General features: G+C 42.7%; 2 protein-coding genes across 5 annotated transcripts in view; both read left to right on the top strand.

The window, feature by feature from the left end:
• The first annotated feature begins 102,801 nt into the window (after positions 1-102,801).
• Positions 102,802-271,982, top strand: g2e3 (G2/M-phase specific E3 ubiquitin protein ligase). Of its 4 annotated transcripts, none has more exons than XM_068039369.1 (15): positions 102,802-102,947; positions 112,366-112,442; positions 118,415-118,485; positions 143,243-143,344; positions 158,510-158,634; positions 171,290-171,455; positions 172,403-172,509; positions 173,233-173,349; positions 196,577-196,701; positions 203,257-203,389; positions 222,198-222,514; positions 225,231-225,412; positions 243,209-243,381; positions 261,054-261,265; positions 269,415-271,982. In XM_068039369.1, exons 1-15 carry the CDS (start codon positions 102,928-102,930, stop codon positions 269,663-269,665), a joined length of 2,178 nt encoding a protein of 725 aa, XP_067895470.1. In that variant the 5' UTR covers positions 102,802-102,927; the 3' UTR covers positions 269,666-271,982. The 4 variants fall into 4 exon arrangements, with proteins under 4 accessions (XP_067895470.1, XP_067895469.1, XP_067895471.1 ...); XM_068039368.1 differs by having other exon boundaries at positions 118,415-118,509; XM_068039370.1 differs by lacking the exon at positions 158,510-158,634.
• Positions 271,983-287,723: 15,741 nt separating this feature from the next.
• Positions 287,724-288,358, top strand: part of scfd1 (sec1 family domain containing 1) — a 209,582-nt gene continuing 208,947 nt past the window's right edge. The window contains exon 1 of the mRNA XM_068038345.1: positions 287,724-287,794. Within this exon, the coding sequence (XP_067894446.1) occupies positions 287,764-287,794 (31 nt within the window). The 5' untranslated portion in view covers positions 287,724-287,763. The remainder of the gene's footprint in view (positions 287,795-288,358) is intronic.

Here is a 288,358-nt window from a genome sequence, read left to right as displayed (position 1 = left end):
CTTAAACTTACTCAATGTCGCGGCAACCACCACACTCTGGGGTAGTGAATTCCACAGACTCAAGACCCTTTGAGAGAAGTAATTTATCCTCATCTCTGTTTTAAATAAGCTACCCGTTATCCTAAGACTATGATCTTTCGTTCTAGATTGCCCCACAAGAGGAAACATCCTCTCTACGTCTACTTTGTCAATCCCCTTAATCATCTTATATACCTCAATTAGATCTCCTCTCATTCTTCTAAACTCTAGAGAATAAAGGCTTAAACTGCTCAATCTCTCTTAAGACAAACTCCTCATCTCTGGAATCAATCTAGTGAACCTCCTCTGAACTGCTTCCAATGCAACTACATCCCTCCTCAAGTAAGGGGACCAAAACTGTACACAATACTCCAGGTGCGATCTCACTATTGCCTTGTACAGTTGCAGCAACAGTTCCCTACTTTTATACTTTATTCCTTTAGCAATAAAGGCCAAAATTCCATTTGCCTTCCTTATTACCTGCTGCACCTGCACACTAGTTTTCTGCGATTCATGCACGAGGACACCCAGATCCCTCTGCACCGAAGCACTCTGAAGTTTCTCTCCATTTAGATAATAATTTGCCTTTCTATCCTTCCAACCAAAATGGATAACCTCACACTTATCCACGTTAAACTCCAACTGCCAAACTTCGGCTCATTCACCTAATCTATCCATATCCATTTGTAAATTTTTTATTTCTTTATTGCAACTTACTATCCCACCTATTTTAATGTCATCTGCAAATTTGGCGATAGTACCTTCTATCCCTGCATCCAAGTCATTAATATAGATTGTAAATAGTTGGGGCCCGAGGACCGAACCCTGTGGCACCCCACTAGTTACATCTTGCTGACCAGAAAAGGACCCATTTATCCCGACTTTCTGTTTTCTGTGGTTAGCCAATCCTCTATCCAAGCCAATAAATTGCCCCAATCCCTGATCTTACCCTGTGTATTAACGTTTTGTGTGGAACCTTATCAAATGCATTCCGGAAGTCCAGATATACTACATCTACAGGATCCCCATTATCCACTTTACTTGTTACATCCTCGAAGAACTCTAGCAAATTAGTCAAACACAATTTACACTTCATAAAACCATGCTGACTTTGATGGATTGCGTTTTGACTTTCTAAATATCCTGTTATTACTTCCTTAATAATGGATTCTAACAATTTCCCAATGACAGATGTTAAACTGACTGGTCTATAGTTTCCTACTTACTGCCTCCCTCCCTTTTTGAATAAGGGCATTATATTAGCATTTTTCCAATCCACTGGAACCTTTCCTGTATCCATGGAATTTTGGAATATTATAACCAATAGATCCCACTATCTCTGCTGCTACTTTCTTTAAGGCCCGAGGATGTAGGCCATCAGGCCCTGGGGACTTGTCTGCCTTCAATACCAATAGTTTGCTCAGTACTTTTTACCTGGTGATGATGATTGTTCTAAGTTCCTCCCTTTCTATAACCTCTGCATTACCTATTACTATTGGAATGGTACTAGTGTCTTCCACCATGAAAACTGAGGCAAAATACTGATTTAGTGTCTCCACCATTTCTGTGTTCCCCACTATTAACTCCCCCGTCTCATCCTTCAAGGGACTAACATTCACTTTAGCTACTCTCTTCCCTTTTATATACTTATAGAAGCTTTTGCTATCCGTTTTTATATTTTGCGCCAGTTTTCTTTCATAATTTCCTTTTGCTCTTTTTATTACTTTTTTAGTAACCCTTTGTTGATCCTTAAAAGTTTCCCAATCTTCCAGCCTGCCACTGCCCTTTGTAATATGGTATGCCTTAGTTTTTGTCTTTATGTTATCCTTAACTTCCTTGCTTAGCCATGGATGTTTTTTTCCCCCTCTTACAATCATTCTTCCTGTCTGGAATATATTTTAGTTGGAGGAATTGAATATCTCCTTAAACATCTTCCACTGCTCATCAACTGTCCTACCTCTTAGTCTAGAAGTTGCGCATAACAGTATCCAAGCTTTAGTATGTTCACACCTTCCCTACCTGTCGTGCAATGTCTAACCAGTACCTAGTTCATTCAGCTTAGTCTTGAGAAGTTACCATGAGTGCACTATAATCCAACAAATGTTTGATTTTTTGTAGTGCCAATATGGTGTGCCACACAATTGTCTATTGTTCCTTGCTGTTAAACAGCGCCTTACATGTATATAGCACTTTTAACAGAAAGAAATAGCCCAAGGTGGTTCACTAATAGCTGCAGGAGAAACAGAATCTGGGTTAGAAGGGGAGGGATTGGGAGCAGTGACCGAAGGCTTGGTCAAAGTGATGGACCTTGAGGAAGTTTTTAAAAGCGGAAAGAGAGATGGAGAGGTTTAAGGAGGTAGATCCAAACAATAGAACCAAGGTGGCTGAAAGCTGTGTCACCAATAGTAGGGTAAAAGGAAGGGGAGACCAAGTGGATGTAGTATATTTAGATTTTCAGAAAACATTCGATAAAGTACCACACAGGAGGTTAGTACATAAAATTATGTATAATGGGATGGGGGGAGATATATTAACATGCATTGAGTATTGGTTAACAGGCAGAAATCAGTGTAGGAATAAACGGGTCATTTTCAAGTTGGCAGGTTATAACTAGGATCAGTGCTTGGGCCTCAGCTATTTACAATCTATATCAATGACTTAGATGAGGGGACTGAGTGTAATGTATCCAAGTTTGCTGATGATACAAAATTGGGTGGGATAATAAGTTGTGAGGAGGACGCAAAGAGGTGGCAAAGGTTGAGTGGGCAAACAAGTTGCAGATGGAATATAACATGGCGAAGTATGAAGTTACATACTTAAGTAAGAAAAATAGAAAGGCAGAATTTTTTTTTAAATGGTGGTATTGGGAAATGTTGGTATTCAGAAGGAGCCTTGTACACAAATCGGAGAAAGTTAACATGCAGGTACAGCAGCAATTACAAAAGCAAATGTTATGTTAGCCTTTATTACAAAGGGATCAGAGTATAAGAGTAAAGAGGTCTTACTGCAATTTTATAAGGCCTTGGTGAAACCACATCCAGAGTACTGTGTACAGTTTTGGTCTCTGTATTGAAGGAAGGATATACTTGCCCTAGATGGAGTGCAATAAAGGTTTACAAGGGGATTGTCCTATGAGGAATGAATGAGTAAACTAGGCCTATATTGCTGAAAGATTAGAAGAATGAGAGGTGATCTCATTGAAACATGTAAAATTCTTAGAGGGCCAATTGATGCTGGCTGGGGAGTCTAGATCTAGGGACCATAGTCTCAGGATAAGGGGTTGGCCATTAAGGACTGAGATGAGGAGAAATTTCTTTACTCAAAGGGTTGTAAATCTTTTGAATTCTCTACCCTAGAAATCCATGAATATGTAGCCATTGATTTAAATAAAGACACAAATCAATAGATTTTTGGATACTAAGGGAATCAAGGGATAAGAGGACAGTGCAGGAAGGTGGAGTTGAGGAAGAAGATCATCCATTCCTAGTGAATGGCACAGCAGGCCCAAAAGGCAGAATGGCCATAATCTTACTGTATCGTGGAGCAGGCTCAAAGGGGTGAATGGCCTATGTCTGCTCTTTTTCTTAATGTTCTTACGTTAGAACAGGAAAGTGTTTGGAAGCACATATGAGGTTGAAGGAGAATGCAGACAACATGGGGTAAGACATGGAGGAATTTACAAATTCGTTCGGAGAATGAGGGCTTTGCTGGCTAGGATAGCATTTATTGCCCATCCCTGATTGTCCTTGAGAAGGTGGTGGTGAGCTGCCTTCTTGAACCACTGCAGTCCTTGGGATGTAGGTACACCAACAGTGCTGTTAGGAAGGGAGTTCCAGCATTTTGGCCCAGCGACAGCGAAGGAACGGTGATATAGTTCCAAGTCAGGGTGGTGTGTGGCTTGGAGGGGAACTTGCTGGTGTGGTGTTCCCATGCATCTGCTGCCCTTGTCCTTCTAGGCGGTAGAGGTCGCGAGTTTGGAAGGTGCTGTCGATGGAGGCTGGGTGAGTTGCTGCAGTGCATCTTTTAGATGGTGCACACTGCAGCCACTGTACATCGGTGGTGAAGGCAGTGAATGTTTAAGTTGGTGGATGGGGTGCCAATCATGTGGGCTGCTTTGTCCTGGATGGTGTCGAACTTCTTGAGTGTTGTTGGATAGGCACCCATCCAGGCAATGAGGACAAAGATTTTGAATTTAATATATCGGGGGAAATGGGAAGACAGTGTAGAACCACAAAAGTGGGATATGAGCAAATGATATTTAGAATAGGATAGGATCCACATAGCAGAGTTTTGGGCAAGTTGGAGTTTATTTTGAGCCACGGATGGAGAGAGTGTTAATCAAGTCTGGAGATGACAAAGACTTGTGAAATGGTTTCAGCTGTGAAGGAGCTAAGCTGCTAAGAGAGGTGAAGATAAGCAGTCTTGGCATTGGATAGTGTGTGGTCGAACAGTACAGTCAGATTGTGAAAGGTCCAGCTCAGCCTGGGGCAGTACTGGTGAGGGGTTGGAATCAGTGGCAAGGAAACAGCATTTGTGGCGGGCACTGAAGGTGATGGTTTCAGTCTTCATGATGTTGAATAGCAAAAATCATATTCAGCTGTTTTGAGCCTTTGTCAATTTTATTTCCTGAAGTTTCAACTGCAACCACAACTCTGCAGAAAGCTTTAAATTTTCCTATATTTCATGATTCCTGCACTTCAACAGTGACTACACATCAAAATCACTTCTGTTTGCTTCAGGCCAAAAGCAAGTCCAAAGGCATTGGCTGCCTCAGAGAAACAGTTTACAATGAGTTGCATTGCCTCCGCCATGTGTGCCAGAAGGGCAACGTCGTCAGCAAACAGAGGCTCCATGGTAAGCTCTTCTGTGGTTTTGGTATGTACCAGTAGTTGTTACAGGTTGAAGAGACTGCTGTCTGTTTGGAAGTGGATGTATACGCCCTCTGTCAAGCCTGCCTTTGCTTCTTGAAGTATCATACTGAAGAAAAAAGGGAAAAGAGTCGATGCCAGAACACACCCTTGCTCAACACCATTGGAGATAAGGAATCTGTCTGAGAGGGCTCCATTCCGCTTGACCTAACCTTTCTGGCCTTTGTGCAGTTGACGGAGAATGATGAGGAACCTTGAAGGACACCCCAATCTAGATAGTATCTACAAAGTCTGTCCCGGCTGACTGTATCAAATGCCTTGATGAGATCTACAAAAAGTAGTATAAAGGCCTTTGTTTTGTTCTCTACACTTCTCCTGGATCTATCTCAGCACATACGTCATGTCTGTAGTTCCCTATTGAGTTTGAATTGCACTTACTTTTAGGGAGGCTTTCTTCAGCTATTGTTGGAACAAGTGTATTTAGAAGCAGTCTTGCCAAGATTTTGCTTGCAATAGAGCATAAGGTGATCCATCTGTAGTTTGAACAGTCAAACTTTGGCCCTAAGGAAATTACAATCCATCACAGACCAGCGTTGACAGCAGCATCCTCAATGCAGTAGAACAGTTTACCTATCTAGGCAGCATTATCTCAAATGATACCACTGTCAACAAGGACATAAACAATTGACTGTCCAAGGCCGACAGCTCCTTTGGCTGCCTCTCAAAGTGTGTCTGGCGAAATCATTCACGATGCATCTCTACCAAAAATCAAGTCTGCAGAATGGTTGTCATCACCACTCTCTTGTATGGGTCAGAATCATGAGTTTTGTGCAGAAAACATATGTGACTGCTGGAGCACTTCCATCAGCATTGTCTTCAGTCAATCATGAACATCAAATGGCAGGACTACATCACAAACAATGAAATCCTAAACAGAGCCAATCTGCCCAGCATTGAATGCATTCTTTTACAATGCCAATTCTGCTGGGCAGGACATGTGTCACACATGGAGGATTCCAGAATTTCCAAAAGTCATGCTTTATGGTGAACTATGGTCCAGTAAGCGAAATCGAGGTGCACCTCGCAAACACTTTTAAGACCAGCTGAAAAGACAGCTCTCTCTGGCTGACTTTTACCAACATATGTGGGAGCAGGAGGCTGCCAACAGAGACAGCTGACACATAACAACCAGGAAAGCACCTTACTAGCTCAAAACAGATGCAAGACTGCCGAAGAAAGGCGCAGACAACAGAAGGACTCTGCTTATTCTAGAGCCCCTCCAAACCAGGAGTTCTTGTGCTGCCACTGCTCAAAAGCCTGCAGATCAAAAATTGGCCTCTTCAGTCATCAACGATTATGCCAGCTGCCGCAGAGATAAGCCTTCCCATGATCTTTGCCCGCAAAGAATTTGCCATCACTTCAAAAGTACTTAATTGTCTGATTGCAGGCAGGGAAGAAAGTAAGCTTGGGAGGGCCGAAAGGAGGAGCAGGAGCCCTTTAATTACCTCATTTGCCAAGTGGAGTAGACTTTGAGATTTTTAAAATTTTTGCATCTTACCTGACCCAAACCCACCTGTATTGGGGGGGTTAAAATTCCCCGCAGATGGTGTCAGTGTTGATTGCAACTTGCATTGACTTAGTTAAAATATTTTCTTTCTAAAGTTTCATTAATTAATGTATGTGATGCAGATAATAAGTTGTTTTGAGAATTTGTATATAGTCCAATGTTTTCTAATAATTAACTCTGTTTATGTCTACTTACATGGAGCTCTAATATATCCTAGTTATATCCAAGTTTTTATTCTCCATGTCCCAATTCCTTTGCATTACAATATAAATTTTCCTGCCTGTGTGGAATTCTGATGTGTTTAAATGGCATTTGCATCCAGCAAATTCTCCCCAGAAGTGAAAGACATTAATAGGACTTGAATGCCATTAAATTTCATTATTATCAATGGAGCAGTTGCTTTGTTTGTCTGCGTTTGAAGCTGTAGCCAATTGACAGCTCTGCTCTTCCTGATTACTCTCCTCAAAGTAACACAGTATCCCATTAGTACACTGACTATTGTTAAGAAAGCTGCAACCACTGACCTGTATTAAAACAGTCTTGCAATACTGTACTGCATAGGAAAAGAGGAACTCTGAATGTATTATTAAAGCATAAAGAGCTTTTCTAAATTTTAACTCTACTAGCAAAATCTGATCATTTGGCATTTCTACCCAATTTCAGAATTTCCATTTTGTTCATCAAAATGGTTATCATTAGATGGAGATGATAAGAATTTCGTAATTCCAATACACATCCTAGAGTGGATCTCTTGTGGCATTGCTCACAGCTCACCATTCCCTAGCTACTGACTCCATCCCTCTCCCTGGGAATAGTATAAGATTAAGCCAGTCTGTTCTAACGGCTTGCTGGGGTCTGCAAATGAAACCCGACCCGAGCCCGACAGAACCCCATCCGAGCCCGAGCCCAACCCGGCCCAAGTCCTTCCATTTTTTTCCCGCGCGCGACCCGACCTGACCCGACCCGACCCGATCAGACCATCAGTTAACTTACCTTCCGTTTTTCACTTTGTTCTTTACCTGCACAAGCTTAAAATAACTGTAACAAAGCCACCTTTAATGTCCAAAAAGTAAATTAACATTAGAGTCGCTTACCTGAGGTTGTGAGAGAGTGTGTCCGATCCGGCCCAACCCGACCCAACCCAACCCGAGCCCGAATGCCGGGCCCGGAAGTGTGACCCAACCCGAACCCAACACATGTCGTTGGGTCCTGTCAGATTTGGGTCGGGTAGCAGGCCTTTAGTCTGTTCGCAACCTTGATGTCACATTTGAACCCAGGATGAGCTTCCGAACTCATATTCACACCATCACTAAGACTGTCTATTTCCACTTCTGTAACAAGGCCCGACTTTGCCCCGTCTCAGCTCATCTGCTGCTGAAACCCTCATTCATGCCTTCATTACCTCTAGACTTAACTATTCCAATGCGTTCCTTCCTGGCTGGTCTCCCACATTCTACTCTCTGTAAACTTGAGGTCATCCAAAACTCTGTTGCCCATGTCTTAACTCGCACCAAGTGCCATTTCCCTACAACCCCTGTGCTCGCTGACCGATACTGGCTCCTGGTCAAACAACATCTTAATTTTAAAATTCTCATCCTTGTTTGCAAATCCCTCCAGGGCCTGGCCCTTCCCTATCTCTGTAATCTCCTCCAGCCCCACAACTTTTGGAGATCTCTGCGCTCCTCTAAATCTGGCCTCTTTGAGCCTCTCCAATTTTAATTGCTCCACCATTGGTGGCCACACCTTCAGCTGCCTCGGTCCTAAGCTCTGGAATTCCATCTGTACACCTCTCTGCCTCTCTACCTTGCCTTCCTCCTTTAAGACACTCCTTCAAACCTACCTCTTGGACCAAGCTTTTGGTCATCTGACCTAATATCTCCTTATGTGGCTTTGTTTTATCATGCTCCTGTGAAGTGCCTTGGGTCTTTTTATGTCAAAGGTGCTATATAAAGATAAGTTGTTGTTGTAAGTCACAGGATATGGTGGGATGAATTGGTGAAGTAAGGATTTGAGACTCTGGCAGAGAAGAATAGGATTTGATGTGGGATGAGACTGTTTTTAGACTATTAATAGATGGACGTAATAGATTGTATTAAGTGGATCTGTCATGATGTCCCTCATGATAAGTTGGAGGACATGCCTTCGATCTTATAATCTTCATGTTGCTGTTTCTTGCACTCTTTCCCTTTCTAGTTCTCCATTTGTTTTTATGTTATGTTTTGTTTCTCCCTTTCTTCATCGTTTGTGGTCCATTTTCTGAACCCAGAGAGATAATGAGAGCCTACAGAAACTGATCCTATCTTGATCCTATGTACTTGCTACCTGCAAGAATAAGGATAAATACTGTCAGAAGGACAACCAGAATGCGGACCATGGCACCTTGGAACAGGGTGTTGTCCAAAGGGGGGAAGCAAGAGAAGGAGGAGGAAGGGAAGCTTAAATTGGTAGTTGTACGGGATCCAATAATTAGGGAGATAGATCGAGAGACCCGTGTGAGATTGTTGCCTACCTGGTGCCAGGGTAAAGGACATCTCAAACCAGCTTGAAAGGATATTGGAAAGGGAGGGTGAGGATCTAATCATTGTGGTCCATGTTGGGGCCAACTACATAGGAAAGAGTAGATAAAAGGTACTGTTTGGAGAGTACCAGGAACTAAGAACTAAATTAAAGCACTAAACCTCCAGGATTATAATCTCTGGATGTTTAACTGAGCCACGTACTAACTGACATAGGGGTAAGCAGATTAGGGAGGTAAACATGTGGCTGAAGAAGTGGTGTGGGAGAGAGGGGTTCCACTTCATGGGACACTGACACTAGCACTGTAACAGGAAGGAATTGGACCATTGGAATGGGCTCCACCTGAACGGGGCTGGAACCAGGGTCCTAGTGGAAAGGATAAATAGGGCAGTCACAAGGACTTTAAGCTAGTTAAGTGGGAAGGGGAGGGCTCAGGTGGAAAATGTAGGATAGATAATAGAGGAAAAATAAACAAAAGGAAAAAATGTAGAATAACAGTCAGAAATTGTGCTTTGGGCACTGCAGATAAAGGGAAAGCTAAAGGATGTGAAGTTATTAAATCAGGAGAGAGAAATACAAAATGTACACAGAGTATAAAAAAAACAAATTGAATCAATTGCAGCCACAAATGCAACTTGGAGGGTATGACATGGTAGCCATTATGGAGGCATGGTTGCAAGATGGTCAGGACTGGGAACTAAATATAGGTTGTAATGTCCACATATATAGAGAAAATGGTAGAGGAGGAGGAGTAGCCTCAATGCAGTGTTCAATGGGTTAATTAATCAGTGTTTGATTGTATCAGTCTGTTCATTGATCAATGTTCACTGTGCTTAATTGCTTAAGCCTGTGGGCATTTGAGAGTTAATGAATGGAAACCATTGAGAAGGTTCCAGATAAAGAGATCTGAGTTCTGTAGAGACAATGTGCTGAAATCTTTCAAGTGCTGAGATATTTTAAAGTTCTGTAAATAAACCTGTTGTTGATTTTGAACTAGTGTCATCTGTGCATTGCTCTGAGATAAATCAGATATATAAAATATCCAGCAAACTGACGAATACATAGTACTTAATGTTTAAATCACTTCAATGATGAAAGGGTATAACGAGAAGCTAGCAGACAGTGGAGACTTTATGCTAGAATTAAAAATTAGAAAAGGATTCAAGACTGCTGTGGGAGTTGTGTATAGGCCTTCCTGATAGTCACTGTGAAGTGGTAGGTTGTATAAATGCTGAGAGTCGACAAGCATGTAGCAATCACCGAATGGTTTTAATGGAGAATTTCATATAAATTGGGATAAGCAGACTAACATATGTCAGAAACGTAGTGAATTTCTTGAGTGTGTCCGGGTTAGTTTTCTGCAACAATATGTCCTAGATCCAACAAGGGGGTATGCCGTGTTAGATTTAGTAATGAGAAATGAGCCAAATTTAGTTAGCAGCCTAACAGTGTGTGAACATTTATCAAATAACGACCATGATATGATCAAGTTCAATGTAGTGTTTGAAAGGGAGAAAGGTGAAACAGCTACTAAGATTCCAGATTTAGATAAGGCTGACTTCAATGGAATGAGACAGAGACTGTCCACAGGAAACTGAGCAAATCTGTTAATGGGTAAAACAACAGACGATCAGTGCTAGGTGCTCAAGAAAAAAAATTAATCTGATGCAGAACCAGAGTTCTAATTGCCAAAAAAGACAGTCATGGACAACTAAAGAGGTAAAAGACAACATAAAACTAAAAGAAAAAGCATACAATAATGCAAAGAAAGCATAAATTAGGAAACATGTATACATGCAAAGGGTTGTAGAAGTCTGGAATTCTCTTTCGCAAATGGCAATTGTTGCTAGATCCATTGTTAATTTTAAAACTGAGATTGTTCGATTTTTTTTAAACTACAGATATTAAGGGATATGGGCAAAGGTGGGTATGGAGTAAGTCATAGATCAGCCATGACCTCACTGAATGGCAGAACAGGCTTGAGGGGCTAAGTGGCCTACTCCTGTTCCTATGAATATAAACTTTGCCTGGGAAAAACTTTTGAAATTTGCTCTCTATCTTTTCTTGAAATAATTTGAACAGACCCAAAAGGATAAAGTGAGAGACTGAATGAAACAGTTTTCCACATAGTCTGGCAAAATATTATTGATACATCCTGGAAAACTGTGCACAGAACACATGCTTGGATTGCAGGATCCACCTTCAACTAACAGGGTCATAGATCTCAAGAATTACAAGTCTAAGACTGAGGTTTTGATATAAACTGAAGCCTTCAAATAAAAAGATAGATGAAGGTATTTAAAGATGCAAAAGATAACTTTCCAGTAGATTCAACTTGATATATGTAATTTTTAGACTGTCCATTTATATTACAAACTTTATTTTTCAGATTAGAAATGTCAGGTGTCCAAAGTAAATAACATTGAAAAAACTCTTTAAAATTACATATTTTGCAATGACATGATTACACTTAATTATAAAGTTCCATTTTATGTCATTGAGTGCCTGGGGAAAAATACTGGATACGTTTTTATTCAAGAAATATTTTGAATGATTTGATTTTGGTTCCCTCCTTGTTTGTTTCATTGTAAGATTCTCCTGGTGAGTCGTTCAGGATTATTGGTCCAGGGGTGGATCGTCAACTCAGGTGCTAGCTGCCCCTCTATTTAAGGCCTGAAATCACAGTTTACGTGAATCTTGACACATCTGCCAAACCCATCACTAGACCAGGAAAAAAATTACAGAACAAACAATCCCATAAGGTAAACTTCATGGGCTAACAAAGGCCTTCTAACTGAAGAAGTGTAGTCTTCTTATACTTTCAAAGATATGGCCTTGTAGATTTGATTTTCAGCTAACAGTTCTGCAATACAGTAATTCCTTGTTTAACACGGTAGATGCATTCTTGAAAAGTACTGCCCCATGCAAAAACGCATTAAGTGAAACAATTTCCCCATAAGAAATAATGGAAAAGGTGTTGGTTGAGAGAGGATAGAGATATTACATGTAACAATTATTGATTTTTTTAATAAAAATTATTAATGCAACAAAATTTAACTTAGCTGAGATGGTGGTGGTGGTTGCTTGCTGTTGTGTTGGGTGGGGTGGAGGGGCATGTGGTGGAGTTATTGGAGGGGTCGAAGGCTTAGGGTCATCAGGATCATCAAGTAAAGATGATGATAAAGATGGAGATGGAGACATATGGGACTGCCCATCTTCTCCTTTGGCAGCCAAAGGCCTAGGAACATCAAGATCATCACTTGAGGATGTCTTTTTAGTAGATTTTATAAAATTGTCAAGCGACAGTTGTGTTGCTGGTCTCATTTTTTCTTTATAAAGCTCACAATAGCAACCCATGGCATCATTCATTAGTCTGGCTACTTTAAAGCTGTGTTCTCTATCTGCATCAGCTTCATTAAAGATTTCCAGTGCTTTCTCAACATGATGGAAAGCTTTTAACTATCTCTTGGTAGTCAATATGCGAGCAGCAGGTACAACTTCAGCAACCTCCTGTTCCTTCCCTCGTTACTCATTGAGTATAATTGTGTCTACCCATAATTAAAAGTTGTGCTTCAGGAATTAATTCAAACCATGAACTTACAAATTAATAGCTAAATATATGGTTTGCAAATTAGTTGTACAGTAAGGCAAAGTTTAGGTATATCTACAAACATTTGTTTCTGTGCAGCAAATATAAGTTTGTTACTGCACTAATATGTGATTGTACTTAACCATTATAATGAATTCACACATCTCCTATATCCCAATGAAGCTGGAAAGATGAATGGACTGGCGAGTAGCTATGCTATCTGTCATGAACGTGCTATGCTGAATGATGATTTTTAATTCATTGGTTGGAAACCTAAATTCAACTTTTAAAAAGAAAGCAGCTGAGGTGGCCACTGCAATTTGCATTCAAATACCTCACATTCCAATGTATCAAGGTGGAGATGCATGTCTGAATAGCCCTCATCCAGAAAAATGGCTTGAGCAGTTTGAATGAGCTACCTGGTATCGCCTTCATTAGCAAGACATTCAAAGCCATCTTGGAACATGAACACTAGTGAAGCCAAACCTCAAAGAGTAAACACTGAAACAATGAGACCTGAAAGAGATGAGAATTCTTAGGCTTGGATATCATTAAAGTGCAAAAGAGAATACACTGGGAGAATCATGTAATATGATCAGGTGAGGAGGGGTACAAGGCTCCCCTCTTGTCCCTCTCTTTGTTTGACTGCAACAGAGTTTGTGAGCTGAATTTTATTGGCATTCGCGGCGGCGTGCTGTGAAGTCGGCGGCCGTCTGACATGGAAGCACCACTGCAGAGCCCCCACGACATTACAGGCGGGGGCTCATTTAAATGGAGGGAGCGGAGCAGCCACCCCCCATGACATAGAGGGAGCAGCCGCCACGTCCCCAGCAACGGCGTCCGGCGCCACCACACAGGCGCCTGCGCCATTTATAAAGGGTTTCAAGCCCTTCAGGTTAATATAAATTTTTAAAGTATTGCAACAACACATCATTAAAATAAAACATTAAAAGGTGTTTTTACTGTCCGATCTGATGGAAATGTATTTTGGTCCGAGCATGAACTTGCCCAACTTCACCACATTTGCCCATCAACCCCTTCCCACCAACCCCACAGCCAATAAAAAAGTGTTTGCCCCGCTCCCCCCCACGACCTGAAAATACAACACCCGCCCCCCCCCCCACAACCAGTGTCCCGCCTCGGAACTCTGTACGGCGTTCCGCAGGTGCATGAGTTGTAGCTGGCAGCTGTAAAATCAACGTGGGTTGCCACCGGAGCTGGTAAGGAGATTTCCATTTATTTTACATAATTTCAATATTGAAATGAAGGCCTGGCCACTTGGCGACAGGGGGATGGGAGGTGGGGGGGGTCCTCAACAAGGCCTCGTCCCCGCCGCTAATATGCAGTGGGGCCTTCTCGGCGTTTTGGTTCAAAGAACAAAGAACAATACAGCAAAGGAACAGGCCATTCGGCCCTCCAAGCCTGCGCCGATCTTGATACCTGCCGAAACTAACACCTTCTGCACTTGCGGGGCCCATATCCCTCTATTCCCATCCTATTCATGTATTTGTCAAGATGTCTCTTAAACGTCGCTATCGTATCTGCTTCCACCACCTCCCCTGGCAGCAAGTTCCAGGCACTCACCACCCTCTGTGTAAAGAACTTGCCTCGCACATCCCCTCTAAACTTTGCCCCTCGCACCTTAAACCTATGTCCCCTAGTAACTGACTCTTCCACCCTGGGAAAAAGCTTCTGACTATCCACTCTGTCCATGCCACTCATAACTTTGTAAACCTCTATCATGTCGCCCCTCCACCTCCGTCGTTCCAGTGAAAACAATTCAAGTTTTTCCAACCTCTCCTCATAGCTGATGCCCTCCAGACCAGGCAACATCCTGGTAAACCTCCTCTGTACCCTCTCCAAAGCCTCCACGTCCTTCTGGTAGTGTGGCAGCCAGAATTGCACGTAATATTCTAAGTGTGGCCTAACTAAGGTTCTGTACAGCTGCAACATGACTTGCCAATTTTTATACTCTATTCCCTGACCGATGAAGGCAAGCATGCTGTATGCCTTCTTGACTACCTTATCCACCTGTGTTGCCACTTTCAGTGACCTGTGGACCTGTACGCCCAGATCTCTCTGCCTGTCAATACTCCTAAGGGTTCTGCCATTTACTGTATACCTCCCACCTGCATTAGACCTTCCAAAATGTATTACCTCACATTTGTCCGGATTAAACTCCATCTTCCACTTCTCTGCCCAAGTCTCCAACCGATCTATATCCTTCTGTATCCTCTGACAATCCTCATCATTATCCGCAACTCCAACCTTTGAGTCATCCGTAAACTTACTAATCAGACCAGCTACATTTTCCTCCAAATCATTTATATATACTACAAACAGCAAAGGTCCCAGCACTGATCCCTGCGGAACACCACTAGTCACATCCCTCCATTCAGAAAACCACCCATCCACTGATACCCTCTGTCTTCTATGACCGAGCCAGTTCTGTATCCATCTTGTCAGCTCACCTCTGATCCCGTGTGACTTCACCTTTTGTACCAGTCTGCCATGCGGGACCTTGTCAAAGGCTTTACTAAAGTCCATATAGATAACATCCACTGCCCTTCCTTCATCAATCATCTTCGTCACTTCCTCAAAAAACTCAATCAAATTAGTAAGACACAACCTCCCCTTCACAAAACCATGCTGTCTCTCGCTAATAAGTTTGTTTGTTTCCAAATGGGAGTAAATCCTGTCCCGAATAATCCTCTCTAATAGTTTCCCTACCACTGACGTAAGGCTCACCGGCCTATAATTTCCTGGATTATCCTTGCCACCCTTCTTAAACAAAGGAACAACATTGGCTATTCTCCAGTCCTCTGGAACCTCATCTGTCGCCAATGAGGATGCAAAGATTTCTGTCAAGGCCCCAGCAATTTCCTCCCTTGCCTCCCTCAGTATTCTAGGGTAGATCCCATCAGGCCCTGGGGACGTATCTACCTTAATGCTTTGCAAGACACCCAACACCTCCTGCTTTTTGATAATGAGATGACTGAGACTATCTGCACTCCCTTCCCTAGGCTCATCATCCACCAAGTCCTTCTCTTTGGCGAATACTGATGCAAAGTACTCATTTAGCACCTCGCCCATTTCCTCTGGCTCCACACATAGATTCCCATCTCTGTCCTTGAGTGGGCCAACCCTTTCCCTGGTTACCCTCTTGCTCTTTATATATGTATAAAAAGCCTTGGGATTTTCCTTAATCCTGTTTGCCAATGACTTTTCATGACCCCTTTCAGCCCTCCTAACTCCTTGCTTAAGTTCCTTCCTACTGTCTTTATATTCCTCAAGTGCTTCGTCTGTTCCTAGCCTTCCAGCCCTTACAAATGCTACCTTTTTCTTTCTGACTAGGCTCACAATATCCCGCGTTATCCAAGCTTCCCGAAACTTGCCAAACTTGTCTTTCTTCCTCACAGGAACATGCTGGTCCTGGATTCTAATCAGCTGACGTTTGAAAGACTCCCACATGTCAGATGTTGATTTACCCTCAAACAGACGCCCCCAATCTAAATTCTTCAGTTCCTGCCTAATATTGTTATAATTAGCCTTCCCCCAATTTAGCACCTTCACCCGAGGACTACTCTTATCCTTATCCACAAGTACCTTAAGACTTATGGAATTATGGTCACTGCTCCCGAAATGCTCCCCCACTGAAACTTCGACCACCTGGCCGGGCTCATTCCCCAATACCAGGTCCAGAATGGCCCCATCCCTAGTTGGACTATTTACATCCTGTTGCAAGAAGCCCTCCTGGATGCTCCTCACAAATTCTGCCCCATCCAAACCCCTAGCACTAAGTGAGTCCCAGTCAATTTAGGGGAAGTTAAAATCACCCACCACCACAACCCTGTTACCTTTACATCTTTCCAAAATTCGTGGTGGGCTGCTCCCTCAAGCATTTTATGGGCCTCCCCGCCACGATCCATGCACCGAGGGGCTGGTAAAATCTAGCCCGATATCTTTTTTACAATGGATGTGCTTACCAATTCAGTGAGTATTTAAACCTTGTCATGCAGGCCCCCACCTGCCAAGAATGAGGCACATTAATTTCACCACATCAACATTAAACTTCAAGTTGTTGCTGGGAAAAAAAGAGGGCCTATTACAAGGAATTGCCAGGCCCCTAGCCAGAAAGACATTTTTGCTTTCTAACAGACAGTGTTGAAACAAAAGAACCAGTCCCTGCTCCCAATACACAGAACGGGCGTGGTCAGACCAGTTTAGTCACATGACTAACTGGCTGTTGCAGAGTTTTGAACTGAGAGTTTTATATTGGAGAAATATTGTCTGAAGTCAGAAAGCTCTTGGCTGCTGGATTGAAAAGAACCCCTCCTGTCTGCTCCCATCTCTTTCTCACCAGCTTCGGAATCCATTAACGACACACGAACTCCAAGAGAGAAAAGTCTCCTACAGTGAACAAGGTTTAGAAGAATACTGGGCCCCAACGAAAAGCAAGAATTACATACAAGCAAGGGCTCTACAGTGAACTCGAAGAACCGTAACGACTCTTCAGATATTGCCTCAAACCTTTCCACTTGTTTTTTTCTTCTGCTCTTTTCTGTCCATATCTGCATATGTGTATCGTGTATGCATGCTAGCATGGGCGCATCATGTATCCATAGGTGTTAACCGAATTGGTGAATCTTTGTTCATAGCTTTCCAATTATAAGGCAAAGAAATGAACATAAACAGGCTTCCTTAGGATTAAAGAAAGAAAGTGAAATTTATTAAAACTTAAACTTAAGCTTGAATACACTTCATGCCTATGGATATACAAAACGCCCACGCTAGCATGCACACACTATACACATATGCAAATAGGGACAGAAAAGAGCAGAAGAAAAATAAAATGGAGAGGTTTGAGGTAGTCTCTAAAGGGAGGTTTCTTATTACTGTTTCTGTATTTCCAGCTTGCTGTAGAGTCCTTGATTGTAGACAGCTCTTACTTTTCTTTGGGGCCCAGTATTCTTCTTACACCTCGTTCATTGTAGTAGACTTTTCTCTCTTGGGGTTCATATGTCTTCAATGATTTCCGAAGCTGGTGAGAGCGAGATGAGAGCAGACAGGAGAGAGGTCTTCTTAGTCCAGGAGAAAAGTGCTTTCTTGATTTCAAATCCCTTGTTGGAAGTTCAAATTCAAAACTCCAACAGTCAGTCAGTCATGTGACTAAAACTGGTCTGACCACTTCTGTGTTTGTGGGTTCTGCCACCTTAGCAGTCAACCTGGAATGCAAGCTCCCCCACCTTCAATGTCTGGTAATCAAAAGTACACTGTTGGTTGAATGTGTCAGGGAATGGTCCTTTGTCCCTTGATCCAACACTGTTTATTGCTATGCAAATGTCTTTCCAGTCAGGGGCTTGCAATTTTAAGTTTTAAAATTCATGTGGCAAAATCATGTGTGCCTCAGTCTTGGCAGGTGGAGTGGCGGGGGGGAGGGGGGCATTGCAGGGGGGAGGTGTGTTGCCTGACAACAGTGTGTTTAAAAATAAAACCCTGTTAGAGTAAGAACAGATGAAGGCTGAGAGTGATCCCTAGACACCTTTCTCATCTGTCGTAACACTATTTTATGTTCAATGATCATAAAAGAACCAATCGGACAGGTATTCTTGAATTTAAACTGAAAGAGGTTAGTTTATTGTACTTAAAAATCTAAACCCAATCTGAGTAAAATATTAAAACTACGCTCCCAATTTCACACTCACACACAAATAGATTACAGAGTGATGAGGAATAGTTTGGGTTGGATTAGAATGCAGAACAGGTCTGGTAATTCAGTTGTCTTCCAGCTGAAGTTGTGATCCTAGCATCTCTGGCTGGTAGAAGTGCACTTTGCAACTGGCCCACCTGGTTCAGGATTTTTCTTGGAGACAGTGATGTAGGTGACTTTCTTCCCTGGGATCTCTGTCTATAGCGATGATAGACTTGGACAGGATTCAAAGCTTGCAGTATATCTGGAGAAAGAGAGAGAGACAGCTCCACTGGGGTCTTGCATGGTTAGCTCTCGAAGCTTGTCTGCTGTGTGTAATAAAACTCCAAGTTTTACACAGACTGGAGAGACTGTCACATGGTTCTCTCAATACCTTTTTTAATGAGGTCCAAAGTCTAAAACACAAATCTCTCTCAGGTTGTATTGTGTCAGTGTTTACCCCTTGGAGGTACGTCTCCATTCGTGAATGCTCCAAGATGGCTTTGAATGTCTCACTAATGAGGGTATTACTGGATAATCTACTCAGCTATCTAAGCCATTGTCCTGGCTGTAAGCCTTGTTAGACATGCATCTCCAATTCGAGGTCCTGGGATGTGAGGTATTTTAATGCAAATTGTGGTGGCCATCTTGGCTGCCAACTTTTTAAAAGTTAAATGGAGGATCCCAGCTTTCCTTTTTAAACATTTAATGTAGGTTTCCAACCAATGAATTAAAAAGTCCTCATTCATTACAATATGTTTTCTTGACACATGTGACAGTCTTTCCATCTGTGTGAAAACTTGGAATTTCTTTTGGATACCCAGACAAGCTTCTGAGTTTTAACCAGTTCAGGATCCAAGTGGGGTCTGTCTCTCTCTCTTCCTCTCTCTCTCCAGGCAACGCCGTAAGGTTGAACCCTGTCTGCGGGCTGCAAAACATCCAAGTCTATCATTGCTGCAGACAGAGACTCTGGGGAGAAAACCATCTACATCACTGTCTCCAAGAAAACCCTGAACCAGGTGGCCATCTCTAACAGCCAGAAACTTCAGGACTGCAAGCTCAGCCAGAAGACCACTGAATTACCAGACTCCACAGACTGTATATTTTTTATTTGTTCGGGACTCTAATCCAACCAATCTATTCTTCATCACTCTGTAACCTATGTGTGTGTGTGTTGTTCTCGTGTGTGTGTTGGAGTGTAGTTTATTATTTTTATTTAGATCGGGTTTGGATTTTAAGTGCAATAAATTAACCTCTTTCTTGTTCAAACTCAAGAAAACCTGTCCGATTGGTTCTTTTATGATCATAGCACCTGTAAGGGTTAAACACTCACTGAATTGGTAGGTACATTCACTGTTTGAAAGAAATGAACCCTGTTGCGGTCAAACAAGGAGAGGGACAAGAGGGAGCCTTTCGACTCATCCTCACCTCATCGTAACATGTCCCACATACACTCAGGTCCTGGATGCTCCAAAGGCCTTTTAGGACTGTTAGAGAATTGTTAACACCACATGGGTAATGGAACTACTGGTGCTGCAAGGTCACAAATTTCAATGGCTTGCATGATATTTTCAATTCAGAATCTAATAGCCTTTATTTTAAACAGACCCATATGTAATACAAAGCATATTTATGCTGTGACTAAAATTTGACTTTATAATCTCATTTACTAACAGCTGTTACAAATTAGTGACCAGATGAACAATGGAACATCTGTTCAAATGCCACCTACTGAAAGCACCATGAATAAATACATAGGGTAAGCATGGACACTTTCACATTGAAATTATAATAGAAAATGTTTACATAGCAGTCATCCACATAAAAATGGCAATGTATTATGTAGATCAATATATAGAGAAATATATATTATAATATACTTGTTTGCCAAAATAGTTAATTTTTCCACATGCAATTTCTAGAAAACAAACCATAGCTTTTTTTTCTTTGTTTAAAAATTGAAGTACACAGGTTTTGCCACCAGTTTCAATGCTTCAAATTTGGCCATTCCAGTGCAGATCCTTTTCTATTTATTCCTTCCAGATGACTTTCTTTTGCATGCAACACAATAACACCTTTTTCATAAGTTAATGTAACATAAATGAGGCTTGGTTATATTCGCATGCAGTAAAATATGAATAATATATCATGAATGACTGACTTTGTTTTGCCTACCCTCACACTCTGCTACCCAGATGCAATGATGTCAGTGTAGATGTAATGCTTTTATTCCTTAAAGCAATGAGATCAGATTGACAGAGAGGGCTGTCTACCTCCCATTTGTTTTATGGTTCTTCACTTAACACTGTCGGTGGATGTGATCACAGCTGATCAGATCCTAGTCATTTAGACTTGGGTAACATTCTTTTGGAGGCAAAATGCTGCCATGTCCTCATCTATTTCATCACTGTTCGGACGAGATCCTGGTGAGGGAAAATTCAAAAAATGTTACTGATATTACATCAAACTTTATTTGCTCTTTCAAGCATTTAGTAAAATGAGCTGGTTTAGTTAGGTTAAGCATATCCCTCATTCAAAATGCATATTATATGTATTAGTCCAATTAGGGAAACGATGGACCAGTGCTTAAAATGTGTTGAAGTGGAGTGACTAAAAAACAAATACAAAGCATACCAACCACTGGTCACATTTTAGTTGCAAATTCCTTGTTTAGGAAACCTTTTGCACAAGGGCAAATGATGGTTCAAATGCTTATTTATATCTAATTAAATTTTGAATTCGGTAAAATATGTGTATTCTGTACACAGAATAATGATGATAAATAATGGTACAAATTGGGATGCAGTGTAGCCAAGGAGTGTTATTGCCATCCAACTAAATGTATTTGTTTTAATTTTTATCAACTATCACATACAAGAGGCTATGTTTCTGTCTTCCACCAATTAAAAAGAATCAATGAGACACAGGTTAAAGAAATTGAACTACTGGTAGAGGAAGGGGGTAAGTCATATTCTATACATACGTTTGAGTATAGATGTGAGGGGCTCAGCTGCATCTCGCCTCCTTTCCGATGTATAAATTAATAACTGGATAATCTCTGCTTGCACCAGTGCACAAGTGGTGCCAATATTGGGCCAAAGAACCCAATTTAAAAATAGCATAACTAACATTAAGATAAAAGTTAGCATATTGATAAAGCACCACGAAAATTATATAGGTTTCATGAACTGCAATCTGCTTTGAGTAGTACATACATCACCTGGATGTGTTACATTGATGATTAACAAATACATTTTTGTCACTTTGCAAAAACTAATTTTCTTTTACTAAGGCGGCTGTATGAAACAGACCAAGAATCACTCAGGAAGAATGGGACTATATTGAATAGAGCAGAAGGTTTGATAATTGGAGATTACACTTCTCTGCCATTCCTAAGGGCTAGAGGGAAGAATGTATTTAGTTTTGCTGGCAGTAATTTCCCCAAGCCAATGGAGGTGAATAATCTCATGCTGTTCCAACTGCATGCAATAGAAGCACAAAGCACTGGTCCTCGTTAGGGACAAAAATATCTTTTGAAAGTAGTTTCTAACGAGGGTCTGATCACTTAAATTGGTTCTTGTGAAAAGCTGCATGTTCTTTAAAATGTAATAGGTTTGATCTCAACTCATCCACTACCTAATAGCAGAATGTGATTTCTAAGCTAAGTTTTATACAGCAAGTGAGTTCTTTGGCTGATACCCATAAAAATGGAAAACTGATGTAAATGCTGTATTGGAAATACCTTGGAAAAAACATTTGGGGAATTGAATCACAGCCTCAAATATAGTAATGGCCATTATTACTTAAGTTTCATAATTTTCATGGACCCCAGCAATTTAAAACTAGTTTTCAATGATTTTTATTCATTTTATCAGGTATATTAGGGCAAAAGACATTCTCAGTGTTTAAATCCCCTGATGAGCTGAATTAGGTCAGACTAACACATTAGAAACTTCTTGATGTGGTAAAAGTCCATTTTCTCTGTGTTGCCTGCTTAATTTTGTTTTTTGTTATTCTTTCATGGGCCAGACCAGGTAAGGACAGCAGATTTCCTTCACTAATGGACATTAGTGAACCAGATGGGTTTTTACAAAAATTGGCAATGATTTCATGGCCATCATTAGACTAGCTTTTTAATTCCAGATTTATTAATTGAATTCAAATTCCACCTTCTGCTGTGGTGGGATTTGAACCCGTGTTCCCAGAGCAATAACCTGGGTCTCTGGGTTACTAGTCCAGTGACAATACCATTATGCCACCACCTCCCCTTAGTATTTTGGAATTGGGTTCCACATACAGCAGCTGGATGACTAAAATGCACAATTCTGCTGCACACCTGAACTCAATTGAATAGACAGATGATTAACAAAATTCTGCAATGGTGACTGGATGGTGCAGTGAATTAGGATTAGGATTTTTAAGCAAGTAGTTGTGCTCACAAGCAACATTAGTCAGGAAATTGTAGTCCCACAGTCCTTTTTTCATACATTAATTGAAATGGACGGGATATTATGGGCTGTGGATCTGTGATTGCCCAACAAGTGCTCCTTGTGAGCACTGCACCACTGTACACAATTGGGAAATTAGTCCTACTGTCCATGACTTGGATTTGAATCCAGCTCAGACTGATTGAAAGTCTCCTCTATCTGTTGCCTGTAACAGTGCTCTGTGGAAAAAAATGTGGTGAGTCACAATTCCAGTGTACATGAATAAAAGGCCACCATCCACAATAAGAAATGTGCTTACAGGTTGTGCTTAATTGTGCTAATTGTGTTTAATTGTATGCAAGTGGTGGGCATTAACTAGGGATTCACTTGTTCTCCTATAACTAGGAAGAAACTGAAACTGTGCTTGTTGGAGTAGGAGGTTCATGTTTGCAATGTTTAAACATTGTTTAAAAAAAGCATATAAAAGTGTGGAAAGATTGGCTCCAGTTCTTTACTTTGCCACCTGGCTTTCTGGATTAGAACAACAGGAAGCAGACAGAAAATCAGAGCAACAATGTTGTTGTTTGGACCCAGGCTTCCAATAAGTGTAGCTTCCCTGCTGGCAGCACAAAATAGCTTCTTATATTGCAATGATGAAGCAGATGACCTGGGAGTGTAAATAACTGAAAAACTGTATTTTTTTTTTAATAGAGATACAGCACTGAAACAGGCCCTTCAGCCCACCGAGTCTGTGCTGACCATCAATCACCCATTTATACCAATCCTACACTAATCCCATATTCCTACCACATCCCCACCTGTCCCTATATTTCCCTACCACCTACCGATACTAAGGGCAATTTATAATGGCCAATTTACCTATCAACCTGCAAGTCTTTTGGCATGTAGGAGGAAACCAGAGCACCCGGAGGAAACCCACGCAGACACAGGGAGAACTTGCAAACTCCACACAGGCAGTAACCGGAATTGAACCCGGGTCGCTGGAGCTGTGAGGCTGCAGTGCTAACCACGGCGCTGCCCCTATGGCTCGTAGCAGCTACTACTCCAGTTAGTGGATGCAATGGAACACCGAGGGCATGACAGAGGAGAAGTACATTTGGCTCAAGCTCACCAGGTGTGCCTAAGTCTTCATCAACAAAGACTTGCAGGGACAGTCAGATAGTAAAGGTCAGTTTGTATGTCATAGAGTTTTCCAGGCAACCACAGATGACATTTCAGAAGTCAGACATTTTGGGGTTATAATTGTTCTTCACCAGTAGCACGAAATAGGCTCACAGTAAATCACAGCAATTTTACACCACATCAATGGAAAAGAAAATTGAGTCTGTTTCATACTACTGTGCAAAAACAAATTTCACCCCCTTTCTTTGCCTTTTGAATGGCTGATGAACTTTGTTGTGCACAATGAAATAAGCAAACTATAATTGAAGTGAATTCATTTTATTGAATTATGCAGTGGGAGTTGAATACATGCTTCAGGGGCTAGATTTCTGAACTCACCACCAGAACAGTAATCTGCTAGAGTGGATCCCTCACACTTTATGGAACCCGCCCGCCTCAATTCCATTCCATTGGATTTAATAGAATGTAAATCAATTGAGTTATGTAAAGGGCATCATATCCACCCAAGCAAATGTGTTTTATTGGTTCAATTGTTTCTTCTGCATCATGCATTTTTCCATAGTAGTTGTGCATCTGCCCTGTGACCAAGTGCTCTGCTTATTGAAAGAGACGTATTAATGGATAGTTGTAAACTAATAAGATGTAGGGGATTCATAAGGTGCACTAGTCGTACCCATGACTAAGTCTGTTGCACCTATATCAATGTCAGTGGTCTCTGTCGCTCTGTCACAGTTTCTATGAGCTCACTGCTTTCAGAGACAATGTTGCTGTTACTTGTACAAGGCTACATGGCAGCACAGAACTCCAACAGGGCTTTGGTGAACAGAAATCAGCTTTTCCTCTCATCTTTCACGACCTCTCATTTTCAAAGTGTGGAGGATAGCCCATTAGTGTTTTTTTTTAAACTGACATTATACCTCTTTGTATTTGTGTCTATGATTTCCTTAAAATTATGATCTGTAGATGTCTCAACTCTCTGTGACAGCTTCAGTGGCAGTATGTGTGGCATTTGGAATAGTGGTGTGGAACCATTAACAGATTCTCTCAAAGAATGCTGTTTATCTGTTGAACTATAAATGCATCATTACAATCTACACAAAAGTTCCTCCTTCAAAAGTCAATTTTTAGCAGCTCAGTTTCATCAAATCTTGTAGAATTCACTGAGCCCTGAATCAAGTTTAAAAGTTGAAGAAAATGCATATATATTGCATGGAGGTTCACTTCAGGCACGAATACAATCCTGATGATTGATAGACCTCTTACACTGCATGCTCGATCCTTGTCTGACCTGGATTTCTTTTAAACTGAACAGACGAAATTCAGTTGTGTCAGACAAAATGGCCTAATTTAATCAGTGCACACAACTACCTTTTACTGGTAGAATCCTTTTCCTGGTGTTACAGCCCTTTTTCTGCTGAAACAGCTCTGAATGCTGCTTAGATGGCTTGCAATATTTCTCTATAGCAACTGTTCCTTAATGGACTGAGTATGAGAAAAACACAAATCAAAACCTAGGTACATACATACAAAGCAACTGAAAACCTGGGTGCACACATGTGGAGCTATTCACCTTGCCTTTCTCTACCAGTGACAGCTGTGCTAATTAGCACTATAGATGCAGGGACTAATCACAATGTTACTATATTTTTCTGTTTCTCCGTGGCTAAGTATTTATTGAAGGAAATACAGGCAGTAACTTAGAGCTTTACATTTTTTACTGCCTTGTGTATTCCCTCCTTTCATTTCTAATTGATAGTTACTGTTTGAATAACAATCTTCGGAAGAAATTCATTTGTATAAGTATAAATTAGCACAATCTACCAAGTTTGCAATCAGAATATAAAATCATTGAAACCTAACTTGGTGATGATTAACTATTTGGCTGCAAGATTGGGCTCCTCTGCGCCCACAGTTTTGGCGCTACGAGTGCTGCTTTGGTACCAGAATGGCATCCGCACCATGTGCGCACATTTCAGGTGCAGCATATGCCATACGCCGTCTTAATGACAGCATTGGTGTGGGCATTAGGAATGTGCGCTGGAATTATGCGGAGTATGCAGATCATGGCATCAGTCAGCATGTAACGCTGGTTTGACACCAGCGCTGCCATTTTGGACCTCGCTGCTCTAGCTAATGCCCTGTCTTAGCCTCACACAGCTGAAAGTTCATTCGGCAGCAGGAAGGATCACACACCAGTGCTATTTTCAAGGATCATCAACAACTTGCAGGATCATTTTGAGTTTTTGGAAGTACTGGGTGTTTTGAGGAGTTGATTAAAGTTGGTAAAGTCTGCAGGGAATGGTGCAATGTTTGTTGTGACTGATAGGACTCTGGGCAGACCACTTGCTCCCAGTCATGGGTGCTTTGGTAAAAATTTCCCTTGGGCTACAGCATGAGAGTGAGATGGAGCAGTGGCAGCAAAGAAGAGGACAAGCTGCTCATAGTGTGAGAAGGAGGAGGAGGAAGGACTCTCAGCAGGAGGCCGCATTCACCTAGGGTCTTCAGGTAACACTCCTCTTACCTCCAGCTAAGCAGGAACAGCGTGTGTATCTGTGCTCACAGAACTCTGCCACCTCTTGCAACGACACCTGCAGCTTCAGAGCAGGGCAAGGACAGTGCTGCCAATGGATGTGAAGGTGACCATGACCATGAATTTCTTTGTGTCGGGATCCTTCCAGGCTGGAGCAGGCATCAGCAGCTCTTCATGCTGGAAAATGCCCGCTCTCTTGGCAGCAGTCATGATAAAAAGAAAAGAAAGACTTGCATTTATATAGCACCTTTCATGACCACAGAATGTCCCAAAGCCCTTTACAGCCATGAAGTGCAGTCACTGCTGTAATGTAGGAAACGTGGCAGCCAATTTGCACACAGCAAAGTTCCACAAACAGCAATGTGATAATGACCAGATAATCTGTTTTTGTGATGTTGATTGAGAGATGAATATTGGCCAGGACACCAGAGATACTTCTGATACTTCTGATGAAGGGTCACTGACCTGAAACGTTAACTCTGTTTCTCTCTCCACAGATGCTACTAGACCTGCTGAGTATTTCCAGCATTTCTTGTTTTTATTTAAGATTTCCAGCATCTGCAGTATTTTGCATTTATTACTCCAGAGATACTTCCCTGCTCCTCTTCAAAATAATGCCATGGGATCATTTACATCCACCTGAGAGGGCAAATGGAGCCCTGGTTTAACATCTCATTCAAAAGATGCACCTCAGACATGCACTAGAGTGTCAACTGTAATGTTCTAATGTTCTAACTTTGATTTTTGCACTCAAGTCCTGAAATGGGAAGTAAACCCACAACCTTCTCACTCAAAGGCAAGAGTGCTACCACTGAGCCACAGCTGACACTTAAATTCTTTCATATTGCTTTCATTCTGCAGCAGTCCACTTTTCCCTCAATCTTTCAGCCATTCAGTCAAGTCAGAAGTTGGTTGCTGGGTGAGCCCTATTTATGGTGGTCTGCTGCATCTTCCACAACCTGGCTATCCTGAGGGCACAGCCCTTGCCACCAGGGATTCAGTGAGTACCTCAGGCGTAAGTTGAAGAGGAGTAGGAGGAAGAGAGGGGAAAGTCAGCGCATCCAAGTTCCAGCCAGGCTGTCAGTAAATGCCTCATTTGACTCCAGTTCCACCAAACACAACCTCAGATCCTCATTCACCAACAGTCCTACACCTTAACTTCCCTCTGTAATGGTCCTCTTGGCCACAGTGCTGAAATAAAAGCCACCACAAAACAAATATTCCAAAGCAACTTTATAAATCAATATAACCAATATTCCATATAAAAATCAACTAATCACCCTTGTGTAATCCCTTACTGCCTGCCTTGCAGGTGTCTTGCTCCTGGTGCTCCTATACAGAGCTACCTCAGTGGCTGCAGAATGGCTTGTGAAGGCTGCTGACATTCACCGCAAATGCCCTTACAGGATGCCCTGAAGCGGCTCTGGGCCTAGAAAGCCCAGCTTCAGACTGCACCACATCAGCATGGGCAGCAGCAGTCTGAGCCCCTCTGAGCTCTGACATACGGATCAATGATGGCATCTGTCTGAGCCTGCATGGCAACAAGCTGAGATTTCATGACCTCAGTCTGAACTTCCTCTGCAGCACTCACATATTAGGTGACTTCTGATTGTGCTACAATGTAAGCTGAGACTGTGGCTATCATGCATCCCATGGGTCCACAAGTGTTCTCACGGAGTTGGCCAGCAATGTAATGCTGGACAGGATGGGCTCCAAGCTCTGCACAAAGCCCTGTGCTGAGTTCGAGCCAGATTCCTCCATGCTCCTTGACAGTGACAGCAGGCTTTCTGGCAGACCCGTAGATTGCACCAAGCATTTCATTGCATGTGCCCATCATCCTTTTACTTTACGCTGCCACATTGAAGTCCCCTGTCCTCTGCAGCAGAACCCATTGCATGGCTTCACCCTCCAGCAGGCTGGCACCTGTGCTATCCCTTTCACCCTGCCCTAACTGCATGCCACTCGTCCCCAGTGACTCACCACGTGCAGATCCCGACTCTATGCTACCCTCTAAAGTACACGCAGTCCCAGTATCAGAGCTGGTGCCTGCAAGTGTGAGATTGAGTGATGGTGTTTCTTCATGATCAATGTCCTGTTCTTCTTGGCCTTCCCACTCCCGCACCACTGCCTTGCCAGGGGGCAGTTCTTGAGTATCTGAAAGGATAAAGGCAGAAGGTAGAGTTGTAGTTAGGGGAGGGGGAGAAAGCAAGAGTTGCATGCTGACACCATGTGCAGCTTGTAAATCAGAAGAGAATGAGGGATGAAGGAGAAGTGGGATGTGAGAAGGTAGATTAGGCAGGAACGTGCTTCTTCTATGTCTCAGCCCCGCCGTTGGCCATGGCCTCAATGATGGCCTCTCCAAGTATGACAACCATCGTCTCCTCCATGGGGATGAGGACATACAGCTGTGTCTGTCACCCACCAGTTAGCTGTTGCTGCCTCTGTTTGGGCACCAACTTGTCCTGCAAGGAAGATGTAAGTGTGTCAGTGAGAGTGGTGATGTGGCTGTCATAGTTGAATAGCTAGCAGTATGCAAGCTGTGAGATGCGAGTGTGAGCCTTGCAGCAGTTGTGAAGTGTATGAAAGTGAGGTGCAGCTATCAATGTTAGGTTGTCATGGTTGATAGAGATTGTTGGCAGGTGAGTGGTGAGATGGGTTTGTGGTGAATGGAGCAGTGTGTGAGGTTAATAGTTCAGTTGTAAGGACATGGCGTGTAAAAATAAATTCACTGACCTTGACCACTCACATGAGGGTATTAAACTTCTTTTGGCACTGTATCCAAGTCCTTGAGGTGACACTGTTCATGTTGACCTCCATGGCTATCTTCTCCATTCCGTTCTAAGTGCTTCTCTGGAGGGCCTCCTGGCCCCCTGTGCGAAGAGCACATATCTCCTCCTGTCCATCTCCTGTACCAGGGCTGAGTGCTGCAGCAGAAAATCTGGGAGCTTGCTTTCTGCCATGCTGTGCCATCTTTACTGTTCTGTAGGTCAGACACCCTTCTTCAATGACTTCCAGTACCTGCTGCGGCCAGAATCCACCTAACCTTTAAAAGGTGCGGCCTGGCTTTAGGTAGCGCAGGCTAGCTTTAAGTGTTGCTAGTCTTGCATCAACTTGGATCCCCTGCTGAGCTGTGCAGCCATTCAACAGCACGTTTAGTGCCAGGCTGTGCAACACTATAATTGAAATGAGCAGGCAGCGCTAAGTTTTCCTGCATTGCCATCCCAATGCCCAGTTTTGGGGGTCGAGGTTTTAGCCCTTTATCTTTAGATATAATGAAGCTACTATACAGCAGGACAAAATAAATTAGAAATTTCCAGTGATTTTGCCTTGTGACTTTCCTCAGGGATGAAGGTGGGAATAAAAACTAGCCGTGAATGAAATAGTTTACTTCTCAAGGGCAATTAGGAATGGGCAACAAATGCTGGTCTTGCCAGCGACGCCCACATCCATGAAAAAAAACTTTTGAAACTGGAGGTATGTGAATACAATTTACAGATTGTCACGCCTCTATAGCCCACACCATATAGCACATCTAAAAAATGACAGTTTGTAGGATGCAATTTAAATATTCATTTTCATCAAATTCCTGTAAATAGTAACACAGTGGAGGCTACTTGTCATTATACATCCTTTTACACTTAGTTAACTATTATCATAAAATTTTCAGCTATTTCTTCATATCAATATATTCTAGCTTGCTCCTTGTCACAATAAATGCTGCTTTATCTCACCATTTTTCTCAGCTTCACTGCCTCTCCAAATCATATGGCCCACGTGTAATTTTTTTAAATGCTTCCTTATTCTACATGACAAGTTTATTCATGTTCTTTGCTTTTCTGCCTTTGGTTCAATAGCACTGTGTCTATTACTATTAACCTACAGAAAATATACTCCAAGGCTAAAATGCTGCCTTTCACTCCAGTGTTGTTTTGGTATTGGTCCAAATTTCAGTCTTGAGAAAAATCTGATTCTAAAGCACTGGCCAGATGATCATAGTGTTGTTTTTATCTGCCTGTTCTGAATACATAAAGCACAAGATCCAGTAAAGAAGAAACAGACGTCCATTGTAATCTGAAATATTATATGCCCTTCAGTATCTCCAGCATAAGATTCAAACACCCCCTTTGTATATTGTTACGAGTGCTCCCTTTTTTTGTTAAATTATGAGGATTGGTGTTTTAAAACTGAAAAGATTCCATAGATGCTGGAACAGAAGGTCATTTGGACTGAGCTTGTAAGCAACTGTTACTGGAAGAATCAGGGAATGCTAAAAACAAATGCTTACTGGAAGGCACCTGTCTTCTGTCCATGGTTTATTTTTGACTTGGGCAAAGATGTTTACAAAGAAGTGACAGGTCACGATGTATAGGGATCAGGAGGCTTGATTCCTGAGATGTTTTTGGTTTCACTTTGGACAGGCAGTTGGGATATGGTCAATGGTTTGAAAAGACAGTTGGAAAAAACTTGCCACGGGAGCGAACCCCAACTCCGTCTGTTCCAGCTCTTTGAAAAGCCTGCCAGTTTTCCATCTCTTTGAGAAGCAAGTGTAAGAAACAGACTGAAACTGTTGCTGCATTTTTCCTGGGAAGCCTACCCAAACTGATCTTCAACATCACCTGACAAGAAATATTCTAGGAAGATCCCAGTAACAGCCATCTATGCATATTTGGGACGCCAAACCAAAACAAAGGACATCTGACATCTTTCCATATTTTTTTTCAAGAATTGGGGCGGCACAGTGGCGCAGTGGTTAGCACCGCAGCCTCACAGCTCCAGGGACCCGGGTTCGATTCTGGGTACTGCCTGTGTGGAGTTTGCAAGTTCTCCCTGTGTCTGCGTGGGTTTTCTCCGGGTGCTCCGGTTTCCTCCCACAAGCCAAAAGACTTGCAGGTTGGTAGGTAAATTGGCCATGATAAATTGTCACTAGTATAGGTAGGTGGTAGGGAAATACAGGGGCAGGTGGGGATGTTTGGTAGGAATATGGGATTAGTGTAGGATTAGTATAAAGGGGTGGTTGATGGTCAGCACAGACTCGGTGGGCCGAAGGGCCTGTTTCAGTGCTGTATCTCTAATCTAATCTAATCTAATTAGCAAGTATTTGACCAAAGTATTCTTTTTTGCCTTTTTTTTGTAATAGAGCTATAAAGAGTAAATCTCTATTTTTTCGGGTAACTGGTGTGTGTGTGTGTGTGTGTGTGTGTGTGTGTGTGTGTGTGTGTGTGTGTGTGTGTGTGAGGGGATAAGGTAAAAAAGGAACCCATATTTCAATCAGTGTGTTACCGCTTTGCTTCATAACTGGTTATGTCTTGTTTATTAATAAACTGATAATTTTGTTGTTTAATGAAGAAACCTGGTTGGTGTATTTTACTCTGGGATAAAAATAGAGGCTATTATTGACTGTATCGGTAAATGGAAAAAAACTAAATATATGTTGTGATCTGTGGAGAAATGGAACTAGAAGAACAGTACACTCCTCCCGCCTCGGTCATAACTATAATTGGGGGTTCTTTGCGGGATAACACAACTCCAACGAAGTACAATTTTAAGTGGGGTAATAATAATTGAAAAGAGGAATAGTAAAAAAAATGGTTTCTTGTGCAGTAGATTAAAGTTTACTCTACTGGAATGTCTTTATCAGTTTCTGTGGCCTTTCTACGGAAGGAGGATGTTTCCCTGAGTGATTTGAGAAACTTTATCAAGGTTAAACTAAAGGATTTGGCAGAACTGTTGGTGTTAGAGTTAAAACCAAGAGCTAAGAAAGCAGACATAACTGAAGTAATAGCATACCATTTGAAATTGGAAGAAGAAGGCGGCAAACCAGAGGGTAGCGCAGTTGAATTAGCTAAAATTCAGTTACAGATGAAGCAGCTTGAGCAGGAACAGGAAATGGAAAAACTTAAGCTTGACAAAGAAAAAGAAATAGAAATGTGAAAACTTGAGCGGGAAAAAAAATTGACAAGGAAAATACTTGAACTAGAATTTCAAAGAGAAAGTGCAAGAGAAGGAAGGGAATTCAAATTTTAAAAGATGGAACTATGAAAAAGTGGTGGGCTTGACTCCAATGAAAATTTTGGTGGGGTAAGATCTGACTCCAGCTCAGGACCCAGTGGAGAGCTGTTTAAATTTGTGCAAGCCCTCCCTAAGTTGGAAGAAAGGGATGTAGAGGCATTTTTCATTTCTTTTGAAATGAGAAATAGCTAAAGGAAAGCTGGACACTGTTTATGCAAAGCAGGTTGATGGGCAGAGTTCATGAAGTTAATGCCATGCTTTATGAGGAGGCCTCTGCAGATTATGAGATGGCAAAAAAGGCTATTCTCGCTGCGTATGAGTTGGTCCCTGAAGCTTACCGGCAGAAATTTTGGAACCTCCGGAGATAGCTTGGGCAGACTTATGTAGAATTTGAGGGGGTAAAGAAAATTAATTTTCATCATTGGATGCGGGCACTAAAGGTAGAGGCCACTTATGAGAACCTTAGGGAATTAATTTTACTGGAAGAATTTAAAAAGTCACTCCCTCTGTTCATAAGGACTCATGTAGAGAATCGGAAGGTTTCAACAGCCAGACAGGCAGCAGAAATTGCTGATGATTCTGAGCTTGTTTATAAGCCCAAACCCTTTGTCTGTCACCCCCACAAACCTGAGTAGCCAGGAACTTTAAGGGATAATTGGGAACACCCCGGGATCTGCTCCTCAGACCAGAAAGAAGTTGAGGGTGGAAATGAGGTCCGCAAGCCTAAGTGTTACCATTGTCACAAGGTGGGACACCTTCATGCAGAATGCTGGAAGTTGTGGGATAAACCCATGGGACTTATTGGGGCACACAAAGCCAATTCAGAGAAAAGGACCCTGACCGAGAGTACAGCAGATCAGGCTGTAGCTCTGACTGCAGCTGTAAGGCCAAATACCAAAACCATTGTGAGTGCAGGCATTGTGAGTAAGATACCTGAGTGTTATAGGGATTTCTTGTCAAAAGGAAAAGTAATTCCTTATCCTTCAAGTGAGGCAGGTAAACCTATAGTTATACTGAGGGATACAGGAGCCACCCAAACTCTTTTGCTGGGAAAGGCATAACTTTTCCATCACAGAGTGCACTGAATGCCAAGGTTTTAGTGAATGGTATTGGCGCGGAGTATATACATGCCTTTATATCAGGTGCGCCTGGAGTGTGACCTAATGTCAGGCATGGTAACCATAGGAGTTGTCCATTGTTTGCCAGCAGATGGAGTTGACCTACTCCTGGGAAATGATTTGGCTGGAGTAGAGGTAGCAGCTTCTCCAGTAGTCACGGAAAAACCACGTGAAGTTACAGAGACAGAATAGTTGCAGGAAAAGGTTCCAGGAATTTTTCCTTCATGAGTAGTACCCCGAGCAATGGCTAAACAAGTTCCATTGTCAGAGGTAAAATTGGCACCACAGTCAGACTGTTGAATATCTGAAACTTCTTTTGGAGATTTGGATAATTCAAAGAAAATGTTCAGTAAGTCTTCTCTGATCAAGGCTCAGCAAGCCGATCCAGAGTTACATAAAATGGCACAATCAGCTCTAACTGAAGCTGAGGCAAAGGGAGTTCCAGAAGGATACTATATTAAAGATGGGGTTCTGATGAGAAAATGGAGACCACCTCACAGACCTGCGGATGAAGAATGGATGGTTGTTCACCAGATAGTGGTACCACCCAATATTGCCAGGAACCATTAAGGATAGCACATGAAATTCCTATAGCGGGACGTGAGGATCCAGAAGACCCGATCACATATAGGTTGACATTTTCACTGGCCAGGTCTTTCCAAGGATGTGGTGCAGTTTTGTAAAATATGCCATAAATGTCAGATTGTAGGAAAACCACAGTCTGCCATAAACAGGCACCCTAAATTCCCATACCAGTTTTTGGGGAACCATTTAGTAGGGTGTTGGTAGACTGTGTAGGACCTTTACCAAAAACAAAAGCGGGACACCAATATATACTCACTATCATGGATATGGCTATTCGGTTCCCAGAGGCCATTCCCTTGAGGACAATTACTGCTAAGGTAGTGGTAGAGAAGTTAACCCAATTCTTTACGAAATATGGATTACCAATTGAAGTTCAATCGGATCAAGGTTCCAAATTTATGCCCAAAATATTTCAGGATGTTATGCATAATTTGGGTATAACACAGTTAAAGTCTTCAGCATACCACCCACAGAAATAGGGAGCTTTTGAAAGGTACCATCAGACCCTCAATGCGATGATCAGGGCATACTGTCATGAATATCCCCATGTTTGGGATAAAGGGCTAGAATTTTTTTTATTTGCCACTAGAGATTCACCGAATGTATCTACCAGTTTTAGAACTTTTGAATTAGTTTATGGACATGAGATAAGATGTCCTCTAAAACTAATTAAAGAAAGGTTTTTAGAACAGGGGGACGAATCTGCTGTGCTAGATTATATATCCGGGTTTGGGAATGGCTCACGAGAGCTTGCAAAGTGGCTCAGGAATACCTTAAAGCTTCCCAAACAACCATGAAGAAATGGGGAAATAAGCATGCCAAGACCCAAACATTTCAACCAGGGGATGAGATGTTAGTATTACTGCCTTTACAGGATGAACTGCTGAAAGCATGGTTCAGTGGTCCATATAAAGTGGTCAAGAGAATTGGTAAAGTAAATTATTTGACTGACACCCGGATCGCCAGAAAAAGAATCAGCTGTGTCATATCAATACGTTAAAACAATATCACCACCGGGAGGAGGATAAGCAAGCACAGGTATGTCAGGGAGTAGGGACAGTGAAAGATGAAAGGGATAGTGAAGATGAAGCAGAAGGAGGCCTAGACAATTCTCAAATTGAACCTCCTACTATCTAATTAGCTAATTCTGAATTGTTAGGGAGATTGGACACTATGCTTTCATATTTAGATGCAGAACAACAAGAAGACATAACAAGGCTACTCATAACATTTGAAAGAGTCTGTAGGGACAAACCAGGATGTACAACCTTAGACACACATGATGTGTACGTAGTGGAATCCTTTCCTATAAAACAGCATCCTTATCACTTAAGGGATATGGACAATGGTTTGAAAAGACAGTCGGAGAAAACTTGCAAGGGAGCAAACCCTAACTCCATCTGTTCCAGCTCTTTGAAAAGCCTGCCAATTTTCCATCTCTTTGAGAAGCTCTGAGAAGCAAGTGTAAGAAACAAATTGAAACTGTTGTTGCATTTTTCCTGGAAAGCCTGCCCAAACTGATCTTCAATGTTGGCTGACAAGATCTGTTCTAGGAAGATCCCAGTGACAGCCATCTACGCATATTTGGGACGCCAAATCAAAACAAAGGACAAAAGAACAAAAGAACAAAAGAACAAAGAACAGTACAGCAAAGGAACAGGCCATTCGGCCCTCCAAGCCTGCGCCGATCTTGATGCCTGCCGAAACCAACACCTTCTGCACTTCCGGGGCCCATATCCCTCTATTCCCTTCCTATTCATGTATTTGTCAAGATGTCTCTTAAACGTCGCTATCGTATCTGCTTCCACCACCTCCCCTGGCAGCAAGTTCCAGGCACTCACCACCCTCTGTGTAAAAAACTTGCCTCGCACATCCCCTCTAAACTTTGCCCCTCGCACTTTAAACCTATGTCCCCTAGTAACTGACTCTTCCACCCTGGGAAAAAGCTTCTGACTATCCACTCTGTCTATGCCGCTCATAACTTTGTAAACCTCTATCATGTCACCCCTCCACCTCCGTCGTTCCAGTGAAAACAATCTGAGTTTTTCCAACCTCTCCTCATAGCTAATGCCCTCCAGACCAGGCAACATCCTGGTAAACCTCCTCTGTACCCGCTCCAAAGCCTCCACGTCCTTCTGGTAGTGTGGCGACCAGAATTGCACGCAATATTCTAAGTGTGGCCTAACTAAGGTTCTGTACAGCTGCAACATGACTTGCCAATTTTTATATTCTATGCCCCGACCGATGAAGACATCTTTCCATATCTTCTCTTTTTTTTTTCAAAAATGAACAAGTATTTGACCAAAGTATTTTTTTTGCCTGTTTTTTTTATTAAAGAATTCTAAAGAGTAAATCTCTTTTTTTTTGGTTAACTGGTGTATGTGTGTGTGTTTTATTAGTATATTAAGGGCAAGAGGATAAGCAGAGAAAGAGTAGGGCCCATTAGGGACCAAAGTGGCAATCTGTGTGTGGAGCCGGAGGACATAGGTGAGGTTTTAAATGATTACTTTTCATCTGTGTTCACTATGGAGAAGGATGATGTAGGTGTAGAGATCAGGGAAGGGGATTGTGATATACTTGAACATATTAGCATTGAAAGGGAGGAAATATTAGCTGTTTTAGCAAGCTTAAAAGTGGATAAATCCCCAGGCCCAGATGAGATGTATCCCGGGCTGTTATGTGAGGCAAGAGAGGAGATAGCAGAGGCTCTGACACAAATTTTCAAATCCTCTCTGGCCACAGGAGAGGTACCAGAGGACTGGAGGACAGTGAATGTGGTGCCATTATTGATTAACCAGGTAATTACAGGCCAGTGAGTCTAACATCAGTGGTAGGGAAACTATTGGAAAAAATTCTGAGGGACAGGATTAATCGCCACTTGGAGAGGCAGGGATTAATCAGGGATAGTCAGCATGGCTTTGTCAGGGGGGAGATCATGTCTAACAAACTTGATTGAATTTTTCGAGGAGCTAACCAGATGTGTAGATGAGGGTAAAGCAGTTGATGTAGTCTACATGGACTTCAGTACAGCTTTTGATAAGGTCCCACATGGGAGATTGGTCAAGAAGGTAAGAGCCCATGGGATCCAGGGCAATTTGGATCCAAAATTGGCTTAGTGGCAGGAGGCAGAGGGTGATGGTCGAGGGTTGTTTTTGCGATTGGAAGCCTGTGACCAGTGGTGTACCGTAGGGATCGGTGCTAGGACCCTTGCTGTTTGTAGTGTACATTAATGAGTTAAACGGAGGTAGGAGGTAGGTTGGCAGATGACATGAAAATTGGTGGTGTTGTAAATAGTGAGGAGGAAAGCCTTAGAATACAGGATGATATAGATGGGCTGGTAAGATAGGCAGAGCAGTGGCAAATGGAAATTAATCCTGAGAAGTGTAAGGTGATGCACTTTGGGAGGACTAACAAGGCAAGGGAATATACAATGGATGGTAGGACCCCAAGAAGTACAGACGGTCAGAGGGACCTTGATGTACTTGTCCATAGATCACTGAAGGCAGCAGCACAGGTAGATAAGGTGGTTAGGAAGGCATATGGGATATTTGCCTTTATTAGCTGAGGCATAGAATATAAGAACAGGGATGTTATGATGGAGCTGTATAAAGTGTTGTTTAGGCCACAACTGGAGTACTGTGTACAGTTCTGGTTGCCACACTATAGGAAGGATGTGATTGCACTGGAGAGGGTGCAGAGGAGATTCACCAGGATGTTGCCTGGGTTGGAGCATTTCAGCTATGAAGGGAGACTGGATAGGCTGGGGTTGTTTTCATTGGAACGGAGAAGGCTGAGGGGGAACCTGATTGAGGTATACAAAATTATGAAGGGCATTGATAAGATAGATAGGAAGAAACTTTTTCCCTCAGCAGAGAGGTCAATAACTAGGGGGAATCTTTCTTTCTTTCTTCTTTCTTTTCACCCAGAGGGTGGTTGGAATCTGGAATACACTGCCTGAAGGGGTCGTAGAGGCAGGAACACTCACGACATTTAAGAAGTATTTAGATGAGCACTTGAAATGTAATAGCATACAAGGCTACAGGCCAAGTGTGGGGAAATGGGATTAGTTTGGACGGGGGCTTGATGGTCAGCGCAGGCGCATTGAGCCAAAGGGCCTGTTTCTGTGCTTTAAAACTCTATGACTCTAAAAGTATAAAGGGGAAAAGTTTGAGGCAATAGACGGGCTTCTATTTTACTGTCCTTTTTGAGTTTGCTGTGGAGTCTTTGGTTGCTGGTATGTCCTGAAATTCATTGGGGCCCAGTGCACACTTCAATTTGTTTCGAGTCGGAGTCTTTTCTCTCTTGAGGTTTACAAGTCTTCCGTGGGTCCAGTGGCTTGGGAGAAAGTGAGAGAGAGCGGCTTCCTTGTTCCAGCTTCAGTTGCAAACTGCCTTCTGAATTCAAAATGTCCTGTGGCTAGTTCAAAAAACCTGGACCAGCCAGTTAGTCATGTGACCAGCTGGTTTAACCAGTCCTGGTTTTGTGGATTGTATCATCTTAGCAGGCCCTGGAATGTGCTTCCTTACACCTTCAATGTCTGCTGATTAAAATCCATTTGGGTTAATTGGAGCAGGGAATAGTCCTTTGTTTCTACAAGCAGCGTCTGAATATGCAAATGTCCTTCCAGCCCAATGTCTGCTGATCTTCAAGCAAGTCATTTCTTCACTGTAGCAACAGTTTAAAATCAATGTTCATATGACAAAATTAATATGCCTCATTCTTGGCAGGTGGGGGTCTGCATAATACCTTCTATATGGTTTATGGAACAGTTTTAACATATCTCTTTATAATCCACTAACAAAAAACAGCATCACGGACATTTTCACTATCTTGTTTTAAAGTCACTAAATGGTTAGATCAACAATTTGTTTGTACCGTGTGTTCATTTCTTTCTGTAAGCTAGTGTATTGATTGCATTCATTATCCCACAATGACTGGGAATATCATAAGATTTTATTGCTCGTCTTTATCAAAAAATGTATTTTTTTTGATTACAGCTGGCACATGGATGATGCACAGCAGGTAACTAAATGAGATGGAGAATATTGAAGCTATAAATGTTTTCAAATGTGGGTGAGGTATGCAACAACACCATCTGAAACCTAAACATGGTAGTGGGTGCACGAAAATCTACTCAAAACTGAATATCATGGTCAAATAGTTAGCTAAATAAAGCCACTCCCCAATTGACAACACACTTCAAATCCAAATCCAAATGTTTGGTTCCCTAGAGTCAGCATTAGCATGTTCCAGGATATAGTCACTAAGGTTTAGGCACAATAAAAGGAACCCAAATATAAAGTAATTAGTTGAATATTAACATTTTGCTGTAAAATGTTCCAGTAAAATTATGCCTGATCTGCTGTTGCGTGGAGCTGTCTCTTTCAGTGACAGCCTTTCTTTTTCTTTTATTCATATGTTAAACATATTGTAATAAAGGCAAATTGAATACCTGCTGGGACTGTGCTGTGTATTTCATTATGCAAAACAAATGTAACATTTGTTCAACAAAGGATAATGGCGGTTTGAGACTTGTGGCAATCACAAAAGCAAACTGGAAAAAAATTACTGTTTATACAGTTACATCTGATGTCTGTATCAGCGTTACTATGGAATTAGGTTTCCATGGGAGACAAACACATTCCCATAACCCTTTGTCTGCACCTGCTGCACCTAGTCATTCAATCCGACGTGGCTTTCATATTCCACATTGTTTACAACTGGAAATAGACCAAATTGAATGTGACTGGTTCGTTTTCTGTCCTCTATACAATAGCAAATGGTTGTGCATAACATTTTCTTAGAACTATGGCATGAACAAGAATTAACTTTCTTTAGTATTCAATGACTTTGGCTGTTGTAAATTTTAGATGTTATTCCCATTTTCAAATTGTACAGCAGTGCCATCATCTGGTAGAGTTTATGTTAATACTAGCATTTAGAATTGATTTTTGCAATTACTCTGATGCCTAATTACTGAGCCCTATATAAAGTTGAAAATAAGTGACCTCTTTAAAATGTTGGTAGCCAAAGCTGACAATGTGCAGTGTGTCACTTTTCCCAATATGAGTTCTAACATTCACAGTTCCCAATATCAGAAGCAGGGTATCAAGGAAGGTGGAGGAAGAGAAAATTGAAAGGCAAGCACAGTTACAGAACATTTGCTTACCTCCTTGTAACTGGCCATGGAGCATTTTTAACAGAAGTCAGAATTCACTGGCCTCACTCTTTTGGTGAGGGTGTTGTGCATGATCTGAAGAATTTTCAAAAGTAGAACAATTTCATTTCAATGAAACATGGAAATCAGTGGGATTCAGATACAAAATTCAGCAAATTAAAAATTGCAGGATCATAACCAACATCTTCCACATTTGTTCCTTGTGCATAAATATACTTAGTCAATGAGATACGAACTATAAATTATATATTTATGCAGTATGCCATACATTACAAGGAAAGGTAACGTTCTGTGATTTTAAATTGCATGGATCTATAATGTACATGTCGTACAGCAAACAACATATTTTAATCCAGGGCAGGTCAGACAGCACCTGACGACAAAGGAACAGAGTTAACATTTCAGGTCGATGACCTTTCATCAGAACAGATCTACAGCATCTGCAGTATCTTGATTTTTAAAAAATATTTTACTGCATGTTCATGAAGAAAATGCAATTAATCAAGGTTTAAATAATTAAATAATGTGGGAAACAATTTTTCAAAGTTATCGTCAGTTAAATTGTGTTTAGAAACAGATGGATGTACCTATCTTCTTTAAAAATGACATCCTGGAAGTAGTGACTTCATACACAGCTTCACTTGTCACATGTTCTTTGACGTCCATGTTTTATTAGCCCGAGAAAATCCTGCAGAACTGCTCTTAGCTACTGCAATATCCATGTCACTGCCACCCGAACCGATGTGCACTCATGTCACTACAAGTTCTCAGTAGAAATCAAAAAGTGCAGATTCAGGATTGCTCAGTGTTAACAGCCAAAATGGAAGAGTGAAAGGATTATCGTCCACAGCATGTGTGGACAAAGCAGTCGTTTTCCAGATCAGTGGGAGCTGACAAGTTCCTTACACATATGCCTGCAAATTAACTTCTGGATAATGAACTAAAACCATAGAAGTTTTGATGTTAGTATTATCCACTGTTTGGATAAACTATAGGTTTATGAATTCATTTTTTCCTTCATCCTTTAAAGCCCAAAAGTCACAGCATCTTTTCAGCCAAATCTGCATACTACCTATTTACCCAGTTTCATGACAATCATAAGATCACCCATGAATAATGCTGTTACAATGTTATTGTTTATAAGAAAAGTTCACTGTGAAAATTGAAAGCTATTATCTTATATTTATTTCACCTTTTGCAGCAACATGTTACATCAAGCAGCAACACAAGGGGATCCGATTAACAAAATTCAAAATTGTTCATTTCAAATAAAAGTATTCTCGTCAAACACATCTCTCCTGCATGTATTTCTGGTCTATTTATTTTTTAACAGTTAGATTACATTTTGTTTCAAAATCTGTGCTTCCAGCTATGTATATTACTGGACATTTTTCAGAAATTAACACATGGAATTTGAAATAGAGTAAGTATTTATTTTCTGCATTTGCTAATTTTGGCTGGGTTTGGGGGAATGTGAGCGTTGATAAGATTTTGGCATGCATTCAGGGTAGAGCCTTCTAACCTGATGCCAGATGTATGAATATATAAGCTAATGAAGTCATGTGTGTGGGAGTTGGCATCATGCCTTGTTAGAGAAGGGTGACATCTTGCCTGGTATTGTGTCTGCGATCATGAAAGTATGGTTGCTGTGGCTGTAGGCTATCTTTACATATGGTGTGTGGGTGGTGCTGGTGGTGTAACAGTGTCACTGTCTCAGCCTGGTCTCATTGCAGTGGGAGAGTGGTCATATTCATTTAGAATTTTGCTCCTACACTGATTTGAGTGGAGTTGTGTTCACCAATGCTACGCTACCTATATACCATCACTTACATGAGCTTTGCATAAGAAAAAAAAAGCTCTTTAACTTAATTTGGCAAAATTTGTGGAACACAGCAATCTGTTCCTTTTTTACATTTGTAAAAATTAATTGGTGAGCCGATACTTTGATTGGGGCAGTTCCCTTGGCTTCCTCATCATATACCTAGATGCTCTAGTGTGTGTGTGTGTGTGTGTGATCTACATCTACTTAAAATGTGGATATTCAGTGAACAATGACCACATATCTTCATGCAATTAGTTTGTCTGTAAGTCTATCAGATGCTCATTTTAAAGAGTTCAAAGGAAGGTTTAGAGATGGCTCACAGTCACAGGTAGACATAGAATCATAGTTTCATAGAATAGATACAGAAGGAGGCCATTCAGCCAACCTTGCCTGTGCCAGCTCTTTGAAGCAGCTTTTCAGCTACTCCCACTTCCCTGCTCTCGAAAAAAGCCCTGAAAATTTTTCCTCTTCAAGTATTTATCCTATTCCATTTTGAAAGTTACTACTGAACCTGCTTCCACCACTGTTTCAGCGAATGCATTCTAGATCTTAAAAACTCGCTGCATTAAAAAAAATTCTCATGTAATCTCTGTTTCTTTTTGCCCATCACCTTAAATCTGTTTCACCTAGTTGATAACCCTTCTGCTATTGGAAACAGGTCTCCGTATTTATTGTATCAAAACCCTTCATGTTTTTGAACACCTCTATCAAATCTCCCTTTAACCATCTCTACTCTAAGAAGAACAAATCCAGCAACTCTAGTCTTTCCATATAATTTAAGTCCTTCATCCCTGATACCATTCCAGTAAAGCTCCACTGCACCCTCTCCAAAGCTTTGACATTTTTCCTAAAGTGTAGTGCTCAAAACTAGCCACAGCACTCCAGTTGGGGCCTAACCACTGTTTTATAAAAGTTTAGTATAACTTCCTTGCTTTTGTACACTATACCTGTTGATATAAAGCCAAGGATCCCATATGCCAAAAATTTGTGAACACCCAGCTCCAGCTGCACCCCCCTTAAAATTGTACCATTTTGTTCATATTGCCTTTCTCATTCTTGCTACCAAAATGGATTTCTTAGACAGTAATGGGTCTTAAAAGATCACTAATTTGATATTTGAGTACAGGAGCAAAGATGTCTTATTGCAGTTATACAGGGTCTTGGTGAGACCACATCTGGAGTATTGTGTGCAGTTTTGGTCTCCTTATCTGAGGAAGTATGTTCTTACCTTGGAGGGAGTGCAAAGAAGATTTACTAGGCTGATTCCTGGGATGGCAGAATTGATGTATGAGGAGAGATTGGGTCAACTAGGCCTATATTCACTAGAGTTTAGAAGAATGAGAGGGGATCTCATAGAAACTTATAAAATTCTAACAGGACTAGGCTAGATGCAGGGAGGATGGTCCTGATGGCTGGGGAGTCCAGAACCAGGGGTCACAGTCTCAGGATACGGGGTATGTCATTTAGAACCGAGATGAAGAGATATTTCTTCACTCAGAGGGTGGTGAACCTGTGGAATTCTCTACTGCAGAAGGCAGTGGAAGCAAGTCATTAAATATATTCAAGAAGGAGATAGATATATTTCTTAATGCCAAAGGGATCAAGGGATATGGGGAGAAAGCGGGAACAGGGTACTGAATTAGACGATCAGCCATTATCTTTTTTGAATGGCGGAGAAGGCCCGAATGGCCTACTCCTGCTTTCCTATTTTTAATATGTGGTGGAGCCCACTTAAGTATATATCAGTTGAATTTTTAAACTTTTTTATTTAGTCATTCAACGACAAGGCCAGCATTTACTGCCAATCACCAGTTGCCATTCAGAAGGTAGTGTTAAGATACCTTCTTGAATCACTGCAGTCTACAAGTTGAAGGTACTCCCACAATACTGTTAGGTAAGGAGCGCCAGGATTTTAACCCAACAATGATGAAGGAACAAGTGAGAATGGTGTGTGACTTGGCCGGGAACATGGAGGTGGTGGTGTTCCCATCTGCCTGCTGCCCTTGTCCTTCTAGGTGGCAGAGGTTACAGATTTGGAAGGTGCTGCCAAAGACACCTTGGTGAATGGTTGCAGTGCATCTTTGTAAATAGTACACGCTGCAGCCACATTGCACCAGTGGTGGAGGGAGTGAATGTTTAAGGTGGTGAGTCAATCAAGCAGACTACTTTAAACTGAATGGTGTTGAGTTTCTTGAGTGTTGTTGGAGCTGCACTCATCCAGGCAAGTGGAGAGTATTCCATCACACTCCTGACTTGTGCCTTGTTTATGTGGTGGAAAAGCTTTGGGGAACCAGGAGATTTCACTTGCTGCAGAACACCCAGCTTCTGGCCTGCCCTTGGCAACAGAAGGCTCCAGTTAAGTTTCTGGTCAATGGTGACCCACCGGATTTTGATTATGGAGGATTTGATGATGGTAAATCCATTGAATGTCATAGGAACACAGGATCAGGAGAAGGCTACATAGCCCCTCAAGGCAGTTCTGCCATTCAATGAGATCATAGCTGATCTTCAACCTAACTCCATAAACCTGCCTTTGCCCCACGTCCCTTAACAAAAATCTATCAATCCCAGATTTAAAATTAGCAACTGATCATTCCACAGCAGGTCCTTAGATTCTCTCATGTTGGTGATGGTCATTGCCTGGCACTTGTGTGAATGTTGCTTGTCACTTATCACCCGAAGGCTGGATGCTGTCCCGGGCCTGCTGCATGCCACCTTGGACTGCTTCATTATCTGAGGAGTTGTAAATGGAACTGAATACTGTGCAATTATCAGCAAGCATCCCACTTCTGACAGCTCATGTCAGAGGTGTGCCCTGTGGTGCAATCATAGGGGAGGTGGCCAATTAACAAGCCAATTAAGGATGGTGGGCCGAACATGAACACTGGAGGCTGAATAGGAGGGCCTGCAAGACTGGTTGGCCATCAGCCTCTCTGGGAGAGGTGAGCGCTGATGGGGCAGAGAACACCTCAAATTGGTGGCGCTGTGGAAAGGCTTCAGAGGGATTAATAAAAATGAAGTCCCAGAGCTGTTAGGGCCATCAGTCTGGAGGCGGAGAATGTGTTTGGTCACAGCTGTGCCTATTTCAGCCTTGCGCCTCCGTGATAGCAGCATGGACAGCAGCCTCTAACGCTCCCGAGACTTTCTGCTGTGAGGTCATCTCTGATGCATTGCTGGGCTCCTGACACAGCATGGGACCCATGCGCCTTCCATAAGATTGCATTGCTGTACCCAATTAAGGGCTAATTTTCCTTTTAAATACCTTGATTGGCTACCTGCTGCAGGCAGACGGGCAGCCGCTGTCGGAGCCCACTTACATGAAAATCTTCTGGGTGCAAGAACATGTCGGGGAGCAGACCCAACACGCCTTGGTCCAAATTTTCCATGCCCCCCTCCCCCAAAGCCACCTCCACAGGGTCAGGAAGATTCTGCCCTCTTTCCCCTTTACATACACATTCAGTCACCCTCAGTGATTGCAGGACTTCCCGGCTCTTGCCAGTTCAGCAGCTCTTTGTTTAGCTTTTGCAGATTGAAATGCAGTCTCTCTGACTCCATAGTGATACCTAGTATTTGTGTGATATTATGTAATAATACTTGTAAGCAGTTGTTATTTTAGTTTCTACATTTAAGGTACACAGTTTTAGTGCTGTTCAGTTTTTGGCATTACATTATCCTCCAATGTAAAAAATATTTGTTCTATTTTACCTGGTTTTGAATCACAGCTGCTGCTTCTGGCTTCCCAAAATCTCATGCTTTCTTGTCCGGCACTTCAACATGTAAGGATGGCTGATGTAAAACTTTTACCTTTTAAACAAACACGAAAGAAAATACATTGACAATGAAAACTAATGATTTGCACAACTTTTTTTATGAAGTACGTAGATCATTTTTTTGATATCCAACAAAACTTGACATTTAGCTACTGTTATGATAGTGCTTCCATATTTTTGTTAGTTTTTTTTAGGACTCGTATTTTAGAATTATGGGCATTGTTTTATTTGGGAAAACTGAAAAGATTCCATGGATGTATTTGGTCACTGAAGTCATCGGAAGGTCTTTTGGACTTGGTTTGTGAACAGCCCTTACTGGAAGCCTTACTTGGGCGGCAGAGTGGCGCAGTGGTTAGCACCGCAGCCACACAGCTCCAGCAACCCGGGTTCAATTCTGGGTACTGCCTGTGCAGAGTTTGCAAGTTCTCCCTGTGACCGTGTGGGTTTTCGCCGGGTGCTCCGGTTTCCTCCCACAGCCAAAGGTTTGCAGGTTGATCAGTAAATTGGCCATTATAAATTGCCCCTAGTATGGGAATGTGGGGTTAGTATAAATGGGTGGTTGATGGTCAGCACAGACTCAGTGGGCCGAAGGACCTGTTTCAGTGCTGTATCTCTAAATAAATAAGTCCCCTGTCTTCAGATAAATACGCAGCAGGGTTTTTTTGACTTGGGGAGATGTTTACAGAGAAATGACAGGTCAAGATTTATGGGGGTCAAGAGGCTTGACCCTTGAGATTGTTTTTGGTTTTGCTTTGGATAATCAGTTGGGGTTCGGACAGTGTTTTGAAAGATGTTTAAAAGAATTAACCTGCCAAGGATAAAACCCCAGCTCAGCCATTTTCCATCTCTTTGAACAGCATGCCATCTTTTCCATCTCTTTGAGAATCTCTCAGAAGCAAGTGTAAGAAATAGTGAAATTAATGCTGCATTCTTCCTAAAAGGCTTGCCAGAAACCCCTGTTGCCGCATTACGCCTGGAAAACATGCCAAACTGATCTTCAATGTCGCCTGAAAAGAATTGTTCTAGAAAGATCCCAGTGACAGCCATCTATGCATATTTGGGATGCCAAACCAAAGAGGGACAACTGGCATCTTTCCATATCTTCTATTTTTTCTTCAAGAATTGGCAAGTATTTGACCAAAGTATTCTTTTTTGATTTTTTTTGTAACAGAGCTCTAAGGAGAAAGTCTGTATTTTTCGGTTAACTGGCGTGTCTGTGTTTGTGTGTGTGTGAGGGACTAAGGTAAAAAGGAAACTTACATATTTTAATCTGTGTGTTAATGCTTTGCTTCATTACTGGTTAAGTCTGGTTTTATAATAAACTGGTAATTTTGTTGTTTATTGAAGAAATCTGGTTGTTGCATTTTATTCTGGGATTAAAAAGAGTGGCGCAGTGGTTAGCACCACAGCCTCACACCTCCAGCGATCTGGGTTTGGTTCTGGGTACTGTCTGTGCGGAGTGGGTTTCCGCTGGTTGCTCTGGTTTCCTCCCACAGCCTAAGATAGTTTGATAGGTAAATTGGACATTGTAAATTGCCCCAGTGTAGGTAGGTGGTAGGAGAATTGTGGGGATGTGGTAGGGAATATGGGATTCATGTAAGATTAGTGTAAAGGGGTGGTTGATGGTCAGCACAGACTCAGTGGGCCGAAGGGCCTGTTTCAGTGCTGTATCCCTCTCTAGGACTCTAAAAATAGAATTTATGATTGACTGTATCGGTAACTGGGTAAACATTTAAATATATGTTGTGACCTGTGGAGAACTGGAACTAGAAAAAAAAAGTGCATTCCTCCTGCCTCGGTCATAACACTAGTTTCTCTGATTTTTAACCTTTTCAAAAAGTCCAAAATAAATCCAGAAAATTTGGAAGAAATTGTTTTCAAAAATAAAAGCTGAAAGTGATTAGTTCAGTAATTTTTGTTGTTACACTCATTTTGATACTGTCTCTCCAGTTCTTGCCAGCTCTGATTCCAACTGACCAAGGGAGTTGGATAAATATTTTTTGCGCCGAGAACTACATACTGGCTCTATAATGGCTACAAACTGTACCGGCCACACTATCATTGAATGTACTCTTGACTGTGGCCAGTTTTCATTTCACCAGCTCATTGCATTTCTCCTTGAAGCAGCACGTGACTTCTATTCAGCTAGTCAATGTTGTACTTCATCCATAGCCTTTCACTGTACAACATCAATTATTTCACTATTACTTCTTAGGACTGGCTTCTTCCTCCCGTGTTGGCAGCACTGAAATTCACTTAGGGGCCCTGGTGTTTTTCGTGAACGTAGTAAGGATTCAAATTCATCTGGTTTTGATATTTCATAATTCCATAATAACTAATACTAGATTAAATAAAAATCTGGTTACAAAAAGACAAAATCTGGTAAACTGGGCATTTATAAAATAAAGGAGAAAGAGCTTCCGAAAAAAAGACAATCCAGCTGCAAACAAGATGGTTGACAATTCCTATCTATGTTAGGGAAGGGAAAATAAGCCATGATTACCACTCTTGATCGCAATCCTGTCACCTCTGCTGGAAATGCAGCTGTGAGTCCAGATGAGGGCAGCATCAGGCTTGCCTGTGATTCTCCCATGGTTGAATAAGCTGTCACCACTGCTGTAATTGCTTGTGCATGAAGAAAAGCCATTTGTGCAATAGCATCTTAGCCCTGTGGAACCATATCTTAGCAAGGAGGCAAAGGGACGATAGGAGGACACAGATGCAAATTTAAAGAAATCCAAATAATTTTGCCTTTAACTCAATGTTAAATATTTTAATTAAGTGCAAACTGATTTATGGCACATCCCATTTAAGGGCTTAGATTTTTACAGTTTCCAATAGTACATTCACTCATTTAAGTGCGCAATTCTCAATTCATCAGTACATTATCCATGCAGATGTGACTACCATGAGGTGGAATAATATTACATCAGTCAATTATTTTTTTGTATGATCCATCTGAACAGGTGACTAGTGAATGGATACGATCCTCAATATAACCAGTGCTGGGTCATTGTCAACATTCCTGTAAAAATGAAACTCTCAAATTGCAACTGTAATGTGTAGAAACTAGACAGACTAGGGACTGGATTTTAAGCAGGAGGCGAAGCTCCCAATGTTATGCCAAAAAGGTGGGGGGAGCCCCGCCTCTACATTTTCTCAGCCCCCCAGTACAATCCTTTGGTCTTTATGTGTCTAAGTTTTAAGAGGTGGGATTCCCATCCCTTTAAATATTTTAAAGCAATTGGGATCCTGCCTCCAAGAGCTGCTGGCCATCAGAGGGCCGACAGCTCAGCAGTATTGGCAGCGCCACTGGGAGTGGTGGCCAATTCTGGTACTGCAGAGGCCTCGGACTCAGGCCCAGCGCTGGAACCTTGGAACAGAGGTCAGTGAGGCGGGGTTGCCAGAGCCAGTCTAGAAGGTCCTGACGAGGGTGGGGTGGGCTGGGGGGAGGTCTTGCAGTCCAGGGGGATGGGGTCCCGGGGGGGGAGGCAAATTGGTTCCTGGTGGGAGTCCTCCACGGGCCACAAATTGCCCATGGAGGAGGAACACCCACCCCCCACACCCCAGGCTCACAAGGAGGGTGCCTCATTTTACAAGGCGTCCCCCCCACGCGGTGAAGACCCCCTCCCCACACTGCCCCTGCCACTGGTATGATCCCGGCAGTGGTGGGAAGAGGCCCTTAATTGGCCATTAATAGGCCACTTAAGGGCCTCAATTGGCCTCTGGGCAGGAAGGCTGTCATTGGCCTAATCTGCCCCTGGGAAGATGATTGGGCAATGGGGAGGCAATGGGCACTCCGCCCCGTCCCCCCGATACCTGTCACAATACTCTGTGTCCCTCCAACTTCGGGGGAGCCCGTAAAATCCAGCCCAATATATCACTGATGGAAATGTCTTGCTACTTTATTGCTATATCATTTTTTTAATATTAGGTCTGTTGAGGCTGAGAAAAGAAAGAATTTGAAAAGCCTTACCAGTTTATAGTACAAGAATAGAAATGGAGAGAGAAAAACATGGAAGTGATGGATGGGAAGATTGAGAAGAAAAGTGAAGATATTTCATTACTTTCATCCATTATTGAAGCAAGTCTGCAAACTAAATGGACAAGACCGTGTTACGCTTTAACAGTAATATAAAGCATTGTCCAATCTGACCCTCCTTAAATAGAATGTGAAACAGATGATTTATATTAACAAGATAAGGTACAGCCAGACCACTTCTGCTTGTAAATATCCATTCACTGAAGTGGCACCCATCAGTCCAATTGGTAGCTATGCCTTCAGCTGCCTAGAATCTAAGCTCTGGAGTTCTCTCCCTAAAGCTCTCTGGCTCTCTATCTCTCTTTTTTCCTTTAAGATGCTTCTTAAAACCAGCTCTTTGACCACGGTTTTAGCTATCCACCCTAAAATCGCTTTGTGTGGCTCGGTGCCTAATTTTGCTCTACAATGCTCCTGCGAAGCACCTTGGGATGTTTTATTATGTCAAAGGCACTATATAAATACAAGTTGTTGTTGTAAATGCACAGCTTCTTTTAGAACACATGCACGTTTTTAACTGAAAAACAATGATAAGACTGCAAATGACCTTCACTTGCTTGTCATATTTTTATTTTTGTTTGCAGGAGTGAAGTAAATTGCACTTTAAACTATGCAATTTATCTACTAGTACAGATTTTCTTCAAGATCATTTCTATTTTTACAGTTTTATCAGATGACATGTAATAAGTTAATAAACAAACAATGTCCCTTGTGAAATCTCTGTGAACACAAATAAAGCTTTTAAACTTACTAAAGCACTAAAGTTTTTAATTTAAGGTAAGGGGCCTCACTTACCTTCAGGAGCAGAGAGCAGTCAGACCTGTGTGGAAACGCCGAGAACCAGGAGCGGATAAATTCAGTACGAGGCTCGGGGCCTTCACTTACCTTCAGGAGTGGAGAGCAGTTGGACCTGTGTGGAAACGCCGAGAACCGGGAGCAGATAAATTCAGCACGAGGCTTGGGGCCTTCACTTACCTTCAGGAGCGGAGAGCAGTCGGACCTGTGTGGAAACGCCGAGAACTGGAAGCAGATAAATTCAGCACGAGGCTTGGGGCCTTCACTTACCTTCAGGAGCGGAGAGCAGTCGGACCTCTTCAAACGCACCAGAGTTTTGGAAAACAAAAAGCCAACAGTGACATCACAGGAAAGCTGCAGTGATTGGTTGGTGAGTCACTGCAGTTAGGGAATAACTCTAAACAGCTGGGTAAGTAACTAAAGTAAAGGGAAAGGTCTACAGTTTTTTTAATATGGTAGGTAGTGGGTTTTTTTAGGGAATCAAGGTCCCTAGTGTAAATAATCTAATTGTTGGGTAATTTAAGGGGATAAATTAAGGGTAAGTCATGGCAGGGCAGCTCAGCAATGTGGAGTGTTCCTCCTGTGCAATGTGGGAAGTCAGGGACACTTCCAGTGTCCAGGGCGAACATGTGTGCAGGAAGTGGCTCCAGCTGCAGCTACTCGAAATCCGTGTTTCAGATCTGGAGTGGCAGCTGGAGACATTGTGGAGCTTCCGCAAGTCTGAGAACATCGTGGATAGCACATACAGGGACGTGGTCACGCCACAGGTAAAGACTGCTCAGACAGAAAAGGAATGGGTGACCGCCAGGCAGAGTAGAAGAACTAGGCAGGTAGTGCAGGAGTTCCCTGGGTCCATCTTCCTTTCTAACAGATTTTCCACTTTGGATACTGTTGGGGGAGATAGCTTCTCAGGGGAATGCAGCAAAAGCCAAGTCTGTGGCACCATGGGTAGCTCAGCTGCACAGGAGGGGAGGAAAAGGAGTGGGAGAACTATAGTGATAAGGGATTCTATTGTAAGGGGTGCAGATAGGCGTTTCTGTGGCCACAAACATGACTCCAGGATGGTATGTTGCCTCCCTGGTGCTAGGGTCAAGGATGTCACGGAGCAGCTGCAGGACATTCTGAAGGGGGAGGATGAACAGTCAGAGGTCGTGGTACATATGGTACCAACGACATAGGTAGAAAGAGGGATCAGGTCCCGCAACAGAATTTAGGGAGCGAGGTAGCAGATTAAAAAGCAGGATCTCAAAGGTTGTAATCTCCGGATTACTCCCGGTGCCACGTGCTAGTGAGTATAGGAATAGGAGGATAGAGCAGATGAATACGTGGCTGAGGAGATGGTGCAGGAGGGAGGACTTTAGTATTCTGGATCACTGGGTCTGTTTCTGGCAATGGTGGGACCTGTACAAGTTGGACGGGTTGCACCTGAACCGGAACAGGACCAACATCCTTGCTGGGAGGTTTGATAGTGCTGTTGTGGGGGGATTTAAACTAATTTGGCAGGTGGATGTGATACAGAGTGGAGGTACAGTATGGGGTGATGTACAGTCAAATATAGAAGAGAAACAGAGTCAGTCTGGAAGGCAGAGCAAATATCGACCTGTTAAGGGACAAGTGAAAAATGCAAGGCTGGATTGCATCTATTTTAATGCAAGGAGTCTTACTAGTAAGACAGATGAATTGAGGGCATTGATTGGCACACGGGATTATGATTTAATTGCTATCACAGAGACATGGTTGAGGGAGGGGCAGGACTGGCAGCTCAATATTCCAGGGTACAGAATCTTCAGGCGTGACAGGGGAGGGGATAAAAGAGGAGGTGGTATTGCACTGTTGATCAAGGAGTCAATTACTGCAGTAAGGAGGGATGATATCTTAGAAAGTTCTTCAAATGAGGCCATATGGGTAGAACTTAAAAACAAAAAGGGGGCAATCACTTGGCTGGGAGAGTACTACAGGCCTCCAAATAGTCAGGGAGAGATAGAGGAGCAGATATATAGGCAAATTTCAGAGAGATGTAAAAATAATAGGGTAATAATAATAGGGGATTTCAACTTCCCCAATATCAACTGGGATAGTCTTAGTGCAAAAGGCTTAAAGAGGGCAGAATTCTTAAAATGCATACAGGAGAGCTTTTTGATCCTAGGGAATGAAGCTGGACAAGGGTAGAGGTGTCAGTGGGGGAGCATTTCGGAGATAGTGACCATAACTCTGTAAGATTTAAGGTAGTTATGAATAAGGACAAAGACAGACTGGAAATAAAGGTACTGAATTGGGGGAAGGCCAATTTTAGTATGATAAAACAGGATCTGGCCAAAGTGGACTGGGAGCAGCTACTTGTAGGAAAGTCTACATCAGACCAGTGGGAGTCATTCAAAGAGGAAATAGTGAGAGTTCAGAGCCAACGTGTTCCCATTAAGGTGAAAGGTAGGACCAACAAGTTCAGGGGACCCTGGATGTCAAGGGGTATAGAGAATTGGATCAGGAAAAAAAGGTGTACGGCAGATTCAGAGCGCTGAAAACAGCAGAGGCCCTAGAGGAGTATAGAAAGTGTAGTGGGGTACTTAAAAAAGTAACTAGGAGAATGAAGAGGGGGCATGAAAAAACACTGGTGGGCAAGATAAAGGAAAATCCTAAGGCATTTTATTAGTATATTAAGGGCAAGAGGATAAGCAGAGAAAGAGTAGGGCCCATTAGGGACCAAAGTGGCAATCTGTGTGTGGAGCCGGAGGATCCAGGTGAGGTTTTAAATGATTACTTTTCATCTGTGTTCACTATGGAGCAGGACGATGTAGGTGTAGAGATCAGGGAGGGGGATTGTGATATACTTGAACATATTAGCATTGAAAGGGAGGAAGTATTAGCTGTTTTAGCAAGCTTAAAAGTGGATAAATCCCCAGGCCCAGATGAGATGTATCCCAGGCTGTTATGTGAGGCAAGGGAGGAGATAGAGGCCCTGACACAAATTTTCAAGTCCTCTCTGGCCACAGGAGAGGTACCAGAGGACTGGAGGACAGCGAATGTGGTGCCATTATTCAAGAAGGGTAGCAAGGATTAACCAGGTAATTACAGGCCGGTGAGTTTAACATCAGTGGTTGGGAAACTATTGGAAAAAATTCTGAGGGACAGGATTAATCTCCACTTGGAGAGGCAGGGATTAATCAGGAATAGTCAGCATGGCTTTGTCAGGGGGAGATCGTGTCTAACTAACTTGATTGAATTTTTCGAGGAGGTGACTGGATGTGTAGATGAAGGTAAAGCAATTGATGTAATCTACATGGACTTCAGTACGGCTTTTGATAAGGTCCAGCATGGGAGATTGGTCAAGAAGGTAAGAGCCCATGGGATCCAGGGCAATTTGGCAAATTGGATCCAAAATTGGCTTAGTGGCAGGAAGCAGAGGATGATGGTCGAGGGTTGTTTCTACGAGTGGAAGCCTGTGACCAGTAGTGTACCGTAGGGATCAATGCTGGAACCTTTGCTGTTTGTAGTATACATTAATGATTTAGACGTGAATATAGGAGGTATGATCTGTAAGTTCGCAGATGACACGAAAATTGGTGGTGTCGTAAATAGTGAGGAGGAAAGCCTTAGAATACAGGACAATATAGATGGGCTGGTAAGATGGGCAGAGCAGTGGCAAATGGAATTTAATCCTGAGAAGTGTGAGGTTTTGCATTTTGGGAGGACGAACAAGGCAAGAGAATGGTAGGACCCTAGGAAGTACAGGAGGTCAGAGGGACCTTGGTGTACTTGTCCATAGATCACTGAAGGCAGCAGCACAGGTAGATAAGGTGGTTAGGAAGGCATATGGGATATTTGCCTTTATTAGCCGAGGCATAGAATATAAGAGCAGGGATGTTATGATGGAGCTGTATAAAACGCGAGTTAGGCCACAGCTGGAGTACTGTGTACAGTTCTGGGCACCACACTATAGGAAGGATGTGATTGCACTGGAGAGGGTGCAGAGGAGATTCACCAGGATGTTGCCTGGGCTGGAGCGTTTCAGCTGTGAAGAGAGACTGGAAAGGCTAGGGTTGTTTTCCTTAGAGCAGAGAAGGCTGCGGGGGGCATGATTGAGGTGTACAAAATTATGAAGGGCATTGATAGATTAGATAGGAAGAAACTTTTGTCCTTAGCGGAGGGGTCAATAACCAGGGATCATAGATTTAAGGTAAGGGGCAGGAGGTTTAGAGAGGATTTGAGGAAAATCTTTTTCACCCAGAAGGTGGTTGGAATCTGGAGCGCACTGCCTGAAGAGGTGGTAGAGGCAGGAACCATCACAACATTTAAGAAGTATTTCGATGAACACTTGAAACACCATCGCATACAAGGCTACGGGCCAAGTGCTGGAAAACGGGATTAGAATAGGTAGGTGCTTGATGGCTGGCACAGACACGATGGGCCGAAGGGCCTGTTTCTGTGCTGTATGACTCTATGACTCTAAGGTAAAACAAATTGACTGAGCATGAGCATTTAAAACAGAACAGCTTTAGCTTATCCCTAAATAAAATTGCTGTGATTCAATATAAACCAGGTGTCTTCGCAAAGCTCATAATACATAGATCTAAATATTGACAAAATGGATTTGCTGTTGAGGAAGCAGAAGAGTGGTAATTATCACCTTTACTTGTTAAGTGCATTGAGATCTAAATGCTACAAATGTATCAATACAGATTAATTTTCTTCCATCAGTATCAGTGTCATTATCACTTTAGTAATGTGTATTTAACTGATTTTTAGTTCCTTTGCCTTTACCTACTATGATCACAGAATTGTTACAGCACAGAAGGAGGCCATTTGGCCCATTGAGTCTGTGCCAGCTCTCTGAGTGAACAATTTACTCAGTGCCATTCCCCCACTTTCTCCCCATAACCCTGTACATTCTTTCTTTTCAGGTAACTATCTAATTCCCTTTTGAATGCCTCGATTGAACCTGTGAAGAAAAAATAGTTGCTGTAGAAAACATTGTGCAAAGATCAGATTAACAGTCTTCTCAATGTTTTCGAAAACTGTGCAAGCACTGAGAATCAAAGAGAAAATAATATTCCCACTTTAATTTATTTCAATCAATTTTTCTCCCTTCACTCTTCAGAAGCTGGTGATACAGTGAAGTATAAATCTATGGATAGCAGCTGACCCTCAAACTAAATGGCAAAACTTTATGGTGAGCCTGGACTGTCCGTGTTGATGGGTTAATTTATCACAAACACGATCACAGCCCAGGTCATTCTTGTCCTCACCCAATATCCAGACACACAGCAATCACTGTGTAGTGACTGGAAGTAGAAACCCATGTTCATATTTCCAATTCACATTTCAATTAGCATCTTCCATTATAAATAGAAAATGTTGACAGGAAGTGTGTGCAGGCAGAAAGTTTTTAATCTATTGTATGTTGTTAGGCAAGTGGGTGGGAAAATGGAGACAGGAGAGGAGGGAGGGTGAAAGAGGAGAATAATGTGGAGGAAGCACCTGGTTGTCAATCAGACCCCCAGGCCCAAAACAAAACATGCTCAGCAGGAGGGGAGAAGTGTTGATGATCGGCTTATGGGGCCTAAAACATGCACAGTTTTCAATCTGGATGAATGGTAGCAGTATACTTAGTAGCCAAGCATGGTACATCGGACTCTCAGGATGATCACATTGGGAGAGGTTGGGGGGCGTTTCTGAGAAGTACCTGAGGGGGTTGAAGAATCACACCTGTAAAGTCCCATACGTGGTGAGGGGGAGAGGAAGGATTTTGCAAAATTAAGAAGAGTGAGCAAGCAGTGAGGTTGCCAGGGAATCCATAGCATAGGGGAAGGTAGACTGACACCTGAAACGCCAGAGCAGGGCTGCAAGCCTCAGGTAGAAGATAGATTCCAAGGAGGAGCAAAGAGCTCAAAAGTAAACAGTCCAAATAGAAGGCTCCGGGTGACTAGATTATTATTGCAGTTTGTGGTTACATAAATTAGCTGTGGGGAAAAATGTGTTCACATAGCGCCACTTCAAGTGGCACTACGCAGATTTTCATTGATTCCCCAGAGACAGACAGTACAGCAGGCTGTTACCTGTGCAGCCTGAAAGGTATTCCTTATTGATATCAATGAAGAAAACTGCGTGGGCTGCACAGGTAGTGGCCCCACAGTACTGTCTGCCCCCAGGGAATCAAGACATAAGTCTTAAAGCAGCATGACACAAACAACGTTTTCCCCCTAAAACTTTACACTGAAAACCATTAATACAGTGCCACCCACAGGCATCACAGACACTTCAGCCACAAGGACAATTGGCATTGAGGTTTTCAATTAATTTTGAAATCAAATTGTGACCCACCCTCTATTTTTTTTTCTATAATAGGTAGATGTTGATATTAGAGCTTTAAATATTTGAGGCCCAACCAGTCCAAAGTCAGCAATATATACAGAAAGATTTAGCTTCTCAGGTACTGGTAAATCACATTTATAGGAGAACTGGAAACAATGGCCAAGATTTTGTCTTGGTGAAGGGGGTCTCGACCACCAGCAAAAGTGCCGGCGAGAGCCCCACGTCGCCTCCTCTGGGGAAGATCCGCCAGATCAAGTGCCAATTAGGCACTTTAGTGGACAGTGGCAGGCCTTCCCCGTGATCAAGGACCCTGAAAGCAGAAGTCCTGCCTGCTGAGAGCTGCCAGCCAATCAGAGGCTGGCAGCTCTGGAACTGAATAGCGCCACAGTGGAGGCATGGCTGCTGCTGGTAGAGCACTTACCTGAGGCCCTGGACCCAGGCCACGGGTAAGTCTCAGTGGGAGGGGTTTCGCAGGCCGGGGTCACAGGGGAGGGATGTGTAGGAAGGGGGTCGGCAGCAAGGGGAGAGGGGTGGCTCTCAGTGGGCCCCCTTCCTGGTGCCGGGTCACTCGTTCAGGTACTAAATGCCTTTTAATGAGGGAATCCCCCTTCCCCCCGGCCCCTGGAGCTGTCAAGCAACCCGCACAGGTTTGGTTGGCATGCTCCTCATGCGGCGACAGGCCTGCCCCCGCTGGGCTAATTCTGGCAGCGGAGGGATGAGGCCCTTAATTGGGCATTAATTGCCCACCTAAGGGTCACAATTGGCAGACTTAATTTGGGTGGAGGCAGGAAGATGGCACCTCCAAACCCGACGTGGGGGAGAGGATAAAATTTCCCCCAATAGGGGAGAAATAAGGTTGTCTAGTGCCCGGTTTTTAGACACTGATTGTCCTCCTAAAGGTCAAAAAATGGATCCTGGATGCCCACGCACACTTCTGACAGGAAGTGTGCCAGATGTCATCTTGGTACAGTATTTGCACGCACACACCTAACAACTGCTAGTACCATGCAGAGCAGGTATCAATCAATGTACAATGCTGATTTGATGCCAGTGCTGCCATGTCTAATGCCACACTCCAGCCTGTGCCCTCTCTTAATTCTCTCATGGCTGAACATGCAATCAACAGCATGAAGGACCTCCACCAGCTCTATTTCCAGGTTAGCTGCTGGATTTTCTTATGGTTGCTGGTGCAATTCTATGTGCTTTTGGAGCTTTCAAATACTTCTCTAAAGTTTCATTATTCTACAGGGAGTGGGCTGGCTTGTGCTGAAGTGCATTTTAGAGGTTTAAAATCTTGTGCTGAAACAAGTTGCTTCCAGACATGGAGGGCCTAGTAGGCCCTCCTCTTGGAATTGAGCATGACTGGAAGAATGGAGAGCTGCCACATAATGCAAACCCTGTGCCTATTTTCAGGTATTACTCAACTTCCCACCCCTTATTTTCTAGTTTTCTCAATTTTGAACATTTCATCATTTCTCAATTTTAACAGCAGAGTCTTTCTTCATTAATCTAACATTTCAAAACAAAATTTTGCCTATAAATCCCTGGACATGTCTATTCATTTTGGACCAAAGCCAAGAGCACAGATGTAGACAAATAATGCATGCATCCCCACCCCCACATTAATAAATAAACAGTACACGGTATAAAATATCACAACTCATACATTATTGAAAAATAATCTAACCACTTAACATGAACAAAAAAAATTACCGTTCAAAAGCATTTTCTGCTAAATGTTCTCCAATCTCTTTTTAAGTAAAATATGTAATGATACACTGAATGTCACCAAAACTAATTTTATGAGTTGTTTGATACTTTTATTATGTACTATATTAATTGCTAGAAAAAACCTCAAATGAGAAAACTGTGCATATACTGAATTATTCATTTCAAAATTTCTCAGTTTTGTTTATTGATGTTTTTCCAGCGAGGGAAAGAAGTTTCACAAATCCATCTGTTTAGCTGGATATAAACATGCATTACAAACTGGAGGACCACGGACCTTGTAATTAGAGCATGTGGTTTGTATGCCTATGGCCCTAAAGTAATAACTGATTAGCAGAAAATGAATGTAGAGCCGGCAGGATAATTGCACCCTGGACAAAGCTTGGCCAAACGTAATTAGCTGCATTTAGATAAGTTCCCAACTTGCTATTCAGGAGATTGAATGGAAAAATCATATACTTCATTGACCATGAATAAGGTTGTAAATGAACATTTGGATTATCGTTGAATATCTTGAAAAGAATAACAGCCAAGAGATTTCAGACAGGCTGATATAACATTGAGAGTATTCAGCTCCTTTGTCAATTTTTTTAAAATTCAATTTTGCAATTTTTATACAGCTTTTATCTGCCAATTTTTCATACAAATCCAAGAGAGACTCAATTTGAGTTTGCTATTCACTTTCACTTCGAGTTTTTAAAAAACCAAAATGTATAATCTTTCTCTCACTTCATTACAGGAGAATAGTCTTGAACATGTATTAAAATCACAAAAAAATAGATTATCCATTTTATGCTATTTTTACTACAGTATATAAGACTGGGGGTCAAAGGGTTAGGAAGGACCAGAATGGTGAAGAGAGTTTAAATGCTCTTCATGCACAAGAAGTCATGGTCAGTGCCTCAAACAGCCACTCCTAAATAAACTCCTACTGCCCAGATTCATGTGCCGAACCCTGTTTAGAACTATAGGCACAGGTGTGAAGGTGAGTGTCTGCCACCTCTAAACCGGATGGCACTGGGTAGGTGGGGCTCGTCAGCCTTATTTGGCAGCCCACCAAAGAGAAGTTAAACTCTGATTTTGAACGCCCAGCTATGGGCCAAATAGTAAAGTCTTCATCAGCTGACAGTGCAGAAGAACACAAACAGTGCCAATGGATGTAAAAAGGACAGGCGAGTCTCTCCAGCTTGCTTAGCAGCTCATCTAGGAGAAGACAATTCCAAAATTAAAACCTGTGTTATGACCAGGTGAGAAAGGGGTCTAGGGGTTCCCTCTCAGTCCTTACCTGGTTTGACAGTAACAGTGTTTAATTCCTCAGTGAATCCTTGTTCAACTGTTCAACTGAATCCTGCTCTCCAACTGTAAGGCAAATAAATCAACCAGACAAGTTTTCTTAGATTTAAACAAGAAAAGTGAAAGTTTATTAACCTTAAAACTCTAATTCGGTTAAAACTACCACGAATTCATGCCGCGACCACGCTAGCATGCATACACAATAAACACACATGCAGATAGAGACAGAAAAGTAGAAAGAATAAAGGGGAAAATTTTGAAGCAATAGCTGGGGTTTATTTACTGTCCTTTGAGTTTGATGTAGAGTCTTTGATCACAGGTAACTCTTGCCATTTCATTGGGGCCCAGTGCACGCTTTCAAACTTGTTTCAATGTAGGAATCTTCTCTCTTGAGGTTTATGTGAGTTCAGTGGATCTGGAAATTCGTGAGAGAGAGAGCCAGGCAGGAGAGAGGCTCTTTCTTCAAGTTCAGTTGCAGTCTGACCTAAACTGTTCTGTGAGCAATTCAAAACCAAACCTGGGCCAACAGGTTAGTCATGTAACTATTTTCTTTTTAAAAAAACTCCCCTGCATTTTTGTGGATGCCTTTAATCTTAGTAGACACCTGCAGTTGGTGGGGGCAGGGGTGGAAATGGAATGCTGGCTTGTTCCACATTCAATGTCTGGTGATCCAAATCCATTTGGGTTAATTGGATCAGGGAGCCATTCTATTGTCTCTCCAGGGAACTGTCGCTTAGAATGCAATTTTTTCCAGCCACTGCTGATCTCTTTAAACAATTCATATCTTCAGTTCAGCAACAGTTTAAAATTAATGTTTCATATGACAAAATTAATATACCTCATTCTTGGCAGGTGGGGTCCTTTCACCTGCTGCACTTGTAGTACACGTTGCACTAGTGCAGCATTAGCTTCCTCGGACAAGAGAGTGAGAGCGGCTCTGAACCATCGAGAACAAAGCAGCCCCTTGATTGGCATCCCGTCCACCACCTTAAACATTCACTCCCTTCACCACTGATGCACAGTAGCAGCAGTGTATATCATTGACAGCACCTTGGGCAGCACCTTCCAAACCCACGACCTCTACCTAGAAGGACAAGGGCAGCAGATGCATGGGAACACCACCACCTGCAAGTTCCTTTCCAAGCCACACGCCATCCTGACTTGGAACTATAACACCATTCCTTCATTGTCGCTGCGTCAAAATCCTGGAACTCTCTTCCTAACAGTACTGTGGGTGTACCCGCACCAGATAGACTGCAGCGGTTCAAGAATGCACCTGACCACCACCTTTTCAAGGGCAATTAGGGATGGGCAATAAATGCTGACCTTGCCAGCAACGTCCACATCCCATGAACAAATAAAAAAAACAAACCTCACCCACTTAAATATAATGTGCATGTTGTTGAGCAATCAAATTAGCCAACATATCAGAGTACCAAGCCCTGTGGCGAAGGGGAAGTGGCAACGGGAATAAGCAGAGGATGTTACTGGCTATCTTCAGTCATAACCCTGCACACAGGTGGCCTCAGGGTGATGGTCACTCGTCACATATGTGGAGCTCACATCCTCCTAAGGAAACAGAATAGACCTTTTTAGATACAACATTGCTCTCCCCAATCCAGGGAAGGGGAAGAAAAGGCACCCTAAACACAGCCTGCCCTTCTTGCAACTGCCAGGTCACCAGTCCTGGCTGGCCACCAATCACTGCAATCGAAACATAAAGAAAACTCTAATTCAAAGGACAACTAACTATCAGAAGACATGAAGGGGCACCCTGGCAGCATTGGCCATCCTTGTGGCAACGGTGCTGCCAGTGCCACACGACCCCCCCACCCCCCACACCACACCACTGATTGCCAGGGCTTAGCTGCCAGGGCACAGCTTTCCCCAACCCAACTCACTTTGAGGGCACCTGCCATTGTGGCACTCTCTTCCTAGAGCTGTGGCCTTAGCACTGGCCTCTGCTAGCTGTGCCACTGCTGAGGCTGCCAACCTGCTGGCTCTCTGATTGCACTGGTAGCTCTGGAGGGAAGGCCACCATCTTTACTTGGATAGCAGGCCCGGCAACAGCCTCTTAATTGGCTGCCGCCGGCAATGTGCTGCCCCGGGTCCCACTGCCTGCCAAAGTGGCATTGCCTCCCGCATCCGGCCCTGACGGCGGATTTCCAGATAAGTGGCAATGTTCAGCCCATAAGCTTTACCTTATTCCAGGGCAGACATTTCCTCATAAAGTATCATGATGTCACCCAAGATCTGGACATTGGCACCAACTAGACCTAGACATCATGATGAGACGCGATCTGCCCAGTGTTCTTCACACCGCACCTACCATAATGCAGATTGCGACACTGACCACTCTCTTAGCAGCAGAATGAAGGTGCACCCCTGAAAGTTCCACAGCTCCAAACACGACAGCCTTCCACGCATCTACATCCCTTGCATAAGCAATGATGCCAAATACCAGCACTTCATACTGTCGCTGGTACCCTTGCTACCCACCAAAGCCTTAATGGGAAGCACAATGCTGGCATCAATGAAGCTTGGATGTCACAAAGCTCAATCATCTATGAATCTATGAAGCAGCAGAAGCACCATTTGGTAAAGGCGGAACCCGCAACAGAGGCTGGTCTGAGACCTACTTAGCTGAGATGATATTTGTCATTGATGCAAAAAACAAAGCCTATATGATGCACAACATAAACCCAACGGCTCAGACACTGCTCAACCTGAAAGTAGCCAAGAGAGCCATGCAAAGACAAAGGAGATACTGCACAAACAAACACTGGATCAACTTATGTCAAGAAATCTAAACTGCATGTGACAAATGTCATGCAGGCCCCCACCTGCCAAGAATGAGAGACATTAATTTCGCTACACGGATATTAAATTTCAAATTGTTGCTGGGAAGAAGAGAAGGCCTGTGACAAGCGGTTGCCAGGCACCTGGCTGGAAAGACATTTTTGCATATTACAGGTTTTGTTTGGAACAAAGGAGCTATCCCCTGTTCCAATACAATCCACAAACAGACATGGTCAAACCAGTTTGTCATATGACTAACCTGCTTGGCAGTCTGGATTTTTTTCTCAATTGTACAGTTTGAACTGAGAGTCTGCAGAAAGCAGAATGCTCTTGGACTGAAGAAGACTTCCTGTCTGTCTGTCTGCTCCCATCTCTTTCTCACAAGCCTCTAAATCCACTGAAGACACATGAATACCAAGAGAGAAAAGTCTCCTACTGCGAACAAGGTTTAAGAAGAATACTGGGCCCCAATGAAAAGCAAGATCTACCTACAATCAAGGACTCTACAGTGAGCTCGAAGAACCATAACAAAAACTCTTCAGATATTGCCTCAGACTTTTCCACTTTATTTTTCTTCTGCTCTTTTCAAGCTCGAGAAGGCAATAGACCACCTAGAAAACAGAAGAGCACCCAGCAAGGACGGAATCCCAGCTGAACTGCTTAAGCACAGAAAGTCCCATCCATTGCCACATCTTTGTGACCTTCTCCTTCTCTGCTAGAAAGTGGGCTCTGTTCCACAGGAGATGCATGATGTCAAAATCATCACACCATACAAAAACAAAAGTGACAGAAGAGACTGCAACAACTACAGGGGCATTTCACTCCTTAGTGTCACAGGGAAGGTCTTTGCTAGGATCATACTTAAAAGACTTCAGTTACTTTCAGACTGAGTGTACCTGGAAGCACAGTGCAGTTTCCATGCCGGCAGATCTACTGTGGACATGGTCTTCTCGATATGCCAGCTACAAGAGAAGTGTAGGGAACAGGGTATACCCCTTTACTTTACTTTCATAGATCTCATTAAGGCATTCGATACCGTCAGCAGAGCAGGGTTCTACAAGATTTTGGGAAAAAGTGGCTGTCCACCGAAGCTCCTCTGTCTCATCAGCTCCTTCCATGACAATATGTACCGCACCGTACAGTTTTATGGCTCCACTTCCAACTGTTTTGGAGTGAAGAATGGAGTGAAACAGGGTTGTGTCCTAGCCCCCACTCTGTTTGGCATCTTCTTCTCCATGCTCCTGCAGATATGGAAGGAGGCTACTTGCACACTAGGTCAGATGGTAAGCTCTACAATCTATCAAGGCTAAAAGCGAAAACAAAAACATTTCATATCCTGATCAGAGAACTCCTCTACACTGATGATGCTGCACTAGTTGCTAACATGGAAACTCAGCTACAAAGATTCATGGACTGTCTCTCTCATGCCTGTAACTTGTTCTCCTTGACTATGAACTTCAAGAAAAATATGGTCATGGGACAATGTGTTGCATCTCCTTCCCTGATCACCCCACTGGATGTGGTTAGCAAATTCGGCTATCTTGGGTCCACGATGACAGACAATCTGTCCCTTGGTGCAGAGCTCAATACATTGCATAGGGAAAGCAGTTACCACCTTTGGCCAACTCACAAAGCGTGCATAGGATAACACCAAGCTGACCCTTAGGACCAAGCTGATGGTTTATAAGGCCTTTGTTCTCAGCACCTTACTGTATGCTGTGAAACATAAGAACACAAGAGCACAAGAAATAGGAGCAGAAGTGGACCAAATGGCCCATCGAGCCTGCTCCACCATTCAATACAATTACAGCTGATCTTGGGCTTCAATTCCACTTTCCTGCCCACTCCCCATGTCCCTTGATTCCCTACGAGACCAAAAATCTATCTATCCCAGCCTTAACTGTATTCAACAATGGAGCATCCACAACCCTCTGGGGTAGAGAATTCCAAAGATTCACAACCCTTTGAGTGAAGTAGTTTCTCCTCATCTCAGTCCTGAATGATCGGCCCCTTATCCTGAAACTGTGCTCCCTCGTTCTAGATTCCCCGACCATTGGAAACAATCTCTCAGCTTCTATCCTAGCAAGTCTTTTCAGAATCTTGTATGTCTCAATTAGATCACCTCTCATTCTTCTAAACTCCAGAGAATATAGGCCCAATTTATGCAGCCTCTCAGCATTGGACGACCCCTTCATTCCAGGGACCAATTTAGTAAATCTTGGCTGCACTGCCTCCAGTGCAAGTATATCCATCCTTAAATGTGGAGACCAAAACTGCACACAGTATTCCAGGTGCAGTCTCACCAAAGCCCTGTACAATTTTAGTAAGACTTCTTTATTCCTGTACTCCAATCCTCTTGCAATAAATGTCAACATGCCATTTGCCTTCCGAATAACCTGCATGTTAACTTTGTGTGTTCCTTGTACAAGTATCCCCTAGTCTCTCTGAACATCAACACTTACCAGTTTCACACCTTTTAAAAAATATTCTGCTTTTCTATTTTTACGACCAAAATGAACAACTTCACAATTCCCTACATTATACTCCATTTGCCATCTTGTTGCCCACTCACTTAACCTGTCTATATCTCTTTGCAGCCTCTCTACATCCTCCCCACAGCTTACCTTTCCACTAAGCTTTGTATCATAAGCAAACTTAGATACATTACTCTCTGTCTCTTTATCCAAGTCATTCATATAGAGTGTAAATAGCTGAGGCCCCAGCACTGATCCTTGCAGCACCCCATTATTCACTGCCTGCCAACATGAAAATGCCCCATTTATGCCCACTCTCTGCTTCCTGTCTGTCAACCAATCCTCTATCTACGCTAATATATTACCCCCAAAACCATAAGCCCTTATCTTGTCTATTAATCTTTTATGTGACACCTTATTGAATGCCTTTTGGAAATCCGGGTATACTACATCTACTGGTTCCCCTACTAGTTACATCCTCAAAAAACTCTAATAAATTTGTCAAACAGGATTTCCCTTGAAAAAAAGCATGCTGCCTTGTTCTAATCATACCATGCTTTTCCAAGTGCATTGTTAAGACTTCTTTAATAATAGTTTCCAGCATCTTCTCAACAACTGATGTTAGACTCACTGGCCTGTAGTTCCTTGTTTTCTCTCTGCCTCCTTTCTTGAAAAGCGGTGTACAATTTGCCAACTTCCAATCTGACGGGACCATTCCTGAATCTAAGGAATTCGGAAAATCATAGCCAGTGCATCCACTATCTCTGCAGCTATCTCTTTTAGAACCCTAGGGTGTAAGCCATCTGGTCCTGGGGCCTTGTCAGATTTTAGTCCCTCAAGTTGCTCCAATACTTTTTCTCAGCTGATATGAATTTCCTTAATTTCCTCACTCTTTTTAGCCCCTAGGTTACTGCCCATTTCTGGTATGGAACTTTCTCTTCTACTATGAAAACAGGCACAAAATATTTGTTCAATGCCACTGCCATTTCCTCATTCCCCATGATTTTTCCTGTCTCTGTCTCTAAGGGACCAATGTCTACATAGAAAATAAGAGCAGGAGTAGGCCATTCGGCCCTTCGAGCTGCTCCGCCATTCATTATGATCATGGCTGATCATCCAACTCAGTAACCTGTTCCTGCTTTCTTCCTTACCCTTTGATCCCTTTAGCTACTCTCTTTCTTTTTATGTGCTTATAAAAGCTCTTAAAATCTGTTTTTATATTGCTGGCTAGTTTACTCTCATATTCTATTTTTTCCCTTTTTATCAACTTGTTGGTGGCCCTTTTCTGGTTTCTAAAACAATCCCAATCCTCAGACTTGCTACTATTTTTTGCAACATTGTAAGCCTCTTGTTACAGTCTAATATTCTCCTTAACTTCCTGAGGAGCCATGGATGGGTCCTTCTTGATGATGTTTTGTCTTTGAACGGAATGTACTTTTGTTGAATCCTTTGAATTGTTTCTTTAAATATTTCCCACTGTTCATACCTTCCAGTCTATTTACCCAATTAACCTTAGCCAGTTCTCCCCTCTTGCCATCATAATTTGCTTTGTTTAAGTTTACGTTTCTTGTTTGTGATTGAAATGTGTCACTTTCAAACTTAACATGACATTCAATGGTATTAAGATCACTATTTCCCAGTGGATCTTTTACTATGACATTGCTAATTAACCCTGTTTCATTACACAATATGAGATCTAAGATAGCTTTATCCCTAGTTGGTTCTCCAATGTATTGCTCCAAGAAACATGGGCGACTGACAGCTACCAGGAAAAGAAGCTCAATAATTTCCATCTTCGCTATCTGTGGCGCATTATGGATATATCCTGGCAGAGCCAAATCACAAATATGACAGTCCTCACAAAGGTAGAGTTCCCAAGTGTTTTGGAACTAATCAAACAAAGGTGGCTTCAGTGGATCAGACACATCCGCAGGATGGAAGACTGGCGCATACCCAAGGACCTTCTGTATGGTGAGGTAGCCGGGGCCAGACGACCAGTGGGCTCCCCAAAGCTCCGCATCAAGGATGCTTGCAAGCAGAACATGAAGACCCTAAATGTCGACTATCACACCTGGAAGTCATTAGCTGGTGAAAGTGGCGACACAACATCTGGACTGGTGTGCACTACCATGATGACCAGTTGTCACAGCAACTTGGCAATAGACGCCAAAGCCAAAAACAACAAGTCATAGCGTCACATAGCAGCTTCACGTGCGGCACTTGTGGCAGAACCTGCCTCTCAAGGATTGGCCTTTACAGCTGTCAGAAAAGGTGCACCAAGGGAAGACACTCCACTTAAATGGATTGTTTGCTGCGTGTCCATCATCTTTTGTAGATAGAAGGATGCCAACCAGTCATGCTTTATTTAATAATATTATTCCTAATTAAAGCTGACAAATTCTGAGGGAACAAATAGTTTAGAATTTGTGCACTTGATAATGATGTTGGAATATATTGGTTTGACACGAAGCCAGTTGGTATATGGATCATCATTTATGTTGTACCAGTTGTTCTTTACAAAACACAATCAATTTACACATGAGGCTGATTGATGTTCAGCTCACTCAACAAGGTTATTATTATCCTTTTACTTTTTTGACAAACCGTTCAATCGCAATCTTTTTCTCTAGTCCTTTACTTTGATATTGATATTTCTTTTCTCATATCCTTACATTTTACATTTGTATGATACAGAAATGTACAGAGGATCTCCAAAAGCATCAGCATGTAAATTCAACCCTATGGAGCTATACATATCACAAGGCTTTGTGGGTTTGATTTCTGCTGTGTACTGAATTATTTGGACTCAGTTGACGTGTCAGTAGGGGCCCTACAGTTACCTTTAGAATTCATGGGAAAGGGAAGGGAAAAATAGGCTGGAGATTCTGCTTCAAATTGTTTTCCCACACCCCCTGTTTCAAAGCGTATGTAGATAGGTTAAGTGAGTGGGCAAAAATTTGGCAGATGGAGTATAATGTGAGAAAATGTGAACTTGTCCACTTTAGCAGGAAGAATAAAAAAGCAGTCTTCTTCTTTGGCCTCCCTGTCTCGAGAGACAATGGGTAAGAGCCTGGAGGTGGTCAGTGGTTTGTGAAGCAGCTCCTGGAGTGGCTATAAAGGGCAATTCTAGAGTGACAGACTCTTCCACAGGTGCTGCAGATAAAATTGGTTGTCGGGGCTGTTACACAGTTGGCTCTCCCCTTGCGCTTCTGTCTTTTTTCCTGCCAACTGCTAAGTCTCTTCGACTCGCCACACTCTAGCCCCGCCTTTATGGTTGTCTGCCAGCTCTGGCGATCACTGGCAACTGACTCCCACGACTTGTGATCAATGTCACAGGACATCATGTCGCGTTTGCAGACGTCGTTAAAGAGGAGACATGGATGGCCGGTGGGTCTGATACCAGTGATGGGCTTGCTGTACAATGTGTCCTTGGGGATCCTGCCATCTTCCATGCGGCTCACATGGCCAAGCCATCTCAAGCGCCGCTGACTCAGTAGGGTGTATATGCTGGGGATGTTGGCCGCCTCGAGGACTTCTGTGTTGGAGATACAGTCCTGCCACCTGATGCCAAGTATTCTCCGGAGGCAGCAAAGATGGAATGAATTGAGACGTCGCTCTTGGCTGACATACGTTGTCCAGACCTCACTGCCATAGAGCAAGGTACTGAGGACATGGGCTTGATACACTCGGACTTTTGTGTTCCGTGTCAGTGCGCCATTTTCCCACACTCTCTTGGCCAGTCTGGACATAGCAGTGGAAGCCTTTCCCATGCGCTTGTTGATTTCTGCATCGAGAGACAGGTTACTGGTGATACAAAAACAAGAAATGCTGGATTCACTCAGCAGGTCTGGCAGCATCTGTGGAAAGAGAAGCAGAGTTAACGTTTCGGGTCAGTGACCCTTCTTCGGAACTGACAAATATTAGAAAAGTCACAGATTATAAACAAGTGAGGTGGGGGTTGGGCAAGAGATAACAAAGGAGAAGGTGCAGATTGGACCAGGCCACATAGCTGACCAAAAGGTCACGGAGCAAAGGCAAACAATATGTTAATGGTGTTTTGAAAGACAAAGCATTAGTACAGATTAGGTGTGAATATACTGAATATAGAACATCAGCAAGTGCAAACCTGAAGAAAAACAACCTGGTTACTGGTGATAGTTGAGCCTAGGTAGGTGAACTCTTGAACCAGTTCCAGAGCGTGGTCACCGATATTGATGGATGGAGCATTTCTGACGTCCTGTCCCATGATGTTCGTTTTCTTGAGGCTGATGATTAGGCCAAATAAAAAAGCAGTATATTGTTTAAATAGAGAGAGACTGCAGAACTCTACGATACAGAGGGATCTGGGTGTCCTGGTACATGAATCACAGAAATTTAATATGCAGATACAGCAAGTGACTAGGAAGACAAATGAAATGTTGGTGTCTATTGCAAGGCGTATCGAGTATAAAAGTAGGGAAGTGTTGCTACAGCTGTACAGGGCCTCAGTGAGACCGCATCTGGAGCACTGTGTACAATTTTGGTCTCCTTAGTTAAGAAAGGATAGAATTGCATTAGAAGCAGTTCAGAGAAGGCTCACTCAACTGATTCCTGGGATGAAGAGACTATCTTATGAGGAAAAGTTGAACAAATTGGGCCTATACCCATTGGAGTTTAGAAGAATGAGAGGTGATTTTATTGAAACATATAAGATCCTGAGGGAACCTGGCATGGTGGATGCTGAGAGGATAGTTCCCCTAGCTGGGGACTCTAGAACTAGGGGACTCAGTTTAAAAATTAGGGCACTCCCATTTAAGACTGAGGTAAGGACATATTTTTTCTCTCAATCGTTAGTCTGTGTAATTCTCTTCCCCAGAGAGCAGTGAGTGCTGGATCATTGAATATATTCAAGATTTTGATTGACTGGGGAATGGCAGACAGGAATGTGGAGTTGATGCCACAATCAGATCAGCGATGATCTTATCGAATGGTAAAGTAGGCTTAAGGGGCCAAATGGCCTACTCCTGCTCCTAGTTCTTGTGCATTTAAGCATTTGCTAAGAATAAGATCACAATCACTTTATGATGTCTCCCATTTTTAATAAGATGGTGTAATATAAGCCAAAACATGAATAATGGCCATTTGGATGGGATGCCAGAGGTCTGCTGATACCCCTACAAATGTACCTCAACACAAATTACTACCTGCAGGAGAGCAGGGTTGAAGGAAAGAAACTTTAAAATGAACACTATAGAGAGACATTTGGTTTCACCTAAGAAGCAAAATTGTAGCATGCAGATTGCTTCTGTAGCAGAACTGTCTGCTCTCTGTTTGTCTTCAGGTTTCTTCATATTCTGGTATTTCTCAGTCTCTCATAAGGTAATGAATAAGTGGCATTATTTGGAAGACTAAAAATTCAGAAAGCACAAGTAACAATTGGTCACAAAATGATGTTATGTGAAGTTAAGGGAATATTACAAGATATATCTGGTGACAATGGGCACCTAAATCCTGGGATGTTCCACGAGAGTGGTGGGGCAAATGTTTTCCACTAAGATTTGTTATGTGGTGCGCTGTCAATGTCAGTCAAGCTATCTGACAAGACACAGAGTGGCAAGAGATAAAATTAGGGAACATGCTGTTACGCTCATATAAGGGGCAGCAATTGAAATTGCAAGAACTCAACCTGATAAAATGGACTTTTCTTGAAAGAAAATGGACAATGTCCTTAAAAATGGCCACTGAAGGTCAAAAGATCTGGCCTTGTATATTCAAACTGTCTACTATTTGGCAAAGACAGAAGGATACATTCCAAAGCTAAGAGGTGTCAATTACACCCATCCTAAACCCATCAAGAGACATTTTTGAATTGAATGGGTTCTTCTGAAACAAAGAAGATGTGAGGTAGCCACATCCTGGGCCATTGTTGGTCACCACAGGGATGAAGAACTCTGCCTCCCAAGAGAAATGAGATGTGAGAGACTTTTAACTAAAAAGGTATCTCACAGGAGAGAGAGAGAGAGAGAGAGAGAGACCAAGGAAAAAGTATCACCAAAGCTTGTCCAGCTGAGAGCTGGGAGAAAATTCAGAAAGCCAAAAGGAAAGTGCCCTGCTGTGAATTCTACATTTTAATTTGTGCAGCAGAGAACTGGAAGTGATCCTCTGTCTTCAAACTGAACTTTCAACCAACAGAGAAATCTATAAATACCTCAGGCCTGCAACTAAAGAGAAATTGACCTCCGAGAAAATTCAACAAGTTTACCGTGAACCCTAAAACCCTGCCTCACTTCAAATGACTTACCCTATTTCTCTCTATCTGCCTCTTCTTGAATGTGTACATGTGTGAGGGGGTGTGCATGTGTGTGCACGAGCGTATGTGCGAGTGAATGTGTGAGTGAGTGTGGTTGTGACAATTTCGGGATAAGGCATATTGCTCAATAAATAAGTAACCTTCTGTTTTAAACCTACAAGATAAACTGTCACTGTCTGTTTATTTTACAAATAAAACACAAAGGGGTTAAACCCTAATCGCAAAAACACTTGTTGCAGTCAGGTGGGAATTGAACAGTGGGAACCACCCACACCTCGCACCACATGGCCGTAACAATGTCAACTTATAAAGAGGTTGGCTAAAGATCATGACAAAACAGAAGGAATGGGCTTGTTGGCACATGTGATCTTTTAATGCTTGGTGCTTTCTATTTTCTTTACCAGTACTCATATACTTCCTACAAACCATTTAATAGCAATACTGGCAAAGACTAGGTAGATGAGAAAGCAATCAGCTCACATTTGGTTACACTCATTATTCTCCTGACCGCTTGATATCCCCTTATTTTAAGGATAAAACAAGATATTCATAGTAATAATTATTTGAACAGTTAAGTAAGATGATCTCATTAATGAATGTCGCATCATTTAAAATGTACTTAGTTGTTTTACTGAATGGATAATTCATCAAATATAAAAGTATGTTAATCAACAACCATCTTACTGACACATCATAACATACCAACTAAAGCCAACACTAGAGATGGAAGGTATGGTCTTCTTAGGATTATAAATGGAAACATATTGTAAATGGCACTGTTGTACTGAGTGCAACTCGGTAGTACCACTACTGACCGAGCTGGCTGAGTCCTGAAGGACATAGCTGCCAGAGTAGGCTTGCGGCAGGTGGTGAGACAACGAAAAAAAGGGAAAAATCTATGTGACCTCTAACCTGTTACTGAAGCATCTCTCCATAACAGTATTGGTAGGAATGGCCATCACACAATCCTTGTGGAGTCTAAGTCCTGTTTTCACACGGAGGACACCCTTCATCGTGTTGTGTGGCACTACCACCATGTTAAATGGGATAGGTTCTGAACAGAACTAGCAGCTCAAAACAGAGCATGCATGAAGCACTGTAGATCATCAGCAGCAGCAGAATTGTAAACCACCATAATTTGTATCCTCTACCATTTGTTATGATCCTAGTGGAAACCACAAAGAAACCAAAAAAAAATTTGAATTCACCGACTGACTCCAATTTAGGAAACCAAAAACTAACAGACAAGATTTCATTTGTATAAATTTTACTTTAACAGTCAAACCAAAACCAAAGTAAATAAGACATCAACTAACAGTTAACTCACGGTTGATATGTATATCTTCAGGGTTACACGTTAACAATCAGATGCAACAAACATAGTCTTTATAAGTACTTTGGCAGTTTTAGCAGCAAGGCAGCTTCAAACAGTCCCAAAGTCCTTCACGTCTTTGAATGTTTCAAGTAGATCTTCAGATCCCATCTCCCCAAGATGCAAGCATGGTTTTCACTCAACGGCAGTTTCTCTACAATCCCAAACTCCACCAATATCATCCCCAACAAAACTACACACCCTCCCATAACTTCTGTGCTTTTTCTCACAACAGTCCTGGTGGTGGAGCTTCATGGCTAACTCTTTTAGTCGCCAAAAACAATGGTAGCAACTTGTATGTTACAAGAGTCAGCCACCAGAAAACAGATTCCAATTCAAAAAACTTGTCCTTTTAAAACCAACAACCCCTAACTTTTTTCCAGTTCAACAGCCCTGGGAGACTCTTTTAAAACCAACAACATCCAGTTCTGCAGCTGGTTTCAATTTGTGTAGCGTTTCCTTGAACCAGAAACTTAACCTCCCAGTTATATATCCTTGGTTGAAAAAAAAACTTTTTTTCAGTTACAGGTCTGGTTGTTTATCCATCCTGTGATTGACTCCCCAGAAATTGGAAACCCCCAGCCTCAAATCAGGGACCATCTCAAAAACACAAACACAAGCTGTACTGCATCACATTTCCCTGCCATCCACCCCACCACCACCCCCCCCCCCCCCACCCACCCCCACCACTACCACCACCACTACCTTTGGAAAATGAAGGCCTCACTGTAGTAAGGTCCTCTTTAAAACAGTTCAAAAAAACCCAGAAATTCATAATATCATAAACATTTCTACTGTGCAGGTAACATTTTCCTATGATACATTTACACATAATATATTTACAGAATTATAAGGCTTAACCAATAACAAAATTAAGATCAATTTGATACTGACATGGTAAAACATTGCAGAGCTTTCCTTCACTCTTACCCCTTCTCTTAAACTCTGGGCAGAGCATCAGCAATTAAATTACTGTTCCCTGAAGCATGTACAATTTTCAATGTAAATGGCTGTAACATTCAACTCCAGCGGAACAACCTGAGGTTCTTTGTTCTGAACATTTCCAGAAACACAAATGGATCGTGATCTGTATAAACCAATATTTCTCTCTCTATTGGTTACATATACCTCAAACTGTTGTAAAGCCAGTACAAGACTTAAAGCTTCTTTTTCAATGGTTGAGTACTTTGATGTATATTAAGTTTGCCAGAGAAGTAGCTAACAGGCTGTTCCATAGTACCATCATCATGTTGGAGCAGTACCGCTCTGTAATATTTGACAAGATAGGGGTGTTATATCCCCTTCTAAGGTGGGAACAGACTTGGCAGAACAACAGCTTGTTGTGAATTGACTATATTGAGATAAAGGTAAGGATAAGTTTGTTAAGTTTTCAGATAAACCATAGTCACAAACTCAGGCAGTAATTAACAGTCTAACACAGAAACTACCATATTAGACATTGGACAGCAGAGCGCATGACTCTTTCTCTTGCAGCTTTGGACCCTCAAGCTTTTGGATCTCTCTCTCTCATAGTTTCTCTTGTCTCTTGTTGTTTTTGTTGTTCTCTGCTGCACAATAGGAAAGAATGGACTTCCTTTATCCTGACAGCTTTACAGTTACCCCTCCCCTCTCTCAATCATTGATTCTTCTTCTTCTTTGGGCCTCCTTATCTCGAGAGACAATGGATATGCGCCTGGAGGTGGTCAGTGGTTTGTGAAGCAGCGCCTGGAGTGGCTATAAAGGCCAATTCTGGAGTGACAGGCTCTTCCACAGGTGCTGCAGAGAAATTTGTTTGTCGGGGCTGTTGCACAGTTGACTCTCCCCTTGCGCCTCTGTCTTTTTTCCTGCCAACTACTAAGTCTCTTCGACTCGCCACAATTTAGCCCTGTCTTTATGGCTGCCCGCCAGCTCTGGCGAATGCTGGCAACTGACTCCCACGACTTGTGATCAATGTCACACGATTTCATGTCGCGTTTGCAGACGTCTTTATAGCGGAGACATGGACGGCCGGTGGGTCTGATACCAGTGGCGAGCTCGCTGTACAATGTGTCTTTGGGGATCCTGCCATCTTCCATGCGGCTCACATGGCCAAGCCATCTCAAGCGCCGCTGATTCAGTAGTGTGTATAAGCTGGGGGTGTTGGCCGCTTCGAGGACTTCTGTGTTGGAGATATAGTCCTGCCACCTGATGCCAAGTATTCTCCGAAGGCAGCGAAGATGGAATGAATTGAGACGTCGCTCTTGGCTGGCATACGTTGTCCAGGCCTCGCTGCCGTAGAGCAAGGTACTGAGGACACAGGCCTGATACACTCGGACTTCTGTGTTCCGTGTCAGTGCGCCATTTTCCCACACTCTCTTGGCCAGTCTGGACATAGCAGTGGAAGCCTTACCCATGCGCTTGTTGATTTCTGCATCTAGAGACAGGTTACTGGTGATAGTTGGGCCTAGGTAGGTGAACTCTTGAACCACTTCCAGAGCGTGGTCGCCAATATTGATGGATGGAGCATTTCTGATGTCCTGCCCCATGATGTTCGTTTTCTTGAGGCTGATGGTTAGGCCAAATTCATTGCAGGCAGACGCAAACCTGTCGATGAGACTCTGCAGGCACTCTTCAGTGTGAGATGTTAAAGCAGCATCGTCAGCAAAGAGGAGTTCTCTGATGAGGACTTTCCGTACTTTGGACTTCGCTCTTAGACGGGCAAGGTTGAACAACCTGCCCCCTGATCTTGTGTGGAGGAAAATTCCTTCTTCAGAGGATTTGAACGCATGTGAAAGCAGCAGGGAGAAGAAAATCCCAAAAAGTGTGGGTGCGAGAACACAGCCCTGTTTCACACCACTCAGGATAGGAAAGGGCTCTGATGAGGAGCCACCATGTTGAATTGTGCCTTTCATATTGTCATGGAATGAGGTGATGATACTTAGTAGCTTTGGTGGACATCCGATCTTTTCTAGTAGTCTGAAGAGACCACGTCTGCTGACGAGGTCAAAGGCTTTGGTGAGATCAATGAAAGCAATGTAGAGGGGCATCTGTTGTTCATGGCATTTCTCCTGTATCTGACGAAGGGAGAACAGCATGTCAATGGTCGATCTCTCTGCACGAAAGCCACACTGTGCCTCAGGGTAGACGCGCTCGGCCAGCTTCAGGAGCCTGTTCAGAGCGACTCGAGCAAAGACTTTCCCCACTATGCTGAGCAGGGAGATTCCACGGTAGTTGTTGCAGTCACCGCAGTCACCTTTGTTTTTATAGAGGGTGATGATGTTGGCATCGCGCATGTCCTGGGGTACTGCTCCCTCGTCCCAGCACAGGCATAGCAGTTCATGTAGTGCTGAGAGTATAGCAGGCTTGGCACTCCTGATTATTTCAGGGGTAATGCTGTCCTTCCCAGGGGCTATTCCGCTGGCTAGAGAATCAATGGCATCACTGAGTTCCGATTTGGTTGGCTGTATGTCCAGCTCATCCATGACTGGTAGAGGCTGGGCTGCATTGAGGGCAGTCTCAGTGACAGCATTCTCCCTGGAGTACAGTTCTAGGTAGTGCTCAACCCAGCGGTCCATCTGTTTGCGTTGGTCAGTGATTATGTCCCCCGATTTAGATTTGAGAGGGGTGATCTTCTTGATGGTTGGCCCAAGAGCTCTCTTCATGCCATCATACATTCCTCTGATGTTTCCGGTGTCTGAGGCCAGCTGAATATGGCTGCATAGGTGTTGCCAGTAGTCGTTTGCGCAACGCCTAGCTGTTCTTTGTGCAGTACTTCTGGTTGCTTTAAGTGCTGCGGATGTTAAATCGCTGGGGGCTTTCTTGTAGTTCAACAGTGCAATGCGCTTAGCGGCTATGACAGGTTCCAGCTCTTCATTATGAGATTGAAACCAGTCTGCATTTCTCTTCGCACTTTTGCCGTAGGTGGTCAAAGCTGACTCATAGATGGCGTCTCTGATGTGGGCCCACTTGGTCTCAGCATCCCCTGTGGGAGTGTTTTGAAGGGCTGTTACAAGTGAATTTAGAAATTTTTGTAACAGCTGTGGGTGAGAAATTCTGCTCGTGTTGATGCGCGGGTGGCCCTTCTGCTTGGAATGATGCAACTTCTTTGGTCTGAGTCTAACCTTGTTGCACACCAGGGAGTGGCCGGTGTCGCAGTCCGCACTGTGGAAGCTGCGTGTGATTTGAACACTGTTTAAGGCGGCTCGCCTTGTGACAATGAGGTCTAGCTGGTGCCAACGACGTGATCTTGGGCGCCTCCATGAAACCTGGTGACAGGGTTTAGTGTGAAAGAACGAGTTCGTGATGCAGAGGTTATGATAGGTACACAACTCAAGCAGTCTCTGCCCGTTCTCATTCATCCTTCCAACGCCATAGCACCCAAGGCAGGAGGGCCATGAGTCATGGTCGGCCCCAACCCTGGCATTAAAGTCCCCCAGCAGGAATAGGTGTTCGGTGTTGGGGATGCTGCTAATGATGTTATGGAGTTGTTCATAGAACTGGTCTTTAGCTCCAGGTGGGGAGCAGAGTGTTGGAGCATAGATGCTGAGTATGTGTACTGGACCAGAGGTGGTGAGCAGTCGGATGGACAGTATGCGTTCCGAGCCATTTGAGGGAGGCTCTATCATGCTGAGCAAGGAGTTTCTGATGGCGAAGCCCACTCCATGCTGTCTTGGTTCTTCAGGATCCCTGCCCTGCCAGAAGGAGGTGTAGTCTTGCTCTGCTAGAGAGCCACTCGCGGGAGGCGAGTCTCCTGAAGTGCTGCAATGTCCACATTGAATCTACTGAGCTCGTTGTTGATGATGGCGGTCTTCCGAGAATCGTTGATTTGTGTAAGGTCTTCCGACAGGCCAGGACACATAGTTCTGACGTTCCAGCTTGCAAAGCGAAGGGCTGGTACCTTCTTTCCTTTTTTCATGTTGTTTGGTGCGGTGTATCAGTCCACCTTTCGGGCAATGACCCTGAGCTCCAAGCACCCATTGAGCAGGCAGACTGTGGCGGGACAGAACCTTATTGACCGGGGGCTGCCCGGTTTGAGGCGGGCGGTAGCTGTCCAGTGAGGTGCAATGACCTCTCCCACCGACAAAGGCAACCCGTGGCGCCCAGTTTCTACGCCAATTTATCTGGACTTATAACCCGTAACTGCTGCCTTCCGTGTTGTTTTAGTCGCTGTGAGGCAACTATGGAGTGACCTCTCCATGGCGCATGCCTGGGCAAATTTATGGAGGTTGAGAGTTGCCCAGTCGTCAAAACCCCCCTCTCGGCCTTTCTGGTGGGGTCCAAAGGAGTGCAGGACACGACGTTTGGCACCAGTATGGCTGCAGGAACTGCCGGAAACATGCCAAAGGTGACACATGACCGCCTACGGGGTTCCGCTCCGGATTTTCTGTTAGGGTTTACTCCCTTAGCCTTGGTCTCTCCCGAGATGCCCACAAGGCAGTGGGGTTGTTGGGGCTCCTACACAGGTGTAGGATGGTGCCGGTGGGAGGAGGGGATGCAAGGGGGAGAGGTAGAAGGAGGGGGTGGGGGGGGTGCAGGGGAAGGGGGTGCGGGGTGAAGATGGTGCGGGGGGGGGGGGCGGGCTGGGACGGGGTTGTGAGGGGGTGAGCTGAGAGGGTGGAGCAGGGAAGGGGACGGGGGTGGTTGGGGGGGGGGGGTGGAAGGGGGAATCATTGATTCGTCTTGTATTAAAGGATGCCTTTCTTAAACAACCAAGGATCGTTTTGTGATTGTTGCTAACCTTTCGGATTTGCACTAGTACACAAAGGGGTTTTGTGTTGACTCCTTTATCTCAATGCTTTTACTTTTACTTTTCGAGGATGCCTTATCTCACTGCGAAACAAATGTATGCAGAAGCTGTTTTCACTGTCTGCTCTCACAGTCTCACACTTTGCTGCAAGTAAGCATTTTAAAACTTGACATAATCTCCCAAAATCCCTCTGCATTGACATCTTGTCTATACTGTGCCCTATTTCCTAGGTTTTTCCACTTTATCATACTACAAAGAAGGGTTCTAACAAAGCTAAATGTTAGTTTATGATAATAAGTCATTTGTTAGTTTATAATAGCTAGATTTTAACAATTAGTCTGCTGGTTAGTAACTTTTAGCAACCTAATAATCTTACAGCTCCTATCCCTACATCACTTTGAATGGTTTATGAAAACCTATGGCTGCAAGAACTGGTTCTTTTATTAAAATGGCCTTTAGCTTCTCATGCTTTTTAGCATGACTCTGACCATTCAACCTTCACATTCTTCTTTAACAGATTCATCAATGGGGTGACTACTCTGCTGAAGATCGGGACAAATTTCCTGTAGAACCCATATTACCTAGAAACCGTAACACTTCTTTCTTTGTCTTGGGTGCAAGAAAATCTATTATTGCCCCAAACTTGGCCTCTCGTGGTAACACTTGACCTTGACCCACGATATGTCCTAAATAAGTGACCTTGGCCTTGGCAAATTCGCTCCAGGATTTTTTCAAGGTTAGCTTTGGCCAGCCTGTCAAATGGAGCTGTCAAATATCTGACATCATTACTCAATGTGTCGCTATATTCCAAAAGCTCGTCAATGTACGCAACACAATTACTCAATTCAGCAATTACTTAACTGGTCAATCTTGCATTTTTCATGCCAAATAATATAACTTTACACAGGAACAGACCGTCTGGAGTCACAAAAGCAGAATTTTTTTTTAGCTTGGTCAGACAAGGGGACTTGCCAATATCCTTTAAGTAAATCAATATTTTTTTTTTAGAACATTAGAACATTACAGCAGAGTACAGGCCCTTCGGCCCTCGATGTTGCGCCGACCTGTGAAACCATCTGACCTACACTATTCCATTTTCATCCATATGTCTATCCTTTCTTTTGGGCCTCCTTATCTCGAGAGACAATGGATACGCGCCTGGAGGTGGTCAGTGGTTTGTGAAGCAGCGCCTGGAGTGGCTATAAAGGCCAATTCTGGAGTGACAGGCTCTTCCACAGGTGCTGCAGAGAAATTTGTTTGTTGGGGCTGTTGCACAGTTGGCTCTCCCCTTGCGCCTCTGTCTTTTTTCCTGCCAACTACTAATTCTCTTCGACTCGCCACAATTTAGCCCTGTCTTTATGGCTGCCCGCCAGCTCTGGCGAATGCTGGCAACTGACTCCCACGACTTGTGATCAATGTCACACGATTTCATGTCGCGTTTGCAGACGTCTTGAAAACGGAGACATGGACGGCCGGTGGGTCTGATACCAGTGGCGAGCTCGCTGTACAATGTGTCTTTGGGGATCCTGCCATCTTCCATGCGGCTCACATGGCCAAGCCATCTCAAGCGCCGCTGACTCAGTAGTGTGTATAAGCTGGGGATGTTGGCCGCTTCAAGGACTTCTGTGTTGGAGATATAGTCCTGCCACCTGATGCCAAGTATTCTCCGAAGGCAGCGAAGATGGAATGAATTGAGACGTCGCTCTTGGCTGGCATACGTTGTCCAGGCCTCGCTGCCGTAGAGCAAGGTACTGAGGACACAGGCCTGATACACTCGGACTTTTGTGTTCCGTGTCAGTGCGCCATTTTCCCACACTCTCTTGGCCAGTCTGAACATAGCAGTGGAAGCCTTACCCATGCGCTTGTTGATTTCTGCATCTAGAGACAGGTTACTGGTGATAGTTGAGCCTAGGTAGGTGAACTCTTGAACCACTTCCAGAGCGTGGTCGCCAATATTGATGGATGGAGCATTTCTGACATCCTGCCCCATGATGTTCGTTTTCTTGAGGCTGATGGTTAGGCCAAATTCATTGCAAGCAGACGCAAACCTGTCGATGAGACTCTGCAGGCATTCTTCAGTGTGAGATGTTAAAGCAGCATCGTCAGCAAAGAGGAGTTCTCTGATGAGGACTTTCCGTACTTTGGACTTCGCTCTTAGACGGGCAAGGTTGAACAACCTGCCCCCTGATCTTGTGTGGAGGAAAATTCCTTCTTCAGAGGATTTGAACGCATGTGAAAGCAGCAGGGAGAAGAAAATCCCAAAAAGTGTGGGTGCGAGAACACAGCCCTGTTTCACACCACTCAGGATAGGAAAGGGCTCTGATGAGGAGCCACCATGTTGAATTGTGCCTTTCATATTGTCATGGAATGAGGTGATGATACTTAGTAGCTTTGGTGGACATCCGATCTTTTCTAGTAGTCTGAAGAGACCACGTCTGCTGACGAGGTCAAAGGCTTTGGTGAGATCAATGAAAGCAATGTAGAGGGGCATCTGTTGTTCACGGCATTTCTCCTGTATCTGACGAAGGGAGAACAGCATGTCAATAGTCGATCTCTCTGCACGAAAGCCACACTGTGCCTCAGGGTAGACGCGCTCGGCCAGCTTCTGGAGCCTGTTCAGAGCGACTCGAGCAAAGACTTTCCCCACTATGCTGAGCAGGGAGATTCCACGGTAGTTGTTGCAGTCACCGCGGTCACCTTTGTTTTTATAAAGGGTGATGATGTTGGCATCGCGCATGTCCTGGGGTACTGCTCCCTCGTCCCAGCACAGGCATAGCAGTTCATGTAGTGCTGAGAGTATAGCAGGCTTGGCACTCTTGATTATTTCAGGGGTAATGCTGTCCTTCCCAGGGGCTTTTCCGCTGGCTAGGGAATCAATGGCATCACTGAGTTCCGATTTGGTTGGCTGTATGTCCAGCTCATCCATGACTGGTAGAGGCTGGGCTGCATTGAGGGCAGTCTCAGTGACAGCATTCTCCCTGGATATATATGGATATAGACATCCATATGTCTATCCAATGACCACTTAAATGCCCTTAAAGTTGGTGAGTCTACTACTGTTGCAGGCAGGGCGTTCCACGCCCCTACTACTCTCTGAGTAAAGAAACTACCTCTAACATCTGTCCTATATCTATCTCCCCTCAACTTAAAGCTATGTCCCCTCGTGTTTGCCATCACCATCCGAGGAAAAAGACTCTCACTATCCACCCTATCTAACCCTCTGATTATCTTATATGTCTCTATTAAGTCACCTCTCCTCCTCCTTCTCTCCAACGAAAACAACCTCAAATCCCTCAGCCTTTCCTCGTAAGACCTTCCCTCCATACCAGGCAACATCCTAGTAAATCTCCTCTGCACCCTTTCCAAAGCTTCCACATCCTTCCTATAATGCGGTGACCAGAACTGCACGCAAAACTCCAGGTGCGGCCTCACCAGAGTTTTGTAGAGCTGCAGCATGACCTCGTGGCTCCGAAACTCGATCCCCCTACTAATAAAAGCTAACACACCATATGCCTTCTTAACAGCCCTATTAACCTGGGTAGCAACCTTCAGGGATTTATGTACCTGGACACCAAGATCTCTCTGTTCATCTACACTACCAAGAATCTTCCCATTAGCCCAGTACTCTGCATTCCTGTTACTCCTTCCAAAGTGAATCACCTCACACTTTTCCGCATTAAACTCCATTTGCCATCTCTCAGCCCAGCTCTGCAGCCTATCTATGTCCCTCTGTACCCTACAACATCCTTCGGCACTATCCACAACTCCACCGACCTTCGTGTCATCCGCAAATTTACTAACCCACCCTTCTACACCCTCTTCCAGGTCATTTATAAAAATGACAAACAGCAGTGGGCCCAAAACAGATCCTTGCGGTACACCACTAGTAACTAAACTCCAGGATGAACATTTGCCATCAACCACCACCCTCTGTCTTCTTTCAGCTAGCCAATTTCTGATCCAAAGCTCTAAATCACCTTCAACCCCATACTTCCGTAGTTTCTGCAATAGCCTACCGTGGGGAACCTTATCAAACGCCTTACTGAAATCCATATACACCACATCCACTGCTTTACCCTCATCCACCTGTTTGGTCACCTTCTCGAAAAACTCAATAAGGTTTGTGAGGCACGACCTACCCTTCACAAAACCGTGCTGACTATCGCTAATGAACTTATTCTTTTCAAGATGATTATAAATCCTGTCTCTTATAACCTTTTCCAACATTTTACCCACAACCGAAGTAAGGCTCACAGGTCTATAATTACCAGGGCTGTCTCTACTCCCCTTCTTGAACAAGGGGACAACATTTGCTATCCTCCAGTCTTCCGGCACTATTCCTGTCGACAATGACGACATAAAGATCAAGGACAAAGGCTCTGCAATCTCCTCCCTGGCTTCCCAGAGAATCCTAGGATAAATCCCATCTGGCCCAGGGGACTTATCTATTTTCACACTTTCCAAAATTGCTAACACCTCCTCCTTGTGAACCTCAATCCCATCTAGCCTAGTAGTCTGAATCTCAGTATTCTCCTCGACAACATTTTCTTTCTCTACTGTAAATACTGATGAAAAATATTCATTTAACGCTTCCCCTATCTCCTCTGATTCCACACACAACTTCCCACTACTATCCTTGATTGGCCCTAATCTAACTCTAGTCATTCTTTTATTCCTGATATACCTATAGAAAGCCTTAGGGTTTTCCTTGATCCTATCCACCAATGACTTCTCGTGTCCTCTCCTTGCTCTTCTTAGCTCTCCCTTTAGATCCTTCCTGGCTAGCTTGTAACTCTCAAGCGCCCTAACTGAGCCTTCACATCTCATCCTAACATAAGCCTTCTTCTTCCTCTTGACAAGCGCTTCAACTTCTTTAGTAAACCACGGCTCCCTCGCTGGACAACTTCCTCCCTGCCTGACAGGTACATACTTATCAAGGACACGCAGTAGCTGCTCCTTGAATAAGCTCCACATTTCGATTGTGCCCATCCCCTGCAGTTTCCTTCCCCATCCTACGCATCCTAAATCTTGCCTAATCGCATCATAATTTCCTTTCCTCCAGCTATAATTCTTGCCCTGCGGTATATACCTGTCCCTGCCCATCGCTAAGGTAAACCTAACCGAATTGTGATCATTATCACCAAAGTGCTCACCTACATCTAAATCTAACACCTGGCCGGGTTCATTACCCAGTACCAAATCCAATGTGGCATCGCCCCTGGTTGGCCTGTCTACATACTGTGTCAGAAAACCCTCCTGCACACACTGGACAAAAACTGACCCATCTAAAGTACTCGAACTATAGTATTTCCAGTCAATATTTGGAAAGTTAAATTCCCCTATAACAACTACCCTGTTACTCTCGCTCCTGTCGAGAATCATCTTCGCTATCCTTTCCTCTCCATCTCTGGAACTATTCGGAGGTCTATAGAAGACTCCCAACAGGGTGACCTCTCCTCTCCTGTTTCTAACCTCGGCCCATACTACCTCAGTAGACGAGTCCTCAAACGTCCTTTCTAACAAAGGCTGAGTTCCCCACTCTATCAGTACAATCCTCAAGCCTTGGGATTGGATAGGAGTCTATCTTAGATATCGCATTAGCCTTTCAGTAATATATACAGAATCTTTGAGAACCATCTGGTTTTGGTACAAAAACAACAGGAGAACTCCAACTACTTTGACTAGGTTCAATTATATCATTACTTAACAAGTACTGAACCTCCTCTCTGACTTTGGCCAATTTACTGGGATTGAGTCTGCAGGGATTTTGTTTAATTGGTTTAACTTCCCCTACATCAACCTCCTGAATCACCAAAGAAGCACAACCTGGCTTATATACACATACTGGTTTATATTCCCTCAATAAGTCAATTATGTCTTTCCTCTGTTGTTTAGATAAATGTTGTAGCATCTCATCCAGACCCTCCAACACCTCTGTGTTCGCCAGCTTCACTGCAGGGGGCTCAATCTGGGAACACTCAGTCTCAGACTCATCCTCTGGTTTATCATGTGCACCAGTATCAGCATTTACATTCTCTGCCACCTTGGCAACACCTACTGGCTGACTATGGTCACGGTCAGAGGACCTCTTCAGCATATTCACCCTTTGACTTTTCCTTCTGTCTGAGGTACCAACCAAATAGTTCACCTCACTGAGTTTCCTTTTGATGCAGTAAGGTCTACTAAACCTAGCTTCCAATGGTTCACCACGCAAAGGCAACAAATCTAGCACCTTATCTTCAGGTTGAAAACTATGTGCCTTAGCTGTTCTATTCGCTTGGGCTTTTATCATCTGCTGAAAAACATTGCGATGTTCTCTGGCCATCTCACAAGATTTTGAGAGTCTCTCCCGAAACTCTGACATAGAGGGGGGACTTTAATACTCTTCCCTGTGGCAGGTTTGGAGGCGGGGACAGCATAAAATCAGATGGGATGGTGGCAGGAGGATGTTTCCTCCACCTTCCCGCCTCTGCCAAAATTTAGTCCGGGGCAGAAAGGCCTGTGAACAGCCTTCCCTCCCCACTGCCAACTGAGGCTCTTAACTGGGCAATTAATTCCTAACTAAGTGCCTCATCCTGCCACCGCCGCAATTAGTCATACGGTGGGTGGTCCTGTCACTGCACGGAAAGCACGGCACGAAAAACCATGTGAGCTGCTTTCTGGCTCCGGGGTGGGGAAGTCCCTCGTTAAAATGCACTCAGTGCCTGAACAAGGACCCCGACATCGGGAAGGGGGGACCCACTGAGAGCTACCCCCCTGCCCTTACTAGCGACCCCCTCTCCCCCCTCCCCCATGACCCCTACTCTGCGAGACCCCTCCAGCGCTGATGTACCTGTGGCCTGGGCCTCCGATAGGTTCTCCCCCTTAGCAGCCACTGCCTCCACAGTGGCGCTGCTCAGTGGCAGAGCTGCTGGTCTCTGATTGACCAGCAGCTCTCCGAGGGCAGGACTTCTGGCGACCGGATCCTTGATCCTGTAGAAGGCCTGCCGCTATCCACTTAAGTGCCAGTTTGGCACTAGATTCGGCAGGCCAACCAGAGAAGAGGTGATGCGGGGTTCTCGGTGTTGCTTTTTCCAGATGTCGATACCCCCATCGCAAGTATAAAATCACAGCCTAGACTAAGAGGGTAGTTTCCTCCTTCTGTGCCAAAAATCTCTCTTTAATGAGTTTAAGTGAACTCGTAGCATCATGCCCATAGATCAATTCAAATGGACTGAAACCATTGGACTCATTTGGTGTCACCCTGCTTGCAAATAACAGAAATGATATCCCTTTATCCCAATCAGGCTTTACTCAAGCTCTTTAGGGTTTGGTGATATCTTTCCAAAGCGCCCTGTAACTGCAGGTGTTAAGCAGATGTTTTGAGCTGCTTCACTCCCAAAATATACACTACCTTTTGGAATACACCTGACATGAAATTTGACCCCAGGTCAGACTGAAATTCATTTAGCAACCCATATCGGGTGAAAATCTGGATTGAGCCCTCAATCACAACTTTCGCTGTGATTTTCTTCAAGGGTATTGGCTCTGGAAATCGGGTGGACAAATCCATGATAGTTAGGAGATACTTGTGACCTGACTTAGTCGTGGGGAATGGTCCAACACAATCCACAAATACCCTACTAAACCGTTCGTCAAATGCAGGTATCGGTATTAATGGGGCTGGCGTAATCGAAGGCCATGGCTTCCCAATCATCTGATATGTGTGACATGTCTTACAGAAGTCAACCACAGGAATCTCATGGGCATTTCTCAAAATTTCACGATGGTAGCAAGGTGCGACAACAATTTGATGAACTACAGCCCAATCCTCATTAGCGAGCCTCTGGGGAGGTCTCCACTTCATCATCAAAATGTCATTCTTAACATAATAACACTCAAGGACCTTTTCAGTTTCTGCCTCAGAACACGCTGTCTGAGATAAGTTCCTCAAATCAGGGTCTGCCTGTTGTGCCACAACCAAGGAAGATCTGCTAAACAATTCCCCATTGTTAGCCTAGGAGTCTTTATCACCAAAATCTCCATCCAAATCCTTGAAAAAGTCTCAGCAAACCGAATACCCGAATTGTCCTCCACAACAATTGAATCCTTCTCGTCTTGTTTAACCTATGAATCTGGTATCTAATCACATATTCTGGGAAATTCTTCCTGTAAAACCTCAGTTTCAGCAACCTCAGCTGGCTTTTCTGAAAATACTGGAGACACCACTACATTATCGCCAGCCAAGTCAGTTCCTAGCAGAAAAACTATCCCCTCAATGGGCAAACTAGGAACAACACCATTGGTAACAGAAACAGCGACAAAGTCACATTTTAAATTAACTCTATATAAAGGAATGGACAAATAGGTTCTATCTATCCCTTGGACTGACCACCTCCAGGCACTTACCCAATGTCTCTCGAGACTAGGAGGCCAAAGAGAGAGAGAAAGAGAGATCCCCTGGACTAACACCTTTGCATTCTGCGAACTACCGGGGAAGAAATTCATGTCACCTGCCAACATTAGTGACTGTGCCACCCCAGTATCTCTAAGAATAACAATAGACTTGCCTGCCTCACTAGACAAACATGGGGATACTTCACCCTCAAACAGAAAGCTTCCACAGCTTTCTGCAACCTGATTCACTCTATCAGTGAATTGGGAGTAACTACCTGCTTGAAGTGAAAGCCACCCGCTAGGACAGTATCTCCTGTGGAAATGCCCATTGACTGTACACATGTGATAGGCTTGTTTTTCCACTTCCACCACTCAGCTGTCACATGGCCTTTCTTATGACAGAAATAGCATGTCGGTCCTCTCAAACAAAACTTTTCGTCCTGGCTTTCTCTTTTACTAACCTGAGGTGTGTCTGTCTCTTTACTTTTGCCATCTTCTCAATAGAACCAGATCTCTTTTCATTATCAAATTTCCTATCTCTCCAACTTCTCTGAAAGTTTTCAGCCCGGGGCTTGTAACTACTTTTTTTGTGGATCAATTTGTAAACATCTGCCATTACTGTGGCATCCCTATTTTAACCACTTTATGTTCTTCCAGGTGGGACTTTATTCCTGACGAGACACTATTTTTGAATTCTTCCATCAGAAATACTTCCCTAAGGCTCTGAAAGGCTTGCAAAATCTTCATCGATCTATACCACCTATCAAACACCATTTTCTTCTTTCTAGCAAATTCCATATATGTCTGGCCCTGTTTCTTTTTTAAATTCCTGAATTTCTGTCTGTAGGCATATTGTGCCGACTCATAGGTATTAAGAACAGCAGTCTTTACTCTGTCATAGTCTTATGAGTGTTCATCTGAAAGAGAGGAGCAGACCTCCAAAGTTTTCCCTATGAAAACACTCTGTAGGAGTATTGTCCAAGATGATTTAGGCCACTTCAGATTCATGGAAATTTTCTCAAATGATACAAAGTACATTTCCACTCGTTCGTCGCTAGGTTCAGGTACCAAGAGTGTATTCTTTGCAAAATCAATACTACAAGGAGTTTCATCAATTTTCACTCCCGATGCACACCCACTGTCTTTGAGCCTTTCCATTTTCACTTTGTGGTCTAATGGCAATTTTTGCACTTCTTGTTCTCTTTGTTTTTCTTTTTCTTCCCTTTCCAGTTTCATCCTCTGTAGTTCAAATTCAAGTTTTCTCATTTCAAAATGTCTTTGCCTTTCTCCTTCCTTTTCCCTTTCCTCTCTCTTTTTTCTCTTACTTCTCTTGCTCTTTCTCTTTCTTTTCCTTCTCTTTCCAATCTTACCTTCTTGAACTCAATTTTGGCTAGTTCTATTTGAACACTTGCAGAAACATCCTTTTCTTTCACCAACTTCAGGCAAGGAGCCAATTCTTGGATTATCTCCACTTTCCTAGCCCCTGGGCTTACACTACCTGCATGTGCACTGATATTGTGACCAAATTTCCATTTTTCAACTGCTGCAATACACTGAGTCAAATCTTCACTCTTAACAAATTCTTGTACATTGATGGTATTCATGTTGATTTCCCACAGAAGCCAGCCAAAGCAAATGTGAAATCTTGTTTTCTTGAACTCTGGAAAATTCCAGCAAACCTGTTTTACAGCCAAATCCCGGACGGGACCCCAGTTTTGTTATGATCCCCATGGAGACCACCAACAAACCGAAAAAAGATTGAATCCACTGACTGACCCCAATTTAGGAAACTAAAAACCAAACGGTCAAGATTTTATTTTATAAATTTTACTTTAACACTCAAACCAAAACCAACATAAATTAAACATGAACTAACAGTCAACTCACGGTTGATGAATGTAGGTTATAAGGGTTAGATGTTAACAATCAGATGCAACAAAGGTAGTACTTATAATTCCTTTGGCAGTTCTATCAGAGCGGTAGCTTCAAACAGTCCCAAAGTCCTTCACGTCTTTGAATGTTTCAAATGGATCTCCAGATCCCGTCTCCCCAAGATGCAAGCGCGGTTTTCACTCGATGGCAGTTTCTCTGTAATCCAAACCCCATTGATGTCATCCCCACCAAAACTGTGCACCCTTCTGGAACTTATGTGTTTTTTCTCACAACAGTCCTGTTGGTGTAGCTTCATGGATAACTCTTTCAGTCACCGAAGACAATGGTAGCAATTTGCATCTTACAAGGGTCAGCTACTAGAAAACAGGTTCCAATTCTTGTCCTTTTAAAACCAACAATTCCTAACTTTTTCCAGTTCAGCAGTCTTGGGAGACTCTTTTAAAACCAACAACACCCAGCTCTGCAGCTTGCTTCCACCTCTGTAGCATTTTCTTGAAACTGAAACGTAACCTTCCAGTCACATGTCTTTGTTAAGAGAAACAATTATTTGTTTCAATCACAGGACTGTTTGTTTGACTCACCTGGGTTTGACTCCCCAGAACTTGGAAACCCCCAGCTTCAAATCAGGGAGCGTATTTTTTTCAGACTTTCATGGGATGTAGGCATTGCTAACAAGGCCAGCATTTGTCGCCATCCCTAATTGCCCCTGATAATTGAATGGTTTGCTAGGCCATTTCAGAGGGTAGTTAAGAGTCAACCACATTGCTGGAGTCACATATAGGCCAGACCAGGTAAGGATAGCAGATTTCCTTCCCTAGAGGGCATTAGTGAACCAAATGGTTTTTTACAGCAATCAATGATAGTTTCGGCACCATTACTGAGACTTGCTTTCAAATCCAGTTTTTTAAAATATTAATTAATTGAATTTAAATTCCACCACCTGCCATGGTGGGATTGGAACCCATATCCCCAGGGCATTAGCCTGGACCTCTGGATTACTAACTCAGTGACATTACCACTACTCCACCATCTCCCTGTTTAAAAGCACAAGCTGTACTGCATCACACAGTACCACCAATCCAGGCGATCAGCCCTGGTACAATGAGGAATATAGAAGAGTATGCCAAGAGAAGCACCAGGCACACCTAAAAATTAGGTGTCAACTTGCTGAAGCTACATCACAGGCCTTCATGCATGCTAAACCATCCTCTGCTATTTACATTCTTATTGTGTTAGCTGTGGCTCAATTGGTAGTCCTCTCACCTCTGAATTATAAAGTTCTGGGTTCAAGTCCCACTCTAGGACCTGAGCACAAAAATCAAGGCTAACACTCTGGTGCAGCACTGAAAAAGCGCTGCATTGTTGGAGGTGCTGCCTCTTGGATGAGACGTTAAGCTGAAGACCTGTCTGCTCTCTCAGGTGAATGTAAAAGATCGCATAGCACTATTTTGAAGAAGAGCAGGGGAGTTATCCACAGTGTCCTGCCAATATTTATCCCTCAGTCAACATCACAAAAACAGATTATCTGGTTCTTATCACATTGCTGTTTGTGGGAGCTTGCTGTGCACAAATTGGCTGCCGTGTTTCATTACATGGTACACTACAACAGTGACTACACTTCAAAAGTACATCATTGGCTGTAAAATGCTTTGAGACATCCAGGGGTTTATCTTTCTTTCTAAACAGTGGAAGCAGTATGCTACAGACAGAGCTAAATGATTGCACAATGAGCAGATCAAAGCTCTGTAGTCCTGCCACATCCAGTTGTGAATGGTGATGGATAATCAAACTACTAACAGGAAGAGGAGACTCCATGAACATTCTCAATGATGGCAGAGACTAGCACGTGAGTGCAAAAGACAAGGCTGATGCATTTACATCCATCTTCAGCCAGAAGTGTTCAGTGGATGATCTATCTCAGCCTCCTTCTGAGGTTCCCACCATCACAGAAGCCATTCTTTAGCCAATTTGATTCACTGTATGTGCTATCAAGAAATGGCTGAACGCACAGGATAGAACAAAGGCGATGGGCCTCGACAACATTCTGGTTGCAGTGCTGAAGACATGTGTTCTAGAACTAGCTGTGCCTCTAAGCAAGCTGGTCCAGTACAGCTACAACACTGGCATCCGCCCGATAAAGTGAAAAATTGCTTAGATATGTCCTGCCCACAAAATACAGGACAAATCCAATCTGGTGAATTACTATCCCATCAGCCTATTCTCAATCATCAGCAAAGTAATGGAAGGTGTCAACGGTGCTATCCAGAGGCACTTACTCACCGATAACCTTTTTGCCAGTGCCTAGGTTGGGTTCTGCTAGGACCACTCAGCTCCAAACCTAGTTACAGCCTTGGTCCAAACATTGACGAACGAGCTCAATTCCAGTAAAGTGAGAGTGACTGCCCTTGACATAAAGGCAGCATTTGACTGAATATGGCATCAAGGAGCCCTAGTAAAATTGAAATCAATGGGAATCAGGGGGAAAACTCACCACTGGTTGGAGTCATATCTAGCACAAAGGAAGATGGTTGTGATTGTTGGAGGCCTAACATCTCAGCCCCAGGATATCACTGCAGGAGTTCATCAGGGTAGTGCCCTAGGTCCAACCATCTTCAGCTGCTTCATCATTGGCCTTCCCTCATAAGGTCAGAAGTGGGGGTGCACCATTTTCAGTTCCATTCGCAACTCTGCAGATAATGAATTAGTCTGTGCCAGCATGCAGCAAGACCTGAACATTCAGGCCTAGGCTGACAAGTGGCAGGTAACATTTGTGCCACACAAGTACCATCTCCAACAAGAGACAGTCTAACCACTTCCCCTTGTTATTCAAAGGCATTACCATCGCTGAATCCCCTACCATCAACATTTTGGGGTCACCATTGACCAGAAACTTAACTGGCATTATGACAAGGTGAGAAGGGGTCTAGGGGTTCCCTCTCAGCCTTTGCCTGGTTTAACTGTAACAGGGGTTAATTTTTTAAAAAGTGTTTTAGCTCCCCCTTAGTGAATCCTTGTTCACTGCTTTCCAATTGTAAAGCAAAGAAATCAATTCAGACAGGCTTTCTTTGATTTTAAACAAGAAAGGTGGAAGTTTATTAAGCTTAAACTGTAACCCGGTTAACAACTACGGATATGCAATGCGACCACACTAGCATGCATATGCGATAAACACACACGCAAATAGAGACAGAAAAGTAGAAAAGAATAAAGGGGAAAGTTTGAGGCAATAGTTGGGTTACTATTTTACTGTCCTTTGAGTTTGCTGTGAAGTCTCTGGTTGCCGGTCAGACTTGCAATTCACTGGGGCCCAGTGCACACTTCAACTTGTTTCGAGGTTGGGGTCTTTTCTCTCTTGAGGTTTACGTGTCATCCGTGGGTCTGGTGGCTTGGGAGAAAGCCAGAGAGAGAGAAAGAGAGAGAAATAACCTTCCAGAAAGAATGCAAAGAAAGAGAGCTGAGACGACGTGAGTTAACTAGGGGGCGACAGAATAACCCCAGTGAAAACATAGCCAAAATAGAGGAGCGTATCAGGGCTGGGTACAGAATTGTTAAAACTTTCCCAACTGATCCCAAAATTCAATGAGGGAGACGTGGAAGTGTTCTTTGTGTCTTTTGAAAAACTGGTAAGGCTGTTTAAGTGGCCAGCTGAGGCTTGGACTCTGCTGTTACAGAGTAAATTAACCGGAAAACCCCATGAGGTATATTCCATGTTGCCAGATGAGAGTTCATCAAATTATGAACTGACAACAAATGCTATCCTCGAGGCATATGAATTAGTACTGGAAGCCTATCACTAAAAGTTTAGAACCCTCAAGAAGCAAACTAATCAAATTTACCTGGAGTTTGAGAGAAATAAGCAGCTGAAATTTGATCAGTGGCTGAGGGCTGTTAAAGTACAGCTCAGCTATGAAAATCTCAGAGAAATAATTTTGCTAAAGGACTTTAAAAACTCTCCCCACTCTCCATAAAGACACTGTAGAGGAACAGAAGGTAAATAGAGCCCGGCAAGCCGCAGTTATGACCAATGAGTCTGTTTTCCAGGGGAAAACCTTTCCTATTCACCCCTATAAATCCGAAAAGGACAAAGGGTGGGAAGGTGATAGTAGCCCAAGCAGTCATGGGAGCGAAGGAAAAGCAGGAGACACAGGGGCCCTCCTCCAGCCAAAAGGGAAGGTGCTGTGAGTAGGACTGAGACTCGAAGACCTGTGTGCTTCCATTGTAACAAAACAGGGCATTTAAGAGCTGACTGCTGGAAACTAAAGGGAAAACCTGTAGCGTTAATCAGGGTACACCCACTCAGTGAAGACATGACCCTGATGGAAAGCACAGCAGAACAAGCTGTGGCTTTAACTGTAGTGAGCGTGAAACCCAGGAAGCTTATGGCTGCAAGTGCAGGAAAATTTAATAGGATTGCTGAAGGTTATCAGGGTTTTGTGTCTGAAGGGAGAGTAACACTATACCCCTTGAATGGGGCAAGCAAGCCCATAGTAATCCTCATGGACACAGGGGCCACTAGATCCCTTTTACTGTGAAAAGGCCTGACCTTTTCCCCAGAGAGAGCAGTAAACTCCAGAATGGTGGTGAATGGTATTGGAGGGCAGCTTTTGCCTGTACCTTTACACTGGCTGCACTTGGAGTGTGACCTAGTTTCGGGACTGGTGGCCTTAGGGATTGTCCCTAGTTTGCCTGTGGACGGGGTTGACCTGCTCCTAGTTAATGATTTGGCAGGGATGAAGGTGGTAGCTTCCCCAGTAGAGAAAGAGAGACCGCAGGAGGTCAGAGAGACAGGGCAGTGGCAGGAGATTGACCCGTGCAGTTTCCCTAAGTGTATAATGAATCAGGCCATGAGCAAACCAGCCCCCAGAGGAGACTGAATTGGTACTGCAGGCAGATGACCATGAGATCTGTCTGTCCGAGACTTTCTTTGGAAAGTTAGAGGACCCAGGGAATGAGTTAAATAAAACTTGCCTAGCTAAGGCGCAGAGGGAAACCCTGATTGCTAATATTTTTATTTATTTTATTTAGAGATACAGCACTGAAACAGGCCCTTCAGCTCACCGAGTCTGTGCCGACCAACAACCACCCATTTATACTAACCCTACAGTAATCCCATATTCCCTACTACCTACCTACACTAGGGGCAATTTACAATGGCCAATTTAGATATCACCTGCAAGTCTTTGGCTGTGGGAGGAAACCGGAGCACCCAGCGAAAACCCACGCTGTCACAGGGAGAACTTGCAAACTCCGCACAGGCAGTACCCAGAATTGAACCCGGGTCCCTGGAGCTGTGAGGCTGCGGTGCTAACCACTGCGCTAACCACTGCGCCACTGTGCCGCCCCACTCATTTAAAGAATGAGGTACCGATGAAGAAATGGAGTTCTCCTCACAGACCTGAGAACAAGGAGTGGACCAGCTAGTAGTGCTGCAGAGATACCGGAGAATGGCCCATGAGATTGCAGTGGCTGTACATATCGGTATACAAAAAGCCAAAGCCCGCAAAAGGCAGCAGTTTGACTGGCCAAAATTCCACAAAGGTGTAGTGATGTACTGTAGGAGTTGCCACATGTACCAGGTTGAGGGGAAACCCCAACCTACAGTGAAATCTGCACCCCTAAGTCCTCTATTGGTGTTTGGAGGACCCTCCAGCAGAGGGCTAGTGAACTGTAAGAGATCCCTGCCAAGAACAAAAGGGGACAGGCAGGCACAAGGCTGGCAACAGGTTAGAAAGGAAAGGGGAAAAAGGGACAAAAAAGGCAGATTAAAGGAAGTCCAGAAGGAATCCCAGATGAAAACCCCTACTGTCTGGTCATCCAACCTGGAAATGTTTGAGCGGTCGGGGCTGTGAGCGAGCAGGCGGGCGGCGGGGGTCGGGAGCGCACCCGCCACCAGCAAGGTCTTTGTCAGCGCTCTCCCTGCTCTCTCCCCGCTCCCCCCACCCCCGCTCTCTCCCCACTCCCCAGATCCCCCCCTCCCCTGCTCTCTCTGGCCCGGATCCCCCACCATCTGCCCGCGTTACGCGATGACGTCATCTGCGCATGCACCAACCAATCCTGGCACTGCGGAATGCAGCGCATGCGTAGAGGGTAGGAACCAATTTGCGCATGTGTGCATATTGGCACAGTCGGATGACGTCAGCTGCCGGCTGCGTTGTCAGTAATCATTGTGGTGGCTATAACAACAGGTCAGAGGTTGTGTATTCTGCAGTGAGTGACTCACCTCCTGATTGCCCAGAGCCCTTTCACCATCTGCAAGGAACAAGTCATAAATGTGATGGAATACTCTCCATTTGCCTGGATGAATGAGCTCCAACAACACTCAAGAAGCTCCAGGACGTAGCGGCATGCTTGATTGGCACCACATTCACCACCTTAAACATTCACTCCCTGCACCACCAGCGCACAGTGGCGGTTGTTTGTACCATCTACAAGATGCACTGCAGCAACTCACCAAGGCTTCTTCAACAGCACCTTCCAAACCTGCAACCTCTACCATCTAGAAAGGCAAGGGCAGCTGATGCATGGGAACACTACCACCTGCAAGTTCCACTCCAAGTCATGAACCATCCTGAAATGGAAATGTATCACCATTCCTTCACTCTCACTCGGTCAAGATCCTGGAATTATCTCCCTAACAGCACTGTGCTATTACCATGACCACACAGATTGCAACCGTTCGAGAAGGCAGCTCACCACCACCTTCTCAAGGGCAGTTAGGTATGAAGATTAAATGCTGGTCTTGCCAGCGACGCCCACATCCCATGAATGAATAAAAAAACGTTATGGTCCAAAATAATAGGAAAAGGTAAGATGTTTGTGTCTAAGTATCATCTTATGATAGATTAACAAGTGAGAGTGTAAAAAGTGGTAATGATTACAACAAAATTAATATCACACTATCACAAAAATAAAAAGCAGTATAGTTGAGGTTACTTCTTTGGCAGTGTCTTTGAATAAAGTGAGATAATTATAGAGAGAATGCACTTTATAGTTGTCTATCTGCTGCCTTGAACACACAATCTTAGTTAGAATGTGCATCTCTATAGTTTCTGCTTTGTCTGTCAAAGAACCAGAGGAATAAAAATAGTATTAGTAGTAAGGAATGAAAAGAGAGGAAAGACTGAACTGGTAACAATTTGTAATCCTGTAGCCAGATTAATTGTGAATAATCTACCAACAGAGTAAGTCATTTGAACAATCTCCAACTGCCAGAATTTTGCTTGATAATACAAGTAGTTATTCTCAATTTAAGTTGCAATGATTTCATGGCAAGATACAAGGAGCAACCCCACTGTCATGTTTCTAGCTTATAAATACTGTGTTACATATTGAGATGTTTTCATATTTCTGATCAATATGGTATTTCAATACTTTTTTTATTCAGAGCTAACAACTATTTGTGAGCTTTTATTTTCCTAAATCTTAACACTTGTGAAATATTGTATTTAAAACCATAACTCATTTTTGTAGAAAATGTCCATTAAAGATGATGTCATAGATCCATCTTTATTTGAAAGGAAGTATATAACTGCTCAAAAATAGCACTGCATTAAATAGCACATATCATAAAACACTATAAATCAGAAATCACAGCTGAAGATCTTCCTTATCACAATTTCTTTTGGCATGTGAGTTTAGATGTCATCTAATACGCCACCTGTCTAACTTACACAATGGTAGTGGGATTTATTCATTAATTACAGTAGGTGACAGGGTTGATACAACAGAGAAACCCAATAATGTGGTTATACATTGTTGCTGTTCTACTGTGCACACGTGTATACGAAATGGTAATTAAAAGCTGATTTACACTAATTGCTGCTAATATTTTCTTAAATGTTAATGCCTCTGTCCATTGCTATAATATATATATATATCAATCAATCTCTACAGTTTAATTTTAGAAGGAAAAATACTTTTTTTAGATGTCCTTTAGCACGAACATTTTCCAGCTGGTTGTCGTTATTATAACTTATTACTTGGCTGCCTCCCAAGTTCTGCTTTATAATCCAAGTCTATGCTAATTAGCTATTTAAAGTTAATGGGCAATTACTCAAATTTGATGTTCTGATTTTGTCTTTGGACGTGATAGTGCACACATGCGGTTCTTCAATTGTCCTTTTCCAAGATACACAAATCTGTCCAACTATATGCAAATATCCCTTTGACATGCAGTGTCAATGCCACCTACTCTACATCAACTGGCAACAACACATCACAAATTATACCATCTTTCCAAATAATACCATCCTTCAACAGACTAATGCTGATCCCATCCAAGCCAATTGATCCTTTTCTGTTTTGTTCTTGTTGCTTTATAGCATCCTGAGTAACTCATTAACCACATCTTTTTTTAACTAAACTGCATCTCAAGAGTGGGAGGAACAATGGGGGTTGGGGGGAGGGGAGTGGATTTTAATCCCATACATCCAGCACTCAAGAAGCTCACACCATCCAGGAAAAAGCAACCCGCTTGATCAACACTTTAAATATTCACGGCACTCCACCACCAGCACACAGTGGCAGCAGTGTGTACCATCTACAATATGCAATGCAGTAATTCACCAAGACTCCTTCGACAGCACCTTCCAAACCTGTGACCTCTACCACCCAGAAGAACAAGGGCAGCAGGCATATGGGAATGCTAACACCTGCAAGTTCCCCTCCAAGTCACACACCATCCTGCCTTGGAACTATATCATCATCCTTTCAATGTCACTGGGTCAAATTTCTGGAACTCCCTCTCTGACCGCACTGTGGGTGTACCTATACCACATGGACAGCAGCGAAGAGCAATTAGAGATGGGCAATAAATGCTGGCCTTGCCAGTGACACTCACATCCCATGAACGAATAGAACAAAAATGGGCCGGTTGGGCAATTAAAAGTAACCCTGGATTACTTAATTTACAGAAGCCCACCTGCAACCTGCCATTTAAAATTTTAACCTGCTTTTCCGAAGCTGGAGGGGGTCCTTCTTTAAATATGGTAATAGCACCTGACGTTAATTGGACCCCTATAGAATTTTAACTCAGTATTGAGTGGAGAAGCCACTGAGGCTTTACTGTCAGCCTGAATCAAGTCAGAAGACTATGGGGGTATGAGGAGATCCTGAAAACTAAGTATTTTTACTTTTCTTTATGCAGCCAGAAGTAGGAGTGCATCTCCGGGCTCCATAAGAAATGTTTAGGCATCCTCTTCCCATTCCCTCCTATGTGACTCACCTGTAATCACCAAACAATGGAAAATAAATTAAAGGTGAAATATGTAAGCAAATCTATTAAATGAGTTATAAAAAAGGGGGGGGAAATGAAAGGGAAGAATGTGATGGAGTTTTTACAGTGTGTCCAAAACTCCTTTTGACCCAATATGGAGGAAGTGCTGCTAGATCTAGTGAGGGGAAATGAACCAAAACAGATCAGAGAATTAAGTGTAAGAGAACATCTAAAGATCACAATATAATACTGTTTGAGATAATTGAAAGAGAGATAGATTGTACAAATGGGCGGCGCAGTGGTTAGCACCGCAGCCTCACAGCTCCAGCGACCCGGGTTCAATTCTGGGTACTGCCTGTGTGGGGTTTGCAAGTTCTCCCTGTGTCTGCATGGGTTTCCTCCAGGTGCTCCGGTTTCCTCCCACATGCCAAAAAACTTGCAGGTTGATAGGTAAATTGGCCATTAGCAATTGCCCCTAGTATAGGTAGGTGGTAGGGAAATATAGGGACAGGTGGGGATGTGGTAGGAATATGGAATTAGTGTAGGATTAGTATAAATGGTTGATGGTCGGCACAGACTCGGTGGGCCGAAGGGCCTGTTTCAGTGCTGTATCTCTAAAACTAAAACTAAAAACTAATCCTTTTTTCCCACATCTGCTGTATTTTGGCAGATGATTGCCACCTTCTACCCACCAATTACAGTTGGGTGGACCAGTGACATGGTAATGAGGCTCTCCAGTTAAAATTGTCGTAGCCTCGTGCTGTCTTGGGTGGCTGGGCAACTAACTGACTCCCGCAGTTTGCTGCCGGAGTTAAAATCAACCCATTACAGAGTGGTAGCTACCCAGGTTTCAATCGGAATAGTTATCTTCCCTTTCTAATGACAGTTTTATTGTTATATATCATAATGCCTCTCAGTTTTTGTCTCTTTATCGTGTGATTTCCCTGCAAATCCCTCTGCTCCTGCAGGTGGTGATTCATGAGGGGGTAAGCTTCTGTTGCAATTGGTATTCCACTCTCACACTCTCACAACAACAGAAGTTTAACCCCTCATGAATCACTAGAGGTACGAGTGCCTCACTCAAATGACCATTTTTCATGTCTGCAGCTCGATTATGTTGTTTCATTATAGGGATCATCACAACTGAAGCTGATCCAATGCTCACCTGATATCCATAAACATGCATCACCAGCAGAGGTTGTTGGACAGTAATAAGGGCTCGCAACTCAAGTCAATTTTCCTTTTCATAGACGACATATAGTGGTGCAAGTTGTAACCCCCAGGCTACTGCCCAACTGTGATAAGATAACTCACCCAGACCTGTGATCCAATTTTTAAAATGCTCAGAATAATGTCTAAATTATTCCACATGTTGTTGCTTATTAGATTGATTTCTAAACATATAAAACAGAATTGGAAAAAATAGGACCACATGTAGATTTCCTGCATTGAAGTAATTGAAACTTTCTTTGAGGTCACATAACAAATTTGACCTTGTTGCAAACGCAATGGTAAAATAGAAGCCAGACATTGTTATTAGCTGCCCATTTTACAGTTACCCTAGGTTATCTAATAGTTCTATTTATGAGTATTTCCTTAGTTATTCACACATTTTGACGCTTTCTACCTTGTAGGTGATTGTATGGCCACATGGTGAGGGCAGCGGGTGGTTCCCACTGTTCAACTCCCACCTGACCGCAGCAAGTGTTTTTGTTATTAGAGTTTAACCCCTTTGTGTTTTATTTGTCAAATAAACAGACAGTGACAGGTTTTCTTGTAGAGTTTAAAACAGAAGATTAATTATTTATTGAGCAATATGCTTGATCCCAAAATTGTCGCAACCGCACCCATTCACGCATTCACTCGCACATGCAAAAGCACACACAAGAGACAGATGGAGAGGAAATGGGGTACGTTATTTGAAGTGAGGTAGGGTTTAGGGTTCACGGTAAACCTGTTGAATTCTCTTGGAGGTTAAGTTCTCTTTAGTTGCAGGCCTGAGGTAATTGTAGATTTCTCTGTTGGTTGAAAGTTCAGTTTGAAGACAGGGGACCACTTCCAATTCTCTGCTGTACAGGTTGAAATGTAAAATTCACAACATGGCGCCTTCCTTCTTGGCTTGCTGGATTTTCTCCCAGCTCTCATCTAGACAAGCTTTGGTGATGCTTTTTCCTGGGTCTCTCTCTCTCTCTGTCTGTCTCTTCAGAGCCAGCTAAGAATCTCTCACATCTCACCTCTGTTGGGAGACAGAGATTTTCCTCCCTGAGGTGACCAACAATGACCCAGGATGTGGCTACTTCACACCTTCTTTTTTTCAGAAGAACCCATTCAATTAAAAAATGTCTCTTGATAGGTTCAGGATGGGTATATTTGACACCTCTTAGCTTTGAATGTATTCTTATGTCCTTACCAGTCAGCTTGAATATACAAAGGCCTTTGGACCTACGGTTGCTATTTTTCTAAGCACATTGTCCACTTTTAAAAAAAAGAAAAGCCAATTTTTATAACTCGTCACATTGAGTTCTTGTAGTTTCAATCGCTGCACTTTACGTGAGCGTCACAATGATCATTTCTCATAGTAGCAATTGAATATGCTGAGACAGAAGATGAACTGAGAGGATTCCATATTGCTGGGTCTAACAATGAGCCCAAGGCATTTCAGTGACTAATCATTTAAATAAAATGCCAGCTACAAGCCATAATCCTCACCAATGTGAGCACCTTAGACCCTATCTCATCGTAACAACTCTTTTCTCCATCCTCCTCGCTGCCATTTTGCACCTCACCTCCAGCAAGCTCCTCACAGGAGTGGAGATGATCTATTGGACTGATGGGAAATTATTCAACCTCCAGTGCCTCCTCGCCAAAACAAAGGTCACTCCAACCTCAGTCATTAAGTTTCAGTACACGGACAACTCCTGTGTAAGTACTCACTTGGGAGACTGACCTCCAAGTCATTGGTGCCTCCTTTACTGAAGCATCTGAGAGGATGGGCCTTATTTTAAATATCTCGAAAACTAAGGTCCTCTTCCAACCCACGCCCACAACACAACATCATACTCCGTTGATTAGGAACCACGGCGAGACCCTGGAAAATGTAAACCATTTTCCATATCTCTGGAGTCTCCTCTCATTGAAGGCAAACATAGATGATAAAATCCACCAACACCTTCAATGTGTCAGCTCTGCCTTTGGCCGACTGAGGAAGAGAGTATTCAAGGACCAGGACCTTAAACCTGTGACTAAGATCATGGTGTATCAAGCAGCAGTGATCTCTGCACTCCTACATGCCTTGGAGACTTGGGCAATCTATAGCAGGCAGGAAATACCACCAACTCTGTCTGCAAAATCCTTCACATTCATTGGCAGGGTAGGCAGTCTAATGTCAGCATCCTCTCGCAAGCTAACATTCCCAGCATTGAGGTGCTAATCACCCAAAACCAGCTTTGCTGGGCGGGCCACATCACCCACATGCTTGACACCACGCTCCCAAAGCAACTATTCTACTCTAAGCTTCACCGTGGCAAAAGACCCCTCGGAGGACAGAGGAAATGCTTTAGGGATGTTCTCAAAGCATCCCTGAATCCAACATACCAACCGACTCATGGGAGTCCCTGTCCCTCAACCGCTCAAAGTGGAGAAGGTGCATTTGGAAAGGTACCGAGCACCTCGTGAGATTTCGATGGGAGCACGCGGAAGTTGAGTCCAGACAGTGGAGGAAGCGCACAGCGCCCCCAAGTAACTTGCCTATTCAAACACCATCTGCCCCACTTGTAGTAGAGTCTACGGTTCATGCATCGGACTCGTTAGCGCCATGTTAGAATGCACTGAACCATAATGGAAGCAAGGCATCCTCGGTCCCGAGGGACTGCCTAAGAAGATTGAGGTATGTTTTGTGAAAGTGATAGTCCGGTTATTTGTTGAAAATTCCTTACTTTTAGATTGACAGTTGCAAAATATAACAGTGCCTGTAATTAAACATAAGACATAGATTATTTGTGTAAAAATCCAAAGTTTTCGAGGGGAGCATGCCTTCAGAACCCTGTGGGAATGTACCAAAAATTTTGTATACTCATTATTTATACTTCCCGCTTCATGTTTTGATGTAGTTATGTCATTTTCCCCTCAATTTGTGGAGAAATATTGGATATACTTACAACTTAAGATACAATATCCACGTAACTACTTGTTTTCTCACACTATAGGTTTACATTCAACATGTGATTGAGCTGTCAGCTTTTGCTTGTTTTCTAGGTTGCCATGTATGTTACAATTTTTCAGAAACATGGATCAGTGTCATTCAATAAGATATTCAATAAGACTGATGATATTACCTTATTTATTGTGACATGGTAAACAGTGTACTAATTTCAAAATAAACAAGTAGAGCTCCAGATGAGCTACGCCCAGCCCCTGGGCTGTCTGACATACTGCCGCCTGCAGTCCCGCCCCCGTTTGCAACCCCGCCCTCCTCGCCTGGAACCCCGCCCCCTCTTGCAGCCCCGCCCTCCTCGCCTGCAGCCCCGCCCCCGCTTGCAACCCCCGCCCCCCTCGCCTGGAACTCCGCCCCCTCTTGCAGCCCCGCCCTCCTCGTCTGCAGTCCCGCCCCCGGTTACAGCTCAGCCTCTCCTCGCCTGCCTGCAGCCCCTTCGTCGGGATACGGTGCAGCAGATCACTTCCGGGGTGAGGGCGCCTACGCGCCGGAAGCTGTGAATTTGAATCTAAGCGCCGTTACACAGTAACAAAGAGGGAGAGAGAAGGGCCGGCCGTTCTGCGACGCCGACGCAGGGGATGAGGAAACCGGGTCGACGGTGAGTTAGCTGATAAGAGTCTGGAAGGCGTTTAAGGTCGTGAGTTAGACTCGGGGCTACACAGCCGAGCGAGTGAGGTAAACCGGCGGAAGGCCCGGGGCCTAGAGCTCAGTTCCCTGAGAATACAGGGCTCGGCTCCAGGATCACACGGAGTCCGGTGTGATGGTGCCCGAAGTCCATTTGTCTAAAGGATGAGTCTTGATACAGCTTCGTTGATGTTTTCCCGGTGGTTCTATTGAGGCAGTCAAAATCTGAAAAAGGAACGGGGGGCGGGATTCAGCTCACAAAATATCTCTCCGACTGTCAACAGGAGGAGATTTAAAGAGGCGACTTTTAAATAGTGCGTGGTTGTGAATGGATAGCAGGTTCATCACATGAATAAACCATTTTGAGCTTTGTTGTAGTCGTGACATCTGAACTCTGTTGGGTTTGTCTTTGTGATTCATTGCCACATTTCTAATATCTATTTGATAAGGTGCCACATCTAAGATTATTGCAGAAAATAAAAGCTCCTGGTGTAGGGGGTAACATTGGCATGGATCGAAGATTGGTTAGCGAACAGGAAACAGTGGGCATAGTTGGGTCATTTTCTGGTAGGTAAGATGTAACGTGTAGTGTGCCATAGGGATCTGTGCTGGGGCCTCAACTTTTTACAATTTATGTAAATGACTTAGAAGAAGGGACTGAAGGTATGGTTGCTAAATTTGCTGATGACACAAAGTTAGGTAGGAAAGTAACTTGTGAAGAGGACATAAGGAGGCTTACAAAGGAATATAGATACACTAAGTGAGTGGGCAAAGTCCTGGTAAATTGAGTATAATGTGGGAAAGTGTGAAATAGTCCACTTTGGCAGAAAGAATAAAAAAGAAGCATATTTTCTAAATGGTGAGAAATTGCAGAGCTCTGAGATGCAGAGGGATCTGGATGTCCTAGTGCATGAATCACAAAAGGTTAGTATGCAGGTCCAGCACGTAATTAGGAAAGCTAATAGAATGTTATTGTTTATCAGGAGGGGAATTTAATACAAAAGTAGGGAGGCTATGCTTCAGCTATACAGGGTATTGGTGAGACCACATCTGGAGTACTGTGCACAGTACTGGTCTCCTTATTTAAGGAAGGATGTAAATGCATTGGAGGCAGTACAGAGAAGGTTTACTAGACTAATACCTGGAATGGGTGGACTGTCTTATGAGGAAAGATTGGACAGGCTAGGCATGTATCTGCTGGAATTTAGAAGAGTAATAGGCGACTTGATTGAAACATATGAGATCCTGAGGGGTCTTGACAGGGTGGATGTGGAAAGGATGTTTCCCCTTATGGGAGAATCTCGAACTAGGGGTCACTGTTTAAAAATAAGGGGTCGCCCATTTAAGACAGAGATGAGAAATTTTTTTTCTGAGGGTTGTGAGTCTTTGGCATTCTCTTCCTTAAAAGGCATTGGAAGCAGAGTCTTTGAATTATTTAAAGGCGGGGTAGATAGATTCTAGCAAGGGGTGGAAGGTTATCGGGGGTAGGTGGAAATGTGGAATAATCAGTTCAGCCATGAACTTACTGAATGGCAGAGCAGGCTCAAGGGGTCGCGTGGCCTACTCTTGCTGCTGCTCCTAATTCGTATGTTCGTATTGCATCTTTCTGTATCTCAGCCATTTTTCATCTGCATTTGAAAATAAGTAAATGCTTCACACCTGGACCATCAGGACTGTAGTCTGAAACATTCGGAGCTATTCGTATTCCTGCTCTTAACTTCTGTTGTTTTGTTATTAGAAAAATGTCTTTGTTCACCTCTAGAGGTGCACCTTCTAGTCTCTCGTTGAAACTGTGTCTTGCGACATCTGCTAATACTCCTTAGCATCCATCTGAACTGCTAGAGCTGTAAAAGAGAAATAAAAACAGAAAGTGCTGGAAGTACTTGGGTCAGGCAGCATCTGTGGAGAGAGAAGCAGAGTTAACGTTTCAGGTCCGTGACCTTTCATTAACACTTGCAGCCCAGCCTCTCTGATGAAAGGTCACAGACCTGAAACGTTACCTCTGCTTTTCTTTCCACAGATGCTGCCTGACCTGCTGAGTATTTCCAGCACTTTGTTTTTATTTCAGATTTCCAGCATCTGCAGTATTTTTCTTTTATTTTACTGTAAAAGAGAAAGTTTGCTCATTTTCTCTAATGCAAGTTTTTATGCTTTGTAAAGATCCTCCATCCAGCCTGTAGTACTGTTAAGTTGGAAAACAAGTTTTATCCTGGGAAGATCTGTTAATTTCTTTGTTCTATGGATTCTACACGAGACTAGAGGGTCTGGTGTGTTTTCCATTGCACTCGATATGTGCTGAGTTTGCCCTGGCTTATAAAGTCTCTTGAACCTCTTTCAGTCTAAATCAATCTTTTGCTGATATTTTCTACTGTTCATAATGCCACTAACATTACTGCCCGTTAACTTTAATTTGGGTACTCAAAGGTTTATGGAGGCTGTTGCTCGCACAGAAATGTACATTGCCTTAAAATTTCTAGTCTAATCTATGATTCAGTCCCACTGATGATCTTGCAGCCTCTAGTTTGCATCTCCTGGTGCTTTTCCCTTTAACATCTTGCATTTTGACATGGTTTGGCTCTGCCTGCCTCTAAACAAGTTATTGTGAAATGGTCTGCCATGAAAGTTTCATTGGAAATCAATGTTCATGGCTCATTCTGTTCCACTGCCCTCACACCCCAGCTTCACCATCACTATTAACTTGGGTTCTCCTGGGTCTTTTCTGCAACTCTGGTTCTTCATATCAGTGGCCTCTCACTTAAAATTCAACTTTTTCTTTATAAAAAAAACTGGTTCCATTATACATTCCATCAGGTTGCACACCAGTTAAAACTATTAGAAAGAAACAACTAAAAAAAATTAACAGGGCTAAAAATAGAAAAGTCACTGAGTTCAGATGGTTATACATCTTAGTAGTGAAGATGTTGAGGAGAAAGTAGTCAAAACATTAACAGTAATTTCCAAAAATCTTGAACAAACTATACACTCTACTCTTTGACACAATCAACCACACTATCTTCCTCCATTGCATTTCTTCTATTTTCCAGCGTGGTGGGACTATCCTTGCTTGGTTCTATTTTTACCTATCCACTTGCAGCAAGAGAATATCTGGCATTCGCTTCTCATCTCAGCTTCACACTGTCAACTTTCATGTCCAAGATCCATCCATGGCCCCCTCTTGTTCTTCATCTACATGCTGCCCCTTGGTGACGAGATCCACAGATATGGGGTCAGTTTTCATATGTATGCTAATTACACTAAGGGTTACCTCTCTGACACCTTACTGGATCTGTTCTGTCAGAATGCTTGGCTAATGTCCAGTCTTGGATGAGTCACAGTTTCCTCCAACTAATCATTATGAAGACTGATGCGATGGGCCTTGGCCCCTGCCACAAACATCATATCCTCTCTCCCTTTGGCCACTGTCTTGGGTTGAACCAGACTGTTTGCAATCTCAGAATCTTCATCACAAAGACTGAATACTTTGGGATCCATAAACCAACCCCCCCCCACCCCACCTCTACCTCAGCTCATGTACTGCTGCGACACTCATTCATATCTTTATCACCTCCAGACATGACTTCTTCAGTGTGCTGCTAGCTGACTTCCAATTTTCAACTCTAAACTTTAGGGCATCCAAAATTCTGCTGCAGTATCCTATCCTGTTCATACTTCACCCTGGCCTTGCTGCCCTACCTTAACTCCTGGGCTCCCATCAATACAAATTGCAACTTCTCATTCATGATTTTGAATCTCTTCATACCATTGTAAACTCTTACAGCAACCCGACTTTTACTTTTGAATGTGACTTCATGCATTCTTAAGCTCGCCACCCCTCCTTCCCGCTTCACCATTGGCAGTTAGGCTGCACACTGTGGAATTCACTTTGAAGCTCTCTGCTTTTCCATTTCAAGCCCTTCCTTAAAACCCACCTTTTTAACCAAGTTTTTGGTCAACCCACCCCGCCTTACATTTTTTTCTCCTTTGGCTGGTCCATTCATTTATTTCCCTGTGTCTTTGCGAAGCACTTTGGGACACTTTTCTATGCTGAAAGTGCCATATAAGTGCAAGTTATGGTTGTTGAAATACCCTACCACACATGACTATTGAAGTAGAAGATTTTGTGATAAAAATTTTACATAAAGGGATATCAGAAAAAATCTGTGAAATGAGATTTGTGTTCAATGGCTTCAAGTTCAGAAGAGTGAGGGGGCTCTCATAGAAACCTATAAAATTCTAACCGGACTTGACAGGGTAGATGTAGGAAGGATGTTCCTGATGGTGGGGGAGTCCAGAACCAGGGGTCATAGTCTAAGGATACGGGGTAAACCTTTCAGGACTGAGATGAGAAATTTCTTCTCCCAAAGAGTGGTAAGCCTGTGGAATTCGCTACCACAGAAAGCAGTTGAGGCCAAAATGTTGTATGTTTTCAAGAAGGGGTTAGATGTAGCTCTTGGATCTAAAGGGATCAAAGGATATGGGGCGAAAGCGGGAACAGGTTACTGAGTTGGATGATCAGCCATGATCATAATGAATGGCGGAGCAGGCTCGAAGGGCCGAATGGCCTACTGCTTCTATTTTCTATGTTTCTAAATGAACCAAGTACATGTACTTTGGGTTAAATGACTTCCTTTGAGCTGTCATTTCTACACTCGTCGCAGTAACTTTACTATAAAATGGTTTAATAAAAGTCTGGTTAGTTGTATTTAGTAAGCCTAACTGACGGCTATCACATTTTTATCTGTGACTCCATCCATAATTCACCTTCAGCTATTAACTTTTTTTGTCCTCTATCTGGTTTCAAATAAATCTCCCATCTTCCATTGTTAAAGATGCCTCAAAGAAACCCTGTTCCCTCTTTCATATCAAACGCTTTTCCTTTCAAATATTCTTAACTTTTGATAAAACCCAATCTCAAATATTTTTAACTTTTGATAAAACCCAATACTGGATGATTGCTTCTGTATCTAACGTATCTTATTCCTGAGAGAATACACAAAGAATTAGTACGCAATCCCTTTTTGACTTCTAGCTTCATGGTGGTTCTTGGGCCTTCAACTTGGTTTCTTAATACATTGTAACTGTGATCTGTAATATTGCAATAACTTCCTGAACTTTAATGTTCCAGCATCAGTACTTAGAACAAACATAGTATTCATTTTATTGAGGCTTTGTTGTATCTTGTGTCATTTGAACTTCAGAATAAATTACAGTCTTAATACTCACTCCCAATATTCTAATTCAAAACATAATTTAATGGAGGGATTTAGATGGGTTCATGAATTATAAAAGTTGTCATAATTTATAGAAATACTCTTTACTACAATAATTTACAATTTTCTGCTTGCTGTCATTATGTGTGACTTGATTTTCTATGGCATTTTATCTCTATGGGGCGTCAAAACCAAGTGCAGTGTTCAGGTGACGCTTGTTTGAGTGCAGGAATAATTGAACCAGAGTGAAGATGTAATTCCTTTTCCACTTTAAAATCACACATCAATATCAGGACAGAATGTAATACTTTGTGATTTGCTATTTAACTCAAATAATAAAAAACATATAGCAGTTTGGGAAACAGAAAAATAGAATTGGTTGGTTTCTCAGCCTGAGCATAACTAAGGCACTGCAGTGCCACCAAAAGCAGGAGGGCTTAAATGCATCTTGCAAGTTTACATTGGCAGTTTCCATTATAAAAATTGACACAGGTATTTATTATGGAGGAAGTTGCGAAATGTGACAACTCAATAACAGAACTAAATCTGTGATCAGGAAGTGTCAAAGTGCAACTGCCTGGATTGAGGCTATTTAATAGAGAACTTGGATTTATATAGCATATTTTTACAACTCTGGATGTACCAAAACCCTTCATCTACAATTAATTATTTAAAGTACAAACATAAATACTGTGCATTTATTCAGTAATTCTAGAGTTCACATCCTTTTATGGCTATTGTATTTCTTAGCACTGCCATAAATAACTTGATTTCTGTGCAGCTGTCCCATAACTGGCATTTCTTTCTTTGGGGAGTCATTCTAGTGTAAAATATACATTTCCACGAAGGATTTATGTTAAATGCATGTTTCTGGAAGTGATTTGCTCTCAAGGTGAGATGAGGTCAGCACAGTGAAACTATAGTAATTGTTTGATGCAATGGAATTAATTTGGCTCCTATTTTTTCTTGATTTGAATCTGTTCCCTTTCCCAAGCCCGATCAGATTGGAAATAAACAATAAACAGAACATTGATCTCTACTTTGTTGGCATAGCTAATACAGTTATGTTCCTGTGGAGGAGAAAGGAATAGAAATTAGCCAGGATTCCCACTTCTGATCATTATCTTGTGACCTTCATTGAAAAGTACAGATGTGGAGGGCTATTTAACCGTGATTTGTACTTCTAGGTTTAGCGAAAGGCTGTGTTTTCTGACAGCGCAACCCCTAAGTGGCGTAGTACTTGCAAATGCAGCCTCATGCACTGAAATGTCACTGTTGACCACGTTTTTGGCAGCTACCAGTAGCAAAGATGGCGCTGCTCAATTTATCACAAAAACAGATGAAACCCAAATCCCCACAGTGGCTGCGATCGCTGCCTCCAGCCCACCCCTAACAGTATCCCGCTCCCTCCTGCCTACACCGGTGCCTCCTGTGCCCGTCTGCTCACCGCCCACTCCCAGCTTCGCCATTTCTAACCCCTTGGCCACTTGCTCCCCGTTCCCTCCCACTTCTGCTCCCTGCTGCCTTCTGCTCACAGTCTCCCTCCCCACCGCTGCTTATCTTGTCACTGTATCTCACCCCCGCTTCCCCCGTGCGGGAGGAGAGGCGGCGATCGCGGGAGCAAGGAGGGAAGGGGGAGAAGTGGCGAGGTGCGGAGCGAGTCGGTGGGGGGAGGGGTGGTGTGATGTGATCTATGTGTAGATGAAGCGATTTAATTTCTGAGGAGGGACCATATCACAGAATTACAGGATTGTTACAGTGCAGAAGGAGGCCATTCGGCCCATCGTGTCTGCACCGGCTCTCCGAATGAGCAATTCACCTAGTGCCACTCCTCTGCCTTCTCCCCGTAACCCTGCGCATTCTTCCTTTTCATATAACTGTCTAATTCCCTTTTGAATGCTTCAATTGAACCTGCATCCACCATACACTCAGGCAGTGCATTTCAGATCTTAACCACTCGCTGCATGAAATTTTTTTTTCTCATTTCGCTTTTGCTTTTAACAATTACTTTAAATCAGTGCCCTCTCGTTCTCGATCCTTTCACGAGTGGGAACAGTTTCTCCCTATTTACTCTGTCTAGACCCCTCATGATTTTGAATACCTCTATTAAATCACCTCTCAGCCTTCTCTTCGCCAAGGAAAACAGTCCCGACTTCTCCAGTCTATCTTCATAACTGAAGTTCCTCATCTCTGGAACCATTCTCCTGAATCTTTTCTGCACCCTCTCTAATGCCTTCACATCCTTCCTGAAGTGCGGTGCCCGGAACTGGACGCAATGCTCCAGCTGAGGCCGAACTAGTGTCTTATACGAGTTCAACATAACCTCCTTGCTCTTATACTCTATATCCCTATTAATAAAGCCCAGGATACTCTATGCTTTATTAACCGCGCTCTCAACATGCCCTGCCACCTTCAGTGACCATAAAAACCCTGGTGTCTCTGCTTTGCACTCTTTAGAATTGTACCCTTTTATTTTATATTGTCTTTCATGTTCTTCCTACCAAAATGCATCACTTCACATTTCTCCTCTTTGAACTTCATCTGCCACCTGTCTGCTCATTCCACCATGTCCTTTTGCAGTTCTACGCTATCCTCCTCACAATGCTTCCAAGTTTCATATCATCCACAAACTTTGAAATTATACCAGAAGATAAGGGCATAAGAGCGAAATAAATGAATTGATGGTCAGTGCAAAGAGCATTGGAGACATCGGACACATTGTCTAGGATCACTGAACAGCTCAAAATTGGGAGACGTGCCCCATTGGAGACCACTGACAATTGAGGGTGAAAGTAAATGAGATAATCTACTTTTCTCCAAAATGCCTATTGTCTCCACTATTATGCTTAAGAGTAATCACTTGATCTGTCGACAGCCTAATTCATGAAGGGACCAAGCAAGGACATCTTTCAAAGGATGATGTAGGGAATATTTAAATGTAAAAGATTTACATTATCATTGTTCCATAATTAAATGTTTTCCAATTGGACCACCCTAATTTGATACAATCTATTCAAATGGTGAACTAGAATTTTGCTAAGTATCATTGCATACAATTAGAGGAAATGGGCATTTAGGAATTTATTTTCTGATGTTTTCCCCCCAGCGGCACCCAATAGATAAGGGAAGTATTAGTAATCAATCTAGAATTATCATTGTGAAGCTTTTGTTTAAAAAACACATCCATTCTGGGGCTAGGGTTAACCTTTTATAACTGGGAGGCTATCAGGCCAAGTGCCTTGCCAGTTCATAAGGAGGCAGTGATCTGGAACAATTGCACCATGGGCACAGGTTCAACCAGAGCAGCCTGATTCTCCTCCAACAGGTAACTGCAAATGGCTTTAGGAACAATCCTACATTGTGACCTTAGCAAAAAGGTAAAGTTTACATTTAATTACAAACTAAATATCCAGTTGGCCATTCCTCGAGTCCGCCACAGGAATTATGGTGGTTTATGCAATTTTTTGGGAAGCATGGCCTTCTGAAGGAGTTAAGCACTTATCCCGATTTTGCCCCTCCTTGACTATACAGTTGATTCATAGAACTGAGCATCTGTGAATCAAAATTTTACACAAGATCAATAGGGAAGATAATTCCCTTTGTGCTTTCTGTTAGTACAGCAGGATCTCTGGTGCTTGACCTGCTTTGTGAGCAGATTTAAGATGAAAAATCAATTTTTTTCCCCAGTTTCTTCTGGAAGTTGAGCTTCCCCTTTCCAACTGGAGGATGATGCAATGATGTTGGCACATAATATATTTGCAGCGATAGAACCTTGCCTGCAGATTCAATATCTCCAGATTCAATATTATGTGAAGTTTTTCTTTTCTGGACCTCAGTGATCAGAGAGTTGAGCTGAGTGGTATAATTTTGCAAAATGAGGAAGAGATAGTTTGGTATGAAGCAGATCTATCACTGAGTGTCCTAAAGGGAGTCATCTTCAAAATAGGCATGCCTGTTTCTCAAGTTCCTCGCATGAATTAAGTAGTTGGTGATCAATAAACTTGGTATGTGACATTGAACTCGGGCATTTAGAATGTCAACGATGAGGTAGATCTTGATTTGTTACCAGTGGCACTTAAAAGGAGACTTGATGCGTCTAACCTTGAGAGAATTTTGTTTTCAGGTAGTTGAGCAATTTATTCTCTGCATATACTTTCATCTTTTTTTTGTACTTTTATCTAGAAAGTTGCCAAAGTCAGGTGCTGCAATTAACTTTGCCACAAATGAAAAACAGAAGCTGCAGCAGAGACAGAATCCTCGTGAGTACTGCTGATATTTTATCTGCTTTCTTCATTTTGAATTTATTTACCTGAAAGACGGTGCCAGTGGAGTAGATTGAATAGTGCGCTCAAACGGTATTTCATCTCATCTGCACAGTGCATCATTTGGCTTAAGTGGTAGGGAAACTATTGGAAAAATTCTGAGGGACAGGATTAATATCCACTTGGCGAGGCAGGGATTAATCAGGGATAGTCAGCATGGCTTTGTCAGGGGGAGATCATGTCAAACAAACTTGATTGAATTTTTCGAGGAGGTGACTGGATGTGTAGATGAGGGTAAAGCAGGTGATGTAGTCTACATGGATTTCAGTAAGGCTTTTGATAAGGTCCAGCATGGGAGATTGGTTCAGAAGGTAAGAGCCCATGGGATGCAGGGCAATTTGGTAAATTGGATCTAAAATTTGCTTAGTGGCAGGAGGCAGAGGGTGATGGTCGAGTGTTGTTTTTGCGATTGGAAGCCTGTGACCAGTGGTGTACCGTAGGGATCAGTGCTAGGACCCTTGCTGTTTGTAGTGTACATTAATGATTTAGACGTGAATATAGGAGGTATGACCAGTAAGTTTGCAGATGACATGAAAATTGGTGGTGTAAATAGTGAGGAGGAAAGCCTTAGAATACAGGATGATATAGATGGGCTGGTAAGATAGGCAGGGCAGTGGCAAATGGAATTTAATCCTGAGAAGTGTGAGGTTTTGCATTTTGGGAGGACTAACAAGACAAGGGAATATACAATGGATGGTAGGACCCTAGGAAGTACAGAGGGACCTTGGTATACTTGTCCATAGATCACTGAAGGCAGCAGCACAGGTAAGGTGGTTAGGAAGGCATATGGGATACTTGCCTTTATTAGCCAAGGCATAGAATATAAGAGCAGGGAGGTTATGATGGAGCTGTATAAAACGCTAGTTAGGCCACAGCTAGAGTACTGTGTACAGTTCTGGACACCACACTATTGCACTGGAGAGGATGCAGAGGAGATTCACCAGGATGCTGCCTGGGCAGGAGCATTTCAGCTATGAAGAGAGACTGGATAGGCTAGGGTTGTTTTCCTTAGAGCAGAGAAGGCTGAGGGGGACATGATTGAGGTATACAAAATTATGAGGGGCATAGATAGGAAGAAACTTTTTCCGTTAGCGCAGGTGTCAATAACCAGGAGGCATAGATTTAAGGTAAGGGGCAGGAGGTTTAGAGGGGATTTGAGGAAAAAGATTTTCACCTAGAAGGTGGTTGGAATCTGGAACACACTGAAGGGGTGGTAGAGGCAGGAACCCTCACAACATTTAAGAAGTATTTAGATGAGCATTTTAAACGCCTTAGCATACAAGGCTATGGGCCAAGTGCTGGAAAATGGGATTTGAATAGATAGGTGCTTGATGGCCGGCATGAACAGGATGGGCTGAAGGGCCTGTTTCTGTGCTGTATATCACTATGACTATGCTAGCTGATGATTAGCAAAAATGCAGCATCTTGGTTGTTTGTATAAATTGTGTACAATCATCATAATTTTGATGTTTCCTTTCTTACAAAATTGTTTTTCATTTTAACCCAATTACGCAACCTAATGCGTATCCATTTAAAGGAATACAAAAGATGTTGGTATCAACCACATCTAAATTATTGCTTTCATGTACAACACTCAAATTACCAAGTCATTATTAGAACTGGCCTAGTGCCACTTGAATATGCCTTCCATACTCTGCCCCCACCTGTTTACCTTGATGTTTAGCAGTAGATTGCAACATGCACACGTGAACCAGCCACAATTTGTGTGAACTCAACATTCAAATATCACAGTGCCGTTATTCATATGACTTGAGTGCAGCTTGCGCTTAAGAATCATTCAACCTGCACTGAATACATACTTGTTTCTAATGATGTCTCTAAAATAGCCATGTTTATAGTTAACCTAGCTCACAAAGATATTTTTTTAGATTTTAGATTTAGAGATACAGCACTGAAACAGGCCCTTCGGCCCACCGAGTCTGTGCCGACCATTAACCACCCATTTATACTAATCCTACACTGATCCCATATTCCTACCACATCCTCACCTGTCCCTATATTCCCCTACCACCTACCGATACTAGGGGCAATTTATAATGGCCAATTCACCTATCAACCTGCAAGTCTTTTGTCTGTGGGAGGAAACCGGAGCACCCGGAGGAAACCCACGCAGACACAGGGAGAACTTGCAAACTCCACACAGGCAGTACCCAGAATTGAACCCAGGTTGCTGGAGCTGTGAGGCTGCGGTGCTAACCACTGCGCCACTGTGCCGCCCAATATTGTATATTGAAGTTGGTTGTGGTTGTTGGAGATCAGTCATCTCAGTCCCCGGACATAACTGCAGGCGTTCCTCATGGCAGTGTCCTAGGCCCAACCATCTTCAGCTGCTTCATCAATGACCATCCCTCCATCATAAGATTAGAAATGGGGATGTTCACTGATGATTGCACAATGTTCACCATTCGCGATTCCTCAGATACTGAAGCAGCCCATGTTCTTCTTGCAACAAGACCTGGACAACATCCAGGCTTGGGCTGATAAGTGGCAAGTAACATTCATGCCACACAAGTGCCAGGCAATGACCATCTCAAACAAGAGAGAATCTAACCATCGCTGCTTGACGTTCAGTGGCATTACGATTGCTGAATCCCGCACTTTCAACATGTTGGGGGATCACCATTGTCTAGAAACTGAACTGGACCAGCCACATAAATGCTGTGGCTACAAGAGAAGGTCAGAGGCTGGGAATTCTGCAGCAAGTAACTCATCTTCTGTCTTCCCAAAACCTGTCCACCATCTACAAGGCACAAGTCAGGAGTGTGATGGAATACTCTCCACTTGCCTCGATGGGTGCAGCCCCAACAACACTCAAGATCCTTGACATCATCCAGGACAAAGCAGCCCACTTGATTTGCACCCCATCCAGCACCTTCAGTATTCAGTCCCTCCACCACTGATGCACAGTAGCAGTCGTGTGTACCATAAGCAAGATGCACTGCAGCAACACACCGAGGCTCCTTCGACAGCCCCTTCTAAACCCGCACCCTCTACCACCTAGAAGGACAACGGCAGCTGATGCATGGGAACACCACCATCTGCAAGTTCAACTCTAAGCCACACACCATCCTGAATTGGAACTATATTGGCATTCCTTCACTGTCACCGGGTCAAAATCCTGGAATTAGAGGCCTGCTCAGATCGGGAAAAAATAGGCGGACCCGACCCGACCATCCCTTTACTTACCTTCCGACTGGGAAGCTTCACGGAGCTGCAGCGCATGCGTGATGACGTCATCGTGACGTCACTCGCTCACTGCGCAGACTCAGTTTCGTCCCGGACTCCCAGCTCATGTAAGTTTTTTTTTAAAAATTTCAATACTTACCAGCATAGCACTAACCATGTGTGTCCGACTCGACCTGGGCTTGGCCCGACCTGACGCGAGCCCAAAAGCTGGACCCTGAAGATGGGCCCGACCCGAGCCGAACCCAACACGTGTTGTCAGGTCCCTTCGGGTCGGGTAGCAGGCCTCTACCTGGAATTCCCTTCCTAACAGCACGGTTGGTGTACCTACACCCCAAGGACTGCAGCAGTTCAAGAAGGCAACTCACCACGACCTACTCGAAGGCAATTAGGGATGGGCAATAATTACAGGCCTAGCCAGTGACACCCACATCCCACAGATGAATAAATTAAAAAAAATTATGGTGGGGAAAGAACTTGCCAGAATGGACCTTGCTGCCTTCGGCCGTGCAACTGGAAACCGCTAACTCGGAACGTGATCTGGTCTTGGCAATTGTAACTGCAACAGATTTAGAGCAACAGCTTGCATTTTTATAGCCCTATCAATGTAGGAAAAGATCCCAAGATGAATTAGCAGGTTCTGGTGCTTAATAAAATAACAGAAGAGTTTTTGGTGAAGTGGTTTATAGAGAGTGTAAGATGGGAGATCAGTCATGAGAGCATTGGAATTGTCAAAAATGGAAGTGCCTAAGACGTGGATGAGGGTTTCGATAGTCGAAGGGCTCAGGCCGGGTGTTGATGGGCGATGTTAGAGGTGGACTTAGGTGGGTTTTGTGATGAAGCATGTATGGGATCAGGAGCTCATCTTGGTGTGAGGAAATATCTTTGAAAATAACTATCAAAGTTACAAATTACATGTTCTATGCCTGTGACCATTGGACACAGAGGTCTGAACAGTCTGATTCAAACTGTGACAATGAATTAGAAGGGGAATGGGATCGATGGCAAGGTGGTTGTGGTGGAGGACAGTGCTTAATTGGAGGAAATTGAGGCTTAGAAATAATGGTGTGAGAACGGGAAATACTGTGGCTGCAATTGAATATGTAAAATGAAGTAAGAGCTGTCCCACTGAATTGGGCATTGGCGGAGGATGGTGTGGTCGACCATGTCAGAGGCTGCAGAAATGTTGAGAGGGATCTGACTGGATAGTGCACCATGGTCATAAGTAGGAGGATGTAATTTGTAACTTCGATAGAGCAGTTTAAAGTATTTTTCAAGGATGTTTTCTTTTTTTCTTGTTGCAAAATATCTACTTTTTGGCTATGGCTTAAGGGAAATTTGGTATTTTTGCTGCTCTAGCCACGAGGAAGTACATGAGCGCTGCTCAGAGCTAGTTCCCTTAAATACTGTTCTGCAGGGTTGCTCACACAAGGTGCCAGTGAACCTTCAGTACCTCACCCAACTGATCATTATTCATGTGCAGGTCTTTACTGAATGCAAATTATTTGAATATCCTGGATGTCACAGGCCAGCCCAATCTAACCCAAACAAAATACTGCAGCTGCTTAAATAGAAAATGCTAGAAACCCTCAGCAAGTCAGGCACAGCACTTATGGAGGGAAGCGATAGGTTGATGAGGCATTTTTTCTTTTTTGGTTCTGGTGAAGAGAAATGCTTCAAATGTTGACTTCTCTCTAGCCCAAGCCTGACGTCCATGAATGATTACGTCTAGTAGTATTGCCGGAGAGTGTTCAGGAGCAAGGTGCATGCTGATTTTCCCTTTCTTAACCCGGAGGTGCTGAGGTCACAATAGTGCCACTACTGCCGCTGTGGGTCACATCAGTTAGTGCAGCAAAGACCAGGGATTGAATGTGGGATCTTTCCAATCTGTGTTATTCAATGTCTGAAACTTCAGGGAGCTCTTGTGATGTTCACTCCATTCCTGTGTTAACATGCTTTAATTTTTATATTTATTTACAGATTTCTGGTCTTGGCTGATTTTTTTATTTTGCTTATGAAAAACCGAGAAAATTGAGGGTAAATTTGTGTTTACTCTGAGCTAGCCACAAGGAAGTACACAAGCAAATGCATCCTTTTTACTTTGTTCCTTTTCCCATAGGGACACTTGCATATCAGAGTTGAATGCATGTGTCCCACTTGTCTTTCCAATTATGCCTGTAGAATGAAATGGGTAGTCTTGGTTCTGCTTACGTGCATTCTTTGTGGCAAGTAATACATTGCCCAGTTACTTCTATGCTTATGAAGTGCATCAGATCCAGCAAATTCTAGTGACCGTTGCACGTGGCCTGTTGTACACCGATAATACTTTTGTTTTCTGCTACCACTACAGGTTGAGAGAGAGGCCCTTGTAATATATAAGTAAACTTTCTAATACTGCTTCCCCATAGAACTCCCCTCGTTGCAAGTAAAGCTGCCCTAAATTTTAGTGATTCAAGACTGGCCCTGTCAGAAAGATTACTGCTCTCTTTAACACTCAGGCAGAAAAACAAAGCCAGAAAGAAGAAAATCTTCCATGTAGACATTACTATTAGTGCACCTGATCACTGTTTGCCACTTCCTTTCTGATTATGCAACCTTTTCAGGTAGCCAGTACTGAAGTTTTTTGTGTAATTATTCAGAATCCAAAAGTAGTCACTCACATTTTAGTTCAAGATGATCAATGTGAATTTTGTTTGTTCCTGTAGCTTGTGCATTTTGTCGACGGAATGACGACTGCCCTGAAAAATATGGCGAAAAGAAAACCTACGATAGTGGGGTAACTCTTCATTACTATTGTTTAGTAAGTTGAAACCACTTTTACCTCACTGTGCTTGCTTGCTTTTTGTTTGCATGAATCAATGAGTAAAATTAATTCACCCAACATCTCCCGGTGGCTCAGTTGCTAAAAGAATTGAGGAATTGGAAGGTTCAGAACAAAGATCCTAGGTTTGATTGCCAGTCGCTGGTGAGTTAGCTGCTCTGAACCACTAACGCTTGATGTGCTATAGTTAGCTTCAACACCCTTCTATAGCGACCTATATGCTTTCTGGAAAGTGTTAGGTAAGGCAAGGAAAGGGACAGGCTGACTGTGATGTCCTCTATGCTTCAATAACCTGCAACGTTCATAGTTTATGCTCATATAAGAAAAATAGCTACTTTGGCAAGTTACCTGAGCAGGACTGGCATCCATGGAATTTGACCCCAGCATGAACTGGATACTTTGGGAGAGGAGGGAATATTTATTTTAAATTTATTGTAAAGCCATGAGTAAGGTAGACTAGCCCTTCAGTATCATGAAAAATATATAGTAGATTGATAGTAAAAACTATGTGCACTTTCTGTCAGCATTTTTTATTATAAATTCTTATGTCCCTATGTAAAACCTGTGCTGCAAATACATTTTGGGTTTTATAAGTCCTTTCATTTTTGGCCTCCTTGTCTTGAGAGAAATGGGTAAGCGCCTGGAGGTGGTCAGTGGTTTGTGAAGCAGCGCCTGGAGTGGCTATAAAGGCCAATTCTAGAGTGACAGGCTCTTCCACAGGTGCTGCAGAGAAATTTGTTTGTTGGGGCTGTTGCACAGTTGGCTCTCCCCTTGCGCCTCTGTCTTTTTTCCTGCCAACTACTAAGTCTCTTCGACTCGCCACATTTTAATCCCCGTCTTTATGGCTGCCCGCCAGCTCTGGCGAACGCTGGCAACTGGCTCCCACGACTTGTGATCAATGTCACAGGATTTCATGTCGCGTTTGCAGACGTCTTTATAGCGGAGACATGGACGGCCGGTGGGTCTGATAGCAGTGGCGAGCTCGCTGTACAATGTGTCTTTGGGGATCCTGCCATCTTCCATGCGGCTCACATGGCCAAGCCATCTCAAGCGCCGCTGGCTCAGTAGTGTGCACAAGCTGGGGATGTTGGCCGCCTCGAGGGCTTCTGTGTTGAAGATACGGTCCTGCCACCTGATGCCAAGTATTCTCCGGAGGCAGCGAAGATGGAATGAATTGAGACGTCGCTCTTGGCTGACATACATTGTCCAGGCCTCGCTGCCATAGAGCAAGGTACTGAGGACACAGGCCTGATACACTCGGACTTTTGTGTTCCGTGTCAGTACGCCATTTTCCCACACTCTCTTGGCCAGTCTGGGCATAGCAGTGGAAGCCTTTCCCATGCGCTTGTTGATTTCTGCATCTAGAGACAGGTTACTGGTGATGGTTGAGCCTAGGTAGGTGAACTCTTGAACCACTTCCAGAGCGTGGTCGCCAATATTGATGGATGGAGCATTTCTGACGTCCTGCCCCATGATGTTCGTTTTCTTGAGACTGATGGTTAGGCCGAATTCATTGCAGGCAGCAGCAAACCTGTCGATGAGACTCTGCAGGCACTCTTCAGTGTGAGATGTTAAAGCAGCATCGTCAGCAAAGAGGAGTTCCCTGATGAGGACTTTCCGTACTTTGGTCTTCGCTCTTAGACGGGCAAGGTTGAACAACCTGCCCCCTGATCTTGTGTGGAGGAAAATTCCTTCTTCAGAGGACTTGAACGCATGTGAAAGCAGCAGGGAGAAGAAAATCCCAAAAAGTGTGGGTGCGAGAACACAGCCCTGTTTCACGCCACTCAGGATAGGAAAGGGCTCTGAGGAGGAGCCACCATGTTGAATTGTGCCTTTCATATTGTCATGGAATGAGGTGATGATACTTAGTAGCTTTGGTGGGCATCCAATCTTTTCTAGTAGTCTGAAGAGACCACGTCTGCTGACGAGGTCAAAGGCTTTGGTGAGATCAATGAAAGCAATGTAGAGGGGCATCTGTTGTTCACGGCATTTCTCCTATATCTGACTAAGGGAGAACAGCATGTCAACGGTCGATCTCTCTGCACGAAAGCCACACTGTGCCTCAGGGTAGACGCGCTCGGCCAGCTTCTGGAGCCTGTTCAGAGCGACTTGAGCAAAGACTTTCCCCACTATGCTGAGCAGGGAGATTCCACGGTAGTTGTTGCAGTCACCGCTGTCACCTTTGTTTTTATAGAGGGTGATGATATTGGCATCGCGCATGTCCTGGGGTACTGCTCCCTCATCCCAGCACAGGCATAGCAGTTCATGTAGTGCTGAGAGTATAGCAGGCTTGGCACTCTTGATTATTTCAGGGGTAATGCTGTCCTTCCCAGGGGCTTTTCCGCTGGCTAGAGAATCAATGGCATCACTGAGTTCTGATTTGGTTGGCTGTATGTCCAGCTCATCCATGACTGGTAGAGGCTGGGCTGCATTGAGGGCAATGCCTTTTGAAAATCCAGGTATACTACATCTGCTGGTTGCCCTTTATCTACCCTACTAGTTACATCCTCAAAGAACTCTAATAAATTTTTCAAACAGGATCTCCCTTTAGTAACACCATGTTGATTTGTTCTAATCATACTATGCTTTTCCAAGTGCAATGTTAAGACTTCTTTAATAATAGCTTCCAGTATCTTCCCAACGACTGTTGTTTGGCCTGTAGTTCCCTACTTTCTCTCTACCTCCTCTCTTGAAAAGCAGAGTAACATTTGCCAACTTACAATCTGATGGGACCATTCCTAAATCTAAGGAATTCTGGAAAATCATAGCCAGCACATCCACTATCTCTGCAGCTATCTCTTTTAGAACACTAGAAGGTAAGCCATGTGGCCTCGGTGACTTGTCAGATTTTAGTTCCTCAAGTTTCTCCAATACATTTTCTCGGCTGATATCGATATCATTAATTTCCTCACTCATTTTAGCCCCTCAGCTACTGCCTATTTCTGGTATGGAACTTGTGTCTTCTACTGTGAAGAAAGACACAAAATATTTGTCCAGTGCCTCTGCCATTTCCTCGTTCCCCATGATGATTTTTCCTGTCACTGCCTCCAAGGGGCCAACGTCTACTTTTGCTACTCTCTTCCTTTTTATGTGCTTATGAAAGCTTTTACAATCTGTTTTTATAATGCTGGCTAGTTTACTCTCATTCTATTTCCCTTATCAACTTTTTGGTGGCCCTTTTCTGGTTTCTAAAACACTCCCAATCCTCAGACTTACTACTGTTTTTTGCAACATTTTAAGCTGCTTCTTTTAGTCTGATACTCTCCTTAACTTCCTGAGTGAGCCACGGATGTGTCTTTCTGGACAAGTTTTTGAACGGAATGTACTTTTGTTGAACCCTTTGAATTGTTTCTTTAAATGTTTCCCACTGTTCATTTACCGCCAGACCTTCCAGTCTCTTTACCCAATTAACCTTAGCCAGTTCTCCCCTCATACCTTCGTAATTGGCTTTAAGTTTAAGATTCTGGTTTGTGATTGAAATGTGCCACTTTCAAACTTAACGTGAAATTCAATGGTATTATGATTGCTATTTCCCCAGTGGATCTTTTACTTTGACATTGCTTATTAACCCTGCTTCATTACACAATATGAGATCTAAGATAGCTTTATTCCTAGTCAGTTCTACAACATTATGCTCCAAGAAAGTGTCACGAAAGCATTCCTCAAATTTATCTTCTAGATCTGTGCTGTATGGCCACTGTTGCCAATTTGATTGTCCCAGTCTATATGCAGATTTACGTCCTCCAGAATTAATACATTACCTTTGTTACTTGTTCCAATAATTTCCTGTTTAATGTTCTGTCCAATAATATAACTACTGTTAGGGGGTCTGTAAACTACTCCCACCAATGTTTTCTGATTCCCGCTGTTCCTAATTTCCACACAAACTGATTCTACTTCATGATCTTCTGAGGCCAGATCCCTTCTTATTAATGTCCTAATGCCATCCTTTACTATCGGCGCTACCCCTCCTCCTTTGCCATTCTGTCTGTCTCTCCGAAATATTGTGCTCCCTGGAATATTCATTTCCCAACCTTGATCTCTTTGTAACCATGTCTCGGTAGTGGCAATTAGATCTAGATCATTTACTTCTATCGTGTCACTGGTTCATCTATCTTATTACAGATGCTTTGTGAATTCAGATAAAGAAACTGTAATTTCATTTTTTAACCTCTATTCCCTGCAATTGCCTTATTTGCCAATTGTACAATTTTTGTGAAACACTGTGTCCCATCCTGTTGGGAGTTACCCACATCACTATCCTGCTCCGATGCCCTGACCCGTCTCTTTGGATTACTAAATTTCCCTTTACCCAAACCCTCCCACAAACACCCCCTTCCATTAGTTTAAAGCCCTGTCCACAGCCCTGTTTATGCAACTGGCCAGGACATTGGTTCCAACCCGGTTCAAGTGAACCCCATCCCAACGGAATTGCTTCCTCTTCCCTGAGTACTGATGCCAGTGCCTCCAGAATCAAAACCCCTTCTTCCCACACCACTGTTCGAACCACACATTAAGTTCTCTAATCTGCTTGACCCTGTGCCAATTTGTGCGTGGCTCAGATAACAATCCGGAAATGATTACCTTTGATGATCTGCGTTTTAGTTTGGACCCTAACTATTCAAATTCTCTAAGCAGAACATCATTTCTGGTTCTACCTATGTCATTGGTTCCCACATGGACCGTGACAGCTGGATCCTGCCATTCCAGGTACCTCTCCAGCTGTGAGGAGATGTCCTTAACCCTGGCATTTGGCAGGCAACACAGCCATCAGAGCTCCCAGTCACGGCTACAGAGAACCGTATCTATCCCCCTGACGATACTGTCTCCTATCACTACCACATTCCTCTTCACTCCCCCCACTGAACTGGCATCTTTTACCATGGTGCCATGGTCAGTCCGCGCATCCACCTTGCAGTTCTTCTCATCCACATAGGTAACAAGGACCTCGTACCTGTTGGACAAAGTCAGGGGCTGAGGCTCCTCCATCACTACCTGCTGATTTTCCCCCTACCTGCCTCACTTGCAGTCACACCCTCCTGTCCCTGACCATTGGCCATCTCTAATGTTCTCACTCTACGGGGTGTGACTGCCTCCTGGAGCAAAGTGTCCAAGTAACTCTTCCCCCTCCCTGATGCTCTGCACTCGCCTACCTTGGAGTCAAAAGAAGACGACTCACCAACTGCTGGAGGCTCAAAAAGATAGGAAAAGGAGCCCCTTTTTCCCCCTGTACAGAACTTGCCACGTGCACCAAATTTCCAAATTCAATCTGGCAACTGTCTCTTTTCAATTGCGTCCCATCACTGTCTTGGTGTTGATTTTTGTGTCTATGTTTCTGTGAAATGCCTTGGGAAATTTTTCTCTATTAAAAGTGCTATGTCAGTGCAAGGTGTTGTTGAGTTGCCAGTTTGCAAGCACCTTTCATCACCAACCTTTAAACTCTAATTGATGACTGAATTGTACTTAGTTGCCACTCAGAGTTTATGGCCTTAAAGAGACTTTAAGCACAGCTCCATCTGAGTGGCATGATTATAATCATATTATAAAAGTGTGTCATCCAACTTGCCATATTATGAAGGGTAGATTATAGTTTATTTGGATGTTTCAAAATGAGTTATTTTTTATTCGTTCATGGGATGTGGGTGTCACTGGCTGGGCCAGCATTTATTGCCCATTCCTAATTGCCTTTGAAGTGAGTGGCTTGTGAGGGCATTTCAGAGTCAACCACATTGCTGTGGGTCTGGAGTCACATATAGGCCAGACCAGATGAGGACGGCAGATTTCCTCCCCTAAAGGACATTAGTGAACCTTGGGTACTTGAGTATGGAAGTGATGGGAAAGCAAGTGATTTTTGGTTTCTAGAGAATAATTCATTTTTCTTCCCTACTGCAACTGCTTTTGCAAACTAGCATTTATTTTTTGGAGAAAAAAACACAAGTATTGTATTCTACCTCTTTGAGCTAATTTCTCTTGCTTATTTATAGTTTATATATGAAACTTTATCTGAAGATTCTGAAGTTTATTTCCCAAGTTGTCTTTGAAGCATCTGGAAAAGCAGGCTCAAATACTCTAGCCTGACAGAAACCACATTGAGTTTTGCAATGAAAAATCTTTGAACAATTATTGTTTTCAGCTTCAGTGTAAACATAATAAAGCACAGGCAGTGTAATCATTCTGTGTGTATGCACATATAAACCTTTTTTTAAGTAAGCACTTGAAGGTTTCAGAGGAAAACTTTACCTCAATTTTAAAATTCATGCTTTAATTTGTTTTGAAATCATTTGGAAAACATACTTATGGATGTTATAGCTTGAGCAAAGATACTTTACCAGTTGTTGTACTGAAGATTGTACTGATGCATACTGGGATTTCTCAACACTGCACATGCTTAGACTTTGGCTTGCTGTGAATTTCAAGCATAGGTTTAGCTAGCAAAGTCTGAGAAAGTATCATCTCCAACCCCAAGCTTTTGAGAGGGTTTGAGCCATTGAGTTTAAAAAAAAATGAAAGTGACTAAAATGCTTGGCAGTTTTTCAGCTGTTTCATTTTTTATGTTTACGATTTTAGAAAATTTGGTTTGCACCCACTTATGAGTCTATAAAAAAAGAAAAATGGCAGATTCAAGATTTCTACAAAAAGCATTATGGTTCAGTTTCACTCCTTGGTAGATTTTCCTTGATTATGGTTTGGATGTGTCACTCTCGGTAATAAGAAGTTGCAGGAGGAAGAAGTGGCGTAGTGATAATGTAACTGAACTAGTAATCCAGGGGCTCTGGATAATGCCCTTGGAACATTGGTTCAAATCCCACCAAGGCAGCTGGTGGAAATTAAATCCAATTAATAAAAATCTGGAATTGAAAGCTAGTCTCGGTAATGGTGCCATGAAACTATCATCGATTATCATAAAAACCCATCTGGTTCACTAATGTCCTTTAGGGAAGGACATTTGCCATCCTTACCTGGTCTGGCCTAATGTGACTCCAGACCTACACAATGTGCCCTCTAACTGCCCTCTGAAATGTCCCAGCAAGCTGCTGTTATCAAGGGCAATTAGGGCTGGGCAACAAATGTTGGCTTTGCCAGTGATGCTCACATCCCATGGAAGAATTAAAAAATATTCAGTCTGATGAGAAATGTACAATACACTTGTGATGCCTTAAGTATTACTGAGGAAGTCTGAACATATGTATTCTGTTTATAACAGCAAATGTCTCATTGCTTATGGCAAGTCAGTTGGTGTTGCTATATCATAAGGAGATGTAGATTCTTCTTTCGCTAAGGTGAAACTGTATCCTTTTAAGGCCAAAAGGTCAACTAGTAAATATAGCGTGAGGCCAGAGTTTAATTGCCTTAAGGCTATAGATCGCAAGTTTGGCTTTTTTCCTCTTTCTTCAATTAGAATTATTGTTAAGGCCACGCAAAGGTTATGGTTATTTTGATTTCTTTGTCCAATGGAAAATTTTATTTAAGTGTGATACTTGAAGTGTGACAGATAAGAAATATGTTTAGTTTAGTTTAGAGATACAGCACTGAAACAGGCCCTTCAGCCCACCGAGTCTGTGCCGACCATCAACCACCCATTTATACTAATCCTGCACTAATCCCATATTCCTACCACATCCCCACCTGTTCCTATATTTCCCTACCACCTACCTATACTAGGGGCAATTTATAATGGCCAATTAACCTATTAACCTGCAAGTCTTTGGCTTTGGCTGTGGGAGGAAACCGGAGCACCCGGGGAAAACCCACGCAGACACAGGGAGAACTTGCAAACTCCACACAGGCAGTACCCAGAATTGAACCCAGGTCGCTGGAGCTGTGAGGCTGCGGTGCTAACCACTGCGTGCCCACTGTGCTGGGGATGCCATTTTATAATATGCTAGCATATTTTCTCATGGACCAATACACAATAAGCTGTTTTATAAGGACAGGAAAATTATATTGTGCATGTTCTAATGGAGAGTGTATGTGTATTCCTTTTTAGGTTACCAAATCTCATTGCAGTTGAGATAATGTTAGTTGGGTTAATAAGTTGATACACAGGTACTTTGTATTATAAAAACAGAAAGTGCTGGAAAGACTCAGCAGGTCTGGCAGCATCTGTGGTGAGAGAAGCAGAGTTAATGTTTCAGGTCAGTGACCCTTCGTCAGAATTGGCAGATATAAGAAATGGAGAAGATTTTAAGCAAGTTAAGCAGGGGTGGGACAGGAGATAACAAAAGGGAAGGTATTGATAGGACAAGGTCACAGAATAGCTCACCAGAAGGTCATGGAGCAAAGGCAAATATGTTAATGGAGTGCTGAAAGACAAAGCATTAGTACAGATCGGGTGTTAATGGACTGAAAACTGAACAGCTGCAAGCACAAATATGAAAAAAAACCAGTGGGTAGGCACAGTAGAAACAAACTAAAATAAAATAAACACAAAAAATGAAAGAAAAAATAACTAAAGATAAAAGTAAAATTGGAGACCCATCATGCTCTGAAATGATTGAACTCAATGTTCAGTCCAGCAGGCTGTAACATGCCTAATCGGTAAATGAGATTCTGTTCCTCGAGTTTGCGTTGATGTCCACTGGAACACTGCAGCAATCCCAGGACAGAGATGTGAGCATGAGAGCAGGGGTGTGTGTTGAAATGACCAGCAACCGGAAGCTCGGGGTCCTGCTTACGGACTGAGCGGAGGTGTTCGGCAAAGCGATCACCCAGTCTCCGTTTGGTCTCCCAATATAGAGGAGACCACATTGTGAGCAGCGAATACTGTATACTACATTGAAAGAAGCAAAAGTAAATCGCTGCTTCACCTGAAAGCAGTGTTTGGGGCCTTGGATAGTGAGGAGAGACGAGGTAAATGGGCAGGTATTACACCTCCTGCGCTTGTAGGGGAAGGTGCTGTGGGAAGCGGACGAGGTGGTGGGGGTAATGGAGGAGTGGACCAGGGTGTCGCGGAGGGAACAATCCCTTCGGAATGCTGACTGGGAGGGAGAGGAAGATGCCTTTGGTAGTGGCGTCACACTAGAGGTGGCGGAAATGGCAGGGGATGATCCTTTGGATATGGAGGCTGATGGGGTGGAAAGTGAGGACAAGGGGAACCCTGTCGCGGTTCTGGGAGGGAGGGGAAGTGGTGAGGGTAGAGGTGTGGGAAATGGACCAGTTATGGTTGAGGGCCCTGTCAACCACAGTGGGGGGGTGCGGGTGGGGCGAATCCTCAGTTGAGGCAAAAGGAAGACATATCAGAAGCGTTGTCATGGAAGGTAGCATCATCAGAGGAGATGTGCCTTTGCTCCATAACCTTCTAGTCATCTATTCTGTGACCTTGTCCTATCACTACCTTCTCTTTTGTTATCTCTTGCCCCACCCCTGCTTTACTTAAAATCTTTTACATTTCTTATATCTGCCAGGTCTGAAGAAGGGTCACTGACCTGAAATGGTAACTCTGTTTCTCTCTCCACAGATGCTGCCAGACCTGCTGAGTTTTTCCAGCATTTTCTGTTTTTATTTCAGATTTCCAGCATCCCGCAGTATTTTGCTTTTATTTTAGGTACTTTGTGTTTCTGTGCTTTTCTTAGTTCCTTGAAATAGAAGACAAAAATTTGGGCATGGCACTTGTGGAAGAACAATGTGACAGCAAATTCAGTCATGGGTATGAGTCTACATTGGGCTGGATTTTATGGGGCGCTTCGGAGGAGTGGGGGACCCGTAGAATCGCGATGGGGGGATGGAGGAAGATGGTGGGAAACATTCTCAGATTGGAGGTCGGCATATGGGGTTTAGCAGTAGTCAAGGGAAACTAGACACTGGTAGGATTGGGAGAGATTTTGAGTGTGGCCAGAGAATGGATTATTTCTACTTTGGTTGCGCAGGATTTGGAATGTAAGATTTGATTTACTAGATGCTCCTTGGGGTTTGGAACTCTCAGATTAGGGTTGGATCCTGGGAGTATAAGGGAAGGTATCTGGGTTCATCGGCGCTGGAGGTGGACGGTGACAGGACAGAAGAGGAGAATACTGGGGGTGCTGCTGGCGTTTAAAGGAATTGTCTATTTGTTGGTGATGTCAACTGATTTTGGTAGTCCTGGGGGAGAATGCTAGCTATGTCAGTAAGCACTGGGAGAGAGGTGATCTTAGAGTGTAAATTTGGATGTCTGTCCTTGAGTGTGGGAGCACTGGGCAAGTAGGTACCAGGGTCTGAAAGTTTTGGGGGATGATTCTGAAATCCAGTGGAATTGGGGGGGGGCTCCTCCAGTATTTGGGACTAGTGGAACAAAGGGATTGGAATTGATGAGAATTGGGTTGTGGAAGCTTTAGAGAGAATTGGGTTGTGGAAGCTTTAGAGAGAGTTGGCCTGTGGGTCCAGCAGGACGGGTCAGAGGCATTGAAGGTGGAGTGGGTCTATAAATGTTGTGAAGGTGGTGGTATATTAGCATTGTGTATGTGGTGGGGGAGGAGAGTTGAGGTATGCTGGTACTGTGGCAGAGAACATACAATATCATGTGCTCGGAGCTGGTTGAGGCTGTCTGGCTCCTTAGATGGCAATTGTTCTTCCTATTTCTTGTATCTCCTCTCACCACCCATCACATTTCAAAAAAATATTTCCTGCCTTCAACCAGTCTACTTCATATTTAGGTCATTGAGGCCCCCTATTGAGTTCCATGATCATCAGTCTGCAGTATCTGTCTTATTTTCTTCAAAGTGTCAAGTGTGCTGTTGGAACGAAGGCATCTTTTTCTTGCCCACCTAATGGTGCTCCATATTGTTCTGATCAATGGGAATAGATAGTTATTTTTAATTAATGTTTAACTAGAACTACATCAACTAGTTATTTAGAATTATAATGTATTACTCAAAGCTACATCTCTTTCTCTCTCTCTTTGGCTTCCTTGTCTTGAGAGACAATGGGTAAGCGCCAAGAGGTGGTTGGTGGTTTGTGAAGCAGCGCCTGGAGTGGCTATAGAGGCCAATTCTAGAGTGACACTCTTCCACAGGTGCTGCAGATAAAATTAGTTGTCGGGGCTGTTGCACAGTTGGCTCTCCCCTTGCGCTTCTGTCTTTTTTTCCTGCCAACTGCTAAGTCTCTTCAACTCGCCACTCTTCAGCACCGCCTTTATGGCTGTCTGCCAGCTCTGACGATCACTGGCAACTGACTTCCACGACTTGTGATCATTGTCACAGGACTTCATATCGTGTTTTCAGACGTCTTTAAAGCAGAGACATGGACGGCTGGTGGGTCTGGCACCAGTGACTAGCTCGCTGTACAATGTGTCCTTGGGGATCCTGCCATCTTCCTGCGGCTCACATGGCCAAGCCATCTCAAGCGCTGCTGGCTCAGTAGAGTGTACATGCTGGGGATGTTGGCCACCTCAAGGACTTCTGCGTTGGAGATACAGTCCTGCCACCTGATGCCAAGGATTCTCTGGAGGCAGCAAAGATGGAATGAATTGAGACGTCGCTCTTGGCTGATATACGTTGTCCAGGCCTCGCTGCCGTAGAGCAAGATACTGAGGACACAGGCTTGATACACTCAGACTTTTGTGTTTTGTGGCAGTGCGCCATTTTCCCACACTCTTGGCCAGTCTGGACATAGCCTTTCCCATGCGCTTGTTGATCTCTGCATCGCGAGACAGGTTACTGGTGATAGTTGAGCCTAGGTAGGTGAATTCTTGAACCATTTCCAGAGCGTGGTCGCCGATATTGATGGAGCATTTCTGACGTCCTGTCCCATGATGTTCGTTTTGTTGAGGCTGATGGTTAGGCCAAATTCGTTGCAGGCAGCTGCAATCCTGTCGATGAGTCTCTGCAGACACTCTTCCGTGTGGGATGTTATTGCAGCATCGTCAGCAAAGAGGAGTTCCCTGATGAGGACTTTCTGTACTTTGGTCTTCGCTCCAAGACGGACAAGGTTGAACAACCTGCCATCTGATCTTGTGTGGAGGAAAATTCCTTCTTCTGAGGACTTGAATGCTACATCACATCTGAGTATATAATCTATACCCTCATTTTAGCCCAGAAGAAAATAATCAGGCAATTTAATATTTTTTGCTTGTGCATTTTGAACCCTTAGGCACTTGATTGTCAAGGCTGTTTATTTTTATTCTGTGTTAAAGTAGATAGTAGAAATACTTATTTACCGAACACATTTTGTTGTTCAACTCCCTGAATGAGGGAAAAGAGTTGCGTTCTCATGCTGAGGTATTTTAATGTATGCACATTACTTTTCTGTAATTGATTTTTTTTTTTCCAAATATATACTTTATTCATAAAAATCTGTATATATAAAAAAAAATGCATTACAAAACCATTCAAAACGGCACCAAGTTGACATTCCAAAAAGTGCAAAGGAAACACAGTTTCCGGGTACTGCCTGTGTGGAGTTTGCAAGTTCTCCCTGTGTCTGCGTGGGTTTTCTCCGGGTGCTCCGGTTTCCTCCCACAAGCCAAAAGACTTGCAGGTTGATAGGTAAATTGGCCATTATAAATTGTCACGAGTATAGGTAGGTGGTAGGGAAATATAGGGACAGGTGGGGATGTTTGGTAAGAATAGGGGATTAGTATAAATGGGTGGTTGATGTTCGGCACAGACTCGGTGGGCCGAAGGGCCTGTTTCAGTGCTGTATCTCTAATCTAAAATCCATTTTTTTCAAGACCAGAGTGAGTTGCCTCACAACCCTTCCATTCCATTTTACATGCTATGTACATTTTACAGCAAACCCATATTTGGGTTTCCCATGGGTCCCGCCCCTCAGTTCACTTTGGTAGGAGGACCTTACACAGTGGTCTTTCCCCATTGAGCATTTGAAGAGGCAGCCCCAAGCTTTAGTGCGTCCCTCAGCAAGTAGTCCTGGAGCTTGGAATGTGCCAGTCTGCAACACCTTTTCTGTATCCTATCATTGGCCTTGAAGGTTTCAATGCTTTATTGACCTTGTAAACTTGGGTTAGTGAACACATCTGTTACTTGTATATCAAGGTCACTTTAGGTTAACATGAAACACAGGATCTTGTTCTGTTCAGGGCATTTAGTTTAGTTTTTAGTTTTAGTTTTAGAGATACAGCACTGAAACAGGCCCTTCGGCCCACCGAGTCTGTGCCGACCATCAACCACCCAATTATACTGATCCTACACTAATCCCATATTCCTACCACATCCCCACCTGTCCCTATAATTTCCCTACCACCTACCTATACGAGGGGCAATTTATAATGGCCAATTAACCTATCAACCTGCAAGTCTTTGGCATGTGGGAGGAAACCCACGCAGACACAGGGAGAACTTGCAAACTCCACACAGGCAGTACCCAGAATTGAACCCGGGTCGCTGGAGCTGTGAGGCTGCGGTGCTAACCACTGCGCCACTGTGCCGCCACTGTTCTGGTTGTGACATACGCTCTCCAAAGTGTCAAATAAATAGTTTCAATCAATTTCTACAGTTTGTATGGATTCTTATAATTGACAGATTCAAAAATTGATGAGTATCACGTGTAATTGAACAAAGTACAGTCTGTGCTTGTAAGTAGCTTGGTTCCACTCGATTGCAGTCAAAAACTCATCTGATTCCATCATAAAACATATGTGTTAAATTTGACTGGTTTAGTTTCTTTTACTGCAGCTTCCTTTTGACTTGTGTTGGATGGCTGGATTTAGAGGAACACTGACTAAACCAAAATTAGACAGACAAGTGTTAGTATTTTTCAGTGTTGTCAATTTTGGATGACCATATACGCATGTGAATAAATGCCTTAATTTTTGTTATGTCTGTGTGATTGGTGCACAGTTCAACTGAAGCAGTTGAAGGGAAAGTCATTCAAAGACCACTCTTCAGGTGCCAGCACAAAATGCCATATGCCAAATGGTCCAAGTTGAAATGTCACAATCACATTTTTGGGTTTGACTTGGACAGTTCTCCTTAACCTGAAAATTCATAGAAACATAGAAAATAGGAGCAGGAGTAGGCCATTTGGCCCTTCGAGCCTGCTCTGCCATTCATTATGATCATGGCTGATCGTCCAACTCAGTAACCTGTTCCTGCTTTCACCCCATATCCTTTGATCCCTTTAAACCCAAGAGCTATGTCTAACTTCTTCTTGAAAACATACAATGTTTTGGCCTCATCTGCTTTCTGTGGTAGAGAATTCCACAGGTTCACCACTCTGTGGGTGAAGTCATTTCTCCTCCTCTCAGTCCTGAATGGCTTACCCCGTATCCTTAGACTATGACCCCTGGTTCTGGACTCCCCCACCATCGGGAACATCCTTCCTACATCTACCCTGTCAAGTCCTGTTAGAATTTTATAGGTTTCTATGAGATTCCCACTCACTGTTCTGAACTCCAGTGAATATAATCCTAACCGACTCAATCTCTCCTCATACGTCAGTCCCGCCATCCCAGGAAACAGTCTGGTAAACCTTCGCTGCACTCCCTCTATAGAAAGAACATCCTTCCTCAGTTAGAGATCAAAACTGCACACAATATTCCAGGTGTGATCTCACCAAGGCCCTGTATAATTGCAGGAAGACATCCCTGCTCCTGTACTCGAATCCTCTCGCTATGAAGGCCAGTATATCATTTACAATTTTTGCCGCCTGTTGGACCTGCGTGCTTACCTTCAGCGACTGGTGTACGACAACACCCAGGTCTCGTTGCATATTCCCCTCTCTCAGTTTATAGCTGTTCAGATAATCCGCCTTCCTGTTTTTGCTACCAAAGTGGATAACCTCACATTTATCCACATTATACTGAATCTGCCATGCATTAGCCCACTCACTCAACTTGTCCAAATCACCCTGAAGCCTCTCTGCCTCCTCTTCACAACTCACCCTCCCACCCAGTTTTGTGTCATCTGCAAATTTGGAGATATTACATTTAGTTCCCTCATCTAAATTATTAATATATATTGTGAATAGCTGGGGTCCAAGCACCAATCCCTGCGGTACCCCACTAGTCACTGACGGCCATTTGGAAAAAGACCAATTTATCCCTACTCTTTGTTTCCTGTCTGTCAACCAATTTTCTATCCATCGCAATACGCTACCCCCAATCCCACGCGCTTTAATTTTACATGCTAATCTCTTATGTAGGACTTTGTCGAAAGCCTTCTGAAAGTTCAAATAAACCACATCCACTGGCTCCCCCTCATTAACTCTACTAGTTACATCCTTGAAGAATGCTAGTAGATTTGCCAAGCATGATTTCCCTTTCGTAAATCCATGCTGACTCTGTCCGATTTTACCACTGTTCTCTAAGTGCTCTGCTATAAAATCTTTGATAATGGACTCTAGAATTTTCCCCACTACCAACGTCAGGCCGACTGGTCTATAATTCCCTCCTTTCTCTATACCTCCCTTTTTAAATAGTGAGGTTACATTAGCTACTCTTCAATCTCTAGGAACTGTTCCAGAGTCTATAGAATCTTGGACGATGACCACATATGCATCCACTGTTTCTAGGGCCACTTCCTTAAGTACTCAGGGATGTAGACCATCAGGTCCTGGGGATTTATCGGCCTTCAATCCCATCAATTTCCCCAACACCATTTCTCTACTCGTACTGATTTCCTTCAGTTCCTCTCTCTCACTAAACCCTGTGTTCCCCAACATTTTTGGTATGATATTTATGTCCTCCTTTGTGAAGACAGAACCAAAGTATGCATTTAGTTGTTCAGCCATTTCTTTGTTCCCCATAATAAATTCCCCTGTTTCTGACTGTAAGGGACCTACATTTGTCTTCGCTAATCTTTTTCTCTTCACATACCTATAGAAACTTGTACAGTCAGTTTGGTCCCTTTGTCTTGACCCAAGAGAATGAGGATGTAGATATGGAACTTAGAGAGAGAGACTGTGAGGTTCTTGAGCAAATTGTCATAGGGAGTGACAAGGTATTGGAGGTTTTGGAAGGCTTAAAAGTGGACAAATCTCCAGGTCCGGACGATTTGTGTCCCAGGATGCTGTGGGAGGTGAGGGTGGAGATTGCAGGGGTTCTGACCTTAATTTGTAATTCCTCTCTGGCCACGGGGGAGGTGCCAGAGGACTGGAGAACAGCTAATGCGGTCCCACTATTTAAGAAAGGTTGTAGAGATAAGCCAGGGAACGACAGACCAGTGAGTCTCACGTCAGTGGTAGGGAAACTATTGGAAAAAATTCTGAAGGAGAGAATCTATCTCCACTTGGAGAGGCAAAATTTGATTATAAATAGTCAGCATGGCTTTGTCAGAGGGAGGTCATGCCTAACAAATTTGATTGAATTTTTTGAGCATGTGACCAGGTGTGTAGATGAGGGTAGTGCAGTTGATGTAGTTTACATGGATTTCAGCAAAGCCTTTGACAAGGTCCCACATGGGAGACTTATCAAGAAAGCAAATGCACATGGGATACAAGGTAACTTGATAAGGTGGATTCAAAATTGGCTTAGCTGTCGGAGACAGAGTAATGACAGACGGCTGTTTTAGCGACTGGAAGCCAGTGTCCAATGGTGATCCGCAGGGATCTGTGCTGGGTCCTCTATTGTATGTCATTTATATAAACGACATAGATGACTATGTGGGGGGTAGGATCAGTAAGTTCATGGATGACACAAAGGTTGGCCGAGTGGTTAACAGTGAGGTTGAGTATCTTAGGTTACAGGAAGATACAGACGGGATGGTCAAATGTGCAGAAAAGTGGCAGATGGAATTTAACCCTGAAAAGTGTGAGGTGATACACTTTGGAAGGAGTAATGTGACACGGAAGTATTCAATGAATGGCCTGACACTGGGAAGTTCCGAGGAACAAAGGAACCTTGGCGTGTTTGTCCATAGATCTCTGAAGGCAGAAGAGCAAGTTAATAGGGTGGTGAAAAAGGCATATGGGACACTTGCCCTTATCAATCGAGGCATAGATTACAAAAGCAGGGAGGTCATGTTGGAGGTGTACAGAACTTTGGTAAGGCCACAGCTGGAGTACTGTGTGCAATTCTGGTCACCACATTATAGGAAGGATGTGATTGCACTGGAGGGGGTGCAGAGGCAATTCACCAGGATGTTGCCTGGGATGGAACATTTAAGCTATGAAGAGAGGTTGGATAGGCTTGGGTTGTTTTCGCTGAAGTAGAGAAGACTGAGGGGTGACCTGATGGAGGTGTACAAGATTATGAGGGGCGTGGATAGGGAGCAGCTATTCCCCTGAATTGAAGGGTCAGTTACGAGGGTCACAAGTTTAAGGTGAGGGGCGGGAGGTTTAATGGTGATTTGAGGAAGAACTTTTTTACCCAGAGGGTGGTGACGGTCTGGAATGCCCTGCCTGGGAGGGTGGCAGAGGCGGGTTGCCTCACATCCTTTAAAAAGTACCTGGATGAGCACTTGGCACGTCATAACATTCAAGGCTATGGGCCAAGTGCTGGCAAATGGGATTAGGTAGACAGGTCTGGTGTCTTTAATGCATCGGTGCAGACTCGATGGGCCGAAGGGCCTCTTCTGCACTGTATTATTCTGTGATTTTGTGATTCTGTGATTCTGCTGAATTCTAAACGGCTCCCAATCCTCAGGACTGTTGTTTTTTCTGGCAAATTTATATGCCTCTTCCTTGGATCTAATGCTATCTCTAATTTCCCTTGTAAGCCACGGTTTGGCTACCTTTGCCGTTGCCTTTCCACTGTCATCCCTTTCAGTAATGTTTCCCAATCCATCATAGCCAACTCGCGCCTCATACATTCGTAGTTTCCTTTACTAAGATTCAGGACCCTAGTCTCAGAATCAACTATGTCACTCTCCATCTTGATGAAAAATTCTATCATATTATGGTCGCTCATCCCCAAGGGGTCTCGCACCACTAGCTTGTCAATTATTCCTTTCTCATTACACAATACCCAGTCTAGGATGGACTGTTCTCTAGTTGGTTCCTCAACGTATTGGTCCAGAAAACCATCCCATATACACTCCAAGAATTCCTCCTCTACCGTATTGTGACTAATTTGATTTGCCCAATCTATGTGCAGAGTAAAGTCACCCATAATTACAGATGTTCCTTTATTGCATGCGTCTCTAATTTCCTGTTTAATACCATTCCCAACATCACCACTACAGTTTGGGGGTCTATATACAACCTCCACTAACGTTTTTTGCCCCTTAGTGTTTCTCAGCTCGACCCATGCAGATTCCACATCATCAGAGCTAATATCTTTCCTCATTATTGCGTTAATTTCCTCTTTAACCAGCAATGCAACTCCACCGCCTTTTGCTTTTTCTCTGTCCTTCCTAAATACTGAATACCCCTGTATATTAATTTCCCATCCCTGGTCATCTTGCAGCCATGTCTCTGTAAACCCGACTATATCATACCCGCTTACATCTACTTACACGATTAATTCATCCACTTTATTGCGCATGCTCAGCGTGTTAAGGCACAAAGCCTTGAGGCTTGTCTTTTTAACATTACTTGGCCCCTTCCCACTATTTTTCACTGTGGCCCCTGTTTGATTCTGGCCTTTGATTTCTCTGCCTATCACTTATCTTATTCCCCTTACAGTCTTTTGTTCTTGTCTTTGATCCCCCCCTCCTCTGACTCCTTGCAAAGATTCCCATCCCCCTGCCATTTTAGTTTAAACCCTCCCCAACCACTCTAGCAAATACTCCCCCTAGGACATCAGTCCTTTCATGCTTATAAGTGAGCCCTTGTTCTCTATGAACTGACGTGAGACATTTGCAATATTTGATATTTACTGGCTGGGAACAGAGAACCTCCACTCTAACTGCAGTATAGAACTAGCAAGCCGGAGCACGGTTGTTCCAGCTATCTTTCAGAACAGTCATCATCTAGCTACAGAACTGTCCATTTAATGCCTTCATTAAAGTTACTTGAAAGCCTGATCGGAGGGTGAGTGAGAGACAGACATACTGGGTGGGTAATCGGGCTCAGTAGTGACTGCTATTTGGGTGTTATTGGAGCTGTTAAGGGGCTAAAATGGCATCCACTGCATGTGCGCACATTTCTACCATGAATCCTGCTGGGCGCCACTTTGGTGAAGGCATTGGACACATGTAGCTAACGCTTTCTGGAAGTAGGCAGAGCAGGCATTGTACAATGCTGAATTTTCAGAAAGGTACAGCGATAATTATGGGGGATTTTAACCTACATGTAGACTGGAAAAATCAAATGGGCAGAGGTAGCCTAGATAAGGAGTACATAGAATGTTTTTGGGGTAATTTCTAGGAACAATAAGTTCAAGAGCCAACCAGAGAGCAGGTTGTACTAGACCTGGTATTTTGCAACGAGATAGGATTAATTAATGACCTCATAGTTAAGGCACCCCTAGGTAGCAGCGATCATAATATGATTGAATTTTACATTCCGTTTGAGGAAGAGAAGAGTGGGTTCAAGACTAGTATTTTAAAACTTAAATAAGGGCAATTATGAGGGCATGAAAGCAGTGCTAGCTGAAGTGAACTGGCAAATCAGGTTAAGGGATAGGTCAATAGAGATGCAGTGGCAGACATTTAAGGGGATATTTCAGAATACACAGAATAGATAAATTTCAATGAGAAAGAAAAATTCCAAGGGTGGTACTCATCATCTGTGATTAACTAAAACAGTTAAAGATAGTATCAAACTTAAAAATCCTATAATTGCGCAAAGATGGAAGGCAGGTCAGCAGATTGGACAGAATATAAAAAACAGCAAAGAATGACTCAAAGGTTGATAAGGAAAGTAAAATTAGAGTATGAGAGAAAGCTAGCTAGAAAAATAGATAGTAAGAGTTTCTATTTATATTTTAAGAATTAAAGTGAGCATTGGTCCTATGGAATGTGAGTCTGAGGAATTAATAATGGATAATAAGGAGATGGCAAATGAATTGAGCAGATATTTTGCATCGGTCTTCACTACTGAGGATACAAGTAGCATCCCAGTATTAGCTGTCAGTCAGGAAATGGAAGGGAGGGAGGAACTCAAGAAAATTACAATCACTAGGGAAGTGGTACTGAACAAATTGTTGGAACTGTGGGCTGACAAGTCCCTGGGTCCTGATGGACTTCATCCTAGGGTATTAAAAGAAGTGGCTAGTGAGATAGTTGATGCATTGGTTTGTGGTTTTCCAAAATTCCCTAGTTTCGGGGAAAGTTCCTTTAGATTGGAAAAGAGAGAATGTAACTCCTTTATTCAAAAAGGGAGGGAGACAGAAAACAGGAAACTACAGGCCAGTTAACAACATCTGTCGTAGGGAAAATGTTAGAAGCCATTATTACAGATGTTTTGGCAGGGCATTTAGAAAAATTCAAGGTCATCAGGCAGAGTCAACATAGTTTTGTAAAAGGAAAATCATGCTTAACCAATTTATTGGAGTTCTTAGAGGGAGTTACATGTGCTGTGGATAAAGGGGAACCGGTGGATGTATTGTACTTAGATTTCCAGAAGGCATTTGATAAGGTGTCACATCAAAGATTAGTGCAGAAAATAAAAGCTCATGGTGTAGTGGGTAATATTTTGGCATGGATAGGAGATTGGCTAGCTAATAGGAAACAGAGAGTAGGCATAAGTGGGTCATTTTCTGGTTGGCAAGATGTAACGAGTGATGTGCCACAGGGATCTGTGCTGGGTCCTCAACTTTTTGCAATTTATATAAATGACTTAGATGAAGGGACCAGAGGTATGGTTGCCAAATTTGCTGATGACACAAAGATAAGTAGGAAAGTAAGTTGTGAAGAGGACATAAGGTGGCTACAAAGGGATATAGATGGGTTAAGTGAGTGGGCAAAGACCTGTCAAATGGAGTATAATGTGGGAAAGTGGGAAATGATCCACTTTGGCAGGAAGAATAAAAAAGAAGCATATTGTCTAAATGGTGAGAGATTGCAGAGCTCTGAGATGCAGAGTGATCAGGGTGTCCTAGTACATGAATCGTAAAATGTTCGTACGCGGGTACAGTACGTAATTAGGAAAGCCAATAGAATGTTATTTATCGCGAGGGGAATTGAATACAAAAGTAGGGAGGTTCTGCTTCAGCTATACAGGGCATTGATGAGACCACATCTGGAGTACTGTGTACAGTACTGGCCTCATTTAAGGAAGGATGTAAATGCATTGGAGGCAGTACAGAGGAGGTTTACTAGACTAATACCTGGAATGGGTGGGCTGTCTTACGAGGAAAGATTGGACAGGCTGGGCTTGTATCCGCTGGAATTTAGAACAGTACGAAGCGACTTGAATGAAACATATAAGATCCTTCGGACTCTTGACAGGGTGGATGTGGAAAGGATGTTTCCCCTTGTGGGGGAATCTCGAACTAGGGGTCACGGTTTAAAAATAAGGGGTCGCCCATTTAAGATACAGATGAGGAGAAATTTTTTCTCTGTTGTAAGTCTTTGGAATTCTCTTCCTCCAGAAGGCAGTGGTAGCAGAGTCTTTGAATACTTTTAAGGCAGAGGTTGATAACCTGCCATCCCCTTATCAAGAAGTTATCGGGGGTAGGTGGAAATGTGGAGTAAACAGTTTATCCATGAGCTTATTGAATGGCGGAGCAGGCTCGAAGGGCCGAGTGGCCTACTCCTGCTTCTAATTCCTATGTATGTACGTAAACAATCCACTTGCAGAGCTCCTCCCCTTCATAAACAATCCACTTGCAGAGCTCCTCCTCTTGATAAACAATCCACTTGCAGAGCTCTCTCTCTTTACCCCCCCCCCCCCCCATAAACAATCCACTTGCAAAGTTCTCGTCCCTACCTCATAAATATCCACTTGCAAAGTTCTCTTACGCCACCTGCCCTTCGCAGACAAACCACTTGGAGGTCTCCCACCAATTCACTTCCGCTAGGTAGTGCTGGTAAAGTTACTTACCCACTCTAGGCACCGAGGCGACTCATCTTGGTGGCACTAACTTTTTAAAGAAGCGAAACAGGCATGTGAGTGCCACATGTCCAACACAAGATTGTGAATGCCTGGTAAGATTGCAATGAATGACATTCAAATGTATGCTAAATAGTATTTAACATATAAATTATTCTGTCACATCGGGGCAGTATTGCCTCAATGGTACTTAGCCGCTTCCGACAGAATCAGGAAATAGCATTACGTTGTTGGGTTCCTTGGCAGACGTTTCCACGGGGATTCTCTGGCACCTCTTTTCGCCACCCCCTGCCTGAAATTCTGCCTTTCAGAGGACCATAAAGTTTATTTGCCATACATTCAGAATGAACTATCTTTAAGGGACTATGGGTACAGCACCATCGCACAGTTTGTTTCTCTTCTATCTTTTGATCCATTTGAGAAGGGATTACTTGAGGTTTGTCAAGTCTAGGAGTGACTTAAACCATCAACACAGGGCTTTCTTGAATTCTGATTACTTCGAAACACCTCTGAAGACTTCAAAGTGTCTTTTCAGATAGCAACTGTGTACTAGGATCCTCATTCCTTTTGCTGCAGTCCAGCAACAACTTGTGTTTTTGTTGCTCCTTTAATGTAATCAAACATCCCAAGGTGCTTCACAGGAGCATTATCAAACAAAATTTGACACCGAGCGCATAAAGCGGTATTCGGGCAAATGAATAAAAGCTTGGTCATAAGTGCTAGGATTTAGAAGGAGGAAAAGAGGAAAGAAAGGCGGAGAGATTTGGGGACAGAATTCCAGAGCTCAGGACCTAAGCAGCTGAAGGAACGGCCACTAGTGGTGGAGCGCTTAAAATGGGGACGCTTAAGAGGCCATAATTAGCAGAGCACAGACATCTGAAAGGGTTGTGGGCTGGAGATTACATCGATGGGGAGGGGAGAAGTCATGGATGGACTTGAAAACAAGGATGAGAATTTTAAAATCCTAACCTGGAACCATTGTAGGTCAGTCTGAATGCTTTTAACCAGTTTTTGACCAGTGCTCATAGACAATAAGCAATCAGGGTAATTGTGCGATCTGATCCATATCAAATTGGTACAAATGCCCGTTTGATAATTTGACAGGTTCACGATTGTTTGCCCTAAGTTTAAGGAAGAGGGCAATAACTTGCATTTAAATAGAATCTGATCACATCTGTACAGTTTGAGCTTCACAAACAGTAAATTACTTTTTGCTGTGCATCTCACTGAACAGTGGGCAAGATCCCACAACAGGAATGAGGTGAGTGGCAAGTGAACTATATTTTGCTGGTGTTGGTTGAAGAAAGGATGTTGGTTAGGATATAAAACATACCATCTATTCTTCCAATAATGAGATTTATTAATGTGCACCTAAATTGGCAATTGGGGCTTCAGTTAAATGTCTCAAAGTATTACATGTCCAAGAATGCAGCACTCCCTTTGTAATATACTGAAGTACTCCCCTAGATTGAGGGTTCAAGTCCTTGGTAAAAGCTTGAACCCTCAACCTTCAGCCCAAGATAAATAAATTCTATCAACTGAACCAAACCTGGCACAGTTTGTTTTATTGGGGTCTTCTAAAACCAAGAAGACTTATTTCCTTGTATCTACTTCCTTTTCTGCCAGTCTTCCATTTAAGGCTACCTCTGCTTCCTTCCATTGAACTAGATTCAAACCATTGGGTTGCTTTAACATTGCCTTTCTCACTTTCACTGTTTTCTCTGACCTTTGGGTATGTATTCTGTTCCGAAATAATGAGTCTTGCTCAGATACCTTTCGTTTAGCTTTTGCTGTGAGCCTCCTGTAAAAGTTTCATTACAGTTCTTCTCTAGAAAAGCTCTAGGCTGATTTGCAGACTTGTTAGATATGTTTGTATTCATACTTAACAGGTTTTCTAATGGCATTTATCTGGAATATATTCCCTGATGTAGAACTGGTAGCTGGACTGAGACTGGAAATTTCCAGGCTTAACAATTTTGAAACCGATGATGCCCAAATAAATTTTCGTATCTTGTTTTGTTTTAATGGTTTCACTCCTGTGACACTTGTAGCCAATACTGTGGTGTTGGTTAGCTAATGGACTGTAAGTTAGCAGTGAGTCGTATAAGCCACACAGTGAATGCAGAGGACTTCATCAAAGTGCAAATAACCCATCAAATTACAATGCTCAATTTATTTTCATCAGCCTTCCAGGAAATTAAAGATTAAATTATCTGGTTTCTTCAATAAAATTTGAATCTTGCTCTGACAATGACTGTCTCTGAATCAGCTGGTTGCTGGCAAATTTCTGCAAGCCTATATTAATGTTTTGTCTGGAGAAGCAATAGGATTTTCAATGGCTAGGATTTTTTAGATTGGTGAGATTTTTCATTCCGTTGATGGTTAGAAACTTGGAAGTTGAATAACCCCTTCACATTTGCAAAAATAAATTGTACAAGCTATATCTGAGTCAAAAGACCCCAGAGCACCTAATATGGTATTCCATCCTTATTACCATATGGAAATACGCAATTAGCTATAATTTTTTTCTTTGAGTAAACAGATGCTCAGCAGCGACATCTTTCTTTTGGAATGTAATGTAACTTTATTGATTACTCAAATCAACTTATATAAATATACCTGTCTATTTTGCATAGTAGAATTGTTATCAGTAGGAGTTAATACAATTATTCTGTAATTTATTTAACTAAAGCTGTACTAAGGAATTGTTGATGACTGTCATATTTTCCAGTATATCGCTTTCAAAAATATTGCAGCTATCAATTTGAAAAGGCAATAGTTAGCATTGACCTTTTTAAATAGGAGCTGATTTTTTTACAGATACTTTATTTTTAATTGTACTTTTGGTTTTGTTTACTAAGTCATGAAATTGGAGTAATTTCAATGTGTATTTTGACACTTGGTATAGATTATGTCAAGTGGCTTGTATCAACGTGGGAAAGAGAATGAAGGTATTTATGGGTTTCTGGCTGCGGATATCAAAAAGGAGATTTACAGAGCTTCAAGAATGGTATGTTAAATTTACTATTTTTATGAACTTAAATTTCTTCCTTGTCATTCTGTTTCAATTATACGTGTAATGATCTTTTAGAAAATAGAGTTAATTGAAATGTTTAATGTTCTGTGATTCAGTATATAGGTTTTCTTTCATTGCACCTGTGTTGAATACTATTCTGTTCCTTTTTTTTGTTGCAATGTCAACTGTGCCTCTACCTCAGAAGAGTTGAAAGTCTTTTCTTTATATCTATCTGCATCTAACTCATTTAATTGGTCAAATTGGTTGATCCGTCAGACAAATTCAGCATTGGGTAAAATCTGTTGATCTGTTTAGTACTGTTTCGGGTTTCCTGAATTCAAATCTTTAGTGACCTTTTAACAAAGTGAGTGTAAACTTAAGCTGATTTCTGCAAAACTGAAAATGGGGGTGAATATATTTCTTTCTGCTTTGGATTTCATAGCATGCTTTCACTAATTGGAGCCATATTCTTTCACTTTAAGAACTTGCATTCAAATGCATTTTGACTAAAGCCCATTTCTATTCCAAATTAAAACTCAGTACCAAGCTACCTTGAACTTGTGGTCTTTTTGAGATAAACTGTAAGGATGTGTGTGGACAGTAGAACTATGGTTGTTGCTGTAAGACCTGTTCTTAAGCATTGCTTAAATGGGTAGAAAAGTCTAGGGTTTTTTTTGTTTAAGGTGCTTTTAGGAACATAGGCTGAATGGCCAACTCCTCTTGAGCCTGCTCCACCGTTCAGTTAGATCATAACTGATCATCAACCTCAACTCCCCTTTTCCGCGCTATCTCCATATTCCTTGATCGCATTAGTATCCAAAAATCTATCTATTTCTGTCTTGAACATGTTCAATGATTGAGATTCCACAGTCCTGTGGGGCAGAGAATTCCAAAGATTCACCACCCTCTCAGTGAAGAAATACCTCCTCGTCTCACTCTTAAACGGCCTACCCCTTATTCTGAGATTAAGTCCCCTGGTTCTAGACTCCCCAGCCAGGGGAAGCATCCTATCTACATCCACCCTGTCATGCCCTGTAAGAATTTTGTAAGTTTCGATGAGGTCACCTCTCATTCTTTGAAACTCTAGAGAATACAGGCCCCGTTTCCTCAATCTCTCCTCATAAGACAATCCCACCATCCCAGGGATTAGTCTGGTGAACCTTCATTGCACTTCCTCAATGGCTAGTATATCCTTCCTTAGATAAGGATACCAAAACTACACAATACTCCAGGTGCGGTCTCACCTCTATACAAGAAAGATATTTTTACTCCTGTACTCAAATCCCCTTGCAGTGAAGGCCAACATACCATTTGCCTTCCTAATTGCTTGCAGCACCTGCATGCTAGCTTTTAAATACTCATGAACAAGGACACCCAGGTCCTTTTGGACATCAACATTTCCCATCCTCTCTCCATTTAAGAAATACTCTTTCTGTTTTTTTTTCTACCCAAGTGGATAACATCACATTTATTCACGTTATATTCCATCTACCATGTTCTTGCTCGCTCACTTAACCTGTCCAAGTCCCCTTGAAGCCTCCTTGCATCCTCTGCACAACTTACATTCCCATCTAGTTTTGTGTCATCAGTAATTTAGAAATATTCTATTTGGTCCCCACATCCAAATCATTGATCTAGATTGTGGTCCCAGCACTGTTCCTTGCAGCACCCCACTCGTAACAGCCTGCCATCCTGAGAATGACCCGTTTATTCCTGCTCTGTTTATTGTCTGTTAACCAATTTTCAATCCATACCAGTATATTACCCCCAGTTCAATGTGCTCTAATTTTGTTTACTAACCTCCTGTGTCGGACCTTATCAAAAGCCATCTGAAAATCCAAATACACCACATCCACTGGTTTTCCCTTTAATCTGTGCTACAAGTAATGTTCTCAAAAAAAAACCTCCAACGGGCTTGTCAAACATGATTTCTTTCTCATAAATCAGCGTTGACTCTGTCCAATCATGTTATTTTCGAAGTGCCTAGTGATCACAGTGGTTAGCACCGCAGCCTCACAGCTCCAGCGACCCGGGTTCAATTCTGGGTACTGCCTGTGTGGAGTTTGCAAGTTCTCCCTGTGTCTGCGTGGGTTTCCTCCGGGTGCTCCGGTTTCCTTCCACATGCCAAAGACTTGCAGGTTGATAGGTAATTTGGCCATTATAAAATTGCCCCTAGTATAGGTAGGTAGTAGGGAAATATAGGGACAGGTGGGGATGTGGTAGGAATATGGAATTAGTGTAGGATTAGTATAAATGGGTGGTTGATGGTCGGCACAGACTCGGTGGGCCGAAGGGCCTGTTTCAGTGCTGTATCTCTAAATACAATTTTATTTATTTTTTAATTTTTAACATTTTCCCTCCTACTGATATCCAAGTAACAGGTCTGTAGTTCACCTTTTTCTCTCTCCCTCCCTTCTGAAATAGTGGGGTTACATTTGTTACTTTCCAGTCTGCAGGAACCTTTCCAGAATCTACAGAATTTTGAAAGATAACCACCAATGCATCCATTATCTCTATAGCCACCTCCTTCAACACTCTGGGATGTAGCTCATCTGGTCCAGGGGATTTATCAGCCTTCAATCCAGTTAATGTTTCGAATACTACCTCTTTGTTAATACTAATTTCCTTCAGTTCCTCATTTTCACAAGTCCCTTGGTTCCCTAGTATTTCTGGGAGATTTTCTCTATCTTCTGAAGACAGACACAAAGTAATTGTTTATTTTTCTCCTCCATTTCCCTATTCTCCTGCTTCCGTCTGTAATGGACCCACATTTGTCCTTGCTAATCTTTTCCTTTTCACATAAGTAAAGAAGTTTTTACAGTCTGCCTTTATGTTTCTCGCTAGCTTGCGTTCATATTCTCTTTTCCCTTTATCAATTTTTTGATCATCCTTTGCTGGATTCTAAATATTTCCCAATCCTTTGGTTTACCACTTTTTCTTGAAACCTTACAAGCCACTTCCTTTGATCTAATGTGATCTGTAACTTCTTTTGTTAGCCACAGTTGATTCATCTTTCCCGTTGGCTTTTTGTGACTTAGAGGAATGTATCTTTGTTATAAACCATGTAATACTTCTTTCAATACTAATCGTTGTCTTTCTACCGTCAACTCTTTTAGTGTATTTTCCCGATACACCATAGCCAACTTGCCCCTCATACCTTCATAGTTTCCTTTGTTCAGATTTAAGACCCTAGTTTCAGAATGAACTATATCACTTTCAAACTTAGTGTAAATTTCTATCATATTGTCGTCACCATTTCCCAAAGGCTCATTTACAGCAATGTTATTAATTAGCCCTTTCTCATTATGTAATACTCAATCTAAAATAGCCCGATCCATGGTTGGTTCTTCCATCTACTGCTCCAGGTACCCATCTTGTACAAGCTCCAGGAATTAATTCTCCACAGCATTAGTGCTGATTTGGTTTACCCGTCTATATGTAAATTGAAGACGCCTATTATTACTGTATTATCCATGGTATATGCACCTCTAATTTCCTGATTTATATCATGCCCAACATTACCTCTACTGTTTGGCCTATAAGCATCTCTCACCAATGTTTGCTATCCCTTGCTGTTTCTTAGCTCCACCCAAACTGATTCAACACCTTGATCCTTCAATCTAAGATTCTCTCTGACTAATATACTGATCTCGTCCCTTCAGAGCGCTGCCCCACCTCCTTTTCCTTTTTACCTATCCTTCCTAAATAACGAATATCCTTGATTATTCAGTTCCCAGTCTTGGTCACCCTGTAACCACATCCCTGTAATGGTAATTAAATCATACCCATTTACCTTCATTTGTGCCTTTTCTATTATATCAAAAGAGAAAACTTTGTTGGTTGTTATCAGCAGAAAGGCACGTCTGTTACATCGGTGACTTCAGTGATTGGGAGCCTCCCTATTAATCCCAGAATAACTCCGAAGGAAACAGTAGGAACCAAGATTTCCTGAATGTTTTTGAGCAGCAAAGTCCTTAGAAATGACACTATTGGTTGGGAAATTTCCGGAGGCTGATATTTTGTTGTATACAATGGAATTACTTTGGACAAAAAATATTCCTGAGACTTTGCATTCCCATTACGACTTACTGGATGGTAATCTGATGGGATGGATTTCCTGCCTGTTATTGTACCCACCCAGTTTTCATCCATTGAAATTAGGCAGTGAAGATGTAAATCACCTTTCACTCTTTATCTTTTCTTGCCAATTTTCTTCTCTCTCTCTTTCCTCCTTCTGAAGGTGGTAACTCTTTACGGGAAAGAGGATCTACAGTTGCTGGGTGTAATATTCTGGATTTACCCTCTCTATTTCCTTAACTATCTCTGGACCAAGCCCATTACTTCGATCTCCCATCAGTTTTCTCTTTGCCCTTCTTGGGTCCTTTCTATTATGTCTTTGTCCCATCCTTTCACCATCATGCTTTATCACATGTAATTTCTCCCCCTTGGGTAATTTTGCCACCTCAATCCCTATCCCAACCTATCGCTACTGCTCTGCCTTCATATTCTTCTGCCATTATCCCAAGCTTGAATCCTTCTTGGACATCTGCACAGCTATGCTCAGTGCCTCTTGTGACATCCATCGCTGCCTCCTTATGCGCAACTACCATTGCTTGTTGATCCTCCCACCCAACATATCTGCTGGAAGCTAAACTTGAAAATCTCCTTCTTGTCCTGGTAACCCCACTCTTAAGTATTCCCTTGGACTCTGTCACCAGATCAGCAATCACTGCCCCTCTCCACATAACCTTTAGAATCTCCATCTACTTGTGAACAAGGTGCTTGTTATCCACAACATAATTACAGATAAGTGCATTGACATCTTGGTTTTGACTTCACGGGTGGCAATACCCTTCCTCTTACCAAAGCCTCCCTATATGGCTATACTTTCCAACACCTGTACCGCCAAAACTCTGCGGTCGGTTGTGGCTTTTGTTGGCAAGTCACATCTTCCCTTTTAAGATCTGTCTTAAAACACAGCTCTTCGACCAAACTTTTGATTACCTATCGTACTGTCTCCGTCTTTGGCTTGGTGTCCATTCTTGTATGATTACACGTCTGTGAAATGCCTTGGTATTTTTCTATGCTAAAGGAACGATAGCGATGTATTTATTGTTGTTTGGTTCACCTTCTGAAGCTGAAGAACCTAAGTTTCTCCAGTCTGTCTTTGTAATGCAAACATTATCATGGGATCAACCTTGTGGCATTTCTATGCATTATGTTCAGCAGTTGAATGCCTCTGTGTCTTGGTGGCCAGAAGTGGCTGCAGTTTCCAGTCTGACTGTAACACCATACAGTTTGAACATGATTTCTTATGACTTATTCTATTGTTTTGGCTATATAGTTCAAAGTTCTTTTGGTTTTGTTGACTGCTGTTCTGTATTGGTTGGACATGTTTGATGTGGAGTCTATAAAGACTCCTAGATTTCTTCCAGTTTCATTTATTTTTCCTTTATGGAGTATGTGTGTAGTTTATTTTTCCTTTGTCTAAACACTGTTTTAATCTGTCTATATTAAATTTCATCTACTGTTCTGTCCACATACATATTTTGTCCAACTCATTCTGTAACTTCTGAACTGCCACCTACAATTTCACTGCATCTCCTAGTTTGATATCATCTGCAAAACTTTGAAGTGACTTTCTGAATCTGTAAACACCGAAACCTGGGGCACCCTATTTTGTGGATATCTGGATTCACAATGTCATAAGCTTTCCATTAAAGGCCGGCTCGGGTCTGCAAATGAAACCCGACCCAAGCCCGACCTGGCCCGAGTCCTTTCATTTTTTCCTGCGCCCGACCCAACCATCAGTTAACCTAGCTTCCATTTTACACTTTGTTGCTTATCTGCACAAGCTTAAAAAAAACTGTAAATTACCTTTCAAGTCCAAAAAGTACATTAACATTGGAGCCATGTACTGGAGGTGGTGATAGTGTACCCGACCCGAGCCCAAATGTCAGACCCGGAAGTGCGGCCCGACCCGAACCCGACACATGCCGTCGGGTCCTGTCTGGTTCGGGCCGGGTAGCCATGTTCTACTTTCCATTGTCCTCAAGTCTGCTCTTGAGAATCCATTCCATTAGTTTACATTGAATGGGTCTGTAATTGGCTGTGTCTGATTTATAGCATTCCTTTCACTGTATCAGCTGAAATCAACTTTCTCAGTACAGACTGATGATCAAGTAAGAGATATTGTTGGGTTTGTATCGAATCTTGGTTCTACATCTAACATGCCTCATTATGGAGCACGGGCTACAGTTTTTGTCTTGAAGGCATTTTGGTCTGAAAGCTGCAATGCCTGTAGAGGAAGTCTTTAAGATATAGCTATATGTCCATTTCAGCAGTAGATGTTTCTATTTTAAAAAGTCATTGCTTTAGTAATTGATGGCATTGTTTTTTTCAGGAAGTTCCAACTGTAATTCTTTGGTGTTTTTCAGTGAATATTTTTGCAACCTGAAAAGTATTTCTGATAGCTGTTTTCAACTATTTTGAAATAGAGAATTTGCTTGTAGTGAAACTGACTAAATGTCAAATATTCTTGGCCCAACTCTGTCTGTAATGTGATTAAGAAAAAGATGAAGCAAATTCAGGGTATTGCTCAGAACAAGTGTTGTCAATTTCAACACCCTTTTGTTGAGCTCTCTGTTTCACAGTGTGGTAAACTATCCATCAGAACAAGATGGTCTATATTTGATCTTCACAGCCGATGAAATAAATGGGACAGTTGAATTCAGCATAATTTTAGTGCACCTCATGGTGCTTGGCTAATTTTTCGTTTAATTTAAGTGAATTATTGTTGATATTAAAATAATTTCAATCAGAAAATCCATCCCGTAGCGTCTCAAAGTAGGCTAAATTCATAAGACCTTGGTTTTATAAAACATGTGGAAAGAACTGCCAAGGCACATCAGAGATGGGAGGAAAAAATGGGTTCTGAGACAAAGGGGAGAAATTAGGAGAGGTGATCAAACAAATGGTCAAAGTGCTGGGCTTTAAGGTGGGTCTTGAAGGAAGAGTAGTTGCAGAGGGGTCTATGGAGGGAATTCCAAAGAGTGTGCCTAGGCAGCTGGATGCTACTTTGACGGTGATGGGGGTGAAAGGAAGGAGGAGTGCACAAGAAGCCCCAGTCAGAGGAACAGAATTGGAGGCACTTGGAAATAAGGAAGGGATGAGTCCATGAATGGATTAAAACACAAAAGTTAGAATTTTATATTATGAGATACTGGGAATCTGGAGCCAATGCAAGTCAATGAGGATTGGGGTCGGGGGGAGGGGGGGTGGGGGTTGTGGTGGTGGGTGGGGGAGGGAGGTGATTGGTAAAGGAGACTTGTGAGATAACGTACAGACAGCAGATGAGCTGAAATTTATTCAGGGTAAAGGATAAGAGGGTGGCCAAGACAACATTGGAGTAATTGATTCTGGAAAGGCTGAGCTGAAGCAAAGGTGGACAATATGATGGAAGTGTAAATAGGTAGTCCTTGCGATAGACCTTATATAGGTTCAGAATCTTAGCTCGGGGGCGAGCGTCTGGCGAGGTTGTGAGGCATCTGGTTGGTTTAGTTTGAGACAGTGCCTGGGGTAGGGGGTGGGTAAGAGTCTGTGGTGAGTAATTGGGTTTTGTTGTGGAAGGGCCCCAAAGATTGATGCACAGATGCACTGGAGAGGGCAAAAGAGGTGGTGGAAAACTTGACCTGTGTGTTATCAGTGCTTGTGGATGCTGATCCTCCTTTTGTGGTTCACGTCGCCAAGGAGCAACATGTATTTCAGGAAGGGGGACCCAAAGATAGATCCTTGAGTATCTTTGAAGGTGGCAGGGACTGGCAGGAAGAGATAAGGCTGTTTCGGCACTATGGGAGGATTAGAAACCTGATTTAGTGGTTCACACAGGGATAGACAGGCTAATGCCTAGGTAGTGACAGCATGTTTAAGGAATTGAGAGGTAAGTTGGAGATGGATCAGTAGTGAATAGGGGTCATGGATGGGTTTTATGAGGAGTGGGTAATGGTGCTTTTGAAAGGGAGGCTAACAGTGTTTGAGGAAAAGGTATTTATCATATCAGCTAATGTTGGTGCTAATAGGGAATTGGATGGTTAGGGATTTAATGGGAGTTGGAACAGGAGATAAATCGCAAGGATAACATTAACTTAGAGAGGGTTTGGCAGGGAAATGAGAGAAACTGAATATAAATTGGGGTTCAGGGCTTGATTGAGAGGAGGACTGGAGGGGGATTTGGTTTTGTTGGCAAAGGATGTGGGGGAAGTAGTAGAAGCAACTAAGTGGATAGTCTCTATCTTGATAAAATCTATGAATTCCTCAGAGTTGTTAGCAATATGGTTAGGTAGATGGGTATAAAGAGGTTTGGAGGAGAGAAAAGAAGACTGGGATCTTTTCTCTCTAGAGCAATCCTAGAGCTGCAGGAAATTTTAGCAAAGGAAAGTGAGGTCTGGTGTACCTTGGAGGTGTTGAGCCAACCTCCTGATGGATCACTTGGCCAAATGTTACGACCGACCGCTCCAGTCAAAGCCCCCAATCAAAATATACGATTCTGATTGTGGTGGGAGAAATACACTGTTAATTCAATCCCATCCCTCCACAGATCGCCTAACATATCATCATAAACTTTCCAAATTAAAGAAAGACCCAGCCAAATTGTACCATCTATTAACCCCTGAATGAGGCTAACCAAACCAGGTGTTTTTAAATCAACAAATTAACAGTTTAATTAGAAAAACTAAATTCTTAAACACTACGAAGATATACAAAACATTTAAAATAGAAAAATTAGAGTCCTTGCAAATTTACGCTCCTGCCGGAGGTAGAAAAGGTCCAAGGTTGCTTGAAGTCCTCACAGCCGTCTGGTGGGGAGAAAAAGGTTTAACAGTATAACAGCCTGTTGTCTAATTCCAGCAGTAAGTGATGCTTTCCTTCTCCAGCGATGACCACAGTAGATCAAAAACTTGCAACTACTTTCAATAGAATCAATTTGGCTTTAAAATTTTTGAGGGATAAAGGATCATCACAGTTTAACTTCCCTTCCCTCAGTTTAAATCATCAGAGATCTTTGTTTTAGCTTGACTTTTTAGAATGTTAAGAGAGAATCATAAATAAACAGACTAAATTCTCTTCCTTCAGTTTAAATTGTCTGAGAGCGCATCTTTCAGGTGCTAACACACAGCTGTCTGCCTGTGCACCCTGTTAGAATAGGCTGTTTGCACTATAAGCCAGTTCAAAATAAAATTTTAACAAATGTATCTCTCGATGCTCAGTCCAAGTGGCTGTATCTAAGGCAACGAGAATGTACCCTTTGAATCGCAGTTTCTGAATGGCTGTATCCAAGGCAACGAGAATGCATTCTTTGACTCAGTCTTCAGAGCTTGCTGCCTTAACGCAGTACAGCTCTTTTTCCAGCCTTAAAGGCACACCGCATTCTTCCCCCAAAAAAACTACAGGATCATAACACCTCCACCTCTGGCAGAATGAAACACCATTCCTGAAATGCACTTCATTATAGTGGGTAAAAAATACAAATTGAAAAATCGCGAACTCATTTTTTTCGCATTTACAGGCATACACTTTTCTAAAATCTTAAGAATACAGCAACAAGTTCCATCAGAACATTTCGGCTTTAAATTTTCAGAAGGTTGTCCGAATTAACCCATTTCAAATTTAATCTTCTAATTCTTTTTTGTCCCTATTGTCCATCATCTTAGCCAGGTGAACTGCACAGCTAGGATCACTGACCACTACTGGGTTCACTATTCCCTGAGAAGTTTCTCGAGTACCCCTTAACCTATGTGGCATCACTTGACACTGGAAAACCCTGTCCGGTGTAACACAAACTGATTTTTTTTCTTACGCTGGGGTGTCGAAAGAATTTGACAGGTTTCCTCCAACACATTTGTCTCTAAGACAAATGGTGTTGCCCATTCTGTCCATACAGTCCTTTAAATAAGAATTTGGGTAGGAGTCTGCCTTCTTTACCACAGTGATTTTTGTAGAGTCTATGCAAGTTTGAGCCGTCCCACCAGGTTTAGACATAAAGACCATCTGCGAATTCCAGCTGTCCTGACTAGGTTCAACTAGCTGCCCTTCAGCATGCATTGTATCTTTGCTTCCACTTGGGCCTGTCTGTCTGGACTGAAGCGGCAAGGATGTTGTTTTAAAGGAATGGTTCCCCTGTACACACATTTTGTGTGGCTAAGGTTGTACATCCTGGCTTATTCCTACAAACTTTTTGAAACATTGTGAAAACCCTGGCTAGGACTTCACGCTGTTTTGCCTCTAAGTGTAAAAGCCTATTGTTTAATTTTCCTAGCCCTTCTGTATTGGCTAATTGGATAGTTGGAGGTTCAATCTGAGAATTTCCTAAGCCTACTTCTGCCTCATCCTCACTATCCTTTTCCTTCTCAACAGTCCCGATTACCTGACATAACTGTACTGGCTTATCCTCCTCCCTGTGGTAATATTGTTTGAGTATATTAATGTGACACAACCAGTCATCTAGAAATCTGCCGTACCCACTCTTTTGATCACTCACTCTATATGGACTACTGAACCGTGCTTTTAATGGTTCTCCCTGTAATGGTAACAGCACTAATACTTAATCTCCTGGTTTTATGGTAGGTTGTGGTTTTCCCACCATTCGACAGGTGTGGCATGTTGTACAAAATTGTCTCATCCTTTGTAAGACCAGGCCAGTAGTAATGTTTGCTTATGTGTGATTTGGTCTTCTGAATTCCCCTATGTCCTGCAAAAGGAGCATCATGTGCTAACCTTAATAATCCTTGTCAATATTTAGGTGGTACCACTATCTGTTCAACAACTGTACAGTCTTTGCCGGCAGGTCTGTGAGGCGGTCCCTCCTCAAAACCCAGTTTGCCTCACAATATTTTCCAGAACTCCTTTCGCCTCAGCTTCTGTCAGAACCAATTGTGCTATTCGGTATATCTCTGGATCAGCTTGCTGTGCTGCAATGATAGATGATCTGTTAGACAACTCATTTGGATTATCTAAATCCCCAAATAAGGTTTCAGATTACCTGCGACAATGGATCCTGTTTAGCCATTGCTCGGGTGACTATACACGCAGGGAATGTTCCTCTGTAACTGTAGGAGAAACTGATACTTTTGATCCAGCCAAATCTTTTCTTCGGAGTAGATCAGTTCCCTTCACTGGTAAACTGTGGACAATACCTACAGTAACTATCTCAGATATTAAGACACTCTCTAGGCGTACTTTGATCAAAGGTACGGGTATGCACACCCCGCCAGTTCCATTAACGAAAACTTTAGTGTTCAAGGTGCTCTCTGGTAGAAACCTCATATCTTTCCCCAGCAAGAGCATTTGGGTTGCTCCTGTGTCCCTGAGTATAATAGGTTTTCCTGCCTCATTTACAGGATATGGAGTTACTCTCCCCTTTGACAAAAATTAATTATAATTCTCAAGTATTTTATTCTTGACACTCTACACTCCTTTTAGTTTTAGTATCTGGTTTCACATTCACAACTATAGCCTGGTCTGCCATACTCTCAGTGAGAGTCTTTTCCTCTGCATTAACTTTGCGTACCCCAACAAGTCCAATGGGTCTACCTTGCAATTTCGAGCACTCTGAACGATGATGACCCATTTTGTTACAACGAAAACACTTTGGCTTGCGAACCTTCCTTTCTGACCTGAGGAGGTGATCCTGGGGCATTCCCAGCTCTTCCTTGTTGTCCCCGGCCACTTGCCTTCCTTTCATTCTCCCACTTTCTGTCCTTCTCGGGTTTATGGGGGTGACAGACGAAAAGGTTGGCTTATTCACAAGCTCAGAATCATCAGCAATCTCTGCTGCTTGCCTAGCTTTCAAAACTTTCAGGTCATCTATATGAGTTCTCACTACTGAAGGAATGGAATTTTTAAACTACTCTAAGGGAATCAATTCTCCAAGGTTTCTTGTATGTGATTTCTATCTTTAATGCCCGTATCCAACGGTCCAAGTTAATTTGCTTCATCCTCCCAAATTCCAAATATGTCTGCCCAGCCTCGTATTGCCTTGTTTCTCATATTGCCCTTCATCATCATCATCTAATTCCAGATGTTCGTCTATTATGTCAATTATCTCTGCTTTTTTGACACCTGATTTCAATTCCAACCCCAATTTTACTGTCAATTCTTTCAACTCGTTCTCAGTTAAAGTTATCAAGTTACTCAGGGAAGCATTCTGCTTTCCCAAAAACTTTGCTACAATCACTAATGCCATTACAATGGTATGGACTGTACTTGTTTTTAATTCATTCATGGGATGTGGGCGACGCTGGCCATCCCTAATATTTTATTATACAAGAGACTTGGTTCTTTTATTTCTTTGCAATTTGCGTTCGATTTAGATCCCAACAATCGAGTTTCCAATTGCTATGATCCCAAATGCGAGAGAAGTAAATATGATGCCAAAAGCAGCACCCCAATCTACATATGTTATCCCAGAGATGAGTAATTAATATGATTCCAAATGTGAGCCCTGTAAATTAGTCTGATTCTGATCCCAGACACGAGCCACCGAATTAAACATGATTCAACTGCAAGCAAGCCCCCAATTAAGATATGATTCAAATCCCAGACGAGCCCCCAATTAATATGTTACGACCGACTGCTCCAGTCAAAGCCCCAAATCAAAATATACGATTCTGATTGTGGTGGGAGAAACGTACTGTTAATTCAATCCTGTTCCTCCACAGATCACCTAACATATCATCTTAAACTTTCCAAAGTTTAAGAGAGGCCCAGCCAAATTGTACCATCTATTAACCCCCGAATGAGGCTAACCTCATTGAATCAACAAATTAACAGTTTAATTAGAAAAACTAAATTCATAAACACTACAAAGGTATAAACAACATTTAAAATAGAATAATTAGAGTCCTTGCAAATTTACGCTCCTGCCGGAGGTGAAAAAGTCCAGGGTTGCTTGAAGTCCTCATAGCCGTCTGATGGGGAGAAAAAAGGTTATTCAACAGTAGAACAGTCCATAGTCTAATTCCAGCAGTAAGTGATGCTTTCCTTCTCTCTGAGGGAGCAAAGTTGAGGAGCACGTTGTGGGAAACAGCAGGGATGAAAGACTTAAGGTTTTGTTCAGGGCAATTGCATTGAAGTTGAAGACAATGGAATGGTCAAGTAAACCAACAGCTGTAAAGATATGGTGAATTGAGGAAGAGAGATGAGGCGATAGGTGGTTTGAGTATGGGTAGCTATGACCAGTCAAAAGGGGGAGTTTTTTTTCCTGCAGTGAATGAGAAGGAAGTGATTAAGGATACGTGGATGGTGAGGGACATGAGGTAGTGGTCATAAATGTGATCAAAACCACTAAATTAGATAAACTAAGGGAGATACTGAGGTCAAAGGTATAGCTGTGTCTATGGCTAGGGGCATTTTACTGTGTTAAAGGTGCTGTATAACTGCAAGTTATTGTTTATGGGTAGTGGAGATTATATAGCTGGCAATGTTTCGAGAAAACAGTGAATCAAGAGGAAGTTGAGATGAAGAAAAAATTGTCAAGGGTAACTCAATATTTGGTGTAGAAGGTGAGGTAAGAAAGGATACGGATACTTTTGAAAATGTCAGGGTGGCACTTTGCGGGGGGAAAGGGGGTGGTGGTGGTGGGGAGCAGCACGTGATGAGGATTTTAAAGGGGAATGGAGGGGTGAAACACATAGGGCAGAGATACCAGAGGACTACGAGAGGCCAGATTATGACATGTTGATGATAAGGGACTACACCACTGGCAGTTTCAGTGGGGGTTAGATGGTGGAAACAGTAGCAACATAGGGAGGCTTTGGCAAATCACATGGTGTTACCACTAAGTGTTGGTGAAAGCAGTATGTACATTCTCATCAGAGGTTTACAGTGACTGAATAAGGTGCATTACATTTTTATTACGTGGGATGGCATTATTTCTGCCATTTGATTGCATTCTGTTGGTCTGTCCATTTTTCTGCAAATCAGTGATCTTGGTTTTAGATGTTTCAACCTTTTTTGCTGATTCTATCCTATGCCCTGCCTCAGACTGAATCATCCATTAGTTAAGCTTCCATCCTTTTATCATCCCCATAACAACAACTGCTTTATTCCACCTCCATATCATTGTCCATCTCTACTCCTGCTCAGCCGATCTGCAACAGAAACCCTTATCTGTGAGTTTATCACCTCCAGACTTGACTACCAAAACTCTCATAGTTGGCCCCTTTCAGCCTCCATAAACTTCATCGCATCCAAAGCTTTGTTATGTAGAAACCTATCCTGCACCATGTCCTCCTTGCTCACCACTCCTTCCCTTGTTTATCTTCATTGACTCTTGGTCCCTCAATGCCTCAATTTCAAATTCTCATCATTCTATTTAATTCCCTTCATAACATTGCCCCAATTGATTTTGATAACTTTCTATAGCCTCCTGAAGCTGATACAGGCTTCTTGTGGCCTCCCCTCACCCCACTTGAGAAATATAGAGGAACAGAGGGGCCTTGTGCATGTCCACAGATCCCTGAAGGTAGAAGGACAGGTAGAAGAGGCATGTGGGATACCTTCCACTATTAGCTGAGGCACAGAATATATGAGCAGGGAGTATCTTTTTCACCATTGGTGACAATGCCTTCAGTCGTTTCGGTTCCACTTGCTGAAATTCTCTTCTTAAAACACACTCTCTCTACCTTCCTATCCTTAAGAACCTCTTTAAAATACATCTGACCAAATGTTTGGTCACACCCTATAATAATCTCCTATGGCTCGCTGTCCATTTTTTGGCTCTGCCTCTCTGAAACCCTTTGGAGTCTTTTTCTGTATTAAAGGTAATATTTAATTGTAAGTTCTTGTTGAATGGATAATAATACAGTAAATTTGAACACTACTTTCTTCAATCTCTAGAACTTTGGAATGTCAAATTTAAAATGGTTGGATGAAAAGTATCTTCCCTCTGTTGCTTGTAAGGGGTCTCAATAAAATGTAAAGCCACAGCAGTTTTGTTCCTGAACCAAATTAAAATTACAACAGTATATGTGATTATTGGTTTTGCTTTGAGAATTATGAACATATATCTAAACTAAAGTTTCTGGTAATATATTGAGAACAGATGTTTGTAATCTCAATGCATTCAGACAATGACTGCTTGATATTCAATTATTTTTATAGAAATGTCGGGTGTGCAAAGATCGTGGCGCATCAATAGGCTGTGCCATTGCGAGATGTCCGAAGAGTTTTCATTTTCCTTGTGGTGTGGAGAACCAGTGCATTTTCCAGTTTACAGGACAGTTTGCGTAAGTTCTCTGAACATGTTTACAAAAGAGTAGGTACCACAAAGTGTTGCAGTAATACTGTGCATTCATTGCCATTTCTCTCTTTTCCCCTAGTCTACTGGGCCAAACTTCACCGAAGCTTTCCCCTTGCCCTAGCCTCGAACATAACATTAGAAATAGGAGCAGGAGTAGGCCATTTGGTCACTCGAGCCTGCTTCACCATTCAATCAGATCATGACTGATCTGATTGTGGCCTTAACTCCACTTTCCTGTGTGCCCCCATAACCCTCATCTCCCTGGTCGATCAAAAATCTGTCCAGCTCAGCCTTGAATATTTTCAATGATGCAGCCTCCACTACTCTCTGGGGAAGAGAAGTCCAAACATTAACAACCCTCTGAAAGAAGAAATTCCTCCTTATCTCCTCCTTAAAAGGGGGACCCCTTATTTTGAAACTGTGTCCCCTAGTTCTAGATAGCCCCAGAAGGGGAATCCCTCAGCATCTACCCTGTCAAGTCCCCTCAGAATCTTATGTTTCGATAAGATCACCTCTCATTCTTCTAAACTCCAATGAGCATAGGCCCAACCTGCTCAACCTTTCCTGGTAAGACAACCCCTTCATCTCGGGAATCAGCCGAGTGAACCTCCTCTGAATTGCTTCCAAGTATATCCCTCCTTAAGTAAGGAGACCAAAACTATGCAGTACTCCAGGTGCGATCTCGCCAATGCCCTGTACAATAGTAAGACTTCCCTACTTTTATACTCCATTCCCCTTGCAAGAAAGACCAGCATTCCATTTGCCTTCCTAATTAATTGATGTAACTGCATGCAAACTTTTTGTGATTTATGTACAAAGAGCACCCAGATCCCTGTGTACTGCAGCATTTTGCAGTCTCTCTCCATGTAAATAATCTGCTTTTTAATTCTTCCTGCCTAAGTGGACAACTTTACAATTTCCATCTGCCAGAATTTTTTCCCACTCACTTAGCCTACTTATTTCTCTGCAGACATTTTGTGTCCTCCTCACAGCTTGCTTTCTCCTTTCCTTGTATTGTCTGCAAATTTGGCGATAATACACTTGGTCCCTTGAACCAAGTCATAGTTGAGGCTCATAAATAGTTGAGGCTCCAGCACTGATCCCTGTGCCACTCCACTGTCAGTTTGCCAACCTGAAACTGCCCCATTTATCCCGACTCTTTCTTTCCTGTTAGTTAGCCAATCCGCTCTGTGCTAATATATTACCTCCAACATCACGAGCTCTTAACTTTTGTAGTAACCTTTTATGTGACACCTTATCGAATGCCTTTTGGAAATCCAAATGTATTAAATCTACTGTCTTTGGCCTCCTTGTCTCGAAAGACAATGGGTAAGCGCCTGGAGGTGGTCAGTGGTTTGTGGAGCAGCGCCTGGAGTGGCTATAAAGGCCAATTCTAGAGTGACAGACTCTTCCACAGATGCTGCAGATAAAATTGGTTGTCGGGGCTGTTACACCGTTGGCTCTCCCCTTGCGCTTCTGTCTTTTTTCCTGCCAACTGCTAAGTCTCTTCGACTCGCCACGCTTTAGCCCCGCCTTTATGGTTGCCCGCCAGCTCTGGCGATCGCTGGCAACTGATTCCCACGACTTGTGATCAATGTCACAGGACTTCATGTCGCGTTTGCGATGTCTTTAAAGCGGAGCCATAGACGGCTGGTGGGTCTGGTACCAGTGACGAGCTCGCTGTACAATGTGTCCTTGGGGATCCTGCCATCTTCCATGCAGCTCACATGGCCAAGCCATCTCAAGTGCCGCTGGCTTAGTAGGATGTATATGCTGGGGATGTTGGCCGCCTCGAGGACTTCTGTGTTGGAGATACGGTCCTGCCACCTGATGCCAAGGATTCTCCGGAGGCAGTGAAGATGGAATGAATTGAGACGTCGCTCTTGGCTGACGTACGTTGTCCAGGCCTCGCTGCCGTAGAGCAAGGTACTGAGGACATGGGCTTGATACACTTGGACTTTTGTGTTCTGTCAGTGTGCCATTTTCCCACACTCTCTTGGCCAGTCTGGACATAGCAGAGGAAGCCTTTCCCATGAAACAAAAACAAGAAATGCTGGATTCACTCAGCAGGTCTGGCAGCATCTGTGGAAAGAGAAGCAGAGTTAACGTTTCGGGTCAGTGACCCTTCTTCGGAACTGAGTTCCGAAGAAGGATCACTGACCCGAAACGTTAACTCTGCTTCTCTTTCCACAGATGCTGCCAGACCTGCTGAGTGATTCCAGCATTTCTTGTTTTTGTTTCAGACTTCCAGCATCCGCAGTATTTTGCTTTTATTTAAGCCTTCCCCATGCGCTTGTTTAATTCTGCATCGAGAGACAGGTTACTGGTGATAGTTGAGCCTCGGTAGGTGAACTCTTGAACCACTTCCAGAGTGTGATCGCCGATATTGATAGATGGGGCATTTCTGACGTCCTGTCCCATGATGTTTGTTTTCTTGAGGCTGATGGTTAGGCCAAATTCGTTGCAGGCAGCTGCAAACCTGTCGCTGAGTCTCTGCAGACTCATGATAACGCAGCATCGTCAGCAAAGAGGAGTTCCCTGATCAGGACTTTTCGTACTTTGGTCTTCGCTTTTAGACGGGCAAGGTTGAACAACCTGCCACCTGATCTTGTGTGGAGGAAAATTCCTTCTTTTGAGGACTTGAATGCATGTGAGAGCAGCAGGGAGAAGATCATCCCAAACAATGTAGGTGCGAGAACACAGCCCTGTTTCACGCCACTCAGGATTGGAAAGGGGTCTGATGAGGCGCCGCTATGCTGAATTGTGCCTTTCATATTGTCATGGAATGAGATGATACATAGTAGCTTTGGTGGGCATCCAATCTTTTCTAGTAGTCTGAAGAGACCACTTCTGCTGACGAGGTCAAAGGCTTTGGTGAGATCAATGAAAACAACGTAGAGGGGCATCTGTTGTTCACGGCATTTCTCCTGTAGCTGGCGAAGGGAGAATATATTACCTCCAACATCATGAGCTCTTATCATTTGTAGTAACCTTTTATGTGACACCTTATCGAATGCCTTTTGGAAATTCAAATGTATTAAATCTACTGGTTGCCTATTATCCATCCTGCTTGTTACATCCTCAGAGCTGTAATAAATTTGTCAAACAAGATTTCCCTTTTATAAAAACATGCTGACTGTACATGATTGCATTATGATTTTCTAAATGTCATGCTACTACTTAATAATGGATTCTAGCATTTTTCTAATGACATGTTAGGCTAACTGGCCTATAGTGTCCTGCTTTCTGTCGCCTCCACCACCTCTACAGCTTTCTTCAATAGAGGTGTTACATTTGCGGTTTTCCAATCTGCTGGGACCTTTCCAGAAAATAGGGAATTTAGGAAGATTACAACCAATATGCAATATGCACTATCTCTGCAGCTACTTCTTTAAAGACCCAAGGATGCAAGCCATCAGGTCCAGGGGACTTGTCAGCCTTTAGTCCCATTAGTACTTTTTCTCTAGTGATGGTGATTGATGGCTTTCTAACCTCCTCCCTCCCTTTCACCCCTTGATTTTCTGCTATTCTTGGGATGCTTTTTGTGTCTTCAATTGTGAAGACAGATACAAAATACTTGCTCAAAATCTCTGCCGTTTCCTTGTTTCCCATTAATAATTCCCCAGTCTCCTCTTCTAAGGGTCCAACACTTACTTTTCTCTTCTCATATTTGTAGAAGCTGTTACTGTCTGTATTCCAGTGGTGGAGTGTTGAGGACATAGATAATAAACTATATTTAAGAGGACAAAGTACAGGAGACGCACATCCTTTTCTAGCATCTCTCCTATCTCCCATCACGCCCTCTCCAAGTTCATCTTATCCAGGAGATCCACCCCCTGCTCTCTCAGCCCTAATTCCCACCAACTACTAACCATACAACTTCCCTTCCTGCCCCCCATGATACTTGATACTCTTATTATTTCTCATTCCTCAGGTATGGTTTCCCACTTCCCTTCAAATCAGCTGTCATTGTCCCCCTCAAAGAACTCACTCTTGACACCTCTGTCCTTGCAAACTACTGCCCCATCTCCAAACTACTTTTCCTCTCCAAAATCCTTGAACATTTTGTCACTTCCCAAATCCATGCCCATCTTTCCCTCAATTCTATGTTTGAATCCCTACAATGTACTGCAATGACTCCAGACCCCATGAAGTCTCATGGCATCAAGTCAAACATGGGCAAGGAAACCTCCTGCTGATTAACACCTACTGCCCCCCCACCCCCTTCAGCTGATGATTCAGTCCTCTTCCATGTTGAACAACACTTGGAGGAAGCACTGAGGGTGACAAGGGCACAGAATGTACTTTGGGTGGCGGACTTCAATGTCCAACACCAAGAATGGCTCAGTAGCACCACTACTGACCGAGCTGGCTGAGTCCTAAAGGTTTCAGTGCTGTATCTCTAAACTAAACTAAACTAGACATAGCTGCTAGACTGGGTCTGCAGCAGGTGATGAAGGAACCAACAAGAGGGAAATATATCCTTAACCTCGTCCTCACCAATCTGCCTGTCGCACATGCACGGCAGTATTGGTAGGAGTGACCGCCGCCCAGTCCTTATGGAGACAGAGTCCCGTCTTCACATTGAGGATACCCTCCATGTTGTGTGGCGCTACCAGCATGCGAAATGGGATAGATTTCGAACAGATGTAGCAATGCAAAACTGGGCATTCATGAGGCGCCGTGGGCCATCAGCAACAGCAGAATTGTACTCAACCACAATCTGTAACCTCATGGCCTGGCATATCCCCCACTCTACCATTACCATCAAGCAGGTGGACAGACCCTAGTTCAAACAAGCATGCAGGAGGGCATGTCAGGAGCAGCACCAGGCATATCTCAAAACGATGTGTCAACCTGGTGAAACTACAACCCAGGACTACTTGCGTGCCAAACAGCGCAAGCGGATTGAGGTAGATACAGCAAAGCGATCCCATAACCAACGGATCAGATCTCAGCTCTGCAGTCCTGCCACATCAGTCATGAATGGTGGTGCACAATTAAACAAATAACTGGAGGAGGTGGCTCCACAAATATCCCCATCCTCAATGATGGGGGAGCCCAGCACATCAGTGCATAAGATAAGGCTGGAGCATTTGCAACAATCTTCAGCCAGAAGTGCCCAGTGGATGATCCATCTCGGCCTCCTCCTGAAGTCCCCAGCATCACAGATGCCAGCCAATTTGATTCACTCCACGTGATATCAAGAAATGACTGAAGGCACTGGATACTGCAAACGCTCTGGGCTTTGACAACATTCTGGCAATAGTACTGAAGACCTGTGCTCCAGAACTTGCTGCGCCCCTAACCAAGCTGTTCCAGTACGACTGCACACTGGCATCTACCCGGCAATGTGTTAAATTGCCCAGGTATGTCCTGTACACAAAAGGCAGGACAAGTCCAACTCGGCCCATTACCGCCCCATTAGTCTACTCTCAATCATCAGTAAAGTGATGGAAGGTGTCACCAACAGTGCTATCAAGCGGCACTTGCTTAGCAATAACCTGTTCACTGCTCAGTTTGGGTTCCGCCTTGGCCACTCAGCTCCTGACCTCATGACAGCCTTGGTTCAAACATGGACAAAAGAGCTGAACTCGAGGTGAAGTGAAAGTGACTGCCCTTGACATCAAGGCAGCATTTGACTGTGTAAGGCATCAAGGAGCCCTAGCCAAACTGGAGTCAATGGGAATCGGGGGGAAAACTCTCCACTCGTTGGACTCATATCTAGTTCAAAAGGTTGTGGTTTTTGGAGGTCAATCATCTGAGCTCCAGGACATCACTGCAGAGTTCCTCATGGTCATGTCCTAGGCCCAACCATCTTCAGCTGCTTTATCAATGACCTTCCTTCAATCATAAGGTCAGAAGTAGGGATGTTCACTGATGATTGCACAATGTGCAGCACCATTCGCAACTCATCAATTACTCAAGCAGTCCGTGTAGAAATGCAGCAAGACCTGGACGATATCCAGGCTTGGGCTGATAAGTGGCAAGTAACATTCGTGGCACACAAGTGCCAGGCAATGACCATCTCCAACAAGAGAGAATCTAACCATCTCCCCATGACATTGAATGGCATTACGATAGCTGAATCCCCCACGATCAACATCCTGGGGGTTTCCATTGACCAGAAACTGGACAGGACAGAAGCTAGGAATCCTGCGGCGAGTAACTCATCACCTGACTCCCCAAAGCCTGTCCACCATGTGCAAGGCACAAGTCAGGAGTGTGATGGAATGCTGTGCAATTGCCTGGATGGGTGTAGCTCCAAGAACACTCAAGAAGTTCAACACCATCCAGGACAAAGCAGCGCACTTGATTGGCACCCCATTCACAAACATTCACTCCCTTCACCACCGACGCACAGTGGCAGCAGTGTGTACCATCTACAAGATGCGCTGCAGCAATGCACCAAGGCACCTTAGACATCACCTCTACCACATAGAAGGACAATGGCAGCAGGTGCATGGGAACACCACCACCTATAAGTTCCTCTCCAAGCCCCACACCATCCTGACTTGGAACTATATCGCCATTCCTTCACTGTCGCTGAGTCAAAATCCTGGAGCTCCATTCCTAACAGCACTGTGAGTGCACCTACCCCACATGGACTGCAGCGGTTCAAGAAGGCAGCTCACCACCACTTTCTCAAGGGAAATTAGGGATGGGCAATGAATGGTGGCCGAGCCAGCTACACCACATCCCATGAATGAATTTTTAAAAAAAGCCTTATTGAAGTCATAATGACATCCTATTGGAGTGTGACCATGGGAAACTATCCTTCCTCATCCTTCTCAACCTGTCTGCAGCCTTTGACACAGTTGACCACACCATCCTCCTCCAACCCCTCTCGTGCTTCATCAAGTTTGATGAGACTGCTCTTACATGGTCCCATTCTTATCTATTCAGTCATAGCCAGAGAGTTAATTGCCAGGACTTCTCTTCCTGCTCCCATACTGCAACCTTGGGCTTCCTGTTTCTCATCCACATGCTATCGATTGGTGACATCATCTGAAAACTCATCAGATTCCAAATATACACTGACAACACCCAGCTGCACTTCATCACCACCTTCAACCCCTTCACCATATCTGATTTGTCACGCTGCTTGTCTGGCATCTAGTACTGGGTAAACAGAAATTTCCTCCAACCAAGTATTGGGGAAACCAAAGCCATGGTCATCTGTACTAATATCTCATGTCGCTTAGTGTCACTTTTATTTTTGATAATGCTCCCGTGAAATGCATTGGGACTTCATTATGCTAAATGTGCTGTATAAGTGCAAGTTGTTGCCAAATTAGACATCCAAAAAAATAAACAATAGCAATTCTTTGATGTGGAAAAACTTCTAGTTCAATGCAGAGTCTTTAAGAGTAGAAAATAAGTGCAGCTTGTTCTATGCACAAGGCCACTTTCTTTTTCTAGTTGAGAGAATGGACTCTCCTGTCTTTTGTACCTAGGCATCAGAAGGATACAGCAGCAATCTGGATGGGACTGGACCTAAAATTCCAACCCCCTGCGAAAAAGCTATGCCTCTCCACAGATTGATACTGGGAGCTTATGCTTAAGCATATGAATCGGGTTTTAGCATTTTTGGTACAACATGTTAACATTCCAAAAAATTCTATTCATTCTCGATCATTTTCCTTCTCCCAAAATCCCAATGTGTTGCAGTTGATGGTCGTCATATAGGGGTTGAAATTGGTCTTGAGTGATAACACAAAAAAAAGTTTGGTGATTCGGCAGCCTGTTCTATACCCTGCCCAATTTCCCTTGCCATTGACTTCCATCTGTTATCGCCCATTTGTGTTGATGGCCAGACCAATTTCATCCCCAAGTTTTCTACTCTTCATTCTTTTTCAAACATCAAAATTCCTTGGCTTCCTCATTCTTATAACCGTTAGGATTTTACAGCCCAAACTTGACATCACTTGATCCCTCCTTCCTGATTTCCTTTGATCTTTTAAATTTAGTGGTGCCCTGCTCAGAGATTTTGTTCCTATTATAACATTTAAGGCCTGCTGTAAGTGTCTGAATATAAATCTATTAAGCAATGAGGATGGAGTAGCTGTTCTGCGTGCTGTTGTATTATACCATGATAAATTAATATGTCACTGATGAGACATTTAAATTTTTCTTCAGAATCTCCTTGATTAAACTATTACCGTAAAACATTTTAAAAATTCATTTATGGGATGTGGGCGTTGCTGGCCAGGCCAGCATTTATTGCCCATCCCTAATTGCCCTTGAGAAGGTAGTGGTGAGCTGCCTTCTTGAACCGCTGCAGTCCATGTGGGGGTACGTACACTCACAGTGCTGTTAGGAAGGGCGTTCCAGGAGTTTGACCCAGCGACAGTGAAGGAACGGCGATATAGTTCCAAGTCAGGATGGTGTGTGACTTGGACGGGAACTTGCAGGTGGTGGTGTTCCCATGTATTTGCTGCCCTTGTCCTTCTAGTTGGTAGAGGTCGCCAGTTTGGAAGGTGCTGTCTAAGGAGCCTTGGTGCATTGCTGCAGTGCATCTTGTAGATGGTACACACTGCTGCCACTGTGCGTCGATGGTGGAGGGAGTGAATGTTTGTAGATGGGGTGCCAATCAAGCAGGCTGCTTTGTCCTGGATGGTGTCTAGCTTCTTGAGTGTTGTTGGAGCTGCACCCATCGAGGCAAGTGGAGAGTATTCCATCACACTAAAATAAAAGCAAAATACTGCGGATGCTGGAAATCTGAAATAAAAACAAGAAATGCTGGAACCACTCAGCAGGTCTGGCAGCATCTGTGAAAAGAGAAGCAGAGTTAACGTTTCAGGTCAGTGACACTTCTTCGGAACTGACAAATATTAGAAAAGTCACAGGTTATAAGTAGGTGAGGTGGGGGTGGGGCAAGAGATAACAAAGGAGGTCGAAATTGGACCAGGCCACATAGCCTTTTTTTTCAGGTTTGCACTTGCTGCTGTTCAATATTCAGTGTATTAACACCTAATCTGTACTAATGCTTTGTCTTTCAACACACCATTAACATATTGTTTACCTTTGCTCCGTGACCTTTTGGTCAGCTATGTGGCCTGGTCCAATCTTGACCTCCTTTGTTATCTCTTGCCCCACCCCCACCTCACCTACTTATAACCTGTGACTTTTCTAATATTTGTCAGTTCCGAAGAAGGGTCACTGACCCGAAACGTTAACTCTGCTTCTCTTTTCACAGATGCTGCCAGACCTGCTGAGTGGTTCCAGCATTTCTTGTGTTTGTATTCCATCACACTCCTGACTTGTGCCTTGTAGATGGTGGCAGGTTTTGGGGAGTCAGGAGGTGAGTTACTCGCTGCAGGATTCCTAGCCTCTGACCTGCTCTTGTAGCCACGGTATTTATATGGCTACTCCAGTTCAGTTTCTGGTCAATGGTAGCCCCAAGGATGTTGATAGTGGGGGATTCAGCGATGGTAATGCCATTGAATGTCAAGGGGAGATGATTAGATTCTCTCTTGTTGGCGATGGTCATTGCCTGGCACTTGTGTGGCACGCATGTTACTTGCCACTTATCAGCCCAAGCCTGGATATTGTCCAAGTCTTGCTGCATTTCTACACGGACTGCTTCAGTATCTGAGGAGTTGCGAATGGTGCTGAACATTGTGCAATCATCAGCGAACATCCCCACTTCTGACCTTATGATTGAAGGAAGGTCATTGATAAAGCAGTTGAAGATGGTTGGGCCTAGGACACTACCCTGACGAACTTCTGCAGTGATATCCTGGAGCTCAGATGATTGACCTCCAACAACCACAACCATCTTACTTTGCGCAAGGTATGACTCCAACCAGCAGAGGGTTTTCCCCATGATTCCCATTGACCTCAGTTTTGCTAGGGCTCCTTGAGGCCATACTCTGTCAAACGCTGCCTTGATGTCAAGGGCAGTCACTCTCACCTCACCTCTGGAGTTCTTGTCCTTGTTTGAACTAAGGCTGTACTGAGGTCAGGAGCTGAATGGCCCTGGCGGAACCCAAACTGAGCGTCACTGAGCAGGTTATTGCGAAGCAAGTGCCGCTTGATGGCACAGTTGATGACACCTTCCATCACATTACTGATGATTGAGAGTAGATTGATGGGGCGGTAATTGGCCAGGTTGGACTTGTCTTGCTTTTTGTGTACAGGACATACCTGGGCAATTTTCCACATTGCAGGGTAGATGCCAGTGTTGTAGCTGTACTGGAACAGCTTGGCTAGGGGCGTGGCAAGTTCTGGAGCACAGGTCTTCAGTACTATTGCTGGAATATTGTCAGGGCCCATAGCCTTTGCAGTATCCAGTGCCGTTGCTTGTTATCACGCGAAGTGAATCGGATCGGCTGAAGTCTGGCATCTGCGATGTTGGGGCCTTCGGGAGGAGGCCGAGATGGATCATCAACTCTGCGCTTCTGGCTGTAGATTTTTGCAAATGCTTCAGCCTTGTCTTTCGCACCGATGTGTTGGGCTCCCCCATCATTGAGGATGGGGATATTTGTGGAGCCACCTCCTCCAGTTAGTTGTTAAATTGTCCACCACCGTTCACGACTGGATCTGGCAGGACTGCAGAGTTTAGATCTGATCCGTTGGTTAGGGGATCGCTTAGCTCTGTCTAGTGCATGCTGCTTACGCAATTTGGCACGCAGATCGTCCTGTGTTGGTGCTTCACCAGGTTGACACCTCATTTTGAGGTATGCCTGGTGCTTCTCCTGGCATGCTCTCCTGCACTCTTCATTGAGCCAGGGTTGGTCTCCTGGCTTGATGGTAATGGTAGATTAGGGGATATGCTGGGCCATGAGGTTACAGATTGTGGTCGAGTCCAATTCTGCTGCTGCTGATAGCCCACAGCGCCTCATGGATGCCCAGTTTTGCATTGCTAGATCTGTTCAAAATCTATCCCATTTAGCATGGTGATAGTGCCACACAACACGATGGAGGGTATCCTCAATGTGAAGGTGGGACTTGGTCTCCACAACGACTGTGCACTGGTCACTCCTACCAATACTGTCATGGACAGATGCATCTGCGGCAGGCAGATTGGTGAGGACGAGCTCAAGTATATTTTCCCCTCGTTGTTTCCCTCATCACCTGCCGCATACCCAGTCTGGCAGATATGTCCTTTAGGACTTTGCCAACTCGGTCAGTAGTGGTGCTACCAAGCCATTCTTGGTGTGGACATTGAAGTCCCCCACCCAGAGTACTTTCTGTACCCTTGCCACCCTCAGTGCTTCCTCCAAGTGCTGTTCAACATGGAGGAGTACTGACTCTTCAGCTGTGCGAGGGTGGTAGGTGATAATAAGTAGGAGGTTTCCTTGTCCATGTTTGACCTGATGCCATGAGACGTCATGGGGTCCAGAGTCGATGTTGAGGACTCCCAGGGCTTCTCCTTCCCTACTGTATACCACTGTGCTGCCACCTCTCCTGGGTCTGTCCTGCCGGTGGGACAGGATATACCTGGGAATGGTGATGGCAGAGTCTGGGACATTGTCAGGTATGATTCCGTGAGTATGACTATGTCGGGCTGTTGCTTGACTAGTCTGTGGGACAGCTCTCCCAACTTTGACACAAGCCCCCAGATGTTAGTAAGGAGGACTTTGCAGGGTCGACAGGGCTGGGTTTGCTGTTGTCGTTTCTGGTGCCTAGGTCTTCTGGTAGCTGTTGATTTATTTGATGTGCAAATAGCATGTGCTTACAGCTTTAGAATTTTAAATTCATTCGGTTTGTATTCAGTTCATTCTTGAAAATATGACTTTAGTAGTCATGCTTGAAATCCAGTGGGGTTTTCTGAACACCTAGAATCCTGCAGTTAATTCTGATGCAATGAGTGAAATGCATTCAATTTTCGAATCCTTTGTGTTCTCACATTCTACGCACTTGAAAATAAATTACAACACAAACAGGCAATTTGACCCAGCCAGTTTATGTTGGTGTTTGTCATTGAAATAAGCAGTAGTCTTATTCCCACATGCTCACCCTGTTCCATATCCTTTAATTTGCTGTTCCTTCAAGCGCCAATCTAACTCATTCTTAAATGTTGACATGATATCTGCTTCAATTATTGACTCTGGTAGCACATTCCAATCTCATAACTTTCTTTTCTTAAAAATTAATATATAAGTAAGTCTCTCCTGCACATTTTTCTATTAAATATAATCTGTTATCTATGTCCTCTTGTTCTGGATGTCCTCCACCCTCCATCACTGGAAAAATTCTTTCTTATCTACTGTAACCTATCCCTTCATAATCTTAAATACCTTTGTCAAATCACCCCTTAATTTCCTGTTCTGACAAAAACAGTCTAATTTATCAAACCTGACGATGTACTTCCTCTTACCAGGGAGCATCACCGTGAATTTGCACTGTACTTGCTATTGCCTCAACAGCCTTTCTATATGTGAAATCCAACAATATACTCAGTACTCTGTGATCTTACTAAGGTTTTATATTGATTCATTGTTAAATCTCAACTTTTATATTCTAATTATCTTGCTGTCAACCCCAGTATTTTGTTAGCTATCCTTATGGCCATAAACACTTGAAATTCTGTACTTCACAGTGTTACATTCTATATTAAGTTGTAGGAAATTGCTGAAACCCTTTACAAACTTTGTATATTGTCTCAATGGTGTTTCTGTCCTTTAACCTTCCAGGTCTTACTGTTGGGACCACAGACCTGTGCAAAAAGTACCACCTGCACGGTCAGGTAGTTCTTACATGTGTGCTGTCTGTTTAGAATCCATTGACCCAATTCCATCCTATGATGTTTTGAAGAGTCCTTGCTGTAAAAATACGTGGTTTCACAGACAATGTGTGCAGGTGAGTGGATGTTAAAATGTAAAGACTCAATTTTGGGGATTAAGTTCAGTGTTTCAGTCACTGCTTCAAAACATTATTTCAATGCACCTTTCTGTTTTGAAAGCATTATAGTTGATAGGTGATTAGTGGTCTTCAATGTGAAATGTGTGCACTATCAAGACCTAGTTACTTACATTCTGCTAAGTTTTTTTTCTGAATCAGTTCCTTTTCCTCTGTTATCTCAATTCCATATTCTTTCGTGCACTAATGTTCTCACTTCCATCATCATTTTAAAACCAGTACCAAATATTTATTTATTATATCTTCTATCCTCTGCTTTTAAACTCCCTTCTTTTCCCAGAGTGGTTTTGCCCTCTAGCTATTCTTTTTCTTTTTATATTCTTATGAATATTCTCATAAATATCTGCCAGACTTTTTCATATACCCTTTTTAGCCCTTCTAATCTTCCTTTTCCCCTCCCTACTACACGCTATATTCATCATGATTATCTTTAGTATTGTTAGCCTTAACTTTGTGTCTCCCATTTGTACTTCAATTTACTTTTGTCTGCTTATCCATGGAATACTATTCTTTGCATCCAGTTTTTTGCCTTTTGGAAATACGTTTATTCCGTATTCTATGTGTCTTGCATTTAAAAATTGTCCACTGCTGATGTGTGGATCTGCTTATTAACTTTTCTATCCAGTTAATTTTTTGATGAACTTTGTCTTTTCCAGTCCAGCACCCTTATCTTTGACGCATCATTATCCTTTTATCCTCTTAGATTAAATCTAACTGTGACATGGTTGATGTTTCCCAGTTGTTCTCCCACTGTTATTTTCCCTAATGAACTACCAGCAACTTTGGAGGATTTGCTTGAGATTGAATTGTCTACCAAAGCAAGTGCTGGCTACTTTGTTGCAATTTTAGTTTTTGTTCTTAAATGCAATTGTCCTTTCCTTTTGTAGTATCAGGCACTGAGTGCTGGGGTGTTCTTCTTCAAGTGCACTATCTGCAATAATAAAGATGAATTCCAGAATGAGATGTTACGAATGGGGATCCATGTTCCAGAAAAGTATGTGTGCACTTATCAATAAAATCTTATGCCGCTTTGATTTGTGCAATAAAATCTGAACAGTATTTTTTTTTAAATGTTAATTGGAGATTTTTTAATTTTTCTGTCATCGGGAGGAGTTGTCTCAGAAGAGATATGGACCCATTTCTAAGAAGTCACTGTCTTACTATTGACTGAAGGTGATCCAGCCCCAGTTAGTTGCCGTAACTTTAATGATGTTGCTTCAGATCCCTCACTCTGAATCAATCAGTAATTTCTCTCAGCTATTTCCCCCAGTGGTAGAATCAATGATTGTTGTTTTTACCCTATGAAAGCATAGAGAACACAGATGAAAATACTGTCATAATTTTGAAGATAGGTGGTGTTTCTTTTCTAAATTCTGTTGTGGTCTTGTTTTGCATTTCACTTTGGAATTGCAAACCCATTTTCATAGTTGCAAACTCATTAAACAGTACAGCAAGAAGGAACTATGATTGAGATTCAAATCCATAAGTTACTGTACTGCTTGCTCACCTCTCCCTAAAACACAAGTGACTATTGATGCGCAAATGGAAACTTTGTGAAGCTCGTGCAGCCCCACGACCTGCATAAAGCTGCAACAAGTTTGTAATGACCAAAATCTAATCGTAATATGTAATATTTTGCATACATTGATGACTCACCGGACTTGACTTCCTCTTACCAGTACTTGATATTCTTCTGTCAAATTTTTTTTTTGTACAGAGATGCATCCTGGGAACTTGAAGAGAATGCATTTCAGGAACTATTACAGCGTTACCAGAGATGTGATGCAAGAAGATGCCTTTGTAAAAATGGAAGAGAATATGCTGAACCTGATAGGTAACTATTTGTTTTTCCACGAAAAGTGATTGCTGTATTCATAGCCTGAAATTAAGTTGTTAATCTGTGACATATTGGATTCTTCAATGCTAATACTTTGGATTTTGGGAAACAATAGTATTACATTTTCAGTTAAAATTTTGAATTTAACTGACAAATCTGTCAAATATAAGTATACGCTGAAAAGAAACAGATGTATGGGCGTAAACGCCATCATGGGGCTAACTGGTCGCAGTTATTGCTCTGACAATAGTAAAATATTTTCTATAAAACACCATAGTTTCTTGGTGGAAAATTTAAGATGCACCTGAGAAGGTACAGAGGAGATTTACAAGGATGTTGCTAGAAATGGAGAATTTTAACTGAGGGAAGATAGGCTGGAATAAAAACAAGAAATGCTGGAAATACTCAGCAGGTCTGGCAGCATCTGGGGAGAGAGAAGCAGAATTAACGTTTCAGGTCAGTGACCCTTTATCAGAACTGGCAAAGGTTAGAAATGTAATAGGCTTTAAGCAAATAAAGTGGGGGTGGGGCAAGAGATAACGAAAGGCAAGGTGATGTTAGGACAGGGTCACAGAGGATAACTGACCAGAAGGTCATGGAGCAAAGGCACACAGTATGTTGATGTGTTGAAAGACAAAGCATGAGCGCAGAGAGGGTGTTAATGGACAGAAAAATAAATAGCCCAAGCCCAAAGCACAAACATGAAAAAAACAATGGACAGGCTCATGGTAAGAAAAATAAATGATGAAACAAATTAAAATAAAAGAAAAAAAATAACTGAAAATAAAAAGTGGGGTGGGGGGTGGGGAGCGGAAAACCCGTCATGCTCTGAAATTTTTGAACTCCATGTTCAGTCCAGCACGCTGTAGCTTGCCTAATTGGTAAATGAGATGCTGTTCCTCGAGCTTGCATTGATGTTCACTGGAACACTGCAGCAAGCCCAGGACAGATATGTGGGCATGAGAGCAGGGGTGTGTGTTGAAATGGCAAGTAACAGGAAGCTCTGGGTCATGCTTTCGGGCTGAGCAGAGGTGTTCCACAAAGCAGTCTGTTTGGTCTCCCCAATGTCTTACCATGTGCGTGCCCACTGTTTTTTTCATGTTTGTGCTTTGGGCCAGGGCTGTTCATTTTGCTGTCCGTTAACGCCCTCTCTGCACTAACACTTTGTCTTTCAACACACCATTAACACATAATTTGCCTTTGCTCCATGACCTTCTGGTCAGTTATTCTCTGTGACCCTGTCCTATCAACACCTTGCCTTTTGTTATCTCTTGCCCCATCCCCATGTTATTTGCTTAAAACCTATTACATTTCTAACCTTTGCCAGAAGGGTCACTGACCTGAAACATTAACTCTGCTTCTCTCTCCACAGATGCTGCCAGACCTGCTGAGTATTCCAGCATTTCTTGTTTTTATTTCCGATTTCCAGCAGCTGCAGTATTTCACTTTCATAGAAGATAGGCTGGGGTTGTTTTCTTTGGAACAGAGGAGGCTGGAGGGAGATTTAATTGAGGTGCATTAATTTATGAGTGGCTTAGATCGGATTGGAAGGAGCTATTTTCCTTAGAAAAGAAGTTGGTAACTGGGGCCATAGATGTAAAAGTAATTAGCAGAAGGATTAGAGGGGAGTTGAGAAATTTTTTCACACGCAGGGTGATGGGGGTCTACAACTCACCATCTGAAAGAATAGTAGAGGCAGAAACTCTTATCAGATTTCAAAATAAAACTTGGTTACAGCACTTCAAGTGCACATCTTACAGGGCTACAGACCAAGAGCTGAAAAATGGGGTTAGGCTGGATAGCTCTTTTTCAATGAGCACACACAGTGGCATAAATGGCCTCCCCCGTCCAAGCCATAAATAAAGGTATGGTTCTGTACCTTTGGCAGAAACTGGTTTCCATTATGTTTCACATTCATAAGATGTGTTTTTTCATTCGAATGGTAGCTGCACATAGGAATTGGGATTTCAGAATTGGGGCAACAGTTACTATTTTCTGATGAGATCATCTCCGTTCTTTGCTCATGTCTGTAATAGTCCTTCCTCAGATTCATAGTGATTAGCCTGCCACCTTAGGCTTATGAAATGATAATTTATGCAAGGTTACCACTGTGACAGGAAATATATTTCTGATTGCTGAAGATTAGGCTATTTTTTACTGCCTATTGAGCATTACGATTCAAAATCCATCCAGGTGTTGAAAGCCAGCAGCCCACACTTGATATGATTGAAAGATTTAACCAATTAACAATTTTTATTTCAACCCATTGAGAAATTTTTTCATTAAACTTGTTCAGTGAGAAACAAGCTGTTTTGATCTGAGGTGTGAGAAGTTGTTTGCACCTGATGTGATCAATGCAGTTATTTTAGCTGTAACTGCAGGTGAATTGACAAAACTGTGCATCCAGACAACATTGGCAAGCAATAATCAGTGTCTACAGAGGCATGTACTTTTGCAAAAAAAAAAAGCTTAAAGAACTTGAGAATTTAATATGCACGTTTCAGAAAATACTTTAAACTAATGTAACAATCCAAGTTAAAAATTATTTTGATATTCTCGGCCGCCTCCTATTTCCCATCTGCATTTTGCAAGTTGGCTGCATCATCCGAAGACGTACATCATGTTTAACTTGTACTCTAATGACACACAGCTCTACTTCGTTACCACCCCTCATGACGATTCTGCTATGTTGTCAGAATGCTTGTCCAACATTCAGTTCTGGATGGGCCACAGTTTTCTCCAATTAAATATTGGAAAGTCCAAAGGCACTGTCTTGGGCCTCCGCCACAAACACTTCCCTAGCCGCTGTCTCAAATTAAACCAGGCTGTTCTCTTTTAAGACCCTCCTTAAAACCTACCTCTTTGAAACTTTTAATCACCCATCCTAACATTCTTCTATCTCCTTAAAAAACAGAAAATACTGGAAATACTCAGCAGGTCAGGCAGCATCTGTGGAGAGGAAAACAGAGTTAATATTTCAGGTCTGATTTCCAGCATCTGCAGTGTTATGACCGAGGTGGGAGGAGTACACTGTTCATTCTAGTCCCACTTCTCCACAGGTCACAACATACATTTAAATATTCCCACTTAGCAATCATATACTCTATTTTTCCCAGAATAAAACACACTAACCAGGTTTCTTGAATAAACAACAAAATTATCAGTTTATTATAAAACAAGCCTTGACCAGTAAGGAAGGAAGTAAAGCATAAACACACAGATTGAAGTATTACAGTTTTCTTTTACCTCAGCCCCACACGCGCACACACATACACTGGTTAACCGTAAAAATAAAAGGGATTGTTGTTTAGAGCTCTGTTACAAAAAAAAAGACCAAAAAACCCACTTAGGCTGAATAATTGCTCATTCTTGAAGAAAAAAACATGAGATGCTGTGTTCCAAAATTGGCATACAGTCTGGCCTCTGAGTACAATCAGACGGGTCACTGGGATCTTTTAGAACAGTTCCTGTCAGGCGGCATTGAGAATTAATTTAGCAGGCTTTTCTTCAAAGACAGGAGCAAGATGATTTGACACAGTGGATTTCTCAGGGTCTTTTAGAGAGGTGCTAGAAAGCTGAGCTTGTGTTGTGGTCTTCCTTGGGAATTCTCTTCTCTCCTTGGAACAGACTGGGCTGAGCTGGGGTTCTGTCCTACAGTTTTATTTTTTAAAACTCCAACCTCTTTTAAACAGTTCATTCCCAACTCCAAACAATTCAAAAGCAAAGCCGGAAACAAAAAGTTCACCTTCTGGCCTGTCACTTCTCTGCACATACCTTCCCCGTAACTAGGGCCTTTGTTTTATTCTTAACTTGAGTCATGTGACAACCAGTAAATGTTGTCAAACAAATCCATTCAGTGTCCTCTTGATGACCCTCTTGAAAAAAAACTGGTCCAACATTTCTTCATTTTGACTATGAATCCTCAAAAAAATATTTTTAACAAAAACAGAAGCACTTTTGTGGTGGGACAAGAATGAACAGTGCACTCCTCCTGCCTCAGTCGTAACATATAATTCGGGGCTCTTGGTAGGATAAACCCAAAGCCGATGACGTACAATTGGAAGTGGGGTAATAACTGAAAAGAGAGAAAGAAAACAGGTTTCTTGTGCAATAGAATAAAGTTTACTCTACTGGAATGTCTTTAACAGTTGCTGAAACTTTGCTGGGAATGGAGGATGTATCCCTGAGTGATTTGAGATACTTAACCAAGGTTAAACTAAAGGATTAGGCAGACTTGTTGGCATGAGAGTTAAAAGCAGGTGTCATAGAATTGTACAGCACAGAAACAGACCCTTCGGCCCAACATGTCTGTGCTGGCCATCAAGCACCCATCTTTTCTAATCCCATTTTCCAGCACTTGGCCCATAGCCTTGCATGCTATGGTGTTTCAAGTGCGCATCTAAACACTTCTTAAATGTTGTGAGGTTTCCTGCCTCTACCACCCCTTCAGGCAGTGCGCTCCAGATTCCAGTGTGTTAGAGAGGGAGATGGACCCAAGGGACTCCTGCACTACCTGCCGAGTTCTTCTGCTCTGCCTGGTGGTCACCCATTCCCTTTCTGCCTGAGCAGTCTTTACCTGCGGTGTGACCACCTCCCTAAACGTACTATCCACGATGATCTCAGCCTCGCTGATGCTCCACTGTGTCCCCAGCCGCTGCTCCAGATCCAAAAAGCGGATTTTGAGTAGCTGCAGCTGGAGAGACTTCCTGAACATGTGTTCGCCCTGGACACTAGAAGTGTCCCTGACTTCCCACATTGCACAGGAGGAGCACTCCACACTGCCGAGCTGCCCTGCCACAACTTGCCCTTAATTTACTCCCTTAAATTGCTCAAAGATTAGTGATTATTTACACTAGGGACCTTGATTCCCTAAAAAACACTAATTTAAGAAAGCAGACATAATTAAAGTAATAACACACCATTTGAAATTGGAAGAAGGCGGCAAACTAGAGGATAGTGCAGTTGAATTAGCTAAAATTCAGTTACAATTGAAAAAAACTTGAGCATGAGCAGGAAATAGAAGAACAAGCTTGATCAGAAAAACGAGGAAAAAGAATTGAAAAAGATTGAGCTTGAAAGGGAATTGACAGTGAAGAAGCTTGAATTTGAAAAAGAGGAAAGGGAAAAAGAGCATTTCAAAGAGAAAGAGAAGGAAGGGTGGAACGAAGACAAAGGGATAGTCTTGACTCCAGTGAAAGATCTGGCGCCAGCCCATTCCCAGTGGAGAGCTGTTTAAATTTGAACAAGCCCCCGCTAAGTTTGAGGAAAGGGACATAGAGGCATTTTTCACTTCTTTTGAAAAGGTGGACAAACAGATGAAGTGGCCAAAGGAAAGCAGGACACTGCTCATGATGGGCAGAGTTCATGAAGTTTATGCCATGATTTCTGAGGAGGCTTCTGCAGATCATGAGATGGCAAAAAAGGCTATTATTGCTGCATATGAGTTAGTCCCTGAAGTTTACTGCCAGAAATTTCTGAACCTCCGGAGATTGTGTGGGCAGACATGTATAATATTTGAGAGGGTAAAGCAAATTAATTTTGATCATTGGATACGGGCACTGAAGATGGAGGTCATATATGAGAACCTTAGGGAACTAATTCTCCTGGAAGAATTTAAAAATTCACTTCCTCCGTTAGTAAGAACCCACATTGAGAACCAGAAGGTTTCAACAGCCAGACAGGCAGCGGAAATTGCTAATGATTATAAGCTTGTGTATAAGCCCAAACCCTTTGTCTGTCATCCCCACAAACCTGAGAAGGATAGAAGGTGAGAGGGTGAAAAGAAGGCAAGTAGCCGGCGACAAGAAGGGACAGCTGGGAACACCCCGGGATCTCCTTCTCAGAAAGGAAGATGCTGAAGGTGGAAGTGAGGTCTGCAAGCCTAAATGTTACCATTGTCACAAGGTGGGACACCTTCGTGCAGACTACTTGAAGTTGTGGGGTGAAGTTGCGGGATAAACCCATAGGACTTATTGGGGTGCACAAAGCCAATGCAGAGAGAGGGGCTCTGACCAAGAGTACAGCAGATCAGGCTGTAGCTCTGAATGCAGCTGTAAAGCTAAATACAAAAACTTCTGACTGCAGGCATTGTGAGTAAGATACCTGAGTGTTATAGGGAATTCTTGTCAAAAGGAAAACGAACTCCTTATCCTTTAAGTGAGGCAGGCAAACGTATAGTTATACTTGGGGATACAGGAGCCAGCCAAACTCTTTTGCTGGGGAAAGGCGTAACTTTTCCATCAGAGAGCGCACTGAATGCCAAGATTTTAGTGAATGGTATTGGTGGGGAGTATATATCCTTACCTTTGTATCGGGTGCACCTAGAGTGACCTAATGTCTGGAACGGTAACTGTGGGAGTTGTCCATAGTTTGCCAGTAGACGGAGTTGACCAATTCCTGGAGAATGATTTGGCCGGAGGAAAGGTAGTAGCTTCACCAGTAGTCACAGAAAAACCAACTGAGGTTAAGGAGACAGAACATTTGCAGGAAAAGGTTCCAGGAATTTTTCCTCCATGTGTTGTAACCCGAGCACTGGATAAACAAGTTACATTATCGGAGGTAAAATTCGCACCACAGTCAGATAGTCGAATATCTGAAACTTTCTTTGGGGATTTGGATAATCCAAAGGAAATGTTTCATAAGTCTTCTCTAATCAAGGCTCAGCAAACTGATCGAGTTAAATAAAGTGGCACAATCAGCTCTGACAGAAGCTGAGGCAAAAAGAGTTCCAGAAAGCTATTATATAAAAAATGGGAAGTGGAGACCACCTCACAGACCTGCGGACAAAGAATGAATGGTAATTCATTAGATGGTGGTGCCAGGAACTATTAAGGATAGCGCGTGAAATTCCTATAGAAGGACATGTGGGGATATGGAGGCTACTCAGAGCATTTAGGAGTCTGTAGGGATAAGCCAGGATGTACAATCATAGCCATGCATGATGTGGATGTAGGGGAATCCATTCCTATAAAACAGCATCCTTATCGCTTAAGTCCAGAGAAACAGGCCCAGGTAAAAGCAGAAATCCAATACATGCTGGAAAACCACCTAATTGAACCCAGTCAAAGCAGCTGGGATTCCCTAGTCGTATGAGTGCCCAAACCTAACAATTCAACTGGACTTTGCATAGATTACAGAAAAGTCAATGCAGTAACAAAGGCAGACTCCTGCCAATATCTTGCTTGGAAGACTTTATTGACAGAGTGGGCAGTGCCATATTTCTGACAAAAATAGATTTGTTAAAGGGATCCTGGCAAGTTCCTTTAACACCCTGAGCTGAAGAAATATCGGCCTTTGTCACAATGGGCGGTCTTTTCCAGTGCTGAGTACTGCCATTCAAGCTAAGGGATACCCCAGCCACTTTTCAGAGACTGATGAGCCAAGTGGTAGCCAGTGTTCCTAACTGTGTAGTTTACCTGGATGATGTGCTGGTCTACAGTGACACTTGGAAGGACCACTTGGAACAACTAGAAGCTCTGTTTAGAAAATTACAATTGGCTCAATTAGTAATAAACCTTGCCAAAAGTGAATTTGCAAAAGCTAGATTGACCTTTCTCAGGCATAAAATAGGACAACGACAAGTATTGCCAAGAACTGCGAAAGTACAAGCATTGGTGCAGTTCCCTATGCCTAGGACTAAGCGAGAAATCGAGGTTTTTGGGGATGTGTAGTTTCTACTGAAAGTTTGTACCAAATTTTAGTACCATAGCTGCTCCATGACTGATTTACTACAGAGAAAGAAAACCAAGGTAGTGTGGTCAGGGGAATGCCAGGCATCTTTTGAGAGGCTGAAAGCCATTTTGATTAATGAACCAGTATTGGCTGCTCCAAATATCACTAAGCCCTTCAAGGTAGCAATTGATGCTAATGACCTGGGGGTCGGTGTATTCCTGTTAAAAGACGATGAATCAGGAATAGAAAGGCCAGTGGGATACTTTTCCAAAAAATTAAGTCAACACCAAAACAGATATTCAACAGTGGAAAAAGAAACCCTAGGTCTATTATTGGCTCTTAAGCATTTTAAAGTCTATGTCTGCCACAACTACAGAGAGACACTGGTGTATACTGATCATAACCCCCTAGCCTTTGTGGAAAAATTTAAAAACCAGAATACAAGACTATTCCGTTTAACTCACAACATTTAAGAAGTATTCGGATGAGCACTTGAAACGCCATAGCATACAAGGCTATGGGCCAAGTGCTGAAGAATGGGATTAGAATAGTTAGGTGCTTGATGGCCGGCACGGACATGATGTGCCGAAGGGCCCGTTTCTGTGCTGTATAACTGACTGACTGAATTCCAGTGGAGTTTACTGTTATAGCCCTACCACTTAAAGATTATCCATATTGCAGGACAAAATAATGTGATTGCAGATGCTTTATCTAGAATCTAATTTTACTTTGAGTTATGTAAGTGCAAAGATAGTAAAAAGCATAACTATTAGCTGCAAGAAAAGTGAGTATGAGTGTGAAACTGTGTTTTAAAATTTTTCAGCTATTTTTTCCACACTTTGTAATGAAACACATTTAAAATTGGTGTTTCAATCCTCCAAGGGTGGAGTTGTTATGAAAGTGCTTCTGTTTTGTTAAAAATCTTTTTTTGAGAATTCATAGTCAAACTGAAGAAATGTTGGACCAGTTTTTATTTCAAGAGGACACTGATTGCTGGTTGTCACATGACTCAAGTTTAAAAATTGAACAGAAACCCTGGTAACTGAGGAAGATGTGTGTAGAGGAGTGACAGGTCAGAAGGTAAACTTTCTGTTTCCGACTTCGCTTTTGAATTGTTTGGAGTTGGGAGTGAACTTTTTAAAAGGGGTTGGAGTTTTAAAAATAAAACTGAAGGACAGAATCCCAGCTCAGCCCAGTCTGTTCCATCTCTTTAAAACCTGCAGAAGAAGTAGTGAACTTCCAAGGAGAGAAGAGAATTCCCAAGGAAGAAGACCACAACCCAGCTCAGCTTTTCAGCACCTCTGTAAAAGACCTTGAGAAGTCCACTGTGTCAAATAATCTCGTCTCCTGTCTTTGAAGAAAAGCCTGCTAAATTATTCTCAATGGAAAGAACTGTTCTAAAAGATCCCAGTGACCCGTCCATGTGTACTCGGAGGCCAGATTGTATGCCAGTTTTGGAACACCACATATCTCCTCTGTTGTTTCTTCAGGAATGAGCAAGTATTCAGCCCAAGTGTTTTTTTTTGTCTGTAACTGCTCTAAACAAAAATCCCTTTTATTTTTCCGGTTAACCAGTGTGTGTGTGAGGGGCTAAGGTAGAAGGGAACAGTAATATTTCAAACTGTGTTCATGCTTTACGTCATTACTGTTTAAGACTTGTTTTCTAATAAACTAATAATTTTGTTGTTTAATCAAGAAACCTGGTTAGTGTGTTTTATTCTGGGAAAAATATATGACCGTATCGGTAAATGAGAAAATTTAAATATATGTTGTGACCTGTGGAGAAGTGGGACTAGAATTAGCAGTGCAGTCTCCCCGCCTCGTTCGTAACAGCAGTATTTTGCTTTTGTTCTATTATCTCCTTTGGGTCAGTGTCAATCTTTGTCCGATTACTGCTAAGTGCCCTGGGACTTTCTTCTATGTTAAAGGAGCTATAAAATGCAAGTTGTATCTTAATCTGATTTGTTTCTGTATGCAGTTACAGATTATAATAAATTTGACTATTTGTGTTCACTGAAGTAGGCTAAAACTGCTGAAATGCTGGAAGATGGCCTGGATTGCAACAACATCTAATTGAATTCTATGACACCAACTGTCCCCTTCTTTTGTCTATCTATAATTTTTAATCAGAATGTGATTTGCACGTTCCTTTGAAAAATGATGTGAACTTTCCTATTAAAATGTCTATAGATATTTGTGACTCTTAACCTGTGAAGCTTTGCTGTGATGTCAGCAGGTGCAGTTCTAATAAGGGCTTGTGCCATGTTTTGCTGGACAGGCGTAAGAACGAGTGAATCAATTGCTCCCAGGTGCCAAATTCCCAAACAGGTCCTAATACAATAGCGGGACCCCTATTTAAATATTTTAACGAGCCTAGCGTTCATTTCGGGCAACATCAGGTCGCTTAAGGAACACCAATAACCAAAGCTAATATGTTGGTCGCTCCATTTTGTGTGCACAGCTGCAGATTGTCGACTGTGAAATTGGTAAATGGACTGCCAATTTCATGCCTGGAAACTGCTTGAAATGCAAACATGTTTCTACCTAAATTGCAGAAGGTTTTATTTAGATTTCTCTGTACGTTGGTGCCTCAGAAGGCTGTATTCCAACCACCGTTAAGACATTTTGGAAGATGTGTCAACTGCTGGCTGAAGACCTGCAGCTGCCTTTGATCAGGAGAGCATTATCTGGACCAAAATCACCTCTTGAAATTTTGTGCAACTGGATTCTTCCAGGCTATATCTGGTGACTTTTGCAACGGCCGTGTTAATCAGGTAGAAGTTCACCATTGTATAAAGATCATCACTGATCCTCTCCTCTGACAGGCCTTGCAAGGGCATTGCCTTTCCGGTAGAAATGAGAGTTATCTACTTCTACAGATTGGCAAGGCTCTCACAGGTGCAAGGAGTATTTGGTTGGCATCCTTCCATCTATGAAAGATGATGGACACGCAGCGAACAATCCATTTAGGTGGGGTGTCTTCTGTTGGTGCACCTTTGCTGATGCTTGTGAACGCCAATCCTTGAGAGGCAGGTTCTGCCACAAGTGCTGCACATGAAGCTGTCAAATAATGCTGAGTTGTTGTTTTTGACACTGGTGCCTGTTGTCTTAGTGCACACCAATCCACAGGATGTGTTGCCATTTTCTCTTTCGCTAGCTAGTGACTCCCAGGTGCGATAGTCGACATTTAGGGCCTTCATATTACGCTTGCAAGCTGTCTTGAAGTGGAGCCTTGGGCGCCGGCTACATCACCATATTGAAGGTCCTTGGATTTGCGACTGCCTCCCATCTGGCAGACCTGTCCCATCCACCAAAGCTGCCTGTTTGATCAGTGCCAGTGCACTTGGCTCTGCCTTTGGGAGGACTGCCACATTTGTCCTGCCATGATGTACCCATAATGCGCCACATACCGTGAAGATGGAAATTAATGAGCTGCTTTTCCTGGAAGTTGTAAATCACCTATGTTTCACAGCCTTACTGCAAGGTGCTGAGAACACAGGCCTTATAAACATTTAGCTTGGTCGTAAGGATCAGCTTGGTGTTATCCCATGCGTGTTTTACGAATCGGCCAAAGGTGTTAGCTGCTTTCCCTATTCCCTGTTTCACTCCATTCTTCACTCTGAAACTGTCGGAAATGGAGCCATCAAACGGTACAGTGCAGTCCATGTTGTCATGGAAGGAGAGGATGAGACTGAGGAGCTTCAATAGACAGCCAATTTTTCCCAAAATCTTGTAGAGCCCTGCTCTGCTGATGGTGTTAAATGCCTTTGTGAGATCTGCAAAAGTAAGGTAAAGGGGTATACTCTGTTCCCTACACTTCTCTGTAGTTGACGTATGGAGAAGATCATGCCAACGGTAGATCTGCTGGCGCAGAAACCGCATTGTGCTTCCAGGTACATTTGGTCTGCAAGTACATGAATTATTTTAAATATCACCCTAGCAACAGCTTTCCCCGTGATGCTAAGGAGTGAGATGCCCCTGCAGTTGTTGCAGTCTTCTCTGTCGCCTTTGTTTTTGAATATTGAGATGATTTTGGCATGTGGAACAGCCTACTTTCAAGCGGAGAAGGCATAAAGGTGTGGCAATAGATGGGACTTTCTGTGCTTTAGTAGTTTGTCTGGCATTCCATCCTTGCTGGGTGCCCTTCCGTTCGCGAGGTGGTCTTGGCCTTCTCAAGCTCCAATGATGAGGGTTTTTCACGTAACTCATCCATGACAGGAAGTTGTGGAAGATTGTTAAGTGCATACTAGGAGAAGTCTGACTCTTAGGAGTGGGCGGCGCAGTGGTTAGCACCGCAGCCTCACAGCTCTAACGACCCGGGTTCAATTCTGGGTAATGCCTGTGTGGAGTTTGCAAGTTCTTCCTGTGTCTGCGTGGGTTTTCTCCGGGTGCTCCGGTTTCCTCCCACAGCCAAAGACTTGCAGATTGATAGGTAAATTGGCCATTCTAAATTGCTCCAAGCATAGGTAGGTGAGGGATTTGGTAGGAATGTAGAATTAGTATAAATGGGTGGTTGATGGTCGGCACAGACTCGGTGGGCCGAAGGGCCTGTTTCAGTGCTGTATCTCTAAATGAAATAAAAAATAAATAGGAGTACAGCTCACAGTACGGATCAGCCCAGCAGGACGTCTGTTTACTTCTGTCAATGAGTACTTCACCATCTGCCGACTTCAGAGGAACAACATTGGTGATGGCAGGGCCAAGCGCCCTCTTAATCGCTTTGTATATAGCTCATAGATTTCCATTGTCACGTGCAGTTTGGATTTCTTGATATAAGCTGATCCAGTGTTTTTTTGCGCAATATGTCCCTCTCCTTTGCACAGCTGTCTTGGCTACTTTCAGGTAGTGCAGTGTCTTTGCTGTTGGGTTTATGTTGTGCATCATATAGGCTTTGTTTTTTGCATCAATGACGGATATCATCTCAGCTGAGTAGGTCTCAAATCAGTCCTTGTTGCGGGTTCTGTCTTTACCAAAGGATACTTCTGCTTCATAAATGATTGAGCTTAGTGACTTCCAAACTTCATAATGCCAGCATTGGTGTTTCCAAGGAGTATTTGAAAGCACATTATAATATCTGATTCCCAGGAAGCTATGGTGATGCTTTCTGACTTCACCAATCCACCATACCAGCCTTGATGACTCGAAGCAGTGCTCGTCAGTGATTAGGGCTATCACTTGTAGTCATGGCTGATTCTGTAAGGCTGCACCAACCTGAAGGGGAGAACAGATATAACGAGGCCCTTAGCTCCACCAGAATAGAAAATTCTCGATTGCTAGATCACTGCATCCTATATAATTGGAAGAAAGGCTTGCTTTCATAAATTGCTGCTGATGGTAGAGTAAGATGTCCCACCCTACAGCATGAGGGTGCACAGGAAGGAGAGGGCATATAACCGAACTGTTGAAAAAAATGACTATGGGCCAGTGCTTTCAATTAATAAAAGTTGACATACCAAATAAAGCTAGTTCACACCTGTGTTTCTGCGGATCTCCTCACCCTTCCAAAGTTCTCCACTGTCTAAAACTTCTCCCGATTTCCTTCATAAGACACACTGGACTAGTAATCCAGAGTCCTTGGCTAATGCTCTGGGGACATGGGTTCGAATCCCACATGGCAGATGATGAAATTTGAATTCAATTAATAAATCTGGAATTAAAAGCTAGTCTAATGGTGACCGTGAAACCATTGTCGATTGTTCTAAAATCCCTGATTCACTAACGTCCTTTAGGTAAGGAAATCTGCTGTCCTTACTGGGTCTGGCCTTCATGTTAAAGGCCTGCTCAGGTCAGGAGATAAAAACCCGACCCAAACCCGAAAGAACCACATCGGACCTGAACCCGGCCCGAGTCCCGCCATTTTTTTCCCACACCCAGCCTGACACGACCACTGTTCACTTTTACCACCTACCTTCCGGTTTTCGCTTTGTGCAGATAAGCAACAAAAATTGTAATTGGACTTGAAAGGTTGTTTAAAAAGATGAAGATTAGAGCCACGGAGTCAGTACTGTATGTGTGTAGACTAGAGTCCTGACAGTGATCATTTTATATTTATATAAATACTGTATATTTTATAATCACTCAGGACCTTCCTGGTCTCTGCATCTCAGCTGCTCACTGGATAAACTTGCAGCAAGTATTTCAACTTGTGCAGCAGGCGTCTAGGTAATGTATATTTTTTGAGCCTTCTGGCAATTGTTGTGTTTGCTTTAAGCAATGCTGGTACAGTGTGACACAACCTGTCTGGGCACAACTCCATGGGTTTCTATTTAACTCGTGATCAAACAATCACTGACTCCGTGGCTCTAATCTTCATCTTTTTAAACAACCTTTCAAGTCCAATTACAGTTTTTGTTGCTTACCTGCACAAACTGAAAAAGTGAAAAACGGAAGGTAGGTAAAGTGAATATTCCGGTGGTCGGGTTGGGCTTGGGAAAAAATGAAAGGACTTGGGCCTGGTCGGGCTTGGGTCGGATGTTGTTCTGTCGGGCTCGGGTCGGGTTTCCTTTACAGACTTTACTGCAAGTGCAGGTCTGCAGTACTGTTTGATTGAAGACTTCTGGTGGTTGATCAGCATACATACCACCAGCACCTCGAATAGCCTACAAAGCAAAAAAAAAATGTTAATATTGACAAAGTATGTTGAACAATTTCTAGCATTGACATTTAATACAATTTTACATAAAGGTTAGTATCACTTTAAAATAATATATATATTCTTACCCTAGATTATTTAATGTCATGGATGAATCTTAACCCTCCAAAGCTTTGAGTGTCCATCTATCCTTTGAGATCTTTGTTCATCGGGCAGTGCTACAAAAACTTACAATCAGCAAGCGCTGCTTGTTAATTGCTTTTACACACTGGACTGTCTTGTTCCTCTAAGATTACAGTTCAGTCTTAGAAGAGATAAAGCATCCCATAAGCCCTGATTTGAAGTATTAAAATGCAAAACAAATAATCTAACAGTGATCAAATAGTTATGTATTTATCGAATATCTTTATTCCAACTCCTTGAGTACACAAAATTAAAGATCCTACCTCCAGGAGCAAAACTAAGTTTTTTAGATAACTTTAAAATACACATAGTATTTCTCTTTTCTGTCAGAAATATCAACCTGTCTCTTCCGAGACTTCCAAACAACTTCTTGACTCCGTCATGATTTTTAAGCAGTCTTCATGAGATTATCCATTTTTTCTCTACAGAGAAAGACTTGCTGTTCTCTAGCACCTTTCACAACCTCAGGATGTCCTAAACCACTTTCCACTCAGTGAAGGTCTTTGTGAATTGTAGTCACTGTTGTAAAGAAGGAAACGCAGCAGCCATTGCCCACAGCAAGCTGCCACAAACAGCACTGTGATAATAACCAGATAAAACAGAAACAAATTGTGTCAAACCATAGACTAAAAAGAAAACAAATAGCCTAGTCCAACAAAGCACCCAATAGGCAGTTAGGTGAACATTTGATTTAGTAGTCTCAGTTACCGACATAGCAAGTAAGTCGTCTCAATTACAGACATGGCCAAAAAAAACAAAAGGTGTTATAAATTGTCATGTAAAAAAATAGAGGCAACAGTGGAAGGCTTAAGGGTAGTCTTCCGCTGGTCAATTATCCTTCCGGTTACGCTGAAGTTCCTCTCACTGCTGCTACTGCTCGCCAGAATGCAAAGTATACTTCTAGCCAGCCTGGCTAATTTAGGGTATGCAACATTGTGTTCCTTCCACCAGTCCAACGGATCACACTCGCTTGCCATCGCCAACACAGCAGGCTTCTGTGCTGTGTACTGCTGCACTTTATCAATTGTGTCCTTTTCTTCATTAACATTCTCCCATTCAGCAAATTCAGTCAGTGCTTTTTTGGCAGCTGTAGGTTCATTTCGTTTCCTTTACAGGGTCTTCTGTTTCAAAGTTGCTGATACGTCTGCGCACTTCAGAATAAATTTCTTCCCTATTGTGGCTGGACAACATTTGCAGCTGATTAAATTTAGGCCAGAGAAATGTTGCTATCTTGTGCACGTCATTTGCTTCAACTTTCTTCAGAAGCCACTCTCTGTTGACAACTGCTTTCATTGGAGTATCTGAAGAAAGTGGCATACAGAATCGTTTAAGTTTCTCGAAGCATGGAATTACCAGGTTCAATGTAGGATACTGGTCTCCCTCAAGTTCCATCTGAGCTTCATAAAATGATCGGAGGAAATCAACCATAAACTGCAAGGCATCGAGGGCGATGTTTTCCAACCTGTAGTTTTCCCCACGCTGTTCCAGTTTCTCGTGCAGCTCATGATAAATATCCTTAATTGAATTCAGTGTCAGATACACAGTACTGTACCTCGTTTCTGCCATTGGATTTAAAGTTTTAGATAACTGCAGCAAGACCAGACTGCTTAATGTATGTCACCAAGGCTTTGGCATAATGTATAGTTTCTACAACATCCGGAGCTTCGGAAGCTAATTCCTTTGGATCAAGTGAACGTCGAAGGACCATGTTATATATGTGGTCCTGACAATCCAGATGTTGATATGGTCTAAGAGCAAGCACTATGTTAGTGCCTTAATCTGTCACCCAGACTAACTTATTTAAATTTGCTGGGTCGAATCCAAAAGTATTCACTAGCAGCTTTAAAATCTCACACCTGATGTTTTCGCCAGTTTTGGCATCCTCCAGTGGAAACATTGCTGTTAAAACTTTGGCATTAAGTTTAAAATCTACTGTGATGCAATGACAAGTTATCGACATACAATGGATTTTACGGTAATTGTCTGTCCATATGTCAATTGTCATTCCCACATTCACATCCTTCAGTATGTCAGTAATCTGAGAAATTAGTTGTTTTCTCTTCTCTTCAGCCATATCACAACACCTTCTTGAAACTGTAATTGGATTTGGTAACACACTTGACACTGATACTCGACCGTATGCAGCACCCACATTGATAAGCTCTTGTGCTCGCTCAACAAACCCTTCACTAGAGACAGTTTGGAAAGGTCGAATATCCTTGCAAAAGAGACTCGCGCATTTGTCTGTAATTTGTGATTTCCTGTGAGTTGGTATGGTTTTTCTACTCATCTGTACAAATAGAGTTATGGACGACTGAGTTGGCCCTGCTGCGGGTTGAGTACAACCTTTTTCAGTGTACCATTGCAATGATGAGTTTCTTGTCTTTTTGCTGTCATATTTTAGTAGAAGTTTGCAAGATTTGCATTGTACAAATCCAGTTGAACTTTTACTATCACGGATTGAAATGTTTCCAAACAGGAGATTTGCCTTTTCCACCTACAAGACTTGCCACTGCTAAACATTCTCCAGTTGACAGCATTCGTTTTACCTCTATAGTGCACTCACTGTACTTACCACTTTTGGATGGATGGATTAAGTAAGCTGCAGCATGAGCGCAATGATGTCATAGAGACGCTCACTGCGCAGACTCAGAGTTTCCCTCCTTGATGTCCCGGACTCCCAGCTCAGGTAGGTTTTTGAACTTTTCACACTTAGCAGCAGAGCAAGATGCAAGACCTGTGTGTGTCCGGCCAGACCCGGAAAAGTGACCCGACCCAACCCGAACCACTCCAGACCCACAGCAATGTGGTTGACTCTTAAATGCCTTCTGAAATAGCCTAGCAAGGAACTCAGTTGTCAAGGGCAATTAGGGATGGGCGATAAATGCTGGCCTTGCCAGCGATGCCCACATCCCATAAAAGAATTTTTTAAAATTTACATTTACCTTCCATCAAACAACTCCCAGCTGTTGCAAGCATCTGTAGAAATAAGCTCATAACTCTGGTTAAGCCACATCTACTGTTTAAAGATAACATTCACCAAGTGTGCCAAAAAATTCATTCACATCCACACCAATTTTGGCACACCGTGTCTATTCTTTATGCCAGCTATCTTATTTGTTAAAGCTCCAGGTTTGCTACTTCTGAGTGACTGCCTAAATGAGGTGAACTTGAGCAGTGGGTGCCATGGATGGTTCCCTGGAGCCTTAAAGACCTGAAGTGACTCATTGTTTTGGTGAAGCAAATGTCCCAGAGGCAGTTTTTGGCAGCCAGACGCTTGCAGTGTCAAGGGATGGTAGGCTCATATCGCATGCAACAAAGGGCCTGAAATTAGTTAGTTCAGTGCCACTCTGGAGTACAGTAACATGTCTTACAATTCCTTGCCCTCCACTGGTGCTGGACACTGGCTCTGAGGTGCTATTGGTCATTATAAACTGGTTTTAGTCAGGTCTTGAATGCCCAGTGCAAATGTATTCAGGCTGACCCTCAAGGGATCTGTTGAAGCTTTTAGCCACCATCCAGAAGCCTTCGTACGTCTTCCTGGTACCTTTGTCGCCTCCATTGCCTGCACATGGAATCGATGCTGCTGAGTTGGGCACTGTGCCCTTGAGATCTGGGTCCCTAGGTTCCATGGAGGACTGGCAATCTTTCCCTCTTTCACTTCAAAATGCTACCTCACAAGTGCCCTGCCTAATTAAAACAGTTCTGAATTGCTACAAGCGAGTGTCTTTGAGATGTTACTCCGACAGTTCAGATTCCTTGATGATGTTTTGGGTTTCGAAGTGCCTGGGTGGTCATTGGAGTGGCAGGCATCTTCCTGCAATGCACTCCATTTAATGTGACAAACTGAAAATTTTCTATAGTCTCAGTTTCCCTTCCTCAGATGCTAACCCAGTAAGGAGTGGCAATACTGTTCCAAAGCCACCCCAAGTACGTAATTAGAGACTAGGAGGGAAAACAGGAAGGCTATCTATAGAATCAGAAAATGCTGGAAATTCTCAGCAGGGCAAGCAGCATCTGTGGGGAGAGAAAAGCGTTAAGGAAAGGTCATTGACCTGAAGCATTGGGCTGAATCTTCTGTACCCGCCGCTGAGGTCAGTGGCGGGTGAAAAAACAGCAGCCCGTCTGCGCCAGCCACATGTCACGGAGCCACCGCAATCTTCCGTGCAACGGCTCATTTGAACGGCTAGTGCGGGCCCTCCCCGATCACGTGGAGGGGGTTGCCTGTCCGTCCCTGGAAATGCCATCAGCTGCCTGTGCGCGGGTGCTGACTCCATTTTTAAAGAGCTGTCAGCCCTACCGGCAGATTTAAATATTTAAAAATAAAGCGATTTAAAAAAAAAATTACATACATTTATTTTGCCCCTCTCCCACCCCCAATAACCATAAAATTATTAATTTTCCCTCTCCCCACCCCCAAAAACACTTACCTGTATAATTTGATTTCTCCCACCCCCCAGAACTGTAAAAGCTTAACCTCCAACCCTTCTCACCATTCCCGACACCAATAATGTTACTTTGACCCCGTTTTCCCCGCCACCCCCCCACCACTCTGAGAAACTTACCTTCTCCCCCCTCCCCACCAGTGTGACGCCTCGTTTCCCTGGATGGGAATCCAAAGGCATGGGAGGCTGAAGATCGGAGCGGGACAGAAGTATAAATAATTCATGACTTAATTCATTTAAATATTTAAATGGTGGCAATATCGGGTCAGGCCCTCGTGGCGTCGCGGTGTGTGGCGGCCCTCTCCCAGAGGCATCGTCAGGCCCTCCCCCACCACGGACCCCGACCCCTGGGGGAGAACTAAATCCAGCCCATCACCACTCTCTTCCCAGTGCAGATGCTGTTTGATCTGTTGAGTATTTTCAGTTTTTATTTTCGATTTCCAGCATCCGGAGGGAGTGCAACAAATGTTAACTAGACTGTCCTATGAGGAGAGATTGAGTAGACTAATTCTATATTCCCTGGAGTTTAGAAGAATGCGATATTATCTAATTGAAACATTTAAAATTCTTAAGGGGCTTGACAGGATAGATGCTGAGAAAATGTGTCCCCTGGCAGGGGAATCTAGAACACGAGGTCACAGTCTTCGAGTAAAGGCTCTGCCTTTATCTCAGGAGTGAGATGAGAAATTTCTTCACGCAAAGGGTTGTGAATCTTTGGAATTCTCTGTCCCAGAGAGCTGTGGATGCTCAGTCGTTGAGTATATTCAAGATAGAAATTGCTAGATTTTTGGGTACTCAAGGAATTGAGAGATATGAGGATAGTTCAGGAAGGTGGCGTTAAAGTAGAAGATCAGCCATGATCAAGTTGAATAGCGGAGCAGGCTCGAAGGGCCAAATGGCCTACTCCTACTCCTCCTAGTTCTTATGTTCTCATTATTTTTGTAGCATAAGAATCACGTGGACAGGCAGAAGTCCCACTTCGTCACTAACATGCCAAGAGGAGAATGCAGTCATATAGCTCAAGTTTCCTTCTTTATTGAAACTAACCTCTTATCCTATCTTGTATACTACTATTGATTTCTTATGTCTTTCAGTTTAATTAGAATTCTTTCATGTGAATATTTCTTCTTTGGCCTCCTTATCTCGAGAGACAATGGGTAAGCGCATGGAGGTGGTCAGTGGTGTGTGGAGCAGCGCCTGGAGTGGCTGTAAAGGCCAATTCTAGAGTGACAGGCTCTTCCACAGGTGCTGCAGAAAAATTTGTTTGTCGGGGCTGTTACACAGTTGACTCTCCCCTTGCGCCTCTGTCTTTTTTCCTGCCAACTGCTAAGTCTCTTCAACTCGACACACTTTAGCCCCGTCTTTATGGCTGCCCGCCAGCTCTGGCGATCGCTGGCAACTGACTCCCACAACTTGCGATCAATGTCACAGGACTTCATGTCGCGTTTGCAGACGTCTTTAAAGCGGAGACATGGACGGCCGGTGGGTCTGATACCAGTGGCGAGCTCGCTGTACAATGTGTCCTTGGGGATCCTGCCATCTTCCATGCGGCTCACATGGCCAAGCCATCTCGAGCGCCGCTGACTCAGTAGTGTGTATAAGTTGGGGATGTTGGCCGCCTCGAGGACTTCTGTGTTGGAGATACGGTCCTGCCACCTGATGACAAGTATTCTCCGGAGGCAGCGAAGATGGAATGAATTGAGACGTCGCTCTTGGCTGACATATGTTGTCCAGGCCTCGCTGCCATAGAGCAAGGTACTGAGGACACAGGCTTGATACACTCTGACTTTTGTGTTCCGTGTCAGAACATTTCTGATAGTACAAAAAGCTAGATGATCGGCATCTCGAGTATCTACCTTATTTGTAACATACTCAGGGAAGTGGTAAAAGTTTGCACAGCAGAATCTCTTTCTAAATCCATGCTGGCCATTTTATTAAATTATTGCTAATACTAGGTATGGTTTTAAATATACATGATATAGATAGGTAATTGGTCTGTAATTGCCTATACTTGCTTACATCTAGTTCTACAAAACTAAATGATTCCTTCATGATAATTGCATAGAAATTTCCTTCTTGGACACCTTCAGCGCCTGAGGATCTCTGCTATAAGGCCTACGTGGTTAGTTAGTCTTTAACTCCATTTATTAAACACCTTTGCCTCACTGATTTCAAATTCTTCCATAATATTTGGTGTATTAAAGGAAATGGATAGAAAATTTCTTTAATCCCCATTAGTAAATACTTCTAGAAAGTATTAATTTAAAACCATTTTTACTTTGTGCCCAATTTCATGTTTCTCGCTAGTTGATCACTAAAAATGTTAGTGATACCTCTAATCTTAGTCGAACAGCACAAGATTGTCAGACTGGAAGACAGTGCTCAAAAGGAGATAGCCACTAAAGAAGTCTTACTGAGTTGCCGAAGAAAGGTTCCACAGATCTTCAAAGTTATTCCTGCTTCAAAATTCCAGATGTCTGTCGAGGTTACATTGCAGCATCTGTTTCTGTACAGTCTTCAAGCGCAGGTAATGTCATTGGAATGTTGTGCATAATTGTAGCTTGAGCAAAACAAGTTTTTTAATTTTTGTAATTTACATGGGAAAAAAATTTATTAATTGCATGTATTTTTGCTTTTTTTAAAATCTTCCAAATTGATGTCTTCAGATCCATAAGATATGTATTTGTTATAACCAACCAAAGTTTACATATTATCCCATTTTGTTTTCAGAATGAACTAGTTATCATTTTGAAGAACTGCACCACCCATTGCAGAAATTGCTACATATGAGATTACCAGGGATCAGGAATTCACTGGTGAGGACTTGTCATAGCCACTGAATCACCTGCCAGGAAGAATCATCCCTAATTCCTTCATGGAGCCTGCCTGGAGGCACCTCAGATTTTAAGGTTTCATCACGACAAATGGGGACAAGTCAACCACAAGAAAATTCTTTTCTCTGCCTGTTCCCTTCCAAACAGAGAAGTGTACATATCTACTGAAGTATGCTCAGACTATATCCATTGGAGTATGTAATCTGGTAACAGTATGATGCATACTGATATAGTTTGCCTACATAACAGATACAATCTTGTGAGCACGCAGGTGTAAAATCAACAACTCTGCTCCATACTATCCCAGAATGGAACTGCGCAAGGGTTTTGGAGAGACATTTGAAGGATGTTGGATCAGTGTCTGCTTCACCTGTGATTGAGGTAGTCCACCATCTTGGGTACAGTACTCTGGAGCATGCTTTGATGGATTTGCCCTTCCAAAAAGCAGTGTGCTTTTATATTTGTCCAGAAATAAAAAGTACCTGTAAAACAATGTTATGGCTATTCGTTTTCTTAGCACTGTTTATCTCTCATACATATTTGGATTTAGATTATATTTGCAAGGCATACATTGCACCTGGTATTCATCAAGTGTTTACAGTTGAACAAATTACCTCAATGTAGTGGTGCTAAATACAGTTGATTATTTCTGAATAATATTTTATTTACTGATACTAGCTGAAAAGTTGTGACAAAATAACATCTATTTAGTGTTTTTCTCCCCCCCTCTTCCAAGCATAGCTTTCGAACTCCGTTCATGTGTTAATGGGAACCTTTGTAATAGTTAGCAGCTTACCTTGGATGAAGCAATTCGGTCTGATTCAATGATCACCTTCCCCTCCTCCACCCCTTCCCAAGAGTCCTGGGCATGTTGTATTATTTATGCAGTGGATATCATGCATGGTGGAGGGGTGTCATGGCTAGTGTTGGTTAACAGTGTAATTATTGTTTCAATGTAGATGTTGCACAATGTATTAAGTGTGGATTCAGAATCATGCACTACCATAATACAATGCATAGTAGGTTAAAAGTAATAAAGCAGTTTTTAAAAATGTTTTGTCATTTCTGTCTAGGATGTCTTCGTATGTATCAGTATAGCAGGATTACAATGTTTTCAATATTATATCACACCTTATTGAAAATAGACTTTCAACTTGCTGTTTTCAAATTAAGGTTTGTTCTGAGTGGTGTTTTAAAAAAAAAGTAAGTTATGTGATGAAATTTAATGGGATCTAGTCCGGTAATTGGTTTAATTGTGAAACGATTAATTTTTCTGAAATTTAGTTTAGGGCATCATTTAAGGTGCCAGCTGACACTTTGCCCAATCAATTTAATCTTTGTACTTATAATTCCATTAACGACTGTAAATAGAGTTTGGTTACTAATTTGTATGTCTTAATATTGCAACTGTTATGTAGTCGAGCGTTTTTCAGACTGATAAAATGTGTTGAAAGATACTGTTGCAAGAAATTAATAGCTGTGCAATTTTTCGATTTCAGTAAATGGGACATTGTACTCTGTAAATACTGTGGCTCCAGCGGGACGCATCTGGCCTGTTCATTGTTAGCAAGCTGCATGGAAAATTGGGAGTGCCCTGAGTGTAGAGATATTGTGTACGAATCAGGTAACTATTTTAGAAATGTGGCATTCCTATTTTGAAACATTTATTTGAAGTGTCTAATATATTATTAATAGCCAAGGTCTTGCTCAAGTCGTTCTAGTTTAGTAACTGGTTATAAGTTGACTGCATTTTTACAACATGAAATGAATGAACTGATGCTGAGTTGAGGTCTATGCAATTTATATAGAACTATTACCAAATGCCTTCTGAAAATCCAAGTCCGTTCTATTTGGTAGATAGCCCTCATCATCCTCAAAGAATTTTAGTAGATCTTAAACTATGGTACATAGAATTTACAACGCAGAAACACCCCAATCAGCTCAGCAGGTCTATGCCAGTGTTTTATGCTCCACACAAGCCTCCTCCCAATTTACTTCATTTCACCCTATTGCAATATCCTTCTATTCCTTTCTCCCTCATGTATTTGTCTAACTTCCCTTTAAATGCATTAATGATATTCTCCTTAACCTATCCATGGGGTTACGGATGCCACATTCTCACCGCTCTTGAGTAAAGATGTTTCTCAAGGTCCTTATTCAATTTATTAGTGTCTGTCTTACATTTATGGTCCCTAGTTTTGGACTGCCCCATAAGTGGAAACATTGCTTGGTACCCATCATTTCTGGCCTCTGCTCTTTAACTGCACATTCCATTGAATGCTGTTACGTATCAAATATAGAAACCTAAAATTTTACAGTTTATAACTTGCTCCCTTTTTGTTAAATAACAATCATATTTGCTATCCTCCAGTCTTTGCATGCAGTTCCATTGTTTCTTGATCTCCTAAAAACAGCTAACAGGGCTTCAATTTGCTTATAGATTCAAGGATATACTGAATCTGGTCCAGGTTTTCTCTCGGCATTTAATTTGTGCAGTTTGTTTGTGGCATGATTTGCCAATTTACATACATGTTGTAGCTTTTTAGAGCTTAATACTCTATTCAAAGCAAGTAGTCTGTTCATTAAGTTCTGCTCCAAGGAAATTTTGATTTGAGAATCCTGCCCTTTGTTCCCATTAATTCAATTTCTGGAGCAAGTTTTTTTTAATTGGCCTTTTTTCTGCAATATCAAAATCATGGTCACATCCTTGCAAAGTGTGCTTGTTATTTCTGATTACATTAACTTTGAAACAAACCATGATTGCTAAATTCTGTACAGGCTGCTGGCCATCAAATGTTCTACTTTTTAAATGAAATAAAACTGCATTCATGATTATTACCAGGAACAATTCAAAAATTTGACCTTGTTGTTGCTTTTATATTAATTCTTGGGATGTGGGTATCACTGACAGCATTTATTGCCCATTCATAGTTGCCCTGAGAAAGTAGTGCTGAGACACCTTCTTGAACTGCTGGAATTCTTTGTAGTAGTTTCAAACAACTGTTAGGCCACTTCAGAGGTTATTTAAGTCAGCCACAATGGTGTGGAACTGGAGTCGCAATTAAGCCAAACTGGATAAGGGTGGCAGGTTTCCTTCCCTAAAGAACACCAGTGAACAAGTTGGGCTTTACACCAATCTGATTGCTTCATTGGCACTTTTTACTGATACCATCTTTTTATTTCCAGATTTTTTAACCTAAATTTAAATTCTTAAACTGCCATGGTAGCAATAAAACTGTCATTCTCTGGATTATTGTCCAAGCCTTTGAGTTATTAGTCCAATAACACAATCACTACACTACAATGTTGTGCATAACCATTATAACTTTTGATACGGCATTCAAAACTAACTTCTTGAAATGCGTGCATCTGTATTAAAGCTGGTCAGTGTGAATAATTAACATAATTTATTTTGATTGCAGTCACTCTGTAACAGTTCAGTCCATATTCATTTATCGATAGCTTGTGTTGGCATTGGTATAATAGCCAAAATATAAATGTTTGTACATGGATCTTTAGTTTGCTGTCAACCCCCTAATAACTTGGAAACACTATTTAATCCTCAAATTTTCAGCGTTTATTCTATGCATAACTTTATTTCGATATTCAGCATATTTAACGTAAACTACTGATTTTGTGGTTACTGCTTCTTATTACTTGTAATAACTTTGTAAGTTTTTTGTTTCTGATAACTTAGATTTTTTAAATTTGTTATCATAATGTGGGTGATGCTGGCAAAGCAGCATTTATTGTCCGTCCCTAGTTGTCTTGAGAAGGTGGTGAACTGTCGTCTTGAACCAGTGCAGTCCTTGTTAGGGTGCTCCCATGTTAGATGCACATATCGTGTTAGGTGGGAATTCCAGGATTTTGATCCAGGACAATGGAAGAGCACGAATATATGTCCTGGTCATAATGGTATGAAACTTGAAGGTGATGTATTCATGACATTTCTTGACATTGCTGTCCTTGTTTTTCTCGTTGAAAAGGGCTCATAAGGCTAGTAGGTGCTTTTGAAATAAGCTTTAAGTTGTTGCATCCTGTAGATAATCCATGCTTCAGCATCAGTGCATCTTTGGTGGAAGCAGTAGTTAATGAGGTATAGTTTCTGCTCTGTTGTGCTGGTTTTTTAGGCACAATTCCCTGAAATTGGCATAACCCACACTAAAAAGGCACTGAATTTTAAGTGGAAATTATGTTTCGTGCAACTTGTGTTTCTGTAATCTTTTGAGTTAGTTTGAAAATAATTACGCTCGATGCAGGCCCTGCCCACAAAACTGGTCACACCCCCAATGAATTAATCATCATTGCGAGTTTCTGCTAATTGCACGAGTTTGCAGGCCTTCAAGGAGGCTCTTAATAAGCTGGTTCTTTTGGGTGCAAGGACACTGTGCACATTTTAAAAGCTTTTGAATTTAATTTTTAAAAATTTATTAAAGCTACAGTACCCAGTATCATTAGTAAATGGTTCTGTATATTTTTTAAAGTCATTTTGAGTAATTTAAAATCTGGTTACTCAGGTGGTGGATTGACACTGATTAAATTCATTTTTTTTGTGATACCCATTTTCAGCTGTATTAATCAAACTGCTCCAAGTTACTATAAAAGTAGATCACAGTTTTTTATTAAAGCAAATTTTATTTAAAATTACAATTCTAAAACGCAGCCTGATTAGGTTTTGGCTTAAGGAGGGGCAAGAATGGAACTCAATATCCCTGAATATAGAGTTTTCAGGCGGGAGAGAAAGGGAGATTAAAAAAAAAAGAGGGGGTATAGCATTATTAGTTAAGGAATCAATAACAGCCTTGAGGAGGGATGATATGCTTAATGAATCATCAAATGAGGCCATATGGGTGGAGCTCAGAAATAAAAAAGAGGCAGCCACACGACTAGGAGTTTACTAGAAACTGCAAATAGTGAGATGGAGGTAGAAAAACAAATATGTAGGCAAATTTATGAGTGCAAAAACGATAGGGCGGTAATAATTGGGGATTTCAACTACTTCAACTGGGATAGAAACAGTGTGAAGGGCACAGAGGGGACAAAATTCGTGAACTGCGTTGGAGAACTTTTTTAGCCAGCATGTAACAAGCCCAACGAGAGGGGGTACAATTCTAGGTTTAGTCTTCAGTAATGAAGCTGGACAAGGGAAGGAAATAACAGTGGGTGACCATTTTGGAGATAGTGACCATAATACAGTAGGTTTTAGCATAATCATGGAAAAGGACAAAGCTAAAACAGGAGTAAAAGTTCTCGATTGGGGGAAGGCACATGAGAGGTGACCTGGCGAAAATGGACTGGATACAGCTACTTGTAGGAAATCCAGTGGGAGGCATTCAAAAGTGAGATAATATAGGCACAGTGTAGGCATGTCCCCACAAAGATAAAGGGTAGTACTGCCAAATTTAGAGGCCCCTGGTTATCTAGAAGTTTTACAGGATAAGTTAAAACAGAAAAAGAAAGCTTATGATCACAAAAATCTTAATACGTTAGAATATCTATAAATGAATAATTCTAGAGGATTATAGAAAGTGCAGGGGTGAAATAAAAAAGGAAATTAGAAAAGCAGAGAGGACATGAAAAATTATTGGCAGGTAAAATCAAGGAAAACCCTAAGATGTTTTATCAGTATGTTAAGAGCAAGAGGATAACTAAGGAAAGGGTAGGGCCTATCAGAGATGTACAAGGGAACTTATGCGTGGACGCAGATGATGTGGCCTGGGTTCCTGATGAGTTTTTTGGCTGCCTTCACAAAGGAGAGGGTTGATGTAGATATTGTAGTTAAAGAAAAGGAGTGTGAAATATTAGATACAATAGCATAATGAGAGAGGAGGTACTAGAGGGTCTGACATCCTTGAAAGTGGATAAGTTGCCAGGGCTGGATGGATTGCAACCCAGGTTGTTTAAGGAAACCAGGGAGGTAATGGCGGATGCGCTGAGGATCATCTTCAAATCCTCGCTAGATACAGGAGAGGTACCAGACGATTGGAGGTCTGTGAACTTTGTACTATTGTTTTAACAAGGGTGCGAGGGATAGGCCAAATAATTATAGGCCGGTCAGTCTGACCTCGGTGGTGGGTAAATCGCTAGAATCTATTCTGAGGGACAGGATAAGCTGCCACTTAGAAAGGCATGGATAAATCAGGGATCGTCAGCATGGATTTGTTAAGGGAAGGTCATGGCTTACTAACTTAATTGAGTTTTTTGAGGAAGTAACAAAAAGGATTGATGAGGGTAATGCAGTGGATGTAGTCTACATGGATTTTAGTAAGGCATTTGACAAGGTCCCACACGGCAAACTGGTCAGTAAAATGAAAGCCCATGGGATACAGGGGAATGTGGCAGGTTGGATCCAGAATTGGCTCAGGGCCAGGAAACAAAGGGTAGTAGTTGATGGATGTTTTTGTGAATGAAAAGCTGTTCCAGTGGCGTTCCACAGGGCTCCGTTTTGGGTCCCTTGTTGTTTGTGGTATATATTAATGAGTTGGACTTAAATATGGGAGGCATGATTGGGAAATTTGCTGATGGCACAAAAATTGGCTGTGTCGTTGATAATGAAGAGGATAGTCATAGACTCCAGGAAGATATCAATGGTTTGGCTGAGTGGGCGGAAAAGTGGCAAATGGAATTCGGTCCAGATAAGTGTGAGGTAATGCATTTGGGGAGTGCAAATAAAGCGAGGGAATACACAATAAATGGGAGGATATTGAGAGGGGTAGAAGAAGTGTAAGACCTTGGAGTGCATGTCCACAAGTCCCTGAAAGTGGCAGGACAGGTGGATAGAGTGGTGAAGAAGGCATATGGAATGCTTTCCTTTATTGGCCGAGGTATAGAATTCAAAAGCAGGGATGTAATGTTGGCCACAATTGGAGTATTGCGTACAGTTCTTGTCACCACATTACAGAAAGGACATTATTGCTGTGGAGAGAGTACAGAGAAGATTTGCAAGAATGTTGCCAGGGCTTGAAAGTTGCAGCTCTGAGGAAAGATTGGATAGGCTAGGGTTGTTTTCCTTAGAACAGAGGAGGCTGAGGGGTGACTTAATTGAGGTGTACAAAATTATGAGGGGCCTAGATAGACACGAAGGACCTGTTTCCCCTAGTGGAGAGGTCAATTACCAGGGGGCTCAGATTTAAGGTGATTTCCTCAAAGGGGGCATGAGGAAAAATGTTTTCACCCAGAGGGTGATGGGTGTCTGGAATTCACTGCCAGGAATGGTGGTGGAGGCAGAAACACTCAATTCTTTTAAAAGGTACCTGAGCATGCACCTGAAGTGCTGCAACCGGCAGAGGTGTTGGAAGATTAGATTAGGCGGCTAGTTTTTTTGGCCGGCACGGACACAATGTGCCGTAATTTTTCTATGGTTCTGTGGTTGCACTGGTTCATGGCATATTTTGTGTTCAGTGGCATGCAAATGAATTTGATCGGAAACTCAAAAATTAAAGCACTTCTCAAACTGCCAATTGCACCCAAAGGAGAAACTCTACCCCACTGAGTCAAGTGGCAAAGAAGCCAATCAAGCAGATTGCTTTTTTTCTCGGATAGTATTGAGATTCTTGACTGTAATTGCAGCTGCACTCTTCCAGAAAAAATAGTCAGGATTCCATTGTACTCCTGACATTGTCGTGGCTGTATGCTTTTTGAATGCACTACAAAGGGGCAAGAGGATGTTAGATCCCAAATGAGAGTATAGAATGTTCATTTGCAGCACTGAGAAGGAGTGCCTTATGCAGTAACTGATCATATGTGAGAATATTTCAGCGGGCAAGGCATGCATACTGAATGAAGACCAGGAGCTTTGGAAGGGAAAGAAATGAATCCCAGGCAGGTAAAGGCTATGTGCAAAGCTAAAGCTGAGAAAGCGGGATTCTACATAAAAGCTTGAAATGGAGAGTGACAACAGATAAATGGCTGTGGGTGCTAACAGAATTGAAAGTGTGTTGGTGTGGTCATTTTTTTCATCCAAAGCTTGCCCAGTTGTGCCAACTGACTGACTTGAAATGTGCGAAAACAATATTGAACTTTCTGTAATGCTACAGTCATCACTTGCTGAAGACATGAATAATGTCTGGTTTAAAAGCAAATGAAAATGCTGCGAGATTGTAAATGTTCATTTATTAAAGACATTCTGTAAAATTGGACAGATTTAACTTTGTAAAATTGTTTTTCATTTTTCTCTTAGAAAAGTTAAGAGGAAGAAGGCTTGGGGGAGAGATAAAATCACCAAAAAGGAAATTTCCAGATAATCAAGAGTCACTGCATTCTCCTAAACACCCTAGATTATCAAGTGAAACTCTGAAAGAATGCAAAAAGTGGTTGGTGTTGCAAAAATTTATTCATGGACAAGTTTTCGTATGTTTAGATACGATAATCAGTACTGTGTTTGGTTCTATATTTGGCAATATAAATAGTTTAATAATTTTTAAATTCTGAAGCTCAAATGTTTGCCTGACCACTTCCATTTATTGCTCACCATCCACATCTCCCCACCCTTCCAACCTCATTTACTTCTACATTTGCCTCTGTCTATATCTCTGTACCTGTTGCTCTGCTCATCTCTGCCTTTGATGTCCGTGTCTTCAGCAAAACCTTCACTGTCTTCCACCTTGGCCATACCCCGCTGCAGCCTTATGTTCAATCACTTAGGTCCAAGGGGCAGAGCTTCACCAGATCTGCATGGCTTATCAAGCTTTACTAGGTCACTCTCCTCTGTTAAAACTGCCTGCTGGTTTCGTGTCATCCTGAAGAACAGAGATGCTGCCTGGCTTTGTTTCTCTACTATAAAACCTTCTCCTTAAACCCTCTCCTGTGTCCTCTTCATCCTCATCTCCAACAAGTATGAGCTATAATAGACTTAGAGAAACATGGGAATATAGGAACAGGAGGAGGCCATTTCGCCCCTCGAGCCTGTTCCGCCATTCAGTGAGATCATGGCTGATCTGCTACCTAACTCCGTGTCTTTGGCCCAAATCCCTTAATACTTTTGGTTAACAGAAATCTATCCACCTCAGATTTAAAATTAAGTCGGCAACAACTTGTTAAGATTAAGACCATGCATTCTGCTGTTTCCCTCCCTTCCCCTTGACCACCAAACCAAACCTCGCACATCGTTCCCACTGAATCCTCCATCTCTGGTTTCACTCCCAGCCCCCACCATGCCCTCTCTGGGCTTATCTAGTTATGCGAGTCGTCTCCTGCTGCCATGACCTCCTAGTAAAGTATTGCTGTTCTTGTACCACAAGGTAGCTAGCATCGTAAATGATTCCCTCTTCAACTACTGTCCTTCCCACTTTCAAAACTGTCATCACCAACCCGTCCTCAAAAACATACCCTTGACCAATGTCCCCTCTAAATATTTTTCATTGTGCATGGCCTGTTCATTTGAATGTGAGATACCTTTAAATTTTTTGCTTGACTGCACACGTGCAGCATCTTAAAGAGGATATCTTGAGTGGCCTGCGTGGTACTTTCCAAGTTGTTGCAGGGCCATGCGCATGCACAGCTTAGAGGGAACATTGCCCTTGACCCCTCCTTGCAAACTACTGCTCCAATCCTCTATTTTATTCCAAAGTATTTGAAAGCATTGGTGCCCCCCAGACCTATGCCCTGTTCTCCCACAGCTCTGTTTGCATCACTGTTCAAATTTGTGTGCCTCCCACAGCACTAAAACCGTCCTGACCAAAGTGGCAAACCACATTCTCTGTGACTCTGGTGCAATTTCCCCCTTGTCCTCTGAGCTCTCTGTGACTTTGTAACAATAGATCACCCTCATTTGACCCAACAAGCCGACTTTATACGGTGGAGCTTGTATGATGTATTTTATTGTGGACTTTCATAAGGAAATTCAATTTAAAAAAAAAAGTTACCAATCCTACCAATATTATTTAACCAAAATGCATTCCCCAGCTGACTGTCTAATGGCTTGCAGAATTAGTTTAGTGTAACATAGAGTATTTGATCATTTCATACCTTAGCTGCATTTAATTGAGGGGATAGATTAGCTTTTAAGTGAGTTAATTTACATTACGTTGTCACTTTGCATATACATTTTTCATACTACTGGTTGGAAAAGAATTATTCTCATTTTTACTTTTGGTTTTATAAGTGTTGCATTCGGTGAGCACAGTTTGTTATATAACCTGTTATAGGTTCTTGCTATTGATGCCATTACTAAATTTTGAAACGTTAGGATCATTCTTCAACTCACCTTTTATACATCGTGAACAAATTCAATTCTGTGTGCTGCCCTCATAGCTTTTTTTAGTACCCAAATCATCTTTCTCCTATTTGAACTCTGTCAACTCTACCACTTCATACTTTCTCCAAAGCAAAACAACAAACTAATGCTATGTGACAGCCTAAATACCACTCTAATGAAGTCTCTTTTTTTTTTTTATTCATTCATGGGACTTGGGCGTCACTGGTCAGGCCAGCATGGAGGAGAATGGTGTGGTCAACTGTATCAAAGGCTGCAGACAGGTTGAGAAGGATGAGGAAGGATAGTTTCCCATGGTCACACTCCAATAGGATGTCATTATGACTTCAATAAGGCTTTTTTTAAAAATTCATTCATGAGATGTGGTGTAGCTAGCTAGGACACCATTCATTGCCCATCCCTAATTGCCCTTGAGAAGGTGGTGGTGAGCTGCCTTCTTGAACCACAGCAATCCATTTGGGGTAGGTACACCCACAGTGCTGTAAGGAAGGGAGTTCCAAGATTTTGACCCAGTGACAGTGAAGGAACGGCGATATAGTTCCAAGTCAGGATGGTGTGTGACTGGAGGGGAACTTGCAGGTGGTGGTGTTCCCATGCATTTGCTGCCCTTGTCCTTCCAGTTGATAGAGGTCGCGGGTTTGGAAGGTGCTGTCTAAAGAGCCTTGCTGCAGTGCAACTTGTAGGTGCTACACACTGCTGCCACTGTGCGTTGGTGGTGGAGGGCGTGAATGTTTGTAGATGGGGTGCCAATCAAGCAGGCTGCTTTGTCCTGGATGGTGTCGAGCTTCTTGAGTATTGATGGAGCTGCACCCTTCCAGGCAAGTGGAGAGTATTCGATCACACTCCTGACTTGTGCCTTGTAGATAGTGGACAGGCTTTGGGGAGTCAGGAGGTGAGTTAGTCGCCTCAGGATTCCTAGCCTCTGACCTGCTCTTGAAGCCACGGTATTTATATGGCTACTCCAGTTCAGTTTCTGGTCAATGGTAGCCCTTAGGATGTTGATAGTGGGGGATTCAGCGATGGTAATGCCATTGAATGTCAAGGGGAGATGGTCATTGCTTGGCACCTGTGTGGCACGAATGTTACTTGCCACTTATAAGCCCAAGCCTGGATATTGTCCAGGTTTTGCTGCATTTCTACACGACTGCTTCAGTATCTGAAGAGTCGCGAATGGTGCTGAACATTGTTCAATCAACAGCGAACATCCCCACTTCTGACCTTATGGTTGAAGGAAGGTCATTGATGAAGCAGCTGAAGATGGTTGGGCCTAGGACACTACTATCCTGCAGTGATGTCCTGGAACTCAGATGATTGACCTTCAACAACCACAACCATCATCCTTAGCGCTAGGTATGACTCTAACCAGCAGGGGGTTTTCCTCCTGATTCCCATTGACGTCAGTTTTGCTAGGGCTTCTTGATGCCGCACTCGGTCAAATGCTGCCTTGATGTCAAGGGCAGTCACTCTCACCTCATCTCTTCAGTTCAGCTCTTTTGTCCATGTTTGAACCAAGGCTGTTCGGAGGTCAGGAGCTGCGAGGCCCTGGCGGATCCCAAACTGAGTGTCCAGTGAGCAGGTTATTGCTAAGCAAGTGCCGCTTGATGGCACTGTTGATGACACCTTCCATCACTTTACTGATGATTGAGAGTAGGCTGATGTCGCGGTAATTGGCTGGGTTGGACTTGTCCTGCTTTTTGTGTACAGGACATACCTGGGCAATTTTCCACATTGCAGGGTAGATGCCAGTGTTGTAGCTGAACTGGAACAGCTTGGCTATGTGCGCGGCAAGTTCTGGAGCCACAGGTCTTCAGTACTATTGCCGGAATATTGTCAGGGCCCATAGCTTTTGCAGTATCCAGTGTCTTCAGTCGTTTCTTGATATCACGCAGAGTGAATAGAATTGGCTGAAGTCTGGCATCTGTGATGCTGGGGACTTCAGGAGGAGTCCGAGATGGATCATCGACTCGGCACTTCTGGCTGAAAATTGTTGCAGATGCTTCAGCCTTATCTTTCGCACTGATGTGCTGGGCTCCCTCATCATTGAGGATGGGGATATTCATGGAGCCACCTCCTCCAGTTAGTTGTTTAATTGTCCACCACCATTCACAGCTAGATGTGGCAGGACTGCAGAGCTTAGATCTGATCCGTTGGTTATGGGATCGCTTCGCTTTGTCTATCGCATGCTGCTTACGCAGTTTGACACAGATAGTCCTGGGTTGTAGCTTCACCAGGTTGACACCTCATTTTGAGGTATGCCTGGTGCTGCTCCTGGCATGCCCTTCTGCACTCTTCATTGAACCAGGGTTGGTCTCCTGGCTTGATGGTAATGGTAGAATGGGGGATATGCAGGGCCATGAGGTTACAGATTGTGGTTGAGTACAATTCTGCTACTGCTGATGGCCCACAGTGCCTCATGGATGCCCAGTTTTGCATTGCTAGATCTGTTCGAAATCTATCCCATTTAGCACGGTGGTAGTGCCACACAACACGATGGAGGGTATCTTCAGTGTGAAGGCGGGACTTTGTCTCCACAAGGACTGTGCGGTGGTCACTCCTACCAATGCTGTCATGGACAGATGCATCTGCGGCAGGCAGATTGGTGAGGATGAGGTCAAGTATGTTTTCCCCTCTTGTTGGTTCCCTCACCACCTGCCGCATACTCAGTCTAGCAGATATGTCCTTTAGGACTCGGCCAGCTCGGTCAGTAGTGGTGCTACTGAGCCACTCTTGGTGATGGACATTGAAGTCCCCCACTCAGAGTGCATTCTCTGACCTCGCCACCCTCAGTGCTTCCTCCAAGTGCTGTTCATCAGCTGAGGGAGGGCAGTCGGTGGTAATCAGCAGGAGGTTTCCTTGTCCATGTTTGATCTGATGCCATGAGACTTCATGGAGTTTCAGAGTCGATGTTGAGGACTCCCAGGGCAATTCCCTCCCTCCTGTATACCACTGTGCCACCACCTCTGCCGGTGGGACAGGAAACACCTGGGGATGGTGATAGCAGTGTCTGGGGCATTGTCTGTCAGGTGTGATTCCGTGAGTATGACTATGTCAGGCTGTTGCTTGACTAGTCTGTGGGACAACTCTCCCAACTCTGGCACACCCCCCAGATGCTAGTAAGGAGGCCTTTGCAGGGTTAACAGGACTGGGTTTGTCATTGTCGTTTCCGGTGCCTAGGTCGATGCCGGGTGGTCCGTCCGGTTTCATTCCTTTTTATTGACTTTGTAGTGGTTAGATATAACTGAGTGGCTTGCTAGGCATGTAAGAGTCAACCACATTGCTGTGGGTCTGGAGTCACATGTAGGCCAGACCAGGTAAGGACAGCAAATTTCCTTTCCTAAAGGACATTAGTGAACCAGATGGGTTTTTACAACAATCGACAATGGTTTCATTAGACTAGCTTTTTAATTCCAGATTTATTAATTGAATTCAAATTCCACCTTCTGTGGTGGGATTTGAACCCATGTCCCCAGATCAATACCCTGGGTGTCTGGGTTACTAGTCCAGTGACAATACCATTACGCCACCGCCTCCCCTGAAACAAATCAGCCCAATCTGGTATGACAGGAAACAAATAAAATCACATTGTATTCATATAAACAATCAGTTATTTCATTTCGTGGACCAGCCTTCTTTAAAAGAAAGAAATAAACAAACATTGTCCAATTGTTCTAAAATGAGTAATGTAAAGAAGACACTTCACAAAGAAAGCAATTTTGCTGGAAACACAGCATAAGCTACTGTCGTTTCAGAAATCAAGGGTAAGTTCATTCATGCAAGATCCACAAGCGCAGTCTGAAGTGCAATACGTTCTGATTCTTAAAATACGTAGCAGACTAGCTGGGGAAACCGAAGTCTGCAATGAAGACATTAACAAACAGAAATGACAGGGAGGAAAAGACCAGCAGGTCCATCAAACCTTCCCCACACCTCATAATGCCTCATCATGACGGGACATTTCCTACCTACCAGCAGCCATGTAATCTGGGAGAGAAAAAGAAACCTAGGGGTGGGGGGAGCCCTGAAATTCCTCTGTGACCCCACCCCAGTTCAATCTGTCAAACTGCAATAATCTATCAATAAATATGTAAGGCAGTTCTTTCATTATTTTACATACATCTGTCAGGTCACCTCCAAGGCTATGCTGCTCTGAGTAACTAAGTTCTTTAAGCTGGGATTCATTCTTGTGGTTCTCCTCTGAGCCTTTTCCAAGGACACTATATCGCCCAACATGTGAGAGGACCAGAACTGGACACTTTATTCCAGATGCAGTCTAAACAGGACTTGCATAAGGACAGAATCGTGATCTTGGACATATATTTAATGGATCTGTTAGTGTAGCCCAAAACCCAGCCCAATGGCAGGGGTGCTTCAAGCTCGAGAGTGCACCTCCTGTGCTATGTGGGAGCTCCAGGATGCTTCCCGTATCCTGGATAATCATTTATGCAGGAAGCGTTGTCAATTGCAGCAGCTTGAGCTCCGGGTTTTTTGAAGTTGAGCGGCAGCTGGCAGCACTACAGTGCATTCATGAGAATGAGAGCTATGTGGATAGTACATTTATAGATGTCACCTCACAGCTTAGGAGTATGCAGGGAGCGAGGGAATGGGTGACTGCTAGGCAGTCAAAAAGAATCAGGCAGGTAATGCAGCAGACCACTGAGTACATCTCACTCTCCAACAGGTATTCAGTTCTGATGCTTCACCTGGGGAGTGAAGCCAGAGCCAAGGCCATGGCACCACGGATGGCTCAGCTGCACAGAGGGGTATAGGGAAGACAGGAAGAGCCATTGTGATAGGTGATTCAATATTCCGGGGAACAGACAGGCAAATCTGTGGCCACAGACATGAATCCAAGATGGTGTGTTGCCTCCCTGGTGTCAGGGTCAGGGATGTCACTGAACGGTTGCAGAGCATCCTGAAGGGGGAGGGTGAACAGCCAGCAGTCGTGGTCCACATCAGAACTAACGGCATAGGTGGAAAGAGGGATGTGGTCCTGCAGTCAGAATTTAGGGAGCTAGGTAAGAAATTAGCAAGGCAGGTCTTCAAAAGTGGTCATCTCCGGATTACTCCACGTGCAAATGAGTATAGAAATAGAAGGGTAAGACAGATGAATGCGTAGTTGGAAAGATGGTGCAGGAGGGAGGACTTTAGATTCCTGGGACATTGGGACTGGCTCTGGGGCAGATGGGACCTGTACAGGCCAGAAGGGTTGTACCTGAACAGAGCCGGGACTGAGTTCCTTGCGGGACGTTTTGCTCGTGCTTTTGGGGAGGTTTTAAACTAGTTTAGTAGGGGGATGGGGATTTGAGGGTAGACTCAGTTGGAACAAAATCAGAAAGGAAAATGGAAGGCAAAAAATTAATGGATGAGTCTGGAAGACCGAGGAAACAAAGGTTAGAAAAGAAAAGAGTGTGGCAGTGCTCAAGGGTATCTATTTCAATGCAAGGAGTATATCAAATAAAGCAGATGAGCTGAGGGCACAGATAGACACGTGGCAGTATGATATCGTAGCTATTACAGAAACATGGTTTAAGGAGGATGTTACGACCAGGAGAGAAAGGGGTCTAGGATTCCCTCTCAGCCTTCACCTGGTCTTAACCGTAACAGGGTTTAATTTTAAACGCACCGCATTTTTAGCTCTACCTAGGCGAATCCTTGTTCCTGCTTTCCAATTATAAGGCAAAGAAACCAACAGAAACAGATGGTCTTAGGTTTGAAGAAGAAAGGTTGAAATTTATTAAACCTAAACTCTAATTCGGTTAACGTCTACGGATACACGATGTGCCCACGCTAGCATGCATATGCGATACACACATGCAGATAGAGACAGAACAGAGCAGAAGAAATAAAGTGGAAAAGTTTGAGGCAATCTTCGAGCTCACTGTAAAGTCCTTGCTTGTAGGCAGATCTTGCTTTTCATTGGGGCCCAGTATTCTTCTTAAACCTTATTCACTGAAGGAGATTTTTCTCTTTTGGGGTTCACGTCTTCGGTGGATTTGGAGTTCTGTGAGAAAGAGATGGGAGCAGACAGGAGAGGCTGTGGCGAGCCAGCCAGGAGAGGTCTTTTCAGTCCAGGAGCAAACAGACACACTCAGTTCAAAAAATGTGACTAACTGGTCTGACCACGTCTTGGCTCTGTGGATTGTATCATTTATTTATTTTTATTTTATTTATTTAGAGATACAGCACTGAAACAGGCCCTTCGGCCCACCAACAACCACCCATTTATACTAACCCTACAGTAATCCCATATTCCCTACTACCTACCTACCTACACTAGGGGCAATTTACAATGGCCAATTTACCTATCACCTGCAAGTCTTTGGCTGTGGGAGGAAACCGGAGTACCCGGCGAAAACCCACGCGGTCACAGGGAGAACTTGCAAACTCCGCACAGGCAGTACCCAGAATTGAACCCGGGTCCCTGCAGCTGTGAGGCTGCGGTGCTAACCACTGCGCCGAATGTGCTTCCCTGCCTTCAATGTCTGGTGCTCAAAGTCCGTTGTGGGTTAAATGGATCAGGGGGAGTAACCGCTCTTGTTCTTATTGGTGTGTAAATATCTTCGGCAAAGGGTCTGGCAGCCCTTGTAACAGGCCTTCTCTTCCCAGCAACAATTTGAAATTTAATGTCCATGTGGTGAAATTAATATGCCTCATTCTTGGCAGGTGGGGGTCCAGCATGACAAGGGACAGAAATGGCAGCTCAACGTTCCTGGTTACAGGGTTTTCAGATGCGATAGGGCGGGGGATCAGAAAGGAGGGGGAGTGGCAATTTTGGTCAAAGAAACTATTACAGCTGTGAGGAGGGATGATACGTTGGAAGGTTCTTCAAATGAGGCTGTATGGATTGAGCTAAGGAACAAAAAAGGGGCAAGCACACTGCTGGGAGTGTACTATAGACCCCCAGACAGTCAGAGGCAGATAGAAGAACAAAAATGTAGTCAAATCTCAGAAAAGTGCAAGAACAATAGGGCAGTAATAGGGGATTTTAACTACCCCAACATTAACTGGGATAGTTTTACTGTGAAAGGAATTGAGGGAGCAGAATTCTTGAGGTGCATTCGGAGAACTTTTTTGGCTAGTATGTAGCAAGTCCAACAAAAGAGGGCGCAGTTTTAGACTTTGTTTTAGATGGGCAGGTGGAAGGAGTGGCAATGGGAGAGCATTTTGATGGCAGTGATCATAATTCAATCAGTTTTAACATAATTATGGAAAAGGACAGAGATAGAACAGGAGTTAAGAGTTCTCAATTGGGGCATGGCCAATTTTACTAAGCTGAGGAGTGATTTAGCGAAAGTGGACTGGAAACAGCTGCTTGATGGTAAATCAGTGTCAGAGCAGTGGGAGGCATTCAAAGGGGAGATTTAAGGGGTTCAGAGTAAATATGTTCCCACAAAGAAAAATGGTGAGACAGCCAAATCTAGAGCTGCTTCGATGTCAAGGAGCTTACAGGGTAAGATAAGGCAGAAAAGGAAAACTTATGTCTGACACCGAGAACTCAATAGTACAGAAAGCCGAGAGGAGTATAGAAAGTGGAGGGGTGAAATCAAAAAGGAAATTAGGAAAGCAAAGAGTGTATGAAAAAAAATTGGCAAGAAAAATCAAGGTGAACCCAAAGATGTTTTATCAATACATTACGAGTAAGAGGATAACTAAGGAGAGAGTAGAGCCAATAAAAGACCAAAAAGGTAACCTATGTGTAGGGGTAGAAGATGTTGGTATTCTTAATTAATACTTTGCGTCTGTCTTCAGAAAAGAGGGGGACGATGCAGATATTATAGTTGAGGAGGAGTGTGAAGTATTGGATGTGATAAACATAGGGAGAGAGGAAGTATTAATTGGATTAGCATTCTTGAAAGTTGATAAATCACCAGGGCCTGATGAAATGTACCCCAGACTGTTAAAAGAAGCAAGAGAGGAAATAGCGGAAGATCTGACCATCATTTTCCAGTCCTCACTGGATACAGGTATTGTATACAGGAGGATTGGAGAACTGCTAATGTTGTACTTCTGTTTAAAAAGGGAGATAGACCAAATAATTACAGGCCAGTCAGTCTAACCTCAGTAGTGGGCAAATTATTGAAATCTATTCTGAGACACAATATAAACTGTCACTTAGAAAGGCACAGGTTAATCAAGGATATTCAACTTGGATTTGATAATGGAAGATCTTGTTTGACCAACTTGATCAAATTTTTTAAAGAAGTAACGAGTAAGATAAATGAGGGTAGTGCAGTTGATGATGTCTACATGGATTTTAGCAAGGCTTTTGACAAGATACCACGTGGCAGACTGGTTAAAAAAAATAAAATCTCATGGGATCCATGGAAATACAGCAAGGTGGATACAAAATTGGCTCAGTGGTAGGAAACAAAGGTTAATTGTTGACGGGTGTTTTTTACGACTGGAGGGCTGTTTCCCGTGTCATTCCGCAGGGCTCAGTACTGTGTTCCCTGCTTTTTATGGGATAGATTAACGATTTGGATGTAAATGTAGGGGCCATGATCAAGAAGTTTGCAGATGACACAAAGATTGGCCGTGATAGTGAGGAGGATAGCTGTAGGCTGCAACAAGATATTGATGGTCTGGTCAGTTAGGCAGAAAAGTGGCAAATGAAATTCAACCCAGAGAAGTGTGAGTTGATGCATTTGGGGAGGTCAAACAAGGCAAAGGAATACATGATTAATGGGAAAATACTGAGAAGTGTAGAGGAAGTGAGGGACCTTGGAGTGAATGTCCACAGATCCCTGAAGGTAGCAGGACAGGTCGATAAAGTGGTTCAGAAAGCATATGGATAGCCAAGGTATTGAATATAAGAGCAGGGAGGTTATGCTGGAACTGTGTAACTCATTGGTTAGACCACAACTTGAGTACTGTGTGCAGTTCTGGTCACCTCATTACAGAAAGGATGTAATTGCACTAGAGAGGGTACAGAATTGATTTACGAGGATGTTGCCAAGACTGGGAAAATGCAGGTATGAGGAAATATTGGATAGTCTGGGGTGGTTCTCCTTGGAACCGAGAAGGCTGAGGGGAGATCTGATTGAAATGTACAAAATTTTGAGGGGCCTGGATAGAGAGGAGCTAAAGGGTCTATTCATCTTAGTGGAGAGGACAGTGACGAGGGGGCATAGATTTAAGGTGATTGGTTGAAAAATTAGAGGGGAGATGAGGGTGGTGGAGGTCTGGAACTCACTGCCTGAAAGGATATTTGAGGCAGAAACCTTCAATTCATTCAAAAGGCGTCTGAATATGCACCTCAAGTGCCGTAATCTGCAGGGCTATGGACCAAATGCTGGAAGGTGGGATTAAAATGGGTGGAGCGTTTTACGTACGGCGCAAACACGATAGGCCAAGTGGCCTTTTTCTGTGCCTTAAACTTTCTATGATTCTAATTTTGTTTGCTTTGGCTGCATATTCTCTGTGTCAGTCCTAAACCTTGATTGACCTCTGCAGATTTAGTAATTTGCTCTGTGTCAAATTTTGTTTGATAACGCTCTTCTGAAGTGCCTTGGGACATAAATAGGAGCAGGGGTAGACCACACGGCCTGTCAAATGGCTGCGCCATTTAATATGATCATGGCTGATCTTCTGCCTCAACTTCACTTTCCTGCCCACTCCCCATTTTCCTTGATTCCCCGAGAGACCAAAAATCTGTATCTCAGCCTTAAATATACATAACTCTCTGGGGTAAAGAATTTCAAAGAATCATGACCCTCTCAGTGAAGGAATTTCTTCTCCTCTCAGTCTTAAATTATGGGCCTCTTATCCTGAGATTGTCTCCCCATGTTATAGATTAAGCAATGTAGAGGATTGGATAAGGAAAAAAAAAGGAGGCTTTTGGCAGATTCAGAGTGCTGAAAACAGCGGAGATCCTAGAGAAGTATAGAACGTGTGGGGGGTACTTAAACAAGTAATTAGGAGAGCGAAGAGGGGACATGAAAAAACACTGGCGGGCAAGATAAAGGAAAATCTCAAGGCATTTTATAAGTATATTAAGGACAATAGGATAACCAGGGAAAGAGTAGGGCCCATTAGGGACCAAAGGGGCAATCTGTGAGTGGAGCCGGAGGACATAGGTGAGGTTTTAAATGATTACTTTTCATCTGTGTTCACTATGGAGAAGGACAATGTATGTGTAGAGATCAGGGAGGGGGATTGTGATATACTTGACCAAATTATCACTGAAAGGGAGGAAGTATTAGCTGTTTTAGCTGGCTTAAAAGTGGATAAATCCCCAGGCCCAGATGAGATGTATCCCAGGCTGTTATATGAGGCAAGGGAGGAGATAGCAGGGGCTGTGATACAAATTTTCAAATCCTCTCTAGCTACAGGAGAGGCATCAGAGGACTGGAGGACAGCAAATGTGATGCCATTATTCAAGAAGGGTAGCAGGAATAAACCAGGTAATTACAGGCCAGTGAGTCTAACGTCACTGGTAGGGAAATTATTGGAAAAAGTTCTGAGTGACTGGATTAATCTTCACTTGGAGAGGCAGGGATTAATCAGGGATAGTCAGCATGGCTTTGTCAGGGGGAGATCATGTCTAACAAACTTGATTGAATTTTTTGAGGAGGTGACTAGATGTGTAGATGAGGGTAAAGCAGTAAGACTTTTGATAAGATCCTGCATGGCAGATTCGTTAAGAAGGTAAGAGCCCTTGGGATCCAGGACAATTTGGATCCAAGATTGGCTTAGTGGCAGGAGGAAGAAGGTGAACGTCAAGGATTGTTTTTGCGAGTGGAAGCCTTGACCAGTGGTGTACCGCAGGGATCGGTGCTGGGACCCTTGCTGTTTGTAGTGTACGTTAATAATTTAGACGTGAATCCAGGAGGTATGATCAGTAAGGTCGCAGATGACATGAAAATTGGTGTCGTACATAGTGAGGAGGAAAGCCTTAGATTACAGAACGATATAGATGGGTTGATAAGATGGGCGAAGCAGTGGCAAATGGAATTTAATCCTGAGAAGTGAGAGGTGATGCATTTTGAGAGGACTAACAAGGCAAGGGAATATACAATGGATGGTAGGACCTTAGGAAGTAGAGAGGGTCACTGATCTTGGTGTACTTGTCCATAGATCACTGAAGGCAGCAGCACAGGTAGATAAAGTGATTAGGAAGGCATATGGGATACTTGCCTTTATTAGCTGAGACATAGAATATAAGAGCAGGGAGGTTATGATGGAGCCGAATAAAACGCTAGTTAGGCCACAGCTAGAGTACGGTGTACAGTTCACAGAATCACAGAATAATACAGTGCAGAAGAGGCCCTTCGGCCCATCGAGTCTACACCGATGCATTAAAGACTGACCTGTCTACCTAATCCCATTTGCCAGCACTTGGCCCATAACCTTGAATGTTATGACGTGCCAAGTGCTCATCCAGGTACTTTTTAAAGGATGTGAGGCAACCCACCTCTACCACCCTCCCAAGCAGTGCATTCTAGACTGTCACTGTCACTACCCTCTGGGTAAAAAAGTTCTTCCTCAAATCCCCTTTAAACCTCCTGCCCCTCACCTTAAACTTGTGTCCCCTCGTAACTGACCCTTCAACTAAGGGGAACAGCTGCTCCCTATCCACCCTGTCCATGTCCCTCATAATCTTGTACACCTCGATCAGGTAACCCCTCAGTCTTCTCTGCTCCAGCGAAAACAACCCAAGCCTATCCAACCTCTCTTCATAGCTTAAATGTTCCATCCCAGGCAACATCTTGGTGAATCACCTCTGCACCCCCTCCAGTGCAATCACATCCTTCCTATAATGTGGCGACCAGAATTGCACACAGTACTCCAGCTGTGGCCTTACCAAAGCTCTATACACCTCCAACATGACCTCCCTGCTTTTGTAATCTATGCCTCGATTGATAAAGGCAAGTGTCCCATATGCCTTTTTCGCCACCCTATTAACCTGCCCTTCTGCCTTCAGAGATCCATGGACAAACATGCAAAGGTCCCTTTGTTCCTCGGAACTTCCCAGAGTCAGGCCATTCATTCCGTGTCACATTACTCCTTCCAAAGTGTATCACCTCACACTTTTCAGGGTTAAATTACATCTGCCACTTTGCTGCCCATTTGACCATCCCATGTATATCTTCCTGTAACCCAAGACACTCAACCTCACTGTTAACCACTCGGCCAATCTTTGTGTCATCCGCCCACTCGGCCAATCTTTGTGTCATCGCACTATAGGAAGGATGTGATTGCACTGGAGAGGGTGCAGAGTAGATTCACAAGGATGTTGTCTGGGCTGGAGGATTTCAGCTATGAAGTGAGACTGGATATGCTAGGGTTGTTTCCCTTAGAGCAGAGAAGGCTGAGGGGGGACCTGATTGAGGTATACAAAATTATGAGGGGCATTGATAGGATAGATAGGAAGAAACTTTTTCTGTTAGCGGAGGGGTCAATAACTAGGGGGCATAGATTTAAGGTACGGGGCAGGAGGTTTAGAGGGGATTTGAGGGAAAATGTTTTCACTCGGTGGTTGGAATCTGGAACATACTGGCTGAAGGGGTGGTAGAGGCAGGAACCCTCACAATATTTAAGAAGTATTTAGATGAGCACTTTAAATGCCATAGCATACGAGGCTACGGGCCAAGTGCTGGAAAATGGGACTAGAGTAGATAGGTGCTTGATGGCCGGCACAAACGTGATGGGCCAAAGGGCCTGTTTCTGTGCTGTATAACTCTTAGACTCTTGATTCCCCAGCCAAGGGAAACAACCTCTGTGTCTACCCTGTCAAGCCCCTTCAGAATTGTGTATGTTTCAATGCGATCACCTCTCGTTCTTCTAAACTCCAGAGAGTATAGACCCAATTTACTCAGCCCCCTCATCATTGGACAACCATCTCACCTGAGGAACCAATCTAGTGAACCTTCGCTTTCTGCCTCCAAGGAAAGTAAATCCTCCTTTAGATATGGAGACCACAACTGAGCACAGTACTCTAGATGTGGTCTCACCAAAGCTCTATACAATTGTAGTAAGACTTCTTTGTTCTTGTACTCCAATCCCCTTTCAATAAAGGCCAACATGCCATTTGCCCTTCTAATTGCTTGCTGTACCTGCATGCTTACTTTGTGTTACTTATACCAGTACACCCAAGTCTTACTGAACCTCAACATTGAAAAGCTTCACACCTTTTAAAAAATATTCTGCTTTTATATTCTTGCTACCAAAGTGACTAACCTCGTACTTAGCCACATTAAAGTCCCATCGGCCACCTTGTTGCCCAGTCACTTAACATGTCTATATTTCTTTGCAGCCTGTTTGTGTCCTCCTGACAGTTCACATTTCCACCTAGCTTTGTACCGTCAGCAAATTTGGATACGTTGCTCTCGGCCTCTTCATCTCAGTCATTAGTTTGCAAATAGCACTGATCCTTGTAGCACTGCACTAGTTACAGCCTGCCAACTGGAAAATTCCCCATTTATCCCTACTCTTTGCTTCCTGACCTATAAACAATCCTTAATCGGCGTCACTAATACCTACAACTCAATGAGCCCTTATCTTACCTGTTAACTTTATCGAATGCCTTTTGGAAATCCATTACATCTACTGGCTCCCTTTTATCTACCTCACTAGTTACATTCTCAAAAAAACTGAAGTTGTCAAACACGGTTTCCCTTTTGTTAAACCACGGTGACTGATCATACTGTGATTTTCTAAGTGCATTGTTAAGACGATTGGAGAGTGGCAAATGTGACAGACACCCTTATTCAACAAAGGGTGTAAGAACAGTCCTAGCAACAACCAGCCAGTTAGTTTAACATCAGTGGCGAGTATGGATTTAGGAAGAATTATCAGGGAAAGTATTAACAGGCACTTAGAGAAGTTCGAGTCAAAGATAGCCAGCATGAATTTGTAAAAGGCTCGACTGATCCAATTGAATATTTTGATGAAGTAACAGAGAATATTGATGAAGGGAATGCAGTAGATGTTGTTTATATGGATTTTAAGAAAGCGTTTGATAAGGTACCCCATAAAAAGCTGGTTAACAAAATTGAGGCTCATGGAATAGGAGGGTCAGTGCGCAATTGGATAAAAAAAGTTGGCTTAAGGACAGAAAACAGCGAGTCGTAAATGGTTGCTTTTCACACTGGAGGATGATAGACAGTGGTGTTCACAAGGGTCAGTGCTGAGGCCACTGTTTTCTTTGGATAAGGAGGCCCAAAAGAAAGAAGAAAGAAAGAATATAGGATAGGGATGGCCACTTGAGGGAAATAGATTTGCAGGGCTATGGGGATCGAGTGGGGAAGTGGGACTGATTGGATAGCTCTGTGGGCAGTCTTCATGGACTCCATGGGCCGAATGGTCGCCTCCTGTGCTGTAAATGACTCTATGACTATATAATAGATTCTAGCGTTTTCCCGACAACTGATGTCAGGTTTACTGGCCTGTAGTTCCCTGCTTTCTCTCCTTCCTTTTTTGAATAACCGTGTTACATTTCCTAATTTCCAATCCGCTGGGATCATTCTGGATCATTTGGAAAATTATAACCAGTGCATCCACTCTCTCTGCAGCTACCTCTTAGAATCCAAGGATGTAGGCCATTAGATTCTTGGGATTTGTCAGCTTTTAGTCCCTTAAGTTTCTCTAATAATTTTTCTCTGCTGATAATTACTTAAAGTTCTTTGCTCTCAATAGCCCTTTAGTTACCCTCTAATTCTGGTGTGTAATTTCTCTCCTACTGTGAAGATAAACATAAAACATTTATTCAGCATCTCTGCGATTTCCTCATTCCCCATGATAAATTCTCCTGTCTCTGTCTCTAAGGGACCCACATTCACTTTAGCTATTCTCCTTTTAATATACTTGTAAAAGCTCTTACAATCCATGTTTATTTTCCTGGCTAGTTTACTCTCATTCTGGTTTTTCCTTTTTTAATCAACTTTTTGGTCACCCTTTGTCAGTTTCTAAAACTCTCCCAGTCCTCAGGCTTAGTATTCTTTGCAACATTATAAGCCTTTCCTTTTAATCTAATACTATCCTTAACTTCCCTAGTAAGCCATGATGAATCTTGCTCACTGAGTTTTTGTATTTTAATGGAATGTATTTTTGTTGAACATTTTGAATTGTTTCTTTAAATGTTTCCCACTGTTTGTTTATTTACTGCCACACCTTTTAGTTTATTTCCCCAATCAACCTTAGCCAGCTCCCCTTCGTGCCTATGTAATTGGCTTTGTTTAAGTTCAAGATTCTTGTTTTGGACTTAAATATGTAACTCTCAAGCTTGATGTGGAATTAAATTGGACTAAGCCTTTTCCCAGAGGACCTTGTACTAGGAGCTTACTAATAAACCTTGTCTCAATACACAGTACTGGATCTAAAATAATTTTGTCCCCAGTTGGTTCCACAACGTATTGTTCTAAGAAGCTATTGCCAAAGCATTCTCCAAGCCCATCTTTCAGCCTACTTTTGCCAATTTGATTTGTTTAGTCTGTGAAGGTTAAAGTCCCCCACGGTTATTACCTTTGTTACAAGCTGCAATTAGTTCTTGCTTGATGCTCTGTCCAACAGTATAACTACTGTTAGGGGTCTATAAACTATTCACACCAGTGTTTTCTGACCCTTGTTATTCCTAATCTCCACCCATACTGATTCTACTTCCTGATCTTCCAAGCCAAGATCCTTTCTAACTACTGTCCTTATGTCATCTATTATCAGGGCTACTCCTTGTTTTCGATTTTTGTCTGTCTTTTCAAAATGTTACGTACCTGGAATATCTGTTTCCCAACCTTGGTCCCCTCGTAACCCTGTCTCCAGTGGCACTAAGATCTAAAGCATTTGTCTGCATTTGTACTGTTAATTCATCTATCTTGTTATGAATGCTTCATGCATTCAGATAAAGAGCCTTTAATTTTATTCTTTTGTCACTATCTTTTGCATGGACCTTATTCACTGATGTACTATTACTGTTAAACTGCCTGTCCCATCCTGTCTTCATTTTTCAATGTTAAAGGTGCTATATAAATGCAAGTTGTGTAGTTCTTTTTCTCAGCTGCTTTCAGTATTGTTCCAACTCATCTGAAAGCATAGCCTGTGTTAATCCTGCCCTCATGATGGGCAGGGGTTAAAAATTAAACTAGAGCATGTGCCCAACCTGCCACATATGCACCCATTGCTGTTTTTACAGTAGCAGGTGGGTGTCCCGTGGGATGCTTCACTAACATATTTAAATGGGGTTCCTACAGTGTAGTTGGGAGCCTGATTTAAATCTCAGATGCCATTCCAGTTTCCCAGAGCACAAGAAACCCAGCAGTTAAAGGGAGGTGGGAGTTGCGGACTCCACAAAATAAATGTCCTTTCCAGCGGTCCTTATGGGTCAGGCAGAACAGGAGTGCTCCTCCTGAGCCCTGATCTCCTCCTCCCTCCTGCGATGATCTTTTTTTTCCTCATTCCCTGAGCTCTGGCTCCCTCCCTGCTCCAATAGCCTCTCCTCTCTTGCTCACTCCCGATTGCCAGCGACTGTCTCCGAGGGTCCACAGCTACAGCTTCCTGCTGCTGGTTTTCCCACCCAGCAACCAGTCAGCCTGTCAAATTGACTGGCTGCTGGTGGGAAACGTAAGAAAAAAAGTATAATGAATTCCTGCTGTTAAGTTCAGCAGGACCTCCCCATCCCTGCCTTGCCATTTTCCCCGCACACTCCCAGTAAAAGTTTGGGGCCCATATGTCTGTTATTTTTGGTTTCTTTGCTTAAGAACTGATCTTCCAGTGTTCGTTTTGTGCTAACAACTGTTGGTCCTTGTCAGAATATCTTTCACTTTTTTCTTTTCTGTTATATAAATTGTAAAATGTTTCAGAACTTTTATTGGAAAGTTATTTTATTTTGAAATAGAATGTGTAAAGTTGTGCAATTTTTCTAATGATTAACTTCAACTGCAAAAATTGCTCCTTTTTAACTGCTTCTTCAACAGCCAGATATTTGCATCAAGATCACTTACAGACATTTTGAAAGACTTAAGGTCACAAATCGAATTGAATGTCATCTCGGGAATCAGTGTTGACAGAACAAATGTCTGGGAAGGAGCTCTGAGAGAGATGAGACGCAAAACGTTCAGCCCCACCAGCACAATTTGCGTTCAATTTTCAGATGATGCTAGAAACCCTCAAGACGCTGTTGATCAGGGAAATCCCTGTCATGAATTTTTTTGTTTGCTCATGCATCATCTTGAGAATTCGGTCTTGTTTGAAGGTTCTACTACCTCGAAGAACATGACTCTAAATTCTCGAGGTTAGATGTTTTTACATTTTTTATATATATTCTATAAACGTCACTCCAGTTTATGTTCAAATTTTTGAGATTGCATTTGATTTCAAGTAGTAAAAGAAAAGATTGTTGGTGAATTGCTAAATGCTATTGTATTGGTTTGATAATTTTCTTATGCATGCTTGTTTGGAATTTGTATACCGTCCTATGCTAGAAAGAAATGTTCCAAAGGTATCAGTCATTCGACTTGGAGTATGCTTCTTACATAATGGCTTTAGAATTACAGGTAAGTAAAAGGATATGTTGTAATCAACAGTCAGTTTTGGTAAATGTCTTCATGAGAAAGGCTCAGCAGATAACTTGAACATTTCTTGATCACAAATGGCAACCTCTGGAATGTGTCCAGCACTTGTACACAAAAGAGTGTATTCTGTTCCATGTCTGTCAATTTCAACATTTTTCAAAAAAGGTGTTGTGGTTTCACAGGTATTGCACATATTCAGTATGTCCACTATATTACAGACAACTGTAAAATTTACTAAAGCTACCTTGATGTGCAAAGAATAATTTATATACTTTTTAAAATTTTAAGTCCTCAATAACATTACTCTGTTCCGTTAAGAGTGCTTCTGTTTGATTTTCTTTAGTGCACAAGAAATGCTAAATCAATAACTTGCTGTACAAGAAAGAGGGAGTCTCAGAGGCAGTTGCTGTCATTATATTAGGAGACAAGAAGCTTGTTGACCAGTTATATGTTTGCATGAAATCCAAGAGGATTAAAATTAACTTACTGCCTTTTATACCTTTTGATATAATTTTTGTTAATAGATTTTATTTCCAGTAACACATGAAAGTCAGTGTCCATCTGGTGAATGCAAAACTACAAAGGACACTTGGGTTGAAAGATATAGCTCAGGTTTTCTTGATTTCACATTGTGAATTGTGAGGAGGATAGTGTAGAATGTCAAAAGGACATGGATAAGTTGGTGGAATGGGCAGACAGGTGGCAGATGAAGTCCAATGCAGAGAAATGTGAAGTAATTCATTTTGGTTGGAAGAACATGGAGAGACAATATAAAATAAGAGGTACAATTCTAAAGGGAATGCAAGAGCAGAGGGACCTAAGTGCATAAGACATCGAAGGTGGCAGGACAGGTTGGGAGAGCAGTTAATAAAGCATACAGTATCCTGAGCTTTATTAGCAGGGGCATAGAGTACAAGAGCAAGGAAGTTATGTTGAACTTGTATAAGACACTAGTTCAGCCTCGCTGGCGTATTGCATCCAATTCTAGGCGCCGCACTTGAGGAAAGACGTGAGGGCATTGGAGAGAGTACAGAAAAGATTCACAAGAATGGTTCCAAGGATGAGGAATTTCAGTTGTGAAGATAGATTGGAGAAGTTAGGACTGTTTTCCTTGGAGAAGAGGAGGCTGTGAGAGGTAATTTGACAGAGGTATTCAAAATCTGGAGGGGTCTGGACAGAGTACATAGAGAGAAACTGTTCCCATTCGTGAAAGGATCGAGAACGAGAGGGCACAGATTTAAAGTTTTTGGTAAGAGAAGCAAAAGTGACACTGCCTGAAGAGGTGGTAGAGGCAGGAACCATCACAACATTTAAGAAGTATTTAGATGAGCACTTGAAACACCATAGCATACAAGGCTACGGGCCAAGTGCTGGAAAATGGGATTAGAATAGGTAGGTGCTTGATGGCCGGCACGGACATGATGGGCCGAGGGACCTGTTTCTGTGCTCTATGACTATGACATGAGGAAAAACTTTTTCACGCAACGAGTGGTTAAGAACTGGAACACATTGCCTGAGAATGTGGTGGAGGCAGGTGCAATTGAAGCATTCAGAAGAGAATTGGACAGTTATATGAAAAGGAAGAATGTGCAGGGTTATGGGGAAAAGGCAGGGGATTGGAACTGAGGGAGTTGCTCTTTCAGAGAGCCGTGCGGATACGATGGGCCGAATGGCCTCCTGCGCTGTAACGATTCTGTGATGCTTAACCCTAACAAACATTTTATGACAAAATAATATCCAATTTCTCCCATTATGGCAGCACTTCCTAATGCATCTTTGTCCACTTGCCTTGTGTTTATAAATCTATGTCGTGCAGTTTGTACATAAACAACCTGGGGATGTTGCTGTCCACATACCACCAGAGCAACAATAACAAGTTGAATATCTATGGTCTTATCCTGTGCAATAAAAGAGGTAAGGAATGGAGCACTTAACTAAGTTCTTATCTGTACCTCGGCCACATCTTTAAGTTTGCTTCATTGCAAGGATACAGCTGCACAGAATTTTGCCCAACAGCTGGTGCTAGGGGCATTTTGTAAGAAAACTTAGTTTCTGCACTGTTTCAGACTATCTCCTAGGACAGAGTCAGTGTGTCAGTTCAAGTGCAAATAAGTAACCTGTTAAGTCTAAATGTTTCCTTTCTACTGAAAATGAAAAATCAAAGACCTGATTACCTAGATTGTTGCTATGTGGCTGGCACTCTTGATGGGCAGGGAATTGGATCAAAAATAAAAGATCAAGAACTTGGACATGGTGCTTATCGCAGCCTCAGGAGGTTCCAAAGTGCTTCACCCAATTATGTACTATTTAGGTGCAGTCACTATTGTCATGTAAGGGCATTAAATAGCGAATGGACATGTTTGCCCTAGTGCTTCCCCTCACTATTATTGCATTACAAAATTATATATGCATGTGTTTGTTTATTTTCTTCTGCAGCTCTTAGGTGGGACTGGTATTATGAAGCAGGACGGATGATTGCACTATCAATAGTTCATGGTGGTCCATCACCAAACTTCTTCTCCACAACTCTGTTTAATTGTCTGGCCTATGGTCCAGAGGTAACTGAACCAACTATGGAAGATGTGACACATTTTGAGGTGATACAAAAGATCAAAAAGGTAAATTTTTAATAACTCTACTACTTTTAAGTGCTGCTTTCAGGGGCACTGACTGACACACCTTTGTTTCAAATCCACCAAGAAATGGTGATGGGATGAAAGTCTTTCCTCTCTGGTGTAAAGGTATCATGCGAGATGAGGGGTGAATTAAATTATTAAAGTCCTAGTAGGTATATGCCCATAGCATAAAATTGTCAATCACTTCACACAAACTGGTAGTCCCTCACAGAGAAGCCATAAGGATACCTCCAGTGGAAAATGGGAAATTCTTGTGCATCAAGAGGCAGGGTTCTGAGGATGGGAGCTTTACTGTGCATTGATTGTCTTATTGCTGACTTGAGGCTGCTTGATGCAAAATACAGTGCCAAATATAGAAAGTGTTCTAATCACAGAACTGATCTCCCTTATCATGAACAGGAGAAAAAGAATCTTCTCTCAGCAATGGCTTGGTGATCCCCAACCTTACATTCTTCAGTTTCTAATCTTAGATACTTCCCACAGAGAAATCACAACTGAACAGGTAGTGAACATGCCATCAAAAGTTGGAAAATCTGGTATTTTCTCAATTAAAAAAAAAAACTAGTTGTCATCATATTAGCAATCAACAACACAGTCAAAAAAAGATTGCTCCAAATATTTTGTTTAATATATTTGGCTGCCAACTTGAATTCTCACTAGTTTAGAAACTTAGTACAGCAAACAAGATTTATAACATAAAAAGACAACAAACAAATTACAAAAATTGCAACGACCTTAACTATGCGGCCTAGGGTGCTTCTATTACGATCAGTTGAAGAAACTCAAAGGTAGCGGACTTTTACATCCCAGCATGCACTTGTATCCGCAACTCCAGGTATTTTTCATTGGCAGCAAGACTGGGCATCCACAGAGCAAGTCAAGGTGTGCTGTTTGTAAGTCCATCTATCTAGTACTAGAGAAGGTGGTAGGAGTAACAACCAGGCAGGCCAATTTTAGAAGCAGTGAAAATAACTAAAACTTTACTTTTAAATAAAAGTTGAAAGAAGTCAAAGATACAAAGCATGAACTTGTAAAAGTTTTTGTTAAGTAACTGAACAAAGCTGGACCAATGTCCTTGTGGGCCATTTGTGAGTGCTATTGGGGAGGGTTTAAACTAACTTGGAAGGGGTGTGGGAACCAGGAAGTAATATTGAGGAAAACTACGATGCACAGAGAATTGGGAGAGACAGATAGCACTACAGTAGAAAATAGTAAGGCGTTAGGTGGGATCAGTGTAAGAGGGAATGTAATAAGGTCTAACTTAGGTTTACCATGCATGTATATAAATGTGCAGAGTGTGATGAGCAGCCGGTGCAAATAGCTACGTGGAAATATAATGTGCCGATAATGGAGATCTGGCTCAAAAAGGGCAGGATGGGTACTAAATATTCCTGGATACAAGATGTTCAGGAAAGATAGAGAAGGAAGGAAAGGAGGGGTAGCTGTATTGATTCAGGAGAACATTATAGTGCTGGAAAGCAATGTTGTCCTTGAGGGGTCAAGGACAAAATCTATTTAGTTAGAGCTAAGAAACAGTAGAAGTACCATTACATTGTTGGGCATATTCTATAGGCCACCAACTAGTGGAAAAGCTATAGAAGAACAAATTTGCAAGGAAATTAGAGAGTTGTGAGAATTATATAGTTATAATGGGGGACTTTATCCTAATATAGACTGGAATAGTAGTGTAAAGGGCAGAGAGGGGCAAGGGTTTCTAGAATGTGTTCAAAAGAATTTTCTACATCAGTATGTTTCCAGTCAAAGGAAGGAGACATTGCTGGTTCTGGTTTTGGGGAATGAGGTGGGTCAAGTGAATCAAGCGTTAGTAGGGGAACATTTAGGGGACAGTGAACATAGCATCGAAAGGTTTAGGTTAGCTATCGAAAAGGAAAAGGAGCAATCCAGAGTAAAGATAAATAATTGGGGGAGGGCCAACTTCAATGGAGTGAGAACCATCAAGCCCAAGTAAATTGGAATCCGAGACTGGCAGGCAAAATTGTACCTGAACAACAGGCTGCCTTTAAAGAGGAGATAGTCGGATACAGTCAAGGTACGTTCCCATGAGGGGAAAAGGTGGAGAAAACAGATTCAGCGCTCCCTGGATGACACAAGAGATAGAGAATAAGGTGAAGCAGAGAAAGTTTGTATATGACTGATGTCAGTTGGGTAATATAATTGAGAACCAGGCTGAATAAAGAAGGTTCAGAAGGGAAATGAAAAATGAATGTGAACCAAAGAGAGTATGAGAAGAGACTCCAAGCTAACAAGCTGTGGAGTTTGCAAGTTCTCCCTGTGTCTGCGTGGGTTTTCTCCGGGTGCTCCGGTTTCCTCCCACAAGCCAAAAGACTTGCAGGTTGGTAGGTAAATTGGCCTTTATAAATTGTCACTAGTATAGGTAGGTGGTAGGGAAATATAGGGTCAGGTGGGGATGTTGGGTAGGAATATGGGATTAGTATAACTGGGTGGTTGATGGTCGGCACAGACTCGGTGGGCCGAAGGGCCTGTTTCAGTGCTGTATCTCTAATCTAATCTAATCTAAACATAAAAGGGAATCTAAAAGTCTTCTATAGGCATATAAATAGTAAAAGCCTGGTAAAAGGAGAAGGGGATTTATGAAGGTGGCAGGGCAGGTTGAGAAAGCGGTTAATAAAGCATATGGGATCCTGGGCTTTATAAATAGGGGCATATTACAAGAACAAGGAAATTATGATAAATCTTTATAAAACACTGGTTCCGCCTCAACTGGTGTATTGTGTCCAGTGCTGGGCACCACACTTTAGGAAGGATGTGTGTGGCATTAGAGAGGGTGCAGAAAAGATTTATGAGATTGGTTCCAGGGATGAAGAACTTCAGTCACATGGATAGATTGGAGAAGCTGGGGCTGTTCTCCTTGGAGAAGAATAAGAGACGATTTGATAGAGGTGTTCAAAGTCATAAGGTGTCTGCACAGAGTAGGTACGGAGAGACTGCTCCCATTGGCAGAAGGATCCAGAACCAAAGGACACCGATTTAAGGTGATTGGCAAAAGAAGCAATGACCACATGAGGAAAACCTTTTTTATACATTGAGTGGTTAGGATCTGGAATGCACTGCCTGAGGGTGTGATGGAGGCAGATTCAATCGAGGCTTTCAAAAGAGAATTGGATAATTATCTGAGGAGAAAACCTGGGTAAAGGCAGGGGAGTGGGACAAGCTATGTTCTTGCAGAGAGCCAGCGCAGACATGACAGGCTGAATGGCAGTCACCTGTGCAGTAACCATTCTATGGTTCTAACTTTGCTGAACAAACCTGTTGTATTATTTCTTTCCAGATTAATAGATTGGGAGGCTTTTAAAGAGAGGTTTATTAGCGTGCAGGAGAAACATGTTCCTGTGAAAATGAGGGGTAGAAATGGCAAGATTAGGGAACATGGATGACTGGTGAAATTGTGAGACTAAGGTCTAGGCGGCTGCAGAAAGACGAAGCTTTGAAAGAATATCGGGATTGTAGGCACAATCTGAAACGAGGAATTAAGAGGGCTAAAAGGGGTCATGAAATATCTTTAGCAAACAGGGTTAAGGAAAATCCCAAAGCCTTTTATTCATATATAAGGAGCAAGAGAGTAACTAGAGAAAGGATTGGCCCACTCAAGGACAAAGGAGGAAAGTTATGCATGGAGTCAGAGAAAATGGGTGAGATTCTAAACGAGTACTTTGCATCGGTATTCACCGAGGAGAGGGACATGACGGATGTTGAGGTGAGGGACAGATGTTTGATTACTCTAGGTCAAGTCGGCATAAGGAGGGAGGAAGTGTTGGGTATTCTAAAAGGCATTAAGGTGGACAAGTCCCCAGGTCCGGATGGGATCTATCCCAGGTTACTGTGGGAAGCGAGAGAGGAAATAGTTGGGGCCTTAACAGATATCTTTGCAACATCCTTAAACACGGGTGAGGTCCCGGAGGACTGGAGAATTGCTAATGTTGTCCCCTTGTTTAAGAAGGGTAGCAGGGAAAATCCAGTTAATTATAGACCGGTGACCCTGACATCGGTGGTAGGGAAGCTGCTGGAGAAGATACTGAGGGATAGGATCTATTCCCACCTGGAAGAAAATGGGCTTATCAGTGATAGGCAACATGGTTTTGTGCAGGGAAGGTCATGTCTCACCAACTTAATAGAATTCTTTGAGGAAGTGACAAAGTTGATTGATGAGGGAAGGGCTGTAGATGTCATATACATGGACTTCAGTAAGGCGTTTGATAAGGTTCCCCATGGTAGGCTGATGGAGAAAGTGAAGGCGCATGGGGTCCAAGGTGTACTAGCTAGATGGATAAAGAACTGGCTGGGCAACAGGAGACAGAGAGTAGCAGTGGAAGGGAGTTTCTCAAAATGGAGACGTGTGACCAGTGGTGTTCCACAGGGATCCGTGCTGGGACCACTGTTGTTTGTGATATACATAAATGATTTGGAGGAAAGTATAGGTGGTCTGATTAGCAAGTTTGCAGACGACACTAAGATTGGTGGAGTAGCAGATAGTGAAGGGGACTGTCAGAGAATACAGCAGAATATAGATAGACTGGAGAGTTGGGCAGAGAAATGGCAAATGGAGTTCAATCAGGGCAAATGCGAGGTGATGCATTTTGGAAGATCCAATTCAAGAGCGAACTATACAGTAAATGGAAAAGTCCTGGGGAAAATTGATGTACAGAGAGATTTGGATGTTCAGGTCCATTGTTCCCTGAAGGTGGCAACACAGGTCAATAGAGTGGTCAAGAAGGCATACGTCATGCTTTCCTTCATCGGACGGGGTATTGAGTACAAGAGTTGGCAGATCATGTTACAGTTGTATAGGACTTTGGTTCGGCCACATTTGGAATACTGCGTGCAGTTCTGGTCGCCACATTACCAAAAGGATGTGGATGCTTTGGAGAGGGTGCAGAGGAGATTCACCAGGATGTTGCCTGGTATGGAGGGCACTAGCTATGAAGAGAGGTTGAGTAGATTAGGATTATTTTCATTAGAAAGACGGAGGTTGAGGGGGGACCTGATTGAGGTGTACAAAATCATGAGAGGTATAGACAGGGTGGATAGCAAGAAGCTTTTTCCCAGAGTAGGGGATTCAATTACAAGGGGACACAAGTTCAAAGTGAAAGGGGAAAAGTTTAGGGGGGATATGCGTGGAAATTTCTTTACGCAGAGGGTGGTGGGTGCATAGAACGCTTTGCCAGCAGAGGTGGTAGACGCGGGCACGATAGCGTCTTTTAAGATGTATCTAGACAGATACATGAATGGGCAGGAAGTAAAGAGACACAGACCCTTAGAAAATAGGCGACAGGTTTAGATAGAGGATTTGGATCGGCGTAGACTTGGAGGGCCGAAGGGCCTGTTCCTGTGCTGTAATTTTCTTTGTTCTTTGTTCTTTTACAAACAAAACTGAAGGGCAGGGCATTGAGGTTGAACACAGAGCTTTAACGGAGACTTGTTGCTTCAGCTTACACATGTTAACGGTGTAAGAGAACTGAATTACATGATATTGCATCACTTCCTGTGATAACATGCATATTAGCAAAATATATTTAAATTATATTTAACTTACTAACATACACTATCACAACATCCCCCTTCCTTTAAAAGACAACCCTATATAGTCTAACAATATGTATATGAATAAGCAGCCCTTATGAGATATGAAATTTGCTAACTATAACACGAGTTACATAAAACATTCAACTGTAACAAGAACATTTGGAACGCTCCTCTTCAAGGTGTTATCTGCATTTGGAAACATATTGGTCGTCGGCTGACTCGACCAGACCTTGTGACAATGGTGTGTTCTCGAACAGTCCGTCCTCTCCTCCTGAAGATTGTGGTTAAGAGGATTGTCCTCAGTTGTCGGTGTGTTCTTTGTTTCTTCGTCTATAAAATGCACAGGGGTACACGTAGACGATACTGGTAGCTCGGCTTGTGCATGGCTAGCAGAGAGTCCCCTGAGGTGAGATCGATTCCTTTACAGTGGTTCTTTGAACATCATGGACATCTCTGCTCAGATTCATGTCTGTTCTTGCAGGTGTAGGACCCTCAGCTTCTGGCCAACATATGGTGGGGGTAATTCTGCACCCATAAGTACGTCATGTTCATCTTTTATTTTATTTTGTTTCTGATGTAACTGGTCTGTAATCAAGGATAACTTGCTAGTATGGTTCCCACTGGTCAACCAAACAGAATCTCAGCAGGTGATGGCAGGCTGGAATCTAATGGTGTTGCGCGAAGTTGCAATAACACAACTTGGATATCTTGCCTGGTTTCCGAACACTTTTTGATCAGCAATTTGGCTGCCCTGACATATGCTCAGCTATTCCATTCAAATGAGGATATTGGAGTGATGATGTGGTTTGGTTGATGAACCATCGTTCACATGCATCCTGGAATGGTATTCCCATGTATTGTGGACCGTTGTCAGATACCACTTCTACCGGGGCACCAAAAAGACCTAAAGATGTCACTAACAGTGTTGGCCACTCTGTACTTGACGCCTTTCGAAGCTTCTGCACAGTAGGAAATTTGGAGTGATCGTCACTAGCAGATAATCTTCTCTGGCCACAGAGCAGAAATCTGTATGTATATGTATATGAATAAGCTGTCTTGGTGCCTGGTGATGTTGCTATGTCATGCAGTTGGAGAGGCTCTTTCTGTTGTCTATCTTGATGTTCCTGACATGCATCACAAAATCTTACCATCTGGTCCTCGTCCTAGCTGACTTGGGGCCAGAGCACTGACTCACGAGCAAGTTGTCTTGTCCTCTCTATTCCGATGTGTCCTTGGTGGAGCTGTCCAAATATGTCAGACTGAAGTGTCGCTGAAATGAGTACTTGCCGTCATTTGAATAGTACTCCATTGCATATACTGATTTCGTCTCTATGTGCCAATACATTCTCAAATCTGTAGGGATCTCCTGAATGGTCAGGCCAACCCACTTCAATGATTCGCCACAGAACTCGGATTATGATGTCTTGAGAAGTTCTTCTCTGGAGTTTCTCTCTCTCATTTTGACCGAAGCACATGAGATCTACTTTGTTGACGTCCTCTAAGCTTTCACAGACTTCAACCACCTGGAAGCTGAGTGATATGTCTCGCGCCTTCCCAGGGTTGGGAAGTCTACTTAAGAGTATCTGACTCCCGGGTTTGCACCTGACATCACAGTTGTAGCCCTGAATCTGGATGAGTAACCTCTGGAGTCGAGGCGGTGCACTTAAGAGCGGTTTTCTCCAGATCATCTCCAGCGGCTTATGATCTGTCTCGACCATGAACTCTTTTCCAGTTGATCCCGAAGATGAGAGTAAGAGTTTTTTCTTCGATATTGGAGTAATTATACTGGCAACAGACTTTTTGAACCAAATGCGACAGACTTGCTGTCTTGAAGACATGCACTGAGACCTTTCTGCGATGTGTCCACTTCTAATGTTGCCTTCCAAGGGTCATAGTATTGAAGACATAACTTAGCTGACAGTGCTTGTTTCAACACATTGAATGCATGTTGGTGATCGTCCTGCCATTGGAATAGTGTGACTTTTTCAGCAATTCTCTTAGTGAAGATGCCTTCTCCAAGAAGCTCGTTATGTATACAGCAAGGAAGTTGAGTTGAACTACACACCTTTTGGAGGTCGTCCTTGTCCTGCAGTGTCAACATTGACTGGATGTCTTCGATCTTTCCAGGATCCGGGTGGATACCTGCACTTGAGTAAATGGCACTGGAAAAAAAAATTTGTGATTTATTTTATTAGAGCACTTTTTGCTGTTGAAAACCAAACCTTTGCGTCTACCGGTCTCCATTAAAAAGTGTAGGTTTCTGTCATGCTCTTTTTCCTTACATCCTACCACAGCAATGTCATCCACAATACACACACAGATTCATTCCTTTATCTGGTCCATATGTTGTTGAAATATATCCTGGCTGATCGACAGCCCAAATGGTAAATAGAGGAAACAGTACCTGCCACAAGGAGTTCAGAACATTGTTGGCTCTAGCGACTCTCTTGACGAGGGTACGGACCAATATCCATTTTTTTGCATCTAATTTGGAAAAGTGTTTCGCTCCAGTAAACGTTGGATTTAACTCTTCTAGCATTGGTATCTTAGGAGATTTCTAAGGTTTTGTTTAGCTTCCTCTGGTCTTAACTTGGTTGAATTGAACCATCCTCCTTCATTGCGGTAGTGATGGAACTGCACCAGTCCACGTGATGTTGCACTCGTCGAATAATGCCTTGTTTTTCCATTCTATCCAGTTCCATCTTCAACTTTTCTCGAATGTGCGCACTGCATTTTTGCGACAGGTCAGTTGACGGGGTTGCGCCTGCTACCTGACCCAAACCTGACGGGACCCAACGACATGTGTTGGGGTCGGGTCAGGTTGCACTTCCGGGTCCGGCATTTGGGCTCAGGTCAAGTCGGGTCGGACATGCTCTATCACAGGTAAGTGGCTCCACTGTTAATTTAATTTATAGACTAGAAAGGTGGTTTTGTAACAGTTATTTTAACCTTGTGCAGATCAGCAACAAAGTGAAAAACAGAAGGTAAGTTAACTGATAGTCGGGTCGGGCGCAGGAAAAAATGGAAGGACTCTGGTCGGGTTGGGCTCGGGTCGGATCGGATGTTGGTTCTGTCGAGCTCAGGTCAGGTTTTTTTTTTTTGCAGACCTGACCAGGCCTTTATGTCAAATGTGCAGGACTGCAGCCCTGTGGAAATTCCCACCGTCTCAAACTGGTCCGGGTACAACCTCTGGAGATCTTGTACCAATCATTGGGTGTGCACCTGTTTTGACTGCTGTGGTCTTCTGACTGGGTCAGCTCATGGACGGTGACCATGTTAAGTTCATTGCACATTGGCAGCCCTGCTACTTCTGGCTTTGAGACTAGGTAGAATATCTGAGTAGACCATGTTGACTCTTTGTACCTACATTCCAGGTGAGGGAATCTAGGCACTTTATTGTCGAGACATTGTATGCCGTAAGCTTCACGCTTGTGAGTTGGACCACAGACTTCCATGCCTCGTGGTACATGTCCTTGAGAATGTGGAAAGGTCAAGTGTTGGTACTTTCATCTGTGCCATTCTTCACTGTCAATGCCATCAGCCTTATTAGGGCAGATGATCTAGAGTATAGTAAAAGCTTCCATTTTGTTAACAGAATGGACCTGTTCTGCTAAGGTGTTCACCTGTAGTGTCTTCACCTTGATCCACCTCATCCATTTTGGTCCGCGTTCTCCCCCATTTTGTAGATGCGTCTGCTTTTGGCAATGACTGGAAGTGTCTCGCCTCCCTTCACCTCTGGGTGGTGTACATCTGCGGTTTAAGTGCTGCCTGCTCTGGCTTCTCCATTTTCTGCTGATGGACCTTCTGCAAAGTTTGGCCAGGGCTCTCTAAGCCTGCAGGCCTTGCACATGCTTGCGTGTGCCAGGCACTAGGCGGTTGGTGGGAGAGCCTGCAGTTACTGCAAACCTTGTTCTGCCTGGGTGCCTTGGATATTGCACTGATGGGCGTTTCAGACTAAGGCATGCAAACATTGTCTCCCTGCGATAATTGCCTTGCATCTGCATCCATGTTGTCATATGCTCTCCATACTGTTTCCCTTCGGCTATTCAAGGAGGTCTTTCTAGACTGCCGCAATAGGGGTGGCGGCAATAACCAACTCCATAATTCAGTCCGAGTGTTCAGCATCAGAGAAGGTCGCACTCTTGCTTTCTCTCAACATTGGTTAACAAAGTTGCCCAAACTCTTGTCTGGTTTCTGTCTATACTGTATTAGTTCTAGGTGGTGCAATCTGAAATTGACTTTTTAAAAATTCATTCATGGGATGTGGGCGTCACTAGCTAGGCCAGCATTTGTTGCCCATCCCTAATTGCCCTTGAGAAGGTGGTGGTGAGCTGTCTTCTTGAACCGCTGCAGTCCATGTGAGGTAGGAACACCCACAGTGCTGTTAGGAAGGGAGTTCCAAGATTTTGACCAGCGACATTGAAGGAACGGCGATTATACTTCCAAGTCAGGATGGTGTGTGGCTTGGAGGGGAACTTGCATGTGTTGGTAAAAGCAAAATACTGCGGATGCTTGAAATCTGAAATAAAAACAAGAAATGCTGGAATCACTCAGCAGGTCTGGCAGCATCTGTGGAAAGAGAAGCAGAGTTAACGTTTCGGGTCAGTGACCCTTCATCGGAACTGACTGATGAAGGGTCACTGACCCGAAACGTTAACTCTGCTTCTCTTTCCACAGATGCTGCCAGACCTGCTGAGTGATTCCAGCATTTCTTGTTTTTATTGCATGTGTTGGTGTCCCCAACCATTTCCTGCCCTTGTCCTTCTAGTTGGTAGGTGCTGTCTAAGGAGCCTTGGTGCGTTGCTACAGTGCATCTTGCAGATGATACACGCTGCTGCCACTGTGCGTTGGTGGTGGAAGGAGTGAATGTTTGCGCATGGGGTGCAAATCAAGCAGGCTGCTTTGTCCTGGATGGTGTCTAGCTTCTTGAGTGTTGTTGGAGCTGCACCCATCCGGGCAAGTGGAGAGTATTCCATCACACTCCTGACTTGTGCCTTGTAGTTAGTGGACAGGCTTTGGGGAGTCAGGAGGTGAGTTACTCACCGCAGGATTCCTAGCCTCTGACCTGCTCTTGTAGTCACGGTATTTATATGGCTATTCCAGTTCAGTTTCTGGTCAATGGTAACCCCCAGGATGTTGATAGTGGGGGATTCAGCAATGGTAATGCCATTAAATGTCAAGGGGACATAATTAGATTCTCTCTTGTTGGAGATTGCCTGGTACTTGTGTGGCACGAATGTTACTTGCCACTTATCAGCCCAAGCCTGGATATTGTCCAGGTCTTGCTGCATTTCTACATGACTCTTCAGATACTGAAACAGTCCGTGAATGGTGCTGAACATTGTGCAATCATCAGCGAACATCCCCACTTCTGACCTTATTGAAGGAAGGTCATTGATGAAGCAGCTGAAGATGGTTGGGCCTAGGATACTACCCAGAGGAACTCCTGCAGTGATGTCCTAGAGCTGAGATGATTGGTCTCCAACAACCACAACCATCTTCCTTTGCGCTAGGTATGACTCCAACCAGCAGAGAGTTTTCCCCCGATTCCCATTGACTTCAGTTTGGCTAGGGCTCCTTGATGCCACACTCTGTCAAATGCTGCCTTGATCACAAGGGCAGTCAGTGTCACCTCATCTCGAGTTCAGCTCTTTGGTCCATGTTTGAACCAAAGATTTAATGAGGTCAGGAGCTGAGTGGCCATGGCGGAACCCAAACTGAGCGTTAGTGAGTAGGTTATTGCTACGCAAGTACCGCTTGATAGGACTGTCGACGACGCCTTCCATCACTTTACTGATGATTAAGAGTAGACTGATGGGGCAGTAATTGGCCGGGTTGGAATTGTCCTGCTTTTTGTGTACAGGACATATCTGGGCAATTTTCCACATTGCCAGGTAGATACCAGTATTGTAGCTTGGCTAGGAGTTGCTAGAATATTGTCAGGGCCCATAGCTTTTGCAGTATCCAGTGCCTTCAGTTGTTTCTAGATATCACGCGGAGTGAATCAAATTGGCTGAAGTCTGGCATCTGTGATGCTGGGGACTTCAGGAGATGGCCGAGATGGATCATCAACTCGGCACTTCTGGCTGAAGATTGTTGCAAATGCTTCTGCCTTATCTTTTGCACTGATGTACTGTGCTCCCCTCCACCTCCTCCAGTTAGTTGTTCAATTGTCCACCACCGTTCATGACTTAATGTGGCAGGACTGCAGAGCTTGGATCTGATCCGTTGGTTATGGGATTGCTTTGCTCTGTCTATCACATGCTGCTTACGGAGTTTGGCACGCAAGTAGTCCTGTGTTGTAGCTTCACCAGGTTGACACCTCATTTTGAGGTATGCCTGGTGCTTCTCCTGGCATGCCCTCCTGCACTCTTCATTGAACTAAGGTTGGTCTCCCGGCTTTTTGGTAATGGTAGAGTGGGGGATATTGCCGGACCATGAGGTTATAGATTGTGGTTGAGTACAGTTCTGCTGCTGATGGCCCACAGTGCCTCATGGATGCCCAGTTTTCCATTGCTTGATCTGTTCGAAATCTATCCCATTTAGCATGGTGGTAGTGCCACATAACACGATGGCGGGTATCCTCAATGTGAAGGCGGGACCGTCTCCACAAGGACCGTGCTGTGGTCACTCCTACCAATACTGTCATGGACTGCTGCATCTGCGGCAGGCAGATTCGTGAGGACGAGGTCAAGTATATTTTTCCCTCTTGTTGGTTCCCCTCACCACCTGCCGCAGACCCAGTCTAGCAGCTATGTCGTTTAGGACTCAGCCAGCCGTGGTGCTACCGAGCCACTCTTGGTGATGGACATTGATGTCCCCCATCCAGAGTTCATATTGTGTCCTTGACCCCCTCAGTGCTTCCTCCAAGTGGTGTTCAACATGGAGGAGCACGGATTCATCAGCTGAGGGAGGACAGTAGGTGGTAATCAGCAGGAGGTTTCCTTGCCCATGTTTGGTGTGATGCCATGAGACTTCATGGGGTCTGGAGTCAATATTGAGGACTCCCAGGCGACTCCCTCCCGACTGTATACCACTGTTGCGCCACCTCTGCTGGGTCTGTCCTGCCGGTGGGACAGGACATACCTGGGGATTGTGATGGCAGTATCTGGGATGTTGTCGTAAGGTACGATTCTGAGACTATGACCGTCAGGCTGTTGCTTGACTAGTCTGTGGGACAGCTATCCCAACTTTGGCCCCTAGATGTTAGTAAGGAGAGCTTTGCAGGGTCGACAGGGCTGAGTTTGCTGTTGTCGTTCCTGGTGCCTAGGTTGATGCCAGGTGGTCTGTCTGGTTTAATTTTTTTATTGACCGTGGCGGTTTGATACAACTGAGTGGCTTGTTAGGCCATTTCAGAGGGCATTTAAGAGTCAACCACATTGCTGTGGGTCTGGAGTCACATGTAGGCCATACAGGTAAGGACAGCAGATTTCCTTCCCTAAAGGACATAAGTGAAACAGATGGGTTTTTACAACAATCGATACTGGTTTCATGGCCATCATTAGACTAGGTTTTAAATCCAGATTTTTATTAATTGAATTCAAATTTGAACCCGTGTCCCCAGAGCAATACCCTGGGTCTCTGTGACAATACCACTGCACCACTGCCTCCCCCTTAAGCTGACTTTCTAATGTTGCCCATAGCTTTGATGGATCCTTCCAGTCAGCATCAGAAAAACCAGAGGTATTGATTCTGCACAGACCTTCGTTTCCTATGGTGATCCTAATTTTTATAGCCTGTTTCTCTCCATCCACAACCTCGTGGTCTAGGAAGCATAGTTCAATCCTCTGCCTAAACAGTTTGAACTCGCCTGGGACATCAAATGTTTTCCGGGACATCTCGGGAAATCTGGCTGCCACTGCCTAAGCCTTCTATTCTTTTTCTCTCCTGGAGGAGAAAACCTTGCTTTAAAAGCTGCAGCAAGCTGTGATGTCTGTAGAGCTGAGCAGGAGCCACGCCCTGAGCTGTGTTGCTGCAGCGTGGGTTTGTAAGCTTGCAGGTGGGAGGGGCCCTGGCGTTGGGGTCGGCTAATGTCGCACAAGTGCAGCGATGGCGGGAAGGAATCTGTGCCAAAACACGATGCTGCACTAATTTCCGTGGCTGAAACTACCATAGATTTTTGTCTTGCCAGCTCAGGGCAAAACCGGGAGTGTGTCCAAATCACCTTCAATATCTACTCATGCTGTCCCGATGTGAGTGCTGTGATCCGGTCGCAGCACTCTAGGTAGGACTTCTGACTTGAATTGTCATTTTCAGCTGCTGATCAATGCTGTTGAAGTACTACCGCTGCCACCACATTGTATTATCTCTTTCTAGATTAATACACGTGAAGCTGAAGGGCAGGCATCGAGATTGAACACAGCTTTAATGGAGACTTATTGCTTCAGCTTACACATGCTAACTAACAGAATCACGTATTTGCATCGCTTCCTGTGATATACATATTGGCATAAGCATATATTTAAATGATTATATTTAACATACTGACAAATACACTATTACTAAACCACGTAAAATAATATATTCAAAGGAAGTATATTTGTCCCAAATGAAATTTTGCACTTTAAAATGTTCCCATTGTTTTTATTTAGTAAGTCTAAATTGTTATTGGATCTGCCTTTCCTTTTATTTGTACATTGAGAAAGAAAGCAGAAATAACCTAATATAACCAGTGCATTCTGAAAGTTTGGAGGAGGCTCTAAATAAAAGTCTTGAATTAAAATGTTGACTTAAAAAATTTAAATAGCGCTAAGTTTTGGATAAGATATAAAAACAAGAAATGCTGGAAATACTCAGGTCTGGCAGCATCTGTGGAGAGAGAAGCAGAGTTAACGTTTCAGGTCAGTGACCCTTCTTCAGAACTGACAAATGTATTTATTATTCCACTTGCTGTGTGTAAGGAAAACCCTTCAGTTGTTGGGCTATTGTCATGCAGGCCCCCACCTGCCAAGAATGAGGCACACATGATTTCGCCACATGAGCATTAAAACATAAAATTGTTGCTGGGTAGAAAAGAGGGCCTATCACAAGGCATTGCCAGGCCCCTCGCCAGAAAGACCTTTTTTTGCATACTAGCAGACCATGTTGGAACAAAGGAACCAGTCCCTGCTTCCCCAATACACAGAAGACGTGGTCAGACCAGTTTCATCACACGACTAACTGGCTGTTGGGGTTTTTTGAAATTGAACTTGCCACAGAGTTTGAAAACTCAAAGCTGTTTGCTCCTGGACTAAAAAGACCTTTCTCCTGTCTTCTCTCATCTCGCTGCCACCAGCTTTGGAAACCATTGAAGACATATAAACCCCAAGAGAGAAAAGTCTCCTACAGTGAATAAGGTTTGACGAATACTGGGCACCAGTGAAAAGCAAGAATTCCCTACAAAAGCGCGACAGTGAGCTCGAAGCACAGTAACAAGAAATTCTTCTGATATAGCCTCAAACCTCTCCATTTTATTTTTCTCCTCTTTTCCATTTCTATTTGTGTGTATCGCTTATGCATGCTAGCGTGGGGCGCAGCGTGTATCCATAGGCGTTAACTGAATTAGAGTTTAAGTTTTAATAAATTTCACTTTTCTTTAAACCTAATAAGGCCTGTTTATGCTCATTTCTTTGCCTTTTATTTATTTAGAGATACAGCACTGAAACAGGCCCTTCGGCCCACTGAGTTTGTGCCGACCAACAACCACCCATTTATACTAACCCTACAGTAATCCCATATTCCCTACCACAGTAATCCCATATTCCCTACCTAATTGGAACGTGGAGAATAAGGATTCACCAAGCGTTAGCTCAGAACACAGTGTGTTGAAAAATTAAATCCTGTTACAATAAGACCAGGTGAAGGCTAAAATGGACCCTTTGACACCTTTCTCACCTGGTTGGAACACTATAATCAAAATTACTTACTTTGCAGTTTGTTAGGATTATTAACTTTTTTCAAGGCCTTCCTGCCTAATCTGAACCCTTCAACTAATCAAGCATTGCCGACTAATAGTTACCCTCTTAAATAAAAAACTAAGTATGGTGTTCTTATACACATTCATGGCAAGCTCAAGACTTTGGATATAGGGAACAACATACAAATAGGGAGCATGGTTTATTGTAAAAAGGACTATATGCAATTTCAGCAGGACATAGATTAGATAGGGCAGGTGGATGCCAGATCAGTTTTACTGCAAAGAAATGAGATGATAACATTTTGAGAAGAAAAATGAGTAGAAATTTACATTAAACAGTAAAACTTTAAAAGGAGTTGAGAAAGTAGTGTGTCAGATACAAAAACTTACATTCAATAAAGCCATAAAAGCATATTGGATCTTAGATGAATTTGGACTGAGAATAAAAAAGCAATTGGAGAATGCTAGATCTATACAGATCATTTGGTTAGTCTGCAATTAGAATATTGTATATTCTTCCAGTTTTGGGAACCTTAGTTTAGGAATCCCTAGGTCTAATGGGAGTGAGGAACATAAAGTAATGAATATTAGTAAAGGAGTAGTACTGGAGTAATTTGGATAAAAACTGACATCCCCTAGATCTGATGGTCTACTTCCTAGGGTTTTCAAAGAGGTGGCTGCAAAGAGAGTGGATATATTGGTTTTGATCTACCAGAATTTCCTAGATTCTAGAAAGGTTCCTGTGGATTGTAAGGTTGCAAATGTAACCTCACTATTCAAGAAAATAGGGAGAGAGAAAACTGGGAACAATATAAAAAAAAAATATATATATATAAATATAATAGGCCAGTTAGCCTGACGTCAGTAGTAAGGAAAATGCTAGAATTTTTTTCATTCATTCATGGGATGGGTCATTGACAAGGCCAGCATATATTGCTGATCCATAATTGCCCTTGAGAAGGTGGTGGTGAGTTGCCAACTTTAACTACTGCAGTCCATGCAGTGTACATACTCCAACATTGCTATTAGGGAGGGAGTTCCAGGATTTTGACCCAGTGACAATGAAGGAAGAGCAATATAATTCCAAATCAGGATGATGTGTGACTTGGAGAAGAACTTGTAGGTGGTGGTGGTGCTCCCATGCGCCTGCTGCTTAGGGACGGGATAACAGCACTTGGAAAGTCATAGTATGATCAGGCAGAGTCAATGTGGGTTTACAAGGGGGAAATCATGTTTGATAAATCTTAGTTTTTTGAAGGTGTAACTAGCAGAGTAGACGAGGGAGTACCAATGGATGTAGTATATTCGGATTTTCGAAGGGCACTCAATAAGGTACCACATGAGAGGTTGTTACAAGATTAGGGCTCATGGGATGGGGGTATTTAGACAGGTTAAGTGAGTAGGCAAGGAAGTGTGAAGTTATCCACTTAGAAGAATAGAAAAGCAGACATTTTTTTTTAAAGAAAGAGATACTGGTAAATGTTGGTATGCAGATGGATTTGGGTGTTCTTGTACACATCACAAAGTTAACATGCAGGTATAGCAAGCAATTAGGAAGGTAGATATGTTCTAGCTTTTATTGCAAGTGGGTTGGTATATAATAGTGCAGTAATTATATGGGGCTTTGGTGACAACACACCTAGAGTACTCTGTGCAGTTTTGGTCCCCTTACCTAAGGAAGGATATTCTTGTCTTTGAGGGGATGCTGGATTGATTCCTGGGATGGGAAGAGAGATTGGGTAGAATGGACATATATTTTCCAGAGTTTAGAAGAAAGAGAGGTGATCGAATTTGAATGTATATAATTCTTACGGGGCTTGACAGGGTAGATGCTGATGGGCTGTTTTTCCCTGGCTAGAGTTAAGAACTAGAGCCATAGTTTAAGGAGAAGAGGTTGGTCATTCGGACTGAGACAAGGAGAAGTTTCTTCACTCAGAGGGTTGTCAATCTCTGGAATTCTCAACTCCAGAGGGTTGTGGGCGGTCAGTGGTTGAGTATATTCAAGACAGATATCGATAGACTTTTAGACGCTGAAGTAATCAAGAAATATGGGGGTAGGGTGGGAAGGTGGAGTTGACCTAGATCAGCCATGATCTTACTGAATGACAGAGCAAGCTCTAAGGGGCTGTCTGGCCTACTCCTCTTAATTTGTGTGTTAATTCAGCCATGAAAACTAACAAAAACCTATTCAATAAGCCAGGAGTATTTAAGTGATGCTCAAAAGTTTAGATAAGAATTTGTGACAGTGGTTGAGGGGGTCAGCACCACTGCAGGAATGCCCATTGTGTATCTTAATTGTAACATATGACCATTTGTTTCAGATAAAAGAATCGTCAACCTTGGAAGAGTTGAAATTATCTGTCAATGAAAATGCTGACTACCTTTCAATAGCTGGATGTTTAAGACCAGTATGGTCATTGGATGACAAGGAAATGTTGGTGAAGGATGTGTTAACCTTCCATGTGATCAGTCGAGTTCGCTCACCTTTTGAAAGGTTTGCCTTTACATACTGTACTTGCATTAAGTGCATGTATCTGCTTCAATCACCTCAATTGCTTGTGTGAATATTGTACCTTTGATCAATGTCATTAGGCTTTTTGGAAGTTTGGTGAAAAGTTGCATTTGATTTTTTTACTTGTTCCCTAATTATCCTCGAGAATGTGAACCGCTTTTTTGGACTGATGCAGTCGAAGTAGTGAAGGTGTTCCCAAGGTGGTGATAGGTAAGGAGTTCCAAGATTTTGACCCAGTGATGATGAAGGAACAGCACTATATTTCCAAGTCCGGATGGTGTGAGACTTGGAGGGGAACTTCCAGGTGGTGGTATACTCATGTGCCTGCGGTTCCTGTTCTTCTAGGCGGTAGGTGTCATGGATTTGGGAGATGCTGTTGAAGAACCCTTGGCAAGTGGAGAATGCAAACTCCATTCTAAGCTTTTGTTTGTTATTTGGAAATAATTCTGTACAAATCACACCCATCTCTAAGATGTGGATTGGGGACACAGATTCTGTATTACAGTTAACGAAGCAAAAGGTGATAATTGCCCAATTGTAAACAGTTCTTGGCAGGTGGATTTTAGAGAAAGTTGTATGTCATGAATTGACACTGAAAGGTATTGGCATTATTTCCTGTTAGTCTACTTTTTGTTCTCGTGGAAACTAAAATTCAGTTTCATCAGTCCATCACCCCTCACTTTAAAACATGGTAATTTTTTTTATCCAGGGGATACAGGTAATCTAGGGGAGGGTCTCCCAGCCAACCTCAACTGACTGCATGTGATCATCGTGATTATCATGACTAATTACACTTTATTATGCTGCTGGAAATTGACTCATCATGCGGATTTTCCCAGTCTTCTGCTATAACACCAGTGAGAGATCAACAGAATCCCCAGAGAAGCAGTGAAATTTGGGTAGCTTTGAGCCATTGTTTCTAGAAGAAGGCTGTCTTGACAATGTCTAGAATAATTTCTTTCAATACTGGAGGCCTTGAATGGTGTACTGTGGCAGATTCTATCTAAAGGTGCATTAGCTAAATTGCTGGTTTTTCTGTGAACACATCTAAGCCAAACAAATTGGGGCCCAAACTACCTTCCTTTCAGCATCTGTGGAGAGAGAAATCGAGTTAACGTCAAAAGTCGATGAAAGGTCACCAACCTGAAACGTTAACTCTGTTTCTCTCTCCACTGATGCTGCCTTACCTGCTGTGTATTTGAAGCACTTTCTATTTTTATTTAAGATTTCCAGCATCCCCAGTATTTTGCTTTTACCTTTCTTTCAGTTTTTTTAATAAGGCTTTTCAGCTTTTGAGGAATATAGCATACTCAGTGTCATCCAAAACTATAGTGCGCATGTGGGTCTTTTAGTGTTTATTCTTTAGACATTTTGAATCCAGAGGGATGAAGATGTTTTGCTGTGTTGATGGTTAATTAAAGAGTTTACAGCCAGACAATGATTGATTTCAGAAAAGAACTGTTGGGAACATAACATAAGAACTAGGAGCAGGAGTAGGCAATATAGCCCTTCGAGCCTCCTCCGCCATTCAGTAAGATCATGTGATCTCAGCCTCAACTCTACTTTCCTGCCCGTTCTCCATAACCATTCAACCCATTACTAATTAAAAATCTGTCTATCTCCTCAAATTTACTCAATGTCCCGGCATCCACCGCACTCTGGGGTAGTGAATTCCACAGACTCATGACCCTTTGAGAGAAGTAATTTCTCCTCATCTCTGTTTTAAATCTGCAACCCCTTATCCTAAAACTATGACCTCTTGTTCTAGATTGCTCCACAAGAGGAAACATCCTCTCTATGTCTACTTTGTCAATCCCCTTAATCATCATATATACCTGAATTAGATCTCCCCTCATTCTTCTAAACTCTAGAGAATAAAGGCTTAAACTGCTCAATCTCTCAAGACAAACCCCTCATCTCTGGAATCAATCTAGTGAACCTCCTCTGAACTGCCTCCAATGCAACTACATCCCTCCTCAAGGGGACCAAAACTGTATGCAATGTCCAGCTGCGGTCTCACTAATGCTTTGTACAGTTGCAACAACACTTCCCGACTTTTATACTCTATTCCTTTAGCAATAAATGCCAAAATTCCATTTGCCTTCCTTATTACCTGCTGCACCTGCATACTAGTTTTCTGCGATTCATGCACGAGGGCACCCAGATCCCTCTGCACCGAAGCACTCAGAAGTTTCTCTCCATTTAGATAATTCGCCTTTCCATTCTTCCAACCAAAATGGATAACCTTACACTTACCCATGTTAAACTCCATCTGCGAAATTTTGGCCCATTCACTTAACCTATCCATATGTAAATGTCTTATTTCTTTATTGCAACTTACTATCCCACCTATTTTAGTGTCATCTGCAAATTTGGCTACAGTACCTTTTATCTTTGCATCCAAGTCATTAATATAGATTGTAAATAGTTGGGGCCTGAGGACTGAACCCTGTGGCACCCCACTAGTTACATCTTGTTAACTGGAAAAAGACCCATTTATCCGGACTCTGTTTTCTGTTGGTTAGCCAATCCTCTATCCAAGCTAATAAATTGCCCCTAACCCCATATGATCTTACCTTGTGTATTAACCTTTTGTGCGGCACCTTATCAAATGCCTTCTGGAAGTCCAGATATACTACATCTACAGGATCCCCATTATCCACTTTACTTGTTACATCTTCGAAGAACTCTAGCAAATTAGTCAAGCACGATTTACCCTTCACAAAACCATGCTGACTCTGATGGATTGTGTTTTGACTTTCTAAATGTCCTGTTATTACTTACTTAATAATGGATTCTAAAAATTTCCCAGTGACAGATGTTAAACTAACTGGGCTTTAGTTTCCTACTTTCTGCCTCCCTCCCTTTTTGAATAAGGGCATTATATTAGCTTTTTTCCAATCCACTGAAACCTTTCCCGCATCCAAGGAATTTTGGAATATTATAATCAATGGATCCACTATCTCCCCTGCCGCTTCCTAGGATGTAGGACATCAGGCCCTGGGGACTTGTCTGCCTTCAATCCCAATAGTTTGCTCAGTACTTTTTCCCTAGTGGTGGTGATTGTTCTAAGTTCCTCCCTTTCTATAACCTCTGCATTACCTGTTACTATTGGGATGGTACTAGTGTCCTCCATCATGAAAACTGAGGCAAAATACTGATTTAGTGTCTCCGCCATTTTTGTGTTCCCTTCTATTAACCCCCCAATCTCATCCTCCAAAGGACCAGCATTCACTTTAACTAAAAGCAAAATACTGCGGATGCTGGAAATCTGAAACAAAAACAAGAAATGCTGGATTCACTCAGCAGGTCTGGCAGCATCTGTGGAAAGAGAAGCAGAGTTAATGTTTCGGGTCAGTGACCCTTCTTCGGAACTGACAAATATTAGAAAAGTCACAGATTATAAACAAGTGAGGTGGGGGTTGGGCAAGAGATAACAAAGGAGAAGGTGCAGATTGGACCAGGCCACATAGCTGACCAAAAGGTCACGGAGCAAAGGCAAACAGTATGTTAATGGCGTGTTGAAAGACAAAGCATTAGTACAGATTAGGTGTGAATATACTGAATATTGAACATCAGCAAGTGCAAACCTGAAGAAAAACAACCTGAAAAAAACAGTGGGTAAGCAAACTGAACAAACTAAGATGAAATGAAATAAATGCAAAAAAAGATTGTAAAAAATGTAAAAAGGAATGCAAAAAAAAAGGAAGAAAAAATAACTAAAAATGACTAAAAATGAAAGTAAAATGGGGGGCTGTCATGCTCTTAAATTATTGAACTCAATGTTCAGTCCGGCAGGCTGTAGTGTGCCTAATCGGTAGATGAGATGCTGTTCCTCGAGCTTGCGTTGATGTTCACTGGAACACTGCAGCAATCCCAGGGCAGAGATGTGAGCATGAGAGCAGGGGGGAGTGTTGAAATGGCAAGCAACCGGAAGCTCAGGGTCCTGCTTGCGGACTGAGCGGAGATGTCCCGCAAAGCGGTCACCCAGTCTGCGCTTGGTCTCCCCAATGTAGAGGAGACCACACTGTGAGCAGCGAATACAGTATACTACATTGAAAGAAGTACAAGTAAATCGCTGCTTCACCTGAAAGGAGTGTTTGGGGCCTGGGATAGTGAGGAGAGAGGAGGTAAATGGGCAGGTATTACACCTCTTGTGATTGCAAGGGAAGGTGCCCTGGGACGGGGACGAGGTGGTGGGGGTAATGGAGGAGTGGACCAGGGTGTCGCGGAGGGAACGATCCCTTCGGAATGCTGACAGGGGAAGGGAGGGGAAGATGCGACTGGTAGTGGCATCACGCTGGAGGTGGCGAAAATGGCGGAGGATGATCCTTTGGATATGGAGGCTGGTGGGATGAAAAGTGAGGACAAGGGGAACCCTGTCACTGTTCTGGGAGGGAGGGGAAGGGGTGAGGGTAGAGGTGCGGGGAATGGGTCGGACACGGTTGAGGGCCCTGTCAACCACAGTGGGGGGAAATCCTCGGTTGAGGAAAAAGGTCATATCAGAAGCACCGTCATGGAAGGTAGCATCATCAGAGCAGATGCGTCGGAGACGGAGAAACTGGGAGAATGACCTCTTTCCTCAACCGAGGATTTCCCCCCACTGTGGTTGACAGGGCCCTCAACCGTGTCCGACCCATTCCCCGCACCTCTACCCTCACCCCTTCCCCTCCCTCCCAGAACCGTGACAGGGTTCCCCTTGTCCTCACTTTTCATCCCAACAGCCTCCATATCCAAAGGATGATCCTCCGCCATTTTCGCCACCTCCAGCGTGATGCCACTACCAGTCGCATCTTTCCCTCCCTTCCCCTGTCAGCATTCCGAAGGGATCGTTCCCTCCGCGACACCCTGGTCCACTCCTCCATTACCCCCACCACCTCGTCCCCGTCCCAGGGCACCTTCCCTTGCAATCGCAGGAGGTGTAATACCTGCCCATTTACTACCTCCTCTCCTCACTATCCCAGGCCCCAAACACTCCTTTCAGGTGAAGCAGCGATTTACTTGTACTTCTTTCAATGTAGTATACTGTATTCGCTGCTCACAGTGTGGTCTCCTCTACATTGGGGAGACCAAGCGCAGACTGGGTGACCGCTTTGCGGAACAGCTCCGCTCAGTCCACAAGCAGGACCCTGAGCTTCCGGTTGCTTGCCATTTCAACACTCCCCCCTGCTCTCATGCTCACATCTCTGTCCTGAGATTGCTGCAGTGTTCCAGTGAACATCAACGCAAGCTCGAGGAACAGCATCTCATCTACCGATTAGGCACACTACAGCCTGCCGGACTGAACATTGAGTTCAATAATTTCAGAGCATGACAGCCCCCCACTTTACTGTCATTTTTAGTTATTTTTTCTTCCTTTTTTTTTTGCATTCCTTTTTACATTTTTTACAATTTTTTTTGCATTTATTTCATTTCATCTTAGTTTGTTCAGTTTGCTTACCCACTGTTTTTTTCAGGTTGTTTTTCTTCAGGTTTGCACTTGCTGATGTTCAATATTCAGTATATTCACACCTAATCTGTACTAATGCTTTGTCTTTCAACACACCATTAACATATTGTTTGCCTTTGCTCCGTGACCTTTTGGTCAGCTATGTGGCCTGGTCCAATCTGCACCTTCTCCTTTGTTATCTCTTGCCCAACCCCCACCTCACTTGTTTATAATCTGTGACTTTTCTAATATTTGTCAGTTCCGAAGAAGGGTCACTGACCCGAAACGTTAACTCTGCTTCTCTTTCCACAGATGCTGCCAGACCTGCTGAGTGAATCCAGCATTTCTTGTTTTTGATTCACTTTAACTACTCTTTTATATATTTATAGAAGCTTTTGCTATCCGTTTTTACATTTTGCGCTAGTTTTTTTTTCATAATTTACCTTTGCTCTTTTTATTACTTTTTTTAGTAACCCTTTGTTGATCTTTAAAAGTTTCTCAATCTTCCAGCCTGCCACTGGCCTTTGCAATATGGTATGCCTTAGTTTTTGTCTTTGTTATCCTTAACTTCCTTGCTTAGCCATGGATGTTTGTTCCTCCTCTTAGAATCTTTCTTCTTCGCTGGAATATATTTTAATTGGGAGGAATTGAATATCTCCTTAAACATCTTCCATTGTTCATCAACTGTCCTACCTTTTAGTCTTCCTGCCCAGTCCACTAGGGCCAAATCTGTCCTCATGCCTATGTAAATACCTTTGTTTAACTCCAGAACGCTAGTGTGGGACTCCAGTTTCTCACCCTCAAACTGAATTTGAAATTCTAGCATGCTATGATCACTCTTCCCTAGAAGATCCTTAACGATGAGATTAATTAATCCCACCTCATTACACAATACCAAATCTAGAACAGCATGCTCCCTGGTTGGTTCCACAACATATTGCTCCAAAAAACAATCTCTAATACATTCAATGAACTCTCCCTCGAGGCTACCTTTGCCAATTTGATTAATCCAGTCTATATGCATCTATATGATTGTACTATATTTCAATTAATTATTTGCATTTGTTCTATCGCTCCAAAACTGAAGTAGAATATATATATATATATATATATATATATGAACCACAAAAGATGAATCTCAAAAGGCTGGTAGCAAGTCTGTTTTACAATAATAAAAGTTTGATAAACACACCTATTTTCCATAAGCATCTCAGAATCAATATCCACTGATCCTCCTCTTCTCTCTTCCCACTTTTTCCAAACATGGATTACCGAGTCCCCAAACAGATGTATCTCAGTACATTCAATGAACTCTCCCTCGAGGCTACCCCTGCCAATTTGATTAATCCAGTTTATATGCATATTAAAATCACCCATGATTATTGCCGTACCTTTCCTACAAGCCCCCAGTATTTCCTGGTTTATACTGTGCCCCACTGCGGAACTACTGTTTGGGGACCTATAGATTACCCCCACCAGGGACTTTTTTCCCTTGCTGTTTTGTATTCCTACCCAGTTTGATTCTGTGTCTTGATCTCCAGTGCCTATATCGTTTCTCACTACAGCACTGATCTCTTCCTTTACTAACAAAGCCACACCACCTCCTTTTCCTTCCTGCCTATCCTTCCGAAATACTGAGTACCCTTGGATATTCAATTCCCAAACCTGGTTTTCCTGCAACCAAGTCTCAGTAATCGCCACTAAAAGGTTCTCATTTTACCCATCAAGTGGGGGGATATCTTGTTTTGAAGCAATTGCATACCTTGTAATTATGAGAAAGCAAAGCCAAACTTGATATTATGAAGGTCAGTCAGTAGACTCCAAAAACTCTCCACGACTGAGTACTGGCTCAATATTGCTGGTGTGATGGTTCATAACTCTCCTCTGTACCCCATCTAGTGGGATCACATTCTTCCTGTGCTGTGTGCAGTACTCTAGCTGTGGCCTAGCTAGTGTTGATAATCTCCCTGCTCTTAACATAAGGAAAAGGAGCAGCGGTAGACCATTCAGCCCCTTGGGCCTGCTTTGCATTCAATACGATCATGATTGATGATATACCTCAACTCCACTTTCCTGCCACTCCCAATGTCCCTTAATTCCCTGCTTGAATATACACAACAATGAAGTATCTACAACCCTCTGGGATAGACAATTCCAAAGACTCACAATCTCTCAGTGAAAAATTGTCTCTTCATCTCGGTCCTAAGTGATTGACCCTTTATCCTGAGGCTGTGCCCCCGTATTTTAGATTCTCAGCCGGGGATGCAACCATTTGCTAATCAAGCTCCTTCAGAATCTTGTATGTTTCAATAAGATCACCTCTCATTCTTCTAAACTCCAGAGAATACAGACCCAGTTTACTCACCCTCTCATCAGAGGCCAACCTTCTTATCCCAGGAACAAATCTAGTGAACCTTTGCTGTACTGCCTCCAATGCAAGTATATACTTCCTTAAATATGGAGACCAAAACTGCGCACAGTACTCCAGGTGTGGTTTCACCAAGCTGAGTACAATTGTAGCAAGACTTCCTTATTCTTGTACTCCAGTCCCCTTGCAATAAAGGCCCAACATGCCATTTACCTTCCGCATTGCTTGCTGTACCTGCATACTAACTTTGTGTTCCTTGTACGAGTCTCTCTGAATATCAACATTTACAAGTTTCACACCTTTTTAAAAATATTCTGCTTTTCTTGCTACCAAAGTGAATAACCTCATACTTACCCACATTATACTCCATTGGCCACCTTGTCCATTCACTTAACCTGTCTATATCTCTTTGCCTCCTCATTGTGTCCTCCTCACAGCTTACATTCCCACCTAACTTTGTATCATCAGCAAACTTAGATGTATTACTCTCGGTCTCTTCATCTAAGTCATTTATAACCGCTCAGGCCCCAGGACTGATCCTTGCAGCACTCCACTAGTTACAGCCTGCCAACTTGCAAATGCCCCATTAATCCCTACCCTCTATTTCCTGTCCGTTAACCAATCCTCCATCCATGCTAATATATTACCTCCAACTCTATGAGCCCTTATCTTGCTTATTGACCTTTTGTGTGACACCTTATTGAATGACTTTTGGAAATCCAAGTATACTACATCTACCAGTTCCCTTTTATCTACCCAACCAGTTACATCCTCAAAAAAGTAATACATTTGTCAAGCACGATTTTCCTTTTGTAAAACCATTTTGACTTTGTCTGATCTTATGGCTTCCTTAATAATAGATTCCAGCATTTTCCTGATAAATGATCTCCGGCTAACTGGCCTGTAGTTCCCTGTTTTCTCTCGCCCTCCTTTCTTGAATAGTGGAGTTACATTTGCTAACTTCCAATCCACTGGGACCAGTCTAGAATCAAGGGAATTTTGGAAAATCATAACGAGTGCATCCACTACCTCTGCAGCTACCTCTTTAAAAGCCCTTGGATATAGGTCATCAGGTTCTGGGGATTTATCAGCTTTTAGTCCCTTAAGTTTCTCCAATACTTTCGGCTGAAAATTAATTACCTTAAAAAGTTCCTCACTCTTAATAGCCCCTTGATCACCCTCTTTCTGGTATATAATTTGTGTCTTCTGCTGTCGACAGATGCGCAATATTTGTTCAATGTCTCTGCCATTTCCTCATTCTCTGTGATAATTCTCCTGTCTCTGTCTCTAAGGGACCAACATTGATTTTAACTACTCTCCTTTTTATATACTTTTAAACAGTGTGTTTTTATATTCCTGTCTAGTTTACTCTCATGCTATTTTTTCCTTTTTTATTCACTTTTTGGTCTCCCTTTGCTGGTTTCTAAAATACTCCCAATCCTCAGGCTTGCTACTATTCTTTGCAACATTATAAGCCTCTTTTGATCTAATACTATCCTATTATGCCATGGATGGATCGTTCTTGCTGAGTTTTTGTTAATGGAATGTATTTTTATTGAATATTTTGAATTGTTCTTCCCACTGTTTATCGCCATACATTTTAGTCTATTTACCCAATTAACCTTAGCCAGCTCTCCCCTCATACTAATGTAGTTTAAGAATTTTATTTGGGACTGGAGTATGTCACTTTCAAACTTGATATGGAAGTTTATTGTATTATGATCCCTTTTTCCTCAACTCCTAGAAGATCTTTTACTATGCGATTACTAATTAAACCTGTCTCATTGCACAATACTAGAGCTAAGATAGCTTTATCCCTAATTGGTTCCACCACATATTGTTTCAGGGAATTGTTGCAAAAGCATTCTACAAATTCATCTTTAAGACTACCTTTGCCAATTTGATTTGTCCAGTCTATATAAAGATAATAGTCCACCACGATTATTATACTGTCTCTGTTACAAGCTCCAATTATTTCTTGCTTAATTCTCTGTCCAATGGTATAACTATCATTATAAACTACTCACACCAGCGTTTTCTGACCCGTTTTATTCCTAATCCCCACCCATACTGGTTTATACTTCCTGATCTGAGCCAAGATCCTTTCTCACTAATGTCCTTATATCATCCTTTACTTAACAGGACTACTGCTCCTTTTCCATTCTGTCTGTCTTTTCGTAATGTTGTGTACCCTGGAATGCATATTTCCGAACCTTGGTCACCTTGTAACTATGTCTTAAATGGCAATTAGATGCAAACTATTTATCTCTATTTATGCCACTAGTTCATCTACCTTGTTTACAAGTGTTTCATGTATTCAGATAAAGAGCCTTTAATTTTATTTTTCCTATTCTTTTCATGGACCTTATTTGGTGATGCACTATTATTGTTAAACCCTCTGTTCCCTCCTGTCCCACTTTGCTTGTCTTTACCCAAGTTGCTACACTGCTCTATTGCCTTGACTTTTATCTTTATATTTCTAAATGTCCTATCATTTGACCCCTCCCAGACCCCCCCTTTTTAATTTAAAGCCCTATCCACAACCCTAGATACATAAATTGTCAGGACACTGATCCCAGCCCGGTTTAAGTGGAGCCCATCCCAATGGAACAACTCCTTCTTTCCCCAGGACTGATCCAGTACTGCATGAATCAAAACTCCTTCCCACACCACTCTTTGAGCCATGAATTTAATTCTCTAATCTGCTTGGCGCTATGCCAATTGTGAGTGGCTGGAGTAACAATCCAGAGATTATTATCTTTGGGGTTCTGCATTTTAATTTGAGCATAACATAATTCCTAATTCTGCCTGTGTCATTGGTTCCTAAGTGGACCACGACAACTGGATCTTGCCACCGCCACCCCACCACCACCCCCCCCCCCCCCCCAGTCCACCCCTCAAAAAACTGGAGTTCGTCTCCAGCCGCAGGGAGATGTCTTTATCCCTGGAACTGGGCAAGCTGCACAACCTTTGGAACTTCTGGTCGCTGCAGTAGACACAGTATCTACCCCGCTGGCTATACTGTTTCCCATTCCTCCCCCCTGCCCCATCACTGCCACTTTCCTTTTCGCTCTTGATCTTGAACCATGGTGCTATGTTCAATTTGCACATCCACCCTGCAGTCCTTGTTTTCGTCCACACAGGTAGCAAGTACCTCATGCCTGTTGGTCAATGACAAGGGTCAAGGCTCCTTCATCACTACATGCTGGATCCCTATATAGAGCAAGGAAGTTATGTTGAACTTGTATAAGACACTAGTTCAGCCTCAGCTGGAGTATTGTGTCGAGTTCTGGGCACCGCACTTTAGGAAAGACGCGAGGGCATTGGAGAAAGTACAGAAAAGATTCACGAGAATGGTTCCAGGGATGAGGAATTTCAGGTATGAAGATAGATTGGAGAAGTTAGGACTGTTTTCTTTGGAGAAGAGAAGGCTGAGAGATGATTTGATAGAGATATTCAAAATCATGAGGGGTCTGGACAGAGTAGATAGAAAGTGTTTCCACTCGTGAAAGGATTGAGAATGAGTGGGCACAGATTTGAAGTGTTTGATAAGAGAAGCAAAAGTGACATGAGAAACTTTTCACGCAGTGTGGTTAAGGTCTGGAATGCACTGCCTGAGAGTGTGGTGGAGGCAGGTTCAATTGAAGCATTCAAAAGGGAATTAGACTGTTATATGAAAAGGAAGAATGTGCAGGGTTACGGGGGAGAAGGCAGGGGAATGGAACTGAGTGAATTGCTCTTTGAGAGCTGGTGCGGACATGATGGGCTGAATGGTCGCCTTCTGCTCTGTAACAATTCTGTGATATTTGCCTGACTCTCAGCCACGCCCTTCTGTTCTTGACCACTGACCAACTGTAAAGTTCTACTTAACCAAAGGGTTGTGACTGCCACCTGGAACAAAGTATCCAGGTAACTCTTTTCCCTCCCTGATGCCCTGCAATGTCTGCAACTGGACTCCAGCTCAACAACTCTGAATCAAAGTTGCTCCAGTCATTGACATTTACTGCAGATGTGGTTGTCTGGGATAGCAGTGCTTTCCACAAACACTCACATGTTGCAGTCATGGCACACCATCTGCCCTGCCTTGTCTGTCTATCCTTATTTATTTGATTACTTTTACTATATTAGTTACTAGATAACGAAAGTGCTAGAAAGTTACAGCCTCCTAGCTTGGATACCAAAGAAGAACACTGAACATACGAATTAGAAACAGGAGTGGGCCATTTGGCTCCTTCGAGCCTGCTCCGCTGTTTAATAAGATCATGGCTGATCTGATTGTGTCCTCAACTATTCCCCGCCTACCCCCGATACCATTTCACTCCCTTGTTAGTCAAGAATTTATCTACCATATTCAATGACTCTGCCTCCACTGCATTCCAGACTCCCAACACACACACAAAAAATTTCTCATCGCCATCTTAAATGGGTGACCCCTCAGGATCTTGTATGTTTCAATAAGATCACCTCTCATTTTTCTAAACTCCAATGGATAAAGACCCAACCTGTCCAACCTATCTTCATAAGATAAACCCCCATCCCAGGTATCAGTTGCGTGAACCTTCTCTGAACTGCCTCTCTAACGCATTTATATGTTTCCTTAAATAAGGAGACCAAAACGGTACACAGTACTCCAGATGTGGTCTCACCAATACCCTATAAAACTGTAGCAAAACATCCCTACTTTTATGTTCCATTCGCCTTGCAATAAACGACAACATTCCATTTGACCTCCTAATGCTGTGTCTGCATACCAAACTTTTGTGATTCATGTACCAGGATAGCCAGATCCCTTTGTACCTCAGAGTTCTGCAGTCTCTCTCCATTTTAATAATATGCTGCTTTACTATTCTTCCTGCCAAAGTAGACAAGTTCGCATTTTCCCACATTATACTCCATTTGCCAGATCTTTGGCCACTCACTTAACCTATCTACATCCCTTTGCAGAATCCTTATGTCCTCTTCACAACTTTCCCACCTATCTTTGTCATCAGCAAATTTAGCAACCATACATTCAGTTCCTTCATCCAAGTCATTGATATAAATTGTAAATAGTTGAGGGTCCAGCACAGATCCCTGTGGCACTCCGCTCGTCACACCTTGCCAACCCCAAAATGACCCATTTATCCCTACTTTCTGTTTCCTGTTCGCTAACCAATCCTCTATCCATGCTAATATGTTATCCCCATCACCATGAGCTCTTATTTTGTTTAGTAACCTTTGATGTGGCACCTTGTTAAATGCCTTCTGGAAATCTAAGTATAAAACATCCACAGGTTCCCCTTTATCCACCTTGTTTGTTACTTCCCCAAGGAATTCCAATAACTTTGTCAAACATGATTTCCCTTTCGTAAAACCATGTTGACTCTGCTTGATTACATTGAGATTTTTCTAAGTGCCCACTATAACCTCCTTAATAATAGATTCCAGCATTTTCCCTATGACAGATGTTAAGCTCACTGGCCTGTAGTTTCCCGCTTTGTCTCCCTCCTTTCTTGAACAGAGAAGTCACATTTTCTATTTTCCCAATCTGATGGGATCTTTCCAGAATCTGGGGAATTTTGGAAAATTAAAACCAATGCATCTACTATCTCAGCAGCCATTTTTTTTAAGATCATAAGATGAAATCCATCAGGACCTGGAGACTTGTCAGCTTTTAGCTCGAATAATTTTTTGGGATATTATTTGTGTCCTCTACAGTGAAGACAGATGCAAAATATCTGTTCAATTCATCCATCTCCTTATTTTTCATTATTAATTCCCCAGACGTTCACTCGAGAACCAACACTCACTTTACTTATTCTCTTCCGTTTTAAATACCTGTAGAAACTATTACTATCTGTCTTTTATATTTCTAGCTACCTTTCTCTTGTACTCTAATTTCTCCCTCCATATTACCTTTGTAATCATTCTTTGCTGTTGTTTATGACCTACCACTCATCATTGTGGAATTGTATGCTTTTTCTTTCAGTTTAACCACAGATGGAGCATCCTTCCCTTAGAGTCTTTCTTTCCCACTTAAATGTAGCTTTTCTGAGTATTCTGAAATATTTCCTTAAATGTCTGCCATTGCATCTCCTCACCTACCCCTTAACTTAATTTGCCAGTTTACTTTAGCCAGCTCTACCTTCATGCCCTCATAATTGCCCTTATTTAAGTTTAAAACACTAGTCTTAGATTCGCCCTTCTCTCCCTCAAACAATGTGAAATTCGATCATGTTATGATCACTGCTACCTAAGGACACCTTCACTATGAGGTCATTAATTAATCCTGTCTCTGCACAGTACCATTTCTAGTATAGCCTGCTGTCTGGCTCTTGAACGTGCTACTCCAAGAAACTATCCCAAAAACACACTGCCAGCTACTTCAAGTAAAACAAAAATAAAAAGCAGCACTTCCTTTCCCCCCCCCCGCACAGAATTCCCACATGCACCAAATTCCCAATTTTAGCACTCAGTTCCCTGATCTATGCAGTCACCAACTTTTGAGCTTATGACTCTCACACAAGTTACAACTACTAAATCAGCTTCCTGCTACAGTAATTAATAATTATTCAGGCAACCACATGCAGCTGATTGACAGTTAACTGTCACTGCCATTGACAAGCAGTTTCTCTTAACTAGATATCTTAACTAGCTTGCCGCTTCTTCTGCAGTTTTGAAGTTCTAAGTCAAATTCTAAATGTTGATCTAAACAATTACTGCCCAATTATTTCTGCATTTCTGAGCAATTTGCATGCATATTTGCTCTCCTATTTCCCTCTGGCTGTTTGGAGGTCTATATTATATCCAGAGCAGTGTGATTACCCCTTTTCTGTTCCTCAGCTTGACCCATGTGGCCTCAATAATCCTTCTAGCATAACATCCCTCCTTACAGTTGTGATTTTCTTTAACCAGTGTTGCGACCCCCTCCTTTTTTTAATCCCCCTCTCCATCCCATCGGAAAATCCTGTAACCAGGGATGTTGAGCTGACATTCCTGCCCTCCTTTAAGCCATGTTTCAGTAATAGCTATGGTATCATACTTGCATGTATCTATGCCCTCAGCTTATCTGCCTTATTTGTTAGACTCCTGGCATTGAAGTATCTGCCAGTAATCACCTTGGTTGTCTACTTTCTAGTCTTTGTTTTCTCTGCCTTCCATACTCGCTTTTTAAAAATGTTTCAGAATTTTAATTTCCTACCTTCAATCTCCAGCTTTGAAGTCTTTGACCTTTAAAACCTGTCTGCTGGATAGAAACTGTTTTCTGGTCTTGCACAGACCTGTACTCATAAGGACATTGGGATATATCTAAGGGGGATTAGTTAAGTCTGTCATGTGATGGGTCATGTTCTTGAGATGTCTTGATTGAATTGGAAGTCGGGGAAGGAGGCAGATTTTCTAGAGTTCTCTTCTGAAATTGGGTGTATTATTTTCTCCTTGTCTGTCCCAGGAGTTAGCATTACTTGTGATTGGGGAGGGTGGTGTGCAAAATTTCAATAACAGCAGCAATTTGCATTTGTATAGTGCTTTTAATGTGATAAAATGGCCCTAAGGTGTTTAACAGGAGCATTATGGAACAAAATTTGACACCGAGCCGCAAAGATGGTAGGTCAGACGATCAAAAGCTTGGTCAAAGAAGTAGGTTTTAAGGAGCGTTTTAAAGGAGAAAACAAAGGAACAGAGGCAGAGAGATATATGGAGGGAATTCCAGAGCTTAGGACCTAGGCAGCTCTTCCCCACCCTGCCTTCCTTCCCCTCATGCATCCTTTTCATCGCATGTTAGCCAGTGGGGGTGCATCAGAAGTGTGCTCTGAGTGTCCAGGCTTAAGGTAAAGGAAGATTTAGTGAGCCTGGTCATTTGTACAGTTCAGTCACACCCTTTGTGCAAGTCCATTGCATGGCAGGGTCTCTTGCAGCAGTAGTTAGTGTGGAATCAGTAACAGTTACAGTCCTGAGAGGCTGCAGTTGTGGACCTGACTGCTGGACTGGGGGAACCCTCCAGCTACTATTGGAGAGAAGGAGAAGGTTTCCACAGCGAGTAGGAAATAGTTGACCCATACCTGTTTGTTGTGGTTCGCCTTGCTGCTTACCCCCTCCAGTTTGAGGAGGGGTTCAGTTGTGAAGCCCATTGCTAACTTCTTAGGGTGCCACTGTAAATTGAAGGTAATTTGTGTTCCCTTTCCCTTTTCTAGAACCTGGAAAATGAGCATTTAGGTGATTATGCAAGGAAGTAAGTTTCCATGTTCACATGAATACGAAATATAAAGTTCTATATGTCATTAGTGAAACAACCATATTGAATTTGGCATAGCAAAAGAAGCAATCATTGGACTTCATCCCAAATTTACATCTAAGGTGGTCTTTGAATTCCCATTTCTAGCAGAAAATTATCATTCCTTTATGTTGTCCTGTTGCTAAATCTGAATTGGAATGTAGATTTAATTTGTGGATGCTGAAAGAACTTGTATGTATTTACAGAGCAAAAGCTTGACAAAAAGTTGGTCAACTTCTTGTATCTTATGGATCACAACTAAAGATTGATAAAATTTCAGGTTGAACACGACTGTATAGTCACCATTTATCAGCTAAGGAGCCCTCAAATAGGACAAACTGGCTTTCTCTGATCTTTGTTGCCTTGTGGACAAACCTTAAAAAGAGCCCGTTACAGCAAAAGCAACTACAACTTTCATTTATATCATGCTTTTAATGTTGTAAAACATCCCAATATAGCTCACAGGAGCATTAGCTAACAAAATTTGACAGCAAGCCACATAATGAGATATTAGGGCAGATGACCAAAAGCTTAGTCAAGGAGGTAACTTTTAAGGAGCCTCTTAAATGAGGAGAGAAAGGTGGAAAGGTTTAAAGAGGAAATTCAAGTTTAGGGGTACTAGGCAGCTGAAAACATGTCTGCTATTGATGGAGCGATTCAAATAGGGGATACACAAGAGGCCAGAATTGGAGGAGAGCAGAGATCTTTGAGAGTTGTACAGCTGGAGGAGGTTACAGAGGAGGGGCGAGGTCATGGAGGTTTTTGGAAACATGGATATGAATTTGAAAATTGAGTCATTGCCAGACTGGTCAGCAAGCACAGGATGATGAATGAATGGGACTTTGTGCAGAGTTTTGGATGAGCTGAAGTTTATAGAGGGTGTCAGATGGGAGGCCGGCCAGGATAGTGTTGGAATAGTCAAGCCGAGATGTAACAAAAGTATCAGCTGCGGCTGCTACATGATTCATGCTTTTACTAAGCATTATTATAGTTTAGATCTGGTAACTAAGGTCAGCCTGCACTTTGGTAGGCCTGTTCTAGAGATATTTTTTCTAAACCAAAACAACCTAATTCCTCCTCCTAGCTGCTGTTCTATCTCTGGGGTTAAAAATTGGCATGCCAGACCAATGGAGATAGTGTTTATATAATATAGGAAAGGACAGTTAACTGCCCTGCATCCTTTTATTGACTTCCAAGAACTTATTCGGGATATTCAAAATGTGCAATATCAGTAAGTTGCATAACAATATTGCATTGTTTTAATGAAGGTATAAATCCATATGTTTTACTGCTTTTAAAATAACACAGGAATTTCAGATAATTTCATACAAAATTTTTTTCTCACTAAAATTGTGCAGCATGCTTTCAGTATCTTAATTATTTTCCATTAGCAACTTGGACTACTTCTATAGTGTGTGGAGGATCCTTTCACTCAAAGATTGTAAATCCTACCATGTTGCTGATCTACCTTATTTGTGTAGTCTTTTTTCCCTCTGGTGTAGATATTTGAAACAAGCTAGTTAAGCTGCAGATTCTAAATTTCTACAGATACAGAATTAACCAATATCACAAGAGCTACCTCTTAATATTCTGGTTCCTTATCTCAGGTTCTGTGAAGGATTGAAGGTTCTTGGTGTTTTGGAAAACATTCAAAAATACCCAGAAGTATTCTCTGAGCTGTTGTGCTACAAACCTCAGAAGTTAACAGCAGTGACATTTGAAAAACTTTTCTCAATCAACTTTTCACCAGATGGTAACGGAATGATTGCAGAATCTAGAGTGGTCGGCTTCTGGAGAGATTACTTAGCAGATGTAGAAGGTATGATTATGATTTTACAGTATACATCTTAGACGCAAGAAGAATGAATGGGACCAAATTATTTAGTTTGTTTTGGGCCTGTTGTCAAAAGGACAGTAATATAAAAGATAATATATATTACAACAAGGAGAATTTGCCGAGAAGATTATTACTTTAAAATGTTTTGCATTAGATATTTTAGATGATCAGTAATAGTTCATTTCCACCTTTGGAAACCAGTCTCGGATTATTTGTAGATTTGTTTGAATAGATCAAAAATGTGCACACTTTCCCAAAAGTTACATTTTCCTTCAGTCAAGACTTAGCGATCTTAGAAGAAAGGGTGCCTCGCTTAATATTTCACATACTACCGGTGAGATTTCAGTTCACATCTGAAACATGATGCAAAACCACTCCAACTCAGAGAATGGAATTTTATCTATTGTACTTGGATTTTGTATAGTATGTTACAAACGCGGCGGGAGCAACGCACTGTTAATTCAGTCCCATCACTTCACAGGTCGCAACATATTATTAAGCTTTCACCAAACCAGTAAAAACAGCCAAATTAAACACTCTAGCGTCCCCAGAATGAAACAGACCAAACCAGGTATCTTTAGACAACACATTAATTATTTATTAAAAAACTAAATCTTAAACACTGTGTCTAAAGACTCTATAACTTCTTATTTTAATCTAACTCCCGCATTCACGTACATACATTCAAAAATAACAGTGGTCTGGTTTTAAAGGTAGAGTTTTTAAAATTAGCTGTCTTTTAAAAATAAAATAAATAAGTCAGCATTTTGCATTCCCAGTGAATGAGGTCTTCTGTTAAGATAATCAAAGTTTATTCGAAGTCTTCATCCGGATTTGATGAAAATACTCTGTTCTTGATAGGTATTCAAACAGTTTGGCTGCAGTAGCATTAAACAGTTCTTTCAACAATGGGCACAGCAATAAAAATAATTGCTTGAAAAAAGAAAAAGCTTTTCTTCCTTTCTCATGGAATTATCTTGGCTTGTAGCTTTGTAGAATTTTTCTTGAGAGAGAATGAAACAGATCCATTCTTCAGATCGGCTTGCTGGAAATTTCTCTCAGAATTAACTGGTTCAGACCAGTCCCTGTCAGCTCCACATACAATCAAAATGGACACATCGTACCATGTGACCTCTCTCTCTGCTACTGTTGCTCAGGGTAACCAAAAATGCAGCTGTGGCACACTGTCTCCAGATTTTCAGAATCTTCTCTCCTGTTTTTAACAGATTCTTAAAGGCACACAACAGTTTTTAATCCGAGGAGAAAAAATAATACAAGTCTGTGACACCGCTCCCCTTGGCGAAATGAAACGCCATTCCCGAAATATGTTTCATTACAGTGGAAAAAAAATTGAAATAGGAAAAGCACTAACATTTTTTCGCATTCACGCACCATTCACTCTGCTAATAATTTACAGCATTTTCTTTATGCCATCGCCATCTATATGAGTTAATATAATTAAATTCGTGACAAAAGCATCAGCAATAACATTGTTTTTCCCTGAAATATGTATAATTTTTAGATAAGACTGTGACAACAAACTCCATCTAAATATTCTAGCATTTTGGTTTTGAACTTTTCCACAAACGTTAATGGGTTATCGTCAGTGTATATTAGTATTTCTTTACAGTCCTGGTGGGCATCTATTTCAAAATGTTGGAGAACCAGCAAAAGTTTTAATGTTTCTTTTTCTACAGTGACATACTTTTTTTTTGATCATTTAGTTTTCTTAAAAAGTACCCTACTGGCTTCTCTATGCCTGATTCACCATCCTGCAATAGGACTGCACCAACCCCCAGGTCACTAGCATCGATTGCTATTTTAAAGGGTTTAGTGAAATTTGAAGCAGCCAACACTGGTTCATTAGTTAAGATTGCCTTTAGCTTTTCAAAAGCTGCCCGGCATTCATCTGACCATACTACTTTGTTTTTCTTTTTTTGTAGCAAATTGATTAATGGAGCAGCCACAGTAAAATTCCGTACAAATATCCTGTAAAAACCGCACATCCCTAAACACCTCATTATTTCCCATTTAGATTTAGGGATAGGGAACTCTACTAAGGCCTGTACCTTTGCCGTTTTTGGCAATAACTGTCCTTGCCCCACTATGTGTCCGAGGTAAGTTACTCTTGCTTTTCCGAATTCGCTTTTTGCTAGATGTATTACTAAGACCGTGGCTTGTAACTTTGTAAACAGAATTTTTAGCTGGTTTAAGTGTTTTTGCCAAGTGTTACTGTATATTAGTACTTCATCCAAATCCACTTCACAGTTGGGAACCTGATTCATTAATCGTTGAAAAGTGGCTGGGGCATTTTTTAGCCCGAATGACTGGCATCACCCGGCACTGATAAAGACCATCAGGTGATATAAAAGCTGATATCTCTTTGGCTCAAGGAGTCAAAGGAACTTGCAGTATCCCTTTAACAAGTTGATCTTGGTAAGAAACCTAGCACTGCCCATTCTGTCGATGCAGTCTTCTAAACGCAGAATTGGATAGGAGTCTGCCTTCGTTACCGCATTGACTTTTCTATAGTCTATACAAAACCGGGTTGACCAGTCAGGTTTAGGTACTAGAACTATTGGTGAACTCCAGCTACTTTGACTAGGTTCGATCAAATTGTTTGCCAGCATATACTGAATCTCTGCTTTCACTTGGGCCTGTTTGTCCAGACTTAAGCAGTGAGAATTTTGTTTTAAAGGAACGGTTCCCCCTATAGCCACATCATGTGTGGCTAAGGTTGTACATTCCGGCTTATCCCCACAAACTCTTCTAAATGTTATGAAAAGCCTGGTTAGGTCTTCACGTTGTTTTGCCTCTAAGTGCAAAAGCATGTCATCTAATTTTCCGAGGCATTCTTTATTCGCTAATCTGATCGATGGAGGTTCAATCTGAGAAATTTCTAGGCTTCCTTCTGCCTCATCCTCACAATCCTTTTCCTTCTCAACAGCCCCAATTACCTGATATCTCTGCGATAATATTGCTTTAACATATTGATGTGACACAACCGGTTCTTCCGGCAAGCAGTGGTCAGTCAAGTAATCTACCTTACCCACTCATTTGATCACTGTATATAGGCCACTGAACCGTGATTTTAATGGTTCTCCCTGTCACAGTAACAATACCAATATTTCATCCCCAGGTTGAAAATCGCAGGCTCTTGCTTTCTTGTCTGTCCATTTTGTTTCATATTGGCTTGGGATGCTTTAAGGTGTTCCTGAACCACATCACAAGCTTTCGTGAGCCTTTCCTGGAACACAGATACATAATCCAGCATTCAAGATTCATTCTTTTGTTCCAAGAATCTGTCTTTTATGAGTTTTAGAAGACCTCATACTTCATGTCCGTAAACCAATTCGAAAGGACTGAAGCCTGTAGACTCATTTGGTGAGTCTCTGGTGGCAAATAAAAGCAAGTCTAGTCCTTTATCCCAGTCATGTGGATATTCGTGACAGTATGTTCCAATCATTGTTTTAAGAGTTTGGTGGTATCTCTATAGCTCCCTGTGACTGTGGGTGACGTGCTGAAGATTTCAACTGTCTAATGCCCAAATTGCCCATGACTTCTTGAAATATCTTAGACATGGAATTAGAACCTTGATCTGATTAAACTTCAAGTGGTAACCCATATCTCTTAAAGAACTGGGTTAACTTCTCTACTACAATTCTAGCAGCAATTGTCCTCAAAGGAATGGCCTCTGGAAATTGAGTAGCCATATCCATGATGGTAAGTATGTGTTGATGTCCCACTTTTGTTCTTGGCAAGGGTCCTACACAGTCTACCAACACCCTACTAAATGGTTCCTCAAATCGCTGGTACGGGAACTAGTGGTGCCGGTTTTATGGTAGGTTGTGGTTTTCCCACCATTTGACATGTTCTACAAAATTGTCTCGCATCCTTTGTAACAACTGGCTAGTAATAATGTTGGTTTATGCATGATTTGGTCTTTGGAATTCCCCTATGTCCTGCAAAAGGAATGTCATGTGCTAACCTTAATAATCCCGGGCGATACTTAGGTGGTACCATTATCTGTTCAACAACTGTCCAGTCTTCGTTCGCAGGTCTATGAGACGGTCTCCATTTCTTCCTCAAAATCCCATTTGCCATATAATAGCTTGCAGAACTCCTTTCGTCTCAGCTTCTGTCAGAACCAATTGTGCTATTCGGTATATCTCTGGATCAGCTTGCTGTGCTGTAATGATGGACGATCGGTTAAACATCTCATTTGGTTTATCTAAGTCCCCAAGTAAGGTTTCAGATACTTGGCTAATTTGTGGTGCCACTTCGACAATAGATCCTGTTTAGCCATTGCTCAAGTGCTGACACACGCAGGAAATATTCCTGGAACTTGTTCCTGTAATTGCTCTGTTTCCCTAACTTCACTTGGTTCCTAATTATAGGAGAAACTGATACTTTTGATCCAGCTAAATCATTTCCTAAAAGTAGATCAATTCCCTCTACTGGCAAACTGTGGACAACACCTGCAGTTACTATCCCAGATATTAAGTCACTGTAGGCGTACTTTATATAAAGGTACGGGTATATACTCCCCGCAAATTCCATTAACGAAAACTATAGCTTTCAAGGCGCTCTCTGGTTGAAACATTATATCTTTTCCTGGCATGAGTGTTTGGGTTGCTCATGTATCCCTGAGTATAATGATAGGTTTTCCTGCCTCACTTACAGGATATGGAGTTACTTTCCCCTTTGACAAAAATTCATTATAACTTTCTGGTATCTTGTTCTTAACCTCTACACTCTCTTTTGTTTTTGTATCTGGTTTTAAAGCTATTAATGCTATAGCCTGGTCTGCTATACTCTCAGTCAGAGTCTTTTCCTCTGCATTTGCTTTGCGTACCTCAACAAGTCCTATGGGTTTATCTCGCAATTTCCAGCATTCGGACCAAAGATGAGCCATTTTGTGGCAATAACAACACTTTGGCTTGCGAACCTCACTTCTACCCTCAGCACCTTCCTTTCTGGCCTGAGGAGGTGATACTGGGGCATTCCCAGCTGTTCTTTCTTGTCCCCGGCTACTTGCCTTCCTTTCACTCTCCCACTTTCTATCCTCCTCGGGTTTATGAGGGTGACAGACAAAAGGTTTTGGTTTATTCACAAGCTCGAAATCATCAGCAATTTCTGGTGCTTTCCTCGCTTTCAGGTTATCTACATGAGTTCTCACTACTGAAGGAATGGAGTTTTTAAATTCCTCTAAGAGAATCAACTCTCGAAGGTTCTCATATGTAGTTTCCATCTTTAATGCTCGGATCCAATGGTCAAAATTAATTTGCTTCACCTTCTCAAATACTACATACGTCTAACCAGCCAATCTCTATAAGTTCCGAAATTTCTGATGGTAAGCTTCAGGGAGGAACTCACACACAAGGAGATTGTGCCTTTTTTGCCATCTCATAATCTGCAGAAGCTTCTTCAAGAAGCATGGCATAAACGTCATGAGCTCTGCCTACCAACCTGCTATGCATCAGCAGTGTTTAGCTTTCCTTCGGCCATTTCAACTGTTTGGCTATTTTTTTCAAAAGATATGAAAAATGCCTCTACGTCCCTTTCCTCAAATTTGGGAAGAGCTTGTATAAATTAAAACAGCTTTTTGCTGGGTCCTGAGCTGAATTCAGATGCTTCCTGACCCGAATTTTCCCTGGAGTCAAGACCACCCCTTTGTCTTAGTTACATCTCTTCTAGCCTAAATTTCCTCTCTTTCTCCCTTTCCTCTTTTTCCAATTCAAGTTTTCTTAGTTCTATTTCTTTTTCCTGTCCAAGTTTTTTTTGTTTCCAACTGAATTTTAGCCAATTCCATTGCATCACTCTTTGACTCAATACCTCCTTGTTCCTTGTCGTTTTCTAATTCCATATGGCCTCACTGGAACTGTCTCCCAGTACTAACTGGTTCAGACCAGTCCCTTCCAGTTCCACACACAGTCAAAATGGACACATCACACTATGTGACCTCGCTCTACTTCAGTTGCTCAGGGTAACCAAAAATGCAGTTGTAGTACACTGTCTCCAGATTTCCAGAATCTTCTCCCCTTTAACGGTGCACTGTTTTTAACAAACTCTTAAAGGCGCGCACACAGTTTTTAATCCGAGGAGAAAAAAATAATACAAGTCCGTGACAAATGCTACCCCAAAGCAGAATAGTATTTGTAGGGGGTGGGCTGCTGATGTAATGGCTGTGCTTATGGTTTAGGTCCAAAGACACTTTACGACTATTATAGCTAAACTTCTTTGAGGAGTAGTCCCAAAACATAGGAAAGAGAGATTGACTGATAGGTAGCTATCTACTTAAATTGATAAAGGTATATTAGACAGTTTCTATTGCAAATTCTGGCACTGTATTTTACAACAAATCTTTGTTGCGCATAACTGTAACCTAGCTGTTTAAGGACACTGCATTTGAGCTGTGACTAATGCGATGGACCATGTTGTTTGGAGAGCAACCTGTTACAGACGGGTGGCAAGAGGTGTGGGTGGTTCCCACTGGTCACCTCCCAACTGACTGCAGTCCTGTTTTATTTAAAATGATGAGTTAGTCCTTGAGTGTTTTTTAGGATCAAATAACAGACAAATGATAGTTATCTTTTGTTAGACCAATGAGAAAACCTATTAATTTTTACATCAATCCCGAAATGGTTGCAACCTCACCCAGGCACACACACATACTCTCTCTCACACTCACTCACACATACATACGCGCGCACACACACGAATAGAGGGAGAAAAAGGGTAAGTTGTAATTCAAAGTGAGGTGGATGTTCATGGTTTACAGTAAATCTGCTGAAACTTCTCCAGAGGATGGTCTGTTTTAAAGATGCAGGCCTGTGTGTTTTTCACCTTGAACTTGCTGAGGTATCGTAGATTTCTGGTGGTTAAGACTTCAGACTGGAGGTAATGGTCATTTTCAGTTCTCTGCTGCTTCTTGCCTGGCTGGTTCCTTCCACAGAAACTGCTTTCTGTGATGTTGCTTGATTGCTGTCTCTGTCTCCAAAGGGTTGCCTTTTAAGGTAGAAATTCATCACATTAACATTTGTTGTTTGACACATGGCCTTCTCCCCTGGTGTGACCACAAAATGGACCAGGACCTCAGGTTGATGGTTTCAGGATGGATGTAATTTACACCTTTTAGTCTGGAAAGTATCTTTTTGTCCTTTCAAGACAATGAGGAAGTTTTTGAATACAAAGTGATTATTGATAACGTAGCCAGCAGCTGATGTCATCAGACTGCGCCAATATGCGCACATGCGCAGATTGGTTCCTACTCTCTGCGCATGCGCTGCGTTCCGCATTGACGGGACTGGTTGGCGCATGCGCAGATGACATCACGTAATGCGGGGGTGGGGGAAGCGGGGAGAGAGCGGGGGTGGGGAAAGCAGGGAGAGCACGGGGGCGCTTTCGCAGCTCGCTCGCCTCCTCCCTCCCCGGCCCGCTTGCTCACTCCTTCCCTGCTCACTCCGTCCGGCCATTGTGTGCTGCCATGTGTTTAGGTTGCCTTCGTGTAATTATTTGAGCAGCGCCATCTTTAGTCCTGGCAGCTGCCTGATGTCACAGACTGTGACGTTTTAGTGCCACAGGTTGCATTGTGCATGTGCCACTGCAGCGCCACCTAGTGGTTGCATTGTCAGCAAACGCAGCCTTTTGAATACAAGGCCAGGTCATCTGACCTTTGGTGGCCATGTTTGTAGCACATTGTCCATTTTTTTAAAGGAATCCACATTGAATAAAGTTCATATTCATAACTTTTAAGATATGATTTGTCTTTACTGGGCATGACAAGCCCATTATTTTGATTTCAAAATTAACATTACATAATATATTATCAACCAGAAGGAATTTTGCTTTTTGTTAATTTGGTTACATATAGGATGGGAAATCTAGGGTGAAAATATCACATGTACAACACACATCTATCCTAAGAAACAGCTTGTATTTTTAAGTTTAAGATCTTCATTCTGTACTGACCTACTGTCTCTTTAGCAACACACAGCTGTATTTTAGTGCACAAAGAATCAACAGTAATCAGCTGGTTTTGATGATCATTTGGGCAACTGGCCAAATCGATCAGTATAACCAGGTTCTATTGCACATCGTTTTTGTGAATAAACTATTTTTTTCTTTTCAGATGGAACAACTAAAGCTTCTTTTGAGGAAATCTTGACTTTTGCAACGGGTACAAATGTCATTCCAGTCATCAGCTTTCTTCCTGGCCCCTCAATTAAATTCTTGCATAGTGATGGGATAATACAGTACAGATTTCCAACAGGACAAACATGCCTTAATTGTTTGAAGCTACCAATATCAAAAACATATGAAGAATTTAAGGAATGTATGGATTTTGCTATCTGTAATACACCTGGAATAAAAAGGAAGTAGTTCAGTAAAGATTTTTCAATCCACTATTAAATTTTGTATGTTTGTATGTAGCAATTTTCTTTTTCATATTAGAAAATTAGTTACGGAAATCTTAGCTTTTAATTTTCATTTGTTTATCAAGTTGGTGCAAAAAACATTTGAAGCAACCATGAGTTTAAAAGAGGAAAAGGGTAATGATTCCTCTTAGGAGAACCCTCGGGGTGGACTGTCTTGGTTTTACTACACCATATGCTGGGAGGGAAGCAGAAGCTAATGAGAATTGCCAGTGTAAATCTGCTTCCCTTCCAGCATATTAATGTATTTCAGTATGCTGGGAGGGATGCAGATTTACATTGGGAGGTTCTGTTATTTTCTGATTTTTGGTTGCACCATCAGTGAATAGTGCTCAATTGTCTCAAGGAAAGGAACCTGTAAAGTATCTCAATTTGGGCAGCTCTTTCCATGGCTCGTTACAAAGTGTTGAGGCCTTGTAGCAATTCTGTTATCCTTTCTGGCAGATGGGGTGTAACACAAGGGGAGCCTAAAAAGGTGAAAAAAATTGAAACAGCAGGGAAATTGTTAATCTAAAAGAAAATCAGAACCCATTATCCACAAGAAGGGATTATGCATTTTGTTTTCATTAGTTAATGTTACATAAACTTATGAAATTGCTTGATTAGCTGGTTAAGTTTTTTTAAGTGTTTGCATATGAAATCTTACATGTACAAGCAATAAATTTATAATTAACTGCATGTGTACAATATGTACTGAAATAATGCCTCATCAGAACATGGCTCAAGGTGGCAATATCTGTTGGAGAAATGCAATTAAATGAAATTTGAATTTTCTAAACTTTAGTAAAATGGAATTTGCCAAAGTAAGTTTGAATGACTTGAAACACTTCAGGTTTGTTTTGTTTACTTTTTAAATGAGGAATTTGAGGTTTTGATTTTTTACTTGTACACTTTTTGGAGCTTTTATTCACTAGTTTTTCCTATTTGTTGCCTGGAATAGTATGTACTTTATATTCTAATATTTCTAACCTTGTAACTATGACAATACACTTTTCTTGTAAATAGAAATTACTTTGTAGTGGTAACTCAGTTAATTTTCTTCCCAAAAAAATCTCTTCTAAAAGTTGTTTAGAAGTTGAAAAGAATTCATTTCCAACAAAAATGGATAACTGCTTTAACAGTATTAAAAGAACGAAATAGCTTGGTGGTGTTGGCAGCATAGGGTTCATTAGGTGTTGCTATTGTAAAATGTTTGTTCTTGTCTGGTGTATTTCTGTGAAAGACACTACTTCACAAGTTGTACATTCTTCCTTGCATTGCACTGGCCCATTGCATCCTATCCAATTTGTTACTAGGTGCCCTTTGAACACTGATCTCTGGTTTTAGAAAAAGCAGTGGGTCAATCATTGTGTTACAAATCTATGTTTAGATTTGAATACAATTAATACAGCATGCCATTAGTCAAATTTATAATTGCACTCCTGTCAGTTTTTATCTGTACCCCATAATATTTCACAATGAGAAACTATTCTGGAACTAAATTTATTTAAAGCAGATGTAGTTCAGTATACATTTGAACAAAAATTCTAAGTAATAAACAAGCAATGTTTAGATAGCATTTCAAAGGATACAGAGGGACTCCAAAAGGAATGAAAACATTTTTTTAAGAACACAGTACAAAGAAAACTAATGTTAGTGAAGTAAAATTCATGTAGAGGAAATAGTATGATGAACATGTACAAATTAAGTATTGTGTGAATACAGTTTGTGAATAAAATAAACTATTGCAGTTGCACTAGCTACCTATCCTGAACAATTATCCACATGGATTACTTTTATTACATAGTTGTTGAGTTTGGCTATTATCAATGCATAACATATTAGAATGGTTCAGAAATATATAATTTAATTTTTCATACCACTTGTGAGGGGTTTTGGTCCAATTAAAAAGAACATGAAATAATTGCTAAAACATTTGGCAGTAAAATGTGATAACCTCATCAGAATAAAGTATGTTGTCTGACATTGATTTATCAAATCTCATTTTAATTTTCTGATGTTAAAAGGAGTTGTAGCTGATTATGGATAAGCTGACCTATTAGTAGACTTTTCAACTTTTTAATGTTCAAATTGTGAAGACATCTATAATCTGTGATGTAAAAAGTGTTCTAATTGTAGTTGGATGAAGTCGATGAACCTGAGCATGTTCCGTGTGTTTGCATAAATAATAAATTTAAAGAATTTACATTTTTTCTAATGAACTTCAGATTTTTTCAAGTTCTTTTGTTTCATGAAGCCAGTAAGAGCCATAATTTTGAAAGTTAGGTTTTTAATATTGTGCAAGTTTTCTGTGACATTGAAAGTTTAAAATGAAGTAAAGACTTTGTATGTTTTACTTGCAGCCAAACTTATGTGTATTCAATCAATCACTATACCTTCATTTTCTGTTTAGTTTCAAATTTAAGGTGGGCACATATTACCTTGGTTTGCACACCAAGAACGTTGGTGCCTTGAGCAGAAATAAGGTTTTCCATATTTTGTCTCATAATTTGGTACAGATATGAGGCTAAAATAGCAAAACAGTCAGATTTGTGATTTTCTTTTGCATATTTGAATAAGACTTGTAATACATTTCAAGCATGAAACAAAATATTGGATCTACTTTCATGTGTCAATCATATGTTCAAGCCAAGTAATTATAGGCCCTCAGTCTATTTAAATAACACGCAGTTTGTTTTCCTGGCAATTTAGTACAGGATCACATTGCTGTGCACGCCTATCTGGAATGGCAAAAAGGGAAGCTCCAAATGCAAAGGGACAGGCACTTTATTTTTAATTTTCATTTATTCAGTACCCTTTTAATGCATTTTCCTCTAAATCTTGATTTTGTTCTGTTACGCGTGGTGGGTTGAGCTATAAATTGTATATTATCTATTTATGAAATGGGACTGGTCACTAACATTTAGTTTGCTTCCCCAAGCTGCAGAGAATGCACATTACATTCGATTATGCATAAGGACACTTCAAACACATTCCATGTAACTACATTTTGATTGCACAGTAAGTAGAAATCATTTACCACATTTTGTCCTGCAATCTATCCAAATAAGATAGTGGTTAGTAATGTGCAAATGGATAGTTGCTTGCACCTGAAAAAGGTTTATGAAAGGTACCTTTTTTGTTTTTCTATATTTCAGCTTTCAACTTCAAAGCCTACCCCCAACCAGCAAGCATCCTCTGTATTTTAAATCCTGTGGATGTTCTGACAATCTATTGCAATTATGAGACGTACTTTTTTTTAATTCATTAGTGGGATGTGGGCATCGCTGGCTAGGACAGCATTTATTGCCCGTCCTTAATTGTCCTCGAGAAGTTGGTGGTGCACTGCCTTCTTGAACCGCTGCAGTCCTTGGGGTGTAGGTACACCCATAGTGCTGTTAGGAAGGGACTTCTAGGATTTTGACATAGCAGCAATGAAGGAATGGCAATATAGTTCCAAATCAGGATGGCGTGTGGCTTGGAGGGGAACTTACAGGTGGTGGGTTCCCATGGAACTGCTGCCCTTGTCCTTCTAGTTGGTAGAGATCATGGGTTTGGAAGGTGACGTCTAAGGAGCCTTGGTGCATTGCTGCAGTGCATCTTGTAGATGGTACATACTGCTGCCACTGTGCATCGGTGGTGGAGGGAGTGAATGTTTGTGGATTGGGTGCCAATCAAGCGGGCTACTTTGTCCTAGATGGTGTCGAGCTTCTTGAGTGTTGTTGGAGCTGCACCCATCCAGGCAAGTGAAGGGTATGCCATCACACTCCTGACTTGTGCCTTGTAGATGGGAGATGGCTTTGGGAGTCGGGAGGTGAGTTACTGGCAGGATTCCTAGCTTCTGACTTGCTCTTGTAGCCACTGTATTTATATGGCTACTCCAGTTCATTTTCTAGTCAATGCTAATCCCCCAGGATGTTGATAGTGGGGGATTCAGCGATTGCAATGCCCTTGAATATCAAGGGGAGCTAGTTAGATTCTCTCTTGTTTGAGATAGTCATTGCCTGACACTTGTGTGGCATGAATGTTACTGATGAGATATTTGATATCTTATGTTCGTGGTTGAACTTAAAAGGAGGTGGAAAATAAATATAATGTAAAGTATATCTCAAGTAGTTTTGTTCCAGTCTATCAGTTCTCGGGCCATAGGAGTAGGATACTCTATGGATCTAATAAAACCCCTTGAATAAGTTATGATATAGGCACTGTTCTAGTTCTGTTACTAGAGAAAATTAGTGAAGGATCATGTCTGTTTCGAGGAAGTTCAGGTCAAATTCTGTAAACTATTATACAGTGTATAGCTTATTTTTTAAATTTACCTGTTCTGTAGTTTATAGCTTAAGTCACTTCTGATCGAGTTCTTAATCTACCATTTTCTAAAGACCAGGGGTTCATAATGGAGCTTGTTAACATAAGCAGTAAGCTAGATACAGTAACAAGCTTTCCTGTTCGACTTGCCAGTGTCTCCTAACACCCAAAAACAGTTTTGTATATATTAATTTTTTTTTTTAAGTACACTACCAGAGCTCTCATGACATTGCTTATAGCGGGTTAGATGATAAGCGGAGAAATTCCACTAATGTTTGAAACAGTTGCAAAGTCTGGAGTGGCTGCACCATATGTTCAAAGCCAGGTACAAGAGACCTAAACCATATAGATGTTTGGGTTTCATTTAAACACTACTAATGAGCTGCAGCTTGCTGGTTGTCAGACAACAGGAAAGTGGCCAACACCCACAATGAAGCTGGTTGACAGGTGAGGTTGGTTGGGGGCGGGGGGAGGGGGGGGTCTCGAACAGGCTGTTATATAACCATGATTTGCATATTTAAGAATTCTTACCCTCTTGATGTGGCCATCCTTACCAATATCTGCAATCATTTCCCATTCCCTGCATCCTGATGTGGCCCACAATGGGTAGCCCTCGCCCTATACCTCCCAGCTCTGCTTTCTGGTTTTTTTTTAAAACACTGATAGTTGCTTGGAATTATTTTTTGGACCATACTTTTATTCAATATAGTCTTCTGACGTTGCATCTCAATTCCTCACCCCCCCCCCCCCCCCCCGAAACTCTGATCCACACAGGTTTAGCATTCACTGGTTCTAGCAGTGCATAAGCCATTTGCTGTACTCTCCAGCTCCACTTGGACATTTTGTCAGTGTTTGATTCTTTCCCCTGCCCTCTCTAACCTTTTAACTTTCCTTTAGCCTCTTGCAATGCTCTAGCCTCCCTCTTGCTACTCCAACCTCAACCCTTGTTCTACGTTTTGTTTTGTGTTCTATAAACTTCAGAAAGTTCAAAAAGCTGAGGGGAGAATAATCAAATGGAATGTCGGTGTAAAAGTAAAGATTTTAACTTAAGTATTGAAGCCAAATAATATGTCTTGCGGCTTGCTGACATTTAGAAAAGGTATTTGCTAATTCCTCAAGTATATTCTAATTCCTAATAACTGAGACAAAGAAAGGCATATATACTTTCTAATTTGATTTTTTTTTAACAAGTAAATTTTTTTAAAAGTAAACAAAGCCTCTTTGAAGGAAACAGGGCAAGTAAACCTCTGACCACTTGCCACACACCCCTGGGAGTAAACGGAAGGGTGAAATGAATGACAGTGAGGCTAGGCAGATCTGGGTGATATAGGAGTTGAGTTGGTAGTTCTTAGGGCAAGAGGTAGAGCTAATGATGGAAATTAGGAATTGGTAGGAAGGTGAAGAGTTACAAGATGTGAGAGATGGGGCAAAAAGTTAAGGAAAGGGAGTGATGTCAGGCCTTATTTCCCCTGCAACCCACCCTAAATTCAGCCTTCAGCTATTGACTCCTTTCCCCATTATACCATGCAGAAGTGAAACAGTAAGATGAAGACATTGGAGAGTGACAATATTCTGTGGACTTAATGTGCACTGAAGCATTTGCAAGACTTCAGGATTGGAAGAACAAACCTTCAAGTGAGTCCTCGGAATAACAAGGCATGTCGCAGAGTCTTGTGATGGACACTAGGTCTAGTTAAATTGATGTTTTAAAATTTTCCAAATTGCTTTTTGTGGTTGAAGTGGTATGTGAAAGGCATGCAAGGGAGAATAACAGCAGTAGAGATACACTGACTACACTAGTTTTGCTATCAACTAACAGCAGACCATCGCAGACTTACCTGGCAATACCTGAGGAAAATTAGCTCTGCATACTCCAAATTAGCAATCTGTTGCAAGCAGACCTATAGCCAACCTGGATCGTAAGGACAGCATTGTCACTGGCAATCAAGTTCAGCACTAGCTTAAAACTTTGCTGCTGCTTTTTAGGCTAAAATAGGGATTAGCTGCAGTGTCTGAATCAGAAAATTGTAGGTTCAAATCCCCTTCCAAGACTTGAACATATAATCAAGGTTGATATTTCAGTCTAACATTGAGGGTGTGTTGTTGGATGACTTATCTAACTGATCTGTTGGGAGGGAAAAATTCCCATGGAACCACACAGCTAAAAACAGATAAATTGATTAATGTCAATATCTGTTGGTGAGACTGAACCATGCGGCAATTGACAGCCATGGCTGCCTACGCCATAACACTGACTGCACTTCAAAAGTAGTTCATTGGAGGGGAGATGCTTTGTGATGGGTGCTCTAGTTGATTTTAGAAAAAATAATATGCTGTTTACGCATGTATTAAGCAAGTGATTGCATAATTGGAATATCAACAGTAGATTCACTGCCGCATTCCCAAAACATAGCAGGTTATTAAATGTCAGCATTGAGACTATCTGGCCATCACTTTCCTGATCTTATCAAAGAATGTCAGCATGGATTTGTGAAGGGTCCTGTCTGGCTAAATTAGTTAATTTTCTGAGGAGATAACTAACATGGAGGATAGGGGAGTGTCTATGTTGTCTATTTTGACCTAGAAAGCATTTGATAAGGAACCAAAGGGAATTTTAGCAAAAATAATAGCGCATGAAATTGGAGGTAACCTTGTGACGTGGGTTGGGAGGTATGACAGAGTAGGCATAAAGGAAATGTATTCTTGTTGGCAGATGCGACGTGATGTTCCCCAGGGATCTGAGCTCAGCTTTCCTACCTTACAACAATGGGTATACTTCAAACATACTTTATAGGCTGTGAACACTTTAGGATATCCTGAAGCCATGAAAGGTGATCTATCAATGCAAGTTCTGTTCTACGTAAGTGATTAGGACGAAGGAATAGAAAGTTGTAAATCCAAGTTTACAGATGACAGCAAGGAGGCACAGTACCTTATGCAGATGGTAGCATGAAGGTGCAAAGAGACATTGATAGATTAAGCGGGTACACAAATTTGACAGAAGGAGTTCAATGTGAGGAAATATGAGGTCATCCACTTTGGATCCAAGAAAGACAAACCAAAATATTTTCTTGACGGCAAGAACTGTGGAGGAGCAAAGAGATTTGGGTGTCCATGTAAACAAGTCACTAAAAGTTGGTCCACAGGTACAAAATGTAATTAAAAAGGCTAAAAGAATGTAGGCTTTTCTCCCGAGGGGCTAGAATACAGAGAAAAAAGTTATGTTTCAGTTGTACAGCGGTTTAATCAGAGCTCCTTTGGATTACTGTATTCAATTTTAAGAACTGCTCCTCAAGGAGGATATATTTGCCTTGGAAGGATGTACAGCATAGATTCAAAAGAATGGCGCATAGCTTAAAGGGTTAAATTATGAGGACTGGTTGCATAAACTTGTATTCCCTTGAGGTAAGAAGGTTAAGGGGTGAGCTAATCTAGAACAAGGGGGCACAATCTTAAAATTAGAGCTAGCCCTTTCAGGATTGAAATCAGGAAGCACTTGTTTTATAGAAAGGCTAATGGAAACGTGAAATTCTTTCCCCCAAAATGTTGCGGATGCTGGATCAATTGAAATTTTCAAGACTCAGATCACAAACTTTTGTTAGGTAAGGGTATCATGGGATATAGGCTAGTAATGGAGCTCGGTGACCAGTGGTGTTCCACAAGGATCTGTTCTGGGACCTCTGCTCTTTGTGATTTTTATAAATGACTTGGATGAGGAAGTGGAAGGCTGGGTTAGCAAGTTTGCCGATGACACGAAGGTTGCTGGAGTTGTGGATAGTGTTGAAGGCTGTTTTAGGTTGCAACGGGACATTGACAGGATGCAGAGCTGGGCTGAGAAGTGGCAGATGGAGTTCAACCTGGAAAAGTGTGAAGTGATTCATTTTGGAAGGTCGAATTTGAATGCGGAATACAGGCTTAAAGACAGGATTCTTGGTAGTGTGGAGGAACAGAGGGATCTTGGGGTCCATGTCCATAGATCGCTCAAAGTTGCCACCCAAGTTGATAGGGTTGTTAAGAAGGCGTATGGTGTGTTGGCTTTCATTAACAGGGGGATTGAGTTTAAGAGCCACGAGGTTATGCTGCAGCTCTATAAGGCCCTGGTTCGACCACACTTGGAATATTGTGTTCAGTTCTGGTCGCCTCATTATAGGAAGGATGTGGAAGCTTTAGAGAGGGTGCAGAGGAGATTTACCAGGATGCTGCCTGGACTGGAGGGCATGTCTTACGAGGAAAGATTGAGGGAGCTAAGGCTTTTCTCATTGGAGCGAAGAAGGATGAGAGGTGACTTGATAGAGGGGTACAAGATGATGAGAGGCATAGATAGAGTGGATAGTCAGAGACTTTTTCCCAGGGTGGAAAGGGCTATCACCAGGGGGCATAATTTTAAGATGATTGGAGGAAGGTTTCGGGGAGATGTCAGAGGTAGGTTCTTTACACAGAGAGTGGTGGGTGTGTGGAATGCGCTGCCAGCGGTGGTGGTAGAAGCCGATACATTAGGGGCATTTAAGCGACTCTTGGATAGGTACATGGATGATAGTAGAATGAAGGGTAGGTAGTTTGTTTGATCTTAGAGTAGGTTAAAGGTTCGGCACAACATCGTGGGCCGAAGGGCCTGTACTGTTCTATGTTTTAAATGGATTTGTGGTACAGATCTGCCATGATCTAATTCAATGGTGAAACAGGCTCGAAGGGCTGAAAGGCTTGTTATGTAGTGACCAGTCACATTTCAAAGATACTAATGTATAAAATTTACTGTTCGGTCAGACGCCCAATATTATTATTGGAGCTCAAAATGCATATTTAAAGGAAGACCTCATCTGTTTCCAGTCAGTGTCCATCTTCCCTGTGAACCAATTCTTTAATACAGATAAAGGCATCAATAATGAAGATCTAACAAGTTTATGTGGTTGCTTAACTAGGAGACAAGTATAAAATTGACAAACCACAAGGCTAAAGATTAAAAGACTGTCTTCCCTCATAATCTAATGAAGATATTAAATGAACTCTGATCAAAAGTTTCAGACTTGTTAAATAATTTATTTTAAAATCGAGCTCATGACTATGTAAGAAATGATAATGAGCAAAATGGGTTAGCACCTTTCCTTCCATCTTTTTAATCCAACCAGATAAGGATATATATCTTTCTATTGCATCTTTTACATAGCAAAATGGCTGAAGGTTCTAATTTTTTAAAAATCATTCTCTGGACGTGGGAATCACTAGCAAGGCCAGCATTTTTTTCCCATCCCTAGTTGCTCCTGACAAGGTGGTGGTGAGCTTTCTATGTCCACGTTGGGACAGTATGTGACTTGAACGGGAGCTTGGAGGTGGTGATGTTCCCATGTACCTGCTGCCCTTGTCTTTGGTAGAGAAGGTCACAAGTTTGGGAGATGTTGTCAATGAAGGCTTGGCAAGCTGCACCCTTAGTACACCCTGCAGCTATAATGGTGGAGTAGCAATGGTGCTAAGGGTGAAGTCGGGATGGAAGCAGCCAGTGTTTTGATGGTGAAAGTAGATAGTCATAGTGATTGTCTTAGCTTAGCTCGGGGTCGGTCAACACCAAAGAGGTACGTAAAATTGACTTTGTGCAGACATCCAGGAGGAGAGATGGGATGAGAGACGAAGATGCTGGAGCTTTGGTCTTGCCAATGTGAACTGCAAGAACTTTTTGTTCATTCACAACTTGATATCAGATAGGTAGTGTCACGAAGAACCCCACCTTCCAAGAATGAGGCATATTAATTTTGTCATATGAACATTAATTTTAAACTGTTGCTGGAGTGAAGAAATTACTGGTTTAAAGAGATCACCAAACATTTGGTTGGAGAACAATTGCATATTAAGAGACAGTGTTTGGAGAAACAAAAGAACTGCTCAAAACTGATTCAGTTAACAGATTGGTCTTGGTAATGGTGATCGACATCTTGTCGGTGTAAAAGGCAGCACTGCACCAACCCACCAAGAACTTTGAAATCCACAAACCACAGGAGCAGTTATTCCCAAATAAGGGGCAAGTCACATGATGAACCTGCTGGCCAACTTGGAGTTTTGAATTGTGCTCACAGGACTGTTTGAAGACAGACTGCAGATTGCAACTGAACCCGGAACAAGAGGGCCTCTTCCCTGGCTGTTTATCTCTCACTTTCTCACAAGCCTCCAGAGCCACTGAAGTCACTTATACCTCAAGAGAAAGACTCCTACATCAAAACAAGTTAAAGCGTACACTGGGCCCCAACGAACAGCAAGACTTTTCAGCAACTAAAGACTCCATATTGAACTCAAAGGACTGTAAATACATCCAGCTTTTACCTCAAACTTTTCCCCTTTATTCTTTCTACTTTTTCTGTCTCTATCTGCGTGTGTGTTTATCGCGTATGCATGGTTGCATCGTGTATTCGTAGTCGCTAACCGGATTAGAGTTTAAGGTTAATAAACTTCCACCTTTCTTGTTTAAACCTAAGAAAACCTGTTTGTGCTGGTTTCTTTTCCTTATAACTGGAAAGCAGTGAACAAGGATTCACCAAGGCAGAGCTAAAAACAGTGTGTTTAAAATTAAACCCTGTTATGATAAGACCAGGTGAAGGCTGAGAGGGAACCCCAGACCCCTTTCTAACCTGGTCGTAACAGAGAGCATACAGTCATGGAATAAATTATTATTGTGAAGGGTTAAAATTATATCTTAAGCTTTTATAATGTCACCAAGTCCAACATACAGTTGTGAAATTGGTGGGGGTCAGGGTTGAAACGATGGGGAAAAGTGGAGGTGATAAAGAGTGCAGAGAAGTAGAAGCCAGTGCAAGACCATATAGGGGCAGATGGTCTGGAACAATGAGCAATCAGCACCATGGAAGTGGACCATCAAGGAGTACAGTGTAGTCTATGCTTCAGAAAACCTCGAAGAGGACAAGCAGATGCATTTGTCACAAGCACATACTGTCTTTGGTGACAATGAACAGGGCATTCTCAGTAGTGTGGGCAGAATGAAAATTAGACGGAAAGATTGTGAAAAGAGAGGTGGGCATGGAATTGACAGAAAAATATATTTTTCCCTTTTTGTCTGTTGAGCTTTGGAGCTGCACACAGTTCTAAGTGGAAATATTCCCACTACACAAAACTATATCTAAATCAACACCAATTGGCAGTGTATTAATAATCACACTTCGGCATAGGGTGGCTGATCTGGAAAATGGAAATCAAAGAGACTGCTCATCCATGTTTAGTGCTGATCTGGGAATTCTTATCCCTTCAAAATTGATTATATATTAATTTCTGTTCACGCACTGGTCCTGTACTAATCAATGTCACCAAACCACATCCTGTGCAACAGTAACAGTGTTTGTTTTATCCTCTCCATTGTCTTTAAAATTATTCACCATCTTTCTCTGTCCACTCATATCTGTTGGCATGAAGGTGTTGTGGGCTAGATTTTTGCCCATTTTTAATCAATGGTGTAAAATAAAGCACTCCAGTTCCTCCTGCAGACCCCACTGTTTCTTCCTTGGTTTCTTCATCATTTATATACAGTTCCCTCTGAAAGTTTGGGGTTCGCCTCCATATATATGTTGCTGACGCTCAGCTTCAACTCTTCATCTCCTTTCAATATTTACCTTAAAAGTCAATTAAAAAAAAATCTTATATTAGTTTCTGTGATGGCACAGAAAGTAGTGTAGATATAGGATCAAAATGTTGCAAAGAAACATTGATAGATTAAGTGAGTGGCCAAAACTGTGGTACAACTTTGAGAAGTATGACGGTATCCACTTTGGTCCAAAGAAACACAGATCAGAATATTTTCTAAATGGTGAGAAGCTAGGAAATGGAGCAGCAGAGAGATTTAGGGATTCATCTACACAAATCAATAAAAACTAGTAGGCAGGTACAAAAACTATTTTGCAAATTCTAATTTGGTATCAACAAATTTTGATCTTTTACCTACGTCCAAACTATTCATACGACTGAAAAACCAAGGAGACCATATTGTAGATTGCTGGGTTATGCCACTATCACATCTTCAGATTCGAAGAACATGCATTACTCCAACTCTGTATTTTTTTCGTTCTATTAATCCATGCAGCTACAGTCTCTCTTATACCAAGGTTCGTATCCAGCATCTTATCAATACCTCTTGAAAATTCATATATACGTCTAATGCCTTTCCTTTATCTGTGATTTTTTAAAATTCAATTAAATTCATCCAACATGACTTACCTTTTACAAATCCCTGCCGACTGTCGAAATCTAAGTGTCCACTAATTTCATTCCTGGACTCTAAGGATTACGCACAACTGTGGTGAATCTGAATGGCCCGTAATTTTTTGTCTTATTATTTTCGCCTTTCTTGAACTGGCTGTAACATTTGCCATTCACCAGTCCTTTAACACAATTCTTGTTTAAATAGGTGTCTGAAAAATTATGCGTCTTGTTTGCATGATATTTCCCGCAATCTTTTAGGATGCATAGAATCCCGTTCTGGTATCTTATTGTTAGTGTGTAATTTAATTCAAACAAAAACAAGAAATGCTGGAATCACTCAGCAGGTCTGGCAGCATCTGTGGACAGAGAAGCAGAGTTAACGTTTCGGATCAGCGAACCTTCTTCGGAACTGACAAATATTAGAAAAGTCACAGATTATAAACAAGTGAGGTGGGGGTTGGGCAAGAGATAACAAAGGAGAAGGTGCAGATTGGACCAGGCCACATAGCTGACCAAAAGGTCACGGAGCAAAGGCAAACAATATGTTAATGGTGTGTTGAAAGACAAAGCATTAGTACAGATTAGGTGTGAATATACTGAATATTGAACAGCAGCAAGTGCAAACCTGAAGAAAAACAACCTGAAAAGAACAGTGGGTAAGCAAACTGAACAAACTAAGATGAAATGAAATAAATGCAAAAAAAGATTGTAAAAAATGTAAAAAGGAATGTAAAAAAAAAAGGAAGAAAAAATAACTAAAAATGACTAAAAATGAAAGTAAAGTGGGGGGCTGTCATGCTCTGAAATTATTGAACTCAATGTTCAGTCCGGCAGGCTGTAGTGTGCCTAATCGGTAGATGAGATGCTGTTCCTCGAGCTTGCGTTGATGTTCACTGGAACACTGCAGCAATCCCAGGACAGAGATGTGAGCATGAGAGCAGGGGGGAGTGTTGAAATGGCAAGCAACCGGAAGCTCAGGGTCCTGCTTGCGGACTGAGCGGAGCTGTTCCGCAAAGCGGTCACCCAGTCTGCGCTTGGTCTCCCCAATGTAGAGGAGACCACACTGTGAGCAGCGAATACAGTATACTACATTGAAAGAAGTACAAGTAAATCGCTGCTTCACCTGAAAGGAGTGTTTGGGGCCTGGGATAGTGAGGAGAGAGGAGGTAAATGGGCAGGTATTATACCTCCTGCGATTGCAAGGGAAAGTGCCCTGGGACGGGGACGAGGTGGTGGGGGTAATGGAGGAGTGGACCAGGGTGTCGCGGAGGGAACGATCCCTTCGGAATGCTGACAGGGGAAGGGAGGGGAAGATGCGACTGGTAGTGGCATCACGCTGGAGGTGGCGAAAATGGCGGAGGATGATCCTTTGGATATGGAGGCTGGTGGGATGAAAAGTGAGGACAAGGGGAACCCTGTCACGGTTCTGGGAGGGGGAGGGAGGGGAAGGGGTGAGGGTAGAGGTGCGGGGAATGGGTCGGACACGGTTGAGGGCCCTGTCAACCACAGTGGGGGGAAATCCTCGGTTGAGGAAAAAGGAGGTCATATCAGAAGCACCGTCATGGAAGGTAGCATCATCAGAGCAGATGCGTCGGAGACGGAGAAACTGGGAGAATGGAATGGAGTCCTTACAGGAGGTAGGGTGTGAAGAAGTGTAGTCGAGGTAGCTGTGGGAGTCAGTGGGCTTATAATGGATATTGGTAGACAACCTATCCCCAGAGATGGAGACAGAGAAGTCAAGGAAGGGAAGGGAAGTGTCAGAGATGGACCATGTAAAGGTGAGAGAAGGGTGGAAATTGGAAGCAAAGTTGATAAAGTTTTCTAGTTCGGGGCGGGAGCAGGAAACGGCACCGATACAGTCATCAATGTACCGGAAAAAGAGTTGGGGGAGGGGGCCTGAGTAGGACTGGAACAAAGAATGCTCGACATATCCCACAAAAAGACAGGCATAACTAGGACCCATGCGGGTACCCATAGCGACACCTTTTACTTGAAGGAAATGCATGGAGTTGAAGGAGAAGTTGTTCAATGTGAGAACAAGTTCAGCCAGGCGGAGGAGGGTGTTGGTGGATGGGGACTGGTTGGGCCTCTGTTCCAGGAAGAAGCGGAGAGCCCTCAAACCATCCTGGTGGGGGATGGAAGTGTAGAGCGATTGGACGTCCATAGTGAAGAGGAGGCGGTTGGGACCAGGAAACTGGAAATTGTCAAAATGACGTAGGGCATCAGAAGAGTCACGGATGTAGGTGGGAAGAGACTGGACCAGCGGAGAAAGGATAGAGTCTAGATAGGAAGAAATAAGTTCAGTGGGGCAGGAGCAGGCTGACACAATGGGTCTGCCGGGACAGTCCCGTTTGTGGATTTTGGGAAGGAGGTAGAAGCGGGCTGTCCGGGGTTGCGGGACTATGAGGTTGGAAGCTGTAGAGGGAAGATCTCCAGAGGAGATGAGGTCAGTGACAGTCCTTTGGACGGTGGCTTGATGTTCGGTGGTGGGGTCATGGTCCAGAGGGAGGTAGGAAGAGGTGTCTGTGAGTTGGCGTTGAGCTTCTGCAAGGTAGAGGTCGGTACGCCATACAACAACAGCACCACCCTTGTCTGCAGGTTTGATGACCATGTCGGGGTTAGACCTGAGAGAACGGAGTGCCTCAAGTTCAGAGGGGGACAGGTTAGAGTGAGTGAGGGGGGCAGAGAAATTGAGACGAACAATGTCTCGCCGACAGTTTTCAATGAAGAGATCAAGAGCGGGTAAGAGGCCAGGGGGAGGGGTCCAGGTAGAGGGAGAATGCTGGAGGCGGGTGAATGGGTCTGCTGGTCGGGAGGAGGACTCCTGGTCGAAGAAGTGAGCCCGGAGGCGGAGGCGACGGAAGAAGAGCTCAACGTCATGCCGAGCGCGAAATTCATTGAGGTGGGGGCGTAAGGGGATAAAACTGAGACCTTTGCTGAGTACCCGCTCTTGATTTCTTCATTGAAAACTGGCGGCGAGACATTGGTCGTCTCAATTTCTCTGCCCCCCTCACTCACTCTAACCTGTCCTCCTCTGAACTTGAGGCACTCCGTTCTCTCAGGTCTAACCCCGACATGGTCATCAAACCTGCAGACAAGGGTGGTGCTGTTGTTGTATGGCGTACCGACCTCTACCTTGCAGAAGCTCAACGCCAACTCACAGACACCTCTTCCTACCTCCCTCTGGACCATGACCCCACCACCGAACATCAAGCCACCGTCCAAAGGACTGTCACTGACCTCATCTCCTCTGGAGATCTTCCCTCTACAGCTTCCAACCTCATAGTCCCGCAACCCCGGACAGCCCGCTTCTACCTCCTTCCCAAAATCCACAAACGGGACTGTCCCGGCAGACCCATTGTGTCAGCCTGCTCCTGCCCCACTGAACTTATTTCTTCCTATCTAGACTCTATCCTTTCTCCGCTGGTCCAGTCTCTTCCCACCTACATCCGTGACTCTTCTGATGCCCTACGTCATTTTGACAATTTCCAGTTTCCTGGTCCCAACCGCCTCCTCTTCACTATGGACGTCCAATCGCTCTACACCTCCATCCCCCACCAGGATGGTTTGAGGGCTCTCCGCTTCTTCCTGGAACAGAGGCCCAACCAGTCCCCATCCACCAACACCCTCCTCCGCCTGGCTGAACTTGTTCTCACATTGAACAACTTCTCCTTCAACTCCATGCATTTCCTTCAAGTAAAAGGTGTCGCTATGGGTACCCGCATGGGTCCTAGTTATGCCTGTCTTTTTGTGGGATATGTCGAGCATTCTTTGTTCCAGTCCTACTCAGGCCCCCTCCCCCAACTCTTTTTCCGGTACATTGATGACTGTATCGGTGCCGTTTCCTGCTCCCGCCCCGAACTAGAAAACTTTATCAACTTTGCTTCCAATTTCCACCCTTCTCTCACCTTTACATGGTCCATCTCTGACACTTCCCTTCCCTTCCTCGACTTCTCTGTCTCCATCTCTGGGGATAGGTTGTCTACCAATATCCATTATAAGCCCACTGACTCCCACAGCTACCTCGACTACACTTCTTCACACCCTACCTCCTGTAAGGACTCCATTCCATTCTCCCAGTTTCTCCGTCTCCGACGCATCTGCTCTGATGATGCTAACTTCCATGACGGTGCTTCTGATATGACCTCCTTTTTCCTCAACCGAGGATTTCCCCCCACTGTGGTTGACAGGGCCCTCAACCGTGTCCGACCCATTCCCCGCACCTCTACCCTCACCCCTTCCCCTCCCTCCCCCTCCCAGAACCGTGACAGGGTTCCCCTTGTCCTCACTTTTCATCCCACCAGCCTCCATATCCAAAGGATCATCCTCCGCCATTTTCGCCACCTCCAGCGTGATGCCACTACCAGTCGCATCTTCCCCTCCCTTCCCCTGTCAGCATTCCGAAGGGATCGTTCCCTCCGCGACACCCTGGTCCACTCCTCCATTACCCCCACCACCTCGTCCCCGTCCCAGGGCACCTTCCCTTGCAATCGCAGGAGGTGTAACACCTGCCCATTTACCTCCTCTCTCCTCACTATCCCAGGCCCCAAACACTCCTTTCAGGTGAAGCAGCGATTTACTTGTACTTCTTTCAATGTAGTATACTGTATTCGCTGCTCACAGTGTGGTCTCCTCTACATTGGGGAGACCAAGCGCAGACTGGGTGACCGCTTTGCGGAACAGCTCCGCTCAGTCCGCAAGCAGGACCCTGAGCTTCCGGTTGCTTGCCATTTCAACACTCCCCCCTGCTCTCATGCTCACATCTCTGTCCTGGGATTGCTGCAGTGTTCCAGTGAACATCAACGCAAGCTCGAGGAACAGCATCTCATCTACCGATTAGGCACACTACAGCCTGCCGGACTGAACATTGAGTTCAATAATTTCAGAGCATGACAGCCCCCCACTTTACTTTCATTTTTAGTTATTTTTTCTTCCTTTTTTTACATTCCTTTTTACATTTTTTACAATCTTTTTTTGCATTTATTTCATTTCATCTTAGTTTGTTCAGTTTGCTTACCCACTGTTTTTTTCAGGTTGTTTTTCTTCAGGTTTGCACTTGCTGCTGTTCAATATTCAGTATATTCACACCTAATCTGTACTAATGCTTTGTCTTTCAACACACCATTAACATATTGTTTGCCTTTGCTCCGTGACCTTTTGGTCAGCTATGTGGCCTGGTCCAATCTGCACCTTCTCCTTTGTTATCTCTTGCCCAACCCCCACCTCACTTGTTTATAATCTGTGACTTTTCTAATATTTGTCAGTTCCGAAGAAGGGTCGCTGACCCGAAACGTTAACTCTGCTTCTCTTTCCACAGATGCTGCCAGACCTGCTGAGTGATTCCAGCATTTCTTGTTTTTGTTTCAGATTTCCAGCATCCGCAGTATTTTGCTTTTAATTTAATTCAAAGTTCGGTTGAATGAGTAAGAGTCTTTACGGTCCAACAAGTCCACATCTGCACCAAGGCGGCCAGCGGCCTAGCTATTAGGGTTATTATGGTAGCGCACAGGCTCCGAGCTGTAATTGCCACGTCATCTTGAGCAGCGTCATCGAACCATAGCAAAGATGGCGGCGTCCGTGCGAGAGAAGCAGATTGGTGAGTAGCCGCTTGATAACAGCCTGTGATAATGACTACACAGCCTAGCATAACGATCGGTAATTCCAGCCGCGCTTATAGGTCATTGACAAAGTCAATGTGTGGAAGAGGAATAGAGTTGAGGTGTTGCGCTGGCCGATGCTGTGTCAGGCCTAAGATCCTTCAGTTGTGGCACAACTTGGGATTCATGACCTGGATGTTGAAGCCGGTGGTAGAAGCGGAGCTGTTGGGGTCATCCCCAGACGTTTGTTATCATTTGTATATTGCTCTGTTATTTCTAAAGGCGTTAGTTCTTTTAGTAGAGGTATGGTCGTCCCTGGAACGGTGGCATTTGTGTGTTAACAGGAAAAACAACTTGCTCCACATAGTTCCTGTATAAAAAAAAGTTTCAGAGATTTATGTCTCTATGATGCCTGATAATTGTCAATTATTTATTCACAAATGTTGAATATGCCGGAATAAAGGAAAACATAGCTTTTTAGTGAGCAAATACTGCAATAAGGAGTAGAAATAGCCACTACTCTGAATTTATAACAGCCTTTTATTCTTTTTTAAAATCTCTAT

Source organism: Heterodontus francisci, chromosome 9 (genome assembly GCF_036365525.1).
Source record: "Heterodontus francisci isolate sHetFra1 chromosome 9, sHetFra1.hap1, whole genome shotgun sequence".
Taxonomy (NCBI): domain Eukaryota; kingdom Metazoa; phylum Chordata; class Chondrichthyes; order Heterodontiformes; family Heterodontidae; genus Heterodontus; species Heterodontus francisci.
The sequence above is the reverse complement of the archived record's forward strand: the minus strand, read 5'-3'. Positions and strand labels throughout refer to the sequence as shown.

What these genes read in the sequence shown, in the direction of transcription:
- g2e3 (XM_068039368.1), top strand. Translation starts at nt 102,928, where the DNA reads ATGAGGAAACCGGGTCGACG. An exon ending in GAATATGCTGAACCTGATAG is followed by an intron (nt 173,350 to 196,576) that starts GTAACTATTTGT and finishes TTTCGATTTCAG; the next exon opens with TAAATGGGACATTGTACTCT. An exon ending in CATGACTCTAAATTCTCGAG is followed by an intron (nt 222,515 to 225,230) that starts GTTAGATGTTTT and finishes TTTCTTCTGCAG; the next exon opens with CTCTTAGGTGGGACTGGTAT.